The 210,629-nt window shown below is 40.2% G+C and overlaps 1 protein-coding gene and 1 long non-coding RNA gene across 2 annotated transcripts; both read right to left on the minus strand.

Annotated features, from left to right (window-relative positions):
* Window positions 1-3,081: 3,081 nt before the first annotated feature.
* LOC119652997 lies at window positions 3,082-3,785 on the minus strand. Its single transcript, XR_005249627.1, has 3 exons — window positions 3,604-3,785; window positions 3,286-3,501; window positions 3,082-3,204 (listed from the first exon to the last, which is right to left on the minus strand). It is a non-coding gene; the product is annotated as an uncharacterized LOC119652997 (long non-coding RNA).
* A 39,678-nt stretch (window positions 3,786-43,463) lies between these two features.
* On the minus strand, window positions 43,464-199,217 carry LOC119653118. The gene is made up of 10 exons (XM_038057642.1): window positions 198,313-199,217; window positions 156,933-156,976; window positions 88,502-88,586; window positions 88,349-88,443; window positions 87,974-88,293; window positions 87,662-87,910; window positions 87,407-87,520; window positions 44,478-44,600; window positions 44,052-44,421; window positions 43,464-43,949 (listed from the first exon to the last, which is right to left on the minus strand). Exons 5-10 carry the CDS (start codon window positions 88,251-88,253, stop codon window positions 43,739-43,741), a joined length of 1,347 nt encoding a protein of 448 aa, XP_037913570.1. The 5' UTR covers window positions 88,254-88,293; window positions 88,349-88,443; window positions 88,502-88,586; window positions 156,933-156,976; window positions 198,313-199,217; the 3' UTR covers window positions 43,464-43,738.
* Between the last annotated feature and the right edge of the window lie 11,412 nt (window positions 199,218-210,629).

The raw sequence follows: 210,629 nt of genomic DNA on the forward strand, positions 1-210,629 counted from the left end.
GGGCTTCTCGACTCACAATTTCTGGAAAATACGCTTTCACTTTCGCTGTGGCTTCACCGAGTACGTCAACGCTGGACGGTATGACATAATAGTACAAACATAATACGAGTAACCTCTGCGGCTGCTCAGAGTGTTACACATACAGTGCCCAAGGCGAGACCATTGTGCCATAACCATTGCGCCGGAGTTAGTCGGAAATTCACAGAAGAGTTTGGCACCACAAATTCGCAGTGCACGTATCAACATAACCCATGTATCAGCAATCAGAAATTGATTGTGTAGATAATTTGCAAATTCAGTGACTAATCTTCAAATCAATATTCATAATTCAATTTACATATAATAATTGAATTATTTACGTCCAAAGAATCTAAATTGAAACACTTGAGCTGGCTTAAAGTTTCATATTTGTTTACATATGGCGTACGAATAGTTGGCAATATGAGTTCAAGGCTTTATTTCTCTACCGCAAGTATATGTATACCGGATCACAACATAATAAAGTCTCATTAATTAATCATGGAACCCAATTATTTACTGAAAGGGTAAATTTGAATGGGTTTTATACAACTTCACATAATTTAGGGATTCGTACCTTCGATTTCTGCACTCACAACTAAAACAAATCGGGAAACCGGAAGCTAGACCCTGAAAGGCTTTGTGTATTTCTTTTATAAAGAGATTTGAGTATGCATTCATCCCATTAGTATGTAGAACGTAATATATGCATTTATTATGTGAAAATATCCACTTTCAAGTGAGATTGACATTCAAAGTCTTGAATTTCTGTGCGAACTATTATAACTTTGTTAGTAATACTGCGATTTTCATCAAATCTGAAGGGATCATGCTTTATGCTGTAACTTATATTGCTGCATTTCGTCATTCTAGGGTGAACTGAAGGGGGGTTTTCCTATCAATTACTAAAAATTATAGTAATGTACTATTATTGACTTAATTTGAGCAGATATGGGTATGGAGGGTATTTAGGAGCCTATTCACTATATAGTAACAGCCTCTTGATTTTTTTCAGATTTTTCGGTTGGGTAGTTTCTGAGAATGGGTTCGTTACAGAAATCGTCACTTCGTCACTTCGTCGAAAAGTACTAACCAACCTTTAATTTGATACCCCACATGACTATATTGGATGAAACAACCCCACTACCTGCTTGCGATCACAGTTCCCACCTTTCTACTAAATTTGGTGTCAATCGCTACCGGCGTCTAAGAGAAAATGTGTGACGGACTAACAGAAGAAAACCGATTTTAAAAAAGTTTTGTGTTTAGACACACGCCTTTTCACAACACGTCTATGGGAAAATTATCTGCGTGCCGACCAAGTTCTTCGTTAGAAATTGTGTCAAGCCAGGTAACCGACACGACACAGACAAGTGACGAAGGATTGGAGCTTTCGCGTAACAGTGGAGGTTTCCGTCCAGAAACTGCTTCCATATAGTAACATAGGAGAAGCACTTCCACAATAAAGTCTCAGCTTGATGTTGTTGTTCACATAACTGTATTTCTAGATTTCGGACAAAACAGCGGAGAAGGATTTAGCACTGCGTCGAGCGACATTAATTTCGGTTTACTATGGTGCACTTCGGTGCACTGCTCATTAGTGAGGATAGGAAAAGTGCGATGATCCAGACTGCAAATGTCTCTAAGATTTTATCTGAGTACAGACATGATAATTTGCTCCAACATATGCCACTCTGCTAAAACGACTGCCTTTAACTTCAGCACCTTCACAACACTTTGTGAAGATCAAAATCTTTTATTTGCTTTTGTAGCGTAGTATGTTCTCAGAAAAAAAGAATTACACCTCTTTCGTAAGTATACGGAGCGCCCCCTAAATTCAATGATACCATCCGTGGCATATCAAGGAATTCGCAGACCACATATCCACACCAAATTTCGTGACAGAAGCTTCAGTCGATCCTCCGCAAATCGAACAGGCAAGCAGGCAAACAAAACGGACAAAGGAAACAAATTGAAATAATGTTTTGAATGAAACTTCAAGGATACGTACTAAATTACGCTTGAGCACCTTTCAACAGTAACAAATGTTCCACTAGGAATGTTGATCCTTAATGCCGCAAAGCGGCTTCCAGAAAATGTTGAATGCTCTACGTCTTCTTCCTTACCTGAAAAAGCTGGACTTGCTGGTGAATCGTCATAACCAAATGTATGTAGCTATCGCAGGCAGATAGTAAATAAGTTAACTTGCAGTTACAGTTTCCATGGTGAGGATGATGAATGGAATTAGCTTATATGTCTATCAGCCTTTTGTTGACTTGACCATCCCGCTCTTAAGGTTTCGTGTAAAACAAAGCTTTATTAAAATCCATTTACTGTCCGTCTAGCTGCGTGGCACAGACCCTTTTCTCAGAAACGACTGGGGGAACTGTTGTCCACGCTTGCAGTGTGTTACATTATTCTATATCGAACTTAAAGGGGGAATCTCAATATATGCAAAAGGGGCGGGGGTGCAAAATCTAAATATGGTCATCATATAATATCAAATTGAAGTTCTTAATTAGTGCTTTTTAGTTCCCATATTTAACCCAATAAGGGAGGGCGGCGGCTGGAAAGTGGTCATTTATTTCATGGACCCATTCTCAAAACCTACCCAACCGAAAAAATCGGAAAAAATTCACGAAGCTGCCAATGTACGGTGCCTAGGCTCAGAAATGCCCTCCATACCGATATTTGTTCAGATAAGTTAATAGCAGTAGATTCTATAATTTTTCAGTAATAAGGTTCATTCTGAACCCACGAAATTTATTCTTCGGATTCCAGATTCGTTGAGGGCGTAACTCATAAAGAAGAGGCAAAAAGCAAGATCGAGCTAATGACTTGTTCCAGGTTTATTATTCATGAACATTTGAGTGTCTCCTTGACTGCTTGTTATAGTCTGCTTTCCAACTTGTACTTTGATCAATTCCAGGCTGATCTGAGAGTATTAGTTCGACCATTACGAGGCAGGCTTGGATCTTCCAGACTGCATGTGGACGTACTTTACTTTAACAGACACAACAATATCAAAGGTAAAACGAACTTATCGTACCTCTTCTGATAGAACCAGGCGTAAAATTCCATCATACTTGATATTCCACAAGGGTGGAAATAGAAGCAATCCCTGAGAGATCCTACATAGGTGAAGGAGTTGGATACTATATTACTGAAGTAGCGTAGATATTCATTCTGTAGAACAATTCGTTCACCAAATTGAAGGCATTTATCACATCCAATATAAATAATCCACAATATTTTTATTACCACTACCTTTATTGCATTGGCGCTGGGAGGATATCTAGGTCGTCTGTTTCCTTTTGTTAAAAAACCAAACCATGGCGATCTCCATTTTTAAGGGACATCCTTTCAACGAAACATGCATCTCCCATCAGCATGTATGATCTCGTGTAGGCAGTAGTCTTCGCTGCTTTCTCTTGCTTACAGTTACCACATTGAATGACAGGAATAAACCAAAGCGGGAAAAACCTAAAATAACATATATTGTGAACTTGCTGAAACAAAAAATTAGGACAATCGAAAATAAAATCATCGCAGTGCTTTCAAATTCAGAACCGGCTGATAATTTACCGACGGTAGTTTAACAAATAGATATGGAAGGGATAGGAAACGAAACAGGAACAGGGTAATAAGGTCCCTACTTCGAGGTGGTGAGCACTGCAATAACAAAATTTCTGTAGAAATATATTTCCAATAACAACATGCAGATTATAAACGCGCCTGATATAACCCTTATTAGCTATTGACAAATTAACTGACAGATAAAAAAATTGAATGCAAGAAAAGTACACAGGAGGTGAAACTGTCTGGGCAAGCCTTGAACTTTTACAGGGCAAACAAAAAAGCATCTGGAAGGCGGGGCTTTACAATCAAAATGGCAATTGCGTTCTGTGTATTATTGCTATTGGTTGTCATTTGAGTGAAAATTTTAGCGCACAACCCAACGCAATTTTCCAACTGACTGCCAAAATCAATCGTAGAAAGCGGCGATCCGAATAATATCGCAATATCACTTTCTCAATTTCCTATTGGTTGTTTGTAATTGCTTCCATAGTTTCCTGGATTCCCACACAGAGAAGTGCGATAGAAACATAATGCTTTAAGGGGAGAAATCATATTAAAAGATTTTCAGAATTGTTTTTTTGTTATTGGGGAAATCGTTAACTTAGCTTATCATAGAATACGTTGCAAACATATCAGAGTAAAATTTGCTTTCCTTTAGATTTTAAGAGCCTAGAACCGAGCAATGTTGTAATTCATCATCATCATCAACGGCGCAACAACCGGTATCCGATCTAGGCTTGCTTTAATAAGGAACTCCAGACATCCCGGTTTTGCGCCGAAGTCCACCAATTCGATATCCCTAAAAGCTGTCTGGCGTCCTGACCTACGCCATCGCTCCATCTTAGGCAGGGTCTGCCTCGTCTTCTTTTTCTACCATAGATATTACCCTTATAGACTTTCGGGACTGGATGATCCTCATCCATACGGATTAAGTGATCCGCCCACCGTAACCTATTGAACCGGATTTTATCCGCAACGTGACGGTCATGCTATCGCTCATAGATTTCGTCATTATGTAAGCTACGGAATCATCTCTTTTGTTTGTAATTACGGATGAGAAATGCCTTGTTATCCGAAAGGGGATTTTTTTTTTCAGACGAATTTTTGTCAAAATGACTACTTTCACTTTCAACAAGTAATGAACCGATCATGTTAAAATTTGGAGATATGTTTCTTTTCAAAATTTCAACATTTGTGATGATACCATATTTTTAAGAGTGCCGTTCGTTCCTAAATTTTTAAAAAAAAATATAGTGAAAATTTAAATTCTTTTTCCAACAGCTGCAACATTTTCAATTTTGATTATTTCCAGATATATTGAGGTTTATATTCTTAGAACATAAGTTCGGAATGCAAAATTATGATAGAACCTTTTTGGTTTCAGCTAAAGCTTACATAGAGTCACTACCCGTTCCGCAAATTGGAAAACTCCAGTTACGATCTTCGGCGGAATAATTTCCGAGTTTCACTTAAATCTTCTCAAAAACTGTTCGGAATATGACTAATATAATGTCCAATTTTGATTGAATTGATGATTGCTAATGTGTTTTCCTTAATAGATGCGCGAAACAAATTGCGACCTTCAATAGAGTTCAAGAAAGGTAATTCAATTTTCGTCCCTTTTTTTGTATTTCATCTCAAATTCATGTGATTCAGTGACACACATTTGAGAATAAAGCGACTAGGCCAATTAAGTTTATTGCGAAAAACCTCTCCCCCTCATGTGGGTAATCCGAAATAGTGGGAGATCTTAAAAGTCCTCAATGCGAGAGATTTCAAGCCTTCAAGAACAAGCGCAGCGGTTGTGTTATTTGTACTGAAAAACACAAATACCTGTACGAAACCTAAAAATCAAAAAGCCAAATCCATAGTTTTTGAAAACGATCATCCAGCGAGCTATAGAAGCTATTGTATTCTGAAGAGTCTTCGCAAGTAGAGAAATAATCAGTTTAACCAGGGAAAGTGTAGTGTGATCACACAGACAAACAGTTGGTCGAAACTAAGCCAGCGGAGCCAACACCAGTAACAACAATGACCACGAACTTATAGCAGACACGCCCAAATTATATGGTATTACATCCTTCACCCGACAGATACAACGAGGGAAGGTGTAGCTATACTAGCAAGGAGAAGTATCGGATATCATCCAGAAGATTATTGACATTGACTCCCTCTCCACCTCTTCAGATCACACTTTCATGCTTCCTACTCTAGTGAAAAAGTAATAATCCAGACGGGTATGCCTAAATTTCGCAATATCAGAGATAAATTTGTAATAAGATTATGTGGAATCCACCCTTCAATCAGAGTTGCACATCGATCCAGCTAGCAGGGAAGCAGAGTACTCTCAACAAAATCTATACCCGCATAAGATATTTTACCTACATCTCGAAAGCTTGGAATCTTCGAATTAATTGTGAAAAGAGATAAAACAGAAAAAATGGTATCCGATGAGGTACACGTCCAAAAAGCAACTTTTCCAACTGAGTAATGTTTAAGCAAACGCACCAATCCATTCAAAAATCCATCCATCCGAAAATTCCTTCAAAACGTTATTGCCGACAAGTCCATCTTTATGGGACGCTGCTGAACATTTAAAGATGTCGGAAAACCGGAAGCTGGCCGCTTTAGGCGTGAAATGTTTTGTGTATTTCTTATATAAAGACATTTGAGTGTGGATTGCCCCATTAGTACGTAGCACGTAATATATGCATATATTATGTGAGAGTATCCACTTTCAGATGATGTTGACTTTTATAGTCTTGAATTTCCAAGGAAACGACAATTTTGACCTATTATAACTTTGTGAGTAATAGTGCCATTTCCACCAAACTTTATAGAATCATGCTCTATATTATCGCCTAGGTTACCGCACTTTTTGGTAATAGGATGGACTTAAGGGGGCATTTACAGCCAATTACAAAAAATTATAATAATATAATATTATCAACTTCGGTTGAAGGATATCGGTATGAAAGATATTTCGGAGCCTAGGTACCATATAATAGCAGCCTCTTGATTTTTTTTCAATTTTTTCGGTTGGGTAGTTTCTGAGAATGGGTCCGTTAAAGAAACGATCACTTTCAACCCTCCCACTTCCCACCTTTCCAACAAATGTCAAAACTAAGACGGACGTTGGAAAGTACTCACCGAGGCCTTTCATTCGATACCCCACATGGCTATGTTTGGTTAAAAAAAAATGTGCGCACCCCTTTTGCATATATGGGGACCCCCTTCAATTCAACGTAAAAGGATGAAACTCACTGTATGTGTAAGGGTTCACAGTTTCCATATTTCCACCAAATTTGGTGTCAAACTGTAAAACCGTCTCCGAGGAAAATGCGTGTGACGGACAGACAGACAGAGAGTAAACCGATTTTAATAAGGTTTTGTGTAAAACAATACAAACTTGCACGAGGTGCCACTAAAATCAAGTGATGAGGAATGAATTGGAAACCCATAATCGATAGTCATCACCTTCGCAGAAGGTTGCACCTTCTTGCCTCAATAAATTCATTGGGGAGCGCAATCTAAGTCCCAAATCCCCAACCATTCACCAGATTCATCTCATTGTCGTTGAAAAGTCTGCACTGTTGCTTTTTCGGAAGCCGGTCCAGCTTTTAATAAGCTTTAACGCAAACCTTTCATTTCTTGGACAAAATGATCACATTTAAAGGTGTTCGAAATGTCTGGAAATTAGGCACATCAGGAAAAACTGTTCCAGTAATCATAATAAGTCTAAGTTGTGCGGAAGATGCGGAGGGAAAAGTCATATTGCTAAGGATTTCTGCTAATTAGCGAAACATAGATCAGTGGCTTCGACCACATCGCAAGCAGCAGCAGGTGTCCGGCATTCAAGAAGGCGAATTTAGTTCCCCGTAAATAGGTTTCCTACAGCTGAACGTGAATCACTATCATGCATATCAGGACCTGTTTTCTCATACTGCGCTGGAAAATAAAACTAATGTTGCCATCTTATGCGAGCAATACAGACCCCTCCGGAGTGATGTTTGGGGTATCAGATAGAAGCGGCAAATTTGGAATATAGGTCTCTGGAAATCGAGCCATCGAAAATATAATTAATAGTCCAGAAGATGAATTTGCACGGTCTTAACATATACAGCTGCTATGCTGCGCCAAGCTTCACGCTAGGCGAATTCAAGTTCAAAAGGCTTGGTGTCAATGTAAGTCGCCATAACTTAATGATTATAGTTGGCGAATAATAATAACACCTAGGCCGAAGAACGAGGAAGCAGCGAAACAAACGCAAGAGGCTGGATATTTTTCGAGACTTTTTTACTGAAAGTATTCCCGCGAAATACTGGGAAAGTCAGTGCCTTTCGCGGATATAGACCCGATAATTGACCTTACGTTTGACAGTGACATCCTATCAAAGGACGTCCACTGGCATGTAAAGGGGGAATATACACAAAGTGATCATCCGGCTATCATCTTCAAGGTGAAGTGTAGCGTGAGCAAATTAAACCACGAAAACTGCAATAGTGGGCTGGATACCCAAGAAACTCAATAAACAAATGTTCGAAGAAATGCTATTCCAGGAGATGACATCCATAGGAAACGTGATGACAAATGTGACGCAAGTTACTGAAATAATGCAGAAAGCATGTGACACTTCCATTCCACGTTGCACTGTGTTGAAATCAGTAGCTAAGGATGTCGTAAAGTCTGCCTTAAAAGAGACTCAGTCAACGCTGCAGGAATCAACGAAAGTTTGAAGACTTGCACAACCGAGATAGAAAAGCGAGATAAGATCTGCATGTAGCCAATTCGAGATGTAAAACTGAACACATCAAGAGGTTATTCAAAGAAACAGACGCTGACCAATGAGAAGATGCGCACGAGGCAGCCGTGGCATCGATCAATCAACGCTCACTGCCCATCACCAACCTTGATTTGCTGCGGGATATCATTTATAATCACAGAAGAAATCCTGGAAGCTGCGAAGAAGATCGAATATGAATTCCCAGGCTTAGATAGCATTTCGAATAAAGCTTTAGTAATGGCCGTCAAGGAGTTTAAAATTAGTTCGTTCAAATATCTACATCGTGCTACTCTTTTCAGAAAAGTAGAAGCAACAGAAGCTCTCAAATCAACTAAACCGTGGGACGATACGTCATCCTATAGTCCTAAACGCCTATTAAAAGCATCTTCAAACTTTTTGAACTTTTTGTTTACAATAGGCTTATGCCGACTACAGAAATTGAGGGTGATCTCCCGGATAGGCAACTGGGATTCTAAAAGGCGAGATCTATTGTTGCCATCAGAACCGTAATAAAAATTGCAAAACGTCTTTAATCCTGCCAGGTCATCATCATCAACGGCGCTACAATCGGTATCCGATCTAGTCCTGCTTCGATATCCCTAAAAGCTGGCTGGCGTCTTCACCTACGAGATAGCTCCATCTCAGGTACAGTCTGCTTCATCTTCTATTTCTACCACAGATATTGAACATATAGACTTTCCGGACTGGATCATCCTCATACATACGGATTAAATGACCCGCCCACCGAAGCCTGTTGAGCAGGATTTTATCCACAACCTGACGGTCGTGGTACCGTTCATAGATTTCGTCGTTATGTAGACTACCGAATAGTCCATCCTCATGTAGAGGGCCAAAAATTCTTCAGAGGATTCTTCTCTCGAACGCGGCCAAAAGTTCGCAGTTTTTTGCTAAGAACCCAGATCTCCGAGGAATGCATGACGACTGGCAAGATCATTTTCTTGTACAGTAAGACCCCTATCGTGAGACGTTTCGAGCGAAACAGTTTTTGTAAGCTGAAATAGGCTCTATTGATAGCCAACAACCGACCGCGGATTTCATTATCGTAGCTGTTATCGGTTGTGATTTTCGACCCTAGATAGGAGAAATTATCAACGGTCCCAAAGTTGTATTCTCCTATCATTACTCTTCCCGTTTGACCAGTGCGGTTTGATGCTGGTTGATTCGTTGGTTTTCGGTGCTGACGTTGCCACCATATATTTTGTCTTGCCTTCATTGATGTACAGTCCAAGATCTCGCGCCGCCTGCTCAATCTGGATGAAGGTAGACCGCACATCTTGTTGTTCTCATGATCCCAATAGCGTAAGCGTACGCCAGTAGTTGGGTGGATTTAAAGAGGCATTAACGGCATCGTGAATCATTGTCTCCAGGGCCATGTTAAAAAGGACGGATGATATGGCATCCATTTCTCTTAGATCGTTGTTGATGTTGAATGGCATCGAGAGTGATCCTACTGCTTTGATCTGGCCTCGTACATTGGTCAGCATCAGCCTAGTCAGTCTTTTTAATTTCGTGGGGATACCGAATTCTCTCATGGCCGTGTACAGTTTTACCCTGTCTATGATGTCACAGGTGGCTTTAAATTCGATGACTAGATGGCTCAAATGATGGCCATATTCCAACAGCTTCTCCATCGCTTGCCGCAGCGAAAAAATCTGAGGTGTTACTGGTTTGCCTGGAGTGAAGCGCCTTTTGTCTGGGCGAGTGATGTTCTCCAGGTTGGGGACTAGGTAGGGCTGACAACCCTACACGGAAAACCCAAGTTTCGAAGCCACACAAGGAGCCTCGGACAGGATTGAACCCGGCAACGACAACGGAATAACGATTTGCGGATTTTCTCACGAAACGTGCGCTCCCTGTACAGAAATGGAGCTGCAACAGGGGAACAGCTGATTCAACGATGAATATAAGCTGGCAAAGGACGCGGACACCGCGGAGACTTATCACGAACTCCGTCGAGCGGCGAAGTGACTTCACAGACGGAAAAAGGAAGTCTTGGAGAACCAACAGGTCTGTGAATTCGAAAAGTACTGGGAGCCACCACACCAGGCGCTCAAGTTTTACCAACAAGTCAGCAGGATAGAGCCTTACACACCTCGATGCTCATGCTGCTGAGACAAAGAAAGAAATCTGATTTCCGACAGAATGGGCATATGGGAGCGATGGGTGAAGTATTTTGATGAACTGCTCAATAAACTAAACATCACCGAGTCGGAGGTCCCACCAACAACTGGTGACGAGTCATTATCTGTCCCCTATATAAAAAGTGAGATATAACGCAGTGCAGCAATTATAGAGGTATCACGTTGCTGAGTACCATCTATAAGATATTCTCCGCTATCTTCCTAAGTCTGATAGCCCCATACGCCCGGAACATCATTGACCCATACCAAAGATGCTTCACTGCAGACAAATCAGCAACTGATCAGATTTTCTCTGTCTGGCAAGCGATAGAAATGCTGCTGGGATATTGGGATCAGTTGCACCATCCTTGCATTGACTTTAAATCCGCCTATGATAGCATAGTCAGGGAAAAACTATTCACAGCCATGAGAGAATTCGGTACCTCGACGAAGTTAATAAGACTGACTAGGCTGACCGACACAATCCTCTTTAAATCCAGTCAACTACTGGCCTATGCTGATGATATCGACATCATGGGAAATACAACCCGAGACGTACAAACTGCCTTCCTGACTTACTACCTCTATTTTCTTCGGTCTTCCGTGTTCAAGTCATGTATGATAAGTGATGTTCTTTTATGGGATCCAACACTTTATATTCGAATTCATTTATATAGGTCACGTAGTTGAATGAACTCTATATACTGTTCGCATGGTTCCCCAAAATGGTATGTACCTGATATCAAGTCATCGACATAGAAATCTTTTTGCATGTATGTTACTGCATTCGGGAATCCATCATTTCGTTGTCCTTGTAGAGTGAAAAGTTGTGCATGCTATCCTGACTATGATTGTTCTTAATCAGTAATACTGATTACGTTTGGTGTTTTTGATTCATTAGAAGTTTCCATGCTTTTTTCAGATTTGTATTCTTGTATCAGCGGACAGCACGACGGGGTGCAAGAGTCATCGCAAGAATTCAATCCTGAGGGATTGGTTCGATCATGCGATCTTTGCCCATATATTGGCTCGTACCTTTGTTGTTGTGCTGGTTTCCTGGACGGGATGGTAAACCAATTTCACCACCTGCTCTATATGTCCGTTGTGATCTCTAAGCAGTTTTGGATTCGCAGCTTCTTCTGGCACGGTTTATATATTGCAAAAGAAACAGTCTCGCACTTGGATCACTTCACAATTTAACCATTTTTCCTTCATGGTTGTTGGTCCCTACACTCAATATTCCTGATTGCGCGCTTGATTACCGATGTGACAACTTTGTTGCCATTTTGCTGTCGAGTTCTGATCGAGCTTACTCTACACAATCAAACTTATGGCTACGTTAACTTCTAGATCTTGGGAATTTGAAATGTAGATCGTATTTGCCATCGTTTTTCATATTAATCCGTTCTAGTTTAACTCAATCTAGTTATGACGATTGTGGATTTCCATCAACTGAACTCTTTATACAAGCTGATCGCCTCCTTAAATCCACCAGTTTTTCGTATCGTATTCCGTCAGATAAGTTAAAAAGCTACATATGAGGTGGTTGTCCTCACCGGTCTCCCATTTCTAGTAAAGCAGTTTCAGGTTTTCTTCGAAGTCTTCAAATTCTTCTTGCAATTTGGAATGACTTTGGGGAACTCCTGCAGGTTGTGCTTTTGGGTGGCGGTGGTGACAACGCATTTTCACTGTCGTTTGTTACGACGTGACAACTCCCAAATTCGCGTCATCAGAATTTTGTCTAATTTGCAGCGAGAGTTCTAAATATGTCATGAGACTTTCTTTTCCCGAACGCCACCAATCCTGCCCAAATTACAAACAAGTCGGTAAACCGGAAGCTAGACGCTTCAGGTAAGAAAGGTTTTGTGTGTTTCTTTTATAAAGAGATTTGAGTGTGCATTTGTCCCATTAGCATTTATCACGTAAAATATGCATATATTATGTGAAAATTTACACTTTTAAGTGATATTGACATTCATAGTATTGAATTTGCAGAGGAGCGACAGCTTTGACCTAGTATAACTTTGTTAGTAATGGTGTCATTTTCACCAAATTTGACAGAATCTTGCTCTATGATGTAGCCTATAATGCTGCAAAATTTTGTGATTCTAGGGTGAACTTAAGGGGGGTTTTCCTGCCAATTACTAAAAATTATAGTAATGTACTATTATTAACTTTATTTGAACAGGTATCGGTATGAAGGGTATTTCAGAGCCTAGGCACTAGATAGTGGCAGCCCCCTGATTTTTTTCAGATTTTTCGGCAGGGTAGTTTCTGAGAATGGGTTCTTTGAAGAAATGATCAATTTCAACCCCCCGCACTCCCCACCTTTTCAACAAATGTCAAAACTAAGGCCGGCTTCGAAAAGTACTAACCGAAACCTTTCATTTGATACCCCATATGACTATATTTAATGAAAAAAAAAATTTACATCCCCCTTTTACATGTATGGGGACCCCCCTTAAATTGGACGCAAAAGGATATAACTCACTATATTCGTGAGCGTTGACAGTTCCCACCTTTCTAAAAAATTTGGTGCCAATTGCTATAACCGTCTCCGAGAAAAATGCGTGTGACGGACAGACAGACAGACAGACAGTAAACCGAATTTAATAAGGTTTTGTGTTTACACAAAACCTTAAAAAATGGGAGTTTGAATGAACACGAAAAATTCTTAGTCTAATTGCTTAAAGTTCGATCCTTGAGCTGAGTAATTCGACTTGCAGATCAGTAGTCATAATGAAAGGTACCAAGCTTGTGTATGACTGGCGATAGTTTATCTGTTTTTATAATACTTACATATAAAAATTATTGTTTGCTATAAACGCTACATAGACAAATTACAAATTAAAAGAAAACTCGCATTTCTAACTTCGAAAATTGATGATACGGGTCGATGACTTGCTTGCACATGGCTAGCATGGTTCATGATGCAAGATGAAGGTCACCGACTTGCTGATAGTATAGTGCACTTTCCTCAAGTTCGATTTAAAAAAATTCACCGATTACGTCATGCCTTGCAACTTTAATTCACATTTCTCGCTTTTTCTTTTCTTTTACCGATCATTAGAAATAATAAACTCAAAATTTGCCAAAGGACCACTTCCCGAAACATCTGAACATAAAACAATACTAGAATACCTTGCGACTCGTAAGCGCGAGAAGGCACGACGACGGTGCACTCATGGTGCGGGAAGTGGCTCCAGAAATTGTCCACATAAGCTATGTGTTTCCGGGAGCATTCTGGTCAGAAGAAAAGCGAAGCAAAAAACCAACAGAATAGGAAAACACCAAGGTCGACAGCTTTTCATTAAGATTGCGAAGATCGCCTGTCCGGCAGTAGGATATAAACTATAGGATAATTCTACTAAGTTTGATGCAAATTACGCTGTTACTAACAAAGTTATAAAAGCTGAAGTTATCGCTTTTGTGCACATTTACTGAAATCTAGGACTTTGAATGTCAGTATCACACTAAAGTGAGCAGTTGGACATAATACATATGTACATAGATGCATCTACTAGGTACAAACAGGGGAAATGTTCACTCAAACGTTCTTATACACGAAACCTTCCATACCTGGAGCGCAGAGTTTTTGGTTTATAATTTCTTTTTCAGATATAGTGTAAAACAAACCCTTATTAAAATCGATGCTTGTCACATCCGACTTTCTCGATTGTCACGAAGTTTGGTGAACAGGTGTGGTCTGTGAATTCCTTTACATACAGCCAGTGGCGCCATTTTCTGTTGAGTTGGACGGGGGCTCCCCATACGTGCAAAAGGGGGTGTACATTTTTTTTCACATCATCAAGTACCTGCTGAAATTGATCTTATTTCTGATAGCTGGTGATAGTGAAGTGAGGGCTTAAAATATGTGCCAAAAAATGGACCAGGTCTCGTTCTCAAAACCTGTCCGGCCGAAAAACCGAAAAAAAGAATCACAATGGTGCATCTATACGAAATCTAGGTCTCCAAATCATTTCCATTATCTGCTTAAATAAAGTTAGCACTAGCATATTACTATATTTCAGATATTTACCCGAAAGCCCTCCTGAATTTCATTGGTATAAGGCATCACTTTAGGCAGAATATAGAATTCATTCAATTAAGTTTGAATAAAATCTGACTACCATTAACAAAGTAATAAGTCAAAGTTTTGCAATTCAGGTAAATTTTTTGCAATGAAAGTGATGTGAGAAGTCGTCCTCATATAAAGTACGGATGCATGGGGACATGGGTAGTGCTCGATAGGATAGACATATGTGTACGTTGTTACCAGTAGTATTGAACTGTAACTTCTACTTAAAATATGTACACGTATGCTTTTGTGCACGAAGTAAAGTGAAAATGCGAAAAGATGCGTTAGATCAATTTAGATGAGCAACGTTCATTTATCGAGGATTAGCACAATATTTAGGGCAACCATGCATATAGAATTCTTCACATAAGCTTCCAATATTTGTGTGAAACAAAACCTTATTAGAATCGAATCGGTGTCTGTCTATCTGTCTGTTTTTCTGTCTTTTTTTTTATACGTTGAAAGGTGGAAAAGTTCAAAACCTACCGCTGGCTCCTGCCATACGGTTATGTGAGACTTTTACTTACTAAAACCATCTCCTTCTCCCTCGCTTACCCCGCGGGACTGCCATTTCGGTATTACATCGCGGGGCAGGATCAGTTATGAACTGCGATTTCTGTCGTTATTTGTAACTTTCCTCAGAAGCTACTCCCTCCTCAGCAGATTGTGGATCGCCTTCATTAATTTTTCCACCGTCCTCCAAGATGTTTCAGAGGCTAGCATGTGGTCCACGATATTCTCGAGTGTCAACCGTGCCTCGGCGTCAATTTCCGCCTCCGCTCTGTGGGGGCGAACCGCGGGCAGTTAAAAACAACATGCTCCGCATCTTCCGGGACCATCACGCGCGTCGGGCAATACGGGGAGTCGTCACACCCGGAGCGATAAAGGCATGCACGGTACCCTCCGTGTCCGCTTAGGAATTGAGTTAGGTGGTAACTAACCTCACCGTGCTTTCGCTTGATCCATTTAGAGACATCTGGAATAATCCTGTGTGTCCAGCGTCCTTTAGGTGAATCATCCCATCTTTTTTGCCAAAATAGATTCACTTCGTGCCAATTGCCGACGATTGGTATAGGACTCGCGATTACATATGATGGGTTATAGAGGCATCGGCCCTTGTTCGCCAAGATGTCAATGGGGATCATGCCTGCTATCACACAAGCTGCTTCATCGGAAGTCGTACGGTAAGCGCATGACGTTCGCAATGCACTCAATCGGTATGGGGCTGTGATTTTTCTTCTGTTTGCTTCCACCTTCAAGGACGATGCCCAGACTGGAGCTGCATCAAGCAAAATGGAGCTAACAATACTCAAGATCAGGGACCGACGGATTTGCCTAGGACCACCTATATTTGGTAACATTCTTAACAACAATGTAGCCAATCCGGAAGCCTTGGTTGCTAAATTTTCAAGGGGGGACTTGAATTTCAGTCTTTGATCAACCATGACTCCTAGGTATTTGAACGTTGGCTATATGATGTGTTCACCAATCCTGATCTTTATCGACCTCTGCTTCCTTGGCTTGGTAATCAAGACTAGCTCGGTTTTATACTCCGCGAGGTTGCCTCGTTTGTGAGTACCTCGATCTCATCAATGTTTTGTGTCACGATAGTTATTCCGATATCGTCTGCAAAGCTAATAATTGTCACTCCTTTGGGTAGTTGCAACTTTAAAATTCTGTCATACATTATTATCCTCAGTAGAGGACCGAGGACTGATCCTTGTGAAATCCCTCAGGTTGTTGTATACATCTCAGCTCCATCGTCCGAATCGTAACATAATATCCTCTCCCGGAAAAATTCCATGACTATGTTCACTAGATATTTAGGAGCGCCGGATTTGGCTAAAACCGCAATTATTTTGCTCCATTTTGTCGTATTAAAGGCATTCTTCAGATCGAGAGTAACTACCGTGCAAGATTTATTGGCCTCCGTTGCTTTTTCCGCAATTTCCGTCACTGTGCTGATGGCGCTGACACTAGATCTTGCCTTTCGGAATCCGAACTGCGTAAATGTTTCAGCGAGCTACCTCGCAACTGGGGGTATAATGGTATAATGAAGAACATAATTCACAATTTGTTCAAGTTTGAAGAAAATCCAATTATCACTAACAGAGTTATAGGGGGTGAAACTTTGTTATTTTTTGTGAAAAATGATTTCTTATGAATGGTGTCGGAAGGAATTATTTTGTTTTAGTTTTTTAGTCATTTGTATACGAATATCAATTACTCCAACCAGTCATGTGTGTATATAGATATATAGTATATGCGTGCTAATGAAGTGAGTGTCTAATTCAAATAGATATATTGTTACATTAAACCAGCCGCATTTGATATACGGACTATGTATGTACATATGTATGCTTTTGTGCGAGAAGTAAATCGGAAATATGAGTACGAGTTTATATACGTGCATATAAATGTCAGCATTCAAATCCGCCATGCTATTAACATTGTATGCCGGTTCCAAGCCCAGGTAAAGGAGGAGGGTACTATCCTCAGTAAAACAAAAATAAAATACTAAGATCAGGGAACGAGATAAATAAAGTATAGTTGAAGATCTCTCTTGGTGACAGGCCCCGCGACAGGTCGACCAAGAAAATGCATACATACAATGTCATTACAAACATGATGATCGGATTGAGTCACAAGCCTCGTAGAAATGCTAGGGCGTCCACCACAGTCGACGCGGCAGGACGGGCCCCGATCCTGTCGAGAAATGGGCAAGGGTTCTTGACGCATGGACGGCGTCAGGATGCAAGCAAGTAAGTCCGAACACAACGAACAAAACAAATACATGTCTGCACGCTAAATGTTGGTACCCTAACTGGAAAGACCGTGGAACTCGCAAGAGACCTTCGCAAAAGGCGCATATCTGCGCTCTGCAAGAAACCCGATGGTCTGGTGCCAAAAGCTGCGACATTGAACGCGAACGCGGTAAAAATGATTACAAACTTCTCTATTTTGGTAACCCACACACTCAATATGGTGTTGGCATTGCCATCTCAGAGTGTTTCCGTGATGCCATTAAAGAAGTCGAACGATTTGATGCTCGGCTGATGAAGCTCACCATTATATCAGCTGATCGCACTATTCACTTCTTCACCGCATACGCACCACAGACAGGTCGACGTAATGCCGAGAAAGATGCCTTCAGGCAACTTCTCGATGAAAAGACTTGTCACGTGCCTGCTGACGATTATATAATCATTGCCGGCGACCTTAATGGTCATGTGGGTGAAAAGGCAGGCGGTAACAGGTGCCATGCGGGAAAAGGGTTCGGAGCGCGCAATGAGGGTGACGAGCGTATAATCGATTTTGCGGATACCCATGACCTTGTACTTATGAATACATGGTTCATCAAACGATTGTCTCATCTTCCTACATACATTTATAGTGGGAACAGTAAAACGCAAATCGACTAACATTTTACCACTGTCACTGATTGCAAAATCGTTCCCTAGGAGACCATCACACCTCGACATCGGCCGTTGGGGTAAGCGGTACATCAACCGAGATACTTGGCTTTGGAATGATGATGTTGAAATGAAGGTCCGTGAAAAGAAACGCCTCCACCACAAATTTCTCAACGATAAAACGCCTGCTAATTGTCAAATTTATAAGAATGCCAACCGGGAAGCAAAGAAAGCGGTCGCTGTCGCCCGAGCGAACCATTTCAAAAATCTTTACGATAAACTGGACACTCGGGATGGCGAGAGAGATCTGTATCGACTTGCTAACAGCCGTGATGAACGCACACAGGATATCGAACACTTCTGTTGTGTTAATGACAAGAACGGTACTTTGCTTACCAACCGTCGAGCTGCAACAGATAGATGGCGAGAATACTTCGAAGAGATTTCAACTGAAGAATTTGCACATCCTCCACTTCCACAATCATTGCCGACATTTAGACCAGTTCCACCAGTCAGCGAAACTGAAGTCGAGAGGGCAATAAAACAAATGAAATCGGGGAAAGCAGCAGGACCTGACGACATCGCATCTAAATTCGGGCAAGCGAAGAGCTGGAACCCCACACTGTGGCTCAGTGAATTCTTTAACCGGGTTATTCAGGAAGGAAGAACACCATCTGACTGGCAAGAAAGTACTACTGTTCCAATATGGAAAAAGAAAGGTAGTCCAGAAGAATGTTCAAATTATCATCCGATCCGGTTACTTTCCCATACCATGAAGATTTTTGAATGCATTCTTGACAACCGTATTCGCGAAATCGATGAAATAACCGTGAATCAAGCCGGAGTTGTCAAGAACTGCGGAACTACTGACGCAATACACGCTGCGCGGTTACTCATGGAGAAACACCGTGAGAAGCATCGCCCTCTTTACATTGCCTTTCCGGATCTAGAGAGAGCGTTTGACCGTGTGCCACACGAACTCATCTGGTATGCTTTCCGACAACACTTTGTACCAGAAGAACTCGTGCGCTGGGTTCAATTGCTCTACCACGATCCGAAATATAAAGCTCGAAGTATGGCGGGTATATCAAAATCGCTTACTGTCTCTGTTGGTGTTCATCAAGGAAGCGCCCTCTCACCACTCCTCTTTGTTCTTGTTATGGACACGGGATATCCAACGTCCTGCGCCCTACACACTACTTTATGCAGATGATGTTTTCCTAGCATCTGATAGCAAAAATGATCTCAAGCAACTTGTCCAAAAATGGAATGATCGCCTCATGCAACACGGTCTCAGATTGAATCTAAACCAAATTTCAGTGAGAATTTTTGACGACCGATCCCCAAGAAACAGGCACAATCACAGTCAGCGCCAGTGATTTGCACAGAACTAAGCGATTTAAATGCCTCGGGTCAACGCTATCAGCCAATGAAGAACTGCGTTATGAAATTGCTTCACGCATTAACGGAATCTGGATGAAATGGCGTTCCACAAGTGGCGTTGTTTGTGATCGACGTATCAACGAACGTCTCAAATCTAAAATTTACCGCAATGTCGTCCGTCCAGTGGCTCTCTTTGGTTCTGAGTGTTGGCCGACAATAAAAGACAATGAACGGCGTCTTGCGGTAATGGAGACGAAGATGGACTAGTGGCGTCACACGTTTTGATCACATCCGAAATGAGGATATCCGCGATCGTTATGGGGTTGCACCGATCGTGGAAAAATTGCGAGAGAGGCGTCTTCGATGGTATGGTCACATAATTCGTGCCAACGAGAATTCACTTGTCAAGATTGGTCTGAACATCGAAGTCGATGGTAAACGACCAAAAGGCAGACCTAAACAACGGTGGCTTGATACGCTAGATGAGGATTTGAAAGCCTCGAGATTGCGCCCAAATCAGGCATTCGATAAAGCCAAATGGCGAAGCCAATCACGACGAGCCGACGCCGCTTGTGAACGGGACAAAGGCCGAAAAAAAATGTCAGTATGCCAGTAGTTTAGAGTGAGTATAATATCTATGGATGTAATATGTACATATGTTTCGTACTTTGGAAAAATATATACGGATAGAAAAATGCACGTTGAAGTTTGTTACATAAGATGAACACAAAACCTTTATACCCGAAGCGCCCATGTCCGACGGGACATCTCAGTTTTGTTTTCATTCGTTTTCAAAACAATTTTTATTAACAACAAATAATGAACTGTAATGCTTAGCTTCAAACAAGTCGGGAAACAGGAAGCTAAACCTTTCAGATTGGAAGGTTTTGTGTTACTTGAAGAAGCATATTTGAGTGGTCATTTGTCCTATTTATATTTAGTTTGTTAAAATATTCACTTTAGCATGATACTGGTAAGTCACAGAATGCAAGGAATTTGCGCTAAATGTGGACAATACACAGAAGACAAATTACTTACTGGCTTACTTTGCGCTTAAAACTAGAGAAGCAAATAGAGGCGTAGGATCCAAGCTGTAGGGCGTTGTAGGACCGGCATAGCCTCGGGATCGGAGAGTGAAAGTAAATCTCGAGCTCCACAAAGGGTATATAAAAAATGTCCGCACTACGTGTATTATGAGAAGCGGTACGGAAAGTAATATCCGAGTTGGCAGAGCGGTCCATCAGGCAATTGTATAGCTTAAAAAGAGTACACATATTAGGAAGATACGGTGTTGCTGGACGGAGGGGGGATTGACGGTGGGGAGTCTTGGAAGGTCCTTTTTATAAAAGAGGGTTCGGTTGAATTTGCGTTGTACAACTTCAAGAGCGCGGCAGTCATGAATACGGAAGGAGGACCAGACTACATAGCAATATTAAAGGATGTTTGTGACAAGGGAATTGAAGAGTGTTAAGGAGGGCTGAATTGAGGCAAAGTCGGAGGAGGAATGTAGGATAGAACCAGACATTTTGGAAGCTCTATTGATGATGTCAACGAAGTGGGAATTGAAACGAAATTTGCCGTCGAATATTACACCCAGGTCTTTGAAGGAGGCCAGTAGTTAGGATTAAGCGAATAGTACATCCAATGGCACTTGCTGACATTCAGTGTTAACTTGTTGACCGGACACCAACGGATTAAATTATCAAGGTTGGACTGTAAGAGAGTACACTCCGCAGGATTGTGCTCTCTTACAGGGGCAAATAATTTAAGGTCGTCTGCGTAAATAAATACGGGCAGGTGAGGATGGAGACGAGGTCATTAATAAAAAACAGGAACAGTAGCGGGCCAAGTATAGCGCCTTGGGGAACACCAGAGGAAGGAAAGAAGGAACGGGAAGAGTAACCATGAAAACAAACTTTGCAGGAACGGTATGAGAGATAGGAGGAAAGCCAGGAAGTGGCTGAGGGAGGGAAATCGTGTAATGAGAGTTTAGAGGGGAGAATATTATGGTCAACGGTATCAAAGGCTTTGGGGAAATCATTATAAATAGCGTGTACCTTTTGTTGTGAATTAAAGCATTTAGCAATGGAGTTGATAAAACCCAGAAGGTTTGAAGCCGTAGATCACGTTTCACGAAACCATACTGCTCTTTGACAATGAGATGACCAATGTCTTTGACGTATCTTTCCAGGATTTTGGAGCAAGGGGAGAGAAGAGAAATAAGGCAGTAGTTCACAGCAAGAGAAGAGTCTCCACTCTTGAGGATTAGGATGATAAGGGCCTCTTTCCAGAGATGGGGAAAGCAGCATTCTTCTAGACTTTTGCTGTAGATTATACTCAGGGGGAGAGAAATGTGTTTTCTACAGTGAAGAAGTAAGAGGTTAGGAAGCCCAAGCCAGGTCGGACATTGGGGTCAAGATTGCCAATGAGGAACTCAACCAAGGAAGGCGTAAGGAGAGGATTGGCCAGAGATTCAGAGCAGTCTGCAGTTAGAAGAGGCGTAGAGAGAGAAAACACTCAAGAGCATTAGGTGCAGAGAAGGTGGCAGGATTGCTGTGGGGAGTTGGCTGTGGAGTCAGCAAAACTGATAGAAGAAGGGAGAGATTGAGTGGGATTGCGACAATTACGAGGGTGAAAACAAAAGGGTTTCAAGTTACCGTGGGCAAGGTCGGCTTAGACGCTCAATAAATACCTTTTACGCGCTTTTGTAACAATTGACTTCACAGTAGATCGCATAGCTTATATATAAGAATCTCCGTTGTGAACCGAGTTGGGTACGAACGTAGCCAGGCAGGGAAAGAAGCGATATCACAGGAGAGGAGTTCCGACAGAATATTGTAAAAGGTGTTTAGAGCTTGATCACACGTTGAGTTACTGAATATATGTACCCAGTTGAAAGATGCTAAAGCTGAGTTCAGACCTGGAAAAATGCTTTGCGAAAGTTGAACTTCAGGTTTACGTTCAGTTTTGGGGTTTGAACGTAGGATCTCTGCTTCAAATTCAAGCGCGGGGTGGTGAGCGTCAGTTTAGACGTACGGGGAAATAAAAAGAGGTGGCGCTCGGGGAGGTTGGAAAGTAGAGACCGAGAGTGCCGCTCAAGGAGTTTTTGGGTTGGAATTGAAATTCTGGGCAGAGCAGGTGTTCATAAAGGAAGAAAGTAGAAGGGAAGGATAGGAGAGGTTGTTGGAAGGAATTGTATGGCTAGGATGATGAGGCCAGTGGCGCATGCGGAGATTAAAATCTCCGCAAACGAGGAAAGTGGGGGAGGGAATCTGACAATAAAGAGTTCAAACAAACTGTCAAACCAGTTTTCATACAGGTGAGAAGGGCAAACACTGGGGACACATACACAAGGGGGAGCAACACAGTCAAAAGGAAAGCCAGAGGAGGAGTAGACGAGTTCGGCGGGACAGCTCGGAGTTTAATATGGGATCGTCCAGACAGGTTTCGGAGATACAGATGGCATGATGTTGCTGAGCCAGCGGGGATAAATTCAAAGCTTCGTTCTTATACCCCTAACATTCTGATGAAACAGACGGACAGCAAACATAGCGCGAATTGGGGTGCTTTTATGGCTTGATGAATACACCTCCAGGGCAGAAAGAAGGTTTGCCGAGGACGTGAACTTCGTATGGATAAGTCACCTCGAAAAACGCAATCATCCGGTCGGTGCTGTTGTCTTTGATCAGTTTGATGCAGGACATAGGAGAAAGGAAACCAACTCTGCTCTTTATATAGGTACTCCAGTACATCGTGCATAGACGTTACGAACGCTAGCCTGGAGATAAAGAGCTGTTTAGGTGAGAACGCCACCTTTAGCTTGGGGCCACTGGCATGGGTGGATGAAGTGCCAGGACATATGGCAGCAGTGAGAAGTGGAGCTTCGTTGGCGACGGGAAAGATGTCAAAGAGCGAAGCGGCTGTATTCCGATTCGTGACTTGCTGAGGAGGCTGCGGATATTTTCCCGCTGAAGGAGTGATGGAGCGAGACAGGATCAGAAACTCGGTGGACCGTAATTCGTCGCATATTGGCCGCTGAATCAGGGATGTAGAACCAGTGGAAGCAGTCTTGATGTAGGATGTCATTGCAGATGAAATCAAACCAAATTGAGAGGCCTGGTGCATAGACCCTTGAGAAGATGTTGAGGCTACACTATTAACCGCAGTAGGAAGTACCTTTTCAGAAGTCAAAGTCTCGTCGAACGAACTCCTAAGCCGTCGGGAATACGTAGATCGTTGCATTTTTGGCATTGCACTAGTGTTGTGATTCAGGTTTTCGGGGAATCAAGTAATTGTGCTGAATCGCCGGGCTTTGTTAAGTCATCCTTGGCAGAAGGAGAAGTAGGGACAGCTGAAGATGCAGTTGATACCGCCGGTCGGGGGGACTCCCTTCTACTTCGTTATCAAAGTAGAAGCCTCAACGGCGCGCTGAATGGCTGCCAAGGTCATAAACTCTTTATTAAGCAGCTCTGTCGCATCCGACAGCGTGGGGCCATGGCAAGTGTTATAGGGGTAAGGTACGTTGTTGGCAAACTTTGCTTGAACCTCCAAAAATACGGGAGAAATACCTAGGCATTTGATGTGGTAAGATTTCCCGCAGTAATCCTCGCAATCGAGGAACTTAGAGCGCGCCGATTCGGGATCAGATATCATAAATTGGAGGTGACGCCATATTCAGAAGACAAAATGCAAACGAGAATCAACAAAATAAAATATTTCCCTACAAATATGGAAATCGCAGGTGAACAGGTGCACAGATAAAATGACGTTTGATTAATATGTAAAAGTAATAGCACCCCGAAGAGGGCAGAAAAGAGTAAGTTGGATATCTGATTACACACTACGAGATTATTGGAAAAATAAAAATGACGAGTTAGATTTCCACAACCAAAGGTTTCGCGATTGAAAGGCAGACGCTCTCGCACTGAGTTATAAGCAATTCGTTTAGCGGAAAGGCTCTGCAGCACCATAAAGATATCTATATGCAAGATCAAACATTCAAACAGTAAGTTAAAGTGAGGCCATTATTGTCACTATTCCGAATGTAATTTTAAAATTGAAATCACCAAAAGAATTATTAAAAAACACCACCACTTTATCATTTACAGACCCGAAGAAATGTCACGAGGAGTGTAATTAATATGGAAAATGGTTAAATGTAAATGATGATTTTAAAGGCAATCAGTAATAATTGGGAAAATTATAGGAGAAAGCAAAATCGAAAGCACTCAGTTCGCAGTTGATCGTGTTGATCGGGAACAAAACTTGATGAATCTAAGATAAATTTAATATTATAAAATTAACTTAAACTTGTATCGGTATTGAGAGTATCTTGAGGCCTGGATACAATGTGCATAGACCATCATATTTCCGAGAACGGGTCCTTAAACTAACTGACCATTTTCGGAACTCGCACTCCACCCCTTTGAAACCACTGTCAAAATTAATATCACTTTCGACCCACATGACTATACTCGGTGAAAACAAACTTCCCCGTCCCCTTAAACTCAACATGGAACTATGTTATTAACTGAATATAATGGGATCTATAGGTCTCACCTTTCTACTAAATTTCGAATTAAAACTTCCGCATAGCTCCTTGATGTAAACGTGTATAAAGCAGTTGCCCATGTGACGATGTCCATAACAAGAACAAAGCGGAGTGGTGAGGGGTGTTTCCATCATGATCACCGACAGAGACACGAAGTGGTTTTGTTACACCTGCCACACTTTTGCTTTTCGGATTATTACTCTACCCTGAGTAATTTAAGGCAGGAGAGTGAAAAATACATTCAAAAGTCCTCATGCCACACAACAACAAACGGTTCGGAAGGTAATCCTGCTGGACTACCTTTCTTTTTCCACATTGAAATTTTGGTATTTTCTTGCCAGTCAAATGAGTCATTAGTTTGATTGCTTCCTCGACTTCAGTTACGCTGATTGGTGGAATTGCTCCAAACGTCGGCAATGCTTCTGAAAGTGTGTAATGACTAAATTGAATTGCCGATGGTCAAAGGACAATCCTGAGTGGCCGGAGACGACCAAGAGGGCAGAGCTAACCCAAAAAAAGTTGGCGAAATTGATCGTATAGGTCCAGCCCCCAGCATTGACGCTCCATCGAAGTGCGGCGTTGATACGTGCTTGTACGCCTCTGTGCTAGCCAAGCTCAGGAATGTGGGGGGAGGATCCTTTGATCACTTTGATCCCACACGTGTCATTTCACAAAAAAATCGCATCAGGTTCTGAAAAATAAATCAAACACGGGGATTCGCATGCACCTATCGAAGTAAACAACATGCGAGCTAAACCTGGAAATGAAAGAAATACAAGTTGGAATACCGGAAGGTTTTGTGCTCATCTTTGTGAGACACTTTCTATGCACACTTTTGCATTCATATATCGCTAAAAACCCGAATTACTTCTCCATATTCAAACTACAAGGCACACGTATATATTCCACACGTAAATATTATGCTCACCCTAAACAAACAAACCTATTGCCGAATAGTATGTATATTTATACATGCATATATATAAATTGACCGTACAAAAATTCCCGGTTTATTTCGTGGACAAAAGTGTAGATATAACATATTCAGTACGTATATTGAATACCCCTTTTTTAATGTACAAATATTTTTTTTTTTTTGTGCGTACACGGAGGTGGAAAATCTTAGAAAGACACGTCCGCCGCCCAAACGGCGGAACAACAGCGGGCGCGTGTGGGATTCACACCCACTAAAAACCACCCCCGATCTCTCCAGCCCCAGCCCAGCGGGACCACCATTGAGGTATTACTTCGCGGGGTAGGTTTGCTCTTAGGCACTCATCCTTCTCCTATTTGCAGCTTTCCTCCTTCTTTGTTCTTTCAGCAACTCCTCCTGCATTTGAATGATTGCAGAGCTAACCGCAAGCCACTTCTCCTCGGACTCCAGCATCTCAGTAACCAAGCTCTCCGGGGTCCCGCTCCTGCCAGGACCTGGTTTAAGCTCTCTCCATCGCAAATCGTGGGCAGTGAAACATCACATGCTCTGGATCCTTCGGTATGCCATCGCATCTGGGACAGTTCGGAAAGTCATCCAACCCAAAGCGGTGCAGATACTGCCTGTAGCAACCACCGTGTCCCATGAGGAAGTGGGTAATGTTGTAGTTGGTATCCCCATGTTTTCGCTCAAGCCACACCCTAATGTTGGGAATGAGCCTGTGCGTCCACCGACCTTTCGTAGACTCGTCCCATCTGCGTTACCAGAGATCAAGCGACTCTGACCTTGCCGCATTTCTACGCTGTGCATGCCCCTCCATATGTCTTGCATTGTACAGGACACTCATTTCTTTGCCAGAATGTCAACCGGGATCATGCCTGCCATCACCAATACTGCCTCATCTGATATGGTTCTAAAAGCACTGCAAACCCTCAAAGCCATCCGCCGGTAAACCGAGTTCACCTGCTTCCGTCTCTGAGAGTTTGCAAGCGCCTCCGCCCACACAGGCGACGAGTAGAGCAGGATGGAGCGCACCACTCCGGCTAGCACCAACCTCCGGCAATGTTTCGGCCCACCAATATTTGGCAACATTTTTTCAAGTGCCGTGGTGGCACTGGCTACCTTTTGGCATGCATACTCTAGGTGTTCCCTAAAACTCAATTTGGTGTCAATTATTACCCCCAGGTATTTGATAGCCGGCTTTGATACGACCGTATGTCCACCGACCTCCACTTTTACAGTGTTATTTTTCCTGCGTTTCGTTATTAAGACCGCCTCCGTTTTCGCGTCCGCCAAGGTCAGCCCGGCCTTTTCTAGCCAGGACCGCTCTCACTGTTTCTGTTGCGTAAACCGCCACATCTTCTGGGTGTTTTGCTGCAACAACCACAGCTAGGTCATCAGCAAAGCCGACAATCGTAGTCCCCTCTGGGACGGGAAGAGCAAGCACCCCATTATACATGATATTCCACAACAGGGGACCAAGTACCGATCCCTGTGGTACCCCGGCTGTGACAATATACTCTTTGGGGCCCTCATCCGTTCCGTACCAGAGAGTCCTCTCTGAGAGGTAGTTTTCCACCAAATTCGCTAAGTATCCGGGGACACCTATGTCAGTCAACGCCCCTTTAATTCTATTCCAGTTGGCCGAGTTGAATGGGTTTTTGACATCCAACGCCACCACGGCACAGCAGCCGCCAGAAATCAGTGCACCTTTTGCCAGATTTACCACCATGCCAATTGCTTCGACCGTAGAATGGGCGCGTCGGAAACCAAACTGGCGTTCCGACAAACCATTGCTGGCTTCGACGATGGGCAGGAGTCTGTTGTAGATGACTCTCTCCATCATCTTCCCCATTGTATCCAACAGGCAGATAGGACGATACGACGCTGGGTTTCCAGGTTGCTTGCCAGGCTTCGGAAGCAACACCAACTTTTGCTTTTTCCACTGGGCAGGGAATATTCCTTCTTTTAGGCACGCCCCGAAGGTGTTGACGAGAAGGTCGGGCCTAGTCTTCACTGCCAGTTTCAAAGCTCGGTTGGGGATGCCATCTAAACCTGGGGCCTTGTTGTCACGGAACCTACTACATATTTCCCGCAGCTCCTCCACAGTTACAGGCGGTATTATGCCGACATTTGGCTGGACAAAAATTTGCCTTCCCCTATTTTCGTGGTGAGGGAACAGAGTGGTAACAATCTGTTTCAGGAGGCGTGGACAGGTCACCTGGGGTGATTTCCGCAGCCTTTTCATCATCACTCTGTAAGCCTCGCCCCAAGGGTTTATGTCGGCATGGTCGCACAGCTGTTTGAAGCAGTTCTTTTTGCTCCTCCGAATGGCTTCTTTTAGGCGGCCACGCAATTGCTTGTGTGCCTCCTCTCGACCGTCGCCACCGGCCTCTGGCAAAGCCTCCTTGCCCGAAAACATGCGGCTCGCAAACTTGCGATTTCGTTGTTCCACCAGTAGTTGGGTTGCCTACTGGAGAGCAATCGCCTTCTGGGCATAGTAGCACCGCATGCTTCCGTCACCCATCGAGTGATCTGGGTGGCTTTCTCTCCAGCCGTACCATTCAGGGATATGTCGGATTTGAGCACCGCGGAATACGTGTCCCCCTCGAACGCTTTCACTGTCCAGCCAAGCATACCACCCGGCATTTTGTGAAAACTCTTTTTCGAGCTCGATCCGCCCTTGATCTCTATGCAGATTGCCTGGTGGTCGCTGTGAGTATAGTCCTCACTGACATGCCAAGCGATTCTACTGGCTAAAGTGGCACTCACGTATGTCAGGTCCACTATAGACCCCAGGCCCCTTCCCCGGAAAGTGTACGAAGACCCAACATTCGCCAGTACCACGTCCAGCTCCGCGAATGCTTCGAGGAGAACACGTCTCCTGACATTAGTTATGCGGCTGCCCCATTCAAGAGCCCACGCATTGAAATCGCGTCCTATTATGATCGGCCAACGTCCTCTTGCATCCAAAACAAGAGCGGCAAGCATCCGCTCATACTCGACGAGTGTAGCGCTGGGTGGAGCATAGCAGCTGTAGATGTGGATGCCCTTCACCTTCGCTCTGATGAAGCCCTCCTCCGGGTGCTCCATTATTTCCTGGAAGGCTTGTTCTCCACAAGTCCACAGCGCTGCTTGGCCCGTTTGGTCTTTGACCCAAACGCTACCACCGCGGTTTCGGTATGGTTCACTTAGTATGGTCACATCGATGTTTTTCTCGCGGATGGTTTGCGCGAGTAGATCCTGCGCCGCCTCGCAGTGGTTGAGATTGATTTGTATCAACCTCATCTGCGATTTGTGCTAAGGGCTCTCCTGTATTCCGGGTACCTGCTGCTGCCTGCAAAGTGCCGATGGTCCACACCCTCCTTTCCTTTGCACAGTAAACAATTTTGGTCAGCTCCGCAGTCCTTGCTGATGTGGCCCTCCACTCCGCATCTCCTGCATTGCTTTGACCTGTCATTTGGGTTAGTGCATGACTTCGCAATGTGACCAAAGCCAAGGCATCTAAAGCACCGTTTTAACGCCACCTGTTCCCTAAGGCGACACATAACCCAGCCTATTCTCAGTCTCCCTGCTGCTAACAGTTTGAGTGCGTTCTCCACTGGTAGGCTGATGATGGAGGTTTGTGTTCCCCCATAGGCTTACCTTAGCGTTTTCACCACTGACTCTTGTAGTCCGGCAAGATCGAACTGTTTCTCCAACGCTTCGCGAACCTCCTCCTTCGTCGTGATTTCATCTATATCTTTGCAGATTATAGTGATCTCCGGCCTGCTAGCTCTTATGTCGGCTTCCTGCCCTAAAGTCTTCCCGATTTGGCTTAAGAATTTGTCCGCGGTTACATCCTTGGATTTCTTAAGTTCCAACATAAGATCTCCCTTCTGCGACCGTCTAATACGGCTGACGTTGTCTCCCAAATTGGTGAGTTCGGGGTCTGCCTTCACTTTCCTGAGAATGTCGCCTCGTTTGGAAATGAAAACCACCTCCGATCTAATCTTCCTCCGATAATTTTCTTTCCGCGGGTCTACCTTCCTCCAAGCTTCCGCATCCGCCTTTGAAGGTTAGATCCCTTTTCTCGAGGTAGCCACTGCAGTATTTTCCCTGGTAGCTTCAGACATACTTTTCATGAACTCCGCCTTTTTGGGAGTTGAGTCCTTTTTTCTTTTCGGGGTTTGTGGCCTGTTGAGTCATTCAGCTTCTCGCGCAGCCTCTTCCCCGGTTTCTCCCCTTTTGTGTTTTGAACCGGCGTTACTTGAGTTGCCTGGTTGACTTTTCCAATCGGCGACATCCCTACTCGTTCATCCTAGGCCTTGCCGTACATCAAACGGATGCCTCTTATCATGGCCCTTATATTTTGGTGAATGTTCCTGCACTCCTTTATAAACTCACACAGCTCCATAATCTTTTTACCGAGGGCAAAAAAAAAAATGTACAAATATATCTATCTGAATTAGACACTATCCCTTCATTAGCTTCATTAGCATATATGTACATATAAACACATTCGTACATCTGTGTTAAGTAAATGATGTTGATATATAAATGATTACAAACTTAAAACGAAATATTTCCCCGCGACCCCCCATTCATACGCGTTCAATTTGTTGTGGTGTTGACGAATTGATATGTTATGATGATGGCATACACATTTTAGAATGCATGAAATTAAGATAAAATATAAAAGTTTCACCTTCTGTAACTTTATTAATAATAGCTGAATTTCCTTCGAACTTCACAGTTTTATGACTTATGTTATCCCTTATGCCACTTTTGTACTTCTAGCACGAATTTAAGGGGGGTTTCCAGCTGAATTTTTAAATTATGATAATATACTATTATTAACTTTTAAATTATTTTGAGCCTTCACTCCCCTAAGTTTTACGCTATATAAAGTATGGGACTAGATTCAAAAGGTACTAATCAAGTCCTTTCGTATGATACCACCTATGGCTGTATTCTGTAAAAAAAAGTCACCCCACTTTCGCACGTATCTGGTCTAGCCGTTTCCAAATAAATCGGGTGTGACAGAAACATGACAAAGTTATGTGGGTCTTATTGACGAAAAAAATAAAAGGTCAAAATAAACATCCTAACCTAAATTTGCTCCTTAAACGCCGAGAAGTGTTTCTGAGAGCTATGCATAATAACTTAAACTTAAATCTAGTACAACAATGTTATTTTCTTCTTTGCTTAAAATTTAAATTTATTATTAAGGCTAATACAAAAATATACATTTATATTGTGAAAGCGGATAAAATGAACAATATATTTGAAGACATGATTATTTCTGCATTTTACAATTCTTTTCTTTTTTATGAATGAACAGTGAAATGAATACAACAACATAATCAAATAACTAATTTGTAACAACCGCAGCCTGCGGCCACCAGTACCACCATTTCTCCTTTTCATTCCGCTTAATATCAATTGTTCTTGCTCTGAAGTATTCAGGAGCCCGCACAGTCAAGTTCCGGGAATATCTTCTTGTAGGCCCGCATATGTACTATATACGATAGATAACCAGGTTACTGGCAGTATCAAGAACTACATCCTTCTTGTCCAGGTACACAAGCACTTCGGGAGGAATAAGGTCTATCGTGAGAATTTTCTCAAAATACCCGTCATTTGGGTAGAGCAATTGCAAAGCCTAAGGGTTCCCATCATGGGAAGCGGATCGTACAATATGATTCCCAATCCTTTCAAAGAGATTCATCGGAGAATATTACAGTTTACTACGGTTCCAATGTCCAATTTTCGTGATCTTTTGTTTATAAAAAGCGTTCCTTCCGCGTTCTCTGAGCCTCTGACGATCCGTTGGTGCATCAATTTCTATCCCAATGGCATCCTTGAGCTGTTTTTGATATCTGATGAACTTTTGAACCGATCCCGCATGCAAAATCTCCGCATCAGTCTATCTTCGACTGATGTAGACTTTCTCTTCCTTCCAGAACCATGTTTCCAGCCAGTAGACCAAATTTTTTTTCAAAAAGTCAGCTACAGAGGACTGAATAAAGCCCACAACGACCGCGTTTTGTCCTGTGCTACATTTTTCATGAAATAAGGCAATTATTTCTCCTTTGTCGGTATCACTCATTTTACGTGTTTTCGCCATTTTAAGGTTCTGTTTTAAACACAAATTAAAAATCGGTTTACTGTACGTATGTGTCTGTCTGTTTGTCCGTCATACGCATTTTTCTCGGCGATGGTTATAGCGATTGACACAAAATTTGGTAGAAAGATGGGAATTGTGAACGCTCATATAGTGAGTTACATCTTTTTACGTCGAATTTAAGGGGACCTCATACATGCAAAAGGGAGTGCAAATTTTTTTTCGTAAAATCTAGTCATGTGGCGTCTCGGTTAGTACTTTTCGGAGCCGGAGTGCGGAGGGTCGGAATTGATCATTTCTTTAACGAACCCATTCTCAGAAACTACCCAACCGAAAAATCTGAACAAAAATCAAGAGTCTGCCACTGTATGGTGCCTAGGCTCCGAAATACCCTCCATACCGATACCTGTCAAATAGAGTTAATAATGTACATTACTATAATTTTTAGTAATTGGCAGGAAAACTCCTCTTAGGTTCACCCTACACCATGAAATTCTGTAATAATATAGGCTACATCATAGAGCACGATCCTCCCGGGAAACCGGAAGCTAGACGCTTCAGGTATGAAAGGTTTTGTGTATTTCTCTTATAAGGAGATTTGGGTGTGCATTTGTCCCATTAGCATGTAGCACGTAAAATATGCATATATTATGTGAAAATAGATACTTTCAAGTGATATTGACATTCATAGTCTTGAATTTACAGAGGAGCGACAGATATGACCTAGTATAACTTTGTTAGTAATAGTGCGATTTTCATCAAATTCAGGCAGGATCATGCTCTACGCTGTAGCCTACATTGCTGCAAAATTCTGTGATTCTAGGGTGAACTTAAGGGGGGTTTTCGTGTCAATAACTAAAAATTATAGTAATGTACTATTATTTACTTTATTTGAACAGGTATCGGCATGGAAGGTATTTCGGAGCCTAGGCACTATATAGTCGCAGCCCCATGATGTTTTCCAGATTTTCCGGTTAAGCAGTTTCTGAAAATGGGTTCGTTAAAAAAATGACCACTTTCAACCCCCTGCTCTCCCCACCTTTTCCACCAATATTAAAACTGAGACCGGCTTCGAAAAGTACTAACCGAGGCCTTTAATTTGATACCCCACATGACCATGTTTGAGGAAAAAAAATATACACCCCCCTTTTGCATGTATGGGAACCCCCCCTTAAATTCGTCGTAAAGGGATGTAACTCACTATATGTGTGAGCGTTCACAGTTTCCACCTTTCTACCAAATTTGGTTTAAATCGCTATAACCGTCTCCGAGGAAAATGCGTGTGACGGACAGACAGACAGTAAACCGATTTTAATAAGGTTTTGTGTTTACACAAAACCTTAAAAAACAAGTCGGGAAACCGGAAGCTGGACGCTTCAGGTACCAAAGGTTTTGTGTATTTCTTAGTACGTAGCACGCAATATTTTCTGGTGGACGAAATTAAGGGGGGTTTTGCAGCCAATCGCTAAAAATTATAGTAATATACAAACTTTATTTGAAGAGATTGGAAGGAGGATGGAAGGTATTTCGGAGCCCAGGCACCATATAGTGGCAGCCTCCTGATTTTTTTCATATTTTTCGGTTGTGTAGTTTCAAAGAATGTCCCCCTTAAAGAGATGATCACTTTCAACCCCCTGCACTCTAACAAATGTCAAAACTAACACCGATTTCGAAAAGTACTGACCGAGAACTTTAATATTATACCCCACATGACTATATTTTATGAGAAAGAATTGACACCCCCTTTTGCATGTATGGGAACCACGCCCCCTTAAATTCTGCATAAAAGGATGTAGCTCACTGTATGCATGAGCGTTCACAGTTCCCACCTTTTTACCAAATTTTGTGTCAATCAGACAGACAGACAGTAAATCGATTTTACACAAAACCTTAAAAAACTGCTTGTCAATTCAAATTAAAGTAACGGACTTACGCGGGACTAAGTAGGGCGCACTTAACTCACCGGATTTTTTTGCCCAGTACTGTATGTATGCCTTTATCTCGTAACAAAATTAACATAAAAGCGAAAAGGCTTGTCAATTAAGTGCTAACCGTATATACCTTTCCAAAGGAAACTTTATTGTTTCCCTCCACACTAATGTTCATTTGAAAAATGACAAATAGAAAATATTTCTTGGAAAATATGGAATCTTCTTCTTGAAATAATTTCGAACTATTATAGAAAAGTCCGATCTTAGGTTTTACGAATGAATAAGCTAAAACTAATGGTTAGTATCAAAAGCTGTAACGTTTCCACGCGGTTGACTGCAAACTCCATCTTCCTCCCCAGACTCCCACTAAATAATATGAAAATTCAGAAATTACATTAAGGAAAATGTTTTTGATAATTTTCCGTGGGAATTAAGCATCTGATAGTGGGATGTGTTCCTGAAAATAATACGTAACGTAGTTCGCCGAACTGCAGGGTAGCACAATCACTCACTTTACTAATGAAAAATTTGCGTTCGTTGTTCTTGGCTCATTAATTTCTGACGCTTTGAATTCCACTCCCACGGGAAAAAACTTTTAAATTCCTGACGAGGGGAAATTCCGGAAAGGCACACTTTCCTTTAAATATATTACATTGAAAGAATTCATAAATTATCCTGAAAATGCTTTGCTTTATCATATTCAACCGGGGCATGTAGTGGGGTACACTTTTAAAGGAAAATATGGGAATGCTGCATATTAGCTAATAAATTCAACGCCACAGTCCATCTGCTTTCTTTTAGAAAAACTTTAAGAGGAAAAGACTTTTCAGGGTGGAATCTGCGAGGCTATCTACATTGTTGAAATAATGTCAATACGAATATTTGCTTGCAAATGACTGTTTCGTATTTTTTATGAATATGAGACACATCGACCACTTTTTATGTCAGACGGCAGCCAGCCTTCTTGCTTGGGTTGCACGTGGACATTTATTAGGAACAAGGATACTTTAAACAGGTTAAAATGAGTGATTGATTTTTATGCATGGTCGCTGATACACGGGGAAATGCCTTTTTATCGTTCACACGCGGAATATTTTGGAACTTTACAATATTCGAAAATTCTCATAATTCCTTCTTTCCTAGCTAAGGAAGGTAAACGACCTTTTCAGTTCTTGTGGGAAAATCTATCAGGACGAGCCATAATAGCTTGATGATGAGATTATTAGCAACATGTTGTGTGCACAAAATTGTTTTAACGTGAAAAACAGAAACCATTACCCTCGCCTGCTTTTGATTTTGTACGTGCTTAGAAACGTGTGTAAACGTTAAATGTCTGCATCACGTTGAAGTGTTTTTCTGAACTACATATACTACAAAGTGTTAATCTAGTTGGCAAACGTTCTGCAAATGCCTCTTTCTCTTTTTACACGGATGAGGTAGAACGGGCTAAGAAGAAGCCCCATCCAGGAGCCGGGTCGACATGCCTTGATTGATAGCGCAATTTTGCTCGATTTTAGGCCTGATCTGGTTTGAATCGAACGGTTCTCAAATCACTGTATAGGGTATCAGGCCATAACTGTATCGTTCGGCTTTTTGCTCCTTTTCCGTATGCTTTGATACTCAGGTGAATGAAGGCAAATTATTTCCTGTCAGTTCGAATTACATGCCTCCTCGCAATATTCTTACGGTTGGTAAAACCTCATATGTATTACGGATGTCCTCACTTCGGATGCACTCACAGGGCGGCCGACATTATGGTGAATTTTGGGCTTGGGATTAGTTGATGCGTCGATCACAAATAGCACTAGTTGTGGAACACCACTTTACACAAGTTCCGTGAAGCAATTGCATAGCGGACTTCACCATTGGCTGATAGCATTAATTCGAAGCAGGTTGCCACAATTGACACTTTTGTCGACCTATTTCAATGAAACATGTACAATTCGTTCTGATTCGTTCAAATTCAATTGCACGACGTGTGGCAAAAGGAGATTATTCCATTTTAAGACAAGATGGTTTGTTGTGAAATGCTACGAAAATAGCATGGGCATTGAACAATGTGTTGGGCGCTTTCCGCTTTCCTGAGCGAGCTGCGACGGGTGGAGTTGCTGCAAATGTCGACGATGTTTATGAGAGTAAAGGATGAGCAAATTCTTCCATCAGAATCTACTCAATCCCCTCTATCTGCCCATCACAACTCGTCGATTGGCAAGCAAGGTGTCGTGTTTGTTAATAACGGGAGAAAAATGTTCAATAATCTGTGTCCCGAGTGTCCTGTTTATTATAAAGATTTTTGCTCTTCGGTTGGCTCCCTTGTGAATTTGCCAATTGACGAGTTTTACTAACGACAAACTTATGACAAATCCGTTTTTTGTCACGGCTCTTCCTTTGCACACCGTCATTCCAAAGACAAGTACCTTGGTTGATGAACCGTTTACCAGGTTTTGTGACATTGAAGGTCGGGTTTTTGAGATCGTTGATCCTTTTTCTTACAAAATCGCCACCATTAAATTCGAGTCGGGTACGCACCGCATATTGTTTTAACGGCGGCTTGATTCGTATTATAAGAATTAACATTATTCGGTTGCATCTTAGTAATCAACTTGCCAGTGATGGTAAGAGACTACAGTCTTGCGAGGATATAGTCTGCGTTTTAAAGTTTAGATGTAAAATTTGAAAAGTGGGACAATCGTTTAATAAATCATGCATTGTCAAATACAGGGTGGTAACTGTCGGCAAAAGTAACAACACACTCATCATCTTCATTGCGTGTTCAAAACTCTTTTCCCCCGTGACAACTATTACAGTTTGTCTTTTCGCAAACATAACCATTAAGATCAGCGGCAATAGCGACAAACAGTCACCGACAGCACTTTACAGGCCTCTGCATGTATAATAGCTCCGAAGAGACTCAAACCCGTCTCTATTCCATATGTGGTGAAGAAATTACCCGTGCGATCAGTTGGTATAACAGTGAGCTTTTTAAAGGCATCATAGAAACACTCAGTGGTGGCAATGCCGACACCGTATAGTCTGCCAGGGCAGGAATTTGATAGCCACTTTTACCATTGGATTTTCTTAAAGAGTGCTGATATTCGCCTCTTGCGAAAGGCTGTTGTGAGTTCCTTCTCCACCGTATCTCTTTTCGTGATTTCAGGATGTTATTTTTATTTGACTGAAGATAGCACAATGTACGTTACCTCAAACTCACATTGTTTATCCTCCTCCTTTGTATAAGTACCACAGCTAAGTTAATGATAATGCGATGAAACTACAAATGTATAAGCAGACTTACAGTAACCTTGCAACCTGAATTTATTCGTAAATTCATCTCATGATCGGGTGAAATCAAATAGCTTCATATCATAGTAAACAGTAAAACGAAGAAACTCCTAATTAATTCGAAATTCGAAACCCTATTTTCGCAACGAACAACAACAGGAGTAGAAAGTACTTATCTACAATTCCTTAAAAACAGTAGTCGAAAATTTTTAGAACTGTCACTTGGACATCTTGAAATAGTTGATTCTTCATATTCTTTTTATTAATTCATCTTGCCATTCTAATTTAGAGTTTTTTTTTCTTTTTTAAGATTTCATGTATGTAAAACAAAACTAAAATTGGTTTATTGTCTGTACGTCTGTCTGTCACACGTATTTCACGGAGACGGTTGCACGAATTTAGTAAGAGGGTGGGAACTGTGAACGCTCAAACATTCAGTGAGTTACATCGTTCTACGTGGAATTTAAGGATGCCCCCATACATGCAAAAGGGATTGCAAATTTTTTTTTACCAAATGTAGTTATGTTGGGCACCAAATTTAACGCCTGTATTGGTTCTTTTTAAAACTGATCTCAGTTTTGAGATTTAATTCATACGGGGGGAGGCATTTCCATCATGGGGCTATTCTCAGAACCTAACCAACCCAAGAACCTGAAAATAACTAGAAGCTGCCACTCTATGGGGCCTAGGCTCCGAAATGCCCTTCACACCGATATCTGCTACTCCCTAAAACCGGCAGAGCTCGTTTCGCCTGTGTATATTTCCAAAAACTCTGGACTTTGTTCAGGTACTGAAAAAAAAGCGAAAAAATCAGATGATACACATCCGGTTCAATTCGAATGTACTAAAGCGCAACAATATAAGTAAAGCAATTACATCCAAAAAGACATTTCAATGCATTAAGTAATTGTAGTCTTCATTGTAATTAAATGTTGCTTTATGGGGATCCATTCTCAATATTGATCGAATCTGTCGTAAGTGTTCGGGCTTAACCACGTTTTTTATCTCGCTCTTCGGGAATTGCAGCAGCTCTGCAAGGAGACGTTTTTGCTTTTGTAGTTCGTGCACTGTTGTTTCGGCGCCTCTTCAATTGAAAGCTCAAGCTTGCAGGTTGTTCATCATGCATCAGCTATTGAAATAGAGATCCTGATTCGTTCTATTTTCAGTCTCGAGGCTTGATGGAAAGGGGGAACACTTTACGGTGGGGGAAGAGGTCGTCACCAAAGTTTGATTTGCCAACTTGCCACCGGAGTTTGAAAGAGAAGAAAAAAGTCTTTCCTTCCCACCCTCACTAAAAATCCATAACGGTCACGCCTTCCTAAAAAGGTAAGGTGTCCTGAAGAGGGGCTATTTCTGTAATATCAATGAGCTTATTAATAGAGGGATAATCGTCCTGGTGTGCTAGGATGCTTGCAGAGAGGGTTGCCCTTTGCCATTCTACCCCGTTCCGCACCCACAACGTGATGATGTCTCAGTAAAGTTTGATTTGAAGCTTCATAACTTTCTAAAGAGATATGACGGCATTGATTTTTCGACGGGTTTTGAGAGAAAAGATTTCCTGCTTCTCCATTCATACTCTCGTTTCCAACCGAAAGATGGGGTTCAAAGTTAAACCCAACCGTTTTGCTATGAAATTAACATTTGTGCTGAAAAATTCATAGGCTAACATAGAAAAAAAATACTTTCCTGATAATATTTGATTTTATTATTCAATATTGTTGCCCATCGAGGGCAATGCCACGTACAGTACGATTTGTCTTTAGCCTCACAATAGGCTTCAGTTTCAGGGGTTACCTCTTCATCGGCGCTTAATTTTCTTTGCAGGGAACATTTTCTTGAGGTCCCAGAATAAGAAAAAGCCGCAGAAGTAGATCTTGAAAATAAGTAATTCAAAGTCCAATTCACACAATTTTGTTTGGAGTGCTTGCTCCACAGTAGGCATTTGTATTTGCCCTACGGTAGTAGAGGCTACCAAAATTATAAAGCAACCATCCGTTACTTTTTTCTTTGATTAAAAAACGCTTTAAAGTAATAAATATTTGACAATACATTCATACGAACTTGAAACGAAGCCCCTCAAAAAAATGTTGAGCTTATCAACGCCCGCAAGCAATGTGCTAAAAAATACATACGTACCAGGTGCACTCCTAATTAATTTCCGTTTTTTTGTGAATAAAACACATAATTCCAAGGGAACCGTAATAGTTATTTTATTCGAAATATTTTTCATCGCTTTCTACACATTTCTCGCAACTTTCTGGTAATTTGTGAATACCACGCCAGTAGAATTGACGGTCTTTGGAGTTGAACCATTCAGTGAGCCATTTCCGCAAATTTTCGGAGGAGTCGAAGTGCTTCTCAGAAAGTGCGTGGCCCAATGAAGCAAAGAGGTTTGTAATCTGATGAGACCAGGTCTGGTGAGTAAGCCGCATGGTTAAGCACCTCCCACTTGAGTTTTTCCAGCTTGTCGCGAACGACTTTCGACTTATACGATAGTGCATTTTCGAGGAGCAAAATCACCTTCTTCTGTCTTTCTCGATTTTCTGGTTAATTCCCGGCAATCGCTCGGCTTAAATCTTTCATTTGTTGTTTGTAACGAACGAAGTTTACAGTTTCACTAGGTTTCAGCAGTTCATAGTAGATCACACCAGTCTGGTCCCACTACACATATAGCATGACCGTAACGATTTCGTCGTGCCGTCGATGTCGATGCTTCACCTGGACTCACCCACGATTTGTTGCATTTAGGGTTCTCCAAGACAATCCACTTTTCGTCGCCCGTAACAATTCGACAAAGAAAAGACTTTTTTTGTGCCGTTGAAGCAGCATTTCACACGTCACTTTCCAGTCCTCCATTTGTCTCTCGGTCAGTTCATGCGGCACCCACTTTCCACACTTCTGAATTTTTCCCATGGCCCTCAGACGTTTCGAAATTGCTTGCTGTTAAACTCCCAACGTATCTGCAAGCTGTCGTTCAGGTCGAAATCTCCATTTTTGAATCGTCGAAACCACATTTCACATGTTCGAAGTGTTAATGCACGATCACCATAAACTTCGACAAGTGGCTCTCGGACACTTTTTTCCTTGATTGAACATGAAAAGCAATGCATGGCGCATATGCTCGAAATTCAGTACGTACGCCGACATATTTGACGCGCAATAAAAACTTGCTAGAGGAAGTTTTGGAGAAAAGTCAACGCAGTTTAGACACTCGACAACAACTAAATAAAATGACAGGTATGTGTGACCAACAGCGACACAAAACATAGAACGCCATCTATCGAAAAAAAAACCCGAAATTAATTAGGAGTACACCGCCAACTACAAACATACCAACGATTTCAATTTTTATATAAAAGATAATTTCTTTTATTTCGCTAAATTTGATAAGGAATTGTGATTTTTTGCTTTCTACTTAACGAGATTAGAAAATAAGCGGCATTGGGAAAATAGAAGGTATGGGAAACAGTGATTGAAGAGGCGATTTGTCGTGTATCTTCTCTTTATAAAAAAAGAACAATTTTTAAGTTTTAAAATAACAATTTTATTTTTAGCAAAGTTTCTGCTTAAAATCCAAAATATAACCCAACTAATTCTACTTCTGATTCTTAATTTATTATGAAAAAGTGCTTATTCTAACTGAATTGCATCCGGCATGCTTTGGAATAAGGTTACAGTGCTAAGCAAATTATTATGCGAGTACTATGTGTAAGCAAACTGAGATTTACAGAAAATTGAAATTCTATATTGAAAGTGGAAATGTCTCTCGCTCGTATCTCGAGCTTTTCAGCTCCACTTGCGAGTTAACGTGCCTTTTTAAGGGGCGTACAACACATCAAAGGTAAGAGTTGGACCCGACACCATTGTGTGTGACTGATTTTTTAAAGGTGGGATTAACATAATAGATAGAAGGAAAATGTATTAATAGCCACATCTGGATTGGAAGTATATTCTTATATAAACATCCTTGTTTATGGGAAAGTGCGATTTTATTGTTTTTTTCTGAATATTAATTTGTGTGACCGAGTCAGTATTTTTCTTCGACTCCATTTCGACTTCGCCCGATATCCTTTTTTTTAAGGTTTTGTGTAAACACAAAACCTTATTAAAATCGGTTTACCGTCTGTCTGTCTGTCTGTCTGTCTGTCTGTCCGTCTGTCTGTCTGTCTGTCTGTCTGTCTGTCTGTCTGTCCGTCACACGCATTTTTCTCGGAGACGGTTATAGCGATTGACACCAAATTTGGTAGAAAGATGGGAACTGTGAACGCTCACACATACAGTGAGTTACATCCTTTTACGTTGAATTTAAGGGGGGGTCCCCATACATGCAAAAGGGGGGTGTAAAATTTTTTTTCATCAAATATAGTCATGTGGGGTATCAAATTAAAGGTCTCAATTATTACTTTTTGAAGCCGGTCTTAGTTTTGACATTTCTTGGAAACGTGGGGAGTGCGGGGGGTTGAAAGTGATCATTTCTTTAAGGGGGCCATTCGCAGAAACTACCAAACCGAAAAATCCGAAAAAAATCAGGAGGCTGCCACTATATAGTGCTTTCGCTCCGAAATACCTTTCATACCGATATCTGTTCAAAGAAAGTTAATAATAGTATATTACTATAATTTTTTGTAGTTGGCTGGAAACCCCCCCTTAAATTCATCCTAGCGGCACGAAATTCTGCAGTGATGTAGGCTATAATGTAGAGCATGATCATACCAAGTTTCATGGAAATCGCACTATTACTAACAAATTTATAATACGTCGAAGTGGTTGCTTCTTTGAAAATTGAGGACTATCAATGTCAATATCACCCGAAAGTGGACATATGCATATATTACGTACTACGTACTAAGAAATACACAAAACCTTTCGTACCTGAAGCGTCCAGCTTCCGGTTTTCCGACTTGTTTAGCTTTTGGTGTGTATTTCAGGTTTCGGCTGATCCGCTATTTGCTTAGTCCTCACAATGGACCAAAACGTCAAGTGCTACGTGAGTAAAATTTCGGAAAAAAGTACAAGTACAAAGTGAAGTCCATCAAGACAACATTTTGTCATCGATGCTGCTCCTTCTTCTTATCGGTGGAATTCTTCATGTTATCTTGTGGGGAGGAAGGGGAAGAGGAATAAGCTAATGACCTCTGCTTGCTCTCTCACCGTCATATACATTGACCAAATGGCTCCAAACTTGGAGAAGGAGGCAAGCAGAGTCGGACTAAATTAAACGCCAATGAATCTAGGTAGTTCATCGCATGCATTATTGGGCAAAACACCGAAGACATTATTTAATTTGTATATCTAGAAATCCTTATTTCTGCCGAACCTGTATAAACAGGATTAAATCTGTCTCCGCTCTTTTGCCCAAAATCTGGATATGCAGCTATTTCAACACCAATATCAAGTTGAGGTTGTTCCAAGCCAACGTTCTTTTTGTACTATTAAATAAGAGTAGGAGTTGGAAGAGATCGCTGCGCTGCATTCGTCGTGTCATCGGATAGTTTGGCCTGAGAAAATAACAAGTAAAGAACTGCGTGGAAGTACGGTGTAGATGCCCAAGGGACGTGTAAGCACATCCAGAAAAGTCGACAATTCCGTTGAGATTATACTTTGTATTGTAAGCTTATTGTATCGAAAAGGCTATCCAATGGGTCACTCTAGAACCGCTCCTCGAAAAATAATAGGGTGAAGTAAATCTGATTGTCAGGAACCGGCTGCAATGGCGTATTGGTGCAGATAGAATATTATCGAAACCATGCAATTCTTTCTTCCTTCTTCTTCTTTTCTGAGCACAATGCTGACAACATTGCCTCCTTTAGGGTACTATAATCCTGTAGTGTACCGTTATGATCTTGAATCAAGCCAACGATTATTATTATACAATTCTTTAATCAAAAACTGATCGAAGTTGCTTTTTCATTTACTCCTATGATTCGTCACTCCCGTTCCGGCCATTACCACCGCCACTATGATCATATATCAGAGATAATTTTGATGCTGCAACCAAGTATTCCAAACCCGAAGTAAAAGTAGAGAAGATTTCTTTCTCGTTCAGCGGGGGTATAATATTTGATTAACATTAAATATGTGGCGCTGTAACCCCATAGCTTTGTCTCCATAGCGGACGAAAGTTTACTCAATTTTTTATGGTCGATTGTGTTTTTTGGTTGTCGCTTTTTGACTACATAAAAGTGACACAAGTGGTGGACAAAGTTGTCGGCCTTGAGATAGTTTAGTATTAATCATAATGAAAAATGATAACAACTTTTCCATTTTTTAAATAAATTATTATTGCTTTACCATCTACAACTACTCTTGGTATTATATACAGTTCACGCTTCCTCTTACATATGAGCTTCTTAGCACCTTCTTATTTACAAGACTTTGAAAGTACTTTAAGCAAACACGCCTTTCATTTGAATTAAACAATAAACATTGGACCCTATTTGGCAGTCTTCAATACAAAGATAAATATTAAATAAATAAATAAATAAATAAATACAATAAACACTGGACCATTATCAATTTAAACTAGATCCCTTCAACAGCATTCACCGAAATTTCCGTGCTTGTACTAATTTGTTGATATCGTGGTATGTTGTTAACATAACTGGGTTTTCCGTGTCCTTCAAATTCGTACAATCATTGTAAAGTTTGTCGCAATTCAACCCATCTTGCCCATCCTTAGCCGCCTTCATGTACTGGAAGAAGCGCAGGATATCTGGATTGTCAATGGTGGGCTTCCGAAGTTCATTTAACTCCCTGAAAAACATTATCATTATATATGTAATGGTATGCTCCCCAGAAAAGGAAGTAATATTTGTGTTCACTGAAATGAGTTTTCCATTTTACGAATATAGTTACCTGCTTAGTTGTGCCGAAACTAAATTACTATAAGGGGCATATTTAGCAGGATTCGAGTACATAAAGCACACTAGCTTCTTGCGACAGACTTCGTTATCTTTTTGCAATCCCAACTGCTGGAACACAGCATCCAACCTCGACAGCAATGGACTATAGAATGGGTCGTAATTTGTTAAAAGGAGGGATGATGCCGGTATATCCAGGAAATTTTCAAAGTTGCTTTTGTTGATGGACATCGTGTCAGAACCCTTTGTTCCGGAGTTCACGTGCGTGAGTTTCTGATCACCCATTCCAAATCGCGATAAGGGGTTATTGTTGTATGCTGTAGCAGAATCATACATCTGCGTAACAAATTTATTGTTCGATGACTCTGAAAACGAAATGATGATTACAAGTTGCATTGGAAGCCTAATTCACTTTACACACCTGCTTGCGGATACATGTATCCATCAAACTTGTTATCCTGCTCCAAGTTATATGAGTCGTCCCGGAAATCTAGGTCGCTGACTGTTTCGCTCGGGTGGTTGAAGCCAGATACCGATGAGATACCTTAAATAATTTGAGAGTAAACTGTCAATCACACTTTGTACTTTTTGTGTTTTGTTAGTTAGTAAGGTATGAGGGATAACAAATGTATGTATTTTGAAAAGATATTAACTTACAAACTATCAACCCGCAAACCTAACATTCAACCAGTTTCATAAAATTCAGCAATTTTCACCGTGACGGTAATTAAAGAGCGAGTATGATATCATGGTACCTTTGAAAATTTACTAGCATATAAAAGTTCACTAGTCTTCTTTATGAGCACCAGCCTGAAGAATATCTTAACTAGGGCAACTCTCCAGAGAAGTGATGTAAAACATCTTAATTTTCAATTTCGCGTAGATATCAACATTAGTCGCGCACCTTCCAGGCCTCTTGAATTTTTAATTTCAAGTACATATTTCTGGCCTCCGCAGAGAGTTCTCCTGCTGCTAAAGGAGGATCTAAAATAACGCGAGCCGTCATAAAACCATTATTTAAAAAGTTTCCACTCCCTGCCTTATCTTCAGGCAAGCTTTAATCACTTTTCGTATAAGCTCGACAGGAAGAGATTCTATCTAAACAGTTGGGGTACATGTTTGTATACCAATAAATTACAGGAAGGTCATGGGAAGCTTGAGATACAATTCACATGGCTTTAAAAGGGTTTAAGATATATTGCATCATGGAAATTTACGGTGAATAAGGTAGCATGTCTTACTGCTAACGTAATTTTTATTCATTAGCGAAAGTAGAGTTGATAATAATAAGGAGAGTACATTGCGAGTCCAAGCGAAATTGTATTCACGCGAATGTTTGTGATTGATTTGCATAGATATCGTGTTTGGTTTAGTGAAATCTTTGATGTTGTATGTGATTATAAATTTTCATTGAAATTGGGTACTCATTACATTTGGAGGATATCTATATGTTTACCCAGAGGTAGCCGCAGCTCCCGAATTTCTAATTAAGAAATTTGAAGAAAAACCTACGCTTTTTAGAATCATCTCAAGAAATACCACGTAAATACCGCTAATAGGGAAAGGAGGTATCAACACGCTTTATAATTGCATTTAAATTTGAGATTCACGCCAACGCAATTTCTATTTCCTGGAAAAAGAAAGCGAATAACATATTTTTCCGTTTTTGGCGGGTATAAATGAGTCAAATTATGGTGTAATGGTGGAATTACTCTTTCTCTGCTTCACTCGCAGGCAACAACCCCTTCTATAGTTCGTGTGTAAATATTAAAGATAGTTAGAATGTATTAGGTAATGTTACGGGCCTAGGGTCAGAGCCTAGGATTCAATCCCCAAATGCCATTGACGATGTGTTCGATTTTCGTCCCACAGAGAGAGACGTTGACTTAAAACGTTGACATTCATTCCGCCACAAGACAATAAAGCAGTATACCGCATTGAATAAGTGCGACATTCTCCTCCTTTTTGAAGAATGAGCTCAATAGTGGACCTCACTTTTGTCAGCAATAACATTCAACATGGATTACTTTGGTTAGCAAGAACTTTTGATCAAGATATCCTAAAGGTTGCTCTAAATGAACACAGCAGCAGGGAAGTCATTTGAGGAAAAAAGGATGAGTCAGCGTGACCTCAGTGGCACTCAGACGCCTCAGGGAGTTGATTGACAAATTTGGTGACCACCTTGCTAATGCCTAATTTCGGGAGTGTAGTAGCGATACGTACGCCGTGATACAAAACTCATTACTTTGCTTAATAGAGATACAAAAACAGTGTGGTATAGTTCCCAGGGCGAAACGTGGTACTCACGAGAGAGCATAAGGCCTGGGAAACGTTTGTTGAACCAACACCAAAAGCTTTACTACCAAACCCGATTTCCACCTCCACGTGGTAGTTGCTAACATTTCTTTCTTAATGAAAAGTTGCACACAAAGAAAGATAAAGGCGACTCTTCCAACCAAAAACGGAACAAATTAGTTCGTACAATTTGTTCCGTTTTTGGTTGGAAGAGTCCTCCAGGTTGGAGTTCAGATAGGGCGGACAGTCCTACACGGGAAACCACACTTTACGAAGCCATGAAAGAACTATCCGACTAGACGAATTCAACAACAACAGATTGGAGTGCGGATTATTCAACCAGCAGTTTTACATGGAACGTTTGTTGGAATTACCTCGAACGCGGCTACGGTTTCACAATTTTTCTTGCTCAGAACCCAGGTCTCAGAGGAATGCATACGGACTGGCAAGATCATAGTCTCACACAGTAAGAGCTTTGACCCTATAGTGAGATATTTCGAGCAAAATAGTTATTTTAAGATGAAATCGACTCTGTTGGCAGCCAACAACCATGCGCCAGTTTCATCGTCAAAGCTGTTATCGGTTGTGATTTTCGACGCTAGTTGGAGAAATTTTCAACGGTCGCAAAGTTGTAGTCTATAAAAAATCAAAAAATCAAAAAATGACTGACGGTTTCGTCCAGAGCAGAGGCAACTCATCAGTTGCTGCCTCACCTCTGCCTTGGGAGCAGCGTGACCGAAAGTGCCAACAGGTGGACTCTGGACGAAACCGTCAGTCATTTTTTTGATTTTTGGATTTTTAATGCTTGGGGTGCTATGCTCCAAACTAAGGATCCATGGACTAGAAAACGTGGGAGTAAGTTGCTCCTCATTTAGTCCGGTCCACCATCATGTGGATGTGGACTTAGGACCCCGCATATGCTAAACAACTACCTAGTTGTAGTCTATTATTTTTATTGCTTTCGTTTGAACGGTGCGATTCGATGTTGTTCGTTCTTTGGTTTTTGGCCCAGTCTTGCCTTCATTAATGTGTAGCCCGACATATCGTGCCAACTGTTCGATTTGGATGAAAGTAGACTGTACATTTCGGGTTGTTCGTGCCATAATATCAACATCGTCAGCGTAGGCCAGTAGTTGGGTGGACTTGAAGGGAATGGTGTCTCATGCATTAACACCTACATCTCGAATCACTTCTTCCAGGGCCAGGTTAAAGAGGATGCATGATAGGGCATCCCCTTGTCTAAGATCGTTATTGATGTTGAATGTCTCGAGAGTGATCCTGCTGCTTTTATCTGGGCCTCGCATATTGGTCAGAGTCAGCCCAGTGACTCCTATCAATTTCGTCGGGATACCAAATTCTCACATGGTGTGCGCAGTTTTACCCTGGCTGTGGTGTTATAGGCGGCCGCAGAGAACGTATAGGCGAACAATATAGACTGTAGTGACCGTGGCTGCGTGACGGGAGCGGAATCTCATTCGGCTCTTTCTTAATTAATTTGTTTAAATAATACATTTAATAATGTGCAATTACCCTAATGTTCGCCGCAGATTGCACATTATTGAATGCATCCGGGTGAATTAATCTTAACAGAGGCGAATGATTTGCCGCATCCGCAGGCGCATGCGCATGTTGCCGCAACATTTACTAGACAGAGTTTAAGGCAATGTAGCGACAAGTGAAGCGGTGCTGGGTTGAGAGGTGGATGAAAAGGTAGAAGCTGAATGGGAGTATTGAACGGAAAGACGGTCCTCATCCTGGTTATCAAATATAGCAGCCCATTAATCGAAAGTCCTCGTTTTTTCGACTAATATAGTGTTGGTTTTAGTTTTAACGTTTATTTTGGATGGTGACTTTGAGGGGAATTTGTTACATTTAAATCAATGACTCATTCTCATAACGAAGGAATTGAAAAGGTAAAAAGTGAATGGAGCGGTTAAGGTGAACGGCGCGAACCTTTGTCTTTTGAGGTTCAAGACGAAAAAAAAACCTTCAGGACTACCTCAAAATAGTGAATAGAAATCAATAGTGACGATGAACGGCGCGAACCCTTTGTCTTTTGGGGTTCGAGACGAGAAAACCATCCATCTAGCCGGATTTGCAGCCCGATCGGGAAAATCCTCACATACAGCAGTGAAGTAATCGAACCCAAAGAGATTTTCCTTTTTATTATAAAAAAGAAAAGGAGAACTATATCAAGCATTGTGTCCCTATACATGTGAATGGAAGGTGCAAAATTTTTTTTCATAAAATGTGGGCATGTGGGGTATCAAATTAAAGGGCTTAATTAGTACTTTTCGAAATTGGTTCCATATTTGATATTAGGTGAAACATAGGGGAGTGGGGGTTCAAAATGTGACCCCCAAAAAGTGAAACAGGTCTCGTTCTCAGTACCTATCCAACCAAAAAATCTAAAAAAAATCACAGTGGTGCATCTCTATGAAATCTAGGCCTCAAAATATATCCGGTTCCGATATCTGCACAAATAAAGTTAATAATAGTATATTTCCACATTTTAGAAAATTTCCCGACAACCACCCTTATGTTCATCCCAGAATTATAAAATTTGGCATGGGTATATTGAAGACCATACTGCACAAGTTGGTTAACTTTGAAGAAAATCAAACTATTATTAATAAAGTTGTAGGGTGTGAAACTTTGCCATTTTTTTAAAATTTCGTGTACTCTACAACCTGTATGACGTCATCATTACATTTCAATTAATCTTATGAATTGGGTCGGAAAGAATTATTTTGTTTTGGTTTTTTAGTCACAATTACTTCAAACAGACATGTATGTATGTAAGTAAATAATATATGCGTGCTAATGAAGTGTGCGGGTAGTATCTAATTCAGATATTTGCACATTAAACCAGCGGTATTTAATATACCTACTATATATGTACATATGAACGCTTTTGTGCACAAAGTAAATATGGGTACGATCAATTTATATACGTGGATATATGTGTACAGTATTGGGAAATAGGCAGTTTGTTTGTTTAGAGTGAGCGTAATATCTATGGCTGTAATATGTGCGTATGTTTCGTAGTTTGAAAAAATATGAGGGATTATGTTGGATTTGTAGCTTTATACGGATAGAAAAATGTGCGTTGAAATTTCTTACATAAGGTGAACATAAAACCTTTATACCCGAAGCGCTGGCTTCCGGTATTCCGACTTCTTTCTATAATGATTTTCAATTTTGATTTAATTTTTGATTTAATTTGTTTTTTCCCTCTCTGATTTTTGGTTATTTTTTTTTATATTGGAATTGTTTTTTTTTGGAATAATTACATTATGATTTCCAATTAAGTTTTGATCCTTGATCCCGCAGAACCTGTACAGGGACATCCTCAAAAGACAAACTGGCCTGAGGATGTCAAGTAAGGGTGGGAGCCTCAGGGGCCGCGCTTCATTCAAGAAGCCGTCGTGGATCTTCCCCTCCTTGATCGCGGCACTCGGGTCCGGAGACTTACGACTCCATGCGCGCGGTCGAGCAGTTTTTTTTATTTTTCAATTTTAGTTCGCGTTCTGGTTGTTATTCAATAGGCCGTCGCGAATTCCCTATTATTGTCTATATTGAAATCCGGTGTGAACCCACGCATCGGAATAGACACGTTGATTTTGTAGTAATGAAGCGTGAGGGATCAAAGCGCTCAAAGGACCTTACCCATCTTACCCAAATAGGTTCATTACAAGACTCGGACCATTGCCTTGTTGGCATGGTGTGCCAAGCTCGAATAACAACATCACGTCCAATCTTCTCTCACAATTAGATTAGAGTGAATTTTGAAGCCATCCATAGCAAGGTCATTCGTAATACCTATAAGAGAGAAATGGATGGGTAGCTATTAGAGAGATGAGTTGAATACCTTGATGAACTCCTTTGCTACCAGAATATCGGCAAGTTGGAGGTTCAGTCAACTGTAGATGGCGGACAAATGCTGCCGCCATCAAGCATAAAGAGTCCGTGCAAACCATCTGCTTAGGAACCACAGGAGCAGATAGAATTACAGCCCAACTGGTTAAATATGTTGGCTCATTAATTGGTGGCCAAGGTTGTGATTCCAAATGAACGCCTGATGACCGGCAACGAGGCATCTGTTTCAAACACAGAAAGAGGAATATCAAGCAGTGTAACAATTATAAAGCTATCACGTTGCTGGGTACTATCTATAAGATTTCTCCTGGCAGGATAACACCATACACCCTGAACATCATCAGCCCATGTCGAAAAGATTTCATTCCAGCCAAAAATACAATTCTGGAACCATTAATAATTTTCGAAAATTGTAATCGATAAAAGCTATAGTACGATGATGAAATTTGTGAGCGGTTGTGGTGGCCATTTCAGCTTACAAAAACTGTTCCGCTCGAAACGTTGCCCCAGAGCGTTAAGGGTCTACAAAACAATGATCTTGCTAGTCCTTATGTATTCTTCGGAGGCTTGGGTTGGCAGCAAAAAAAGTTGCAAACTCTTAGTCGCGTTCGAGAGAAGAATCCTCCAGAGGATTTTTGGCTCCCTAAGGAAGGAGCATATATATGATATATAACAACGAAATCTTTTTTCGATACTACGGTCGTCTGGTTATGGCTAAAATCCGGCTCGATAGGTTGCAATGGGCGGGTCACTCACTCCGTTTAGGTGAACATGATCCAGTCCGGAAAGTCTATAAGGGTAATATCTAAGATAGAAAAAGAAGACGTGGCAGACTGTGCCTCATATGGAGCAATGGCGTAAGCCAGGATGCGAAACAGCTTTTGGGGTTATCGATTTGGTGGATATCAGCGCAAAGCCAGGATGTCATCGTGAATGAACAAGTAGATGTTATCAGCAAATCCGAGGTGTTTAAAAATAGATGGCATAGTACATTAAATCCTTCTACTTCCTCTAGCGAACGAAGAACATCACCGATAATCACAATTATAAGACGAAGCCCTGCCAGACTCCATTTTAAATTTTAAATCGCTCTGAGATTTAGCACGCCGCATTTAGGGCCGTTTTAAGTCACTCTGCTTTTAACTTTTGGTTCCTTTGGATTGCGCCTCCAATGTAGAGCACTCCACTAACGTTGCCGAAACCGAACATCTGAACTTCACACACTGTTCCAAAATAATCCGCAGAGTGTTGTTGTGGTCAATACTGATCAAGCTTTCGAGATGCTCTTTGATGGGTTCCAGGATTATTTTAGCTATTGCCACCATTTGACCTCATTCCCTCATTCGACTGTATGGATAGGTCTCGGATTTCCAGGAATTCCCAATAATTGGAGATAACAATTCTGCAGAATCTTCAGAGTCAGTGATGGATAGCTCCGCGGAGAACTCCAACTCCAATATATTCCTGACTGAATTGATTTGATTTCTATTTGGAACACATGTTATGATGACGAGAGGCGAGATTGCATTCGAAAACTATCGAAGGCAACATCCAAGCGAAGGCAAGCGAATGGAATGGTGATCCCTTTTAAGCCTAATGGACTTCGCTTTTTATGCAAATCCAGTTGGATATCGTGTATAATTCATAGCTCAAGCGTTATGAATTTCACGAAACGGGAATATAGGAATTCTGTCACTGACATGCTGAGATGTTTAATGTCCACCTCAAATGTTTGGAAGAAATCACAAACAATAAAAGAAGACATTTATAATTTTTTTTAAGATGATTTTGAAAAAAAGTCCACATTATTTACCCCCAATTCGAGCAGTTAAATATATTTTTATGTTTAGATCCTAATTACTAATCACTTCTACAACGCTTAACTTTGACATAACAGATCGAATTCTCCATCCAAAGTCACTCATTTATTGCTTTCAGAGAGGTTTTAGGACAAGAGTAAGTTGACCATATATATGGGAATTTAATGTGTCACTCTAAAGGGGTGTCGACTTTCTATTATTCATATCTTAACTTATGCTACAACTAATTTATATGAAATTGTAATGGCTGAATGGGATTGCGATGGTCAAAAACCCATTCTAAGTGACCGGAGAAAGAGACCTATCCCCGAAACCTAAAAATACGGCGAAATTGACGGTGAAGGTCCGCTCGTAAATATTGTTCCAGTGAAATGCTTCGTCGACATGCCTCTATGATAACCAGGCTCGGGAATGTGGGCGTTCTTTGAGTAATTCGTGACGTGAGACTATACAAAAATGCATGTGTACTTTCTAATGTGTGGGTCAGCACCGGATCAAGGAAGCCAACCGAGTGACCAATGTACGAACTATACCCGCAAGGAAATCAAGAAATGACTCGACCGCGCGGGTGGAGCTGTAAAATTCCAGACCTGAATACTGCGTTCGAAGGGAGGGTTCACGAAAAATCGCATCCTCAATCAATATTTATCCTCCTCTGCCTCAGATGTATGGTGAAGCGCGGCATTAGAGGTACCGGCCCTGCTTTGGCATCTACAGTTCATTCTATTGGAGAGGCGGTGGGTTACAGAGACGGAAGGGAAAAGGGAGTCCTCAAATTTGATTTCATTTCTTCATAATTAATTCTTGAATTGTAAGGTAGTAGTACAATAGAACCCAAAAAGGAATAATTATTCTGTAAAAAATAAATAACGAAATATTAAATCATGAATAAAATAAAGGAAGAAACGTAAAAAAACATAAGAATCTCTATCTGTCTGTCTATCTGCCACACCCGATACACTCAGAAGCAGGTAAGCCGATTGCTCTGAAATTTGGTGAGAATATGTGGTCTGAAGGGACACCTTCACATGCAGCGAGGGGCATGATTTTGTGTTGGGATTAAGGGAAAGCTCCCCATATATGCTAAACGGAAGTGTATTAACAAAGTTATAGGAGGTGCAGATTTTGCTTTTCACCTGAATTTATTGCACTCTAAGACGTGTATGACGTCATCACCGTATAGTGTTTTTTTAGTTGTTTATATATCAGTAGGAAGTACTCGAGACAGACATGGGCATGTATGTGTTAGTAAAGGTTGCGGGTAGTGTATAATAAAATGGACATGTGTGTATGTCAGTACCAGTGGCATTTAATTTACGTGCAAGTGCAATCTTTTGAGCACGGTGTAAAGTAGAAATACAGGTATACCACGACTTATCACACTTCGATTTATATCAGTTTTGACTTATTGTTATAAGTCGAAAAATTAAGGAGCATGCTTAACACGTTAATTCGTTCGACTTATCACACAATTTTTAGCACTATGTGGATACATATTTTTAATTCCACACACTTCTATTGCCCGAGTCAGTCCGCTTAGATAAAGTTAAAGTATTTCTTGGTAATTACTTTCGCCGTATGGGCATATGCATTGAATACAGCTCTGAATGTTCACACAAGCGGTCGGTGTTCTCCCTTGTTAAAAGTATTTGAGAGGCGTGAATGTGCTTTATTGATTGCTTGTTTTCCGGATCTTTAGTTACGAATTAACATATTTGTTGAAAGGGAAGAAGTTGGTGCACGTGAACAAACTTCGATGGTTTTGAACAAATGGAACCATCTGAACAAATTATTTTGGTTTATTCTGCAAATTTACATGGAAACGGAAGGATATTAGAAGATTATTCTTAGATAAACATTGAGAGCGAGTTAGGTAATTACCCTTTCAGATAACGCTGGATAAGGATCCGTTACATGTGAGCAATATGTTCAAATAAAGCCTGATAGGATCGGGCGTGGCAAATATTGAACATAATTATCTGACACATAAATAAAAGAAGCGCCATTAGTTTTAATTGAATGTTGGTAGTAGAACTCAATACTAAAGATTGGTTTGCTTTCGAGTAAGAAATTAACGACCAAAACTCTTTTTAAACTGGCCTTCATAAGCGACAAAATTGTGTTTAACAGAAAAAGCATCAAAAATCTATATAGTTAGCAGTATGGATCAAGGATACAGCAGGCAAGTTATTAATTTAAAACAAAAATGGAAATAATTAAACGTTTGGACGAAGGAGAGAGACCCGCGCAAATTGCTATTTCCTTAGGATTGAAGGTATATGTTATCAGACAAATAAAAAGGAATGCGGAAAAAACTCGCGGGCATGTTAAGGCGGGCATTTATTTCTTCACCAGGAAGTACCATAAAAACAAAACACCGACCCTTTGTATTAGAGAAGACGGAAAAATTGCTGTATGCCTGGAGAGAAACATGCCAATTTCAACTGCAGTCATCCAAGAAAAGGCGAAGAGTTCGTTCAATACCATCAGAAGTTAAAACGAAGCCTTCGAATTTAATGCAAGCCGCGGATGGTTCGCCAAGTTCAAATCAAAATTTGATCTGCATAATTTAAAATTGGCTGGAGAAGCGGCTAGTGCTGATTATGAAGAAACGAAAAAAATTGCTTAAAAGTATCAAGGCGGTTACAGCCCCAGACAAGTTTTTAATGTCGATCAGACAGGACTTTACTGGAAGCGTCTACCATCACGTATATTTATTACCAAGGAAGAAGCTGTAACTCCAGGTATAAAGTCTCCACAGACAGGGTTACATTTGGTTTGGGCGGAGATGCCGCTGGTAATTTCAAACTGAAACTTCTCCTGGTGTACCATTCGGAAAATCCAAGTGCCTCGAAAAATATTTCGAAAACCACACTGCCATAATAGGCTTGGGTAACTTTGGCGGTATTCACTGAATAGTTTAGAAATGAATTTTGTCCAGGAGTCAAAGAAGACTGTAGGAAGAACAACTTATCGCACAAGGATTTGCTATTAGTCGATAATGCTCCCGGACATCCTGCGACTCTCAACCAAAGCGATGAAAATGTGAAAGTGGTCTTCCCACCGCCAAATACCACTTGCCTGCTGCAAACCATGGACTAAAGTGTAATTGCTACCTTGAAAACATACTATCTGCGTCGAACTTTCAAGCATTTGGTGGAACGTTTAGACGATATAATAGCACCGGATAAAGATAGACAATTATCAATTAAAGAAATCTGGAAAAATTTCGATATTCTCAAGGCTGTTGAAAATATCGAAGCTTCTTGGGAAGAGGTAACTAGCGGCGCCAAGCGTGGCGTGAAATCTTGCCAGAAGCGGTTGAATCTCCTTCTGTCATTGATATCGACAGCGATTCAGAAATCAACGGAGAAATTCTTGATATTGCGAAAACTATAGGCTTTGACGAAATCGACGAAGAGGATATATTTGACGTAGATAATACTCCTGAAGTGCCACTTTCAAACGAAGAATTATTGAACATTGTAACAAATGATAAAGAATTGGTACAACAGAATTTAGACGAGGGAGAGAGGAGAGTTTCCAACCAAAAAAATTCTAACTTTTTGTAACACATTGAGAAGTCGTTGGAGGATGATCGAGACAATGAAAGAAGGCAGACGATGTCCTTTTCAATAAGTAAAAGTGTGGAATGTGATCGAGAATTGTACAAATCGAGAAAGCTTAAAGCAAATCAGACAACTTTAACTAAATTTTTCAAACCGTCAACATCTGGGACAGCTTCTCAATGCAAACCTCAGCAGGAATTCATAGTGATATGTTATCAAGTGGTGAGGAGTGACTCATAAATATTCATATTTATATATATGTATATTTTTATAATATTTTCTAATAAATTTTCTTTATTTTGATAGTATAAACTAAAAACGTTTACATTTGCGTACATATTTTGAATTGATTCTTAATAGGTGGTAGTTGCGAAATGTCAATTTTGGTACTTCATAAGCAACAAGCGACGATTAACGAAGTATTTTACTCTTCTTTACTCTATGCATACGAGCATGTATTTTTTACGCTTCGACTTATCATATTTTCGACTTATAACGCACTTTCATGGAACCAATTAACGTGATAAGTCAAGGTATGCCTATATGGGGTGGTACGTTAAATCTATTTGTAATAACAGCGTACGGTAATAGGCAATGTTTGTTTTTTTCCGCATTTCCGGCATGTATGTTATTTTTAAATACCTTCAGCAGATAGATCCAAGGAGGTTATCATCAATGCCGGCAATAGGAGGGGATCTAAATACAAATCCACTTTTGTTCTTAGGGAATTATTCACGGAAAAAAGGAAGGAATGTATGACCTGATTACCAGTAAAAGCAAACGTATCAACTAGAAAAGTACACGACCTAGAAAAATTACGCGCACCAGCTGCTCCTCTATTCTCAATCCCCGAAGACAAAAAACGACCTCCCCCGGTCCAGCTGATTAGCTGCTCTCGAACCAGCTTGCTCCTAATTCCGCCGACCCCGGTTTTGAATTTCAACATTCAACGGAGGCACAGCGAAGGCAAAATCTACAAAAATGACTGCCTCGTCCAGAAACGAACGAAGGCTCGGGCATGCACCCAGCAACATCATGATCCCGTCGCTATATTTGAACTGCGTTGCGAAAACAACAACAACGTGCAAGCAAAGTACACTTTTCCCAATTGCACTGTTCAGAAACTATAAATAAATAAAATTTGGAATTATTCAAATGAAAATGGATTCTTGAGTTTAGAGGAAGCCGACCAATTGTTAGGCATTTTATAAAATAAATAAAATTATCAAAGGTGGGGTAATTAAATATCACAATTTCCCACTCCTTAAATCATTTACTCCCAGAGTTGATACCATGTTTGGAAGATGGGAACTATAAAATCCCATGCATTACAGTGAGTGACATAAATTCACGTGGAGTTTCAAGGGGACTCCCCATGTAAGCAAAGAGGGAATTAAAAATTTTTTCACCGGATATAGCCGTGTGAGGTAAATTAAAGGTCTCAGTTAGTGCTTTCCGAAACTGATATTAGTTTTGACATGAATTGTAAAGTGCATGAGTAGGGAGTGAAAACATACACAATTAAAATGAGACAGGACTCATTTTCGGAAACTACCCAACCCAAAAATCCGAAACAAAATCAGGGTCGTGCGCTTAGATAAAATCTAGGCTTCAAAATATGTGCCTTTTCAAAACGATACTTTTCACATTTGTGGGAATTCAAATGCAAAAAATAATAATTCTAGCAAAAAAAATGATCATTATAAAATGGTGGTATGATTCTTTACAAAAAATATGAACCAACATTTAGGATGAAGAAGAACAGGTTTTCTCCCATTTAATGCGTAACATTCCTGCTGACAAAATGTCGTGTTGGCGCGTTCTATCGTTTGATAGACATGCGTTTGACGGGCAGACATGCAGTCAGTTTAGCGCCTAAGGTTTTAAGGGTATATTGTCAAGACCGTCCCGGAAAATGAGGTAAACACGGGATTTGTAATAATAATTATAAGGACATTTTAAAAGCCCAGTTTGTCTGATCGGCATGTACAGAACACCGAAAGGGTGAAACCACTAATAAGTGGTAGCAATGATGGGAACCATCTGCAAGGGATTGTTTGGCTTACTGGCTGATTTCCAGCATCAAAGTTCGAATACTGAAATCGCAAAATTAACTACAACCTCATCTAGTTTGTCACAGGACATAGAGGATATCGCGGACAGCTGCACAGGTTTGTACTGACGGGTTCCCATACTACGGTATCTGTAACGAAGTCTGGCAAAACCTGCAGCACAACCTTTTTTTTTTATTGTCCCAAAATTATCAATTATGGAATGTTGGTAACACAATGCTTTTCAGCACAACCTTTTTTTTTATTGTCCCAAAATTATCAATTATGGAATGTTGGTAACACAATGCTTTTCAAAGGTTCCTACCTCCGAAGAAAACATAAGAGAGGGGAAACAGACAGACAGAGAAACTTTCAACGACGTTTTGATCTCAAAATATTGAGCCATGTGTATTTGTCTCGTCACAAGGTGGAAATCAAAAGTTGTTTGCTGAAGATACGAAGATTTTTGTGACTTTCTTATGCGAGGAACTTTGAACGCACGATTGCTCCATCAGTGAATAACTTTCAATACCTACTTAGCTAACATGGTAATAATAATACTAACATTGGCACCCTGTAACTATAGGATCTCTACAAATTTTGGGTTAGGCAGTATAGCAGAAATAGTCATGGTTCTCCATAAACTGCATTATTGAAGCCCTGGGAATTTGGTAGTTTCAGTAATGAATCCAACAAAAGAAGAACGCGGCAAGTGAGCATCCATGTTGTGAAAAATTCGCGAGGGATCTGAAGCTTTTCGTGTAAAGTTCAGTGACTTTGGAATCCCCACCTATTTAAGCCATTGACAGAGCTCGACCACCAACGGAACTAAAGAAGACGACAAGACCCCTGTTTGGGTGGAAAAGTCAAAGCTAGGGAAGTCGATAATGCGGCAACAGCGTTCAATATACTCGACAGTGGGCTTTCGAACTCTCTAATAGTGAAAATATATATCAAGTTATACGAAAAAGTGGAGAGAAAATTAAAGGATGCAGAAGAAGAATAGGGAAATTGTAGGCGAGCCAACGGGACCCTTGCAAACTCCGAAAAAGCGAAAGGGATTTTTCTCAAAAAGGGAGGGTCTAAATAAATAAGTTCTTTCACAGGATACTTCGATTTCTGGAGCAAGGTAGCCCTAAAAAGCGGGATCAAGGGGAGACGAATTCAATTCAACCGGCGATCATTATGTGGGAAATAGGAAAAGCCTGCTTATAGGGATATTCTGTGAATGGACTAAGAAGACTTTTAATAGAGTTAGCTATGAGAGAAACAGAGTCATTTTAGATTCAGGGAGGATTAGTTTGTTTTCCAAGAATCATAAGAGTTGGCGATGAAGTACCTGAACCCAGATTACAATCATCAGGTTGAAGTACAATTAGCATCAAGTAGATCGTGCGTTTCAAGCTGCAATTTTTGATCCCTTCTCTCTTTCTGTTTCAGAAAACACACATCGGCTCCATTTATTTGATGTCCCACATGGTCATATTCATATATGGTGATTATAAGTTCAAGTGCAATCATTTTTGAATCAATTCAGTGTAACAGTAAGAAAATAAACCAATTTGAATGTGATTGTGTTTTACTAAAAACCTTTAAAATGAAACAATTTCAGCCATGGTTGCATTACACATAGAAAGTACGTACACATATGGAACACATGGTCCAACTTAAATGTCTCAACTCAAATTATTTTGTGAACTATTAGAACCTCGATATTAAAAAAGCTCAAGATTCCAGTGTGTTTGCAAGAATCAAATCAACTAATCAATTTCCACTTATTAGTGGCAATACTAGTTGAAAACGTGGCAGTTCTGAATCGCTCCAAAGCTTCTCACACAATATCTCAATATGGAAATCCTAGGAAAAAATGCACTTTTAGACCTATTTTTCCAATTTGTTTAAATATTTATAAACACAAGCCCACATATTCATTTTCAGAATTTCAGTAGGTCAACCTCAATTCGTATCAATTATGTATTTGCATCATTGAAGTCGGGGTCTGATTACCCCATAGAAAGCAACACATTTCCAGCAGGTAGCGAAATGGGATCCTTCAATTGTTACCTTCCCAAGCCTACTTTTTATATGAGGAGTAAAGTGAGATATGTGGCAGTAAAAAAGGCAAGACCTCCGGTAAATCTAAAATCACAATGGAATAGAGTTTTTGGCTTCTACCACATCTCGTTTCACTTCGCTCTAATTTTACTTCCTCCATCTCATCACCATCAAATATGGTATGTACCCTTTCACAGCTTCCTGTTCTGTTCCGGGACAAACTCAATCCTTATTTAGATGGCGATGCTTTTGCTGCATCCTTCTTTTCACTTCGCTCGGTTTGCTATTTCTCTTTTAGCGTAAATTTTCACCCTTTCGATGAGATTCGGATACACCCTTATTCTCCTTCTCTCCTTTGTTCCCTTCGGTGAGATACCGATATACTGATTCCGATAGTCTAAGTGATGAAAAATCGAAACGTCTCCATAGATACAATCTATCTACTGCAAGAGGATAGAGGTGAACGAACATTTATAGCAGTTGTTAGTGGTACTTGAATATTGGATGTAAAAAATATTCGACCCGATTTATAGAAGTTACTACAAAGAATCTGATTCCCTCCCAGGTATTCATTTTAAAGAAATCATAAGGTGTTTAGTTCACTTGGACAGTTTTTATTTCTAAAAGAAAAATTGTGAAAAAAGTAAAAAAGATTCGTAGCAAGTGACAAGGTACGATCGTCATTGAATGTAGAAGCGGCAAATGACAAGAATTCTATTTTCGAGCAAACATGAAGAGTCAACATTGGAATTAATGGAAGAGTGGTTTAAAGGGTCGTCCTTGAGAACTTTTTTTCAAAAGCAGACGTAGATTAAGAAAAGTATTTCCTGGGAATTTTTTGGGCAGATATGTAAATAAGACTCAAGATAAGCTTTAACCAGCCTGATTCCAACAACCCAGGCGAAAGTTCACCTTGCGAAAGCAATTCGAAGGATATTTCCATAAGACGCAAGAACGTGGAATAATAAAGGCGGCATTATTCACGTCGGTACCATTGAGAATTGATTTCCTGCCTTTTGTATAGATATATTGAGAATTCTAGGCTACTTTGAACCGAACCCCAAATCCTTGAATGCTCTCATTCTTAGCGTTACGATTTGTGGATATGAGTGTGCAATCTTCCGGAAAAATTGACGTCGTCCTGGTCTGGATGACTTTTGAAGAGTTAATATTTGCAATGAGAATTGAATAAATCAATGTCCTATAGCTTTGGTCTGCAAAGGCCGGAGGGTATCATTCCGAGATGCCTCTTTCAAACTTCAATTTGAAAAAAACGTTCAGAAAAATCATCCGATTATATTCGAAACTTCAGGAGCAGCCATAAAAATGCTAAGCTGTATGCGATTAAACAAGAATCGACCCACCCGTCGGACACTTTCCACTTCCGTCCTCCGATCACCGCGAGAATGAGTGTCAGGCCTATGGCCGACAAACTTCTTCGTTTGAAAAAGTGTCAGACCAGCGAATTCTGATGACCCGCCGCAAAGACGTATAGACGAAAGCTTGGAGGTTTGGGTACCAGTGGAGTTCACTTTCCGTGTGCTACCCCCATGTAGAAACACAGACAGAATATTAGCACTTCAGAGTCTCAACATGATCTTGGTGTTGAGATAACTGCATTTCCAGATTTTAGACTCGGTAGCAAAATCGGATTTAGTGCGGTTAATGCCTCGGTGAACATCCAGCTCGGTGCCACCGTCGCAGAAACCACGCTTCCTAGATGTACAAATTGATTGACGCATTCAATGCTCTGTCCATTAATGCAGATAGGGGGGACTGAGAACCTTGGTTCTGTTGGTGTTTATCGTCAGTACAACTCTACTTGCCTCTCTTGCTGGAACTATTTGGTCAAGGTCCATTACCCGGTGAGAGAACAAATAAATGTCATCAGCGTAGTCAAGGTGTTCGAGGAAAGATGTCATTATCCGTTGAGCTCCTCCACGTCTTCCGGACAGAGCAGCATAAAGAACCTTACCGATAACACGAAGAAATAATATTGGTGATAGGATACAACCCCAGCAGACTCCGCACTATTCCAAAAGGAAAGATCTTTGATGGGTTTCAGGATTATTTTAGCTATTGTCTTTGCAACCGCAGGGAGCACACAGATACCCCTCTAATTTTCACATCCAAAATGGGTCCCCTTCTCTGGGTTCTTGACGATCATTCCCTTCTTCCACGGTGGGAAAGGTCTCAGATTCCCAAGATTTCCGTACGGGTGGAAATAGCAGATTGCAGGTGCAGTGATAAATAACTCTGCGAGGAGACCATCAAGCCTAGCGAATTTACTTCGTTCGAGTACATTGATGTTCGAAATGATTTCTCTTTCTCTTGATGGAAGAGTGCATATCCCCTGTTACGGTGGCTAGCCATTTCATCGACAAGAGGAGGTTAAGAACCGTGATCAAGTGTTCTTTCCACCTATACATTTGTTCATCATCATGGAGGAGAAGTCGACCGTTGACGTTGTTCACACTTTCAAAGGGGAGTTATACCAAATTGTGGTCTATCCCGATCAAACAAAAGCCAAAACTAAGAAGCATCGTCTGAAGATACTGACCAATAATCTCCGCCCTGTTTGAGGGGAAAATGATTGAATCATGCAAATTCAGGTGCACCAGGCTATTGAAAATGTTATTTTCACCACTGGCTCTTCGGAGCCTTGTACAGCAGCTTCGGGGCTATCAGAAAAATTCACGAAGAGAGCAAATTTGATACACCATTACAAGTAGCATTACCTTAAAACTCAAAGGACAACAAACTCGGAACGAGATGTAAAAAAGAACGGAAGTACTCATTTCGATTTGTTGCAAAACGCTAAAAGGGGTGGAAACACGAAATAATCGGCCAAAGTCGCAAAAATAGCAACACCAGCGTCATTTTCAAACAAGTCGGGGAAGTATGTAAGGTTTTGTGTATTTCTTTTATAAAGAGATTTGAGTGTGCATTTGTCTCATTAGTATGTAGCACGTAAAATATGCATATATTATGTGAAAATGTCCACTTTCAAGTGATATTGACATTCATAGTCTTGAATTTGCAGAGAAGCGACAGTTTTAACCTAGTATAACTTTGTTAGTAATAATGCGATTTTCATCAAATTCAGGCAGGATCATGCTCTACGCTGTAGCCTACATTGCTGCAAAATTCTGTGATTATAGGGTGAACTTAAGGGGGGTTTTCCTGTCAATAACTAAAAATTATAGTAATGTACTATTATTTACTTTATTTGAACAGGTATCGGCATGGAAGGTATTTCGGAGCCTAGGCACTATATAGTCGCAGCCCCATGATGTTTTCCAGATTTTCCGGTTAAGCAGTTTCTGAAAATGGGTTCGTTAAAAAAATGGCCACTTTCAACCCCCTGCTCTCCCCACCTTTTCCACCAATATTAAAACTGAGACCGGCTTCGAAAAGTACTAACCGAGGCCTTTAATTTGATACCCCACATGACTATGTTTGAGGAAAAAAAATATACACCCCCCTTTTGCATGTATGGGAACCCCCCCTTAAATTCGTCGTAACAGGATGTAACTCACTATATGCGTGAGCGTTCACAGTTTCCCCCTTTCTACCAAATTTGGTTTAAATCGCTGTAACCGTCTCCGAGGAAAATGCGTGTGACGGACAGACAGACATACAGATAGTAAACCGATTTTAATAAGGTTTTGTGTTTACACAAAACCTTAAAAAGTGACATAACATGCGCTAACATTTATTGGAATTCAAATTCAACCTGGAGGTTTGTACACCTTGAAAAAACGTAGATCAAGTCAAGGGTCCTCTGTCTGTCCGTCACACGCATTTTTCTCGGAGACGGTTGTAGCGATTGACACCAAATTTGAGAAAAAAGTGGGAACTGTGAACGCTCACGCATATGGCGAGTTACATCCTTTTACATTGAATTTAAGGGGGGTCCCCATACTGCAAAAGGGGGGTGTTTTTTTTCATCAAGTGTAGTCATGTGAGGTATCAAATTAAAGGTCTCGATTAGTAATTTTCGAAGCCGGTCTTAGTTTTGACATTTGTCGGAAAGGCGGTTAGTGCGGGGGGTTTAAAGTGATTATTTCTTTAACGAATCCATTCTCAGAAACTACCCAACCGAAAAATTTGAAAAAAATCAGAAGGTTGCCAGTATATAATGCCTAGGCTCCGATAAACCTTCAATACCGATACCTGTACCTTGAAAGTGTAAATTTTCACATAATTGATGCATATTTTACGTGCTACATGCTAATGGGACAAATGCACACTCAAATCTCTTTATACAGGGTGCGGCAGCATAACTTCATTTTTTAAAATGCGTGCCACTCAGTTAGTTGATGTCATAGCGGAGCGCTAGTGGTCCCGTTCAAGAGGGGATACTGTGAAGTTTGGTCCCGACACGGTTCAGTCGCCATCATGCGTTGCAATAGTGAGGAGCGTGCCTTTGCCGTTGAGGTTTACTTTTCAAGCGGATGTTCGGTTATTGCAACACAGCGTGCATTTCGGAATCGCTTTAGTTTAGCCCCGTTGGCCCCCGTCCCAGACCGCAAATCAATTGCTACATGGGTCACTACATTCAGCCAAACTGCAAGTGCAACAAAAGGAAGAACTGGAGTTCCTCGGCCCGTTAGATCACCTGAGAACATTGAAGCAGTGAGAGCGTCAATGTTGCGATCGCCACGGCGTTCTGCGCGCAAACACGCATCTGCCCTTGGATAGTCCAAGAGCAGATCGTTTTGTGAGAAGAATTCTTCGTGATGATCTTCATTTTCATCCCTATAAGATGGCGATAGTGCAGGAACTTTCTGAACGTGACTTCAATTCTCGGATAAACGCGTGTGAGCTTCTTCTTGATGTCGTTCCCGAGGGTGCTTTTGTTTTTTTTAGCGATGAAGCCCATTTTCATTTGTGTGGGTCAGTTAACAAACAAAACATGCGCTACTGGGCTGACACCAACCCTCGAGAATTGCATCAAAAGCCTTTGCATTCACCCAAAGTCACAGTGTGGTGTGCAATTTCCTCAGCTGGAATTATTGGTCCCTGGTTTTTTGAGGAAAATGAGGTTACAGTGACAGTGAATTCGGACCGGTATGTAAACATGCTACAGAATTTTTTTTCACCACGGCTAGAAAATTTGGATTTGGGGGACACAAACGCTAGAAATCGGTTTACGCAATGTATGGAGAATGGGGGACGTCACCTAACAGATTTGATCTTCTAAACAATTTAAATAAAAACTTTAGATGTACCTACATTACATACACATACAATGGTTTTTATTCAGTTTTGAAAAAGGAAGTTATGCTGCCGCACCCTGCAAAAGAAATACACAAAACCTTTCATACCTGAAGCGTCTAGCTTCCGGTTTCCCGACTTGTTTAGCATTTGTCACGGGCGAAAACAGCTGATGCCACGAGGTCTTTTGTTATGGACTTACTTGGAAGCCGCTTCGCGGAAAGAAACGAAGGAAACACTTTCGTAGTGATTCGTTCTTTTTTCGAGTATAGTTTGGAGTATAGGCTACGTTGGGAGGGTCACTTAATCCGTATGGATGAGGATGATCCCACTCGGAAAGTCTATAAGGGCAATATCTATGGCAGAAAAAGAAGACGAGGTAAAACCTGCCTAAGATGGAGCGATGGCGTAGGTCAGGACGCCAGACAGCTTTTAGGGATATCGAATTGGTGGACCTCGGCGCAAAACCAGGATGTCTGGAGTTCCTTATTAAGGCAGGCCTAGACCGGATACCGGTTGTTGCGCCGTTGGTGATGATGAGTTTGGCAGGAGGAAGGTACTAGACTTATTTAAAAAAAAGTAGTCAAATTCAAAGTAAAGCTGTGTACCGTATTTGCAATATGAACGATTTTTATTATTATCTTTTAGACATGCATGATTTGCATGATTAATGAAAATGTCTACTCATGTTTGGAGTGAACTCATGCAATGAAACGAACCGGCATTCACTCATTGTGCCAATGAGTATTCAAATAATCAGATGAATTCATTCAAAGTTTCAATGCATTCATGCATACCTCCATTATCTTTTACTGTTATTATTTTGGTTTATTTTCTTTATTTCTTGTTTTTATTGTTATTATTTACTAACTTCCTCTTCTTAAGTTTCTTTGTTGTCATTCTGATCTAAAACGAATCGAAATATCCGAAACTGAGCACTTCAGGTATACAGGTTTTGTGTTAATCTTGTGTAAGAAATTTCTTATTCACGTTTTCTCATTCATATATACCATCAATTCAAAATATTCCTTGATATGTGGATTTCCAAACTCCACCTCCGCCGTTCATATGTGTTCACTTTATATAATGACAACGGTATGCACGTCCTTGAGTGCGATAAATAGACGTGAAATACACAATTTTCACCGCCTATCACTTTGTTAATAATGGTTGCATTTTTTCAACCTTCAATGGGTTTCCATCTAAATTTTTAAAAGTGGCAATATACTATTATTTAATTTATTTATCCCCATGGACTCTATTTTGACGCCATCAACACCATTGTGATTTTTTCAGAAGTTGGATAGGTTCTGAGAACGTCACATTTTTGCCTCCACTCCTCTATGTTTCAACAAGTTTTGAAAAGTACTTACTAACCCCTTTCATTTGATACCCCACACGACCATATTCTGTTAGAAAAATATACATTCCACCTTTTACATATATGGGGAGCTTGTGCCCAGAGTAGTTCGACCGACGCTTATATACACGGAGCTTTTCTAAAATAGGAATAACCATGATCTACTACTAAGAAGCGCATCAGTCTCTTTCTAAGATATCTATTGGCCATAAAAAGAATAACATCAAACTGCACCGGCCAAACGAGAAGAAAAAAGATGGGAGACAACAACTTTGAGACCGTTTATAATTTATCTCATCTAGGGTCGAAAATCACAACCGATAACACCAGATGAAATCCACGCACGGTTGTTCGCAGCCAACAGAGCCTATTTCAGATTACAAAAACTGTTCCGCCCGAAACATCTCACCATAGGGTCAAAGCTTTTACTGTACAAGACAATGATTTTGCCAGTCCTCATGTATTCCTTGGAGACTTGGGTTCTTAGCAAAAAGAATTGCGAACTCTTGGCCACGTTCGAGAGTCCCCCGAAGAATTGTTGGCCCATTACATGAGGATGGACGATTCCATAGTCTACATAACGACGAAATCTATGAGGGATACTATGACCGTCAGGTTGTGGATAAAATGCGGCTCAATAGGTTACGGTGGGCGGGTCACATAATCCGTATGGATGAGAACGATCCAGCTCGGAAAGTCTATAAGGGGGGATGTCTGGAGTTCCTTATTAAGGCAGACTTAGACCGGATACCGGTTGTTGCGCCGTTGATGACGATGATAACAAGAATATCCAGACTGTCAATATTCCGATTTTGATTTGTTTTATAAAAGCTTTTAAACGAGGAGCTAACTTTATAACAAGTCGAGAACCGAAAAGTGGACGCTTCAGCTATGAAAGGTTTTGTGTATTTCTTATATAAAAATATTTTAGAGGCCATTTACTCCATTTGTACCTAAAACGTAATATATATGCATGTATTATGTTACGATACTCACTTTAGCATGACATTGACACTCAAAGTTTCAAAATTTACATTAAAGCGATAATTTTGACATATTATAACTTTGTTAGCAACAATACGAGTTTGGTACGATCATCCCTTATATTATAGCCTATATTATTGCATTCATTTTCATTTCATGGTTTTACAGTTAATTACTACAAATGATTGTAATATGCCATTATTAACTTTATTTGAACTGATATCAATACGGGAGGTGTTTCGGAGAGTAGCCAGCTTCGTGATCTTTTTTTTAGATTTTTCGGTTGGGTAGGTTCTAAGAATGGGTCAGCTAAAAAGAACCCTTTTCAGTCCCCGCTCATTTGCATTAAATGTTAGAACTGAGGCCAGCATTAAAGACCGCTTTTGAGAAAAGTGCATGTGACCGAAGGAAGGGCAGACAGACAGTAAATCGATTTTAATAAGGTTTTGTTTTATACAAAGCCTTAAAAGTGATCGTGGAATCTCCATAGCGTTCGAACCAGATTTCAGACATGATGCTGATTGCGAGGTTCTTCTGTAGGCTGAAGAATTATGCACTAACAGAAACTTCTAATGGGAGTCATTTCACGCAGTCTAGGAAAGGCTACTTACTGGTGGCATTGTGGTCATTGTATGTGATCTGAATGCCAAGGTTGGCTGTGACATCTTACTCCGGTCGACTTATGATGGTGGTTTACGGTCTTATGCTATAATAACAATGAATCAATAAAGCCCTCATAGCAGGTTTTGTTTTCTTAGCAGCGAACGTGTAACCGCATTGGTTACATCATTATCTAAAGTACTTTTATGGATTGTCTTCTGAATATGCTCTACAAAACAAGCGTTGAAAGCAGCCGCCAATGATTATTTGATGGTTGCTCGTGTGTCCACGTTTAATTAAAACACAGAACATTAACGGCGCTTTAACCTACGTGTGTCCTTGAAGGATATATTCAGACCCAGTTGACTGCAGAATATGAAAACGCTGCTGGGACAAGGTGTGATAATGACAATAAATAATTCGGGATACCGGAAATTCAGTGCTTCGTGTATAAATGTGTATTTTCCATTCACCCTAAATAGCAGACATTGCCTATCACCGAATGCAGATGCGTACATATTAATGTACTAATCTAAATTGATCTAACGCATTTCCACCCACTTCTACTTTACTGCCTACATAAAAGAATATATCAAGTTGAAGTGTAAGCTTGACGTTAATTTTAATTGTAATATTTTTACTACTAAGTATTTATGTTTGTTTCCAATTGTACAGGATCTATGTATATTAAGTGTCTACTTTCTACACAGCTGAAAAGTGTAAGCAAACAATAAACCGGTTCTTAAGAAATTTCATTTTAATGGGTTGCGTTTGATTTCCCGGGCAAAGAAAATAATAGAGTGCTAAGGGTTTAAATTTATATTTTGACCACAAAATGTATTTTTAATGAAAAAATAAGAATGTTTTATTGATTTTGATTAGTTTTGAATAAAAAGATATTGTTAGTATTACAATAGTGGGGCGTATAAACAACTGCATTCCGGAGAAAAGGGAAATTATAAAAAACATGATTAAGGAAGGAAAAACTAACAGGAAATCCAGCGTTCTTTGCAGTCTCCAGCGAAAATGATTGCAAATGCACTCAAATTCGAAAGTAAGCCCGAAAGTCAAGGTAGGAAGCGAGCAACGTCTCCTTTGTGGAAGCTTTTCATGACGGCAACATAGCTAAAAGATGAATGTGATGTGACAGCTATGGCTGTTCGCCGTAGAATAAGAGAGAATAATTTGAAAGCTCGAAGTCCGAGAAAAGTTCCTCAAAGTTCGTCAAAACCCATTTAAGTTGCGAGATCGAAAAATGGAGAAACATTTGATAGTCTGATGAGTCATCATCATCATCAACGGCGCAACAACCGGTATCCGGTCTAGGCCTGCCTTAATAAGGAACTCCAGACATCCCGGTTTTGCGCCGAGGTCCACCAATTCGATATCCCTAAAAGCTGTCTGGCGTCCTGGCCCACGCCATCGCTCCATCTTAGGCAGGGTCTGCCTCGTCTTCTTTTCCTACCACAGATATTGCCCTTATAGACTTTCCGGGTGGGATCATCTTCATCCATACGGATTAAGTGACCCGCCTACCGTAACCTATTGAGCCGGATTTTATCCACAACCGGACGGCCATAGTATTGCTCATAGATTTCGTCATTGTGTAGGCTACGGAATCGTCCATCCTCATGTAGGGGGTCGAAAATTCTTCGGAGTATTCTTCTCTCGAACGCGGCCGAAATTTTTCTTGCTAAGAACCCAAGTTTTCGAGGAATACATGAGGACTGGCAAGATCATTGTCTTGTACAGTAAGAGCTTTCACCCTATGGTGAGACGTTTCGAGCGGAACAGTCTTTATAAGCTGAAATAGGCTCTGTTGGCGCCCGCGGATTTCATCATCGTAGCTGTTATCAGTTGTGATTTTCGACCCTATATAGGAGAAATTGTCAACGGTCTCAAAGTTGTATTTTCCTATCATTATTCTTGTTCGTGTTTGTGTTTGACCAGTGCGGTTTGATGTTGTTGGTTGATTCGTCTTCGGTGCTGACGTTGCCACCATATATTTTGTCTTGCCTTCATTGATGTGCAGCCCAAGATCTCACGCCGCCTGCTCGATCTGGATGAAGGCAGTTTGAACGTCTCGGGTGGTTCTTCCCATGATGTCGATATCGTCAGCATAGGCCAGTAGTTGGGTGGACTTGAAGAGGATCGTACCTCTTGCATTCACCTCAGCATCACGGATCACTTTCTCGAGGGCCAGGTTAAAGAGGACGCATGATAACGCATCCCCTTGTCGTAGACCGTTGTTGATGTCGAATGGTCTTGAGAGTGATCCTGCTGCTTTTATCTGGCCTCGCACATTGGTCAGGGTCAGCCTAGTCAGTCTTATTAATTTCGTCGGGATACCGAATTCTCTCATGGCCGTGTACAGTTTTACCCTGGCTATGCTATCATAGGCGGCTTTAAAGTCAATGAAAAGATGGTGCAACTGATGACCATATTCCAAGAGTTTTTCCATCGCTTGCCGCAGAAAGAAAATCTGATCTGTTGTGGATTTGCCTGGAGTGAAGCCTCTTTGGTATGGGCCAATGATGTTCTGGGCGTATGGGGCTATCCGGCCTAGCAAGATAGTGGAGAATATCTTATAGATGGTACTCAGCAACGTGATACCTCTATAATTGCTGCACTGTGTGATATCTCCCTTTTTATGTATGAGACAGATTATGCCTCGTTGCCAATCGTCAAGCATTGATTCGCTGTCCCATACCTTGAGCACAAGTTGATGAACCAGTTGGTGTAACTGGTCGCCTCCATATTGATGAGTCAGTTGTTGTTTTGTATGGTGACAAAGGTTCCCGTAGCTATGTAGAAGCTACAGGCTCCGTTTCGACCCCAAATATACTATAAACACAGTTAAGCATGGCGGTTCAAGCATTATGGTGTAGGCCTGCTTTTCATTCTATGGTGTAAGTCCAATATATTGGATAAAATAAACGATAAACCAAAATGTTTGTCTCCATATACTGGAAAACGACACGCTGCCTTATGGCACTGGCGTTGAGGAAGACAACGACCGAAACCCCACGAATAAAAAAGCAGAGAAGTGGTTCTAGGACAATAAGGTGAAGGTGCTGAAGTGGCCAGCGCAAGCGCCAGACTTCAACCCTATTGGGAATTTATATGCTGATGTCAAGAATGTCGTAAGTATTACAAAACCCTACAACAAGGGGCTTTAGCGCATGGTGTAAGAATTATGGGTGCCATTCCCGTGCACCGTTGTCAACGACTTATTAATTCAATGACCGATCGGTGTAACGCCATTATTAAAAATAAAGTTCATGCAACTAAGTATTAAGCGTAATTTATGTTTTTTTTACTTAAATGTATTCATGTTAAAAATTTTTTCTCTATTTTTTTTGGGCCCTCGTTTTTTGTACTGCTGAAATTTCTCGATTTTTTTTTTAAATTTAAAAATAAATTATGTTTATTTTTCTTTTAAATATTTTATTTAAATAGTTTTTCGGCTGTTTGAAAATAAAATAAGTAATAAAAGTTAAATGCCAAGTCAGACGCACAATCATTTAAATTGTCGTCTAACACTGACTGCTATTATATTTTCGCAGCTGTATTTGTACATAAATTAAGTACCGCTGGTACTAACGACATTACCCACAAATTTTTTTAGCACGCAGTTAGTATATAACATATCTCAGTCTCCACTAATTGAAACTGATATAGATGCAACTAAGAAAAGCCAACATTAAAACGTTCCCATGGAAGTCGCCGTTCATAAAAGTTCACTTTATGTGATGAGACGTGATACATGCATTTGACCTTATATAACTTTGTTATGAACAGCTTTATTTGCCTTCAAATTTTTCAGAGTTATGTCCTATATTATCGCCTGTCATGGTGCCGAATTTTGTAATTGAAGGATGTACTTAAGGAAAACCCCCATAATTGGCGCTTATATATCATTGTGCAAGCTTATCTGGGAATCTAGGAAGGACCTTGATACTTCCATCATATGTCAATTTACAAAATAAAACCTGGCTGTCTTTCGGCGCATGGTCTAATTATGCTTCAGATTAAAGTTGCATAACTCGGCATGTCCTCACACAACCTCCTCGCGGTTGCCGAAGATCCGCATGGATAAGGACAAGCTCGTACAATCCCTGCATGTTCAAAACCCCAGGATTCCCACTGAATGATCTGGTTGTTATCAATGAGGAGGAATCTCGGACAAACAGCCAACCTTTTCTGCTCCGTATGAATGGAGAGTGCCTGAAAGCACTAGAAAAGGTCGACTAGAAAGTGCGGTTTGGGGTCAGGGACGCAAGGGTTAAAGTGTTCTGCTCTGTAAAACCGAACGCAACAGACCATGCTGAGGGTAACGCAGATAAATCTGCATCACTCGAAGTGCGCCTCGGGTAATCTGCTTGTCTTTCTACTGAAGGAAGACATCGATATCCCACTAATACACGGTCCTTGGGTCGGCGGCGACCAAACCATCAAAGGGTTCCAAAGCAAATATTCTAATTTATTCCACTATACAGGAAGCGCTGATCAAGGCAGATCCAGAGCATGTACCCTCGCGAGGAAGAGTCAGCACGCATTTCTGTTTCCACACCTGAGTGCCCCGCCTGCTTCAGTTTGAACACGACTATCAAACTGGAGCAGGCAGGGGCAGAGAATGTGTATATTTCCTCGGCTTACATAGCTCACGACCAACCAGCTCGCCAGAAGAATTACAACATTTGATGAGAACTATAGCAACAAAGAAGGCCAGCCTGTTGATAGGCTCCGACGTCAATGCAAGACATATGCTTTGGGCAGCTTGGAAATTAACGAGAGCGGTGATTGATTTTATTATTATTATAAATCTATCTGTGTGTAGCAGGGGCAGTACACTAGCCTTCCATTTCTCCAGTTCGCAGAAATGTGACTATTGGGAGAAGGTCCTTGATATTACCCTACTAAGCGACAATGGGATTTTTAGGGTAGAGAACTGGAGAGTGTCTGACCAGAGATCCTCCTCGGATCACAGTTGGATATTTTTCAGTCCAGATCTCACCGCAGAGATCTCTAACCCCTTCAGAGACCCCAGGAGGATCGACTAGAGAAACTTTGGACAAGTAATTAAGAAGAAACTCTCCGGTGCGTAAATTGGCAAGATTCATACAACAGACGAACTGGAATCAAGGGTCGGGACTCTGAAAAAGGCATTCTTGCCCTGCTAAATACAGCAAGAAGACACTGCCACAGTCGTGGAATGAAGATGTCTCTTGCCACTGAAAGCTGACCAGGGAAATCGTCAACATCAGCTACAGGCATAAATATTAGCAGCTATACATAGTATGTACTACCTGAAGATGTAAAATTCGGCCATCGAAAGAGAACATCGAAAACACCAATGAATCCGTGAGGCTCAGTAAGATTCTCTCCAAGGAGTATGGGAGCCCATCCTTTCTTAAAATGTGGGAAGGTTCTTGGACGGAATATTGTGATGAAACCTTGAAGCTGCTGGTTTAGACGCACTTACCCATAATACCAGTTATGTTACCGAAGCACCAGGAAAGGGTTGTGCCACGGCTTGTTGAGATTTACCGAAAATAAATCTCTTTAGGTTACGCACCACAGTCCTAGAGACGAACAAAAGTAGGCAGGCAGGCGTGGCCATGAGTCCAAAGACTTTCGACCAATCAGCCTCACCTCTTTCGTGTTGAGGACCCTAGAGCGTAACCTGGGCATTCACTTAAGTGTGGTTATGGAGAGAACGCCTTTTTTAAGTTCCGGCATGCTTACCTAGAAGGAACGTCCACAGAAACCACTTTCCGCGAGGTATTTGGCACGGTTGAGCGGTCAATGCACTACGAGGAGTTTACCCTAGCTGCCTTCTTGGATATAGAAGCAGCAGTAAAGTTAGTACCAACAGAACAGAGGCACGCCCCAGGGTGGTGCCATCTCTATGGAGCTCTGGTTAATAATAATGGATAAAATTTTATGAATTTTGGACAGCAGCGAGGTGAAGGTAGTGACATATGCTGACGACTTAGTGATATTAGTGTCAGGGATGTTTCCGTCCATTATGCTATGATGCTATGATGCTATGATATCATGGAAGGAGCGTTCCGAAAGGTGTATCTGTGGGCCGCAAGATGCGGACTCGGTGTAAACTCAACCAAACGGAACTAAAGCTATTCACCACCAAGCCAAGGATACCAGAATTCAACCTACCACGGCTTTATGAACAAAGATTGGTCCTTTTCTAAAGTGTAAAGTATCCGGGTGTAATCCAGGATCCAAAGCTAAATTGGTGCGCCCAATCCTAATGTACGGCTCTATTATGTGATGGCTTGAAGCGAAAAGAACAATAGAACGAAGCTTACGATTAAAAAAACTACGCGTAGAGGTGCTGCTGGGGCTCTGCGATCCTGCCCGCAGATGCTCTCAATGTACTCCTGCATCTCCTCCCTCTAGACCTCCACATTAAATACGTTGTAGCGTGCAGTGCCCACAGACTGACCTGAGTCCAGATGCTGGACAGCAAAGCCCTACGGCCACAGAAACTTCCTAGAAGAAGTACCTCGGGGAATCGACTCTTGAAATGCGTCACCGAATGATAAAGCTACAAGGAGTGGTTAAAATTGTCCGAACCATCAGTAAAATGGTTTGTGAAAGCCACTTCACTATTGACGAATTGACATGCGATGATGACCTCATACACGTTTTAGAATGATAGTTGGATTTCCTTCAAACATTCCAAAGCTTATCCCTTATGCAAGGGCAATTTTGTACTTCTAACACGAATTTAAGGGGGTTTCTGGCTAAATTTCTAAAATGTGGTAATACAGTATTATTGACTTTATTTGTGTAGATATGGAAAAGGGATTTACTTTGAGGCCTAGATTTCGTTTAGATACACTACTATTTTTTAGATTTTTTTGTTGGATAGGTTCTGAGATCGAGACCTGTTACACTTTTTGAGGGTCATATTTTGAGACCTGACTCCCCCCACATTACACCCAGGATAAAATATGGGAACAGTTTCGGAAAGTGCAAATTAACCCCTTTCATTTCACACCCCACGTGACTACATTATGTAAAAAAATAAATTTGCACCTCCATTCACTTGTATGGGCCTCCCTTAAACTTAACACTGCCACTTGTTATATGTGAAGGGAACAATAGACCACACACTCTCACCAATTTTCGTGACAATCGGTCCTGCGGTTTCCGCGTAAATCGGCTGTGACAGACAGATAAACATCGACTCGATTCTAATAATAATAAGTTTCACAGTTTTGGCTCCGTAAATAATATTTTAACAAGGATATTAACTTTTGAAAAACGGTCAATACCGATAATTTTTAATTATAATCATTTTTAACCTTTTCTAAGAAAATGCAGGTATTATTTTCAAAATTTAATCTGAGTGGCTGTGGTGGTAAAACATGCATGTGGTGGAAACCTTGTACTGAGAGTCAGTGTTGGTATGAGGGTGTTTTTCTACAACACCATCACAATAAAAGCACCCTATAATAAATATTGTTAGTGCCGAAAATTTCACGCATAACTGATTTCAGCCCCAGATCATTATGCTTCCATCCCCATGCTTCTGTACGGGTACTTGGTACTTGAAATCGTTGCAGGTTCCACCTGGATGACGAACATATCTAATTCCATCAGTACCAAACAGATTAAGCTTACTTTCGTTGCTCCACAAAACGCGACCCCAATCAGCGACTGATCAATCTTTATGAGTTTTCGCAAATTGTTCATACTTTTCTTCGAAAGGCTTTTTTGATGGCCGTCATCCCATTAGTCTATTTTTTACTAAAAGTTATTATAATTAGGCCATATTGGTGAAAAATCAATTGTTTCACAACCGCAAAAAACGCTGAGCAGCTGTTGTCTATATTTGAACATTGTAAAATCCACCAGCTTCTTTCGAACATTTGTACTATTTTTGTGCAGATTCTCTTGCGCAGCGTTACCCAAGGATCTGATTTCGTCAAGTTACTTAGACATCCACCTGCTTTTGAACGATCTACCGTACCACTTTCCTTCCGTTTTTAAGGTTTTGTTTGCAAAACAAAACCTTATTCAAAACAGTTCGATCTCTGTCTGTCTGTCTGTTGTCTGTCTACCACACGCACTTTTCTCAGAAACGGCTACAGCGATTGACACGAAATTTGGTGAGCAGGTAAGAACTGTGAACCCCAAGACATGCAGTGATATCCTTCTACGTTGATATTTAGGGGGGTCTCCATATATGCAAAAGGAGGGTGTACAATTTTTTTTCACCGAATATAATCATGTTAGGTATTAAATGAAAGATCTCGATTAGTACTTTTCGAAGCCGTACTTTTAGATTTGTTAGAAAGGCGGGAAGTGGAAGGGGAGGAACCGAAAAATTTGCCAAAAATCATTAAGCTGCCTCTATATAGTGCCTAGGCTGCAAAATACTCTCCATGTCGATATCTATTAATAATAGCATATTACCATATTTTTGGGGAAATTGAGTAAAAACCCCTTTTAAATTTATCCCAGGGTTATAAGAGTTTGTAGTGGTATAGAATATAATATGAAGCATGTTATTCCCAAGTTTGGTCAAAGTCATACTATTACTATCAAAGTTACAGTAGCTCAAAGTTCACTTTATCATGTAAATTTACTGTAACTAAATATTAATATCACACTAAAGTGACTAGTCTGACATGATAAATACATATACATCACGGGCTACGCACAAACGTGATAGTTCTGCATTCAAATATACTCACAGAAGAAGCAAACAAAACCTTTCATACCTGAAGCGCCCAGCTTCCGGTTTCCCGACTTGTTTTTATGTCATCATGGTAAAGTTAAAATTATCAAGCCTATCCCGTCAGGGAAAGAGGATATGTAGAATAAAAAGAAAGGTTCCCTCTTTCTAGTTATTTTAAAACATTGCAGCGATACCCTTTAAATGCCATTGCTCCTCAAAGTTATATTCATGTCAAAAGGTTAGGGTTTAATTTTGATCCGGCAGTAGTAGAGGAGAGTATGAATGTAGGTCCGGGAGGTCTCCCTCCCTCACACATAACATCAATAATCGTTGTCTTCTTCTTCTCAAGAAAGTACCTTCTCCAACAGTGATGACCCGAAATTTATATGCACATACCTAAATATCAATTTGAACGCAGTATAATATTATTGAAACCAGAGAAACAAGTAAATAGTAAATAAAATATCTTAGTGGTAAACTGCAAGTACTTCCAAGCATATCAAGCGCGCCGATTATTATATATAGTTATCACCATTCATTAAAAACTCTGAATTTTAGAATTAATGGTAATTGAGAGGAATCGAATAGACTGAAAAAAATTTATAAGATTTTATTTTAAATAAGAAACTTTCGATCGAACAAATCACCTAGATACAACCTTTCAAAAACGAGCCTCGAAAAGCAATTAAAATCCCAATGCCCGTTGTTATCTTTCTCTAAGACTAAAGAATTAACTCGACTAATTTTTCAGATTATGTTAACTCAGAATATTGGAGAAAAACTTTTCAAGAGACCCTTGTCAACCAATTATATCGTCTTGAATTAAGAAAAGGATTCATAACAAAATGTCTAAAGCGGTTCATACGCTATTTAACAATATGTACGAGTACATAGTAATGTAAAACTTTCTCAACGCTTTTCTCAATATCGTTGTGTCATCTAAGAAGCCCATTTTATGTTTACATTACGAAGGGTACTGTCGTAAAAAAATCCTGCTCACTGGCATTTTCCTGCATTAATTCACTTCATCGGTGAAGTGTGGAATCTAGGACTCGGGTCACCTCCTCCGAATGAAAGTTCATAATAAAGACGTAGATCAGGCAAGGTTGAGAATCGTAAAAAAGGAAATTTGGAAATTTATCTATTCGCAAATTAATTTGCAATTAACATCAGTAACGGTCGAGTGGTTTTGTTGAGATGGAAGGCAGAAGGATGGAGGTGTGATAGGTGGTACTAGTGGACGGAGTTTAAAATACAGCAAAGAGAAATTGATTCAAATCAGCAACAAATTTCTTTTCATTCTGGCTAAAAAGGTGGGGTTTGTGGGAGAAGTTACAATTGGGAAACAAGATAAAAACCTTAGCAATAAGGAATAAGCCACGGATTTGATTAATGGAGCAGGATGGCGCGAGTGAGATCCGGTTACTAATGAGATGAAACAGACAAAATGGAATCGAAAGTCCGGCTCAATTATAGATGTTACCTTCTTCAGTGTTCGTTGGCGTACTGCGCATTATAGTCAACAACAATAATGAAGCAATCGCCATAGAGTGAATGCAAGTGTGGAATGCCAGATGGCTTAGGCATTCAAATTAAGCTTAAAATCAGGGAATAGTTCCATGGAAAGGTGGAACAGGTGTGGGAGAGCAATGGAATGGGATGGAATTGATTGTCTGATTATGTCCGTCTGTGTGTCTGTCTGTATATCACACCCGATTAATTCGGAAACGGCTTGATCGACTAACATAAAATTTGGTGAGAACGTAGCAGCGAAACATTTCGTTTTAAGTTTTTAATCATTTATATATCAATATCAATTACTCGAGACAGATATACGCATGCGCTTCCATGTGCATATATGTATGCTAATGAAGTTTTGGAGTAGTGCCTAATTCAGATAAATATATTTATGCATAAAACCAGCTGTATTCAATATACGTACTGTATATCCTATATGTATGCTTTTCACGAATACACGAATTAAACGCGGAATATGGATACGCTCAATTTATAGACGTGCATGTATAAGAATAGTCTTCGCTAATAGCCAATGTTTGTTTGTTTATGGTGAGCATAATATTTACGTGGTACTACAGCCAAGGAGGCGACTAATTACACCAAGCCCTCCATCAACTTATGCTCAAGGTGTGGAATAATGAATCTATCCCTGACGACTCTCTCGTACATAAAAAGGGAGATATCATGCAGTGCAGCAATTATAGAGGTATCACGTTGCTGTGTACCATCTATAAGATACTAGCTGACTCGACAGGCGTTGTCCTACCTTACAGCGTTGCCATTCCTCCATCAATTTCTTGTTCCGTTTTTCAATTCAAAATTACCAACATACTTCAAACCATTCATTGAAAGCTGCCAACCAGCCAGATGGTAGAAATTTATAATCTCCTATTATAGTTGCATTGAAAGTGGGCATAAAATTATCTCAAATAAGTTTATTATTAGTGTATTATTTCAGGATATAAGTAAAAAAAATGTATAGAATCTGCTCCCTTTCCGGAAACCAATTTTAGCTGTCATTTGCGTTTTGTTATTCCATGTCAGATGCGTTTTCGTTATACCACGCTTTATAGTGACTTGACGGAAACTTAGTTGAACGGGTTAAAAAGTATCCTATGTCCGTCTCCTGGTTCTAAGCTACCTCTTCACCAATTTTCAGCCAAATCGGTTCACCCGTTCTTGAGTTATAAATAGTGTAGCTAACACCACTTTCTTTTATACAGGGTGCCGCAGCATAACTTCCTTTTTTCAAAACAATAAAAACTATTGTATGCATCGGAAAATATTTATTTATTTTTTATAATGTAGGTACATGTCTAAAGTTTTTATTTACATTGTTTTGAAGATCAAATCTGTTAGGTGACGTCCCCCATTCTCCATACATTGCGTAAACCGATTTCTGGCGTTTGTCATGACTCTTGTTAGCATAGCAGGTGTTATGTTGGCAATTTCTTCTTGGATGTTGGTCTTCAAATCTTGTAGGGTTCTTGGACGGTTCACATAAACACGGGATTTCAAAAAACCCCATAGAAAAAAATCACAATCCAAATTTTCTCGAGGGTTGGTGTCAGCCCAGTAGCGCATGTTTTGTTTGTTAACCGACCCACACAAATGAAAATGGGCTTCATCGCTAAAAAAACAATAGCACCCTCGGGAACGACATCAAGAAGAAGCTCACACGCGTTCTTCCGAGAATTGAAGTCACGTTCAGAAAGTTCCTGCACTATCGCCATCTTATAGGGATGAAAATGAAGATCACCACGAAGAATTCTTTTCACAGAGCGATCGGATAGTCCAAGGGCAGATGCGTGTTTGCGCGCAGAACGCCGTGGCGATCGCAACATTGACGCTCTCACTGCTTCAATGTTCTCAGGTGATCTAACGGGCCGAGGGACTTCTTCCTTTTGTCGCACTTGCAGTTTGTCTGAATGTAGTGACCCATGTAACAATTGATTTACGGTCTGGGACGGGAGCCAACGGGGCTAAATTAAAGCGATTCCGAAATGCACACTGTGTTGCAATAACCGAACAACTGCTTGAAAAGTAAACCTCAACGGCAAAGGCACGCTCCTCACAATTGCAATGGCATGATGGCGACTGAACCGTGTCGGGAGAAAACTTTACAGTATCCCCTCTTGAACGAGACCACTAGCGCTCCGCTATGACATCAACTAACTGAGTGGCGCGCATTTTAAAAAAGGAAGTTATGCTGCCGCACCTTGTATATATAGATTTTCCGCTATCTTCCTAGGCTGGATAGCCTCATATGGCTAGAACAACATTCGCCCATATCAAAGAGACTTGACTCCAGGCAAATCAGTAACAAATCAGATTTTCTCTCTGCGGCAAGCGATGGAAAAACTGTTGGAATATGGACATCAGTTGCACCATCTTTTCATCGACTTTAAGGCCGCCTATGTTAGCATAGTCAGGATAAAACTGAACACGGCCATGAGAAAATTCGGTATCCCGACGAAATTAATAAGACTGACTAGGTTAACCCTGACTATGTGCGAGGCCAGATAAAAGCAGCAGGATCACTCTAGACCATTCGACATCAACAACGGTCTAAGACAAGGGGACGCTTCATGCGACCTCTTTAACCTGGCCCTCGAGAAAATTATCCGTAATGTAATTGCGAGAGGTACGATTCTCTTTAAGTCCACCCAACTACTGGCCTATGCTGACGATATCGATATCGTGGAAAAAACCACCCCAGATATACAAACTACCGATAGCTTGGGCTGCACATCAATCAAAGCAAGACAAAATATATGGTGACGATATCAACACCAAATACTAACCAACCAACAACATCAAACCGCACTGGTCAAACGGGAAGTATAAAGATAGTGGACTACAACTTTGAGACCGTTAATAATTTGTCCTATCTAGGGTCGAAAATCACACCCGATAGCAGCTATGATGATGAAATCGTCGAACGGCTGTTGACAGCCAAGAGAGCCTATTTCAGCTTACAAAAGCTGTTCCGCTCGAACCGTCTCACCATAGGGTCCAAGTTCTTGTGTATTCCTCGGAGACTGTTCTAAGCAAGAAAAATTGAGAACGTAACACAATGACGAAATCTATGAGCGATATCATGGCCATCTGATTGTGGATAAAATCCGGCTCAATAGCTTACGGTGGGCGGTCACGTATACGTATGAATTAGGATAATCCAGCCCGAAAAGTCTATAATTGAAATATCTATGGTAGAAAAAAGACAAGGCAGACAATGCCTGAGGTGGAACGATGGCGTGGGTCAGGATGCCAAAGAGTTTTCAGAGATATCGAATAGAGATATCGGCCCAAAACCGGAGTGCCTGAAGTTCCTTATTAAGGTAGGCCTAGACCGGATACCGTTTATTGAGCCGTTGATGATGATGATATTTACATGTGTAATATGTATATATGTCCTGTAGTTTGAATATGAACGAACATTTCGGGTTTTTAGTGATATACGAGTGCAGAAATATGCATAGAAAGTTTATCATAAAGATAAACACGAAACCTTTAGCGCCAGCTTGCGGTATTCCGACTTGTTTTCATATTTTCCGACTGGATAGGTTCTGAGAAAGAGACTTGCTTCACTTTTTGGGGCAAATATTTAAAGTGCATATCAGAAACAAGATCACTTTCGAAAAATACTTGTCGACCATATTGTGGGAAAAAAAAATGTACACCCCCTTTTCACACTTATGGGGAGTCTCCTCTCAAACTCTGGCTCTATTTAAAGATATTCTCAGACCCCACCTTCTTCCCAAATTTTGTTGACAATTGATTTAGCCGTTTTTTAATAAATCTAGTGTGACAGACAAGTAGACAGGCAGACATTGAATCGGTTTTGTGTTTACACAAAACCTTAAAAATATAAGAAATAGAAGCTGAGACGATTACATACGTTTTTCTGCAACATGCACCAACCAACTCGATATGTCAAGAAAATGAAGGAAGTGTGGAGAGATGTGACGAAGTAAGATCCACTATACATGCTGTGTGTGATCCACAAAGCATGTTGATTGTGGATGTCTAATGTCAGAGCCTTATTCACATGTCATACTAGTTCCACATTATGTTTTGTTAACGAATGTCTCACCAGATTCATGTTTCCCCACGGAAAAATCTATAGAAGGGAGGTTTTCTAGTGGCAAACCCGCACCTGGTGTCTACGGGGCGGTCAGCCAGAAAGGGTAGTACAGGAAGTCTCTGGTATTGAATCAATAAAGCTTACTAGGGTCTTCTTCGATCAGAGACGTGTTCTAATGTCCAAATTATTAGATGCAACATACTCGGACAATTTTCTTCTCAGGTCCTCCACGCGGTTAACTTACAATACCATGGTGATGGTAAGCGGAGAAACGTAATAATTGCCTCTGCTCACTTACCCTATGATTCTTTGTATTCTCCACCAACGCAAAAACTAGGGGATCTTGTAGTGTATGTAGAATCAAGTGGCCTTGAACTCTTAATAGGTTGTGATCCGAACGGCCAGCATATTTGTTGGGGCAGTAGCAAATGCAATCCTAGAGGAGAGAAGCTGTTTGATTTTCCCATTTCAGCTGGTCTAATGACCGCGAACGTAAGGTACGCCCCGAGATTCGTGGGGACAGGAAGAAGTGTAGTAATTGACCTAATAATTTGGTCACTTTTGATTGCTTTGAAGAGGCTTGTCCTATGAACCGATGCAAACGCAGTAAAACGTTCCATGGAGAAATCTAGAAAGAGGGCATACAGCACTTAAAGCAACTTCTAAGAAATATATTTGCAGGATGTTTTATTCTGGGCTGCGTCCCTTCCTCTTGGTAGAAAGTTAAGGAAGTCTTCATAACTAAGCGTAAAACTTCCCATAATGACAGTTGGCAGAGCCTTAATTCTGTTAAACACACCAAACTGTTCCTGTCAAAACTCAGCAAACATACAACAAAGTTTGTCCTGTCGAAAAATAGGAAAACTTGCAGAAGTATTGAAGGCATTCTCACTGACCATGCTCAGAATGGTAATCATTCAGGATGATACGCGTCGTTCCTGTAATGGGGAAGCGGAATTCAGAGAGCATTTTCTAATTGAATGCCCCGAGTATGGACGCTTCAGACATCAAATTTTGAGTGCTGATGTGTTAGAATTGAAGAATCTGGAATATTCCGCTAGACGGGGGAATCCACTACAATGCACCACTAGGGACTGAGTGCTCAAAGTCTTTGGATCTCCCCAACCTCAGACACACACACACATCTCTGCAAAATTGCAAACCTTTTCTCAGAAAAAAATAAGGGTGGAAAATTCTATTGAACAGATGTGCATTGATCATATGCACATAATTAATGTGGGAAGAGAGGAATGTTTATGTTTGAGAGCGTAGCACATCTGCACATTTATTGTACTTGGATATTGTTCCATACTTCTAGTCGGAATTGATATACCGAACCTCTTAGATCACTCCTAGAAGTGTTTGCAAATATAAATTTAATGAAAAAGATATTTGTTCCAGAAAAGAAAGGACTTTATGACCATACGCCAATAATGCTGCCTCGGTATTTAGCCGCTTTTAATTTATATACATAGGTGTATATATGTATAAACGCACATGAACACATACGAAGTAAAGAGAACATATTCAAATCCGTACGCAATAAGTGGCGAGATGCTTATAAATGAATGTAGCTATATATAACATTTTTCGTTTCTTTATGTGCATACATATGGCTTAGGATTTGGAAACACATGAAGGAATATTTTAAACTTATGGAATTGTCACGTACTCAAAGTCTTCCACTTGAGAAAAGCACAAAATATAGCATGCCTGAAGTTTCCTGTTATCTGACTTCCTTCTTCTTACTTTGTTAGATCCTTTTTCTGATGGAATCCCTTCGGTGATGTGTTAATCCATTTTGTTCTATTTCTCGTGCTTGTTTAATCAAACAATGTTGTCCATTGATTACTTGATACTTGATCTTTCCTTCTCGTGCATACTTTTCAGCCTCTCAATCCTGTAGTTACTCTTTCTAACTGTATCGAAGGTAAACTTCTCGTTATCAAAACCTGCCTTGGTTACGATGTATGCTAAAGGTCAATAAACATTTTGTTTCTCGACCACCATTTTTAAGGTTTTGTGTGAAAAAAAGTCCGTCTGTCTGTCTGTCTGTCACACCCGATTTATTCGGAAACGGCTAGACCGATTGTCAGGCAAATCGGTAGAAACATGTGATCTATTGTTCCATTTATATGTAGCAAGTGGCGCCATTTTCTGCTAAGTTTAAGGGGGGGCTCCCCATACCTGTGAATGGAGGGTGCAACATTTTTTTTCATAAAATGTGGTCATGTGGGGTATCAAATTAAAGGACACAATTAGTACTTTTCGAAACTGGTTTCATATTTGATATCGGGTGAAACATAGTTCAGTGAGGGTTCAAAATATGACCACCAGGAAGTGTAAAAGGTCTCGTTCTCAGAACCTATCCAACCGAAAAATCTGAAAAAATCACAGTGATGCATCTCTATGAAATCTAGGCCTCGAAATACATCCGGTTCCGTTATCTGCACAAATAAAGTTAATAATAGTATATTTCCACATTTTAGAAATTTACCCGACACCCCCCCCCCCCCTTATGATCATTCTAGAAGTACAACATTTTGCGTGGGTATAAGGGATAATATAGTGCACAATTTGGTAAAACTTGAAGAAAATCCAGCTTTAATTAACAAAGTTATAGGGGGTGAAACTTCGTCATTTTCTTGTGAATTTGGTGCATTCTACAATGTGTATGACGTTATCATCATATATCAATTCGTCGATACCACAACGAAATGAATTCTTATGAATGGGGTCCCAAAGAATTATTGGGTCTTAGTTTTTAAGGTTTTTTGTGAAAGAAAACCTTATTAAAATAGGTTTACTGTCTGTTTGTCTATCCGTCACACGCATTTTTCTCGGAGACGGTTGTAGCGATTGACACCAGGTGGTAGAAAGGTGAACGTTCACGCATATAGTGAGTTACATCCTTTTACATACATTTTAAGGGGGTCCCAATACATGGAAAAGGGGGGTGAACATTTTTTTCATCAAATATATTCATATGGGCTATCAAATTATCTCGGTTAGTACTTTTCGAAGCCGGCCTTAGATTAAACATTCGTTGGAAAGGTGGAAAGTGCGGGGGGTGAAAGTTACCATTTCCTTACCGGACCCATTCTCAGAAACTACTTAACCGAAAAATCTGAAAAACGTCGAGAGGCTGCCACTGTATGGTGCCTAAGTTCCGAAATACCCTCCATATCGAGACCTGTTCAAATAAAGTTAATAATAGTACATTACTATAATTTTTAGTAATTGGCAGAAAACCCGCATTAAGTTCTTCCTATAATCACGAAATACAGTAATGTAGGCTACAACATAGAGCATGATTCTACCAAACTTGGCAAAAATCCCACAATTACTAACAAAGTTATAATAGGTCAAATTCAGGACTTTGAATGTCAATATCACTTGGAAGTGGATATTCTCACCTAATATATGCATATATTACGTGCTACATACTAATGGGACAAATGCACCCTCAAATCTCTTTATAAAAGAAATACACAAAACCTTTCATACCTGAAGCGTCTAGCTTCCGGTTTCCCGACTTATTTGCATATGTGCTTTAGTTGCCAACATCGTTCTTTGTGCAGACGCTGCTATGCTTCAAATTCGAGTTTTCCTATGTTGCCAATCATCCGCTGATTCAAGAATGGCGGCCTCGAAGTAATGAAGAGAACTATATTGCGTTGGACTAGTGGCGTAATATGCCACGATCACATTCGAAATGGGGATATTCACGGTCGATATGGTGTTGAACCAACCATGGAAAAATTGCGAGAGAGGCGGAAACTCGGTTGCCAGCATTGGTGAGATCAGCATGGCGAAAACTGCATCGCTATAGCTCGTTGTTATAGCCTTTTCTTCGATGACTGATTCAATGCAAGTCATGAACATTTTGGTCACAAGTGGTGAAACTAGGTTGTCCATCGAAATTCTCCCTGGAATTTAAAATAATTTTTGTCCAATATGTGTTTTCGAATCTGTTAAGCTAGGTCTATATTTCTAGCTATGAAAGGGACGGGGTGCAATAGGGGGCTCATGCCTCAGGAGATTTCTTGAAACATGCTTCCTTGAACCGGTTATTTGCGGTTGCTCCCCTGGTGGGAGTTTTATGGGAGTTGAGATTACGTCCACATTCCGTACACAGTCCTTGGGATCTCAAGGGTGGAGTTGCGCTTTACAATTTGGGTGCCGTACTCTTTACTTTGGTAGAGGCTTTAGGTAATTCTTGCATTGACCTGCACCAGTCACTTAGTATAGATTGGTACCGTTGCCGCTTGATATAGGAGGCTTTTATTCTGGTCACAAAATACCCTACATTCTTCAATCAATCATTTCGCAATACGTGTGCTATGAAGGCAAAATCTATTATAGCGATTATATTTTTCGTTTCGTTTTTAGGTCTTTTCAACCTGATCTTAGTCTTCGGTAGTTTGTATTATATAATTTATAATAACTTTGGCTATGCTATTTTGGATTTCATCTTTATTTGCTCTAGTAAGTCGTTTTATCTGATGTTAGTGTAGAAAATAGCACATAGCCTAGGCTGTTGCGCAAAACTGTAAATTCTTTCATGGTGAATCTAACAGATGATTTGTTCACCAAGTCGTTCGGTAGTGTAAATACGCGGTTATCCTCTTTTGTGTCGGACTATATGGATAGAGCCTATTTGCTTCTATGACCTTTTCGATTTTTAACTAGTTAATAATGGAAAACACTGTGTTTTCTGTAATGATACGCCAGTTTACGGTGACTAAAGCCAACCATAGATATAGTTATATAGCGCTGATTTGCTCTTTTTCAAGGACTGCATTTGTTGTGACAATTGAAAATATTCCAGGAACGAAAACAACTAAAATCGTTGGTTGGCCCATGGAGACCCTCCAGGAAGGGACAATTATGATAGTTATAGAAGGATACAGTGTGAGCGGAGAGGCGACGAAAAAGCTTGGATCTAGGGACTAACTGATTAACTTAAATTACCGGTCCTAGTAGGTTATACTAGTAGTTCAGAATTGGTCATAATCAGCGTAAATATCACAGGCTTTACTATAGAAGCCTGTGAGAATAAATGGTCATCGGCAACCGAGTTGCATTTAAAATATTTTGTCGCATGAACATCACAGTTAGCTATTCATATTATCACTTAGAGGAAAGTAAAAACTATGTCGACGCCAATCACCTGAAATTAGAATCATAAGAATTTACCTTTTCCGACCATTTTTCCTAGTGATCCTAAAATGCTCGGCAAGAATAAAGCCAAGAGGACGGTTTTGACTATTTGCAGTCCAACAAATAATCCCCACATCATCTTTTTAAGTCCTGGAAAATGAGAAATTAATTTTATACTTTTTATACTACATAAAAACAAACGTCTAGTTTTAATTAAATTTGCTGCTCAATAGCAAAAAGCTTATTGTTTGCGGTCCTGGTTATGGTTTATAATTGCCTATTTTTTATTACCTTTAAAAAAGAAGAACCGTCCAGATTCCAAACCCCGTGGGATGTTAAAGTCGCTAACAGGCGTTTGAAGAATGCGATCGATTTCATTTTGAACGAGGCTAGAGAATTTCTGCATAGCTTTAGAATCGGATGAGTGTTTCCCCACACTGAGGTTCTCTGAGTGACTTGCTGAAGTGTCGAATGTCCGGTTCTGCCTTCCTTGCCGTACATTTGGTAATGGCTCATCTGCACATCTTACGAAGCTGTTGGCTGCATATATGTTGGGATTTTTGTCATGCCGATACATTTCAACCTGTTACAAATTTTGCTTACCTTCGATTCGGTGATCCTTAAATTTAAGTTTGGCTTCTGCAGTGTTGGGAACTTCCCTCTTAACACTGGAAAAGAAATCAGTGCCAGAGAATATATCATTTGAACTTCGGCTCAAGTCTGTGTGCATCTGTTCAAACTCTTTCGCACCAACAGAAGTTGGCTCAAAATTACTGGATTGCAGGATGGTTGCGCCTGAGCATATGGCACTGCTATATCTTACTTGCCATAGTGTTAGATATAAATATATTGTAGATAACAGTATCTTTTGTTTTAGACTCATATCGACAAATTATGGTTATCATGGGAGTCGTTATAATATTCTGAAAGGAAAAATTCGACTGGTAAAAGTCACACTAATGTAAAAGAAAATCTTACCATCAAACTGATTTTTTTTGCATACAACTTGAATGTTATGGATTCATTTCATTGGGGAATTGATATCCACTGGATTTATCATATAAGTGTTTTCTCTAGATGAAAAAGAACGTAATTAAAAAATTTATGGAAATTTACGACCAAAATACTTACATTGGGTGACTAGTCCGTAGTTTGCACCTTGTAAACCTTACACTACATGTACACCTTGCAACCATATATCTGAACGTCACTTTTCCTGAAACATCAAAAGGAAATTATTTGTTAATGCGATAGTTACAGGTATTGTGCATTACCGATTTGATAAAAAAATTGACATACATGAACATGAAAACCAAATATATTGTAGTGACTGATCCATGAAATCGATATTGTGGAGAATTTAGCCACTATTTCAAGAATGTCCTTGATCAAATATTTAGCAAGTAATCGAAATACTAACAAAGTCAACTTGCGATAAAACATTTTCTATGTTTTTATTAGAACTGTGAACTGAGTGCTCGAACACATTTCAAGGTCCTGGAAAAATAGAATTGTTGGGCCAATGATTATTATTACTATATCCCTGGGGCAAAACACCAGCAAATCCGCCATGTTTAGCAAGATTCTATCCATTGCCAGAACTCAGCGATTTAAATATCTCGAGTCACTGCTATCAGCCAATGGAGAACTACGTTATGCTCCTCACATAGGGAAACACGAAACCTTTTATACCTGAAACGTCAAGCTTCCGGTTTCCCGGCTCGTTTTCAAATTGTCCATTTTTCGAGCGTGGAAAACTGCGAGAGAGGCGTTTTCGATGGGGTGGTCACGTAATTCACACTAACGAGAATTCAACAACCAGTATTGGTCAGAACATCGAAGCTAATGGTAAGCAACGAAAAAGCCATCCAAACCAATGATACGCTGGATGGGGATTTAAAGGTCTCGAGATTACATCCTGATCAGGCATACGATAAGATAAAATGACGAAACCGATCACCACGAGCCGACCTCGCTTGTGAACTGAAGGCTGAAGAAAAAGATGTGAGGAGCGACGAGTGCACGACAGCTCGTGTAATATAGCTAAAAATCCCATTGCCCTCTACTTTCTAGAAAGCGATTTAAATAAATCATTTGATGGAAAGCTCTGTGTTGATAATGGTCGACCTCATACACTTCACGCTCTGAGTTTAATATCATTAGCAAATGCCAACAATTTAACCAACATCAAATATAAAAAGGGCTAGGGAGAATTAGATTCTTCTTGAATGGAATTTTAATATTTCACTGGAATTTCAATTATTCTCGTTAATTATGACGTCAGCATCGTATTTGTATGGCTTAGGATGCTGTTAATTCGCAAGAAATTGATAAGTTTGAACTACTATAACTTTGACACTAATAGTTGGATTTTCATGAAACTTATGCATGTGTATGCACGAGACTGTCCTCTATGTCGGTGCAAAATTACACCTGGAATGAACTTAAGGGGAGTTTTTTAGTGAATTTCTAAAAGTTGATAATATACTATTAGTAAGTTTATTTGAGCAGATATCGGGATGGGACATATTTTGAAGCCTAGATTTCATCTAGGCGCATCACCCTGATTTTTTTCGGATTTTGAGGTTGGGTAGTTTCCGAAAATGAGTCCTGTCTCACTTCAAGTGCGTACATGTTGACTCCTTACTCACGCACTTTGCAATCTATCTAAAACTAATATCAGTTTCGGAAAGTACAAATCGAGACCTTCCATTTGATACCCTGCACAACTATATCCGGTGAAAAAAAATTTGAATCCCCCCTTTGCGTGTATGGGGAGCCCCCCTTTAAACTCCACCTAAATTTATGCCACTCGCTGTATGCGTGGGATTTTATATCGCCCATCTGGCCATCAAATTTCGTTCGGATTGGCTTAGCCGTTTTGGAGAAAAATGCATGTGACCGACAGACAAACAGACAGACAGACATTGAGTAGATTTTAATAAGGTTTTGTTTTACACAAAACCTTAAAAATGACTGCTGTAGGTGATACAATTAAGGGATAAAAAAAATAGTTGAGATAAGTGCCTTATCTATGCAACGTTTTTTAAGCCTGCTGTCCACGTACATTTCAGCCTGTCAGTTAAGCCTGAATAATTCGCATTTCAAGCCCGCCATTCACGTTCAGTTTGGCCTGTTGGTTATGCCGGATGCACCATCCACGCACCGGCAAGCCGCAATATCATTAGTTCACCTCTGGACATGGAAGGACTTGAAACGATAATCTGAGGTATTTTTATGTACGAGCATTTATCAAAAATGTTCAAAGATGCCCAAAAAATGCTCGTTCAGAGCCTAAATAAACAAATCTGGCTGGTTGGCCGAATCATTGAATATAAGGATGGACTATCGGAGCGACAATTTGTATTTCGGCAAGCCCACGCAACGATCAACGATGTGGACCTTGTTTTGAAGCTGGCTCGAGACATAATATCGTCTAACAAATGCAGTGTCGTGGTAAACGTTGGACGTCAAAAATGCATTCAATTCCGCTAGCTGGGAGTGGATAAAAAGCTTACTGGCTAAAACCGGTGTTCCTAGTTATCGGACTAAGCTCCTCGAAAGTTACTTTTGGAGAGGACACTTTGGTACGATACGGATGAGGGATCCAATCAGTGCACCGTCACCGCAGGAGTATTCAGTGTTGGTTCCTCTCCTGTGGAACGTGATGTACAATGGGATCCTTGTCCTTCTCGTGCCAAAGGAGGCCACGATAATCAGTTTAGCAGATGATCTAGCTGCGCTTGTCGACGGGAAACAACCTGAAGACGTTGAAGTGTGCGCTAACGCAACCATTAGCACTATATAAGCGTGGCTGGAAATGATTCAGCTTTACTTTGCGAACAAACGACAGAGGCGGTCCTTATTACCAACCGTAAGAAGAGGAAAACGGTTAACATTCGTGTTGGTAATCACATCATCACATCATTGACTTACCGCTTAGTGGCGCGGCGCGGTTTTAGTGGGTGAGAATCCCCTGCTGCAATCTAGCGCAGCAGCGTCTTTGTAAGATGTCCACCTCCATCCATAACACAAGTCGGGAGACCGGAAGCTGGACGCTTCAGGTATGAAAAGTTTTGTGTATTTCTTTAGTAAAGACATTTAAGTGCGAATTTGCCCCATTCGTACGTAACACGTAATATACGCATCTATTATGTAAGAATATCTTTCACTTTCGGGTGATATTGACATTTAAAATCTTAAATTTCCAAAGAAGTGACAACTTTGACCTATTATAACTTTGTTAGTAATATTGCGAATTTCACCAAACTTGGTAAAACCAATCTCTATATTATAGCCTACATTGCTGCTAGGTGCTAGGATGAACTTAAGGGGGGTTCTGTAGCCAATTGCTAAAAATTATAGTAATATACAATTATTAACTTTATTTGAAGGGATATTGATATGGAAGGTATTTCGGAGCCTACCGACCCTATAGCGCCAGCCTCTTGATTTTTTTCAGATTTTTCGGTTGTGCAGTTTCTGAAAATGGCCCCGTTAAATAAACTATCACTTTAGACCCGCCTTTCCAACAAATGTCAAAACTAAGCTTCGGAAAGTACTAACCGAAAGCTTTCATTTTATATTCCACATAACTAGATTTGGTGAACAAAATATACACCCCCCTTTCGCATTTATAGGGACCTCTCCTCGACGTAACCGGATGTAACTCACTGTATATGTGAGCATTCACAGTTCCCACCTTTCCACCAAATTTGGTCTCAATCGCTGCAAATGATTTTGCGTGATATCAAAACCACGTTTTCTAGCATTTAATGGGTAATATTTGTAAATTTCCCATAATTAAGCCCATTATTTTTACATGTGACAACTTTTATCAACTTTACAGGTTTGTATGTTTAAAGTACCCTTGCAATAATGCATATTAAAATTTAGATATAAAATCTATTTTAAATTTTTTTTAACCCTCCCTTAGGCGCATGGATTACATTTGTAATCCACACCTATTTTATCATAGCAATGACCAATGAAAACTTACTTTATGGATGACATTCCCCGCTTGAGTAGCTGTCAAGAATATGCAAAAGTGGTCAGTTAGTATAAAATTAAGAGATGACAGGCGCGTTTATCCAAGCCAGCGGCTGTTAAATATGATTGGACTACAATTCAAAAGGTCCTTGTGTTTGGATGAAATGTTTGGATGAGCTTTTATGGAAGAGGAAAATTCCTTGGATGAAGAAGATGAACTAGAAGACGACATTGTAGAAAATTGCGATCACAAAACAGAATCAGAGCAAGAACTTTCTTCAGATGAGGACCCAAATAAGCGTAGATTTGGTAGATCAGATATGGGAAAAGTACAATGTAACGAGAGCGAAAAAACGATGGGCGAAGGTAACATTATACAACTTGCTAAATGTATTTGCAATTAACGGTACCTGCGGTTATGAAGCTAAAACTCGGAAGAAAAACGTTTTAAGATCTGATTTTATTGAAATGATTACTTAGGAGCTAATAAAACCCCAAATTAAACACCGATCAATCATTACTAAGTTATCAAGAGAAGTTCGACGTCGAGCGCGGCACTTGGTCGATAGAGAAGAGATGTTGCCGCCTCCACCACTCGACATGCGAGAAAATTGTATTCTGCGATGCTACATTTGAACAAGAAGTTGTAATAAGTCAATGAGAAAAAAATTGTCAAAAATGTAGTAAATAAGCATGCAAGATTGGCTTGTATTTCCTCGTTTATATATGATACTTTAATATTTTGTTTCTGTTCTTTGTTTAAATTAAACATAAATTTATTAATAATAATAATAATCGTTGGTGCAACAAACAATATTGGATCAGGGCCTGGAAGTGCTCTAACACACTTCCAGGCCAGGCTTCCTTCGTTCAAGACCGTAACGGTACACTACAGTACACTGTAGGAGGCAATGTGATCAGCATTGCGCTCGCCCGAGATTATTACCCTGATTTTACTCAGGTACTCATTCACAGCTGAGTCGACTGGTATCCGACATCCAGTCACGATAACAAATCCCTCTGCCACCAGTGAGATTTGAACCGCGACCTTCCGCTACGACAGCCCAGCGCTCTAACTACTTGAGCCATCCGGACACAAATAAATTTATTATTTAACATAAAAAAGAGTAGAGTCTAGTTGTATGAAATAAAGCCTGATTAGAATTGATTCGACGTCTGCGTATCCTTGTTTCTGTCTGTCGCCACACCCGATTAATTTTGGAGACGGCTGGGCTGATTGTCACAAAATTTGGTAAGAAGTGTAGTGCGTGGCGCCATTTCGTGTTGAGAGTGGGTGCCCATTTTTTCCAAGGATATGGCCATGTGGGGTATCAAATAAAAAGGAATTGCACGGATCGTGGCAAAACTGCGAGAGAAGCGTCTTCGATGGTATGGTCACGTAATTCACGCTAACGAGAATTCACTTACCAAGATTGGTCTGAACATCGAAGTCGATGGTAAACGATCAAAAGGCCGTCGAAACAATGGTGGCTTTATACGTTGGATAATGATTTAGAAGCCCCGAGATTGCATCCAAATCAGGTATTTGGTAGGGGCCAATGGCGAGGCTGACCCCGCCTGTGAATGGGACAAAGACTGAAGAAAAAGAAGAAGAATTAGTACTTTCCAAAATGGTCCCATATTTGATATCAGGTGAAACGTAGGAATTGAGGGCTCAGAACCTATCCAAGCGGAGAGTATGAAAAAAATCACAGTAGTCTATCTAAACGAAATCAGTTGGGACGTATAACAGTAAATTAGCACATTTTAAAAATTTAACCAGAAACTCTCTTAAGTGCTTACGAGAAGTATAAAATTTGGCAGTGGTATAAGGGATTATGTAAGGCGTAACTTTTTTAAATAAAACATTACAGGGGCCAAATACGTTTGATTATCAGCGTAATCCACGCGCCTAATTACGCGAGTACCATTCACGAGCCTAGCAAAGGGTTAAAATTTAAACAGCTATATCTTCGAAGTGATGATAACCTTTGCAACTGAAAAAGTATTCATTTATAAGAAATTTTGTGTAGTTTCCGAAAATGGTATCAAATCTGGGATTAAATTATTGAGAGAGTACTTTTGTAACGCTTGAACTTACTCAATGAATAATGGCAATTTACGAATTCTGTTCGTGGAATAAAAGTTTTATTTGAAAATATGTATACGCCTCGGTATTTTACCTGAAGCCGAAACTTTTCTTCTATTTTTAATTTGTGAACGCTCCAGGAAACTCACAAAACTTAAACTGCAGACATCGTGACACGCCGAGCAAAACAGCAATGGTAGCGGCAAAAAAAACGAGTCGAAAACAAACAAAGGACGACACACGCGATGTTTAATTTTTGGTTCTTTTCTACTAGATGGCACCACTTGTGAACATGTATAGTAGGTCATTAAATAGAGGTTCATTTTGAAAGTTTATTTGATATAAACATAGTCTGAGTTACCGAATACTTCGAACGCCTGTCAACAAAATCAACGATGGAAAATTTTGTAAATTTGAGAAAAAACAACATTTGCGCGAAGTTTTACTGCATTGCTTTTCCTTGAAGAAATCTGAGGAAGAATTGCAGTTGCAATTGCTTATAAAAGAATGCGGACATCACGGTCTGTCGAAAACACACTCTCTGTTCGACTACTAATTCTTCCGATCGGTGGCCTATGCCCTGGCAAATCAATATTTCATATCATACGAAAATATCAAAAATGGGTAGGTGCAATGCAATGTTTTTAATCCACACACTCATTATTATTTCACTGTACGGAATTGCTTTTTTTAGACTTTCTAAAAGTTTGTATTTAGGTTATAGTCAGATTGACCTTGGTACCAGCACCTTAATACCAATTACGGGAAAAGTCACTTTGAAGACCTTTGAAATCGTTCATTTAATGTTAATTGATACCAAATTAAGCACCACGGAACAATTAAATTATATGCTGCCAAAGCAATATGAGGATGATGGTATCATTTCTTATTTATTTCTAACAATGATACCCAGCGAAGGATGGGTTTTATTTAAAACAACGTTGGACTAGACCGTGTATCATCGTGAAAGGCATATTCTTATCAAGAAGGAAACAAATTTGGTTTTTAAGAAGTTAGGAAAACTATAGAAAATGATAACAATAGGGTAAAAACTTTGCAAGGATTAGTTGGACTGATAAGTTATAAAGAATATTCCCATCGAAGTCGACCAAAGTATGTCAACATTTGAGGATTCGGAGCGCGTTTATACTATTCAAGGTTCATAGGGGAGACAAGGGGGCTAAAGGACATTAATAAAGGAGATGTTGCATTTACGGAAAAAAGTAGATTGCCGTTAGTGCAACGATAATGAACATCACAACAAGATATAGATAGTGGTAGGAGGGCATGAGTCAGATCAAAATAAATAGAGAGAAATTAGGAACAGCTTTTTTGTTCAATTTTATGAAAATAAAAAAACGAAATTTATCCTTAAGGATTTATTTTTCTCTCTGCATTTCGGTAGCTACACTTTACCTAGAAGAATTTTTTATATTGAAATAATTGAGTAAATAAAGTTTCAAAATAGAGACGTGTTTTTCCATAAGAACAACAAAAATTCTGACTTCTTTTATAGAAGGTTCTTTTTCTTTATATGCAGTAAATGTATTAGCAAGGTTTTCCACGAAAAGTTTTTTTGGAAAGATAATTATAAATATGTCCATAAACACCTCTCTGATCCGGAAAATTGAATTCACATTTAGTCCGAAAGTTGTATCCATTGCCATAAAAGCCATTCTCCCAATGGGATTGAATTAACTTTTGGAGAAAACAGAAACTGTTTATCTGAAGTTGAGAGTAGCCACAGATGAGCTATGCCAGTAAATTGATCACCCTAAAAAGCAAACATCAACAATTGTAGCTTGCGAACATTATCTCCCTACATTAACGAAATACACTGCTCAAGTGAATGTACTATATTATCCTAATCACGACTTTCTTAACTTGCCTTACCTTTCAAAAGGAAAAAAATAGGGAGTACTGCCTGGCACAAGAGGCAGAAAGCCAAGAGAAACATGACCAAACCCAGCCACCAAACATCCAGAATCCAATTGCATAGTACAAGCAGGATATTGAGAACAATGGAGGCGTGTTGAGTGACAGTTCGGGAATTAGCTTCCTGTTCCTGTGTTCAAGTGCTAGGAAACCACAGCATGCACATAAAAAGTAGTTGTCCTTGATTTCATAAATCGCCACAATATAAGGTGGAATGAAACAAAAAATAATCACCTGACCGAGTATTCCATAGGGAATTTTGACAACAAAAAGTCAGATAAGGCACCAGGAAAAATTGCTAAGCATCACGTTGACTCACGTTGACACGTTGAGTTTGTTTGGAATAAATAAGGAAAAAAAAGCGGGCATTACCGGCGTAATGTAATGTACTTGTCCCTTATCTGCAAGAAACAACAAAACTTCACTTCAGTTTTTGGATAAATTTAGACGAAGTTAGAAGTAATTGTTGATAATGCTAACACTGAAAATTGGAGGACAATACACTTCGTCCCTCACTTGGGAGTAGCGCAAACTGATGACTAAGTATAGTGGGTGGTTGTACTACGAAAAATGGTATTCAATCGTATTATTTATGCTATTATAGAAGGCTACATTATACAGTAAACAATTCTCTATTCATAAAATTTGTAACTACAGAAGCGCCAAAGAATGAATATTTGACAGGAAGCAAGGAAAATTGATCAAATAAAAATAGCGTCCTTTGAGGAGGCTCGATTTTCCCTAACAAGTTAATTAAACAATGCGGCGACTTTAATCTGAATTAATAATTTGTTATCTGGGAAACCCAGCTAATAATATACTTTCATATTTTTACGTAGATGAATAGGAACCTAAGCAATGTGGATAAATGAATGATCTATCCATGTGCAATGTGTGAGGCAATGTAGGCACCACTAACCTCAGTAGAATAACAAATGGGGAAACCAGAAGCTGAATGCTTGAGGCATGAATAGTTTTGTGCATTTTCATATATGAAAACAGTTACCTAGCACAGGTTTTGACACATGTAATGGAAATTGCTGAGCGTTTCTACGATTTCCCCAACATTTATGACTTAGTACTTGTCAATGTATGGTTTATTCTACGTTATGTTGAGTCTTCTTCCAACATTTGATTGCGAGAACAGTAAAATGCAAATGAATTCTCAAGAAACTGCGGCATTTTTTCACCGTTTACTGACTGCAAAGCCTTTCCCTATGAGATAGTCGCCCCTCACTGATTACTCTCTGACGAATCAAACCACCAATAAAACAGTGTGAGAAATGCACTGGCCCGCCGCGAATTAAATTATGGCGATTTCGTGAGAAAAGGGAATGTCGAAGAAATGGAGAAAAAATCAAGCTGAGAATGTAATCCATAAAGCGGCCTATGCAGCCCTCGGGGTTATCAAACCTGACAAGCGGTTCATTAATCGAGGGGCTTGGCTCTGAAATGTCCAAATAAAGTAGCGTGTAAAGAAATGTCACTAATATTAGCTTTTAGTTGATGGCTAATTGACAAATATAGAATGTGAACCGAGAAGTAGCCAAAACGATCGTTGTAACCCGAGATGTCTATTGAAACTGGGCACTCGGGCCAACGAGAAATAGTCGTTATGATAACACTAAGGACAGTTTACGGACACACAGATGACAGGAATACTTCCCGCGTTTGGAACAATTTTACTTGTCGACGCAACAGAAATGAGGAAGGTCGGCCAAATAAATGAGGTGAAAGTTGCGTTATTGAGGTGAGTGTAATCCTACCTTACTGGCAAGGAAGGTCGACCGTTGCAATATGGTAATCGAAGTGAAGTAACATGTTAAAATTACCGTTGCATTCGATTATTCTCCCATACCATGAATATTTTTAACCACGCTCTTGGCAACCGTATTCGTCAGAGGAACTGTGCACTCGGTAAATTTGTCTAACCGTGGTCTGATGAGTTAAGTCTGAAATATGGTAGGCTTATCAAAACTGCTCTGTGTCTCGAGATGGGGTTCAACGCATCAACGCATTCAACGCATCTTCCTCCCTCATCGAGTTAGGGTCCTTGCCCAAGTGGTCCTAGATCTGGAAAAGGAGACGAGCAGAGCTGGAATGGAAATAAACACCAACGAAACCAAAATGCTCAACCTGACTAGTTATTGCACTCTTTCCATTTGCAATATTCAAATTGTGCTAATTTTCTTTCTCTGCTATAATATAGGAATACTTCCTGGGAAATCACCACGACTGTCACTCAAAAGTTCCAAGCTTTCATTGATTTCTGTCTGTGTCATGTCATCGAGGTATTTTCATTTCGTAAGGCAATAAATAAATAAGTCGGGACACGGGAACCTGAGTGCTTTAGGTATAAAGGTTTTGTGTTCATCTTATGTGAGAAACTCTCTATGCACGATTTTCCATTAGCACATTGGTAAGAATGCAAAATATTCCTTCATATATTGCCAAACTTCAAGATATACATATGTAATATATATACATATCAAAGCCAAACAAACAAACAAACGTTGCCCATATTGCCGTATACTGATGCATGCATATATTATAGATGTACGAATCTATCTAATGCATCTTCATCCATTTCCACATTATTCCGTGCACAAAAGTATACACATATGTATGTACGCTGTACTAACGTAGACCCATGTCCATCTTATTGAAACTAAAATGTCCCCATGGACCCCGACGTTTACTTTATGTGATGATGACGTCACACACGTCTTAGAGTGTAATCAATTTGCCTGAAATCCAAAATTTCGACCTTTTATAACGTGGTTAATAATAGTTGGTTTGTATGCAAATATTATGCCCCATTTCAGGATGAACTTAAGAGGGATTTCGAGGTAAATACCTAAAACAGAGTAACCTATTATTAACTTAATTTGTGCGGATATCGGCATGGGATGTATTTTGAGACCTGGATTCGCATCATTGTGATTTTTTTCAGCTTTTCCGGTTGGGTTAGATTCTGAGAACAAGATCTGTTTCATTTTGAGTTACACATTTTGAGCCCTCAGCCACCAATATCAGAACTAAGATCAACCCACATGACCATATTGTGTGAAAAAAAATTGCAAACCCTTTTCGCATATATTGGGAACCTGCGTCAAACTTAACACAAAATAGCGCCACTTGCTATATGTAAAGGGATTCAGATACCACACCTTCTCATCAAATATCTTTTCTCATCAAAATGCTTTCTTTTCAAAGCTGGTCTCAGTTCCGGCATTTATTGCACAACGCGAAAGAGCGGTGCTTAAAATCGGTCATGTCTTTCAGTGACCAATTCTCAGAGCCTACTCAACTGTCAAATGTCAAATGAAGCCTAGGCTCCGAATTACTCTTCATACCCATATCTGTTCAAACGAAGTTAATGATAGCATGTAACTATAGTTTTTAGTCATTGGCTCCAAAACCCCCTTTAAAATTATCCTAGAATCATGTAGTAATATAGACTATAGTAGAGAGCATAATTGCAGCATGTGTGGTGGGAGTTGCACTATTACTAACAAAGTTATAATAAGTCAAAGTCGTCGTTTCAGTGCAAATGCTAAGACTTTGAATGTCAGTAGCACGGGAAAAGAAATATTCCGAATTAATATCGCAAAATTTAGTGGGAGGATTTAAGCTGTGAACGCCCATGGGTGATGACAAATGACATCGTCTTACATTGGGCAAAAGGGTGTCCTATATTATATACACATAAATAAATATATAAATGGTCGCATTGGTTACACAGTAGAATCTTCAAAGCACTCTAGCTTCGTGTATACCATGTGACTCCTCTATTCTTTCTTATTTTTGTTTCGAGTTTCAGGACATCCATATCCATTATACTGCATGTTCTGATGAATCTTATCGAATATTGTACCAGAGTTTTTAGAACGAAATGTATGTCTGTTTTGGAAAAAAGATGATTTTAGAGGTTATGGTGCAGTTCAGGATTTTGCCAGCACAAAGATGGGGTCTGATTAGAAACGATTCCCTGGTAACTACCAATTCCTTAAAAAATATATAATATATTCCTATAAAATTTGTTCAAACCGGTATTTCTGTCAGGGGACAGCGGAAACACATTTAAGCAATCCAGAATCGATGGCATGAAGGTATGGATAACGTGCCACGCCCCAGTCAGAGCTGACTGGCAAGTGCGCATGCATATTCAATTTTATGTTAAAAGCTACCTACTTGATAGTTTACGATGCTACTGTAACTTCAACGGTCAAAGGGTAATATAGGCCCCAGGGCGAAACGTGGATTGGTACCCGTGATGGAGCATAAAACCTGGGAAACGCCTGCTGAACGAACACCAACAGGTCTACTACCAAACCCTATCTCCAACTTCCCGTGGCGATCGTTGGGAGTTCTTTCTTCATGAAAAACTGCAGACGGAGAACGATGAAGGCGAGTCTCCCGCGCCTAAAAACAGGACAAAATGTACCAACTGAGCCTACAGGTTGGGTGTTGGGTAGGGCTGATAACCCTACATGGAAAACCTCGGACAGGTAAGTTTTACAACGACGAACCCGGCAACGAAAACGGATTAACGATTTGCGCATTTTCTCATGGAACGTGCACTCCCTGTGCAGACCCAATGCTGCTGAGCAGCTAGCCGATACCCTGTTCCAATATAAGACTGATGTAACAGCGTTGCAAGAGATGTGGTGGACAGGGACAGGTTTCCTGGAGAAGAATCACTACACCATATATTATAATGGCCTTCCAGTAAACTATGTGCTCGGAATAGGTTTCTTAGTCAGCCGAAAACTGAAACCTGCTGTTATCGGCTTTGAAAATATAAGCAAAAGCACTCTGGGTTTGCGAGGCAAGTTTAGAAATATAATATAAGCCTCATAAATGTTCACACCCCTACAGAGGAGACTGCAGAGTCGGAGAAGGATACCTTCTACGAGACAGTTGAGCAGACCCTCGAATCCTGTCCCAAGTATGACATCAAAATCATACTTGGAGATTTCGGCAGTCAAGTATGAGCGGAGCCCGTATTTAGAAGATACGTTGGCTCCCATAGCTGACATAGGGATACCAATGATAAAGGATTGCGGATTATTCAGTTAGCAGTATCGCACGAAATGGTTGTTGAAAGTACCTGGTTTGCGCGGAAAGCGGTCCACAAACATACGAGAGCCTCTCCAGACGAGACCACTTTCAACCCAATTGACCACGTGCTGGTTGAACTCCGCCACCTCTCAGCCTTGATGAATGGTAGAACCTATAGGGGGCCAATATAGACTCGGATCACTATCTCGTTGGCATGTTGCTCCGAGCACAAATTACGACACCACCTACAGTCCCCTCCGACAATCAGGTGAGAGTGAATACCGGAGCCAATAACAACGCAGCAACACCTATAAGAGGGAAGTGGATGCCGCAATAACACCAGTCAAAAGAGATCCTGGAGATAAAGCATCAAGAAATGATCTTCACAATCACCTGAAGAACGTTATCATTGATACGACCACAAAGATACTTGGCCCAGGCGCAAAAAAAGTCGGCTGGTTTGACGATGAATATAAGCTACCTACGGAACGGATGAATGCCGCATACCGAGTAATGTTGCATGCTCATGGAACGCGGGCACGCGCAGAGACTTATCACGAACTCCGTCGAGCGGAGAAGCGACTTAACAGACGGAAAAAGGAAGCCCGGGAGAACCAACAGGTCTGTGAACTAGAAAAGTACAGGGAGCAACCGCACCAAGCGCGAAAGTTTTACCAATAAGTCAGTAGGATGAAGCCTTATACACCTCGATGCTCATCCTGGCGAGACAAAGAGTGAAATCTGATTTCCGACAGAATGGGCATATTAGAGCGATGGATTGAGTACTTTGATAAGCTACTGAACAACCAGAACATCGGCGAGTTGATGGTCCCGTCAACTGGAAACGACGGACAAATACTGCCACCACCAAGCATAGGAGAAACAATCCATGCAATTCATCGGCTAAAAAACCATAAGTCACTAGGAGCCGATGGAATTACTGCCGAATTGGTTAAATATGGAGGCGACCAATTACATCAAGTGGTTCATCAAGTGCTGCACAAAGTATGAGGCAGCGAATCAGTACCTGACGATTGGCAACGAGGATTATCTGTCTCATACATAAAAAGGGAGATATCACACAGTGCAGTAATTATAGAGGTATCACGTTGCTGAGTATCATCTATAAGATATTCTCCGCTATCTTGCAAGACTGGATAGCCCCATACGCCCAGAACATCATTGGCCCATACCAAAGGAGCTTCACTCCAGGCAAATTAGTAATAGACCAGATTTTCTCTGTGCGGCAAGCGATAGAAAAACTGTTGGAATATGGACATCAGTTGCACCATCTCTTCATCGACTTTAAAGCGGCCATGAGACAGTTCGATATCCCAACGAAACTGAAGACAAGGGGATAGCCTATCATGCGTCCTCTTTAACCTGGCCCTGTAGAAAGTGATTCGCGATACCGATGTTAATGCGAGAGGCACCATCCTCTTCAAGGCCACCCAACTACTGGCCCACGCTGACGATATCGACATCATGGGAAGAACAACCCGAGATGTACAGTCTACTCTCATCCAGATCAAACAGGCGGCGCGAGATCTTGGGCTGCATATTAACGAAGGCAAGACGAAGTACATGGCGGCAACGTCAGTGCTGAAAACGAAAGAACGAACAACATCGAATCGCACTGGTCAAACGAAAACAATGAAGATAGGAAACTACAACTTTGAGACCGTTGAAAATTTCTCCTATCAAGGGTCGAAGTTACAACCGATAACAGCTATGATGATGAAATCCGCGCGCGGTTGCTGGCAGCCTACAGAGCCTATTTCAGCTTACAAAAACTATTTCGCTCGAAACGTCTCACCATAGGGTCAAAGCTCTTACTGTACAAGACAATGATCTTGCCAGTCCTAATGTATTCCACGGAGACTTGGGTTCTTAGCAAGAAGAATTGCGAACTCTTGGCCGCGTTCGAGAGAAGAATCCTCCGAAGAAATTTTGGCCCCCTACATGAGGATGAACGATTTCGTAGCATACATAACGACGAAATCTATGGGCGATACCATGACCATCCGGTTGTGGATAAAATCTGGCTCAACGCTCTACGGTGGGCGGGCCACTTAATCCGTACGGATGAGGATGATCCAGGCCGGAAAGTCTATAAGGGCAATATCTATGGTAGAAATAGAAGACGAAGCAGACCCTGCTAAGATGGAGCGATGGCGTAAGTCGAGACGCCAGACAGCTTTTGGGGATATCGAATTGGTGGACCTCGGCGCAAAACCGAGATGTCTGAAGTTCCTTATTAAGGCAGGCCTAGTGTAAAATACTGTAAACTTATCCACATTATCATTGCCTACTACGTAATATTTTCTCTAAAATACTGTAAATTCATATGTACAGGCCTACTAAGTATAGGTAAAATTTATATAAAATAGGAAATATGAATTGAAAATATATAGTTCGTTAGAACTATCAAACATAATCACAACGTTTTTTTTTCTATGGAGTCCAGGCAATTGCTGCTCCCAAAATTCACACTACGTGGTTAAATTATTGTGGAGTTCAGGCAATTGCTGCTCCCAAAGCCGGTTAGTCTGGAGTTTGGCATTTAGTTGCTCCGACTATCCATAAACTCATTGCATTTAAAAGTAAGGTAAAGAGGAGCTATCAAGTGGACTGGCAACATCACATAAGGTGACAACATCACACTAGACCGGATACCGGAATCAGTTTCATTCTCTCTCTTTAGAATATAAACCTAAATTCACTAAGCCTAATTACCTAAGAGGCACTTCAATCTGTTGAGTTTTATAACTACCTGGAATTTAACAATGAATTTCTGGAAAGATGTACCTTTGAAAGACAAAATAAAACTTAATCTAAAATCAGAAAACCAGAAAAGCAGTGGGCTTCACTGGTGCAAGCCTTAAGGGATCTCTTCTTTTTTGTATCAGTTTTCACTGCCAGTTGTGACAAGAAGACACAATGAAACAACTTCAGCCATGTCAAAGAAGGTACCTAAGGTTTAGGAAATATTTTCGAGTTGTAATATGTAGTACAAGTTAATTTCAGCTCGATATTTTTCGATATACGGAGTTCATTTCAACCGAAAAATAAGTCCAAGAACGTACGAGTATTATTTACTTATGCTTCCGACTTACGAGCAAACAGCCTATATGTTTACATATGAACCCTGGGAGGCAGGAAATATAAATCCCACTTAACCAAACAAACGAAAGAAATCATGTGAATAGATTTTGAAAAACATATTTGGAGAATAGCATATGAGAACATAAAATTCAGTCAAGAGGATGAGTTCAGGTGGAATTAAAAGAGTCCTCGCAGACGGCGTTGTAGAAAAACGAGATGAAGGGGATTTGCTTGAGTGACTGTATGAACATCACCTCCCAGTAATAAATATAAAATTTTACGTATACCTTGCATGGGGTTGAAAATATAAAATGAAAATATGCAATAATAAAATTTTTGTGTTAGCAATTTATGTTATGTTTGCTTGAGGGGTTGGCTACGTACAGAGTTGGCCACAAAAGCCTGACATAACTTAGACCGTACTTGCGAATGGAGGAGCGAGAGGTTCGCCGATGCAGAATGGCGAAAATAGAGTCTTTTACGTTTAGTTTAATCCAGTTACGATGATCAAGAGGAAATGAAGTGCACCAGATTGCGTGCTCGTGAACAACGATTCATATGTGTTAACGATCCTTTGGTAAAAAATAGGAATAATATTTTACAATATTGGATTAAGGTTTTCAGAAAAACTTCTCATGATAGAAATTTATAGCTTTCGCCCATGTCTTTATCACAAGGATTATATATTTGTGCTCCTACCTTTATGAGAAATTACACATGCACTAAATCGCATTGATATTCTAAACGATGTGAAACAAACCGTAGGCATTCACTTCTTCCTTGATCGATTTATGTTGACTTATTTTTGTGGTCTAAGATAATATGAGAACCCAATCTAGTCGAATCCTCGTTCAGGGATTCATTAATGACATCCGGAATAAGGAAATCGAGGATGTTGTATGCTCCAAACGTACTATTATGAATCTAGAGTATTCTGTTTATATTTCATCGTCGTAGTGAGAGATACATTGAAATGATACAGATTTTATTTTTGTGTATGATTTACCTTATGCCCAAGTTGGTTAAGCTTGCAATTTATAATATTGTATATATATTGTATTATACCATTGTTTATTAGCATAGTTTGTTGAGTTGTCTTTCGCAAAATATTTTCTCCATTACGCTTCAAGGCATTGATCCCTTCATACACTTCGTCATTGGCGCCGAAGACACTTGTGAGTAGTTCTCCAGAGATAACTCTACCTTCCTTGGAAGTCGTTGCGTCTTCTGGTAGTAAATCATACATTTGATGAAAAAGGTAGTTACGCTTAATTTTCAAATCTGCAAGAAGTATAACTATAGTATTGTTCCAAGATGTTCTTCATAAGAAGATCACCTCGAATCGCAAATTATCTCTTATAATCTGGGAGTATTCTAGTTTTTGACCGTGGAATCCCCCAGCTGCTCTATAAAATTGGAAGTTCGCAACTGCAGCCCTTACACTCGAAAATGAGAACAACATACATATGCTAAGGAGATTTCTTGCCCACGCGAGTTACACAGGACCTTACACACATTAACATAAGTACACCAAGTACACTTGTACCTAACCACAAGGTCACCTTCACCAATAATCCAGATGATGACATCAGTCCATATCATTAGTAATATAAGAACATATATAAACATCCTCAACCAATGTAAACACTAACCTAAGTTCATATGTAAACATCCCTTAACTAATGTAAACATCGATCCGTTCAATCTCATATGACTCATCATCTTATCTTTTCCAATATCCAATTCGTATCTTCAATACGATGAGTCATCACTATTTCATCATTTCAAACGATAGATGACTTCATTCGATCTATAAACAAACTAGATCAAATGAAGATCAGCGCGTAACTAAAATATCGTATTACAAAATATGCAAAATGCATTATCAGCATTTTGCATCCTTTGTTCCAAACACTATAAATATAGAACTCATCCCAACATTAGACAGTTTCTCATTATATCAAAGTCGAGTGAAGTTCTCCTGGAGTTCTTCTAAAAGTATTAGTATTATATCAAAGTAGAGTCGGGTTCTTGTAATGGAGTTATTGTCAAGTAATACTTAGTTCCGGGATATAGTATTAAGTATAATAGAATACTAGTGTTATTCGAAGTTTAATAAAGTGCTTTTAAATTAATAAAAGTGGCGTTTCAAATAATGAGTCTCGCGGAAGAGACTTTTAAAATTTATCGTTTTGAATAGCGCAAGCCCGCTATTCGTAACTGGCGCAGTCGTCCGTCAAAAGGTGGGAGGAAACCCCTTTTCGACTCGTAACCTACAGTTATTCGAAGAAAATTCGAATAACCTAATAACAATAGTTCAAGAAAATTGAACTATCACTAAAACTCACATTATTCGGAGAAAATTCGAATAATATAATAAAAACTAGTTCAAGAAAATTGAACTACTATCGACCACTCGAAGAAAATTCGACTGGCTAACACAAAAATATATAGTCCCTATTGTGCTAAACTCCATAAGTAGTCTGGAGAAAATTCAGGCGAAGGGAGCATACAAAATACTATATATATAATAAACAGTGAACACAGTGAATAATAATACAAATCAAAATAATACAAATCAAATAATACAAATCAAAATAACAAATATAACACAACAAAATGGTTGAACAAATCCCTCTACCACTCGATTTTGGAGAACTCATCAAGGAAGCGAGAAAACTTCCCACATACACCGGAAACAACAGAGAATACTCTCTAACAACATGGCTTGAGGAAGCCACATCCTTACTACAACTTGTCCAGCCTGGTGATCAACAGTCGTACATCTTCAGACTAATACTCTACAAACTGCAAGGCGAAGCCAGACACGTAGTCCAAAAATTACCTAACCCAACATGGAACACCGTCAAAAACATTCTTCTATCAACATTTGGAGTCCACGAAACATATTCTACAATTGTAAACCGAATACATAAAGTAAGTTCTAGAAATATAGAGGACACATATTATAAATTAAATAAACTATTAAATAGAATAAATACTAAATATGTACAAGATCCTCAAAGGGAATCCCATTCCGAATTTAACCCAATCAGAAACGAAAATTTAGTCCTGAATAAATTCAAATTCCTTTTACCAGAATTCAAATCATACTTAATTGAGACGAGAAATTGCGAAACGCTTAACCAAGCTTATAACTTATTGCGCGAAATAGAACAAAATATTGACAACAGTAATTATAATAATAAATACAAAAATAACAGTAATAATCATAATAATAATTTCCGTAATAACTTCAATTCAAATTCAAATACTAACAAGTATCAAACAAACAGATATAACAATCACAGACCCAATAATAATAACAGTAACAGACAATATAATAACAGTAACCACTACCGTGATCGAAATAATAATAATAATAATTACAATCAAAACTATAATCGCAATTACAACCGAAATTATAACTCCAACAACAGAATGGAAATAGACAATTCTAATATATACAGACAAAATAACCCAAACCCAAATCCAATTGAACCAATGGATACAAATTTTCAGGTAATCGCCTCGGAAATTACCTACCAATAATCAATCTCCATATTGATAATCAAATTGTACCTACACTAATTGATACAGGTGCATCCATTTCCAGTATTGACAAAAATAGTCTTCCACAAAACCCTAAAATTTCACTAGACACCCCAATCTCTGTAAACGGATTAGGTGGAACCTATAATGTACAACAAAAAATTAAATCTAACATGCCCACGGAATTCAATTTACCACAATCCCATAAAATATTATGGCACGTAATGGATTTCCAGAATAAGGAATTCAAAGCCGTTATTGGTCAAAACATTTTACATCCCTTAAACGCCCAAATAAATGTAGGCGAAGGTGTAATGTTAATTAATAGTGAAAAACTAAAATTCAATTATTCGATCCCTGATGAGATAAATTATCAAATCGACATTGAAACCAACCAGTCCCGTGATCAATTGTTTGAAGGATTGAACAGCGAAGAGGCAATAATCCTCAAGAAAATACTCAGCGAATATGAGTCACTATTCTATCGAGAAGGACAACCCAAACAAAACACGAAATCATTACTAAAACCAATAAACCCCTTTATTCCAGAATCTATCGTTTTCAACCTGCCCATGAAAAAGAGGTCGAAAATCAAATTAACGACATGTTAAAACAAAACATTATAAAACCATCATATTCCCCCTATAACGCACCAATATGGGTCGTTCCAAAAAAACTAGATAACTCCGGTAAACAAAAATGGAGAATTGTAATTGACTATAGAAAACTAAACGAAGAAACTATAGATGACAAATTTCCAATTCCAAATATAGAATCTATATTTGACAAACTCGGGAAAGCCCAGTATTTCACAACTCTTGATCTAGCAAAAGGATTTCATCAAATTGAGATCAGCGAACATGATCGTCATAAAACTGCCTTTTCTACTCCCCAAGGACACTACGAATTCAATCGTATGCCCTTTGGTTTGAAAAACGCCCCTGCAACCTTTCAGCGAATGATCAACGAAGTTCTTAGAGAACATGTGAATAAAATATGTGTAGTATACTTGGATGATATACTAATTTTCGCCACTTCCCTTCAGGAAATGGAACTCAATATTAAAAAAATATTTAATACCCTTGAAAAACACAAACTCAAAATACAAATTAATAAATGTAAATTCTTCGCAAAGTCCACAGAATACCTAGGACACGTTTTAACAACAGATGGAATAGAACCAAACCCTGCAAAAATAAAAATAATTAAAAATCTTAAAGTCCCTAAAACTACAAAAGAAATAAAATCATTCTTGGGAATAACTGGCTATTATAGAAAATTCATAAATAATTATGCAAAAATTGCATCACCACTTACTGACGCCCTGAAAAAAGACAATCAAATTAATATTGAAAACCCAAAATACGTTGCAGCCTTTGAAAAATTAAAGGAACTTTTAATAAATCACCCCATCCTAAAATATCCCGATTTCAAACAAAAATTCGTTCTCACAACAGACGCTTCAAATAAGGCAATAGGTGCCGTCCTTTCACAAAATGGACATCCGATATCGTACGCAAGTAGGACACTCAATGAACATGAGCGTAACTATAGTACAATAGAAAAAGAACTATTAGCAATCGTTTGGTCCACAAAATACTTCAGACCTTACCTATACGGAGTAAAATTTCATATTAAAACAGACCATAGACCCCTTGTATGGCTCAGTAACCTAAAAGAACCTAATTCTAAACTACAACGATGGAAAATAAAACTAAATGAATACAACTTTAACATTGAATACGTTAAAGGTAAAGAAAACAAAGTAGCCGACTTTTTGAGTAGAATAAACGCCGACAAATTTGAAATAAACGTATTAACAAAAAATAGTCCAATTGAGAAAATGGATATAGATCAGATATCCGATATTGCAACCATACACTCTGGAACAGAAGACCAACATGACCATATCCCTATAAAAGACGGAATAGTAAATATATATAAAACTCAAATAATAATTGTAGAGAAAAAACAAAAAGAAATTCAAATCGTCAATAAAAGAAGACGAATATTCATTGATCAGAACGATATAAATTCAGAAAATGCTGTAATAGATATACTTCGACGTTACATACCTGAAAAAGGACACATAGGTATATATTGCAAATTAAACGACCATCAATGGAACGTAGTTCAACAAAATATTATAAATCTTTATTCCAATAATAACGACCTAAAATTTATCAAATGTACCCAACTTGTAATTGACTTAATCAACGAAGAACAATGTTACGACAAAATTAGAGAAATACACGAAAATACAAATCACCGTGGAATAACAGAAAACTATGCCGAAATCAAAAACAAATTCTACTATAATGGCATACTCAAACTAATAACCAAATATATAAATAATTGTGACATATGTAACCAAATCAAATACGACCGAAACCCTGTAAAACCAAAATTTCTAATTTCTGAAACCCCAACAGATATCAACGAAATAATACACATAGATGTGTTTACAATCAAAAAACGACTATTCTTTACCACCATAGATAAATTTTCCAAACACCTATACGTAAAAGAAACTTCCGATAAAAATGCCATAACCTTTATTCAATTACTACGCGAAAGAAACGCAAATTTAGGTAAACCCCTCAAAATAATTGCAGACAACGAATTCAATATGGTAAACATTAAAGAATACCTGAAATCTGAAAACATCGAAATACACTTCACTTCCCCTAAATCACATACAGGAAATTCCGACATGAATAGATGTCATAGTACCCTTCTGGAACATATCAGAACCTTAATTAAAACAAAACCATCCTTGAACATTAGTGAACAAGTATTAAAATCAGCAGAATATTACAACAATACAATACACTCCACAATTGAAACAAAATCTTTGAATGTACAGTACGGAAATATTGAAAAATCTAAATTACTCAAAATAATAACCGATAAAAAACGAAAATGGATAAAATATCATAACAAAACTAGAGAACCTAAACCGGATATTGAAAACGGAGAAATATATATAAAAAACTACGAAAGTGAAAGACATAAAGACAAACCCAAGTTCAGAAAAGTAAAAGTAACTCTTGACAAAAATGGTAATATCTTCGCAAACAAAACCAAACACAATAAACACCAAACTAAAATTCATCCGAGCAGAATAAAAAGAACGAAAAAGTTTAATAAAATACAAATACCAGTAATAGAAAAATATAATACACATTTAACAACAGAACAAGAACAAATAATCGAAAATACCCTAAACACAAACACAGATAGTTCAATCGTAATAACCAAATTTAACTTAAATATAACCAAAAAAGACATCGATACCCTAACAAACAACAATTGGCTAAATGACCAAATAATAAATTTCTATCTAAACCTAATAGCGGAAGATAACACAAACAAACCTAATTTACCCAAAATCCATGTAATGAATACCTTCTTCTTACCAACATTAAAAACTTCAGGATACAACACAGTTAGGAGATGGACAAGAAAAATTGATATATTCACTTACAACCTCATTTTAATCCCTATACACAAAAACAATAACCATTGGACTTTAGCTACCATAGACCTAAATAATCGAATAATAAAAATATATGATTCATTGGGAGAAACAGATAATAATACCCCAAAATTACTCTGCGAATATCTAGAAAAAGAATCATTGGATAAATTAAATAAACCTTTAGACACTTCTGATTTTATTATAATAAACGAGAAAAATATTCCAAACCAAACTAACAGTAATGATTGCGGAATTTTCGCATGCACATTCGCAAAAACCATAGCTAAAAATAAATCAATAAATTTCACACAAGAGGACATCCCCATTCTTAGAAAAAGAATAATATTCGAAATAATCCAAGGAAAACTTCTTCCATAACTACAGATCCTTTCATTAAAATCAATCTTCATAATGCTGTTACTCACCATCCCATTAACTAACGCCGAGATAACCATAGAAAAAGTAGAATCACAATCTGGAATATTATTAATAAAGAAAGACCCTGTCCAATTAATCAAAAATTATAAACGTATCTATCACAAAATTAACCTAACGGAATACGAAATAGCATTAGATCAAATAACTTCAGAAATCCAAACAACTCCCCATATAACAAATACAATAGAAACAATAAAAAGTGAATTAAAACTGTTAAAATTTACTAATCTCAGACAAAAACGAGGAATAATTAACCCCATAGGTAACATATACAAATTACTCTTTGGCCTAATGGATAACGATGACTATGAAGAAATAACAGAACACCTTAAAATAATCGATTCTAATAACCACGCTATAATAGAAAACATGAACAAACAAATAAAAATTAATAACGTATTTCAAAATAATATAAATAAAATAACATTCAATATTAACCAATCAAATCAAATGTTAAAACAACTCTCGGAAAACGTCAATAATTCAAATAAACAAATAAACAAATTACTAATAAATATACAACTTAATCAAAACCTCGACTCAATAAAGGATGAAATTGAAAAAATAATTGACAATATTAATTCAGCGCGAACAGGACTAATGTCGCGCTCTATTTTAACAAAAGACGAAATTTCAGATCTAAAAATTTCCTTTGACGAACTTAAAGACATAACCATTAATGTATTTGCTAAACAAAACATAATTATATTTGTAATCAATATTCCTATACTTACTCAACCAATATTATCCTACTATGTAAAACAAATACCTAACAAAAATAATGAAACCTTAAACATAAGAATAAAAGATGTAATACTATACAATGGAGAATACTATCAAACTGAAAAACTTGTAAAACAATTAAAAAATAAATTAAAATGTAATAAACTAAACTGCATAATTCCAGCTAACATTAAACCAAATGTAGTAGAAATAGAAAAAGGATTATTATATGTAACAAATATTAATGGAAAAATTATACAAAATTGTAACGAAAAAACTTACCAATTAAATGGACATTATATTATCAGATACAAACAATGTAAAATACAAATCCTTAACAAAATATACAGTAATGAAATAAAAGAATTCCAACAAATATTAACATTAAATCCAATAACAAATCTAACTGGATATACAACAAAAATAAATTTTGACAATTTAAAAATCAACGATATAGAAAACTTAAAAGAAATAAATGAAATAAAATATAACAATAAAAGAAATACAATAACATTTGGATCAATTATAATAATCATTGTCATAGTAATCATATCATATATTGCAATTCATTTTTACAAAAGAAATAATATAAAAATAAAATTCATAAATAATAAACAAAATAATAAACAAATAGAATCAGAAATAGAACTAAATAAAATAAAAATTGTTGAGGACAACAATATACTTAAGGTGGGAGGAGTTACACAGGACCTTACACACATTAACATAAGTACACCAAGTACACTTGTACCTAACCACAAGGTCACCTTCACCAATAATCCAGATGATGACATCAGTCCATATCATTAGTAATATAAGAACATATATAAACATCCTCAACCAATGTAAACACTAACCTAAGTTCATATGTAAACATCCCTTAACTAATGTAAACATCGATCCGTTCAATCTCATATGACTCATCATCTTATCTTTTCCAATATCCAATTCGTATCTTCAATACGATGAGTCATCACTATTTCATCATTTCAAACGATAGATGACTTCATTCGATCTATAAACAAACTAGATCAAATGAAGATCAGCGCGTAACTAAAATATCGTATTACAAAATATGCAAAATGCATTATCAGCATTTTGCATCCTTTGTTCCAAACACTATAAATATAGAACTCATCCCAACATTAGACAGTTTCTCATTATATCAAAGTCGAGTGAAGTTCTCCTGGAGTTCTTCTAAAAGTATTAGTATTATATCAAAGTAGAGTCGGGTTCTTGTAATGGAGTTATTGTCAAGTAATACTTAGTTCCGGGATATAGTATTAAGTATAATAGAATACTAGTGTTATTCGAAGTTTAATAAAGTGCTTTTAAATTAATAAAAGTGGCGTTTCAAATAATGAGTCTCGCGGAAGAGACTTTTAAAATTTATCGTTTTGAATAGCGCAAGCCCGCTATTCGTAACTCGCGCATAGACCAAGCCATTTGCTATGGGGTTTTGTGTAAAGCGAAACCTTGTTCAAATTGGTTAAATGTATGCCTGTCTGTCAAAAAAAAATTTTGCCTTTAGGCATTGTATTCTTGTATGAATCTCTTATAATCAGAAAATTATTGTGATGATTTATGAAAAAAGAATGTGTGTGCATTTCGGAATCTTCCACGAAGTCGCAGAATTCCTTTTCTATCTGAAAAAGGACGGAGCCGCTTTTATTTGCACCTAGAAGGTATACCGTTTTCTAACAGTCTGACTTCTTTTCTGAATACTGTTGATCGGCGCAGCCAAATGATTTGTTGCTGAAGTGTTGACTGGTTTCATTTGATCTGTGCATTTACTCCTATTATAGTTTTAGATCGAAATAGTATTCTAAAATTTGTAGTTCAAGTGTCGGTGTGGCAACCGTCTTGACGATTTCTACATTAACTGGTAGTCTAGTTACTCTGGAACACCATCAGCCGATTTGTTTTTAGATCTGACTCCACATCGAATTTTTTCTTGTTTTCTGAATCCTGGACACCCTGTTGGTAACATACGTCTCTAAGGAAGACCCCAAAAGTAGATTTCGGTGCACCCTATGTATATGGATAAATTTCTTTTATTCGTCGGCTCAGCTAATAAGAAGGCTCTATTTAGTTCCAATTTCCGGAGCGATATCTTTGGCCTCGGGGGGCTGACTTTTATTTCTGTGCTGATTATTGCAGATGATATCCCCACCTCGTTAATAATGGCTCATGTATACATATATAACCGCTGACTCAAGTACACATATATAACCGTGCCATAAGCTGATTCTCAGACATGACAAAATCTGTGTAGTTCTAGTTTGTAGCTGTTAGTATGCTGTATCCACCGTGCAATCGGAATGAGAGCCAGAAGATCTGCCTCTAACTGTCCCAGTTACGCAAAAATCTGTCCGTTGGAAATCCGCCCCAATCTATTCGTGTTCTCTAGACCTGTTGCGTTGTGAGCTTGACTTTGTCGGTCTAGCAAATGAAGAAGATCAAGGATCGTGGCCATGTGAGATAGCAATCGCCTCGTTTTAAGGTTGTGTGTGAAACGAAACCTTAATAAAATCGGTTTAATGTCTATCTGTCTGTCACAGCCGATTTACTCGGAAACGGCTGAACAACTTGTCACGAAATTTGGTGAGAAGGTGTGGTCTGTGAACCCCTTTACATATAGTAAATGCCGCAGTTTTATGTTGAGTTTCAAGGAGTGCTCCCCATGCATGTGAAAGGGGTTGTAAAACTTATTTCACCGAATTTAGTCATGTGGGATATTACACGAAAGGACACGATTAGTACTTTCCGAAACTGGTCTTATTTCTTTTATTGGGTGAAACTTAGGTGTCTCATCTGATTCCAATATCTGATCAAATAAGCATAATAATAGCATATTAATATATTTTAGAAATTTACATGTATATACCTCTATATATCTGCAGTTTAGCAATTAATCTTCTTTTTATTCAGCCTTTATGCCATTCACAAGCGAGGCCAACTCGTCTTGATCGGTTTCGCTATTTGGCTCAATCAAATGCTTGATCTGGATGCAATCGGGAGGCTTTCAAATCCCCATCCAGCGTATCAAGCCACCGTGGTTTCAGCAATCCCTTTGCTATGCTTACCATCGACTTCGATGTTCACACCAATCTTGGTGAGTAAATTCTCGTTGGCGCGAATTACGTGACCATTGCATAGAAGATGCCTCTTTCGGAGTATTTCCACGATTGGCGCAACTTCACATCGATCGCAGATATGCTCATTTCGGAAGTGATCAAAGGGTGTCACATCCCTAGTCCAACGCAAAATCTTCGTCTTCATTACCGCCGGTCTCATTTCTCTTTGGGTTCCAAATAATCCCCAATGCATTTGGGAATCTTCACATATCTCCAGATGTTCAACTTACGTACGTTACAATGTTCCAGCGATATTTTGCAACAGAGTCATGTTTCTTTGTTGTTGGTAATCTCGATTTTTCATTCATCCTTAAATTGTAGCTTCACTTTATAGGACCAGGTTTGATTTCGTTGGAATTTTGTCTGATAAAAGTCCTCTTTTGGAATTTACGAGTCGATTGCCTTTTCGCTTATCTAGCATCGTTTTCGAAGAATCGCTCAATCTGCTTATGAATGTTTCGTTTATTGAAGGCGGGCCGGACTCATTATCTTCTTACAAATTTGTGTTTAGTTTTGTGAGTTAGTAGGGGATCACCTTTCCTTAAGGTTTCCTCAACAACCTTTTCGTAGATTACAACTCTAAGAATCAACTCAATATCTCCTGGTTCGTTGGAACATGAATTTGCAAGTTGAAGTGATCAAATTGGACTCACATCATGTAATGAAATGGTTTGCTCTGGCAGCGTTGGCATAACCAAGATCTGAAGAAAAAGATCAAGTCTAAGGAAAAATCTTGCAGTAATTCGAATCGTTCCTTTTTTAAAACAGTTTTTTTCCGACCTTTCATTATGTTCGCAGTTTGGAATTGGCATTGCATCTGGTATTCATTATGGGAGCGTTTAGCGGAAGGGAAGTTACGCACTGGATTGAACTATGTTCACAGTCAAACTGGGCTATGAAATTGCTCCGCAAGCATCGTCTCAAATCTGAAATTTACAATAATGTCCTCCGTTCTGTTACCTTCTACAATTACGAGTACTCGCTGATCACCATAGACAATGAACGACACCTCGCGATAATGGAGGCGTAAATGTTGCGATGGATCAGTTTCATAACAGTTTCAATGAGAACATTTGCGATTAATGTGGCAATACACCCACCATGGGAACTTCTCAATGAGCCAGCTCGAAGTCAACGAGAAACAACCAAAAGGTCAAATGAAACGACAATGGTTTGATTCACTAGGTGATGAATTAAGAGCTCTATCTGGACCAATCCTACGTAATAAAATATACTCTTTACTATATCTTTTCATAGTTTACTTTTGGATAATTGATATAATTGGCATTAACTGAACTACAGTTTTCCATTTTGATCATATCCGCATTGGATAATGATTATGGCTTCTTTTTTTTCGTCTGTATCTTGTCATTGTATCGTTGTTACAAGGATGGTGGAATTCTTCCACCTTTTTATTAGAGCTGAAAAAATTAAATTTCCAAATTGATATTGTTGAGTCCATTATCTTACAGGATTAGTCTGATATTAATCGTTCAACTCTCTAGTCAGTTCAGTGCTACCTAATAATATTCATTTAAAGAGGTTTTGAAATGATGGCACAAAAGGTAGATAGTAGACTGTATAAATATCTGTGAACGCTGCAACTGATGTAAATTTGCTGCTACAAAAAATGAAATCATGCCTCGGATACAGACGAACTAAATTTTTACTGTGGAGTCATGACGAAGGTTATTTTTTAAATGTATATCAGCTACTTGCTAACGCATCAAGGCCATTTCCTCCAGGTGAAATGTTATACAATATTTAAGTATTTCGCTTAAAATAGGGGGGCTTCTGAGAAAGCTACTTCTCCCATGCTATAATCCGCTGCCAAGGTTTCTTGAAGCAAACATCAACTCCATTAATGCTGACAACCTTTTCCAGGTATAGACAGATTTCGGTTGAGATGAAAGAGCATTAAAAAAGAACAGTGTAGGCGAGGAGTGTATACAAGGAACGATACAGCCTCGCTAAAGATATTACCATTGGATGTATTTGACGAGGCACAAATATGTTTTGTTCATAAGATGACATCTTTTAAATTCCCGTCTTTACATACTTGACCTTTTTTGTTGAATTAAAAGTTACTCTTTTTTTATTATTTTACAGTCCAAATGGCAGAAATCCAGTATTATTCGGTTAAATATGTTGATGACAACTTGGCTGTTGTTAGCTGTGTGGGTTTTAGAAGAGGAACTATCAGAGAATAATCTGCAGCATTAAATATCGGGTATTACATTGAGGCCGAATTGCCGAAGAATGAGGAATGCAATAGCAAGTGAAATAGAGTTGCATTCTGTTACAAATATTTTTTTGTTTTGATTGTGACTCTCTTTTCTGAAGAGGAGTTCAATGGACCATGTCATTTCCTTCATGAAGTTATATACCAACTAAATTGCTCACGATTTCCAGAAAGAGGAAAATATAACCGCACTGAAGATAAACGACAACAAAATCAAGGTTCTTAGTGTGACGAGTCATCGCACCCTTCCGTAATAAGCAAAAAGTTTTTAATCGGGTGGCATTACTTCTGTCACGTTCGTACCAAATCCATGTCCACAAGTGCATTAAGGACGCTAAATCTGGCCTGGATAATCTATTCATAATCGGTAAATGTAGCTACCTCAATACCAACATCAAATTGAGACTGCTGCACGTCAATGTTCTCTATCTGCTTTTATTTGGGAGCACCACATAAGTGACTGCCACTATTAATCGAAAGCTTCGAACTTCATTGGGTTATTGATCTAAGGCAATTTCTAAATTCCGTATACAGCTTAGATATCCGTGCACAAATTGAAGTGGCAGTGGTGGATAATCCAAACCTAGAGGATCGGAGAATATAATTTACCGTTCGATGTCCATTATCAGAACAGTGAATGAGGAGTGCAAACTTCCCGGAAAATTGTGAGGAGCATTTGATTCTGATGGACCTTGATTTGGAAATCATTATTTCAAAACCAATTTGATTTCACGTACTCTCTAACATTCATGATGCTCGATAATCACAAGAGGTGGAAGAAAGGGGAAAATCTTCAAAAATGCTCACTAGTAGGTAGTATAGGATTTTTGCCCACTTCCTCAATGACCTACAACAACAACCAATTGTAAGCAGATCGACTACTGAGCCATTATCCTCGATAATTTGTCATAACTTCATTCCGCCGACGAGGGGTTGTATATGATTTAAAACTATCCATTTCAAAGTTTTCTTGCTGTCTTTGGTTATACCTAACTAAATGTTTTTCAATTTCTTCGAATTTGTATTTACTGTCAGTTCAGTTAGCAGCTACAGACCTAGGATTACACGGTTTGTCCCAGTAGCCATTGTATACTCAGATCTAAACATTTTTTTTGAATTTGTTGCCTCCATTGAAGTGTAGTATCTAGGATAATATTGCCGAAAGGAATATGACTGACCATTCAGCAATATGAAATGAAGTTGGGAAAACTTCATGGTCTTCAGCTTAATCCGTCATCGCTTCGTTCAATCCTATACCTTGTCTGAGTTTTCTGCAAATTTCGTGAAGTTCGGAAAACACATGTGTAATTGTATGATAGCAAGCATGGCGTTTGCATGGTGCTAAATACCTCTGGTAAATAAAAGGGAGATTCCCAACCGAAGGTCACTCCATATAGGAATACCTACTGAAACTTTCCTCATTTCCGAATAGCAGTTAGTCTGACGTGTATTTTTCTAAATAATGTTTGATTATCTCATAATACTATCTCACCAAATCTTTGTCGAATTTGAATTCAAGACCTCTCTGGCAAATCTTCTCAAAAGCTTGACCAACTTCCTAAAAAGCTGCAGCGCAGAGTTTATCCTCAAAAGCGTAGAAACGCTTGATGCAAAATTGCATTGATGATACCATGTTCCTGATCAATCGTTGAGTGTTTGATCCTAATACTTGGGTTGGTTGGAAAGGAGATTGCTGTCTCTACCGATTTTATGGCACCAAGCTCTCAAAAATTTTTGGCATTGCGAGAAGTAGCGAGATTGGACCATATGGGGTGACTACGTGAAATGATTCCGATCTTTTTTAAAAACTGTAACTTCAGCAATTTTGCAGTGTTGTACGACATATTTAAGATGGTAGAAGGCATTGATTAAATACAAAAGTTTCCATACAGCAACTTCAGGAACTCCCTTGGTGGACATTATATAACTGCAACTTTAACGTATCTATTGTTGGTATGAATGCAACCGTTGTCCTGTAGCTCGTGGTACAGTGAGCGCAATTTCTATATACGCAGTCGAATTTTTTCTCTTTTTCTTAAAAAATGCGTAGAATGCCAAGATTGTGTGAAACAATTGAACGGAATACAAGTTCCTTGGTTTCTTGAGAATTCGTTATGACAGCGACATTTAGATCAGCCGAAAAATGTTGTATAATATTTTGTTTCTGGTCGAAAGCAATCATTTGGAAGTGCGCAATTTCTATAAACGCAGGTAGCTAAAACGTCTATAAAATTACTTTTGAAAAGCTTTTTAAGGTTTTGTGTGAAACAAAACCTTATTAGAATCGAGACGGTGTCTGTCTGTCCGTCTTTTTTTTTTTTTTTTTTGTGAGGAGGTGGAAATCTTCAAAAAGACACTGGTCTGGACACACCAGCGTGTGGGATTTTTACCCACTAAAACCACCCCCGACTCCCTCCCTGCCCCGCGGAACCACCATAAGGTATTACATCACGGGGCGGAGTCAGCTCACTCTAGCTTTGTCACCTTTCTTCTATGCGCGGCGCACGTGACCGCGTTTTTCTCCTCTCCTCTGCTTTTCGCAGTTTATTTTGGATGGATGCAATCATGGAGTTTACCGCATCCCAATTCTCTTGATGTGCTAGCATTTTCGGTACCAGATTTTCTGGTACCAGCACCTCCCCTAGAGTCTCCTCTAGATTCCTCCTTTCTTCCACAAATCTCGGACAGTGGAAGAATACATGCTCTGGGTCCTCTGGGACTCCATTGCAATTTGGACAATCGGGTGAGGTCTCCAATTTAAACCTGTGAAGGTATTGGAGATATCCTCCGTGCCCCGTGAGAAACTGAGTGAGATTATAATTAATCTCACCGTGTCGTCTCTCCAACCACTCCTTGATGGCAGGAATGAGCCTGTGCGTCCACCGGCCCTTTCCCGAGCGTTCCCACCGCTCTTGCCATCTATTTATGGATCTCTCCCTTTCCTTATTCCTCGTCCGCGATGAGGAAGAGGTTGGCTTTGCTTTGTCTGTCGAAATACCGGAAGCTCGCGCTTCGGGTATAAAGGTTTTGTGTTCATCTTATGTGAGAAACTTCATAGCACATTTTTCTGTCCGTATATAGCTACAAATCCAACATAATCCTTCATATTTTTCCAAACTACGAGGCATACGTACATATTACAGCCATAGATATCACGCTCACCCTAAACAAACAAACTGCCTATTACCGAATACTGTACACATATATGCGCGTATATAAATTGACCGTACCCATATTTCCGATTTACTTCTTATATCTATTTGAATTAGGCACTACCCGCAAAGTTCATTAGCATGCATATATTATATACCTACATACACACATGTCTGGCTGACAAATAACTAAAAAACTAAAACAAAATAATTCTCTGCGACCCAATTCATAAGAACTCATTTCGTTGTGGTATTGACGAATTGATATGTGGTGATGACGTCATGCAGGTTGTAGAGTGCACGAAATTCACAAAAAATTGTAAAGTTTCACCCCCTATAACTTTGTTAATAATAGTTGGATTTTCTTCAAACTTGATCAAATTTTATACTTCTGGGGTGAACATAAGGGGGGTGCCGGGTATATTTCTAAAATGTGGAAATATGCTATTATTAACTTTATTTGTGCAGATATCGGAACCGGATATATTTTGAGGCCTAGATTTCGTAGAGATGCACCACTGTGATTTTTTTCAGATTTTTCGGTTGGAAAGAGACCTGTTACACTTTCTGTGGGTCATATTTTGAACCCTCACTCGCCTATGTTTCATCTAATATCAAATATTGAACCAGTTTCGAAAAGTACCAATTGAGACCTTTCATTTGATACCCTACATGGCTACATTCTGTGAAAAAAAAATTTACACCCTCCATTCACATGTATGGGGAGCCCCCCTTAAACTTAACACAAGATGGCGCCACTTACTGCATGTAAAGGGATCACCAGATTACATACTCTCACCAATTTTCGTGACAATCGGTCTAGTCGTTTCCGAATAAATCGGGTGTGACAGACAGACAGACAGACAGACAGACAGACACCGTCTCGATTCTAATAAGGTTTTCTTTCACACAAAACCTTAAAAATGAAGCTCCTCGAATGAGTCGGAACTTTGGAAGCGGCAGTGTTATGGTTTTGGGGGCATCTTCTTTTGCCAGTAACCTTCGACAGAGAATTGTAACAACCAAAATGAACTCAGTAATTTATACTGAGCTTCTGGAAGCCATTTTGATGCCGCATTTAGACGAGTATAATAACATTGACTGGAATTTCCAACATGACCACGTCGCAGTACATTTTTAAATGACAAATAAAAATTTTGCAGTGGTCACATCGAAGTCATAATCTTAACTCCATAGAGAATATATGGGGGATACTTGTAAGGAAAGTCTGTGCGAATGAATGCTAATTTGGCACCGTACTTAAGTGAAAGAAAAACATTTTAGAATGCTGGGACCAAATCGTAGAAAACACATTAAAAATTTAATAGCCTCAACGTCAAATCGAATTTTCGAAACCAATGGGGGTCCAAACAAAATATTAGCAACCAGTCAATATGCGTTTATTTCTTTCAATAGGCTTGAAAGTGCAAGTGCGTATATAGAAATTGCAATAAAAATGTAATTTGTGATAATTTAAAAAAAATTAAGATGTATTTTTTAAATTTTTTTTCTTATTCTAAACTTAAATAAAGATTCATTTACTATCGTATAAACTTTATATTTCTCATATAGAAATTGCGCTCACTGTAGCGTATTTTATCCTCTGGATGATGTCTTATATTTATTGCACAAATTGGTCATATGTGCTACGGAGACTAAACCTTTGTCAACATTTTCTTCATTGACAAATATCGGTAATTCATAAACGGGATTGCCTTTCATGTTAATATTTTTAGTGTGTTAGTCATTTGGTCTATCGTTAGTCAGATCTTTCTTCCTTAGCTGCGTTACCTCATCATGCAGTTTTTGCAACGTTTCATCTTAAAAATATAGCCTACATAAGATCGTCATCACTATCATCACCATAATCAACGGCGCAACAACCGGTGTCCGGTCTAGGCCTGCCTTAATAAGGAACTCCAGATATTCCGGTTTTGCACCGATACCCCTAAACGCTGTCTGGCGTCCTGACCTACGCCATCGCTCCATCTTAGGAAGGGTCTGCCTCGTCACCCTTTCCTACCATATAGACTTTCCGGGTGGGATCATTCTCATCCATATGGATTAAGTGACCCGCCCACCATAACCTATTGAGCCGGATTTTATCCACAACTGGACGGTCATGGTATCGCTCATAGATTTCGTCATTATGTAGGCTATGGAATCGTCCATCCTCATGTAGGGGGCCAACAATTCTTCGGAGGATTCTTCTCTCGAACGCGGCTAAGAGTTCGCAATTCTTCTTGATAAGATTCCAAGTTTCCGAGGAATACATGAGGACTGGCAAGATCATAGTCTTGTACAGTGAGAGTTTTGACCCTATGGTGAGACGTTTCGAGCGGAACAGTCTTTGTAAGCTGAAATAGGCTCTATAGGCTGACAACAACCGTGCGCGGATTTCATCATCGTAGTTGTTATCGGTTGTGATTTTCGACCCTAGATAGGAGGAATTGTCAACGGTCTCAAAGTTGTATTCTCCTATCCTTATTCTTCTTCGTGTTTGACCAGTGCGGTTTGATGTTGTTGGTTGGTTGGTTTTCGGTGCTGACGTTGCCACCATATACTTTGTCTTGCCTTCATTGATGTGCGCCCAGCGCCGCCTGCTCGATCTGGATGACGGCAGTTTGTACGTCTCGGGTGGTTCTTCCCATGATGTCGATATCATCAGCATTGGCCAGTGGTTGGGTGGACTTAAAGAGGATCGTGCCCCTTGCCTTTACCTCAGCATCACGGATTACCTTCTCCAGGGCCAGGTGAAAGAGGACGCATGATAGGGCATCCGCTATCGTAAACCGTTGTTGATTAGGAATGGACTTGAGAGTAATCCTGCTGCTTTTATCTGGCCTCACACATTAGTCAGGGTCAGAATAACCAGTCTTATCAATTTCGTCGGGATACCGAATTCTCTCATGGCCGTGTACAGTTTCACCCTGGTTATACTATCATAACCGGCTTTAAAGTCGATGAACAAATGGTGCAACTGTTGTCCATATTCCAACAGTTTTTCAATCAGTTGCTGCAGCGAGAAAATCTGATCTGTTGCTGATTTGCCTGTAGTGAAGCCTCTTGGTATGGGCCATTGATGTTCTGGGCGTATGGGGCTATCCGGCATAGCAGGATAGCGGAGAATATCTTATAGATAGTACTCAGCAACGTGATACCTCTATAATTGCTGCACTGTGTGATATCTTCCTTCTTATGTATGAGACAGATAATGCCTCGTTGCCAATCGTCAAGCATTGATTCGCTCTGCCATACCTTGAGCATCTGTTGATGAAATACTTGGTGTAACTGGTCGCCTCCATACTTAACCAATCCGGCAGTAATTCCATCGGCTCCTGGCGACTTATGATTTTCAGCCGACGAATTGCAAGGACTGCTTCTCCTAAACTTGGTGGTGGCAGTATTTGTCTGCCGTCTTCAGTTGGCGATACGTCCAACTCGCCGATGGGTTGGTTGTTCAGTAGCTCATCAAAGTACTCCACACATCGCTCCAATATGCCCATTCTGTCGGAAATCAGATTTCCCTCTTTGTCTCGGTAGGATGAACATCGAGGTGTATAAGACTTCATACTGTTGACTTGTTGGTAAAACTTTGGGCGCCTAGCGCGCTTGCTCCCTGCAATTTTTTAGTTCATAGACTTGCTAGTTCTCCCAGGCTTCCTTTTTCCGTCTGTGAAGTCGCTTCTCCGCTCGATGGAGTTCGTGATAAGACTCTGTGCATGCCCGCGTTCTTTGAGAACATTACTCGGTATGCAGCATTCTTCCGTTCCGTTGCTAGCTTACATTCATCGTCAAACCTGCCGTTCCGAATTCTTTCGCGGCTGGGGCTTCATCTCCCGAACATCTGTTGACTGCGGTTATTGCGGCATCCATTTCCCTCTTATGGGCGTCGCGGAGGGCTGTGTTGTGGATGGCTTCGGTGTTAACTCTCACCTGATTGTCAGAAGGGATTCTGGGTGGTGTTGTTTTTCAAGTTCGGGCCACCATGCCAACGAGATAGCGATCCGAGTCTATATTGGCCCCCTGACATTCATCAAGGCTGACAGATGGCGGCGTTCGATCAACACGTGGTCAATTTGATTGAAAGTGGTCCCCCCTGGAGAGGCCCATGTATCTTTATGGACCGCTCTCCGCGCAAAGCAGGTACTTCCAACAACCATTTCGTGTGACCCTGCTAATTGAATAATCCGCAGTCCATTATCATTTGTAGTTTCGTGTAAGCTATGGGAGCCAAGGTATTGGATGAATACCAGCTCTTTCCCTACTTGGCTGTTAAAATCCCCAAATATGATTTTGATATCATAAATGGGACAGGCTTCGAGGGTTCGTTTTACTGCCTCGTGGAAGGTATCCTTCTCCGACTCTGCAGTCTCCTCTGTGAACGTTAATGAGGGTTATATTTCTATACTTGTCTCGCAAGCGCAGAATGCATTGTCGTTCGCTTATGTTTTCAAACCTGATAACAGCAAATTTCAATTTTTGGCTGACTAAGAAACCTACTCCGAGCACATGGTTTACTGAATGGCCATTATAATATATGGTATAGTTGTTCTTCTCCAGCAAACCGGTCCCTGCCCAATGCATCTCTTGCAACGCTGTTACATCAACCTTATATTGGGACAGGGTATCGGCTAGCTGCTTCACAGCTTCATCTCTGTACAGGGAGCGCACGTTCCATGAGAAAATGCGCGAATTTTGATTCCATTGTCGTTGCCGGGTTCGTCGTTGTGTAATCCGTCCAGTCCGAGGCTCCTGTTGTGGCTTCGTAACACGTTGTTTTCCGCGTAGAATTGTCAGCTCTATCCAACCCCCAATCTGGAGGACCAGTCGGTATAATTTGTCTCGTTTTTAGGCGCGGGAGACTCGCTTTCATCCTTTTCCGTCTGCAGCTTTTCGTTAAAGAAGAGCTCCCAGCGGTCACCACGTTGAGGTTTTATGCTCCATCGTGGGTACCAATGCGCGTTTCCTCCTGGGACCTATACTACCCTTTGACCACCAGGAAGTCCCTTGGTGGACATTATACAACTGCAACTTTAGCGTCTCTATTGTTTGTATGAATGGAACCGTTGTCCTGTAACTCGTGGTAGTGTATTTTCCTCTGGATGGTGTCTTATATTCATTGCACAAATTGGTCATATATGCTTCGGAGACTAAACCTTCGTCAACATTTTCTTCATTGACAAATATTGGTAATTCATAAACGGGATTGCCTTTCATGTTAATATTTTTAGTGTGTTAGTCATTTGGTCTATCGTTAGTCAGATCTTTCTTCCTTAGCTGCGTTATCTCATCATGCAGTTTTTGCAAAGTTTCATCTTAAAAATATAGTCTGCATAAGATAAATTTTTTTTTACAGAATATACTCATGTGGGATATCGCACGAAAGGACTCGATTAGTACTTTTAGAAGCTGGTCCTATTTCTGATATTGGATGAAAGGTAGGGGAGTGAGGGCTCAAAATGTGTAACCCTAAAAGTATAACAGGTTTCGTTCTCAGAACCTATCTAGCAAAAAATCTGAAAAAAATTCACAGTAGGGCATCTATACGAAATCTAGGTCTCAAAATACATTTCATTCCGATATCTGTTCAAATAAAGTTACTAATAGCGTATTATAATATTTTAGAAATTTACCCGGAAACCCCACTTAAGTTCACCCTAGAAGTATGGGCATTGGTATAAGTGATAATACTTTTCCACTTCACGAAAATTTGTTGCATTCTAAGAAGTGTTTGACGTCATCATCACATAAAATAAAGTTATATGAACGGCGGGGTCCATGGTAGAGATGGGCAAAAAATAACCAAACTGTTAAAAATAACAGTTTCTTCATCAAAAACGAATTAATCGTTTTTTCAATTTTAAAACAACAGCTACATTTTTCTGCCTAAATAAAACATGAAAATGAAGCGGTAACGTATAACATTTAACGTTTGACAAAATCAACTGTTAACGATAACGAGTGGAAAGAAACGTTTTCTGTTAAAACTAAAAACGCATCGCATCGAAACGTTCAATTGTTATTTTTCAACTGTTGTTTTTAACTGTTATTTTTCTTGAAAAAACTGTTAATTAACGTTTTTCAAAAACAACAGAAACGCCCATGCCTAGTCCATGGGGGACTATTTAGTTTTCCTTTTTTGGTTATTTGTGTAGCAAATTACTCGAAACAGAATTACTCGAACCAGACATGTGTTTGTATACGTGTGTGCTAATTAAGCTTGCGGGTAGTGTCCAATAGGATAGACATGTTTGGTATTTACTGTTAGTACATATTTGTATGCTTTCGTGCACGGGGTAAAGTGCAAGTGCGTGAAGATGCGTTAGATCAATTTGGATGGACCACGTTTATTTATTTAAGATTGGCACAATATTTATGTCTTCGATAGATTTGTACATATGTATATCTCGAGTTTAGCAATTAATGAAGGAACATTTTACATTGTTAGTTATGTACGAAAAGAAAACCACCTATAGGGAGTTCCCCGCGTAATATGAACACAAAACCTTTTACCCGAAGCGCCCAGCTTCCGGTATCCTAACTTACTTTCCTTTACCATAAGTTCATGTGAATATATACATACACGTATACCTAACCAAGCATCAATATTTATGAAGCCAAAGTGTGACGTAAAATAACTCGAAACTTCAAGAGGCAGAATTTGTGTCTGCCTTCAATCGCCAAATTTACTTCAAGCAAATTTCAACTTTCACGAAAACTAAAGTGTTCAAATGCATCGAGCTGTCGATTTATGGATGTGATAACTATTTTCAATCATAGAGAATCTAACTCTGTAAAACGAAAGTGCATTTCGCCGATTGCCCGGAAAGTTATGTGAGTAGTTTGATGCAACTAACGAGCTTTCGTTGTAAGGTTTTTATAACATTTTTTCCATCTTGGAGATGAGTAGTTCCGCTGGATTCTGTCCATTCAAGCAGATCATTTCTTATTCGAAATGAATCATTGTTGTTGCTGTGTGGTTGTTGTTATCGACTTCTATTTAAATCCGTATCTTAATGTATGTACAGTATGCAAAATTCGTATTCGTACACCCATTTTTTTACCTATTATTTGTTATTTTTAAGTCAAATATAACATTAAGAGATAAATAAATTGTATATTATTATAGCAAATGAAGAGGTTAATTCATGTACATAATAACAAGTATAAAATATATTTTAAACTTAATAAAAAAACAGTAATTCATATAAAACTCAAAACAAAATTCGTATTCGTACACCTACAGACTTCAAAAAATGTGCTAGAAATATAGTTTTAGTACTTCGTGGGAAATCCTTTTTGGTTTATTATTGCTCTAATCCTATTTGGCATTGATTGAACTAATTTTTGGGTTAAGTTCGGTGAAATATTTTGCCATTCGGTCTGCAAGGCAGTTTTCAGGTCTTCTTTATTCCTAATACTGTAATTTTTTAGATTCTTCTTGAAAATAGACCATAAATTTTCTATTGGGTTAACGTCAGGACTCTGTGGAGGCGTGTTTAAACACTTTCGACAATTGTAGAGTAGCCAAAGCCACGTGTGAAGTGCCGTATGCTTCGGAACATTGTCCTGTTGAAATATATACTTCCTACGAATTCCTAAATTTTGTGCACTCTGATGTAAATTAGTTTTAAGAATATTGCTTCGCGTTCATTATTCCATCAATAAAATGCAAGTTTCCAACACCAGAAGCTGCAAAACATCCCCAAATCATCAACGAACCACCTCCATGCTTAAATGTAGGAAGCATGTTTTTTGGATATAGCCTCGTATTTTTTTCTCGCCATATACGAACCCGTCCGTCCGACAACTTTAGATTAATTTGGCACTCGTCTGAAAAAATTACTCGTTTCCAATAACGAAAATCCTTGTTTAGATATCTTTTTGCAAAGTTTAACCGTTTTCTTCTATTGACATTATTGATAAATGGCTTAGAAGCGGGAGTCCGGCTCTGTATACCGAATCTACGCAAATAATTCCGAACACTTTGGGGTGTAATTTTAATTTGGAACTGGTTTTGCAAAAGTCCTGCTAATTTCACTGCACTTATCGTGTTATCCTGTCGAACAAAGGATTGGTGCCTCCTTGACAAAATTAATCTGTTTCCATTTCTTTTTTTCTTCTCGATTCTACCAGACGAATTGTAAATCTTTACTACAGATTGAATTGTCGAGTGACTCCTATGCATAATTTTTGCAATTTGTCTCAAGGATTTACCATCCTTGTATAGCTGTATCACTATCTTACGATCACTGTTCGAAAATTCACTACCTTTTCGACTCATTTGGAAAATTTGTTAAAGAATTCACTCTTTATTTGTAATTCCCAAAACACTTTAGCTCGAACTGTCAACCACACTTTTTCAAGAATTTACCGTTAGAATTTTACAGTGCAAAATGATTAATATCGTACAGGGATTGAGTTCAAGCCGCTAGTCGGGGTGTACGAATACGAATTTTGCTTCGATTGAATTTGGAAATTGTTCTCTTGAACAAACGGATGTAAATAAAATTTAAGATTAATGTTCTATAACAACTACATACATATTTATGTAAAAAATTGTTATATAAGATTGAACGAATTTTCTATCATTTCTCAGAAATAACCCAAAAACCCGCAAAATATAGGGTGTACGAATACGAATTTTGCATACTGTATCTGCTTCAATCCGAGATGATGATGTATTATATAAGTCCGAAGTAATAAAAGTAGTCGTTTGTTACGATTGTACAACGATTATCATGTTACATTTTGAACTTTGTTTTCTGCAAACAACACCGAAAATTTCTACTTTCCATTGTTGACTTTTTTCCCACCCATATTTCTTTTTTATGTGATTAGTTCAAAGAAAGGATGAATGAAACTTATTATTATTTAAGCTACATATTAGCGCTTGATTACTTGACAACCTTACAACATCAATTACCAAAAATTGTTAAGAAATGAATATAACTGAAATCTAGCACTCATTTTGACGAGTAGAACTTCTTCAGAATCAATGATTTTTAAGGTTTCGTTAAAAACAAAACTGTTCATTGTCACAAGTATTTTCCTTAGACGCGGTAAATGTACGTTTTGACATTGGTTGCAAAATGAAGGAATGTAGGAGCCCAAAAGAAGTCAATTATTTTAAGAACCTGTTCACAGAAACTACCCGCCAGAAAAAAGTTGAAATAAATACGGTGGTCCATGTATGTGGTATCTAGGCCTCAAAATACTGCGACACCTGCTTTAATAAAATTATTAAATCTTATTATATTTTAAAAATTTATCGTGAACCCTCCTTAAATTCATCCTAGATTCGTCGGTAATATAGGTTTAAATATGAAGCATCATAATCGGAAGTTTCGTGAAAATCTTTCTGTTATTTACAAAGTTATAGAATATCAAAATTACCGTTATTTGCATAGCATGCTGGCCCCAAGCTACAGCAGTTGAGTTTGAGGTATCGTACTTTTTACGATACTCAGTAAAACACAAAAATGAAATTCTGAGACCAAGGAAAGGGATAAATAAAGTATAATTGGAGTTATTCCACTATGCTAAATCCCAACTGATCTCTCTTGAAGTCAGTCGATGCGCCGAACGGCCCCTGTCGAGAAATAGGAAAGAGTTCTTGACGCGTGAACAGTTTCAGCACGTCACTAAATTAGTCCGGGCTATTCAAATACGCGGCTGCACGTTAAATATTGGCTTTTTTTCATAAAAAAATACCGAGGAACTCGGAAGACCCTTTTGAAAAAGACGCACTGTCCCCTGAACTCTACAAGGAACGTGATGGTCTAGTAACAAAAGCTGTGACAGAGCACGCCATTGCCATCTTGCGAATCAAGCTACCGATAAAACAGCGTGAAGAACACACTGGCACGCCGTGCATTAAATGATGACGATTTCGTGAGAAGAAGGAAGAAATGATCTCATTTACGTGGTTACTAACCATTACGAATGTTGAAGAATCGAAGAAGAAAACAAGTTAATAACAAGATCCATTAAGCGGCGTCTACAACCCTTGGTGTCACGAAGCCATCGGTTCATCAACCGACCAAATTTCTAAGGATGCTGACCGGGGGTAAATTGGACACTCAGGATGGCGAGAGAAATTTTCATCGGCTTGCCAAAGGCCGAAACGAACACACACAGGATATCGAACACGTTTGTTGCGTTAATGACAAGAACGGTACTTTGCTTACCGCTTGTCAAACCGGGGCGGATAGATGGCGAGAATACTTCGAGCAGATTTCAACGGGTGTATCAAAACCGCTTCGTGTCTCTGTCTGTGTTCACAAAAGAAGCACCCTTTCACCACTTTGTTGTTGTTATAGAAACTATCACATGGGACATGTAATGTCCAGCGCCCTACACACCGCTTTATGCAGATAATGTTTTCCTGGCGTCCAATAGCAAAAATGATCTCGAACAACTTCTCCAAAAATCAAATGATGTATCATGTAATACGGTCTCAGATTGAGTCTGAATAAAACTGAATTTTTAACGGCCGATTCCAATGAAACAGGCACTATAACTGTCAGTGATAGTGACCTACCTGAAACTGAGCGATTTAAATATCTCGGGTCAATGCTATCAACCAATGGAGGACTACATTATGAAATTGCTCCACACATTAGGGCAGCGGATGAAGTCGCTTTCCTTTATGATCGACATATCAACGAACATCTCAAATCTAAAAGTTACCGCAATATCATCCACCCTGTTGCACCATATGGTTGTTAGTGTGGGTCAACTATACAAACAATGAACCGTGTCTTGCGGTAATGGAGTGGAAGATGTTGCGTTGCACTAGTGGTGTGACACGCCTGGTTCAGATCCGAAATGACGATATCCGCGATCAATATGGAGTTGCACTTATCGTGAAAAAATTGCGAGAGGACCGTCTTTGATAATCTGATCATGTAGTTCGCGCTAATGAGAATTCACTCGCCATGGTTGGTCTGAACCACAGTAGATCTACTGTAGGTAGTACCCTTACAAAAATGACCCCGCTTGCAAATGTGCTTGCAGAAGCTTATCTGTACACATCAGAGGCGCTAAACAAGGAAAAGGCATAATCTTCGTCAAATCGTATTGGTAAGAGAGAGATCGGTGAGCTTTTGCTATTCTGGTACTACGGCGTGCTCACCCATATAGCAAAAAGTTGTTTCACGTATTCACTTATACATAAGCAAAAACTTGCCAATCTCACCAATACATTGGCAAGTCCGCGCGGTATGTCACAGCTGATCGGGTTTTCGGTACATCTCGCTCATGCTCAAGGGCAAAACAATTTGAAATCGTGTGTACTCGCACTGATTTCCCCCCTTGAGGGGCAAGGGGGAGTGAGGTAGCTGTCTAGTATCTAACTGTGGTCTGAACATCGAAGTTGATGGTAAGCCCCCAATAGGTCGGCCGACATAACAGTGGCTTGATATGTTTAATGAGGACTGCATTCAAATTGGGCCTTTGATAAAACAAATGGGACATCTTCGAGTTACCATAACGCATAACGCAGCAATAGTGAGATTATCTCGAAATCTGGCTGTATCATTCTTTATATCATAGCCTATATTATTACAATTATTTTATGATTTGATTATAATTTTTTGATTTTCACAAAGTTTTGTTTTGCAGAAAACCTTTAAAATGAAAATTAAACTTAAATTTTTCATATAAATAAATGTTGTAATGGAGATTTGGAAACTGGAGGAAGCGGGGGAAGCGAACGGGTGCTAAAACATGAGTATACAAGTCGGGATACCGGAAGCTGAGTGCTTCGGGTAAAAGCTTTTGTGTTCATATATGTAAGGAACGCCCTATGCGGGATTTTCGATTCGTACGTAACTAGAAATGTAAAATGTTCCCCCATTAATTGCAAAACTCGAGATATACATATGTACATATATATCGACGACATAAATATTGTGCTGATCCTAAATAAACATAGGTCGGCCAGCCAAATTGATTTAACATGTCAATCCTATTGGACACTACCCGCAAAATTAATTAATTAATTAATATATGTGCATACACATGTCTGGCTCACACATTCTGGAGAGGCAACAATTGCATTGGGGGCTACACCATGCATTGGAATCCACTCTCCTAAGATGGCCAATGAGTGAATTGGCCGAAGTGGACTTGGCGCAGAACAGGAGAGGAGGAGTGGGAGCGTCTCGGGATGTCGTGACGGTACCTAATGTGGTCCAGGTAACCGTAAGCGATGGTGCCCAGGCGTGGTTGACGCACTATACCCCACCAAGGGGTGAAAGGCAACTATATATATATTACCCAATGACACGATCCAATAGCAGACATTTCAAAGAGGAAAAGCCTGGAAGACATCCACATATATTATTATAGTTAGTGGTTGAGACAATAAAGCTTTTATTTTTTTTATGTAGGAAGAATTCAATGCAATCAATTACCCTACCCTATATATACCTTACTAAAAGATCAATCATGTAGTTCCTACAGGGTCTGTATTGAAGACGATTATTGCACCTACTTCACGTTAAGAGTTAAACATAGCCTAACAAGCATTTAAAAGTTTAAAGTTGAAATACACATTCAAAAGTAGTGCTACTTGTTATACAGGGTGCGGCAGCATAACTTCCTTTTTTAAAATGCGCGCCACTCAGTTAGTTGATGTCATAGCGGAGCGCTAGTGGTCTCGTTCAAGAGGGGATACTGCAAAGTTTTGTCCCGACACAGTTCAGTCGCCATCATGCGTTGGAATAGTGAGGAGCATGCCTTGCCGTTGAGGTTTACTTTTCAAGCGGGTGTTCGGTTATTGCAACACAGTGTGCATTTCGGAATCGCTTTAATTTAGCCCCGTTGTCTCCCGTTGGCTCCCGTCCCAGACCGCAAATCAATTGTTACATGGGTCACTACATTCAGACAAACTGCAAGTGCGACAAAAGGAAGAAGTCCCTCGGCCCGTTAGATCACTTGAGAACATTGAAGCATTGAGAGCGTCAATGTTGCGATCGCCACGGCGTTCTGCGCGTAAACACGCATCTGCCCTTGGACTATCCGATCGTTCTGTGAAAAGAATTCTTCGTGATGATCTTCATTTTCATCCCTATAAGATGGCGATAGTGCAGGAACTTTCAGAACGTGACTTCAATTCTCGGATGAACGCGTGTGAGCTTCTTCTTGATGTCGTTCCCGAGGGTGCTATTGTTTTTTTTAGCGATGAAGCCCATTTTCATTTGTGTGGGTCGGTTACAAGATTTGAAGACCAACATCCAAGAAGAAATTGCCAACATAACACCTGCTATGCTAACAAGAGTCATGACAAACGCCAGAAATCGAGAACCCTCCACTCTCTCCCACTGTCCTACACCATACAGTTCTGGGGTGACAAACTCCGAGACCATTCTAGGATAATGTGTTCCATTGCATGGGGTAATCCGCAATGGAGTTTTCGCCCTTTTGTGTGACCTATTCACTTCCCCTGACGCTTCCTGATCAATACACCCTGGGATATCTAGAATGGGAGAATTTAGCGCTGATAATTTCTTGGGTGGCTTCACATTCGGTATCGCCATTAGCAAAAACAAAGCTTCCGAAATGTACAAATTAATCAACACTTTCGCAATCAGCAAGAGTGCGATGGTCAGTCAGATTCTGTTGGTGTAAATCTTGAGTCCAACCCTGATTGTCTCCCTAAGGTGTGAAGAAATATGACATAGTCTATTCCGGGCATTCCTGTTAGACGTGAAATGTATAATTTAACGCCGTCGTGTGTCGCTTTGGTGGAATGGTGCACATTCCAAGAATCAATAATTTCTCTAGGCAGAAGTCGTAACCATGAGGTCAATTACTATCTGAGGCGTTGTTGTCAGCCTACAAATTCCTTTACCTTTTGGTCGTCTTTTACAACAAGAAGGGAATGCTTTGTGCCCATTCTTAAACCCTAATTCATAGGGCCGATTGCGCAAACGTATACTGTATTACCTTTTCGTGATACTTGCAGATGGTCAAAAGCTTTTCAATGGTCCTATATGGGACATTAGCAGTAGGATTCTTGTCCACGATGATGAACAGCTGAAGTGGTTGAGGGAGTACTTCATCACGATTCTCAATTCTGTAATATCAGAAAAATATCCACCTCTGGTAAATGATAAGGCAAGTCATCACAACATGCGAACATTGACTGCACCTGAGAATAGATGTAAAGCTATGTATCTTAGCAATCAACACGCTCAAGTGGATAAAAGCCGTTTGCATCAGAGAAGATTTTTAAAGCTTGATAGACAACAAGCTGGTTCCCAAACTGGATCCTCTCGCATTAATCATATTGTTTTCCATTAGATCATTGCGGAACATTGTGCCAAGTTGAAGTTTTATTGACTATTATAACCCGAAAGAAGATATCTGGGGAGTTTCCTTCCGGTGCTGGCCAACCTTTTAATTCTAACTACAATTTCGAAGACAGATTGCCGTTTCTAATCGCCACGTGATGGCATGCCTATTAAATTGAAGAAGGGAGATCTATTATGCTTGTTTTGTATCAGTCTGGATTCCGGGGCTAGATTCATTTTGACGGTAGCATTTATACTTGGTTTGCTGATGGATTTCCAGATGCTAAACGCGGTCGATATTTTCATAAACTTTTCTTTAATAGTAATACTGTACATTCTGAAAGCTTTATAAAATAGAATATTACATTATTTGGCGGATATTGGTATGGAGATTTTTCTGCTAGGTTCTTTCTGATAATGGCTCTTTAACTTTGGTCATCTGCTGCACTGACCGTTCCACCCTCTCCTTCCCTAATTTCAGTTGACCACTACGCTATCCTCAAAGGCACACATAAATCTCTCGTCTCAGCAAAAAGTTCCCCAGCACACAGCCATGTGTTTCATAAATTAGAATGGACAAATGACTGCCAACGGCAATTCATCGCAGGAATTCGGACAGCAAAGCATCCACCAGATCAGTTCAAGTTGTTAGAACATGAGTTCCATGCAGAATTCTCAGGTATTTATAGAAGTCTGCCTCGGTCATAGTTTGGATGTGGAACTCCCCAATGCAATGGCCGGCATGCGGCTCGTGATGACCTTTGAATATTTCTTGAATTCGATCCTTGTCTAATACAAATTCTACCTGGTTAATCGTACGTACTATTCGTAACAGACTTGTGAGATGGTCGTCAGTACCAGCATATAAATCGATGTGGCCTAAGTACATCAAATGTGTCAGCTAGCACTTAGCACGTAGGCCATATGTGATTGCAAAACAGATGCCATGTAGCATCATTTAGCAGTCATGAAAAGGGGTACAGTGCCATTCAGAACCAAAAACGACTCAATGAATCCCCTTGGAAGATATCTTTCCGTATACGGATGGGCCTTGAGGTGTTGGTGTATTCAAATGAATGAACTGACAATAGTTTAAGTTTAATGCGATACAGACGTAGGACCTCGATTAGCCTAGTGTGAGGGACTCTGTCAATAGCTTTGGCGAAATCGATATAGCATGTAAAAAGATTTCCATATCGTTTCGTTGCCTATCCTACAATTAATGAAGTGATAACTTTTTGTACTTCACAACCCCTTGACGTAACTCGGCAGCCATTCTTCTCCTCGGGCAGAAAGTTATTTGTCTCCAGGGGTGCATTGACGCTTCCATACACGCTGGTAAACTTTTTGTACCAGTAATTCTGCACCCGATCCATACCAGTTTTTCAAGCTGTATATGGCTTGTCGAACCTGGCGTATGTGACATGGCAGTAATCTATTCAACATGCTCAGCGTGCTGGAAAGTAAAACCCAAATTACACCAAATCGTTTGAATTAGGGGGTGGTTAATTAAAAAGCGATTCGCGATGTAAAGGTCAATGCAAGTGGCACCATCCTCTTCAAGTCCACCCAAGTGCTGGCCTATGCTGACGATATTGACATTATGGGAAGAACAACCGGAAAGGTACACTCTATTAAGATCGAGCAGGCTGCACATTAATGAAGGCAAGGTGGTAACGTCAGCAACTGAAGAACGAATAACACCGATTCACACTGGTCAAACGAATACAATAAAGATAGGAGACTACAACTTTGAGACCGTCGAAAATTTCTGTTGTTTCGACAATCTCAACCAGTGACAGCTATAACGACGAAATCCGAGCTCGGTTGCTGGCTGCCAACAGAGCCTATTTCAGCTTACAAAAACCGTCTCACTATAGGGTCAAAGCTCTTACTGTGCAAGACTATAATCTTGCCAGTTCTTATGTATTCCTCGGAGACTTGAAAAGAAAAATTCCAAACCCTTGGTCGCGTTCGAGAGGAGAATCCTCCGAAGAATTGTTGGTCCCCTGCATGACGCTTAACGATTCCGCAGTCTACACAACGACGAACTCCATGAGCGATACCACGACCATCTGTTTGTGGAAGACCCTGCCTAGTATGGGGCGACGGGGTAGGTTAGGACGCCAGACAGGTTTTAGGGATACCAAATTGATGAACGTCGGCGCATAACTGGGGTATCTGGAGTTCATTACTAGGGTAGGCCTAGACCGGATACCGGTTGTTAATGATTTTCATTAGGATTTTAGGGTTTTAAAGTTGTTTATGTAATTATCGTATCGCCATTGTGTTTTTTTATAGTTCTTCCCTAAAAATTCAGCTATGGTAGAAAAGTTGTTGGGCAGGTCCCTTAGTTTTTTTTTTTGGAGGAGAATTTTCGAAATGTGGAGGCTTTCGTATGAGTCTAGTTTCCTAGCGCCCTTTATTTCCGTCAATATATCGACTTTATCCCATGATAAATGGTTTTCCTGCTCTATTACTTGTTTGAACTGCGGACTTTGTGGTTGGATTGAAACTCTTTCTTGCGGATTCCTCTTTTATGTGTTCTAACACCAGGGGCTGGACTAGCTGGTCACTCTTATAAAAATCGTGGCGCAATATGAACAGGAAAACTTGCTCATACCGTTAACTCTTTTTTATCCTTAACCGATTGTATCCGAGTCCTCAGTAAGTACTGTCTACTGGTTGAGGTAACCCGGAATACACATTTATGTAGTTGCCGTTTCTGCCTCTGATCGGAATACGCTAATACCAGCCTCCACGAGTTCATTCTCCTGACTCTCCACAAATACTTTGCAAGAGTAAGAGGGGATTGTCATATTACTGTCCCGGAAGTTGTTTTATAAAACTCATTTCTTAATGTGAAATTGATCATTAATTTAACAGGGTCATTCTCAGAAACTGCACAACCGAACAATTTGAAAAAATCAGGACGGGCCACTATATGGTGGCTAGGCTCCAAAATACCTTCCATACCGATATCCCTTCAAATAAAGTTAATAATAATATATTATTAGAATTTTCAGTTATATGTCGCAGAACCCCCCTTAAGTTCATCCTAGCACCACGAAATTTCGCAGCAATGTAGGCTATAATATAGAGCTTTATCCTGCCAGTTTGTTGGAAATCGCACTATTACTAACAAAGTTATAATAGGTCAAAGTTGTCACTTCTTTGCAAATTCAAGTTTTTGAATGTCAATATCACTCGAAAGTGAATATTCTCACATAATATATGCGTATATTACGTGTTACGTACTAATGACACAAATTGACACTCAAATGTCTCAAGGACACAAAACCTGAAGCGTTCCTCTTCCGGTTTCTCAACTTGTTGGGGCTTTGGGATAGATCTCTCCCTCTGGGCCCTATCTGGGCACCCTGGTTGGTCTTTTTACCATCACCAAGTCATTGTATCATTTGTAATGTAAGCGCGATAAAATCTCTAACTAGCTGTACCGTGACTCAAGAGGGGCTGCTTGGCTACGCACATGGCCGTAGGGAAGCGCCTACAGGATTATGATGGGAAGATTCGAAGATTCCTCATAACAACCCAATAAAACAAAGCACGTGGCCCTGACAATATGAAATAAGGCCTTTTAACTAGCCATAAGAATTAGTTATTTAAAGCATGATTGATTAGTTGTTGAGATCTTTCGCGAGCTGTAGAAACGCCAGATGCTAGTGTTGTTCATTAATGTTGCCAAACCTTTATTTGAGAGAGAGGTATCCCGTTGCTGAGTACCTTCTATAAGATATTCTCCACTATCTCGCTAGTCCGGATAGCCCCATACGCTCAGAACATCGTTGGCCTATACCAAAGAGGATTCACTCCAGACAAATCAGCAACAGATCAGATTTTCTCGCTGCAGCAACCGATTGAAAAACTATTGAAATATGGACATCAAATGCACCATCTTTTCATCGACTCGAAAGTCGCCTATGATAGCATAGCCAGGGTAAAACTGTACACGGCCATAGGAAAATTCGGTAACCCGACGAAATTGATAAGGCTGACCCTGACCAATGTGCGAGGCCAGATAAAAGTAGCAGGATCACTCTCAAGACCATTCAACATTAACAACGGTCTACGCCAAAAGGGATGCCCTATCATGCGTCCTCTTTAACTTACCCTTTGAGAAAGTGATCCGTGGTGCTGAGGTAAATGCAGGAGGAACGATCCTCTTTAAGTCCACCCAACTGCTGGCTTGCGCTGACGAAATCGACATTATGGGAAGAACCACCCGAGTCGTACACACTGCCTTCATCCAAATCAAGCAGGCCGATATTGGCGCGAAATTTCGGACTGCACATCAATGAAGGGAAGACAAAGTATATGGTGGCAACATCAGCACCGAAAACCAATCAACCAACAACATCAAACCGCACTGGTCAAACGGAAAGAATAAAGATAGGAGACTACAACTTTGAGACCGTTGATAATTTCTCCTATCAAGGGTCGAAAATCACGACCGATTACAGCTACGATGATGAAATCAGCGCACGGTTGTTGTCAGCCTACAGAGCCTATTTCAGCTTGCAAAAACTGTTCCGCTCGAAACGTTTCACCATAGGGTCAAAGCTCTTACTGTACAAGACAATGATCTTGCCAGTCCTCATGTATTCCTCGGAAACTTGGGTTTTTAGCAAGAAGAATTGGGGACTCTTGACCGCGTTCGAGAGAAGAATCCTCCGAAGAATTTTTGGCCCCCTACATGAGGATGGACGATTCCATAGGCTACACAATGACGAAGTCTATGAGCGATACCATGGCCGTCCGGTTGTGGATAAAATCCGGCACAATAGGTTACGGTGGGCGGGTCACTTAAACCATATGGATGAGGATGATCCCACCCGGAAAGTCTATAAGGGCAATATCTATGGTAGAAAAAGAAGACGACGCAGACTCTACCTGAGATGGAGCGATGGCGTAGGTCAGGACGCCAGACAGCTTTTAGGGATAGCGAATTGGTGGACCTCGGCGCAAAACCTGGATGTCTGGACTTCCTTATTAAGGCAGGCCTAGACCGGGTACCGGTTGTTGCGCTATTGATGATGATGATATTGGAGCGAATAATCGAACTGGTTACTCGTCCGGCTGAAAATGCAATGCACAGAAAGGGTAATACTGCCAGGTATTGGGCAGTGATTACACTTAAGTACATACAAACACTCTCAATTGAGCAATCGGAACCGAATGAGATGAGTGTGCTTTACAGGAGGACCGCTCTAAGGATGGGCTGTGCTATCAGAACCATCTCTGACGATGTAGCTTGCATGGCAGCTAGAATAACGCCAATCGATATTTCGGCGAATAAGATGACGACTATCAACGATGGGCTTTTCTTTTTTCTCTGATCGCCATGTGAAAAACCCCGGAAGAAGGAAATCCTTGAGCAGATGGGCACGATGCGGATGGGCGGAATTAATTTTAACGTCAGTATCCGGACCGAGATATGGCACTTAACTTCTTGTGGGGCAAATCACATAGTTGCGAAGGTATCGCGGAGGACCTGATTCACGTCTTCTTGCAGTCTCCAGTCATTGAAATGTAGGTATAATAGAACTAGGGAACTTTTTGAGTGTCATGAGAACTGAAATGCAGTTTGTGACGGATTCAATATGGGTTGAGGAATGGAAGCAATCTCTATACCACAGTTATATGCATCTATATTCCCCCATCCCTGGGAACAGGACGGAAATAAAATAGTGGTTCTAGTCTATATATGGTATGTATTAGTCACTTTTAAAAATTTCTACGTGCGAAGAAAAAAGGCAAACAGACAGACCGTGAACCAAATTCAGAAAGGTTTATTTACAAAATTTTGACATTGATCGGTATTTGCATTTACGAAAAGGAAATTACGCAGACATATCGGTACTCTGAGGAAGGAACCGCTTATTTTGTCACACAGACACAGCCGGGACCTTAAATATTAAAAGGGGTTGTAAATTATTGATCGTGTACGTCCTGATATATAATAATTTCCATTAATCTGAACCAGAATATGGAAAGTCATAGCAACAATGTCACATCGTACCTGATGTATCACGAAAGGAAATTTTTCATGCCCAAAGGAGACGCATTTTATTTTAAATGAAATTGTATTTAATATTCATGATGGTATGGTCTCTACTGAATATACACAGACATATTTTTACATTTTCTATTTAAGATTCAAATCGAATGAAAATAAGATTCAGTTGCAGACTTATTTTCTCCCACAGCAATAATAAAGGGAATTTAAATATTTCCAACAATTATTAGTGAATGCATAAATAGTAATGCAGTAGAATTGGCTGCAAATATTAAAATTCCTTAAATTTCAGAATTCCGCTCTGGCTAATTCCAAAAATAGAAACGCGTCTGAGATGAGATGGGAGAAAAGATACAATAAAATATATTATGTTGGCGACTTAATTACAAACTTCCGGAAAGAAAGCGGAATGTGCCCTGAATTAGTGGGCATCCAATTACTCCGCAATTAACGGAATGAAATAAAGTGGCCACGGCTGTTCTCATAATAAGCTAATACAGTTTATTAATATAGTTTTGATGCTGGGTACTAAGAAGAAGCCAGAAGCAGGGAAGATTCGGGGGTTTGTGACCTCATTAACTGGAAAATATTCATGCGACGTAATAAAAGAGACATGAAGGATGTAATATTTATTTTTGTCTCTAAATTGGCGTGAAGATAAATAAAGTCGTATCCGAAACTGTCATGGTTGGATTGGTACAAGCATTTCTATTGAATAAATTCACCAACCCGACGGACACATTACCTTTCCTCCTATTTGGTTTGAAGAGAGTATTCACAATACGAAATGTTGAGGACATGTTGAACAAACCGAAAATCGTAAGCTCACTCTCTCCGAGTATTTCAGTGCAAGACTGTTCCATTTGTACGTAGTTTATAACGTATATGCATTCGTTATTACTTTGACTTTGATATTATATTGCCGTTCTATGATTTGGGTTACATTTACATAAGAGGGGTAACTGCCCTGCTATAACTTTGTCAATAGTTGCAGGACTCACCAAAAATGCAATTACTTACTTTATTAGAACAGATACCGGCATGGGTGATCTTTAAAAGGTTAGGTACTACGTAATGGCAGCTTCCTGTTTTTTCGAGATTTTTAGATTGTGTAGTTTCTGAGAGTGGGCCTGATAATTACTTTCCGAAGCCATTATTAATTGTGACATTGGTTCCAAAGAGGAGGAGCGCGGGAGTCTTCAAAGGGTCAATATCTTCACGGGCCCTTTCTCAGAAACTACTTAGCCCAAATATCTGAAAAGACATATGGTGCTCTATGCACGTGGTTTCTAGGTTCCAAAAAACTTTCCAAAACAATACCTATTTAAAATAAAGTTAGCAATAGTATATTATCATATTTATTAGAAGTATATTTTTAGAAATTGATTGGAATCTTGCTTAACTTTACCCTAGAGTCATCTTCAGTAATATAGGCTATACTATAGATCATAATATTGCCAAGTTTGTTGGAAATCGCACTATTGCTAACAGAGTTATAATGATTGTCACTTTTGTGCAAATGTCTTGCTTTTTAAGGCTTTAAATGTGAGTATCATACTAAAGTAAATGGTCTAACAAACTAAATGCATAAACATTACAAAATAGGCACAAACGGGACAAATGCCCATTCAGATGATTTCAGATTTCCTGACTTGTTAAATAAATTTCTTCTGATGGATGAATTCGTCCACGTATTCTTACTACGGATATTATAGATTAGGTTCTTTTAATAAGGTTTGAGAGGAGGTGTAATGTAACATAGATGTTTTTGGTAATTGAGGAGAAGCTACTTGCCACGAATTCTTCACATAACTTAAAAATTGGAGGAACGACAAAAATAGCAGCCAATCAATACCACTATAAATGGATTGGGTTTTGGTCAATGTAAACTAAGCAATAGAAAATATGGTGCAAGCCTTCCTAGTGTTTTTTAAAAGAAGAGCAAAATTATTTCTTTAAGTCAGTGAGTTATTTATTATCCAACATGCGCATTTCGGTAGCAACCTACTACCTAAATCGGTGGGTTTGAAAAAAAATAATAAAGACAATCAATGCAAACAAGCCGTCTCTTCATAATGTTCAAGGGGTTATAAAATAGGTTTCAGAAGGAATAAGAGGTGAATAGAGTGAGTGCAACCCTGCCATTCGATTGGTTTCCTCATTGGTAACTTAGCTGACATCCTTGTCGACATGCAGGTAAATGCCATCTGTTAGGTTTGATTAAGGATGTCTTTGATACGGTCGCAGTTGGAAGAACCAAAGTGGAATCTTCAGCAAGAGACCTACATTGATAAACAATTTTTTGAACAAAAGTAATCTAGATTGGTTTCGGAAAAGCGAAGAAACCGAAGACCGAAATTCTAGTCCACCCTGAAGCCTTTGCATTTCTAACTTGGCCAATTTGTTTCATATCAACTTATTAAAAGGGAAAAGCTGATCATTACTAAAACAAATAAGAAGAATTATCAACAGGTAAATCTTAAATTAGACCTGAGGATCAGTGAGATTAAGGTTAGAGGTTTTCTTTGAGTAAGAAAATTACATGGGGAGAATGTTGCCAACACTCAAAGGTATGATATTATTGGTGTACCGTATGAAGATACTAATGAAATCAAACCTAGAGATCATGGAGAAGAGAAGGAGTTTCTAGTAAAAATCTTATGCAATTTTGGTGAAACTCCCTTGAAATAATATTATGATTATTCCTGGAGGTCTGAAAGCCAAAATAGATTCCGATAAGATCTTGCTTAACTTCATGATCGCAGCCATAACCTGATTGACAATAACAAAAATTCTAAAAGTTTAGCTTCTACAATATTTTCATTATACGCAGCTAATAGTCGTTAAATAAATTGATAGAAAATTGAAAATGATTTTCCAGATGTGTTCGATAAAAGAAAATGTACATACACAATTTTCGACAATTGATGAAACTTGACTTGAGTTTAGTTCCAAGTAGTTCATTTCGATATTTTGCCACGGGGCATTCGGAACACCGCGTAACAATTGGATATCTCAGGAAGAAGGTGGGATAGATTTCACTTGGACTAATAACACTTACTGTTATGGTGGGAAGTCGGTACCCTGGTGAGATTGTGACTCCATGTGAACTTGAAGACTTTGGTGAGATAAAATTTCGAAAGGCTCCCGGGTGTACGGATCAGATATCCATGGACATTTTTGCCTAGCAAATGGGAGTAGCAGTGGATAGATCACACTTTAAGAAACGATGGAAACTACATTGCTAGTTATGACATGTATTGGAGTTAACTATCCCAAGATAACCGATAAGTAAGTTGCGCCAAAAACACAAGGGAAGGAAGTCTGAAGGAAGAAGGAAAAAGCTTAAATGCATTTCATCGAGCTAATGATAACTGTATGGCTATGTTATGGGTAAATCGTCATCTACGGCGCAACAACGGGTCGATATCCAGAACTCCATTAGGCGTACGGTCTGCCATGCCACTCATACAGCTTATATAATTAGACCACCATGTAGTCAGAATTTATCTATAACCAAACGTTCATATATCACTCATATCTTTCTATGGGATGCAAGAGGGTCCACCGTCTTGTAAGGAGTCAAAAATACTTCCCAGTATACTCCTGTGGAAAACCAACATTTCTGAGACCTACATGAGGATTGAGGAAATCGTTGCCTTGTACAGTAAGAGCTTTGAATCAGGCATTATTAGCTACCAGCAGCCGTGTGTGACTTCGTCGGTATACTTGTTATCTTGGGTACTAACCCCGTTCATGGATTCCGTTATCGGCTGGGAATTTCAACCTTAAATAGGAGAAATTATCAACATTTTCAAAGTTGTTTATTGTTAGTCAGTGTTACTGGAGGTTCCTTTTCTTTAAGTTTTAAGTGCGCGAACCTGCTGCCCGATTTGGAGACGTTTTGTACATTTTGGATTGTTCTTTGCATTGGTGCTCAGAGGTGGAGGTGAGGAAGATGGGGCGGCATTCCTGTCGGACAAACCAAAACCAAGTGGCCGAGGAGAATCTTCATAGTGGTGGCATCTGGAGACGCTGTACTCACTTTGGTTTGCCGGCCGTGATGCAGTAGGCGAATGCTCCAAACGCCTTATTAGGCCGATCAGACCCGAGTCTGCACGGGGACTCATCTGAAGTGGCAAATTGGTCACGAAACCTTACCAGGGGTATATTGGTACCATGGGAACCGGGATAGCCCCTGGCCTCTCATACTTCGGGTGAACTCCCGTTGTATGTGAGTACAGCTCGGTTGTTTGCGGTTGGCCCTCCTAGTGGGAGTTTCATGGTGGTTGTGGTTATGCTCAAGCGAGAAGAGACCTTAGGGCCTCGGTGTAGTGTTGCGTTTCAACACGGGTTTCGTACTCCTTAGTTCGGTAGAGATTTAGGTAGGTCTTGCATCCACCAGTATGAATGCTAAGCCTTGGTATAGACTGGTACCATTGTTGCTTGTCTCAGCGGGGCTTTGATTGTGGCTCACGTAAAACCCTCAAGGATTTAACTGTTCTTTTCATTATAATTGTTCTTTCATTATTCATAAGTATCACAATTGGGTGGGCTCCAAAAAGATAGTGCCTTTGACATTTACATCAGCATCAGGGATCAAGGCCAAATTAAAAAGATGCATTATAAGGCAACCAATTTTCGAAGACTGTCGTTGATGGTGGAACATCTATTATTATTTTTTTTTGGTTTCACATTATTCAGAGTCAGTCTAATCAATTTTGAAGGGATATCGAAATCCCTCATGGCCGTGTACAGTTTCATACTCCGCCATACTCTGATAAATTGCTTGTTTACTTGATTAGAAGACTTTCAGGTATGGACCGCTGATGTTCGGGAATTATGTGATTATTCGGCTTAGCAAAATAGCGGAGAATGGTCTATAGTTGCTACTTTGAAATATAAAACCTCTATATTGTTGCACTGATTAACAAATTCCTTTTTGTTTTTATATGAGCCCAATAATTTCTGGTTGTTCTATTTGTTGTCCCGAGTCTTGGAAACAAGTGGGTGATCCGTTTGGTGCCGTTTATCACTTGCACAGGAAATCAGTTCCGCTTGGATTTCATCAGTTCACGACTACATGGACCGCTCCTTCAATATGGTATGGGACCTCTAATTTTGTTTAATTTGTCTGTAAATTTACCTACATATAGTAAACAGCGCCATTTTACGCTGGAGAGGGATCCCCATACATACGAAAAGAGGGATAAAAAATCCCGCTTCCGAGATTCCGACTTGTTTTTCCATAAACTGGTGGATTATTTTTGAACATTTTGGAGAGCCTAAAGCTGGACATCGGGACTGCGACTGGCCTTTGATAAGCGCAAGTCTGTCCGGAGTGTTGGAAGTGGGCACAGATCGCCTATCAAGGATTTTTTTGTTGGTGATGGACACCACACTTCAATGGACGCAGGGCATCGCCAGTAATTGATAGTTTGGCTGTTACCACATTTTTCGGCAAGGAGATCTTCGTTGTTTAATAAGCATTTAGCTGCGGGATGTAGGTCTCCGCATATGATGCATATACTTGAAAGTGCAGAGCATAATTTTGTGGGCTCAAACTTTTGAAAATTAACGTATTGTATGGGCCTATTCATTTAATGGGTTCCTCCGATGTAAAAGGTATCGGAAGTTATAAGCAGGGCACGTTTCACTCTTGCTAAGTTTTTTCATTGCGCCCCCAGCTCCATCTTAAGTGGAAACTTGTGTACTCATCCTGCCGAGGCAAAGAGGAAAATATGATTTCCGACAGCGTGGGCATATTGGAGCGATCGATAAGTACTTTGGTGAACTACTCAGCAACCAAAATATCGGAGATCCCGCCAACTAAAATACGACGGACAAGTGCTACTACCAGCAGATATACGCAGTGAAGCAATTATAGAGGTATCACGTTGCTGAGTACCATCTATAAGATATAGGCCAGATAGCTCCAACACTGACTAGGCTAACCCTGACCAATGTGCCAGGCCAGATAAAAGAGTATGACCAGACAATTCAACATCGACAACGATCTAGAGCAAGGGGATACCTTATCAGGCGTCTTCCTTAACCTGGCCCTGGAAAAGTGATTCGCGATGCAAATGCTAATGCAAGAGGCACCATTTATTTCAAGTCCACCCAACTACTGGCCTATGCTGACAATATTGACATTATGGGAATAACGACCCCAGATGTACAAACTATCTTCATCCAGATTCAGAAGGCGAAAATCGGTGCCTCACCTTGGGCTGCACGTTAATGAAGGCAAGACATGGTGACAACGTCAGAAGAAAGAAGCTTCAACATCAAATCGCACTGGTCAAACAAGAACAATAAAGATAGGAGACTACAACTTTGAGACCGTTGATAATTTCCCCTATGCAGGTTCGAAAATCACAACCGATAACAGCTATGAAGATGAAATTCGCGCACGGTTGTTGCCTGTCAACTCATCAATCATTATCTCAACTTGCAAAAACTGTTCTGTTGCTACGAAGAGTGCTTTGAAGAATTTTTGGCTCCCTATATGAGGATGGACGATTCCATAGCCTAAATAACGACGAACTCTATGAACAATACCACTATCCAGCTCAACAGGTTGCGGTGGGCGGGTCACCTAATCCGTATGGAGGATGATCCAGCCGGGAAAGTCTATAAGGGCAATACCTATGGTAAAAAAAGAAGATGAGGCAGACTTTGCCTGAGATGAAACGATCGCGAACGCCAGGACGCCAGACATTCTGCTCTCGTCTCAAAACCGGGATGTCGAGAGGCAGGCAGGCAGGCCTAGTTTGGATGCTGGTTCTTGCGCCGTTGATGGTAATGATGATATAATATTTTGCAATAGAGCTACCAAGACATTTGGTGATAGTAAAGACGATTTCATATCTTTCGCATTGGATGAAAAGAATGAAAGAAGATGGACCGTAAAAGACATTAAATCTGAAAGCTAAGAGATACACGCTTGTATTCAATGCAAACTTTGCTTCATCACGTCATAAACTACATGTAATTAACGCCAACGCTATTTCAAACTTCAATACAGTTGCGAAGGAATGTTCTTTCAAAGACAAAATTCCTTATTCCTGAAGTTCTCTGCTCCCAATTCGCAATATTATAAATTATCTTTTTCACCACCGTCAATTTATTTCACTTAGCTCGCATTAATTGAAGTTGATAACTTCATATGTAACCTTCCTTCGATTTTCTTCTGTTCAATGCTCCCAAAGCATCTTCTAATTTTCCAGGTCAGCTCCTATTAACCCAATCTTCGTCAAGAATCAACATGTGGTTGTAATATTTATAATTAGAAACTAACTCAATAAAAGGACGAGTATTACCATCGGCGCAACCAAAAAATATAAGCCGAATATGAAGCGAAAATAAAATTGGGTTTCTGTGTCAAATGTGGAAAAGTAAAACGAAAATGAATAATGGGTAGAAGTTGCATGTGTGGAGGGAGAGATAACGAATTCCCCAGGAAATTTGTTGACACGTTCGAAGATGTATCTCATGCGTATTAAACTGAAAAGAAAGTTCGCCCTCGATGTGATATTTCGGATAATTCAAGGTATTTAAACAATTATCTATACAATTTGGATTCTAACCTCAACATTGGAGAGGTGAATTAACAATGAACTTCTCTATCTCGGTGTACATACATATGTGCGTATCTGGTGCGCCCATATGCGGGACTCTCACACAGAAAATGTTCCGTGGATCCAGCTTCCTCATTACAGGGTGGATACGTATCATCTTGAAGAATCCCTATTCTGCGCATCTGTCCAGCCAGTGAATTATTATGCCCGGTCAAAATGCCTACAATACTTCCATAAGTCTTCCTGCTTTTCGGCAGTATAAACTTTGCCGTATGTGTGTTTGGTTTTGACAGAAAAAGTTTGGTGTGTTGCCAGGTTGCCACCCTTAGGGTCGCATATACTTGAGCCTGAAAATCGCTGCATATTATTCCAAGGAAAGAGGCCATTTGTCACTTTAATTCGAGAGGTCTCTTCAATTTTAGAGCCGTCTGTGTATAATAGAAGACATCAGTATATCATTACACGCATTCTTCTGGTTTGTTCCAGTTTTCTCTTCGTTTCAAGATAGTTTCATATCTTGTAACAAACAGATGTATGGTCCGAGAATCAGAAGGCTCAGTGCTCCCAATAACTCCTCCAATTCTCTACTTTCATTGTTTCCACATAGATCGAATCGAATTAGTCTATGAGTGTCTCACTGTAGTGCTTGGAATACACAAATCCAAGGGCTTCAAATTGAGTAATACATTTATAGCTGCGTCGGATGTTGTGTTCACCGGTAATACCCAAGGACACCGTTATTTGCAGTGTGACGAGTTTGCAGCGAAAACTCTTTTTTTTACCTACGCTCACCACGGATACATAAACAAACTTCGGCTTAACGATAGCAACATATATCCACATTGCTACAAGGCCTAAGTCCCCATGTCGGCTGGTTTAATTTTACCCCCGTTTTTACCCCTACATGATGTTCCCCGTAGTTTCATCTTCGCCTGTACGTTCAATATATATAGATATTTCAATTCTTCGAAGAGTTGAAGGTTTGTACCTCTCATCCATAAAAGGCAAAGACCATTCAGTTCTGTAAATAAAACCTTTGTGGACAGTCAAACAGTGTCCAACACAGTGGGTGCGATCTTAGTGTTTTCTCGCAAATGTGGCGCCCAATCAGTTTCTCCAGACATTTCAGCAAGAATGATGTTAAGCTGAACTTTTGGATTTGAGTAGTCATCTTTCCCAGGCTTAGGTATGAAGACTGCCTTAACATTCCCGATTACGCGGACGACATTGTTTTAATCTGTAGGGGTAAATATGAGGATACCCTATATGACAGAATCCAAACTGGACTAAGGGCTACTAGTGCCTAGTTCAGGAAGGTGGGACTACGGATCAATCCAGCCAAAACTATCATAGTACCATTTACTAGAAGACGTAAATATCATCACCTGAGAGCCATAAGGCTGCATGACATGAAAATGAAACGACAAACAGAGGTCAAAAGCCACGAGGGTTCTGATGAGGTGCAGGTACATAGCAGAAAAAAATTGCAACCCAAAGATACTACTTTGGATATTCACTGAAATAGAAAGGCCGATGATTACCTATGGCGCGGTAATCTGGGTGGAAAGAACTGAACTCAGCACACAAGCCACGGAGTTACACAAATTCGAAAGACTGGCTTGTGTGTGTATCAGTGAGGCAATGAAGACATCCCTGGAGGTCCGTCTGGGAACCTCTCCACCTGCACATACAGATGCAGGGCAATATTCAGGATGGCCGGAAGTGTCAGTGGGGCGGGCCTTAATCGAAGGAAAATTGATATTCTTTCTAGGCGGTATCCCGAATAACAAGGGATAACATTACAAAAACGTTTCACTTTGATAAGAAATTTGAAACACATTGTCGTGATAAGGCATACGACATACGGCTTAAACTCTAAACTGGTATGGAACGCCTTTACATGGGCCAGACCCCTTCTGTAGAATCGCAAACGGTTTCATGGTTATGACATTAAGAAATGAAGAGGAACGATTGAGGAAACTATACTGGGCGGGCTTACCAGGAATCGAGCATTCCAGGGTGCTTGTTGGGGGATTCGAACCCATGCGCCCGCTTAACCTCATCAGAAAGAACCTCTGAATCATAGTGGGAATTCTCACTGGTCACTGTTGGTTAAACTATCACCTAGGGAAGCTAGGGATATCTACGGGGAGTGCCTTCAAGTTCAGTGCGGAGTGTGATGAAATCTGTATACGCGTTCTGGGACAGTTTCCGGCACTTGTGCAAAGTATGTCGAGGCATCTGGGGGAACACTTAATATCAGATACAAAGTTGAAAGATCTGGAAGTAGGGAATATATTAAAATTCTTAGCGGTTATAGGCTTTGCTCCAGATACTATGATTAATAGGTACACTATAATCTGTAAAAGGGGCACAATAGTTCTTAAAGAAGGCGGTGCAAGTTTTCCTTAACAGAATAATAGTAATAACATTCCGCCAAAGAGTAGGCATGCAGCGCTGAACAAGACATCTTCGAAAAATATTTCTTGAAAGTTGCTCTAAGTGCTCTATACCTTCTTTTAGCATTGAGGGATAGATACCATCCATGCCAGGTGCTTTGAAGTGTTCAAAGGATTGTACAACAGATTTTACTTTTTCATTGGTATCAACCGCTTTCGCAGTGTCCCAATTCCGTGTGAGTCTCACCGGGGATACCAGCTTCTTCTCATCTCCCGCCGAAAGTCCGATATGTCCGATTTCTCTGTACATCGCCACACTTGGTGGTGTAGCAACGCCCCGGTCCTCATTTGCAAGAAACTTCCACTTCCGTTGTTATCAGCTGGGTGCCTGCCAAATTTCGCGGAGTCCGGGCTGCAGACCATCTCTTTCCATATACCAGTGTTAGACCAGTTGCATCCTCATCACAAGTTTCCCTTTCTTTTCCTGTTAGAGACGGAAGAGATAGTTCTGACAGATAAGCGTGTATTCATGTCTCCTTTGCGGCTGAAGTTTGCATTTGCAGATCTCTCCCGGGCGGGTCGTAGTCAAATTTCCAGTTCCTCTTATCAAGAGAGTTGCTGTGTTATCCTTTTTGGCTGACCGCCGTAAATACTGAGTGCAGGCTTTCCTCTGAAGTGAAGAGCATGTCTTCCACTGTTTTCCGGTAGAGGAATATTAATCTTGTAAGGTCTTTAAACACCATTCCTCGGCCACGACCTGAGTTGAGGGTGAATTCAAAATCTTTCACTCATTACCACTTGGAGAGTTACAATCCATTGCATTCATCTTCATGTGTTTTTGACACCCTTAATGTATTGGTAGTCTACTACAGGCTCCTCCACCACGATAGCGTGGTGTCTAAAGGGGAGCTGTAAATACATACATGCGTTCATAAATAATCGAAAACAAGCCGGGAAACCGAAAGCTAGACGCTTCAGGTACGAAAGGTTTTGTGTATTTGTTAACAGGTAGTACGCAATATACGCATATATTATGTGAGAATATCGACTTTCGGATGATATTGACATTCATAGTCTTGAATTTGCAAAGAAGCGACAACTTGTATAACTTTGTTAGTAATAGTGCGATTTCCACCAAACTTGGTGAGATCATGTTGTATGCTATACCCTATATTGTTGCTAGCATGAACTTAAGGGGGTTCTGTAGCCAATTAGTAAAAATTATAGTAATATACTATTATTAACTTTATTTGTACAGATATCAGTATGGAAGGTATTTCGGAGCCCAGGCACCACATAGTGGCAGCCTCCTGATTTTCTTCAGATTTTTCGATTAGGTAGTTTCTGAGAAATGATCATTTTCAACCCCTCGCACTCCCCACCTTTCCAACAAACGCTAAAACCAATCAATACTAACTTGGAAAAGCACTAACCAAGACCTTTAATTTGATAGCCAACATGACTATATTTGATGAAAAAGGAATGTACACCCTCCTTTTGCATGTATGAGGACCCCCCTTAAATTCATCGTAAAAGGATGTAACTCACTGTATGCGTGAGCGTTCACAGTTTCCAGCTTTCAACCAAATTTGGTATCAATCGCTGTAACCTTCTCCGAGAAAAATCCGTGTGTCGGACAGACAGACAGACGGACAGATAGACAGACAGACAGTAAACAGATTTTAATAAGGTTTTGTGTTTACACAAAACATTAAAAAGGAAACTAACAACCTTTTTCTTTCACTAATCATTAATTGCTTTACGATAAGCAGAATACTAATCCATCCCTAATATGAGCATAAGCCACTCCAAGGTGATGTTTGACGCTTTAGACGGAGTCGTCTTACAGCGTTGAATAATTGAACATTTTGCTGAACGTGAGAATTTTCCCAACTTATCTCTTACCCACAGGCGGCATACATACTCGTAAGGTAGAGAGAAGAATTCAAAAAGTTGCAAATATGTAAACCGCATAAGCTCTGAATGAGCGGGTCGACGCCAAATTAAGCAAATGCATCACTATTTGCAGCTTATCTAAATCACTAATATTTATGTTGATTTTATTAGACAACCTAATATCACAATATTCCGTATGAGTACCAATAAAGTGGGAAAAGAACGAATTTTCTGGAGTAGACTAGACGAGAATCCTGGATCGGGTTGTTGCTCATTGCTTGACCCTGAGTTCAACCACTCATCATCAACGGCGCAACAACCGGTATCCGGTCTAGGCCTGCCTTAGTAAGGAACTCTAGACACCCCGGTTTTACGCCGAGGTCCACCAATTCGATATCCCTAAAAGCTTTCCAGCGTCCTGACCTACGCCAACGCTCCGTCTCAGGTAGGGTGTGCCTCGTCTTTTTTTCTACAATAGATATTCCCCTTATAGACTTTCCAGGGGTGACCCGTCCACAGCAACCTGTTGAACCGGATTTTATCCACGACCAGACGGTCGTAGTATCGCTACTAGATTCCGTCGTTATGTAGGCTGCAGAATCGTCCATCCTCATGTAGAGGGCCAAAAATCCTTTGGAGGATTCTTCTTCGAATGCGGCCAAGAGATCGCAGTTTTTTGCTAAGAGCCCGAGTCTCCGGGAAATACAGAAGGGCTGTCAAGAACATAGTCTTCTACAGTAAGAGCCTTAACCCTATGGTGAGACATTTCGAGCGAAACAGTTTTTATAAACTGAAATAGGCTCCATTGGCTGGCAACAACCGTGCGCGGATTTCATCACCGTAGCTGTTAGCGGTTATGATTTTCGACCCTAGATAGGACACATTTTCTATGGTCTCAAAGTTGTAATCTCCTATCTTCATTGTTTTCGTTTGACCAGTGGCATTTGATGTTGTTCGTTCTTTCGCTATTGGTTTTGGCGCTGACGTTGCCACCATGTACTTCGTCTTGACTTCATTAATGTGCATCCCAAGATATCACGCCGCTTGCTCGATCTCGATGAAAGTAGTATGTACATTTCGAGTTGTGTTATGATGTCAATATCGTCAGCGTAGTAATTGGGCGGACTTGAAGAGGATGGTGCCTCTCGCATTTACATCGACAAGGCAAATCACTTTCTCCAGGGTCAGGTTAAAGAGAACGCATGAGAAGGCATCCCCTTCTCTTAGACCATTTTTAATGTGAAGTGGTCTTGAAAGTGATCTTGCTGCTTTTATCTGGCCTCACACATTGGTTATGGTCACCCTAGTCAATCTTATTAATTTCGTTGGAATACCGAATTCCCTGATGGCCCTGTACATTTTTACCCTGGCTATGTTGTGATAGACGGCTTTAAGGTCAATGAAAAGTTGGTGCAACTGATGGCTATCGCTTCCCGCAGAGAGAAAATCTGATCTGTTGCTGATTTGCCTCTTTGGTAGGTGGTCCAGCCTAGCAAGATAGCGGAAAATATCTTATAGATGGTACTGAGCAACGTGATACCTCTATAATTGCTGCACTGCGCGGTATCCCCCTTTTTATGTATGAGACAGATAATGACCCGTTGCCAGTCGTCAGGCATTGATTCGTTGTCCCATACTTTCAGCATCAGTTGATGAACCACTTGGTGTAACTGCTCGCCTCCATATTTAACAAATTCGGCTGTAATTCCATCGGCTCCTGGTTTTTAAGCCGATGAATTGCATGGACTGTTTCTCCTATGCTTGGTGGTGGCAGTATTTGTCCGTCGTTTTCAGTTGGCGGGACCTCCAATTCGCTGATATTTTGGTTGTTGAACAGTTCATCAAAATACTCAACCAATCGCTCCAATACGCCCATTTTGTCGAAATCAGATTTCCCTCTTTGTCTCGGCAGGATGAGCATCGAGGTGTATAAGGCTTCATCCTGCTGACTTGTTGGTAAAACTTCCGCGTCTGGTGCGGTTGCTCCCTGTACTTTTCGAGTGCACAGACTTGTTGGTTCTCCCAGGCTTCCTTTTTCCGTCTGTGAAGTCGCTTCTCTGCTCGACGGAGTTCGCGATAAGTCTCTGCGCGTGCCCACGTTCTTTGAGAATGCGACATTACTCGGTATGCAGAATTCTTCCGTTCCATTGCTAGCCTACATTCATCGTCGAACAGCCGTTCCGACTCTTTTTGCGGCTGGGGTCAAGTATATTTGTGGCAGTATCAATGATCACGTTCTTCAGGTGGTTCTGAAGTTGTGGATAGGCTTCCTAATCGTTATGGGTGATGGGCATTCAGCTCCAAGGATCCTGACGCCATCGGTGGCACACTATTCAAGCACGGGGCCTGCCAAAGTAGTTGTTGATATTGATTGATATCTAATCAGAACGACCAAATGGAGATCAACAGAAAATTTATGAGTTGTTTTTTGGACGTGCGTAACAAAAGGGGTGTTGGCATTAGCCTCGATTCATTTTGCTTGGGTATTGCTACTGCGTATGCTCGTATGGGAACAGAGAGATATTCAACATATTCAACACAGGCAATCTATGAGATACAGTTGTCGTTCAGTAAAGTGCCTTTACCCCCAGAGCAAATGTAGTTGTCGGCCGCATACCAAAGGATTGATGGGGAATCGATGAACGTGACACTGTAGTTACGAGCGGCGGTGGGCTCCGGGCTTAACAGCTCCACTTCTATGAAAAACGAAAGAAAATGGAGCCTCGCATACGACATGGTGCAACAAATTCCCCGTTACGTTTGGTAAGCGAAGCAGAACCTTCCAGAAATAGCAACGGATGGCATGCTAAACACCTTGACTAAGCTGATGCCATCTGTTTGCTTTCTCACCGAGTCATGGAATTTCGCCAAACGGCTCTGAATTTGGAAAGAGAGGCAAATAGAGTCGAACTAAAGATAAACACCAACAAAACCAATTATTTGACGACCCTGAAGTCTCCAAAGTAATTTAGCTTCGGAAGCTATAATAGGATGACCACGTTCAACGGACGACACTCGGATACCACCGAAGGTGTGTTGCAAAAGACTAGCCTTACAATGCGTATAGTATTGTTTAGGTAATTCATTCAGTCTCTGTCAAGCTCCTGAGACCCTAGCACATCTTGTGACGATTTCTTAAACATCACTAGCAACTGGTATCTAACATTTTATGATACCTTAATCACGATATTAATAAATGAACAAACAACATGATTATGGTGAGCAAAGAACAAGAGACGAACCCCATCAAATAAAACCGCTGAAATCTGTATTCGTCATTGCGTAAAGTAAAGCACCCACAATGTAATAAATAAATTTAAGGGATCTTACCAGCAAATAAAATTTTTTCCAAAGTAAAATTTATGGTTCGTCTCTGTTCCACTCATTGGAAATATGTAAACTGAACTGGACCAAAATTGAATTAAAAAGTGACTTACCTATTTTCTTGGTGCTTTATGATTGCGGACTTATTAGGAAAAGCCTGTAAATAAAGTAAATCAGACGTTACTCCTATGTTAAAGTTGAAATAATAATATTCAATAACGACTCACGAATTAATCACACTGCAATCATGAGCAAAAGTTATCTTCATGACAGCAGAATTATACTACACAGTCAATTTCGTCAAGAACGGTTGCAACCCCGTGTAAGAAAAAGCAAACGACAAGCGTCTCAGAGAATAAGTAGGATTTTCAATGGTATTCGTTTTTAAGGTTTTGTGTAAAACAAAACCTTATTAAAATCGATTCGATGTCTGTCTGCCTGTCTGTCTGTCTGTCACACGCACTTTTCTCCAAGACGGCTAAACCGATCCGAACGAAATTTGGACAGATGGGAGCTATGAAATCTCACGCATACAGCGAGTGGCATAAATTTAGGTGAAGTTTAAAAAGGGGCTCCCCATACATGCAAAGGGGGGATTCAAAAATGTTTTCACCGGATATAGTTGTGTAGGGTATCAAATGAAAGGTCCCGATTTGTACTTTCCGAAACTGATATTAATTTTTGGCATAAATTGCAAAGTGCGTGAGCAAGGAGTCAAAATGTACGCACTTGAAGTGAGACAGGACTTGTTTTCGGAAACTACCCAACCTAAAAATCCGAAAAAAATCAGGGTGGTGCGCCTAGATGAAATATAGGCCTCAAAGCATGTCCCATTCCGATATCTGCTCAAATAAACTTCCTAATAGTATATTACTACTTTTTAGAAATTTACTGAAAAACCCCCTTAGATTCATCCTAGGTCTTTCGAATTTTGTACCAGCACAGGGGACAATATTTCGTATATATGTGCTAAATTTCATGGAAATCAGGCAATTACCGCCAAAGTTATAGCAGTTCAAACTTAGCAATTTCGCCCGAATTTACTGGTTCCAAAGCCATGCAAATCAGATGCTGACGTCATAATTACCGGGAGTAATTGACATTCGCGTGGAATTTTAAAGTCGCATTTATGAAGAATCTATTTATCTGCAGCCCTTTTCAAGGTTTTGTGTAAAACACTTATGTGAAATCTAATCTTCGAGAGATGTCCCATTCCGGTATTTGCTCAAATAAATTTACTAATAGTATATTATCAACTTTTAGAAATTGACTAAAAAACTCCCCTTAAGCTCATCCTAGGTGCACCGGCATAGAGGACAGTCTCGTGCATACACATGCCAAGTTCCATGAAAATCCAACTATTAGTGTCAAAGTTATAGAAGTTCAGATTTATCAATTTCGTGCTAATTAACAGCATCCTAAGCCATACAAATAAGATGCTGACGTCATAACTAACGAGAATAATTGAAATTCGAGTGAAATATTAAAATTCCATTCAAGAAGAATCTAATTCTCCCTAGGTTTTGTGTTTACACAAAATCGGTTTACTGTTTGTCTGTCTGTCTGTCTGTCTGTCTGTCCGTCACACACATTTTTTCGGAGACGGTTATAGCGATTGACACCAAATTTGGTAGAAAGGTGGGAACTGTGAACGCTCACACATACAGTGAGTTACATCCTTTTACGTTGAATTTAAGGGGGGTCCCCATACATGCAAAAGGGGGGTGTACATTTTTGTAGTCATCAAATATAGTCATGTGGGGTATCAAATTAAAGGTCTCGATTAGTACTTTTCGAAGCCGGTCTTAGTTTTGACTTTTGCTGAAAAGGTGGGGAGTGCGGGGGGTTGAAAGTGGTCATTTTTTCAACGAACCCATTCTCAGGAACTACCAACCCGGACAGTCTGAAAAAAATCAAGGGGCTGCGACTATATAGTGCCTAGGCTCCGAAATGCCCTCCATATCGATACCTGTTCAAATAAAGTTAATAATAGTACATTACTATAATTTTTAGTAATTGACAGGAAAACCCCCCTTAAATTCACCCCAGAATTTTGCAGCAATGTAGGCTATAGTATAGAGCATGATCTTACCAAATTTGGTGAAAATCGCACTATTACTAACAAAGTTATACTAGGTCAAATCTGTTGCTCCTCTGAAAATTCAAGACTATGAATGTCAATATCACTTGAAAGTAGCTATTCTCACATAATATATGCATATTTTACGTGCTGCATGCTAATGGGACAAATGCACACCCAAATCTCTTTATAACACATCATGCATAAAATCTTCCATAATGGTATAGTAGACCCCCAAAATTAGGATATACGATAGCACTCTAGCACTTTGGATTTATGATTACAGCAAACAGAAGCCGCGTCTACATTACTTGAGAGCCTGTTTCGGACACGATACTGATTGCGAATTTCAGTTCAGAACGAGAAGCTTTTCAATAGTACAGCGTTCTAAAAATGTATTATATTTCGACGATCTTAACGAAAATGGCAGGAATTTCGGGGATTCCTGTAGCTACTCAAGATTATAAGCAACTTGAGAAATCCACCACCACCCACCACCACCAAAGTTTCGTCCCTCATAGATTAAATGGCTAATCACCGTCACATGCAGATACGTACTGCTCCTCCGACTAGAAATATAATCGTCAGGGTCCTAACTCAAAAAAAGTAAAGCCGCTGTGCTTAACGGTCTTCCAGCAGAGCTATTCATCGTTGCTCCCGGAGTTCCTAAAGATCTTATACTCACTTACTCACCCAAAGAGATATCTTGGGCATCCGAGATCTTTGTCAGAGAGTGAAGGAAGTGGTTAATTGCTAAAATAGATGGTTAGAGAGCTGGTTGGTTTCCACTGGATCCTTCTGCAGTAGCTCCTATCAAAACCCTTCGAATTATTCTGAAATGGAGTTCAAAACTCCGCCTCGCCTGCTCTTTTTCAATTTCGGGAAATCTTTGGGCAACGTGAACGGGCCGATCAACCTTGGAGGTGCCTTCCAGAGTAATGAATAGTTATTATCAGAGCCACATATAATGGTGCGAATGTCACATACAGCAAGGAATTTTAGGTTCAAAACTGAGTCCGCTAAGTTTACATCTTGGGACCAATATCACCTTTTCCCATTCTCGTTGACTTCACTGCTTCGATCGGGGGACATGGAGGGTTTCAATAAATCTCGACATCATTTTATCGCGGCACTCCGGCCTGATACAATTTCGAATATTGGATTAGTAAAACATTAAGAAAGCGAGGCAAATCCATTGCTACATCCGTTATACAATGTATTCCAAGAAAGTAGACATAAGAGTCGCCTTACAAACACGTAGAGCAGAATAGTCGAGAAGGAGTATCATCTGCAGGGAAGTTTTAGAAGGAGCTGAAATATATTTTGGCAGGCCGTCAGGGACGACTATGCCTCATTTGGAAGTACTTGGCAACCATATATGCATATGCAGTTTTCATAAAAGATATCAAATCTTAATATGTGAATCTGTTAACGCGCTGTATAATCTTCGACAGTGGCCCTGTACGGATGAGAACGATGTTGTAAACGTATTCATGGCGAATGAGTATTTTGCGTAGACCTCGAAAGTAATTGACCATTGGTAGCTGTGGCCATCTTAATGAAGCTTAGTGATATAACCCAACCGTGAAGAAAGGATATAAATTACTACATATGAAAGCAAATTAGAACAGATTATGCCATTTAATCCACGTAGACCATTTTCTAGGTTGAATTATCTTGTTTTCCAACCTGAATGCACAGTTACAAATTGAGGTTGCTTTCCCGCACTTTCATTGGGCAGGAATTGTATAATCAAAAAGTAATAATCAAAGAGTCGGAAAGTAGAAGCTTGACACTGCAAGTAAAAAGCTTTTTTGGTATTTGAGAGAATTTCTTTTTCGGCCATTCTATATACTTTATATGGCAGGGTATATAAGAATTTACTAACACATTATGCTACAAGTGCAAGATGGGGACAATGGGCCCACGTTTAATAAAATCATGTCGCTTTTTTACTATGAGTTTGCCAAAGTGGGCAGACAACCAGCCGCTGACATTCTCGTACCTTCCCACAGTTTGGAATAGCAGGAGAGGAGCGGTCTTTCTCAGCGAGAGGGCGATCGCCATTTTTGTGAGAGCCTCGTTCTACACACTGGGAAAATTTTCGTTGAGGCTTTTGTTGAAAAGTTTGGAAAGGCGGAGGGAAATCGACCGACTGGACTTAATCAGAAAGAGGTTTCGAAGACCGCCGAGCCAAGGGCAAACACTGGCAACAAGTTTGTGTCGTCGACTGGGAAAGAGGTAACGAATGGGATGATCAAAGACATATCCAGTCGTGGGAATGAAGAAGAGAGAGGAGTCGAACCAAAGATTGAAGAAAAGTAGCGGTATAGTAAATCACAAGGTAACTTGGGGGAGTTAGCAGAGGAGCCAGCAAATTTGATCAAAATAGAAGAATGTTGGACAGAATTTCTGGAGTTGCGAATACTAGACCAGAATGGTTTGAGGTTTCCACCCTGGTTTAAAAGGACAAGGTCAAGGGTACGATTTGGAAGGTTAAACTGAAGGGCGGCTCAATATTATACTCACAGCTGAGTGGACTCGTATCCGCCGTCAAGTCACAATACAAACCTAACTGCCACCAGTGAGAGATATGAACCGCGACCTTTCGTACGACCACCTAGTGCTCTAACCACTGAGTAATTCAAACTACCTTGGTCTTTTGGTAAGACTTAATGAAGACATCTTGCTTCCAACAGGAAGTTGAGTAATGGTGACCAGGTGGTGGGTGTATATCACTTTCACCCACATCACTCGGTCTGGAGAGCCATCTTTCATCAATTTGAGACATGAAAGGTTTTTATATTATCTTTGATTTGATTTGAATTAATCAACAAGGGACTCCTCTGAGTTAATCGGATGGAAATTCTATGTACCAGTATTCCAGTACCCCACAATTGGTGTATAATTTATTATTTCCCAGAAACGGCGCTTGTCCAATCAGCACCTCATACAAGATAATGCTTTCAGCCGCAAAGTACTATGCACTCAATCTGTTTCTAAAATCTGGACACTACACAATTTTGGGTAGCAATTAGGGAGCTAGGCTGGCATCTATCAGCGTAAAAGTAATATCGATCTTTTTTAGAACCCTGCCAAGTTCTCACCAAGGTCATTTCAAATTTTGCTTGCGGTCTCCTGAATAACGGTTCATTGAAAACCTAGACGAAGTGCATGGCCTTGAAACGTATTGAAGCACTTTTTTCGAGACTATGACTATAGGTCAGAAAATAATATAGTTAGTAAATAATTATCCATAGTTGGGTTGAATGACCGACGACATTCCGCCTTTCGCCATGAAGCAAGCACGCAGCCCAGAAAAAGACATACTAGAAAGATGGTATCTCTTTCTTGTACGAAATCGCTCCCGGTGTTCTACAATGTATTTCGGGGCCTGCAGATTGACAAGTGCTCAATGATTTTGTTCCATTTTACAGTTATGAACGCATTTTTTACGTCGAGGATTTTTATCAATTCTTAAAGAAAAAAGGCTTCCCGAGTTTTTGCAGTTCTCGATTCCGCCGTGGAACTATTTTACTGCATTTACCTTAGGTGATAAGGCAAATCTCTTCAAAGCATTCTAAACTGCTAATTGATCTTCAGGCGCCTTTAGTTGCCTTGGGAACTGCAGAACTTTGTCCAGTCAGCCGTCTGCTATAGCCAGACTAAATTTTAAGTAACAGTCGTCCAACATTTAGACTTCATCTAGCAACCTTCAGTCTCTAATCAATTGTTTTTATGTTGGTGGAGGACACAAAGAATCACACAGTAAATTAGCTGAGACAACGTTGACGTTTCCTTTTGTCATTAATATGCTATTGCAGAATGAAAGCAACTACGTCCTGGGAATAGAAATGTCTCAGCATGACCGCTTCTAATGATTTTGACATCAGTACCCAGGTTCCTGGTCTTGCAGAACTCTCGTCAAAAACATGCTTGTTAAACCAAACCCATAGCTGATGTAGAAGAAATATGTAGGGGCACTCTTAAACCATTTGCCACCATGTGCACCAACCGTGTCGGCCAACCAAATCCGAGTGGCCGAAGTGAACCTGCATTTGTTTCGAATCTCGGAGTTTCCACCGAGGTCGATCATACTGCAATCGCTGTGGTGCAAAAAGACGACGGAGGATTTCAGAGCCCGAGGCAAACTCCAAATACAAATTCAATTAGTCTCCTATGTTCGGTTCAAACTTCTACTTATTCTGCGGGACCTGAGACAAGGGACCTTGGCCATTTATTCCGGGATTCTGGACGACGAATCAGTTGGTCATTGGAAAACACTTCTTGCTGTCATGAATAAGGACGTAAGCTTACGCGGGGGCCTGAAGCAATACCCCTGACTAACATTACAGCACAATAACGTGCCCAGACCCTCTGTCAAGAATGTATCAAGCGCTTTGGTGTGAAAGCCGTAATCATCACAGACCAAGGAATGCAGTTTGAGTCCACTTTTTTCGGTGCTAGGCAAGCTCCTTGGTTTCAAACGGCATGCGACTACTGTGTTGCAGCAAGGTTAAGTGACTCATGCTCCATATGCTCAAGGGCGCGGTTTCGACACTGCAGCCGACCGCACCCTCCCGACACACGACGCCGGAATTCGACCTCCTCAAAGACTTCGAGACATGCTCATAGGTCCTCATCAGAGTGGACTTCCTCAGAAGTCGCTGCAGCTACTATACGAAAGTCCCTTTAAAGTCCTGGAATGACGGGAGCACTCCTTCAAGTTTGATGTATTGTCACGGACACGACTGACGGCCAGGCACGAGGTTGGCGCGAACTTCCGTCCTTCATGTTCGAAGGAAAGTTTAGAAACTATGTATTTGGTATGTAAGATACTTCTTACTTACTTACTTACTTTGGTATGTAAGATACTTTTTCACACTTACTAGTCGATTTTCAGTGTGATTTTCGTCCGCTTCCAAACCCTTCATGTAGTATTGGAGGATGTCCGAGGCAGGGATGGAATGGACATCCGAGGCAGCTTTATAGATTCATTAATCACATTGACATCATTGGATACATGTATATATTCAGAAAACTGTAATGAAAGCAGCTCATAGACTAATTCATTTAGGTCTATTGAGATTCAGCGGGAAAGGACATTGGAAGAGATAGAAGAGCTGAATTCGGTTCCCGTAATGCCGTCTAATAATCAGATCCCCATAAATCTGCTTGGTGGGAAACATAAAGTTAGTATCAAGCATGGAGAGAACTGGGGTAGACTAGAAGCATACGTGGCGCGCATATCGGCCAAAAACAAGTTTCAGGAGCCGGTGTCTACCTCTTATTATAGATAAAAACAGGTGGTGAGCTTTTTAATTTGGACAAGGGTAATGTGCAACCATCTTTCGACAACCTGGGTAATTGATAAGGAAAAGAAGAATTAGTTTGGATTATACTTTTAGATACAATACGGTAGACATTATGTGGGTATCTGGTCACTGTAGCATGGAAAAAAATAAAATATCGGATGCCCATGATGGGACCCACATAAGCAGTTGCAGAGCCTATGGTATGTCAAATGCTGCTTTCAGATACCAGAAATGGACTTTCAACAGGGATTTGTGGCAGAAACTAAATGCCATAGACACGCTAAACATGAAATTAATTAATCGTAATTGTGACATCAAAAACTATATGTGTTTGCTAGCTACTCCCATAAGCAGGTATTTTTTTATATTTGAAAACAAATTTATATGTCGAATATAGTCACTTGGTTTACCAAATGAAATGTCTCTTTTAGAACTTTCCGAAATTGATATTAATTTGTCAAAGTGTACTTACTTAAAATGTAACAGGCTTCATTTCCTAAAGCGACCCAACCCAAAAATTTGGAAAAAAAATCAGGGTTATGTGCTTATGAAATCCAGGCTTCAAAATATGTCCCATTCCGATATGCAACATTTTGAAATTGACTAAAAACGGCCTTAAGGGGGTCATCCCGTGTGAAGGTCGTTTTTTAGTCTTTTTTTAGAAATTTTTTGTGAAGAACTGGATAAAGATATAAATACCAATTTTTCACCATAGATTTATTAATATCTTGATCGTGCATAGTAATTTTTCATAGCATTCGTTATTGAAATACAGACTCCAAAAAAGGTCATCTTCTGCTGCACGCCAGAGGGCGCTGCGATGATCTTAAAGAAAAAAGTAAACGGCATTTTAACGCATAGACTTAACTACAGTCCGCAAACTAGGATTATTAAAAAATATTGAAAACTAAATTTCTGGGGCCGTGTTAAACTTTCTTTGTGAATTTTGGTGTTTTTTCATGGCTTCTTCAATGAATAAAAAAAACTACTGAATGAATCGCAATTATCCTATTTTGCGGACCGTAGAAATATTTCTACATAAGTTGTCAAAATTTCAAAGAATTTCTTTGGATAAATTTTGGGCTGTGTGGCAGCCGATTTTCAACATGTGATTTCGAAAAAAAACGCATTTAAAAAGTAGAATGCAATTTTGAGCTTTGAATGAGCTTTGAATGATCATTAATCTGCCATACCTACTCCATAAACCTTAGGCTTCTTCAAGAAACACATCTACAGCCTAGGCTTCAATTCTTGTCCTTTTAGTGAAGTGATTCGAACGTCATTCGAACCGATAAATACGATCTTTATTACGGCGATCGACATAAATCTGGCATGTGATTTATTACGTGTTTAACACTATAATTTTCGAACGACTCCGAATATCAAAAAATAACTTTGCCCCTATATATTCTACACTATATCTAGATACAACTGATGCCCAAAGAAAATTCGATTCCGCGGATCCGACACACGGGATTACCCTCTTAAATTCATGCATGGAGTACTATCACGATGAGAAGCCACTTCACAGACGGAAAAAGGAAGCCTGGGAGAACCAACAGGTCTGTGAACTAGAAAAGTAGAAAGAGCAACCGCACCAGGCGCGGAAGCTCTACCAATAAGTCAACAGGATGAATACATACACCTCGATGCTCATTCTGCCGAGACAAATAGGGAAATCTGATATCCGACAGAATGGGCATATTGGAGCGACGGGTTGAGTACTTTGATGAACTACTGAACAACCAGAACATCGGCGAGTTGGAGGTCCCGCCAACTGAAGACGACGGACAAATACTGCCACCACCAAGTTTAGGAGAAACAGTCCATGCAATTCATCGGCTAAAAAACCATAAGTCGCCAGGAGCCGATGGAATTACAGCCGAATTGGTTAAACATGGAGGCGACCAGTTACACCAAGTGGTTCATCAACTTGTGCTCAGGGTATGGGACTGCGAATCAATGCCTGACGATTGGCAAGGAGGCATAATCTGTCTCATACATAAAAAGGGAGATATCACACAGTGCAGCAATTATAGAGGTATCACGTTGCTGTGTACCATCTATAAGATATTCTCCACTATCTTGCTAGGCCGGATAGCCCCATTCGCCCAGAACATCATTCGCCCCTACCAAAGAGGCTTCACTCCAGGGAAATCAGCAACAGATCAGATTTTTTCTGTTCGGCAAGCAATGGAAAAACTGCTGGAATATGGAGAACAGTTGCACCATCTATTCATCGACTTTAGAGCCGCCTATAATGGCATAGCCAGGGTAAAACTGTACGCGGCTATGAGGCAATTCGGTATCCCGAAATTAATAAGACTGACTAGGCTGACCCTGACCAAAGTGCGAGGCCAAATAAAAGCAGCCGGATCACTCTCAAGACCATTCGACATCAACAACGGTCTACGACAAGAGGATGCTCTATCATGCTCTATCATATTCTCCGCTATCTTGCCAGGCCAGATAGCCCCATACGCCCAGAACATCATTGGCCCCTACCAAGGAGACTTCACTCCAGGCAAATCAGCAACAGATCAGATTTTCTCTCTGCGGCAAACGATGGAAAAACTGTTGGAGTATGGACAACAGTTGCACCATCTGTTCATCGACTTTAAAGCCGCTAATGATAGCATAGCCAGGGTAAAGCCGTACACGGCCATGAGAGAATTCGGTATCCCGACGAAATTAATAATACTGACTAGGCTGACCCTGACCAATGTGCGAGGCCAGATAAAAGCAGGAGGATCACTCTCAAGACCATTCGACATCAACAACGGTCTACGACTAGGGGATGCTCTACCATGCGTCCTCTTTAACCTGGCCCTCGAGAAAGTGATCCGGGATGCTAAGGTAAATCCAAGAGGTACGATCCTGTTTAAGTCCACCCAACTACTGGCCTATGCTGACGATATCGACATCATGGGAAGAACCATCCGAGGCGTACAAACTGCCTTCATCCAGATCGAGCGGGCGGCAATTGGCACGAGATCTTGGGAGGCAATGTCCGCACCGAAAACCAACCAACCAACAACATCAAACCGCACTGGTCAAACGGGAAGAATAAAGATAGAAAACTACAACTTTGAGATCGTTGATAATTTCTCCTATCAAGGGTCGAAAATCACAACCGATAATACCATGATGAAATCCGCGCACGGTTGTTGTCAGCCAACAGAGCCTATTTTAGCTCACAAAAACTGTTCCGCTCGAAACGTCTCACCATAGGGTCAAAGCCTTTACTGTACAAGAATAGGATCTTGCCAGTCCTTATGTATTCCTCGGAAAATTGGGTTCTTATCAAGAAGAATTGCGAACTCTTGGCCGCGTTCGAGAGAAGAATCCTCAGAAGAATTGTTGGCCCCCTACATGAGGATGGACGATTCCGTAGCCTACACAATGACGAAATCTATGAGCGATACCATGACCGTCCGGTTGTGGATAAAATACGGCTCAATAGGTTACGGTGGGCGGGTCACTTAATCCGTATGGATGAGGATGATCCAACCCAGAAAGTCTATAAGGGCAATATCTATGGTAGAAAAAGAAGACGAGGCAGACCCTGCCTAAGATGGAGCGATGGCGTAGGCCAGGACGTCAGACAGCTTTTAGGGATATCGAATGGGTGGACCTCGGCGCAAAACCGGGATGTCTGAAGTTCCTTATTAAGGCAGACCTAGACCGGATACCGGTTGTTGCGCCGTTGATGCTGATGATAATGCTGCCAAGTTTCGTGGAAATCCAGCTAATGGTATCAAAGTTATAGCAGTTCAAACTTACCAATTTCGTGCGAATTTTCTGCATCTGAAACCAAGCAAATAAGATGCTGATGTCATAAATAACGAGAATAATTGATATTAGAGTGACATATTGAAATTCCATTTATGAGGAATCTGCTTCTCCCTAGGTATTTATTGTATCTTCTCTTCACATTTGCTAATAATTTCGAACTCCTAGTGTGAAGTCTATGACTTTGACTATTATCATTACAGTGCTTTTCAGATAAAATTGTTTACGTAAATGGCTCTCTGGAAAATAAAGGGCAATTGAATTTTTAAATATGTACACACGGAACTGTCACGCACTCATCGTTTCTCGCATGAAGTGGCTAGCTTCCGGTTACCCGACTTGGTAAAAACTGTATATTATTGTAATTCAAAGAGCAAGTCTACTTTCGCTTAGGTTTCCTCGAAATCAATATTTGTCTCGCTTTGTATAGGAATATTTTCACCACTTTCAATTTGGACTTAAATAAAACGACACCAGCCTGAAAGTTAAAACTCAGAATTATATCAAAATGGTTTGTGCCCCAAATCTTCCAAAATATTTTTTCTATTTCACACCTATCTTCGCTAATGGGAAAACAATAGGCACTTGTTGAGATTAAGTTGATGTTGAAGCCTATCATTTAGGCGATAATCATCTCAGCGCAGTAAAAGACTTTAAACCTAAGTCCATCACTATTACTGAACTTAATCGGTGAACGAAATTACCTTTTTCGAAGGCTGTCATGATATCGAAATCAGTTGGAATTCGACCATTCCAATATAGGGGGCCATTTTGGGCAATTACCGCGTTGCTTACAGAATCGGTTTCACTTCAAATTGATTGCCTCGGAGACTCTTTGAAAGCATTTTTTAAGATTAATGCCTGGAGCTCAAAAATACTCTCGTGTAAGTATGTAATGATGATATGCAAGCACAAGATCTCCCATTGAACATCTGTGAACATCTGTGTTTGGAGAATGACTTGCTGAAGAAAAATGTATATAAAGTGATGCCAAAGCAACCGTATATAGGTGAACTTTTTAGTATTGAGAAGTAGTGAATCTATTGAAAGTTATAAGTAAAATAAAACTGAGAAAAAAATTCGATTAGATGCGCTTCGAAAATGCCGAAAATGCATAAATGTGGCGAAAAATAGCAATCTACTCAAATCTAGACGGCACAAGCAAAAATGAAAAAAGTGAATTTCAAGCTGGTTCAGATTTTAGCGTGGAATTTTCATTTCCTTTTCACCGAATGCTATTCAATTTATTGTAATTGAGAATCGTTTTTCTTCATGATTCGATGCGATGGCTATTGAGGTCAGATGATGCGAACTGGTTCCTGGGGACTGCATCAAGTAAATCCAATGCAGCACGGACCAGAAAATCATTTGTTTCTACTCACGAAACACAGAGGCGAAACCAGCTTAATTTGCGAGAATATTATCTGCATATAACGCATCACTCAGCACTTTCATGTTTGTACATTCTTCAGGTTTTTGGCCTCGGACTGCAATCGTACGAAAGGGAAATTTTGATACGAAATCTGTTAAGAGAATAAAACATGGGAATGCGAATGGTAATTGGCTTTCGCTTATTTGACTTTCTGATCGTTTATCATCTGAATAGGCAGAGGTGCATTTGCAGACATATACATACATATATCTATCTACGCAAGTCCAACTTTATTATTATTAAGCGTATTCAATTCAAAAATGTTCTAGGCGCTTCAGTTGTCTTTTGTCTAATATTTAGATGCCGCCACATGCTGGACATAGTTATCGCCCAGGCAGATTCCTATCAGTACCTAGGAAGCAAGGAACTCACGCTGGAGTTGGTGATTTGAACGGCATTGAACTTACCTCGTAACATCGGGAACATGGGTGTGATTGACATTGAGGCATCACTGCCAAGTGGACTTGCTACGTGCTTATTTTTACAGCAAAACGCGGACGAGCCCCTTTCTTCTGGCTGTCTCTAAGGCGTGGTCAAAGGGTAGTATAGGTCCCAGGGCGAAACTTGGTACCCACGATGGAGCATAAAACCTGGGAAATACCTGCTGAACCAACACCAACAGCTCTACTACCAAACCCTATCTCCACCTCCACATGGTGATCGCTGGGAGCTCTTTCTTAACGAAAAGTTGCAGACGGAGAACGATGAAGGCGAGTCTGTCGCGCCTAAAAACGGGACAAATTGGTCCTCCAGGTTGCGGTTGGGTAGGGCTGACAACCCTACACGGAAAACAACTTGTTGCGAAGCCACAGCAGAAGTTTCGGGCAGGACGTATTACACAACGACGAACCCGGCAACCACAAAGGAAGAACGATTTGCGCATTTTCTCACGGAACGTGCGCTCCCTGTACAGAAATGAAGCTGATGAGGAGCTAGCCGATACCGACCGGTTTCTTGGAGAAGAGCCGCTACACCATATATTATAGTGGCCATCCAGTATACCATGTGCTCGGAGTAGGTTTCATAGTCAGCCAAAAAATCAAACCCGCTGTTGTCGGCTTGGAAAACATAAACGAACGCTTCCGAGGCAAATTTAGAAATATAAGCCTAATTAATGTTCATGGCCCTACAGAGTCAGAGAAGGATACCTTCTACGAGACAGAAGAACGAACCCTCGAAGCCTGTCCCAGATATGATATCAAAATCATACTTGGTGATTTTAACAGCCAAGTAGGCAAGAAACCCATATTCAGGCGATACAACGGCTCTCATAGCTTGCGCCAAAATACAAATGATAACGGACTGCGGATTATCCAATTAGCAGTGTCATACGAAATGGTTGTTGGAAGTACTTGGTTTGCGCGAAAAGTGGTCCACAAACATACATGGGCCTCTCCAGACGGGACCGCTTTCAACCAAATTGACCGCGTGTTGATCGAACGCCGCCACCTCTCAGCCTTGATGAATGTCAGAACATATAGGGGGGCCAATATGCACCCGGATCGCTATCTCGTTGGCATGGTGCCTCGAACTTGAAAAACAACACCACCCAGAATCCCTTCTGACAATCAGGTGAGAGTTAACACTGAAGCCATCCACAACACAGCCCTCCGCGACGCCCATAAGAGGGAAATGGATGCCGCAATAACCGCAGTCAACAGAGGACCTGGAGATGAAGCATCAACAAATGATCTTCACAACCACCTGAAGAAAGTTATCATTGATACGGCCACAAACATACTTGGCCCCAGCCACAAAAGGAATCGGAACGGCTGGTTTGACGATGAATGTAAGCTAGCAACGGAACGGAAGAATGCCTCATACCGAGTAATGTTGCATTCTCAAAGAACGGGGGCACGCGCTGAGACTTATCACGAACTCCGCCGAACGGAGAAGCGACTTCACAGACGAAAAAAGGAAGCCCGGGAGAAGTAATAGGTCTGTGAACTCGAAAAGTACAGGGAGCAACCGCACCAGGCGCGCAAGTTTTACCAACACACCTCGATGCTGATCCTGCCGAGACAAAGAGGAAAATCTAATTTCCGACAGAATGGGCATATTGGAGCGATGGGTTGAGTACTTTGATCAACTACTGAACAACCAGAACACCCAAGTTTAAGAGAAACAGTCCGTGCAATTCATCGGCTAAAAAAATCATAAGTCACCTGGAGCCGATGGAATTATAGCCGAATTGGTTAAATATGGAGGCGAACAGTTACACCAAGTGGTTCATCAAGTGATGCTGAAGGTATGGGACAGCGTATCAATGCCTGACGATTAGCAACGAGGCATTATCTGTCTCATACATAAAATGGGAGATATCACACAATGCAGCAATTATAGAGGTATCACGTTGCTGAATGCCATCTATAAGATACTCTCCACTATTTTGCTAGGCTGGATAGCCCCATACGCCCGGAACATCATTGGCCCCTACCAAGGAGGCTTCACTCCAGGCAAATCAGTAACAGATCGCATTTTCTCTCTGCGGCAAACGATGGAAAAACTGTTGGAACATGGACAACAGTTACGCCATCTGTTCATCGACTTTAAAGCCGTATATGATAGCATAGCTCGGGTAAAACCGTACACGGCCATGAGAGAATTCGGTATCCCGACGAAATTAATAATACTGACTAGGCTGACCCTGACCAATGTGCAAGGCCAAATAAAAGCAGCAGGATCACTCTGAAGACCATTCGACATCAACAACGGTTACGACAAGAGGATGCGCTATCATGCGTCCTCTTTAACCTGGCCCTCGAGAAAGTGATCCGTGATGCTGAGGTAAATCCAAGAGGTACGATCCTCTTTAAGGCCTCCCAACTGCCGGCCTATTCTGACGATATCGACATCATGGGAAAAATGACCCGAAACGTACAAACTGCCTTCGTCCAGATCGAGCAGGCGGCACATCATTGAAGGCAAGGCAAAGTATATGGTGGCAACGTCAGCACCGAAAACCAACCAACCAACAACATCAAACCACACTAGTCAAACCGGAAGGATAAAGAATACAACTTTGAGACCGTTGACAATTTCTCCTGTCTATGGTCGAAAATCACAACCGATAACAACTACGATAATGAAATCCGCGCACGGTTGTTGTCAGCTAACAGAGCCTATTTCAGCTCACAAAAACTGTTCCGCTCGAAACGTCTCACCATAGGGTCAAAGCTTTTACTGTACAAGACTATGATCTTGCCAGTCCTCATGTATTCCTCGGAAATTTGGGTTCTTACCAAGAAAAATTGCGAACTCTTGACCGCGTCCGGGAGAAGAATCCTCCGAAGAATTGTTGGCCCCCTACATGAGGATAGACGATTCCGTAGCCTACACAATGACGAAATCTATGAGCGATACCATGACCGTCCGGTTGTGGATAAAATCCGGTTCAATAGGTTACGGTAGGCGCATATAACAACATTTACAGACACCACTCCCAGCGTTACCACGGGTAAAACAACGGAAGAAGAAAAAATAAAATGAGAAACAGTTATTAACAGTATTGTAGAACGGACCAAGAAAGGAAAAATAAAAGTAAACGAAAGCAAATTAACATACATTAACGTTACATACAAAAACAGAACTCAGCCAAAGTCATCACAAATGGACAAGATGTACCACAGGCGAGTAAGGTCAAATATTTAGGTGTGACACTCGATGCTAACCTCAACTGTAAAAGACACATCCTAAGAAAGAAGGACGAGCACAATGCCAGATACAGGCAAATGTACTGGCTATTGAGGAGAAATTCACAGCTGACCATCGAAACAAGCAGATCTTAAGGCCCATATGGACGTACGCCCTCCACCTCTGGGGCAGTGCCAAGGAATCCAACCTGAAGGTCATACAAACGTTCATTCGTAATGAAGATCTGTATAAAGTACAGTTGGTATGTGAAGTGATCAAAGACAGAGCAATTAAACATACCCACCGTCTATGATCAAATGAAAATAACGAAGTCCGAAAAGTGACTGACATCGCTAATATGATTAGATGATTGAAAAGAGTAAAGCCAAACGACTTGTTAACATAAAAAATACCTAAAGATATAAGGTACTGAGGAACAGCCTCGCCAGTTCCTCGGTGAAGCGGAGGTGGACCTCAGGGTTTTCTCCCAATAGAAAAGAAACCTAAATATGCAAAGAAAGCTGCTGGATGGGGAAATCCCAGTCGTAGCTTGGCGAGAGGTGGTTTTAGTGGGTAAAAATCCCACACTCTCGGGGATCGTGAACTCTGAGGCTAGCGTTTTGAAGATTTCCACCTCTTAAAAAAAGAAAATAGAACTGACCCAATCGAATAGCCTTTAAAAAGTACTCACACTCTAGCCCTTTTTGAAAATCGTTCCTTTTAGTTTACGTTTTGCGAAATTCTTAAAATTTATGTGTTGAAAATTTGTGAAGATCCGAATAGTGCTCTTATAATTATAACGATTTTTGTGAGTCACCACGTGAAGGTCTCTATTTTATCTTTCATCTCCTATAAGCTATTTGACTTTGATTTCTCAAAGACAGCAAGACTCAACATGGAAGGGCTCGATTGAACCCAAGTAAAATTTTCTCAAATCAGAAGATCAGCCCTATTGATGATTTTCTCAAAATAACGTTGTTGAACGTTGCGTTGTAAATTCTCCTGAAAATAAGAAACCGATTCGCTTGAAATTAACTGCATACAGGTGTGGCAATCGTCCCTACCACATGATAAATTATAGAATTTTACAGCTTCTGTGTAATAAAATGTGTTAAACCGAGCCCTAATACAGGAAGCTCGTGTTTCGGGTATAAAGGTTTCGTATGAGGAACTTTCTATGCACTTTCTTCCTTTCCTCCATAGCTAAAAGCGTGAAATATTCCTTCATATCTAGCCAAACTCCCAGATATAAATATGTACATTCGTTCATTAAAGGGGTCATCCCGTGTGCCGTATCCGTGGAAACGAATTTTTTTTGGCATCAATTGTATCTAGATATAGTGTAGAATATATTCGCAAAGTGATTTTTTGGTATTCGGAGTCGTTTGGAAATTATAGTGTTAAACACGTGATAAGTCACATGCCAGATTTATGTCGATCACCGTAATAAAGCTCGTATTTATCGGTCTGAATGACGTTCGAGCGACTTCGCTAAAAAGATAAGAATTGAAGCCAAGGCCGTACATGCGTTTTTTAAAGAAACCTGAGCGTTATGGACTAGGTATAGCAGATTAATGGTCAGTTAAGGTTTTATGGCTAAAAATCGCATTCTACTTTTTAAATGCATTTTTCTCGAAGCCGCATATTGAAAATCGGCTGCCAAAGACCAAAGACCAAAATCTATCCAACTAAATTCTTTGAAATTTTCACGATTTATTCCGAACATATTTCTACGGTCCGCAAACTAGGATAATTATGATTCATTCAGTAGTTTTTTTATTCATTGAAGAAGCCGTAAAAAAACACCAAAATTCAAAAAAAAAATTTAACACGGCACCAAAAATTTAGTTTTCAATATTTTTTAATAATCCTAGTTTGCGGACTGTAGTTAAGTCTCTATGTTAAAATGCCGTTTACTTTTTTCTCTAAGGTGATCGCAGCGCCCTCTAGCGTGGCAGCAGAAAACACCTTTTTTGGAGATGGGTGTATAAATTGTTCTGTATTTCAGTAACGAACTACCTGATCGGGAAAAATTACTATGCACGCTCAAGATATTAGTAAATCTATGGCGAAAAATTCGTATTTGTATCTTCCTCCAGTTCTTCACAAAAAATTTCTAAAGAAAGCCCAAAAAAAACGGCCTTCACCCGGGATGACCCCCTAAAAACAAATATTGCCTATTACCGTATACTACTACATATACATATATGTACGCATCTAAATTGATCTAACGCATTCCCACATATTTCTACTTTAGTCCATGCTAAAAAGCATACACATGTACGTAAACTAAACACCGCTGGTACTGTCGATGGTATTGTACACAATCCGCAAACATTCATTGGTACATACATGTCTGTCTCCAGTCATTGATACTGATTTACAAATAACTACAAAAAGCTAAGAAGAAAAATTATTGAGGTAGGGACGGTAACCACTTGTTTACTGATCATAAATAGTTTTGAATTTTTTTCTTTAACCATCCAAACGGAAAATTTTTACAACGCATCGTTCTGCTGTAAAGCGCTTCTTATATAACATTCTAATTATTGACAGTGTAAAATTAATAATAAATAACATTTTTTTATTGATTTTCAAGAGCGTACTAATGTAGCCGAAGAGGAATTAAATCATTATGTTCAACACATTTCGCTAAAAGAAATTCACAAACAAGACATTGATTTTTGAGGCTAAAGGGTAGGAAACTCCGCCAAAAATATTATGGCACATCCATGCAGCTATACCTTGTTACATCTTTCAGGACACACATTTTGAGCGTCACTCACGTATGTTTCATCCAGTGTCAAAAATAAGGCCAGTTTCAAAAAGTGCTAATTAAGTCCTTCCATTTGATACCCCCCATACAGTACAATTCTACAAAAAAAAAATAATGCACCCCTTTTGCATGTATGGGGACCCTCCCCCCCTTTAAACTTAGTCCAAAAGGATGCCACTCGCTGTATGTATGATAAAACGATTTACTTCCTCACTAAATTTCAACAATAGGTTCAGCGGATTCCGAATAAATCGGGTGTGGCAGACAGAGAGACTTGCGAGATCTCCATCAGCCAATTGGGTCCGCATACCCAGCACATCACATCACCATGGAAATCCTGCGAAGCAGGGAACTTAAGGTGCAGGGGCTCGGAACCCCAGCTCTGACGATTTTTAGGATTGAGCAAATGGCATCTAATGCGACAGGTGCATTAGATTTGGAAAAAGAGGTGTTCAAGCGAAGTACCACTCTACCGAGAACACCAGTAACAAAATTGAAGAAAGATGCATTGAAAGCAGGTGGCTGGACGATAAAAACGGTAACAACTACGACCGCATGTGTTCAACAGCGCGACAGCAGGAGGTACTGCAGGACCAAAAAGGAACCATTGACAAAAAAGTGTACGGATGCCTCAAGTGGTTCAAATCCAACTGGTGGCAGAGGATTTGTTATCGTGACTGGATGTCGGATGCCAGTCGACTGAGCTGTAAATGAGTACCTGAGTCAAATCAAGGTAATAATCTCGGGCGAGCGCAATGCTGACCACATTGCCTCTTATATGGTACTCTTATTCTGTTTTGTACCGTCACGGTCTGGAATGAAGTGCTCTAACACACTTTTAGATTATTATTATTATTGATGAGAATTCGTCAACTCTGAGATGTCCGTCGATTCCAAAGATCATAAAAGATAAAGTGGAGGACACGTCAATGAATATGAATGACTATTTAAAAAGAGTAATCCAGCTGGAACTGATGGAGAGCAGAGCTCTAATCAGGAGAAATTACCCTTCACACAGCTTGGTACAAAACCAGTTGAGCTATCCGTGATCATCAAGGGAAAAAGTATGGTGAGGGCTATTATAGTGCTCTACAACATCAGAAAGAACAAAATTCCAAGAGAAAGTCGACACGTGCTGCCCAACATGATCGTATTGCCAATAAAAGAGTGCAGGAAATATATGTGTATTCTGTAGGAAGTTAGCAGGCGTCTAAGAGGAGAAAAGGTACACTAATAGTTCCGAAAAAGGGAACTGAAAAAAGGGAGAAAGCAGGTCCCACTGGCGCGAGCTCCGGCAATCGAATGAGGAAAATGCAAGGAGAGCGAACCGGTGGATAGATCAAGTTAATAAAAAAGCAAAGAAGAAAGCAAAGGTGCAAATTCGCCCAAAGTCAATTGTGATCTCCAGCAAAGGCAATTTGTCTTACGCGGAGATATTGAAAAAGGTGAAAGTGGACCAAGACCTAAATTATCAGCAAGATTTGAAGGACCCAGAAGGGTGACCTCATGTTTCTTCATCAACAATGATGCAACAACCAGTATCCGGTCTAGGCCTGCCTTAATAAGGAACTCCAGACATCCCGGTTTTGCGTCGAGGTTCACCAATTCGATATCCCATGTTTGAGCTGTCCAGCTTAGGAAAAACTGATGTCTTTCGAACCCAAGTTATGGATCTCGGTGAAGTCACGTCCAAATGAGAAATTTGCACTGGCATAAAGGAACAGTTCAAATTGGATTACCAGTTGACGCAGCGCAGAAGCTATTGGCGGCCGGAAAAGTTCGAATCGGATGAGTTGTCTGCCGCCAGAGAGCAAATTTATTTAGAGAGGCACTTTAAGTGCCTCACGTCTGATTATTTCGCGAAGGCATTCACCGGCGGCATTAATTGGTCTGATCAATGCAGAAGGTATGAGGAGAGAAGCTATATTACCAAAGAGTGCAATAGTGACTCCAAATTCTTACTGTGCAAAGGAAATGAGGGACAATGACCAGCATATTGCCGAAAGTGTTAAATGCCAAGAACTTAGGAAGGCGCTGACTTCAATTAGAAAATAGAAAATGAGGTTTATTCAAATAAACCTCAATCATTGCTGGGCCGTTCAGGATTAACTCGAGCAGACCCAATACGAATCCGAGTTGGAAATTGTCATCATCACCAAACCCTATAGAAACGGTCACGGTGGCGTATGGGTTACAGATTCGACTGGTGCAGCGGCAATATGGGCAAGCTGCAGACAAACCATATAATGCATTGGAAGTCCGACAGCCGAAAATAAACGGGGTATATGTGTACAGCTGTTATTTATCAAAAGATCGGATGTAGCCTGTCAGGCCCCTATTTGCAATATAAGATATTTTTTCCGGACTATTTTTATATTTTCTAGTGCAAAATGGCAGAAAAAGGTAGAAACACCAACATTAACGCCCGAATACGAGTTTAGTTGAGCCATCAAAAAGAAAAGTGATGCGGGTAAATAGTCCGTCATTTGAAGAGAAGATAAATACTCCGTTGCTAGCTTCAGACCAAACTGAACTGACTGAACTTTAGCGGCATCATGGTAGTAATTAAGATGAGGACAATATTGCGATCACTCCAGTTGGCTGCGATAGTTCTAAATATGAAGATAACGTGCCTTTGACGGAATTACGATTTTTTACTACCAGAAAAATAAGTTAGAACTCAAATATATACTTGTAGATATGATTAAGCTTAAAGCTTTTTTGGGTCTTTTAATATATTCAGCAGCCTTGAAGTAAAATCACGAACGCTCTAGTTACTGATTTGTCAGAGATATGATAGCTTATGAGATATTTAGGTGCTCCTTGTCAGAAAATACATTTATTGTTTTGCTACTATGTCTGCTATTCGACAATCCAGATGATCGCGTTGAAAGAGAAAAAAATGGCGGCTTGCAGCTGTATCCTTTATTTTCAACAAGTTTGTGAGTACGTTACTGTAAATTATATGTTATTAAAGTTTCGTGGAAGAAGTTACATAATTTCGTAAAAGCCCAAGAGACCTGATAAATACGGATTGGTCATAAGACCATTTTGTGATGCAAAAAATGCCCATTTTTATAATGGATATGTTTTTACTGGAAAAGGCTCTGACGGTGTAGGATTAATCACACAAGATAAGAAATTTCTTGTGCTTACATAGTGTGTCCTTCGGCCTACAAATCCAATCGAAGGAAGTGACCGAAATGTGACAGCTGACAACTGTTTCTTTTCTGTAAAACTCATAAAGTAGCAAAATGGAGGTTTACATGTATGTACGTGAAATATGCAACGAATTTAAACTGTGAAAAAGTTGAGAACCTCAGTCTACTCTATATAGTTTTATGAACCAAAAAACTTCGTGCTTATACATGCCAAAGAGGAATAGAACTGTAGTGCATGTGCCTTTAGTCCATCAAAATAATGAAGTTGACGAGGATACTAAACAGCCTGAAATCATTCTTTATTACAACTCAACCAAAGGAGGTATAAACAAAGCAGACAAGAAATACTCCATTCTAGCAACCGCCGAACCAGAAGATGGCCAATGGTGGTGTTTTATCGCGTATGCTGTATAACATGCGTCAACCCAAGATTATAGAAAGAGACAATTTTCTAAGAACATTAACCCGTTCGCTTGTGCTCCTCCATATCCAGAGATGTGTATCCGCAGTCAATTACTGAGGGAGATACGATTGGTGATGAAGCGAGTTCTGGCTGGTAGTAGAAGAGGATTTACAAAGCTATGAAACCACTCAAGGCAGCCGAAAAGCACGCAAAATTTGTCCACCTAAATTTCATAGAATGGCAGTGTACACCTGTGTCGGGTGTTGTGATCCCGTATGTTTGCAATGTTCTTGCCCCTTTGCAAAAATTGCCAAGAATTTTTGCCAAATCACTCACTGCCAGAATTTTTCCTTCTGGTTTCACAAGTAAATATTATATTTTCTTGTTTGCTTTTAGATTAGATTTTAAGTATAAAGTGCTAAATTTATTGCTTTACAAATATAAAGTAAAAGTTGATAATAATTTCTTATGTTTTACTACATACTAACGTTAAATATTATTAAAAAATTAAATCGATTATTATTAATAAAATTTAACTTTGAAAATAGTAGCCTGTGAGGCGTCATTTCCCTAATAGTGTTACAAATTTGTCATGTCACTAGTTAAAGATTAAGCTGTTCGTTTTGTAGATACGTCAATATGACATGTGCTATTCTACTTGGCTTGCCAAATACTTTGAATTTCTGCAACATACTCCCAAATTTATGGGTCATAATATGTATATATGAAAGAAAACAAGTCGGGAAACCGGAAGCTGGGCGCTTGAGCTATGAAAGGTTTTGTTTGCTTCTTCTGTGAGTTTATTTGAGTGTAGAACTATCCCATTTATACGTAGCCCGTCATGTATATGCATTTAGCACGTCTGACTACCCACTTTAGTGTGATATTGATATTTAGTTGCAGTAAATTTACACGGTAAAGTCAATTTTGAGCTACTGTAACTTTGTTACTAATAGTATGATTTTGAACAAATTTGGGTATAATATGCTTCCTATTATATTTTATACTACTACCAACTTAAGGGGGTGTTTATTCAATTTCCGTAAAAATATGGTAATATACTATTGTTAACTTAATTTGAACAGATATCGATGTGGAGAGTATGTTGAGGCCTGGGCACCATATAGATGCAGCTTCATAATTTTTTTCAGATTGTTCGGTTGGGTATTTTCTGAGAATGGATCCGTTAAAGAAATCATCACTTTCCACCCCTCCCACACCCCGCTTTTCTTACAAATCTCAAAACCAGGGCCGTTTTTGTAAAGTACTAATTGAGACCTTTCATTTGATACCCCACATGACTATATTCGGTGAAAAACAAATTACACCCCCCTTTTCCATGTATGGGGAACCCCCCCCCCCCCCCCCCCCCCCCGCTAATCTCAACGTAAAAGGATATCACTGACTGCATGTCTGGGGTTCCACAGTTCCCACCTTTTCACCAAATTTCGTGTCCATCGGTGCAGTTGTTTCTGAGAAAAGTGCGTGTGACAGAGAGGCGGACAGACAGACAGGCAGACATTAAACAGATTTGCAAATAAAACCTTAAAATGGATATCTGGAGACCGTCATATGCGCAAGTCTCCCTAAATTATTTACAATCAAATGCTTTCGAAAAGCTTCAAATGTTTTTGAACGGTAGGGAGTAAATCAAGTACTGTATGCTTGAATTCTCCTGGGCCTTGATGGAAGGTTAAGCCAATATTTCTCGAAAGCAAGGGAAGGTACTGAACTTTCGACACTGCTCACACCGCTATACCCATTTCACGACGATCGGCTACCACATAACATGACATCGGGGGCCTTTTGAGTGTGTACTGAGGAACACTGTCTCAAAACGCTTCCAGCATCCCTTACGCTTAGCGACTATGTGTATTACCGCACTCTGCCTTATTTGATGGACTGTAATTCTTAGAAAATGTGCAGAACGGGAAAGCGCAGCGTTTTGTTTTTCACTAGTAAATCATTTTAACGACTTTCACAAGTGCATTCAAAGAAATGGTAGCATAAAACTTCCCGTCACTATACAGTGTTAGAATGTGTAACGATTCGATATAAAAATTTCCGATTCAAACGAGCTAGTTGAAACTACCAAAACTAAATCATAAAAATTACTACATATTCTTCTCAGGAAATAATCAAGTCTGCAAAAATATGCACAAAAGTTTGTATGCTCCACATTGAGACCGCCGACAATTCAAAAACCAGCATGTCATCGCACTTGAAAGAAATTGTGTTTACCAACCTCAAGCGAAGTTGCTTTTCAACTTTCAAGACACAGGTGGCTTTCCGACAGTAATCAGTTATATTTATTACTTTGTTTTTCCAGTGTTCCGTCAACAGGCATCTCTCAAGTGTCCGATGGCAAAATTCTAATTAACTCATCTTCCTTTCTTCTGGCTATCTATTTTTAAGCATGACCCTCAGTAGATTTCTTCTGCTTCGTTTATCTAAGAAATACTACACCCATTTTTTGGGAGTGCCGACTCTAACACATCTTTTACATTCAGAACCATGGACGGAATTTACATAAAGTGCAGCTATTCATTTGCATATGTACATACATAAGGTGCAGTTATTTTTTCTGTGGACGACAAGCATAAGTTTTCCCCCGGGGAATCATTGTGTTCATAAATTTAAAAACTTTTACAAATTTGCGCCTTATTTGGTTAAGGCGGAAAGGTCTCGAAAGACGTTAGCTGCTAATTCATTTGGGTTGTGGGAATGCTTTACAGAATCAAAGAATTTAGGGCAGAAACTTGATCTTGGGTCAAGATAATTGGCATTTTTACGTTATTGACCGTGAGTGGGCAATGGAGAAGAAACGAAGAAAAAGAGCTATTATCAATATTAAGACTATTATGTTTCAATGGAAATGTGTTATGGATGAACTAGTTCCTAATACTGGAATTCTCGGTACGAATAATTTCATAGTTAATGTGAAGATGATTCGTTTATCATCAATCGACTGAATCTTAATAATATATTTCCTCCTTCCACATTACTTTCTAGCTAATGGGGTGAAAATTAAAAGCGGTTCAAACTTAAATATCCAACTGACAGCAAGAATAAAAATTTCAACAAACGCAGGAAAGAAAACGCTAATTGAATGGAAGGCAAACAGGAAGCTTGCAGCTGACCTCAATATTATTTCTTCCGCAATGTTAGATGGTTATTTTACTACTTCTTCAATACATCAACACCTACTGATTCTGAATTTTCCAAATCAAAGTTGGCATTTGGTTACGGAAATTACTAATTGGAGGGCGGGGTGAAAATGCCCGCCTGATAAGGAAAAACATTTTTTGTAGTTTTTTATTTTATTTTTCAAAATGATTTCCATGAAAACATACATTTTCCACAACGGCCTCATACGACACCATGGCATGAATCAAATTCTCTTGCTTTTTCAAGCGAATGAGGTACAAAGTCTCTACTGGACAAGGACGTAAATACGGCAGACGTAACTGCGGACTTTCAAAAATCAAGTAGAAAGAAGCTGTACATGAGATATCAGAATGGGGTAGTTCCGGAATAGGTCACTGGACCCATACACTGTGCGAGATGGGTCAAACAAAAATACGAAGTATTGAATTACAACTTGGGACACTTCCTTACAGGGCACTGTGTATACAAGATGTACTTGGATCATTTCCGATTGGCCTAATACCCAGACTGTTCTGAATGTGACGATACACCCGTTGTTTCTTCAGAAAGTATGCTGATCGATTCACCACTGTGTGTATTACAAGAATTGCGAATACACGTTCGAGCCTTTCAGTAAATTTAAATAAAACCATAATAGTAATATCATTTCTCAAAAGACGTAAACTACAAGGTCTGATTGATTCAATATGCTAAAGGGGTAACATATTTAGAAGTTCTTCCAGGTTTCGATAGAGTATAAATGCCACTAGACACAACCTTCCTGTCAGGATTAAACGAACTTACTGCAAGATTTTTCCTGCCCAAAAATAGGAGGGTGGTATTCCGATTATTTTGATTCGAATGTGCTCAGAATATGAGTAAGGCAATAAATTTCCATCTTGTAAAAAAGAAGCGGCATCCACGAAATACTTCTGATGTGAATGGCCCACCCACGGGTGGATCAGAACAAAAGATTTTGGGTACTGATGTACTCCAATCGTAGAGGGTAACATCGAATCCGCTAAAGGAAATTATGCGAAACATACACGATTCTGGGATTTTCCGTTGGGCGGTGGCATCAAGTACGATGGATCATGACGACTTAACTGCTCAGAAAGAAATAGTTTCTCTCACACTACACACATACAACACGCTCCTTAAAACTAATTTATATAATAAGAATTATATAGAAAAGTGAACAGAGGTGGGTGGTATTTATAAAGCCTTCTGATCAGGATATCTAGAAAATTACATCAGGCAATTCAAAGGTTAGTCATATAGGGATTCACGAAATACGTAAGGGAGGACAGTTAAAAATAATGTAAAGCCTACGAAAGATGAGTCGTTATAACCAAACTACGAAGGATACAAAGATCAGAAATATGCCAAGCAGAAAATAGACACCACTAAGTATTGCATATTTTAATAATTGTTTTAATGCAACTATTGTTTGAATAAAAAGTTATGAAGTGAAGCGTCTCTCCTTTTACCGACCCAGGCCTTGCGTGCTTCTTTCAGCTCATAAACAGCCTTTCGTAAATTGCGGCTTTGATGCATTTTGCTGTCAATTTCAAAAGGTGCTTTTAGAAAGATTCTCTCATCCAGTTCTTAATGAAAAAAATGTATCGTCATTGGGGGAACCGCTCCTATGGGGGTATAGGGTGCGATACACATGATAAAAATGACAAAACATCGACGATTGTTCGGACACTCACGACGTTGCACTCATCAAAACTAGGTAAGCGAGTCATCAACGGAGATAGCTAAATATTTGTCAAACCCATTTACAACAGGATTCGTGAAATCGTTGAACCATGGTACCTTAAACCAGGCTACGCGGTTACTCATTACAAAACACGGTGAAATGCGTCATTCTCTCTACATGGTAATCCCGGATATAGAGAAGGAGTTTGACTACGTTCCATACACACACCTGGTATACACTACGGTAACATTTAACACCAGAAATGCACTGCACTAGGATACATTATTTCTGCGCGATTTGAAGAGTAAGATGTGGCAGGTATAAAAATCTTTATGCACATCAATTGGAGGAATTATCAAGAAAGCGCCCTTTCGCTACTCCTTTTTATTCTTATCATGAAGATATCACATCCAAAGTGCAGCGAGCTACTCATTATTGTATGCAAATCATGTTTTATTATCGTCTCGAGACAAAATTGTCCTCAAACAGTTTGTCTAAAGGTGGAGTGATCTTCTGATATAGCACCGGAATCTGTATAAAGCTGACTTTTGGACAACCGACCGACTGAAGCACTAGCACTATCACTGTTAGTGACGGCGACCTGCCGAGAACTCAACATTCCAATTTTTTTAGATCGGTTTTCGTGCTATCAAACTGCCCAGCCTGATTAACCCCGATATACATATGGCACCATGTTGTATTGTGTTTGGTCGAATTCACTTCCATCCTCATTTTTCCTTTCAATTTGCCAATTTGTTCCAGAAATCAGCATTATAACCAGCCCAACAAACATATTTCTTCTCAGACTCAAGGAATACAATTCCGAATAGGCTGGAAGTACTGTAGTCAAACTTTAGCCATATTTCCTAATGCCTTCCTCAATTGTAAGGTAATCCCGAGCTGTCTCAGCGGTGGCGAAATCGTTTGCACTATTTCTTCCTTTCCGTTGATGGCTACATTCCACTCGAGCAAATTTTATTTCTAAACTCCTCTAATTCTACTATGCTAAATCCTACCTGATATTTCTTGGTGACAGGCCCCGCGACAGGTCGACCAAGAAAATGCATACAATGTCGTTACAAACATGATGATCGGATTGAGTCACAAGCCACGGAGAAATGCTAGGGCGTCCACCTCAGTCGACGCGGCAGGACGGGCCCCGGTCCTGTCGAGAAATGGGCAAGGGTTCTTGACGCATGGACGGCGTCTGGACGTAAGCAAGTTAGTCTGCACACAACGAACAAAACAAATACGTGTCTGCACGCTAAATGTTGGTACCCTAAGTACAAAGACCGAGGAACTCGCAAGAGCCCTTCAGAAAAGGTGCATTGACATCTGCGCTCTGCAAGAAACCCGATGGTTTGGTGCCAAAAGCTGCGACATTGAACGCGAACGCGGTAAAACAGGCTACAAACTTCTCTATTTTGGTAACGCACACACTCAATATGGTGTTAGCATTGCCATCTCAGAGGGTTTCCGTGATGCCATTAAAGAAGTCGAACGATTTGATGATCGGCTGATAAAGCTCACCATTATATCAGCTGATCGCACTATTCACTTCTTCACCGCGTACGCACCACAGACAGGTCGACCTAATGCCGAGAAAGATGCCTTCAGGCAACTTCTCGATGAAAAGACTTGTCACGTGCCTGCTGCCGATTATATAATCATTGCCGGCGACTTTGATGGTCATGTGGGTGAAAAGGCAGACGGTAACAGGGGGGGAAAGGGGTTCGGAGCGCGCAATGAAGGTGGCGAGCGTATAATCGATTTTGCGGACACCCATGACCTTGTGCTTATGAATACATGGTTCATCAAACGATTGTCTCATCTTCCCACATTTTATAGTGGGAACAGTAAAACGCAAATCAACTATATTCTCATAAGACGCCAACATTTTACCACTGTCACTGATTGCGAAGTCGTTCCCTATGAGACCATCGCACCTCAACATCGGCCGTTGATTGCTGTCCTGCGAATTAAGCCACCGATAAAACAGCATGAGGAACGCACTGGCCCGCCGCGTATTAAATGGTGGCGATTTGGTGAGAAGAAAGAAGAAACGGTCTCATTCATACGATTGCCAACCGTTACGAATGTGGAAGAATCATGGAACCAAATGAAAGACACGATCCACAAAGCGGCCTCTGCAACCCTCGGGGTCACAAAACCGGGTAAGCGGCACATCAGCCGAGATACTCGGCTTTGGAATGATGATGTTGAAATGAAGGTCCGTGAAAAGAAACGCCTCCACCACAAATTTCTCGACGATAAAACGCCTGCTAATAGGCAAATTTATAAGAATGCCAACCGGGAAGCAAAGAAAGCGGTCGCTGTCACCCGAGCGAACCATTTCAAAAACCTTTACGATAAACTGGACACTCGGGATGGCGAGAGAGATCTATATTGACTTGCTAACAGCCGTGGTGAACGCACACAGGATATCGAACACTTCTGTTGTGTTAATGACAAGAACGGTACTGTGCTTACCAACCGTCGAGCTGCAACGGATAGATGGCGAGAATACTTCGAACAGATTTCAACTGAAGAATTTGCTCATCCTCCACTTCCACAATCATTGCCGACATTTGGAGCAATTCCACCAGTCAGTGCAACTGAAGTCGAGGAGGCAATAAAACAAATGAAATCGGAGAAAGCAACAGGACCTGACGACATCGCATCTGAGCTCTGGAGAGCGAAGAGCTGGGACCCAACACTGTGGCTCAGTGAATTCTTTAACCGGGTTATTCATGACGGAAGAACACCATCTAACTGGCAAGAAAGTACCACTGTTCCAATATGGAAAAAGAAAGGTAGCCCAGCAGAATGTTCAAATGACCGTCCGATCCGGTTACTTCCCCATACCATGAAGATTTTTGAACGCATTCTTCACAACCGTATTCGCGAAATCGTTGAAATAACCGTGAATCAAGCCGGATTTGTCGAGAACAGCGGAACTACTGACGCAATACACGCTACGCGGTTACTCATAGAGAAACACCGTGAGAAGCATCGCCCTCTTTACATTGCCTTTCTGGATCTAGAAAAAGCATTTGACCGTGTACCACACGAACTCATCTGGTATGCTTTACGACAACACTTCTTGCCAGAATAACTCGTGCGCTGGGTTTAATTGCTCTACCACGATCCGAAAAGTAAAGTTCGAAGTATGGCGGGTGTATTAAAACCACTTCGTGCCTCTGTTGGTGTTCATCAAGGAAGTGCCCTCTCACCACTCCTCTTTGTTCTTGTTATGGACACCGTCACACGGGATATCCAACGTCCAGCGCCCTACACACTGCTTTATGCAGATGATGTTTTCCTAGCATCTGATAGCAAAAATGATGTCGAGCAATTTGTTCAAAAATGGAATGATCGGTCTCAGATTGAATTTAAACAAAACTGAATTTTTGACAACCGATCCCCATGAAATAGGCACAATCATTGTTAGCGGCAGTGATCTGCCCAGAACTGAGCGATTTAAATACCTCGGGTCAACGCTATCAGCCAGTGGAGAACTGCGTTATGAAATTGCTTCACGGATTAACCCAACCTGGATGAAGTGGCGTTCCGCAACTGATGTTTTCTGTGATCGACGTATCAACGAACGTCTCAAATATAAAATTTACCGCAATGTCGTCCGTCCAGTCGCTCTCTATGGTTCTGAGTGTTGGCCGACCATAAAAGACAATGAACGGTGTCTTGCGGTAATGGAGACGAAGATGCTACGTTGGACTAGTGGCGTCACACGTTTAGATCACATCCGAAAGGAGGATATCCGCGATCGTTATGGGGTTGCACAGATCGTGGAAAAGTTGCGAGACAGGCGTCTTGCATTGTATGGTCACGCAATTCGTGCAAACGAGAATTCACTTGCCAAGATTGGTCTGAACATCGAAGTCGATGGTAAACGACCAAAAGGCAGAACTAAGCAACGGTGGCTTGATACGCTGAATGGGGATTTAAAAGCCTCGAGATTGCACCCAGATCAGGCATTCGATAGAGCCAAATGGCGAAGCCGATCACGACGAGCCGACCCCGCTTTTGAACGGGACAAATACTGAAGAAAAAGAAGAAGACTCCTTTAATTATACCTTATCATAAAATTTTGCAGTTACCAAAATATTAATTTGCCCCGAAAGCCAAGAAGCGCGCAATACTCAATACCACTGTCAAACTCTGGTTTGCGTCTTGGTCCCCAGTTATTCTTTCAGATCCCATCGTCCTGTTTCCTGCCTTCCTTTCCAACAAAATAATATACAGAAGTGGAATGTTTTTATTTTCGGGTTTTTTCGATTATTTTTTTCTTTGATCAGAAACGAATGTGTCGTATTCTGAGGTACCGTAAATAATAAATAGCAAATATATTCCTTTCTACCAAGGCTGCTCCAGTTGCCCACATTCTTCGGGGCAACTTTGTTAAATTTGTGGAAATGGTGCACCCCAATTTCTTCTGAGTGGCAGAAGGGTAGCTGCCCTCACGACCCCAGCGCTCAGTCGCCCTCGAACTACGTTAGAGAGAATAGTAGGAGAAATTGTAAGGTTCTCAGGAAATTTCGGGAGAGAACTGAATCACATTACAAGAAACCGTGAATGATGGCACATAAACGTGGAGTTTCAAAGCGGTTGACTGTAGTTGCAGTGACAATGAAGAGCAATTTGTTGCATATCCGTTAGTGATCCAACCTACGTCAGGGAAACGGTTCTGCTACTAAAATAACCTTGCTTAACTCTCTCCCAAAAAGGGTATATCCTTGAGTTTTTCGTTTAGTGTGTAATAGTACAGTATTTTCGATGCATCAAAATCTGACGACACACTTCACAATAACATCCTATGCCAGATCGAAAATGGCATATCTACGATAATTGTGCGAAAAATGGTTTTGCTTCGCGCCTAATGACATTATTCCGCAGTGAATATAGCAAACAAAATCTGAAAGTAATGAATAGCGAAATATAAGTGATGGTGGAGGTTATCTGCAATTAATAAACTCCAGTGATCCCTTTTAATCAACCATCAGAAATGTTGTGGAAAAGTTCGGATGATAAGATTGTGCGACTACATATGCGAAAGAACTTCATATTTTACGGAATTTGTCTTTAACGTTAAAGGGTACTTTGCGATCGAAACTATTTTCAACTGATCCTTGGAACACTTCCGTTGATATTTATTAGAAGAACTCTTTTAACTTCCTTAACGGAACGAAACTGCGTACAAAAAGGCTATTGGTCACAATGATGCGCCACCATCGGAAAAAGTGCATAATTTTAACTGCATAAATGCAAAGCGAATATCATTTTACAGATTACAAAGCCATGAAGCAGCAAGAAATCCAGCTTCCAGCACCCTTTAAGGACTTCACTTTGGGTACAAGTATCTTAAAGATTTTAAATTGATGCAAAATACATAGCAAACTTATGTAAAGGACTTTTCTGGTTAGGTAGATTACTTCTGAACAGAGTCCATCTATTATTTGATGATTATGTTGTGGCTCTATGCGTCGATAACTATTTCAGCTATTACCCTTGGCATTTTACAATAATCCTGAGAGAAGATACTTGAACTAAACGTGAAATCTAAATATTACGAAAGATTACTTAACATACAAGCTACCGCACTGACGTAAACAACAATTTCAAGTTTATTTAGATAATTTAATTCGCATGGAAGCAATTATCTTGTTCAAGCTCTGCTGATTGCTGAATCTGGGTTTTCGTAGAATATGTGATTGAAATTACTGAACGTTTCCATCGTTCTTGGAACTCCCATCCAATGTAGAGCAATAGCATGAATGGCACAAATTTCACTTGAAGCTAGAAAATGTGTTTTGAAGGCGAAGCTATTATACATTAATATAATATTAAGCGAATTTAAATTGCTTAGTCTACCTGTAACCATCCGATGATTAGCAGATTCGCTGTACTATAAACCAAGGTAGTTGATGGATTGCATTGCCATCTAAGTACAGTTTTTACAAATGGTCAAAGAAAATCCTCTAAATCGAATTGAGCGCAGAACATAATTTCAGTTCTTGAGAATCGATAAAATCAGTCATTATACACATAATCCCGATGCATCACCATCATAATTGCAGAATCAATTGAAAGTCAGTTATAGTCGTCACTGGATGCAAAAATTGATACTTCATTCAGCAGGACAGTCATAAAGAGTGCAGTCAAAAAAGTAAGATAATCATATATTCTGGAGTTTCCACTTATGATCACGACTTGGAAACTAGGGGGAATGTCACCCAGGATTTCACCATCAAAGTGTCCAAATATTTTGCCAATGCTCAAGATTCTTCTAATATCTAAGAGAAAATAATAGTCCAAAATCAAAATCGTAACCGCAGAACCCAAATTAGCAAAAATGTGGACGGTCATTATCCAAGAAAGACATTTCAAAATTTACCAATAACCACCTGAGATTATCCCCTTACAAGGAGTCTGCTCTTAAAGTCGGCACCTTGCTCTCCAAACGAAATAAAGAAAACAGTAGGTGATTAGCCACTATTAGAGAAATTAAAAAAAACTAAAAAAAAATCCATTATAATCTGTAGCAATTGATATTTCATTATTTTTAAATCGGAGTATAAAAAGATCTACACTATAATATGTGGAAGTGTATTATATCGTCGCTTCCTGAGACCATCATTATACAACTAGAGAGCAATATATCCTTTAAGGTTTTGTGGGAAACAAAACCTTATTAGAGTCGAGTCGATGTCTCTTTGTCTGCCTGTCACACCTGATTTATTCGGAAACGGCTCGACCGATTGTCATGAAAATTGGTGAGAGCGTGTGGTCTGCTGTTCCTTTACATACAGCAAGTGGTGCCATTCTGTGTTTAATTCCTCCCCATGCGTTCCGTCCCCACGTACTCGAGGAGGGTGATCAGACCCGAGTCTGCAAGGAACTCATCTGAAGGGGCTCTGCCACGAAGCCTCACCGGAGGTTATCTGGTACCATGGGAATCGGGATGGTCCTCTAAGAGCATATGCTCCAGGAGAATTCCTGGAGGATGTTTTCTCGGCCCGGTTATTTGCGGTTGGCCCCCTAGTGGGGGTTTCATGGTGGTTGTGGTTATGCCTACATCGCGGGCAGAGCTCGTCGGAGCTCGAGCGTGGAGTTGCGCTGTACAACTCGGGTGCCGTACCCCTTAGTTGCTGCAGAGGTGTTAGATAGGCCTCGCATCCACTGATATGAATGCTGAGCCTGCACTCAGTATAAACCAGGACCGCTGTGCTTGCATGGCGGGGCTCTGATTGTAGTCCCAAAATCAATCCGTGTGCGAAAAGGACACCTTCACGGCAGGTACTCACGTTAAACCCCCAGGACTTTCCTCCCCATGCATTTAAATGGAGGGTGCACCATTTTTTTTCACAGAATGTGGAAATGTGGGTATTAAATGAAAGGGATCAGTTATACTTTTCGAAATTGGTGCCACGTTTGACATCGGGTGAAACGTAGTGAAGTGAGGGCTCAAAATATGACCCGCAAAAAGTGTAATAGGTCTCGTTCTCAGAACCTATCCAACCCAAAAATCTGAAAAAAAACTCAGCGATGTATCCAAACGAAATCTAGGCCTCAAAATACATCCCGTACTGCACAAAAAAAAGTTAATAACAGCGTATTAGCATATTTTAGAAATTTAGTCGGAAACCCCCCTTAAATTGACGCTAGAACTACATAATTTGGCACTTGCATAAGAGATAACGTAAGTTATAACTTTGGAAAGGAAATGCAACTATTATTAACGAAATTATAGAAAGTGAAATTCTACTTTTTGTGTTAATTTCGTTCATTCTAAAACGTGTATGACGTCATCATAACATATCAATTGGTCAATACTACAACAAAATGAGCTCACGTGAATGGGAGGCAGGAAAACATTTCGTTTTAGTTTTTTTTACCATTTATATATCAATATCATTTACTCGACACAGACATATGGATGTTATGATAGATGTATATGTAACCGAAGCTTTTGGGTAGTGCCTAATTCAGATAAATACATTTGTACATTGAACAAACTGTATACGTACTATATATGAACATATGTATACTTTTATACGATCAATTTATATACATGCATATATGAGTATAGTATCCGATAATAGGCAATGTTTGTTTGTTTAAGGTGAACATAATATCTACGTCTGCATTTCCGTAATGCTTTTTAGCTCCCTCGTGAGAAGTATTCTTGAGTATTGTTCCGTGATTTCGTCCCCTTTCCGTAATTGTGATCGCCTTGCCCTAGAAAAGATACAGCGCAAATTCATCCGCTCGCTCTTCTTCAATATGAACCTCCCCGTGTTGACTATCCCGCCCGCCTCCATACCTTTCGTCCCCCTTACCTCCTCGATCTTTGCATCCTCTTCAAACTCTCTACCGGCCTAATGGCCTAATGCCCCGCCTCTGCTGATATCGTTTTTCGTAATGCGTCATACAGGACGCCTAACGTTGACTTTTTTCGGTATGCCCTTTATGGAGCTCGAAGTCTTTTCTATTCCTCGAACCCGAAACTATGTCGGAGCTATAATGCCCTAAACTTTGTTCCCGTCCTTTTCGCACTTTAGTGTTAAGTGTAAACTACGATCTTTGCTTTTTCCCCCTGCTGAAGGAAATATGTGATTTGAATTTGATTGGATGATTGATGACTCAATGAGAAAGCAAACAAATTTCATCGGCGTAGTCAAAATGTTTGAGGAAAGATATCGAGGTCCATTGAACTTCCCTTTCCTCCGGAGAAGATAACAAGAAGAACGTAACCAATAACACAAATAAACAATATAGATGACAAGATGCAGTCCTGCCGAACTTCACGTTTGATCCCAAACTCCTCTGAGATTTTACCTCAGTGCAAAACGTGACATTTTGCGCCATCACATGTTGCTCTGATTATGGCCAATAGTTGCTCTTGAATGTTCGTCGTGCATAGAATACTCCAAATACACTCCCCGTTCGCGCTGTCAAAAGTATTCTTGAAATCGATGAAGAGAAAGTGAAGCGAAAATCCAAACTCCGAGAGCCGTTGGAAAATGACCCGGGTATTCATGTGATTAAAGCAATAGGGTCCAGAGCGAAAGCAAGCCTGCTCTCTTTCGATTAAGTGTAGGCCATGTTTCTTTATGTATTATAGAATTGACTTAGCTATTATCTTTGCGATGGCATGGAACACACAGATACCACTCAAAACGGGCGCATTTCTTTGGAAAATTAACAATCATTCCCTTCGTCCACTGCCTGGGTGGTGTCTACTATTCTCAAAATTTCAAAGTAGATCAGCAGAAGCTGCAAGTGTATTGATGAATTACCCTGCGGCGAGACCATCGAGTCCAGCAGTTTTATTTCGTTTTCGATTATTGAGTGCAATAATGGCCGAGATAATTTTTTACTGTTTGGAAAAGTGGTCTGTATCTGCATGTGCATTTCATCCACAAAAGCGTAAGTGGATGTGATAGGCTTAGAGAACCATGATGAAGTGTTCTTTCCGTTTCTTTAATTGCTCGTCACCGTGGATAAGGATTCGACTATAAGCGTCCATCAAGAACCATCGAAAGATTTGCGACGTGACCAGCGCAATAACAAATTTCCTTCGGCACACTTTTGGCACACTACGCTGAAATCCTCGAAATTTTGCTCAGCATCGGAGTTCCAACGCATCACGTTCACCATCACTCCCATCTGTAGAGCCTTTAAACCTTTCCGTTCATCGATCTCTCATCATTCAGCAATCAGCCACCAGATCTGCTGTCCTTGAGAAAAGAATATTTCTTATGGCGGTTCAGTGCTGATCGATATTCTCAGGTGAGTTACCCAGTGTATCTGCGCTCCAATCAACTAGATAGTTCCCTTCCCTGTAGAGAGGCAGCTGGTTGATACAAGCGGTCGATGTTGAACTTGGGGGCTCACGGCTCTCCAATTCTGCGAAAAGTAGCAGACGCAAAATGCAAGCGAACGTAAGCGACCATCAGATGGTTATCCCATTCAAAGCCGATGTTAGCGCTAACTAACTTTATAGCAAGTAATGCACCACTAATGAGGAAGCGCTTGAAGCTAAAGAAATCCATAAACTTTCCAAAGGTCTCAGGCATGAGGTCAGTTCTTATACGAGGCGTTCTTGACATTTGGGTAGGAGTAGAGTTTTGAAATTTTCAAATTGCTAGACCATATATTTCTATCCTCTTTAGTAGCGTATTGTGAAAAATAGGGAAAATTTTGAGTGTATTTTAAGCCACTAAAAAATCAAATAATAGATTTTGGCACTGCAGCCCAGGCAAAGATACAAACAATTATCTGCTGTATTTTAACTAATAAATAGAACTAGACGTAATGAGGATTTCGAGTAACATTGGGTTCTCGCTTTGTGGCTATTGGATAATCCATCAATACAGGTTTGTTACAGCCGAAACCTGACTTTTGCATCAGGTTTTTGAGGAGCCCCCAAATGATACTGAATGAATGCTGAAAAAGACTATGTATAACGCAGTGATTGGTGTGATAGTGCATCATAAACGTATGTAGTTAGTTTAGTAGTTACTACTAAACAAACAGACTACATTCGCATAACGGACGGCTCGATTAATCAACAAATCTTGAAAGCATTTCACCCACAATCCAGAAAATGAGTAAACTGGCAGATTTAAATAGGAACGCGAACTTTGTTTTCTATTCACTCGTTTATTTAGCGTAGTCCACTATTTTGTTCTTTTTAATTGTAAGCCTTCATCTACGGAAGAAACGCATATACCCTTATCAGAAGAAAAGTTGACACCCGGCTTTAAGATTAAGATGCTGATCAGCCGCGAGACGCTTCGTATCGGGGAAATCGAGAAGCTAAGAGCTGACACAACAGTCAGGAGAAGCATATGCTAGGTTCAAAGGAAAAAGCTCAAACAGGAACAAAACCTTAAAGAAAAAACACAAACCCTTTGCCGCTTTTAATCATTGAAGGTTTGCTTCCTGAAGGCTGAAAGTCGCTAGCTAGTACTTTGCTCCCGAAGGTTATAAACGGCTTGGTGGAGGAGAGCCGCATTTTTGCGGTAAAACAAAACCAGCTGTTATCGGCTTTGAAAACACAAGGTAACGCCTAAGCACTGTACTCACATGATATAAATTACGGAACATCAGCTCCATTAATGTTCATACCCCTGTGACTACAGACTGTAGAGCCGGAGAAGGATACTTTCTTCGAGATAGTGGAAAGAACCTTCGACGCCTGGTCTAGGCATTATGTCTAAACCAAACTAGGAGATTTAAACAGTATTCAGACGATACATCGGCTTCCGTAGCTTGCATCAAATTAAATGGAATTAAAATAAAAGACATAAGCTTACTTTTGTTTTGTGTAAACACAAAACCCTATTAAAATCGGTTTACTGTCTGTCTGTCTGTCCGTCACACGCATTTTTCTCGGAGACGGTTATAGCGATTGACATCAAATTAGGTAGAAAGGTGGGAACTGTGAACGCTCACGCATACAGTGAATTACATCTTTTTACGTCGAATTTAAGGAGGGGGGTCCCAATACATGCAAAAGGGGGGGGTAAAATTTCTTTTCATCGAATATAGTCATGTGGGGTATCAAATTAAAGGTATCGATTAGTACTTTTCAAAGCCGATCTCAGTTTTGACATTCGTTGGAAGGGTGGGGAGCGCGAGGGGTTGAAAGTGATCACTTCTTTAAGGGGGCCATTCTCAGAAATTACCAAACCGAAACATCTAAAAAAAACAGGAGGCTGCCACTATATGGTGCCTGGGCTCCGAAATACCTTCCATGCAAATATCTGTTTAAATAAAGTTAATAATAGTATATTACTACAATTAAGTTCATCCTAGTACCATGAAATTGCAGTGATATAGGCTATAATATAGAGCATGATCTTACCAAGTTTGGTGGATATCGCACCATTACTAACAAAGTTATAATACCTCAAATTTGTTGCTTCTTTGAAAATTGAAGACTATGAATGTCAATATCACCCGAAAGTGGATACTCTCACATAATATATGGATATATTACGTGCTACGTACTAAGAAATACACAAAACCTTTCGTACCTGAAGCGTCCAGCTTCCGGTTTCTCGACTTGTTGTATAAATATATTGGAGCCGTCAGTTGAGTATTTTAATATATTATTGTACAAGCGCATTACCGGTGATTTGGAGATCCCGTCACTATTAAGCATAGAGAAACGATTATCATTAAGGAGAAAACAACAGGTTATATATAATCTGCCTTCATTCAGATCAAGCGGGCAGTGGGAGATCAATAGCTGCATATTACTGAAGACAAAACATACATACATCATGGGGAAGTCAACACAAAAGAACTACAACACAGAATGGTACAGGTCAACTCAATGATGCTAGAAGACTCCAAATTTGAGACCGTTGAAAATATCTCTTCTTTATGGTGAATAGTCACCACCGATAGCAGTTACGATGATGGAATTCGTACACCGTTATTTGCATCCAAAGTCTCATCATAGAAACAACGCTCTACTGTACAAGGCGAAGAGCTGGTAGTCGTCATGTATTCTTTGGAGACTCGGAAGAAAAATTGCGAACTCATTGCGACATATGAAAGAAATACTAGAAAAAATTGTTGATGCCATAAGCAACGATGGTCTATTCTGCAGCCCATATAACAAAGTGATTAATGAGTAGTATTAGGATCGTTCGGTTGTGGACAAAATATGTCTCAAAAGACTGTGCTGATCGAATTATATTCCACATGAGTGAGGGTAATTCAGTGCGGACAGTGGCAATACCTGTAGTGGAACAAGAAGACGTGGGAGACCCCACCCCAAGGGGAGGCAGCTGCTAGGGATTTGGTGCATCTGGACACAAAATCGGAATATTTGGAGTTTGGCAGACTAGGCACTGGTTGTTACGCCAGTGGTGATGATGTAGAGTTAAAACGGATTGTAGTACTATTACTAAGAAGAACAAAATAGTAGGCTGTGGGAATATCTACATAGATGAGGGGAGGAGCTCATGATAATAATGAAGAAAACGACGCTTTTAAGAAAACGGTAGATACACTGAATCACAATATCGTACCTTACCCAAAATAATTATTTGATATAACCTCTCACCTATTGCTTATCACTGTCGATACCATGCAGACTTTCACGGGCAATGTGACTTTAATTGTTTGATTTTTTTAAGCTGCAAGATCACATTTTTCGGTAAGAATGATTAAAATCCCTTCACCTGATCGGCGAAACAAAAGACATGTATTGTGTTTCCTTTCTATACAGTCATTTGCATGTGTAAATAACGGTTATTCTTAGACTAAACTAATACCAAAGTTTTTATTCAAAGTCTTGTTGCTCCTATTATAAAAGCTAATACCTTGGCGTTGTGCCTTTGCCTTTGATTGTCATTCTTCCAAACACTCCTATATATAGATATCTTTACAGCTTATCAAAGGCTAGCTGTTTAGAAACAGGTAACTGCCATGATATACGACGTTGAATGACATATTTCCATGGATTAATTCAATTAAGTTTCAATCGATGCATTCGTGCTGAAACTTGATCTTGTTAAACGTCTATCCCATCTTTGTTATACTGCAATAAAACCCTTAGTAGCTAGTGTCAGTTCCAGAAAAGCACAATAGTTACAACATCTAATTGGCATTTAAGCAGGAACACGTAGAACTGAAATGTTTTTCTCGAATGGAGAACACTACACTTTTGGTGGATATTAGAGTCAAGTAAAACAGTAACATCATTTCAGAAGTCGAATGCGTTCAATAATGGCATAAACTATTTTGAAAAGAAAATATATCATCCGTTATTTTAAAGGGGTATTGACCTAACAGGCACGCTCCTACATTACTCTCGAGTACCGTTTAAATCTGAATTTCCATATGAGGAACGGAATCTGGAACGAAACCAATTCCATGCCCATTCAAAACACTCAAGAATTAAATCAATATAATATTCCCAAGAACCGGTTACATGAATCTTCGAGATATCTTCGAGAGATTCATGTGGCTCGCATGTGGTATGTGTACCAAAGCGCACTTTCAACTTACCGAAAAAATCCTGTTAGCAAACGCAACAATGGACGAACTATGGAAGTTTTCTAATAGTATAATCTCCTGGATGATCACTTCACTTAAGCCTTCAAGCCACTTCACTATAAACTTCACACGATTGCGTCTTCAGCCAGACCAGATCGATGCAGATCTTCACGTACGCGCGACACTGAACTCGTACACGTCTTGCGCCAGATTCGAAAGCAGTTTGTCAACCAGATTAATATTGAGTTAAAATTAAGTTTGGAGACGTTGGACCGAATTCGTCCATATCCAGAATCTTCACCACGTCTCACTCTCACCTGCCTGCACTTTCGGTATATGCCCGGGCAAATGTCGAGGTTATTTGTTCAGCGCGGGCAAAAGTAACAATAACAACAGCACGGCCGGTCCGGAAAGCTGAACTGGCCACTAACTGAAATTGCCGAGTCGTTTAGCGCAGGCACACAAATTTCCAAGCGAGTGGAGCCACTTCTTCTTCAAGAGCCACTCTCGCGTCTTCGCCTGAATTGCACCTGTCCAATCACATATGATGACTAGATCTTCAATCTCGGCTGTTCCGCGAAGACTTTCTTAGCGACATTTCGTTCGAGCCCTTCCGCGCTTCCGCGATTCAGTAGTTGGTATCTGCGCGACAATGCCAGCGAACTGGTGAGTAAGTACACAAGACGATCACAGATATCTTTACTATCGAGGTTAACAGGACAGAGTGGAACATTGAACTTGCGATTCCAATATACGTGCGAGCGAAACTTTCTACCAGGCAAGAATGTAGGTATACGGAAACGCGGAGACGCCGAGCGAGAAATGCGGTGCAAAACGCTTGGCGCACGTCAGATAAAGCGATGAGACCATCAGTGTTTAACGCTTGTGCCTCACCAAGTCGACCTGAACGCGTTCGTCTGAAGCTGCTGGTCAACCGTAATGTCGCGCACAATATCGGATTTACTGCTAAATGTATGTGCCATATGCTGATTACCATTAAGTCAACCAGCCAAGTGTGTGTCTTTCGAGAAACCGTGGCCGCGCGAGGCCCAACCGTGGGAGGGCCCCTCGTCCCCGCCGCATTGCTGAGGCGCACTTTCTTCTTTACGAATTTCACTTCGCTTTAGTTCTCTGATCTGAAAGTTATTGATCACGAAACACTATGCTAATTGCTTCGAATGTTTTCGACTTTCGTTTCGAAGGTCAGTTCCACTTAATCCATTCCATTTCATTGCGACGTGAGTCACACGATTCACTTTCATTTTCCGCACGCCGGAAATAGAATGCTACGGAGTGACTCGCCCACTTCGCTCGAGAATTATGCTAATTACTTGAGAATTTCGTCTTGGATGCGATAAACAGACTGCGACGAAAAACAAAAGTAAATTATAAATTCCTCCTTGATTTTCCACGCACGCCATTGCAGTTTGTTACTCCCGCCGTGCGCTGTGACAAGCGGCTCGTTAAAAGTTATCTTGTAATTGCACACCAAAGCAAGGCAATTTCAGAAGCTCCAGAAAACACGGACAACTAGAGCGGAATGCAGCAATACTGTTACCTGGTGGTTTTCGCATGCATGGTAATGAATACTCGAAATGAATCGAGCTCGATTATAAACAAAAAATACGATCGGAAGAAGTATGGGGTTATTAGTTCATAGCCGGCTTTGACCAAGCAGTCGAAATCCCACTGAAAAAGAAAACCAAAACACTGTATTGGAAATTAAAGAAGTTTTCTTTCTGTAAATCATTCCCTGAACTCCATTCATGTTTTATTGGATGAGAAATGAATCAATTATGTATAATAAATAATAATAAAGCAGGTTACTGGCTTAAATCTTTTGTTTCGCGAAGCATGAGACATTCCATGATAAACAGTTTTTGGGTTTGATGCAGAATATCAAATTTTGGACATTGTTTTCAATTTTTTGCTGGACTTGACCTAGAACTATTGTTAAAAAATAAAAATATTCATATATGCAGTTCCTTACAAAATGAGTGCCTTCACACGTGCTTCCCCTGTCCTGCTCTTCACTCATATTAGGCAAAAATGTTGACGCTGATGTATTCAATACTCCAAAAGCGTATGGTTACTACCAAGTTCTGTTTCTCCACCAAGTTTTGTACCCTAACTGATGCGTTGCTGTGTTATCAGGCCAGGTTATCCAGTATCTCAGCAGTTGTCTATATAATATAAAAGCTCGAGATGCAACCTATATACTTGGATCCTTTTATTCACCAACCATGACAAAATTTTAACTGTAAAGCTTAAAACTACTCAATTTGCATATGAAAGGAAGAATGCCAGTCTGCAGAAAGTGGAAATTGTTCCGACTATCGTAAAATAACACAGACGTCATGTCTGCTGCTCTTTGAGTGGTTAAGCGCATCTTTCCTATTAATTCGAATAGAAGTTTGGTAACTTTACTCACCACAAACATATACCAAATTGCTATTACAAAGCACTGCAAAATAGCTACATCTTTGGGTAGCTTTGCTTTTCTTAATTCGGTAGATTTGCTTTTGATAATACATCGCATGAAAAAATTAACAAGTCGGGAAACCGGAAGCTGATCGCTGCAGGTATGAAAGGTTTTGTGTATTTCTTTTGTAAAGACATTTGAGTGTGCGTTTGTCCTATTAGTGCGTACCACGTTATACATATGTATATGTATATATTTTTTTGCAGCCAATTAATTAAATGGGGACACCCCTTAAATTTGACGTAAAATTATCTAACTCACTGTATGCGGGAGCGTTCATAGTTCCCAACTTTCCGTCGAATTTGGTGTCTATCACTACAACCGTCTGATTGTGACAGACAGACAGACAAGCGAATAGACAGTAAACCAATTTTTACACAAAACCTTAAAAAGGGCTGAGAAGAAGTATATTCTTCATGAATGCAATTTTAATATATCACTCGAGTGTCAATTATTCTCGTTAATTATGGCGTTAGCATCCTATTTGCATGGCTTTGGATGCAGTTAATTCCACAAAAAATTGATAATTTTGAACTGCTATAACTTTGACACTCTTCTTCTTTTTCTTCAGCCTTCCCGTTCACAGGCGGGGTCGGCTTATCGTTATCGGTTTCACCCTTTGGCTCTATCGAATGCCTGACCTGGATACAATCTCGAGGCTTTTAAATCCCCATCCAGCGTATCAAGCCACCGTTGTTTAGGTCTGCCTTTTGGTCGTTTACCATCGACTTCGATGTTCAGACCAATTTTGGCAAGTGAATTCTCGTTGGCACGAATTGCGTGACCATACAATCGAACACGCCTGTCTCGCAACTTTTCCACGATCTGTGCAACCCCATAACGATCGCGGATATTCTCATTTCGGATGTGATCTAAACGTGCGACGCCACTAGTCCAACGTAACACATTCGTCTCCATTACCGCAAGACACCGTTCATTGTCTTTTATGGTCGGCCAATACTCAGAACCATAGAGAGCGACTGCACGGACGATATTGCGGTAAATTTTACGTCTGAGACGTTCGTTGATACGTCGATCACAGAAAACACCAGTTGTGGAACGTCCCTTCATCCAGGTTGGGGTAATGCGTGAAGCAATTTCATAATGCAGTTCTCCATTGGCTGATAGCGTTGACCCGATTTATTTAAATCGCTCAGTTCTGGGCAGATCACTGCCGCTAACAATGATTGTGCCTGTTTCATGGGGATCGGTTGTCAAAAATTCAGTTTTGTTTAAATTCAATCTGAGACCGTGTTGCATGAGGCGATCATTCCGTTTTTGAACAAGTTGCTCGAGATTATTTTTACTATCAGATGTTGGGAAAACATCATCTGCATAAAGCAGTGTGCTCTACACACTGGACAGAGCTGGACGTTGGATATCCCGTGTGATGGTGTCCATAACAAGAACAAAGAGGAATGGTGAGAGGGCGCTTCCTTGATGAACACCAACGGAAACACGAAGTGGTTTTGATACATCCGCCATACTTCGAACTTTACTTTTCGGATCGTGGTAGAGCAATTGAACCCAGCGCACGAGTTCTTCTGGCACTAAGTGTTGTCGTTCGTGTGGCACACGGTCAAACGCTTTCGCTAGATCCACAAATGCACGGTGTTTTCCCATGAGTAACCGCGCAGCGAGTATTGCGTCAGTAGTTCCAAGGTTTTTGACCAATCCGGCGCGCGAATGCGGTTGTTGTGTTGGCAAGAATGCGTTCAAAAATCTTCATTGTATGTGAAAGTAACCAGATCCGACGGTAATTTGAACATTCTGCTGAACTACCTTTCTTTTTTCATATTGGTTCATCCTTCCCAAATAACTCGATTAAAGAATTCACTGAGCCACAGTGTTGGGTCTAGCTCTTCGCTTTCCAGAGCTCAGATGCGATGTCGTCAGGTCCTGTGGCTTTCCCCAATTTCATTCGTTTTATTGCCTCTTCGACTTCAGTTGCGCTGACAGATAGAACTGCTCCAAATGTCGACAATGATTGTGGAAGTGGAGGATGAGCAAATTCTTCAGTTGACATCTGCTAGAAGTATTGTTTCCATCTATCCATTGCGGCCCGACGGTTGGTAAGCGAAGTATGACTTTGAATTTATGGAAAATAGGAGGATCAGATGATCATTCTATGTGGCCGAAAACGAGAGGGAGGAGCTATCCCAGAAACCTAAAATGTTGGCGAAATTGACGGTGAAGGTCCGCCCACAAAGACTCGGGTAACCCGTCCTTGTACGCCTCTGTGCTAGCCAGGCCCGGGCCTCACGTGTCATTAGTACAAAATTAATGTGTCTGTACCGATGAGTGGGTCTGCACTGTTGGTGGTGTATTTTTTAAACAAAAAAATTTGCGACGGCCTAACCAATAAACCAGAACGCGAACTAAAACTGGCAAAAGAAAAAAAAACGGCTCGACCGCGCGTAGAGCCGTAAGTCTTCGGACCCGAGTGCCGCGATCGAGAGGGAAAATCCACGACGGATCACAGCCCCGATCATGGTTTCTTCTGCATCAGATAGTTATTAAGGCAGCGCCCCTGAGGTTCGCTCCCATCCTTGGCACCCTCCGGCCATTATTTAGAGGATGTCCCTAGAAAGCTCTTGCGGAGTCAAGGAGGAAGAGAGGGGAAGGAATTCCTCAAATCAAAAAAAAAGAAAATATTTCCAATTCATGTTATATTCATCCAATCTAAAAAAAATATATAAAAGTAAAATGAAAATGAAAAGTAAAAATATATAAAAGGAAAAAGTTTCTGTTTGTGGATATAATTGCATAATTTAATTATCTATTAATTCAAATCTTCTTTAATTTCCTTTCTATTGAGTAAGTAATCATTTATTCCTGATTTCCTCGTTTTTAATCAGCTTTCCATTGAAATTCTAGAAGATTAGTAGGAATGCGAATTTTCCTCGAGATAGCAAAACTCGACTAAATTTTCCTTTCAAAATCAATTTAAAAGTTCGTGGTTTCTTCTAGCGTCGCGTTGCGTACGATTAACAACGAACCACGCCAACAAGTTGCCACAAAAACGATATTTTCCTCGAATCGACTCCGATGAATGGGAATGGGACCAGAATAAGCTGAGTAAAGCGCCGTACGACAGCACCTAGTCGAATAAAATGCACTAAACTGAAGGATAGTGTTTGCTGTCTGCCTTCGAAATGAAAGTGGATTTCGTCTGTCCAATACCCAAAAAGAAGCAAAACGTTAGTCACGCTCGATCGCCTCAATTGCAAGGGGACGGTGATTAAGCACTGGCCACGCTAACGACCAGCTTCAACTCTTTTAACATTGCAGTTAGACCCCGTATTGCGCTATTATTTGCGACTTACACAACTCAGTTTTAATAAAAAGCCTTTTCACGAGTCCTTCGGTTGCACTAGTAACTCATACAGTGGTATCGCTAATTGGTTACAGTATTTTCTTCAAGAAATCTGACGATCCGAAATCGTGCTCGCTTGGCACTCCGAAACGCAAAACACTCACTCGCTAACAACAAATTCTCCCAAAAGAAAGAAAATCGCACTTCTTCCGGAACGGCCACAGCTGAAAATCGCTTCAGCCCTCTTCCTAGATCATTCCCCACAGTCTTACTTTCACAGCTCTTCCAGATGCCACTGAAAATCTTTCTCTTAATCTCACCGGCGGTTGATCCGCTGTCCACCCACGGACCGGTCCCTATGCTGCTACGCTCACCTTAAACTCCGAGAGTTCATGTTGCAGCAACATGTGCATCCGGCTACGGATGCGGCAAATCATTCCTCTCTATCAAGATCAATTCGCTCGAGTGCATTCAATAATGTGCAATCTGCGGCAAACATTAGGCTGATTGCACATTATGGAATGCATTATTTGAACAAATTAATTTAGAAAGAGGTGAATGAGTGGTGAATGTCGCAAAGCCACGATCACTACAAGCCGGATTTCCAGGAAACTCGGCATGCGTATGCGCGATACTGTCCTCTATGCCGGTGCATTTAGTACTCCTAGGATGAACTTGGAGTTTTTTCAGTCAATTTCTAAAAGTTGGTAATATACTATTAAAAAGTTTATTTGAGCAGATATCCGAATGGGACATTTGATTTTTTCTAATTTTTGGGTTGGATAGTTTCCGAAAATGAGTCCTGTTTCATTTTGATTCTGTACATTTTGACTTCTTACTCGTGGGCTTTACAATTCACATCAAAACTAATATCAGAAAAATTTGTACTTCCCCTTTTACATGTATGGAGAGAGAGTTCATGTAAATTTATGTCATTCAATGTATGCTTGGGATTTAAAATTTCGTTGGGGTCGGTTTAGCCGTTGTGGAGAAAAGTCCGTGTGACTGACAGACAAACAGTAAATCGATTTTAATAATATTTTGTGTTCCACCAAAGCTTAAAAACACGCTAATCTGGGTCGGAGTGACAATCACCCTAAAATTTTGGATGAGAAGAATTCTAGGAAATTGGCAGATTGAATTACGAACAGGTACTATTCTATGGTTATCACCGTTGTCCACAGAGGGGTACTATTACAGCTAATATGGTTTATTGCAATTGACAAACTCCCGGCACTACCAGCGTTTTGAATTTCAGGAGAATATCAGGGAGGAAATGGGGATGCACCAACTACGCTGAATATATACTACAATAGTAACGCCATTGATAGCTGAGCACGATAGGTCGAGAACCTGCAGGAAATGTAGGAGTTGAGGGCCATTTTACCAAATAAAGGAAGTGGAAAGGGAAGTGCATGACCGAGATATTGTAGGTGAGGTACTCAGAATATAGGAAGGAGCTGAATCGTAGGGTCCCTCGCAACCATTTGAGGGTAGAGTTCCTCGCAAATCATTTGAGACTTGTTTCACTGTTTGGGGCACACATTTTGAGTCCTCACTTTAATGGTGTGACTTTATAGCAGGAATAAGATGATTTTCGAAAAGTATCAATTGAGCGCATTGCTGACCACATTGCTTCGTACAGTGTTACTGTAGTGTACCGTTACGGTCTTGAATGAAACGCTGTAATATACTTCAAGGCCCTAATCGAATATGAATTGTTGCCCCAACGATTATTATTATTATCAATTGAGTCATTTAATTTAATACCCAACATGACCATATTCTGTGAAAAAAACGTTGCTCCCTCCTTTCGTATATATGGGCTCACCTCAAAGCCAACACAAAATGATGCAACTGTAGCGGTTTACAGACCAGATATTCTCACAAAATTTCGTGTTGATAACTCCAGCCGTTTCGGAGTAAATCTCGTCTGACAGACGGACAAACGGAGCGACAGGCATTGAAATGATTTCAGTGAGGTTTTGTGCCACATAAAAGTTTAACAAAAGATATTCCCGTCGTTCTGTCGAAAGAGCATGAAATATAGGTAGCGGAGTTAGTGCAAAAATGGACTAAGGCATGTCTATTAAAAGGACACTTTTTCCAAATCAGGAGAAAGTGTGGACCGCGTCATATTTGTCCACTCCCTAATGCGAAAGTCAATGCGCGGAAATTATCTGTAATCACCCCTGGAACGCGTCTCTTTGATCCAAGAACAGCCTTGTCCTCCTGGGCTTGGTGTCATGTAGCGACCGAAAATATCGCTTGTCTACGCCCGCAAATCCACTGGCCGACTAGCTCATAGTACATTGTAGAGTTAAGCAGCCACGTTGTCATATCATTGCTCCGCTAGTTGAATTGGTGGCTTAAAGATTACAGTCTAAGTCTCTATTGAGTACACTTATGACAGCAATTTCTAATTCAGATTTGTAAGTGGTCTACGCAAGTAAATCCTACACAACCCTGCAATATAATCGTTGGCGTGAAATCCATTTCATTCAAAACCGTACAATAGTAGTAGCATTATTATTACAGGTTTACGGTACACTATTGGAGGTAATGTGATCAGCATTCTGCTCGCCCGAGGTTATTACCCTGATTTGACTTGAGTGGACTTGCATCCGTCCAGTGACAATGCGCCAGCCAACAGTGATATTTGAACTGCGTCCTTCCGTACCACAGTGTACTGTTCTAACCACTGAGCTATCCGGGCTTTAACTTAATTTTCCATTGAAGTTAACGGAGGTCTGAATTTAGGATACTTACCACTTCCAAAAATATAACGGCTGTCGTCATTCTTTCCACAATGTCCATTTGCCCCCATTGCTCTCATTGGGAGTGTGTGCTTTTTCCCCACGTTATTTGCATTGACTGAACTGATCAATGCTTCTGATGACTGGTTTTGCGAAATATCCAAATATGAGGCATTTGAAAGATTTTTCTAATCAGGTCTTTTGCGACAGATCCAAGACAACCCATTCGATGTAAACTCTTTTGACAGTAAACAACTCCTGCGCTGGCGACAATGTCATTTGAGTACCGCCATAGACTATTCTCAAATTCAAGATGCATTCTTCTCGAAGTTTCTTCAAATTTAATTGATTTTTCAACGTAGTACAGATATCTCTTCCGAGTACCACTTCATCGAGGTCCATGAACATGCATTTCATGGACCTCGATAGATCTCATATTTTTAGGAAGATGGTTCAGCGGTGTAGAATCCCAGCCTTTTAATCTTATTGCTTTGGGTTCAGATCCCGGATGCCATGGGTGCGTCTATTTATCTTTGTGCTTATCTCGATGCTGTGAGCTTCTAATTGCACAGCGTTAAATATGAAGGTAATGAACCATATTTACTAACAATAACTACAAAGATACCTTCTCTCCAAGTCAGTTATGACAATGTTCGAATAATGTGCTAACAATGATGAGGCGGTGGAGGTTGCTGAGAGCCACAAACTTTTCACCATTATCGTTATTGTCATCAAAACCGTGTTATCGTCATCACATATCTGAGCAAGAACGCGACAACAATGTCACCTTCAGTGAATCTCCCCCTAAACTGTATCCAATTTCTCTACTGAATTGGAAGACTCCGCTACCAAAGACATAAATATTGCGCTCCTAAATAAACATATGTTGCCCTTTACGGTAAAAGACAACCACCATTTTAAACGGCTCTTTTCACACATTACGCATTTGTGGGGGGTCCCGGGCCTCATGTTATGGAATCGGAGTGCGAGATGCTGAGTTGCAGTAACTGCTCTCTGAGTAGAGTCTTTTTGTCCCGCTTAAGGGACTTCAGCTCGCTACTGTACATATGTACTCATCCAAATTGATCTAACGTGCCTACCTGTATTTCCACTTTACAACATGCACAAAAGTTCGCTCCGAGCAGTCGAAGCTAGTACACATGCGTTGATCGAGATAAATTACACTGAGCGACATATGGATCAGTCCACTACCTCTGAAAGAAAAAATCCAAAATGGAAGGCAAAAAAGGTGAAAAGTGGAATAGAAACATTACAGAAGAAAGTATCGGTCCAAATCTGTTTCACAGTGAAGCTTAAAAACTATTGAGGCACAGTATTAAAGAGAAAAATAAATTTATTCGCTAAGTTTTTTTTAGGTCCGGGATAAATTATAGTGACCACAAAACGGGCTTCGGGACCGCCAAAAGACAAAAGATGAAGCCCCTGGGGGAGTCGTCGGTGAAGAAGGGGATGTCGGACCTGCAAAACAGTTGGAAGGGAACTCAGGCCCCTTAAGCCAGATCCATGAGCTGAAGGAGCAATAGATCCTAAAGGCTAACCAGCTTCAGCCCTGCAGACCACCATTCTTTCCCTTTAAGAGGAGTTACGAATCACCAGAGAAGAGAAGGTTCAACGCAGCCAGCAGTTGCAGCAACATGAAGAGCATCATCGACCAGAACAACAGCAGCATCAGTAGCAAGCAGTATCATTAAACGTCAACATAGAAAAAGCTGCAACCGAAGACATATCCCTGGAAGTAGTGCTAGACGGTGATGAAACGCTTATTTGCAGAAAGAGAACTGAGAAGGAGGTTAGTGCTAAGCCTATAAGTGCCCCACAGGCATCTCCTTCCCAATCCAATTCAAACCAGCCCGCTGTAACAAAAGAAAAACAAAAAAGAAAAGAATTTGAATGTAACACAATTTTTGCGGATTTTCAAGAAAAATTGATTGAATATAACCCTTAAAAATACGAGGACCGATAGGACCCGCATATTCGCGGAGCCCGTCGAGGACAATGGACAAATTTTCTTTCTTTGTTCTGAAAGAAGTAGAGCTGAAAGCCACAACAAATACCCCTCCTTCATTAAGGACACAGTGCTTAAATATTTGAGGCTTCCACTGGGCAGCCGATATTCTGTTGGACATCAAATCAGCGCTGTTCGTGGACACCTTCAAAAATTAAATCCGACATTAGCTAAAAAGTGGCTTTTGAAAATGTAAAGCCAATTGAACACGTGCAGTGGTTTAACTGCTAGAACTTTGGGCTCATCGACCTAATCTCTACGATTGTACACAGGTGCGTGAAGGGCACAGAAAGCCTTCCAAGCGGGGAATGCAGGAAACCCGCAAGTGAGATGCCGCACTGTTGCAACTGCGCCAAGCTAGCCACCTAGTTATCGCGAGAGGCCAGCCTACATAGTCTTCCATGTCAAGCAGACGGTGGCACAATTGTCGCAAAGCGCCAGAGTCTCTTATACTCAAGCCCCTCGTAAGAGTCTCCCAAAAGCGGCTGTTCAACCAATTCCCATTCCACACGCCATCGCTTTCCGGAAATTGATTCAAGCGCTTGATTCAGCCCCCACCAACGAGCGTGGTCATTTCGCTGCTATCAAACTAACTCTCCATCTATGGAGTTAAATATCGTAATGTTTAGCTTCGCTTCCCTGATCTCATACGCTCGACGTGCCACTGCCCAAGTGCAGTAGATGTCTGCAAACCTATCGTACGAGCAGGAACTATGTTCAATTTACCGGATAAAACATTATCCAGAATGACAACAATACTGGCGCTATTCATCTATCATTTTCAAAAAGTCGTCATCGATTTCTCGCCTCCTCCGCTGCGGCGGAAAGGGTGAAAATGGCGGATAATAGGCGAATTTCGATAGCCTCCATCTATATTATATGCTACTCCCACATTGAAAAACTGGACCAAGAGCTGAAAGCCTTTCAAAACTTGAAGCCAGAGTCTAAACACCTTACTTTCAGTCGCAACATCAACTCGAGGCATAGCTTCTAGGGCGATGCGGTAATCAACAGGAATGAGGAAACTTCACTGAAATGAATCTACCACCCTTACACACCAAACGATTCCACAAGCAAGGCCTTCTAATCAATCCTTCCTTCACCACTACCAGCTGTTTGAGGAAGCAAGAAAAATTGTTGGGTTATCTCCTGTAAAATTTTCCCAGGTATGTCCAACCACTATGCAGTGGAACTCAAACTGATCTCGGCGTATCTGCTGCGAAAGCGCCCAGACGAACTGGGATAAATTCAAGTCAAATTTAACACCAAGGCTGAACTTTACGAAACTTACAACCAACCGTAACTTGTCCTAAAAACAAATCGACAAAACAATCAGTTTGGCGACAGACGCAATTAATGCGGCTGCATGCAGAAACAAGCAGTTTATTAAAGTCACTTCCCCAGAATATAATGCTATACCTAAAGTTCAGTCAAATTTGGGGCGGAAATGTCAAGCGAATGTTTTGGATCTAAATAGTAAAAAATCAGCCAGGGCTGACGAAATTCCAAACTTCGTCCTAGAAAACCTTCCCGCAGCCTCAATCAAGTTGCTAGTTGTTCATTTATAAATTAATTGAAAATCAGTTCCTTATCCTGATCATAAAACTGCTGTCAGCTTTTTCGAAGATAGATACTTCTATTTCACCTGCGGAAATGAAATTTCTCTTGCCGGTAACATCTGAAGGCCTGTAGTTATATAATATTTTCACAGCTGACGTTCCGTCTCTTGATATCGGCACTGACCTGATT

This window comes from Hermetia illucens, chromosome 3 (assembly GCF_905115235.1).
Source record: "Hermetia illucens chromosome 3, iHerIll2.2.curated.20191125, whole genome shotgun sequence".
Classification (NCBI taxonomy): Eukaryota; Metazoa; Arthropoda; class Insecta; order Diptera; family Stratiomyidae; genus Hermetia; species Hermetia illucens.

Coding starts and splice junctions, on each gene's coding strand:
- LOC119653118 (XM_038057642.1), bottom strand. CDS start 88,253: ATGAGTCTAAAACAAAAGATACTGTTATCTACAATATATTTATATCTA. Junction 87,911..87,973: donor TAAGGATCACCGAATCGAAG/GTAAGCAAAATT, acceptor ACATATATGCAG/CCAACAGCTTCGTAAGATGT. Junction 87,521..87,661: donor ACGGTTCTTCTTTTTTAAAG/GTAATAAAAAAT, acceptor CTCATTTTCCAG/GACTTAAAAAGATGATGTGG.